Source organism: Quercus robur, chromosome 1 (assembly GCF_932294415.1).
Source record: "Quercus robur chromosome 1, dhQueRobu3.1, whole genome shotgun sequence".
NCBI classification, from domain to species: Eukaryota; Viridiplantae; Streptophyta; class Magnoliopsida; order Fagales; family Fagaceae; genus Quercus; species Quercus robur.
In genome coordinates this window covers 18,650,600-18,938,957 of record NC_065534.1, presented here as the reverse complement: position 1 = coordinate 18,938,957, position 288,358 = coordinate 18,650,600, and the positions used below count along the sequence as shown (strand labels likewise).

At 35.7% G+C, this 288,358-nt stretch overlaps 12 protein-coding genes and 1 pseudogene across 16 annotated transcripts; 7 read left to right on the top strand and 6 right to left on the bottom strand.

Annotated features, from left to right (window-relative positions):
• The first annotated feature begins 49,600 nt into the window (after positions 1 to 49,600).
• LOC126727716 (G-type lectin S-receptor-like serine/threonine-protein kinase LECRK4) lies at positions 49,601 to 51,353 on the top strand (annotated as a pseudogene).
• Positions 51,354 to 55,247: 3,894 nt separating this feature from the next.
• On the bottom strand, positions 55,248 to 57,733 carry LOC126724198 (G-type lectin S-receptor-like serine/threonine-protein kinase LECRK2). The gene has a single exon (XM_050428628.1). It carries the CDS (start codon positions 57,718 to 57,720, stop codon positions 55,294 to 55,296), a length of 2,427 nt encoding a protein of 808 aa, XP_050284585.1. The 5' UTR covers positions 57,721 to 57,733; the 3' UTR covers positions 55,248 to 55,293.
• Positions 57,734 to 62,531: 4,798 nt separating this feature from the next.
• LOC126724193 (uncharacterized) lies at positions 62,532 to 68,418 on the bottom strand. The gene is made up of 14 exons (XM_050428599.1): positions 68,115 to 68,418; positions 67,390 to 67,487; positions 66,679 to 66,761; positions 66,417 to 66,543; positions 65,650 to 65,713; positions 65,089 to 65,186; positions 64,900 to 64,984; positions 64,246 to 64,369; positions 63,712 to 63,813; positions 63,443 to 63,507; positions 63,169 to 63,250; positions 63,013 to 63,092; positions 62,775 to 62,898; positions 62,532 to 62,670 (listed from the first exon to the last, which is right to left on the bottom strand). Exons 1-13 carry the CDS (start codon positions 68,336 to 68,338, stop codon positions 62,841 to 62,843), a joined length of 1,290 nt encoding a protein of 429 aa, XP_050284556.1. The 5' UTR covers positions 68,339 to 68,418; the 3' UTR covers positions 62,532 to 62,670; positions 62,775 to 62,840.
• Positions 68,419 to 118,967: 50,549 nt separating this feature from the next.
• Positions 118,968 to 203,756, top strand: LOC126724154 (hexokinase-3-like). Of its 2 annotated transcripts, none has more exons than XM_050428504.1 (9): positions 118,968 to 119,485; positions 120,716 to 120,863; positions 120,977 to 121,159; positions 121,404 to 121,478; positions 123,181 to 123,336; positions 123,445 to 123,543; positions 123,626 to 123,753; positions 124,560 to 124,641; positions 203,132 to 203,756. In XM_050428504.1, the coding sequence occupies exons 1-9, from the start codon at positions 119,208 to 119,210 to the stop codon at positions 203,510 to 203,512; spliced, it is 1,530 nt and encodes a 509-aa protein (XP_050284461.1). In that variant the 5' UTR covers positions 118,968 to 119,207; the 3' UTR covers positions 203,513 to 203,756. The 2 variants fall into 2 exon arrangements, with proteins under 2 accessions (XP_050284461.1, XP_050284455.1); XM_050428498.1 differs by lacking the exon at positions 203,132 to 203,756 and adding an exon at positions 124,754 to 125,427 and having other exon boundaries at positions 118,970 to 119,485.
• On the top strand, positions 174,864 to 175,446 carry LOC126724192 (uncharacterized). The gene is made up of 2 exons (XM_050428583.1): positions 174,864 to 175,037; positions 175,189 to 175,446. The coding sequence occupies exons 1-2, from the start codon at positions 174,884 to 174,886 to the stop codon at positions 175,407 to 175,409; spliced, it is 375 nt and encodes a 124-aa protein (XP_050284540.1). The 5' UTR covers positions 174,864 to 174,883; the 3' UTR covers positions 175,410 to 175,446.
• LOC126724164 (uncharacterized) lies at positions 189,555 to 224,986 on the top strand. Of its 3 annotated transcripts, XM_050428529.1 has the most exons (8): positions 189,555 to 189,603; positions 218,079 to 218,237; positions 218,331 to 218,450; positions 219,596 to 220,114; positions 221,791 to 221,930; positions 222,028 to 222,148; positions 224,021 to 224,161; positions 224,720 to 224,986. In XM_050428529.1, the coding sequence occupies exons 2-8, from the start codon at positions 218,148 to 218,150 to the stop codon at positions 224,801 to 224,803; spliced, it is 1,215 nt and encodes a 404-aa protein (XP_050284486.1). In that variant the 5' UTR covers positions 189,555 to 189,603; positions 218,079 to 218,147; the 3' UTR covers positions 224,804 to 224,986. The 3 variants fall into 3 exon arrangements, with proteins under 3 accessions (XP_050284486.1, XP_050284489.1, XP_050284475.1); XM_050428532.1 differs by lacking the exon at positions 218,079 to 218,237 and having other exon boundaries at positions 189,569 to 189,762; XM_050428518.1 differs by lacking the exon at positions 189,555 to 189,603 and having other exon boundaries at positions 218,025 to 218,237.
• Positions 191,543 to 201,437, top strand: LOC126724189 (uncharacterized). 2 transcript variants are annotated; one of them, XM_050428567.1, is made up of 6 exons: positions 191,543 to 191,939; positions 193,605 to 193,744; positions 193,843 to 193,963; positions 199,021 to 199,155; positions 199,716 to 199,828; positions 201,304 to 201,437. In XM_050428567.1, exons 2-5 carry the CDS (start codon positions 193,656 to 193,658, stop codon positions 199,797 to 199,799), a joined length of 429 nt encoding a protein of 142 aa, XP_050284524.1. In that variant the 5' UTR covers positions 191,543 to 191,939; positions 193,605 to 193,655; the 3' UTR covers positions 199,800 to 199,828; positions 201,304 to 201,437. The 2 variants fall into 2 exon arrangements, with proteins under 2 accessions (XP_050284524.1, XP_050284518.1); XM_050428561.1 differs by lacking the exon at positions 201,304 to 201,437 and having other exon boundaries at positions 199,716 to 199,982.
• A 1,993-nt stretch (positions 224,987 to 226,979) lies between the features above and the next one.
• Positions 226,980 to 227,662, bottom strand: LOC126727653 (glycine-rich cell wall structural protein 1.0-like). Its single transcript, XM_050433595.1, has 3 exons — positions 227,573 to 227,662; positions 227,183 to 227,504; positions 226,980 to 227,140 (listed from the first exon to the last, which is right to left on the bottom strand). The coding sequence occupies exons 1-3, from the start codon at positions 227,660 to 227,662 to the stop codon at positions 226,980 to 226,982; spliced, it is 573 nt and encodes a 190-aa protein (XP_050289552.1).
• A 2,304-nt stretch (positions 227,663 to 229,966) lies between these two features.
• On the top strand, positions 229,967 to 232,340 carry LOC126727629 (uncharacterized). The gene is made up of 2 exons (XM_050433493.1): positions 229,967 to 231,604; positions 231,692 to 232,340. Exons 1-2 carry the CDS (start codon positions 229,998 to 230,000, stop codon positions 232,338 to 232,340), a joined length of 2,256 nt encoding a protein of 751 aa, XP_050289450.1. The 5' UTR covers positions 229,967 to 229,997.
• A 615-nt stretch (positions 232,341 to 232,955) lies between these two features.
• Positions 232,956 to 235,050, bottom strand: LOC126724185 (ubiquitin-conjugating enzyme E2 20). The gene is made up of 6 exons (XM_050428546.1): positions 234,574 to 235,050; positions 234,139 to 234,166; positions 233,665 to 233,892; positions 233,450 to 233,513; positions 233,296 to 233,355; positions 232,956 to 233,190 (listed from the first exon to the last, which is right to left on the bottom strand). The coding sequence occupies exons 1-6, from the start codon at positions 234,702 to 234,704 to the stop codon at positions 233,141 to 233,143; spliced, it is 561 nt and encodes a 186-aa protein (XP_050284503.1). The 5' UTR covers positions 234,705 to 235,050; the 3' UTR covers positions 232,956 to 233,140.
• A 1,926-nt stretch (positions 235,051 to 236,976) lies between these two features.
• LOC126724150 (protein TIC110, chloroplastic) lies at positions 236,977 to 246,052 on the bottom strand. Its single transcript, XM_050428486.1, has 15 exons — positions 245,340 to 246,052; positions 244,478 to 244,537; positions 244,180 to 244,303; positions 244,004 to 244,072; positions 243,804 to 243,902; positions 243,314 to 243,380; positions 242,751 to 242,815; positions 242,572 to 242,666; positions 242,053 to 242,180; positions 241,843 to 241,943; positions 240,278 to 240,494; positions 239,924 to 240,078; positions 238,850 to 238,975; positions 237,762 to 238,748; positions 236,977 to 237,614 (listed from the first exon to the last, which is right to left on the bottom strand). The coding sequence occupies exons 1-15, from the start codon at positions 245,870 to 245,872 to the stop codon at positions 237,372 to 237,374; spliced, it is 3,069 nt and encodes a 1,022-aa protein (XP_050284443.1). The 5' UTR covers positions 245,873 to 246,052; the 3' UTR covers positions 236,977 to 237,371.
• Positions 246,053 to 246,632: 580 nt separating this feature from the next.
• LOC126724174 (uncharacterized) lies at positions 246,633 to 254,867 on the bottom strand. The gene is made up of 9 exons (XM_050428538.1): positions 254,682 to 254,867; positions 254,339 to 254,386; positions 254,081 to 254,150; positions 253,247 to 253,337; positions 250,936 to 250,997; positions 248,297 to 248,571; positions 248,180 to 248,213; positions 247,973 to 248,104; positions 246,633 to 247,131 (listed from the first exon to the last, which is right to left on the bottom strand). The coding sequence occupies exons 2-9, from the start codon at positions 254,384 to 254,386 to the stop codon at positions 246,941 to 246,943; spliced, it is 903 nt and encodes a 300-aa protein (XP_050284495.1). The 5' UTR covers positions 254,682 to 254,867; the 3' UTR covers positions 246,633 to 246,940.
• A 25,394-nt stretch (positions 254,868 to 280,261) lies between these two features.
• Positions 280,262 to 281,551, top strand: LOC126727577 (uncharacterized). Its single transcript, XM_050433372.1, has one exon. The coding sequence runs from the start codon at positions 280,262 to 280,264 to the stop codon at positions 281,549 to 281,551; it is 1,290 nt and encodes a 429-aa protein (XP_050289329.1).
• Positions 281,552 to 288,358: the final 6,807 nt, after the last annotated feature.

The following is a 288,358-nucleotide window of genomic DNA, read 5'->3' as shown; positions in this document are numbered from 1 at the left end:
TTACTTTTACTAGTTGCAGACTCGTGCAATGTGCAGGAAAAAAAAATTATTTACTAAAATGAAAAATACTATTTCTCTTTTAAGAACTCAAATGGTAAAGCTAAAAACTGTTCATTCCTAACTAATAGTTAAAAAGAAAATCTTTCTCAATAAGCATACATTAGACACTATACCTTTCTCAAATAACAATTGTGTTTAGTTTATTACGAGAGCACCAAAATTTTGGACAGGGAGCTAATCAAACTACACAATATTATGGCAACTTCAAAGGCTGACATTATGCTTATAAATTTAATATCTTCAAGTTTCTGCCCTCTATTTTAATGTTTACTTCAACTCTGAGATGATGACTCCAATAGAAACAATCTTAGTATCTTACTAATTGACATCTCTTCTACAGTCAGTTACATTTTTTGGTTTTTCTTTTGAATTCGAAAGCTATTTTAGACATTTACATCTAACATTGTCATCTAATAACTATAGTTCTAACCCTTTGAAGTATGTAAAAAGAATGTGAGCTTGATTATTTCTTACTAATACAATGCTTATCTAGGTACATTCAATAATATCTACTAATAGCTTACAACCCAAAAGTAATTCACCACACCTCTATTATATAATTAGGCTAAAAATAAGCATGATTTGGATAATGTCTCCGTGATCAGTCTAGGATGAAAAGAGCAACACTATCGCATTAAGGATTTGGGATTTCTAATGTATCACCTTCAATTTTGGTTTTTGTAGCATCACAGTGGAAGCAAATCAATAGCTTAGCACAATCCCTGCGACAAAGAAAGCTAACTCAAATTATAATTTTTTTTTTTTTTTTTTTTGTAGAACAAATCTATATATTACTAAAAGCTGAAGCATAGCGTTTAATGCTGCTGCTCTCATGTTGCGCCACATCAACTGCCACGTCATTTTTTTTTTTAAATATGATTTGTTCTACAATTTTAAAATGGTTTTTACAATTTCCAGCCTTATAAATGCAGCCCACTACTTATTTATTTACTTCCACTATCACCCTATAATAAATTTGTATAATTAATCCAGCCCACCTTTTATTTATTTAGTTCTACTATCAAGCCCAACTCAAAGTATTTTCAGTTCAGCTTTAAGATTTTGTGTGAGCCTTTTCATCTTAAAGGGAAAAAACAAAAAAACAAAATGTTGAAGCTTTAGGTTTTTTTTTTTTTTTTTTTTTCAATTTTCTTATAATTGTTTTTAACATTTATTTTTTTTAATATTTACACTTCTCCAACCTTTCTCTTTTCCTTACCATTTCATCTCCCCACTACTTCAATATTTCTCCCTCCCTTACCTTTTCGTCTCCCCACTACCCTCTACATTAATATCATTCTTCCTCTTTCCCTTCATCTTCCTTTATTTTTGTCTCTTCTTATTCACACCCTCTTACTATAAATTTGTCACTATCTCTTCTATTCTATGCATAGTTTTCCCTCACAAGAAAAAAAAAAAAAAAAAAAAAAAAAAAAAAAAAGTTTCCCTCTCTCTCTCTCTCTAAATTTTTTGGTGGATTTTTTTATTTTTCTTGCATCTCTACTTTAGGTTGATAATTTTTTATATTCTTTAAAACTCTATTTTGGGTTAATGCAATTTAGTTTTGTTTTTTAAATTGTGATTTAGTTTTGTTTTTTAAATTGTTGTTGTTGTTGTTTTTTTTTTTTTTTTTTTCTCTCTCTCTCTCTCTCTTTGATTGTTAAATGTTATCCTACTGCGTTCTAAAGAATTAAATATAGTATATAAAAATATAATATTATTCTATTACATAGCATGATTTGGATAATTTGGTATTTATTTTGTTACATAGCATGATTTTTTATAGTGCTTAATTTAAATGTTAAACTATGAGACTTTACTAATTTTTGTTTATTTTCTAATTCTTTGTGGTGGACAAAGTACTCTTAATAGTTGTATTAGAAGTACTCTATAATGCCATTTATTTAAAGAAAAGCAAAGGTTAGCCAAACGAAAATAATCGGATAGGTAACGAATTTTAACTTTTGCAATTTTATTTTTATTATTATTATTTTATAACAATGCATGTATAGAAATTTAATTCTTAGATTTTGCTAATAATGGTTTATTTGATAATATGTTTTGTGCGGCCAAAATTATAATTTCTACAAAGAAAATAACCTTAATAGATTATCAAAAACAAAAATTTATCCTAATATTGGTTCAATTAATCATTGTTAAGTTTTATTATTTTTTTTTAGTTTACGTTTTTTGGGTGTTTTGGATTTCCTATATTACATTTATGATTGTTCCTACAATAAAAAAATATATTTACGAAATACATTACTCATTATTAGATTAGTTTAAATTGTAATTTTTTTTTAATAAAACCACCATAAAAATAATTATCTCGCGCAACGCACGGGTTCGTGGCTAGTTGTATATAATAGATATAAACTATATGGTTGTTTCCTCTACATCACCAATCATAGAAATACAAAGAGAAGTGCAACCCCAACAACCATTATGATTTTAATCAACAATATTGTACACTAACACATCAAGCATAAACTGTCAAATGATTGGTTAGTAATAGGAAAAGAAGAAAACCTAAAGACTAAAAATTCACTAGCTTTGGTCAACGAATGCTACATTAAATTAAGGTAACAAACTTAACAGGAGAACTTGAACTTTTTATTAAGTATTTTATACGTAATATAAATGACTTGGGAGGAAAGAATAGTTCCCAACAAATTACTTGTTGACTCAAAAGCTAAAGAGCACTCCAAGTCACAAAGATGGCAATACTACCCAAACACCAAAGGCAAGTGCTGAACATAACTTAAATAAATTTAAGACAATCTTATTTTTCATGAGGTTGAAATGCAAAATGCACTAAGAATGGGAATATACATCTAACAAAAAAAAAGTATCAAAGAGAAAAAGATATACCAACCCAATGTGACACATTTCTTTGAAGATTGGAACTTCTCTAGGTGGGGTTCATTAGGGAATAGAAAAGGTAATTTCAAAGAAATAAACAGTAGATTGATATCTCAATGCATACGACACATTCTAAAAATTGTGTTGTCCTTAAAATATGCATGTTGGCATAGAATGAAGAAGACCAAACTCATATAAATCACAAATAAGACAAAGAGAATCATTATTGTAAATTTAGAATATCCATCATTTGGCACTTTGTCTAATTCAGTTTGTCATCATTTCTTCATAATAGAATAATACAAATTTTGTGTACAAATATATATGATTTATGACTATTAAAAGGGACAATCAAACAGGGGGCCAACTTCAAAATCAGAGGTGTTGATAATCTATGCTACCCAACATTTTTAAGAAAAAACTAACCTAAGAAATCAAGGAGTAGATACAGTGGAGAGAGCGACTTTACCACCAAATCTTAGATATGTGTTTGGCTCATTAAATCTACATCAAAATGGAATCTCCTCACCTGCCAAATCATTTTGGGAATCTCAGGCCTCATAAATGGTGTGGGGTCAAATACACCAAGAGAGGAAACTATAATGATGTAAACTTGCTTTGAAAAAAAAAAAAAACACATGCATATGGAGTTAATAGTTCAGTTTTGAAAGGGATTAAAAAGGACAAACCTTCAAACGTGCATTGTGTCTTTCCCCCCTCCCCCCTAACGTCAGATATTCTCATCATTCTTGGTCCTAAACCTGGATTTGAAATACCTTTTGTAGGGTTAAGGGCCTAAATGGTATATTGGGCCTTAGGCCTTGGCTGAGAGTATAGTGATCCGAGAACAAATGAATGGTGTTGGATGGATCAAGCTTGGAATCTAATGAGTAAGATGCGAACGGAAGGTGGTCCGAGGAGAAATGTCTCCTTGGATAGGTTAAGCACGGCTGAAATGTGTATCCTAAAGGTTCAAGGTAACCATCCAGGAGGCTCCAATGGTAGGGACATGTATCTCGAGTGTACCAGAGGGCTGGGAGCTCAGAAATATCTAAAGAAAAGATATTACCACTGCATTAAATGCTCTGCAGCTAACTTTCTGGCTGCATTAATGTGGAGAAAACCCCTGAACAGTGCTGCCTTAGCTATCCCAACTCACAGAGAACCTGAAGGAGTGTCCGATAGGACAAGCACTTAAGTAGTGGCTTAAATGACTAACAAGTGTAGGACCAAGATCATTCAAAGGAGACTATATAACATAAGAAACCCCCCATGAAGAGGGGATCGGAAAAAAAAAGAAGAAAATACTGTAGCAATTAGGAATCAAACTTGTAATAGAGCTTCAAGAGCAATTTATAGGAACCAGTCTCCTCGGACATTGCCGAGGATATTTTTCCTTAGTGTAAATTTGTTATCTTCCTTTCTTTATCATCAAGATCTGTTTATTTGTTGCTTAATTCATTGAAGCACAGTTTTCCAACCCATTCTCTACCAATTTATTGTTTTGGGCTTTTTGGGCCTTTGGGGCCTAAGTCCATATACATTTTGGGCTAGGAGTTCAAACCAGGTCCTTACAATTGGCGCCATTTGTGGGAAGATTACTCGGGTGATAGTGAGTGCAGCGTTCAACCATGGTAAGTTTAGGTCTATACCAGACAGAATCCATAAGATCCCAACGTGAAAATCCTTTTGTCAACCTCGAGCAAAGAAGGGATCGGGAGGGGAGTGCGCATACTGTCTAGTCTGGTAGGAGTCAGCCTCGGGATAAGAGCCATCTCTCTCGTCAGGATGATACCAGAGCCCTACAACTAGAGGTTGACCATCTGAAGAGAAAGCTACACCGTGCACAGCAAAAGCGAACCCCCTCTGACTCTGACGTCTCCTCTGATGATGGAGAGGATGCCAGTTATAGACGAAGGTAGGACCCCACCCAGCGAGTCTTTCTCCTACGACGAGGAGCACCATCATAAACGTAGGTATAAGAGCCTGCCTTGCAAAGGCCTAGGAAATTGCGCTATAAGTAAGGCATTGAACCAAGTTTCCAGATCACCCTTCATGCGTAGGATTGAAGGCGCAAGACTTCCTCAATGGTTCAACCAACCAGCGTTCACTATCTACAATGGTCGAACAGATCCCGTGAAGCATGTGAGCCACTTTAACCAAAGAATGGTTGTCCATTCCAAGAACGAAACCTTGATTTGCAAGGTGTTCCCCTCCAGTCTAGGACCCGTGGCAATAAGATGGTTTGATGGCTTAAGGGCGGGTTCCATAGGTTCCTTCAAGGAGCTCACCTAGGCATTTGGCTCTCGTTTTATCACTTGTAGCAGGGTTCCTTGGCCCTTAGATTCCCTACTGTCTTTGTCCATGCAAGAAGGGCAAACCCTGAAAACGTACTCGGATAGATACTGGGAGATGTATAATGAGACAGACGGTGACTTTGATGATGTGGTCATCAGTACTTTCAAGGTTGGCCTCCCAACAGAGCACCGTTTAAGGAAGTCTTTAACAGGAAAGTCTATCACTAGCGTGCGCCAACTCATGGACCAGATTGACAAGTATAAGAGGGTTGAAGAAGACCAGCAACAAGGGAAAGGAAAGGATAAGGTTATCTCTCAGGAGATGAGGGATTTCAACTTAGACCGATACAAAAACAACCAGCCTCGGAGAGACTTTGCTAGGCAGTTAAAGTCTGCCAATACTGAGGCGGTTAACACGGTGTTCCAGGAACCGGTACATCAAGTTCTGGAGAAAATTAAGAATGAGCCATTCTTCAAATAGCCAAATAAGATGGCAGGAAACCCCATGAGGCGTAATCAGAACCTCTATTGCCAATATCACCAGGACCAGGGACATACAACAGAAGACTGTAGAAATTTATGAGACCATTTGGACCAGCTGGTCTAAGAAGGAAAGTTGAAGTAGCTCTTGCATCATTCTAGTGGCCAGGGGAGCCAAACCGGCTCGGAACCCCGAAGAGATGCTTCTTCAAGACCCCATTTGGGCACGATAAATGTCATCTTTGCCGCTCCAGGGAGGATTGGTTCTTGCCCCTCTAGAGTGATGTCTATAGCTCGGCTATCAATCGAGGACACCAGTCCAAAGCCGAAGAGGGCTAAAGTGAACATCCAGCCGGCATTAAGCTTTTTGGATGAGGATAAGGTTGGAACTATACAACCCCATGATGACGCTTTGGTGGTCACGCTCAGGATTGAAGGATATGATGTGAAAAAGGTGATGGTGGACCAAGGCAGTGGTGCTAAGATTATGTACCCCGACTTATACAAAGGGCTAAATTTGAGACCCGAGGACTTAACAGCCTATGATTCTCCTTTAGTGAGTTTTGATGGGAAGGTTGTCATTCTGAGGGGCTAGATTAGACTACCCGTGCAAGCTGGTTAAGAAGTAGTAGAGGTGAACTTCATCGTGATGGCTGCTTATTCCCCCTATACCGCCATTGTGGCCAAGCCCTAGCTCCATGCTCTAGAAGCCATCTCTTCTACTCTGCACCAGAAGGTGAAATATCCGTCGGGCGGCCAAATTGAAGAGATTGTTGGAAGTCAATCCACGACTAGGTAGTGCCTAGTGGCCGCAATCTCACATCAGCTCGAAGCTGCGTCCTCAGCCTCTGCTAAAAAGGGCTTATAGCAATTAAGAGCTCCGGTGTTGCTTATCAATGGACTGGCCATGGAGGTGAATTGCGAAGACTTGGAAAAGGTCGTTGTTGGTGAGGATCCGGAGAAGTTCTTTCAGATCGGGGCTCAGCTACCTCCTCTAGAGAAGGAAGAGCTAGTAGAGTTTCTTAGAAAAAATGTTGATGTGTTCGCATGGAGCGCTTATGAAGCCCCGGGGGTGGATCCGAGCTTTATCTGCCATCATTTAAATGTTAATCCATCTGTCACTCCCAAGAAGCAACCGCATCAGCACTCATTTAAGGATCACTCTAATGCCGTCAGAGATGAGGTGAAGAAGCTTAAGCAAGTAAGGGCTATCAAGGAGGTTTTATACCCTGAGTGGCTGGCCAATATTGTGGTGGTAAAGAAGAAGAGTGAAAAATGGTGGGTGTGAGTAGACTTCACAGATCTAAACAAGACTTGCCCGAAAGACCCCTTCCCTATGCCTAAAATCGACCAGCTGGTGGATGCAACTGTAGGCCATCCTCAAATGAGTTTCTTAGATGTCTTTCAAGGGTACCACCAGATACCATTAGCCCTGGATGATCAAGAAAAAACGGCTTTCGTCACTCCCACTGGAAAATACCATTATAAGGTGATGCCCTTTGGTTTGAAGAATGCAGGGTCTACCTATCAAAGGATGATGATTAGGATGTTTGAAACACAATTGGGCAGGAGTATTGAGGTCTATATAGACGACATGGTGGTGAAGAGTAAGGTAGTGTCTGAGAATGTGGGAGATCTCGGGAACATTTTTGAAATTCTGAGGAAGCACAAGTTACACCTTAACGCTTCCAAATGCTCTTTTGGTGTGGGATCAGGAAAATTTCTGGACTACATGGTTACTCACAAGGGAATCGAGGTCAATCTTAATCAAATCAAAGCCATTAACAGTTTACAACCACCTCGAAATCCCAAAGAGGTCCAGAAGCTTACCGAAATGACTGCTGCCTTGAACCGGTTTATTTCTCAGTCAGCGGATAGGTGTAGACCTTTCTTCCTCTTGATGAATAAGTGAAAAGGATTTGAGTGGACCGAGGAGTGTGCTTTGGCTTTCCAACAACTTAAAAAATATCTATCTCGGCCACCTATCATGTCCAGTCTTGAGGTGGATGAGGTACTGTTTGCTTATATCGTTATGGCCCCTCATGCTGTAAGTTTAGTGTTGATACGAGTTGACAGTGGCATACAACAGCCAGTTTACTATGTGAGCAAGTCACTACATGATGCCGAGGTTCGTTATCTACCACTGGAGAAAGCCATCTTGGTGGTGGTGCATGCTACACAAAAGCTTCCCCATTACTTCCAAGCACACATAGTTGTTGTCCTAACTCAGCTTCCACTTAGGGCTATACTTCGAAGTGCTGATTACACGGGGAGGATTGCTAAATGAGGCATAATTCTAGGGGCTTTTGACATCAAGTACATGCCTCATACCTCTGTCAAGAGCCAGGTCCTCGTGGATCTGGTGGCTAAGTTCGCTAAACCTCCATTAAAAGAAGTGACAACAACACAAAACATAGATGGAAAATCAGTTAGCACAATCTCCCTACAAGAACCTTTATTCTATAAGGTATATGTTGATGGTGCAGCAAATCAAAGGGGCTCTAAAGTGGGGCTAGTTCTGGTTTCTCCTGAACAAATCACCATTGAAAAGTCACTAAGACTGGGCTTCTCGACTACAAATAATGAGGCTGAATATGAAGCTCTGCTAGAAGGAATGTCCATGGTTCAAAGAATGGGGGGAAAGAAAGTAAAGATGTTCTCGAACTCAAGATTGGTTGTTGGCCAAGTGAAGGGCGAGCGAGAAGCAAAAGATAAGAGAATGCAAGGGTATTTAAGTCAAGTTAGGCATTTGCAATCAAGGTTTGAATCATTTAGCCTATTGCACGTCCCTAGAAGTGGAAACACACATGTTGATTCCCTAGCCACGCTTGCAACCTCCTCAGTGCAGAACTTACCTCGGGTTATCCTTATAGAAGACTTATGCAAGCCCACAAAGGTGAGCAGGGAGGTGGTTCATGTTCACCAAGTTAGAGTGGGGCCTAGCTGGATGGACCCCATAGTACTATTCTTGAATGAGGATATCCTGCCCGAGGAGAAGTCAGAAGCTAACAAAGTACGAAGGAAGGCTCCTCGGTTTTGGTTATCCGAGGATTAGAAATTGTACAAACTCTCTTTTTTTGGGCTATATCTACTCTGCATTCACCCTTAGGCATCAGAGCTACTCCTTCAGGAGTTACATGAAGGAATTTGTGGAAACCATACAAGAGGCAGATCTTTGTCTCACAAAGCCATCATTCAGGGCTATTGGTGGCCAAATATGCAGAAAAAAGAGCAAGAATATGTGAGAAAGTGTGATCAGTGACAAAGATTTGCACCAAATATACATCAACCAGGAAGAGTCCTTAACCCCCTATCTAGCCCTTGGCTATTTGCTCAATGGGGCTTAGATATTGTTGGCCTTTTCCCCAAGGCAGCAGGGAATAAGAGATATTTGCTAGTCAGCACGGACTACTTCACCTAATGGGTTGAAGCTGAGCCTTTGGAAAATATTAGGAACGTGGATGCCAAGAAATTTTTTTGGAAAAATATTGTCACACGGTTCGGGGTCCCTCGTACCCTCATCTCAAACAATGGCCTTCAATTTGACAACAAATCTTTCAGGAGATACTATTGTCACATGTCCTTTGTATGTATAGAACTACACTTCGCAGGTCAACAGGATAGACCCCCTTTTCAATGACTTATAGAGCCGAGGCTGTTATTCCTTTAGAAACTGGCTTCCCAACATTAAGGACTAGCTCATTCAATTCGAGTAGTAACAATGAGTTGCTAGAAAAGAGCTTAGACTTTATTGAAGAAAGAAGAGAAAGTGCAATGGTTCAATTGGCATACTACCAACACAAACTCAAGTAAGGTTATGATGTCAATGTGAAGCTGAGGCCATTAATGCCTTGTGACTTGGTATTGAGAAAAGTTCTAGGTACTACAAAGAACCCGGTGTGGGGAAAGCTAGGGCCCAACTGGGAGGGGCCATACCGCATCACTTCGGTAGCTAGTATAGGTGCATATTTCCTCAAAGACCTAGATGAACATTTAATACCACAACCTTGGAATGTAAATAACCTAAAAATGTATTATTATTAATGAAAGTTTCCTTTGTCATATGCTCATTTATTTTGTAAATACATCGTACTTCCCACTATTATCTTTCTAAGTGTTTAAACAAAACTTTAGTCATACCTGAGTCCTTGGACCAGATGCTTTGGGGAAATTAACACTCTATGACATCTTTACAAGTGTTTAAACAGAACCTTAGTCATACCTGAGTCCTTGGACCAGATACTTTGGGGAAATTAACACTCTAGGACATCTTTCAAAGTGTTTAAACAGAACCTTAGTCATGCCTGAGTCCTCAGACCAGATGCTTTAGGGGAATTAACACTTTATGACATCTTTACAAGTGTTTAAACAGAACCTTAGTCATGCCTGAGTCCTCGGACCAGATGCTTTGGGGAAATTAACACTCTAGGACATCTTTCTAAGTGTTTAAACAAAACCTTAGTCATGCCTGAGTCCTCGGACCAAATACTTTGGGAAATTAACACTCTATGACATCTTTACAAGTGTTTAAACAGAACCTTAGTCATGCCTGAGTCCTCGAACCAGATGCTTTGGGAAAATTAACACTCTAGGACATCTTTCAAAGTGTTTAAACAAAACCGTAGTCATGCCTGAGTCCTCAGACCACATGCTTTGGGGAAATTAACACTCTGTGACATCTTTCAAAGTGTTTAAATAGAACCGTAGTCATGCTTGAGTCCTCGGACCACATGCTTTAGGGAAATTAACACTCTGTGACATCTTTCTAAGTGTTTAAACAAAACCTTAGTCATGCCTGAGTCCTCAGACCAGATGCTTTGGGAAAATTAACACTTTATGACATCTTTACAAGTGTTTAAATAGAACCTTAGTCATGCCTGAGTCCTCAGACTAGATACTTTGGGGAAATTAACACTCTAGAACATCTTTCAAAGTGTTTAAACAGAATCGTAGTCATGCCTGAGTCCTCGGACCACATGCTTTGGGGAAATTAACATTTTGTGACATCTTTCTAAGTGTTTAAACAGAACTTTAGTCATGCATGAGTCCTCGGACCAGATGCTCTGGGGAAGTTAACACTCTATGACATCTTTATAAGTGACTAATCCCTTAGATCGCATACTGGGGAAAAATTAACACCGTGATGTCTATTGGTCTTCTACTAAGTGTCAAAACAGATCTAAGGTTATGCCCAACTTCTCAAATTGGTGGTTTTGAATAAATTAAGGTCCTTAATTATTTATCCAAGTGTTGGGCAGAATGAAGGATATCTCTCCCTTTTATTTTTTACAAAGTATGTATCTATCTACATTAGATTCAGCCTTCAATGTAGGAGGTTTAATTCTCAATACAAATATGTGGTAGACCTCTTTATTATTGGTACTTAGTCAAATTACTTAGATTAGTTGCAATGTGTTATTGTTAGTTTTTATTAAAGACAAAGTAGCAGTGATTCAATGCTACTTGCAATAATAATAAGATTCAAAGCATATAAAGTAAAGGTGCAAGAGATAAGAAGAAAAGCATTTTCATTAAATAAGAGGAGTACATTATATTCAGTGACAGAGTGCCACTACCAAAAAAAAACACTACAAGAAAATCCTAAGTGCTAAGCCTTGGCCTTGGGAGCAAGAGGGTCTTCTTTCTAGCTTGGCTAAAAGGTAGGAGCGTCCTTGGCCTTAGGATCAGCTTCTTTAGTCTTGGCCTCTGCTTCCTTGTCCTTGGTAGCGTTTTTGGCTTCTAAGGAAAGCTTTTTCTCCTTACCCTTACCCTCTCCTTTGGCCACCTCAGCCCCCTAGCCTTGATCACCATCTTGGCTGGATCCCTTCAAAGCCTCAGGGAGAGGGAGAGCAGCTTGGATAGTTAGGGGCTACTTAGAGGTCTCTGGAGTAAGGGCAGAGGGAGAAGGGATGGCACCTAGGACTTCACGGATATCTGGGTGATAATATATGCTCCTAGGCTGCCTCCAAACAAAGTCTGTAGGGACTCCTACAACACTAAGAGCCCTATCCCATGTCGCATTGCAGAAATCCCTACATACCTCGGAAAGCTCCTCAGCGAGCCTAACTTACGTTTCTTCCACACCGAGTAGATAGGACGCTTGCTTCTCAGCCTCGGCTACTTCCTTGGCCAATTGAGCCACCTCCTTGGCCTTCTACAACTCAGCCTTGAGATCTATAACCAGCTGCCTTTGGTGGCCAAGTCTATCTTGGTCAAGTGCAGTTTTTGACGCTAATCCTTGGCCTGCCTCTCCACGATCTTTAGACCCGCCTCAGCACTCAGGCGAGCCTTGTCCACTTCTTTCAGCTTCTCAGACAGCTCTGCCTATTCTTGTTTTAGGCCCCCAAGGACTTCTCAACATCAGCACGGGAGAAGGCCTCAGCGTTGGCCTCATTATAGGCGTGGCAAACCCACTCCTCGGCTACAAAACCTTATTGAGCAACCTACACAAAAACAACGGAAGAATCACATGAATAAAAAAGTAAGGAAAGAACGAAAGTATAGCTTAGCATTTAAATTCAAGGATATGATAGATTGCTTACCATAGCGAGGTCCCTCTTCAGGGATAGGAAGAGGTCGTTCTACTTGAAGTGCCTAGAAGCCTCCATGTCTCTGGGAGGAGAAGAGGCTACTCTAGGGCTTCAGCATTGTAGCCTGCATGCCCTATTTGGAAGTCCCTGACTAAGGCGTTCCAAGGGATGGCAGCCCCATCCACCTCCAGCCAAGGAAACCAAGTGCGTTATGGAAGGCGCACATTAGCCCTAGTTTGCTCCTCCTAACTGTCCACAGAAGTGGACCTCTTGTCCCGAGGGTCTTTGGCCACCTTTTGCTACTTGGTCCCTATCTGAGGGCCCACCTCCCCTTCTTCAAGCTCATGAATCAGCCTTTTCTTCTTTAGATCAGGAATGGCTTTTAGTTGAGGTCGATGGGAGGTGAAGGAGAAGGAGGAGGAAGTGTGGGAGGAACTTAGGACTTGGTGGCTTCTTTCGAAGTTGACACCTTGTTCCTGGCAGCCATGAGGTCTTTTAAGCTCCTATTTCACCGGTTCAATGCCATCTCGCCTTCCTCTTCTTCGAAGGTGCTATCTAGACGGACAATCACCAGAGTGGGGGTGTGAACACCTGAATGCCTATCAGTCTCATCCTCGACGTCCGAGATGTTGACTACAAGAGCCCCAGGATTCTCTTCTTCTTTGAAATGGAATTTGTCTATCTCCTCCTCTAGTGATAGGCGTGAAGAGGCAATCTCCTCCTCGAGCCCTACTGCTACCTCAAGCAGAACTCATTGAAATGGCAGCACGACTGGTGGAAGATCATCTTGGGCTACGAAATTTGGGCGTGACACGTCAATCCGAGCCAGCCGCTAGTCACCCGTTCTTATGGCGTGGCCTATTTCTTGGTATATTTCTGAGATAGGCTTGAAGTCCAAAATTAAGTGGACCGCTCTCAACTGCCTATCTTTACTTACAAAGATCTCGAACCTCAGCAAGTAGTTAAGAGCTTCAACGTTGGTCAGACTGAGCCTGGGCGTTACGTGCCTCTTATCTGCAAAAGTAGCCAAGAAACAAAACATGGTTAGAAAGTTAAAATCCATTATCAAAAGAAAGCAAGATGAAAGGGAACTAATGACATGGTCAGGGTTAAAGAATCTAAATCTCTTGCTAAGGAACCTAACTCTAAGGTATCCTCCCTGACTCTCCCTCTCGAACAGGGCAATGAAGGCCATCATGCCATGCTCCCGAAGCTATCAGATAGTCGTCTTTCATACCCTTGTTAGATTTAAGTAAAAATGATACTAGTCTGACAACGTCAGATCGGGACTTGAGATAATATCCCGCCTTTTTAAAGGAGTGGCACTCATACATATGGACCACATCATGCCAGGTGAGCCCCAAGCGCAGATGCTTATTGAGAGCATCAACACTACCTAAAACCTTAAATAGGTTGGGCGCACATTGGTGGGGGCATATCCTATGGTTGATGAGGTAATCCTGTGTTATCCTACCCATAGGGAGAGTCATTCCCCCTTCTATGAAAGCTATCATAGGGCTGATGACTTCCCCATCTTCTCTGTGTGTCACTATTTGTTTTGGGGAACAATATCGCAAGGCAACTCCTTGTGGTATGTGGTATTTATCCTTAAAGGCCTCAATTTTGGTAGGGGAGTCTACTAGGTGCTTAAATCTACCCATCAAGACAAGCTAAAGGGAAACAACTGAAATTGGTAAATGAAGAAATAAGAACTGGAAGGCCGAGGAGATTGGCTGAGGAGAAAAAGAAAAGTTTAAAGAAATAGAAACTTACAAGAACTAAAATGTGTATTAGTCCCTGAAACCTTTAGAAAGATTTTCAAGGATCTCTTAAAGAAATGGTGTGGGAAGTTTAGTAACTTAAAGAGCTTTGTGAGTTTGAGTGCTTGGGATCTCTGGAGAGCTTGAAGACCTGTGAAATGAGGCAAATGATTTCTCCGAATGCTTTATATAGAGGGCAAGATTGAGTGGGAGTTATCCTGCTCAAAACCCAAGGAGAAATGTTAGCCATTGGATTAGCGTCTCACCATTGGATCTGGGGAACATAGCGCCGCCTGGAGCAATTAATGACGCCTCACAGGCTTCGAAGCGTCAATAGCAATTATGGGGTGTGCAAAACGGCACTCCCACATGTGCAAATCAAAGGGCAAAATAATCTTAGCACATGAAAAATCAAAACCCCACTTTTCTCCTTGGATGAAAGGAAAAAAACTAGAGTTTTGAGAGGCTATTGTAGGGTTAAGGGCCCAAATGGTATATTGGGCCTTAGGCCTTGGCCGAGAGTATAGTGATCCAAGAACAAATGAATGGTGTTGGATGGATCAAGCTTGGAATCTAATGAGTAAGATGCGAACGGAAAGGTGGTCCAAGGAGAAATGTCTCCTCAGATAGGTTAAGCACGGCTCAAATGTGTATCCTAAAGGTTCAAGGTAACCTTCTAGGAGGCTCCAATGTTAGGGACATATATCTCGAGTGTACTAAAGGGCTGGGAGCTCAGAAATATCTAAAGGAAAGTTGCTACCACCGCATCAAATTCTCTGCAACTAACTTTCTGGCTGCATTAATATGGAGAAAGCCCCTGAACAGTGCTGCCTTGGCTATCCCAACTCATAGAGAACTTGAGGGGGTATCCGATGGGACAAGCACTCAAGTAGTGCCTTAGATGACCAACAAGTGTAGAACCAAGATCGTTCAAAGGAGACTATATAACATGAGAAACCCTCCATGAAGAGGGGATCGGAAAAAAAGAAGGAAATAGTGTAGCAATTAGGAATTAAACTTGTAATAGAGCTTCAAGAGCAATTTATAGGAACCAGTCTCCTCGGACATTGCCAATGATATTTTTCCTTAGTGTAAATTTTTTATCTTCCTTTCTTTATCATCAAGATTCGTTTATTTGCTACTTAATTCATTAAAGCCCAGTTTTCCAACCCATTCTCTACAAATTTATTGTTTTGGGCTTTTTAGGCCTAAGTCCATATACCTTTTGGGCTAGGAGTTCAAACTAGGTCCTTACACCTTTTAAGCCATCTCAGAAACCATTTAGTCCACAAAAAGGGTGAGCAAGGTTACTCATGAATCCAGATTGCTAACCCTAAAGTGAACCACTAATGTTGTAGAAGATTTACAAAAAAGGTAACTTTGATATGTAGATAATTACTAAAATATTAATACCCTCTAAGGTATATTTAAATTTACATTTAAATTTATTTTATATGCTTTGAGATGTTGGACTTGGTTGGTGTTAGTGGTAAATATTACATTAAAATACAAAACCATTTTTAACATTTAATGAGGAAAACCCCACATTGAATTTATAGTTTTTATTTTTTGTGTAACTATGGAACTAGTATGTTTCAATCATAATATTGTTTTTCACAGCAAAATGAAACATAATATTTTGATAAAATATTTTTTTTTATTAGACGGAAAATTGATACAAAATTTATCGCAAAAACAATATCGTAAATAAAACTAAGAGTTCCATTTTGAAAGATCTTATATGATTTGAGTTGAAATCTATTAAGAAAATTTTATTAAGTATCTTTAACTTTCTTAATGCTGAATGTTAAGTTATGTTTTTACATAACGTTTGTATTATTTTTTTATTTTTTTTTTATTTTTTTTTTTGAGAAACAAACACACACACACACAAGGGAGAGGGAAAGAGGTTTTAACACAAAAGCACATCACAACTTCACTCAAAAGTCATGGTAACTTTTAAGGGACATAATGTTTATAGTTGGCTGTATTGTATGACAAATGTTGTAATTTCATTAATTATCCTAGTATTTTGTGAGATTTATTGCAATGAGTTTAGTCTTAAGTTGATGAAGATTTTTTCAAGAAAGTGGAATTCATGACTAAATCGCATCTAGCTCGGGACTGTAGCACTTGCCAAATATCATGTGAGGAGCACATGTTGAAGTTCAAAAGTTAAGATATCTCGCAAGTATCTCACTCTTAGGCCAACTCGCGAGTAACCTGCGAGACACTCTGAACAGCTGGATTTTAAGTGTGGCGTTTCCTCTCATTACCCACAAAATTGTAAGGATGCTATTAGAAAGAAAAACCTAGAGGGTTGAGGTTTTCACAAAACCCACCTTTTAAAGAGAGCTACTCATCGTTAAGTGAGAATTTATTTGTAGTCTTTTCTCCTTCCCCTCTCCCATTGTTACACCTTGAGAGGAGATTTTACCCAAACACAACCCACACACAATCTAAGAGTTGATAGTGTTTTGGAGCTTAGGAAGCATTGGCACTTTGCCAAATTAAGCCGGTAAGGCTTGGCAGTATTGCGGGATCCGGGAAGTTAGTGAAGACAAAACTCCAAGAAATCCGTTGGTAGCCGGAGCTTGGAGGGCTCAAGTACTTGCGTGGATTAGGCTTAAAGGGTCTCTTTCATTATCCTTGTACTCTAACTTATTCACTAGTGGATAATTTTGGCTTGGAGGGCCATGGAGAAATTTTTACGCCTAGTTCTTCAATTTTCCTCTTCAATAACACATCACGTATTATCTTAGGTTTGATGTTCTTTTCTTTGCTGCCCTTTTCATTATTGCCTTGCACATATATGTTTATCCACGCAATTGTTGAGTGCTTCAATTAATTAATTTTTTAATCACATATAGTCCGCATTAAGTATGTTAAACTTAAAACTAATTAAGTTGTAATTAAAATTTGGGAGTCTTAATTAGCTCTAGCATTTAGATTATCGATCTTTCACTAAAAAAATTGTTTTATTTTTTATATTAATTTAGTTTTGAATTTTAGTATAATTTTTAAATAGTGAAAACAAATTCATTCATGTTTCGGCTTCCTAGTAGCAAGCAACTCCTGGTTCCAAAGGTGCATACGGAGGCGAAAAAGACAAAAGTTATAACGTGTGAAGAGGTGTAGTTGAATAAAATGGAAATAAGAAGGGGGATACAGCTGCATCTCATTTCGTATGTTGAATCTCAATTCTTCCGTGTAGGACCACTTTTGAAGAAAACAGATAAATGCTTGATGCTTGAGTCTTGACACAAGTTAAATAACTAAATCAAAAAGTTAACAACTCTATTTATTATGAGCAATGACTTTGGAATTAGAAGAAGATAAACAACGCTATCTATGAGCAGTGACTTTGAAATTAGAAGAAACAATTGTTTTACATTTGTTCACATCTGCTATTTTACACTATTTGAAATCCAAAGCGATAGTTACAAAGTTTAATAGTCGACTATTATACTATGCAGTAACCATTCTATATAAGATGTAAAAGTTAATAGGGTTAAAAAATTAACTTTTTAACCTTTTTACTTTTTAACTTATTAACTTTTCTATCTCACAGAAAATTAGTAATTGCATGGTACTGAATTCAAATATATATCACACACATTTCTATAATTGATGCGAGAATATTTACATCTTAAATTATCCACATTTTAACACATAAATATAAATGCAAAAGAAAATATGTGAATTAGTGAATATGTAAGAATCAAAATGCTTCGTAAATTGAAAACAAGAAGGGGGATACAATTGCATCTCATTTTCTATGTTAAATCTCAATTCTTCCATGTGCGACCACTTTTGAAGAAAACAGATAACTAATTGGTACTTTTTTTCTTTTTTTTTAAGAAAGAAATAATTGGCACTTGACATAACTAAATCAAAAGGTTAACAACACTATTTCTGATTGAGTAATGACTTTGGAATTTGAAAATTATTGTTTCACACTTGTTCACATATACTATTTTATACAAACTAACATCAAGAGCAATATTTAGTACTATTATACTATGTAAGAATGAGATGTAAAAGATAATAGAGTAAAAAAAATTTAACCTTTTATTTTTTTTACCTTATTAACTTTTATATTTCACATAAAGATAGTGATTGCATGATATCGGATATAAATCCATTTCACACACGTCTCCACAATTGATGCGAGAATGTTTACATTTTAAAATTTTTCACACTTTAATGCATAAATGTGGATGTAAAAGAAAAGATATGAAATAGTGAATATGTGAGAATAAACCTTTGTAATTTACTATTTCTTTCCCTTTTTTATTTTTCTTTTTTATTTTTTTATTTTTGGCTACAACTACTATTTTCCTCAGCTTACTAAATCTGAAATGGAGGTTTTGGGATTTATTAGGTTAATATTATTCTACTGTTGGGAAGAAGAAAAACCTATGGTTTGAATAAAAATATGTTCACAGAAGAATAAGTGGGCAATACCTTCTTTCAGGTGGAGTTTTTATTGGTTTGTTATGCCACGTGTATAAGACCTGATCATTATAGTATGTTAGGGATGGATAATCTACTTGCGCAACAATTTTCACAAAAATTAAATTTGCAAGCTTTTAGTGACATCACTTTTTTATTTATTAAAAAAGCAACTTACAATCCCTTTTTTAAAATTTTTTTTTTTAAGGAAAACTTACAATCCCATGTAATTATGAAATATTGTATAAAAAAAAAATTTGTGTCTCTAAACTTATTGCCTTCTTGGTTAACAGATATCATAAATTTAGCTACATGAAACTTATAAAACAAACATGTTACTAACAAATAAATTAAAAACAAAAACAAAAACAAAACAAACAATTTAAGCATTCATTTATGAAAAATTCTACGTGGCATTAGGTTGATTAAATCCACCCACTACTTCATTACATTTTTTAGCAAAATTTTTTATAGAGCATTTTCCTTTTTCCTTTTCCTTTTCATTCTGCCTGTCTTAAAGTACTCACAGCAGTGGTGCTATATTGCTATATTTTAGCTCCTCAAACACCAAAATCATGCTCCAGCAGTGGAGCTAAATCTTTTTTTTTTTTTTAGTTTCATTGCTATAGTGCACATCTATAGATAGACGTGCACTGTTCATAAGAGCTAAACAAAAAAAATATTATTTTACTCCCGGAATAGTTTAATAATAAAATTTGGTTCTCTCTCTCTCAATCACTCTGTGCCTCTCTCTCTCTCAGTCACTCCAGAAGCTCTCTCAATCACTCTTTGTTGCCGCCATGCCGATCAGCACTTTTTTTTTTCTTGCTGTGGGCTGTAGTGTGGTGATGGTTGTGGTTGTGTGGGTAAATCGGCATCGATGGGTGGCTGGGTTCATTAGTGGGTGGCTGGGCTGTGGGTCTCTCAGTCACTCTGTGGTTCTCTCTCTCTCAGTCACTCCGTATCGCCGCCACACCGATCAACACTTTTTTTTTTCCTGTTGTGGGTTGCGGTGTGGTGGTGGTTGTGGTTGTGTGGGTAGATCGGCATCAGTGGGTGGCTGGGTGGCTGGGTGGGTTTATGGGTAGATCGATGTGTTCGTGGTGGTGGCTCGGGTAGGTTTCGTGGTGGTGGGTGTGGGTGTTGCCTGGTGGGTCTGGTATATCGGTGTGTCCATGGTGGTGGCTCGGCTTGGTTGATTTTTTTTTCCTTTGTTGTGGGCTGTGGTGGTGGTTGTGGTTGTGTGTGTGTGGCTATGATGTATGTGTGTAGTGAATATATTATTTTATTGTAGTGAGATGAATTATTTTATTGTAGTAGATATATTATTTTATTGTGATGTTTATATTATTTTATTGTGTTAAAAGCTAAAATAGATCCACTGCTGCAGCATATATATAGATAAAATAGATAAAATAACTTTTGGTGTAGCTAAAAAGCTAAATTTTTAGCTCTACTGTTGTGGATGCTCTTAGAACAACAATTCCTCTTGTTGTCGTAAGCTATTCATGTATTCCTATTGATTGAACCCAATTCACTCTGGCAGTCATGGATTTTGTTCTGCCTCACCTCCTTTTCTTACTAATTATGTTACCAATTATCTCTATTGCTCAAAATAATGGTAATGTTACCATTGGAAACTCTCTCATAGCCACTGACAACAGCACTCCATGGCTATCACTGTATGTCCCAGCCACCACCAAAAAAAAAGTAGAAAAAGTCAGATTTTTATGAGTCTCACTTGCTCCAGCCTACCCCACCCTTCCCCACCACTCATTTTTCACTCTTATCTCTTTATCTCTTTGACCAGCCAAAGCTCCTCACCTCACCTTTCTTTCTTTTTCTTCTTTTTCATTTTCTATCTAAGACTCCTCTCCACTGCCTCACACTCTCCCACTGGTACCTCCATGCCACCATCTCCACCATCATTTTTCCGGCAATGTCACCGGAAAATCCTTAGGAACCTTTAAGCACCTTCACATCTTTTATTTGAGGTAAATATTTCTAATCTTTTTGGTGGGTTTATATGCTTTTACTTGAGGTTCTTTAGCCTAAGTTTTGATAATGATATTCATGTGATTTATGAGCATTGGAAGTGATATTTATGGGAGAAAATGGGCAAATGCCCCTTTAAAAAAAAAAATCCAGCATTTTGCCCCATTTCCCAAACTAATTAGGGAAATACCCCTCTTTTGAAACTCGATTTTCTCAAAATCAAGTTATAAAAAAAAAAATTCTGGAGCCCTATAGTGGCGTTTTTAAAGAGCCTATAGCGATGTTTTAAGAACCTACAATGGCGTTTTGTAACTCGATCTCCATGAAGTCGAGTTATATGCAATTTTTTTTCTTTTTTTTACTTATAACTCGACTTCATGGAGATCGAGTTACAAAACGCCACTATAGGTCCTTAAACCGTCGCTATAGGCTCCTTAAAAACATCATTATAGGGTTTAACTCGATTTTGAGAAAATCGAGTTTCAAAAGAGGGGCATTTCCCTAATTAGTTTGGGAAAGAGGGCAAAATGCTGGATTGTTTTTTTAAAAAGGGCAAAGGCCAATTTTTTCCGATATTTATGTGTTTATATGTATGGGTTTTGTATTGGTGGAATTATTTGATGAGTGGGTTTATGGTTTGTGCTAATAGTGGCTATCTAAGGTTTATTTGTGATGGAAATTTAGGGTTTTGAGTTATAACATGTAACATGTGATGGTTGGTAAATCTAATTTTTCCATTGTTATTGGGTTTATTTGGAGTTAGTTGAAGTTCTAAATTTCTTGTCTTGGAGGATATTTTGATTTTGGTTTCATGGGTCTCTTATTGATGTAGTGTAAATTTTACGGAAACTAGTCATAATGTGGGAGATGATATTAAATGGGTTAACTTTATAATTGGAGTTTATGCCTTGTGAATCAATTTGTTGAGAAACTTTGGAAGTGGAATTTATTATTATTGATGAGGTTAAATACTAGACTTGCCTAATTAAGTGTTTATTTGGCAATTCCTAAATTGGAGCTAGATACAATTTTAAGCTTTATGCTTATTGTGTTAGGTTTGCTTGATATTGTTGCGGTTCTAGTTAATCTCCTTGGGAGCTTGGAGAATTTGGCTTTTTGTGGGTTGCAAGGTAAGTAGCTTTTTAACGGGATTTTTAGAAAATAACCATGTTGTATGAATGTTGTTTTTGGGTTAGACACACTTTTGGAAACTACTTATGGAAACTATATTTTCCTAAAAACTATTGTGTCGTAACCTTAATATATATATATGATTATATATGAAAATGCATCATATTTGGTATTGCATTTGGGGAAATGCATGAATTGTTGATATGGAAAAATGAGCATCTTTTATTTAATCTCTTATAAGGAAATCTTGGATTTTATGGTATATTAGAAAATTTAAAGATGCTTATCTTGTCTAGTTATGTGGGAAATTGTTAGAAAATCTTTTGACAAGAATGAAGTTGAAAACCTTACAAACTTTGTGGAAATTAGATTATTTAAGGTTTTTCTAAAACTACCTAGTTATAAACTATATATTTGAAAGGAAATGTATACTTGTGAGCTTTATAGGTTTTTAACACCATGCCATGTGTGATTTCTCGATGATCACCCGATTTGGTTTTCGTAGTCTGTGTGACAATGGAATCAACTCTAGGTCAGTGTCCTTTTACTTTGGATGACGCATTCTTCCCTGCTGCCCATGGAGGGAAGAGGTTCCTTGATTGTGTGTGGGTGAGGCTGCTACCCATGGAGCCAAGAGACCACATGCAAGAGAGGTCCTATTTGATGCGCTCTCTCTGCTACTCATGGGGAAAGAGAAAAACCTTAAGGGTATGAGTGAGGCTGCTGTCCATGGGACCAAAAGTCTACATACCAGAGAGGACAATATCATGCCAGTTGTGAATGGGTGGATCACCTGACCGGTCTATGTGGTAGCGTGGTATATTTGTGATAATTTACCTTACGTTAGATATTATGGCTTTGGAAGTTATATTGTTGGTGCTCACAGATTCTAGTATATAGTTTCAAGATATTTACTTTGAGAAACTGTGTTTCATTATTTAATCATCTTGTCATATTATTATTATTAAAGATGAAACTTGCATTTCCCCCACCCCCATTAATTATGTTACTTACTAGACCTTAGCTCATCCCACCCTCTAACAGTTTTTCAGAGTAACTAGCTATACCTTGGATATAAAGCTTACTTCGTTGGTGATGATTGAAGTGCTATGGTACCTATAAAAAAAAAAATAATTGAAGTGCTATTTTAAATTTGGAGACTTTTGCGGTAAATGGTTAGTGACTCAATTTTGCTATGTTCAACGAGGCTTTAATTAATTCTATTGGAGGTTGGTCACTTGAGGTTTGTTAGCCTTAGACGTGGTAGGCCTAGACTAGATATTAAGATTCCTTATTCTTGATAAGATTGTGACTTTGTGTAATTCAAGAGTTGTGTATTATATATTCATGTATTATGTGGAGGCACATGATTTTTAGCTATTGTTCATAAATGTGTTATAGAGCTTTGACTTGTAACGTGGAGATTTTAGTATGGTTATATATTCTTATCTTGTGGAAAATAAAGGAAAATAAAGATCTCCTATAGTTTGTTTTGCCAAAAAGGAAAAATCTACAGGTACCCTTGGGATGTATTTATCATGCTTTGGACCCTTTTTGGTTTGGGGCGTGATAATCACCTTCAGGTGATATTGCCTTTGGATTTAACCAACTCAACCAGACAGGTCTCTTCCTGCTTTCCATTTGGTTTGCCAAAGTACCAGATAAAACCATAGTTTGGTATGCTAGACTAGATAACCCTGCACCTAGGGGATCAAAAGTGGAGCTAACTGCTGACCATGAGCTAGTACTTATTGGTCCTTAAGGGGATGAGTTATAGAGATCTAACAGAATTATTGGTACTGTAGCCAATGTGTTATGAGCAACACAGGCAACTTTGTGCTTCAATATAGCAACTTTAATAAGATATGGGATAGCTTCAACAATCCCACAGATAAGTTGTTGCCTTCACAAAATATGGATATTGGAGGGGTGCTTTCTTCTCGACAATCAGAGACACACTTTTCCAAAGGAAGGTTCCAACTACGGTTGATTCATGATGGAAATCTTGTGCTCAATACCATAAACCTGCCCACGAATAATCCTAGTGAAGCTTATTATACAAGTGGTACTAGTGATTCTATTACATCAAATCCTGGTAAACAACCGGTCTTTAACCAGTCAGGCGATGTTTACATTCTAAGAGATAACAACCAAAAACTTTCTCTGAGACAGGTAAAGCTAGAGTCAACTGCTGAATTCTATTTTAGAGCCACTCTCAACTTTGATGGAGTTTTCTCGCTATATTCTTACCCAAAGAATTCCAATGCCAATGGAAGCTGGACTCCGATCTGGTCTGTGCCAGATAATATCTGTGTTGAAAATATTGTATTGACGGGTAGTGGCACTTTTGGGTATAACAGTATCTGCACTCTTGGATCAGATCAACGGCCAATCTATACATGCCCCAAGGGATACTCCTTACTTGACCCAAATGACCAGTATGGCAGCTGCAAGCCAGACTTCATTCAAGGCTGTGAAGAAGACAAGCTAAGTCCTGGAAAAGATCTATAATCATTTCAAGTGCTAACAAATACATATTGGCCAAACTCAGACTGTCAAAGTTCAACACCTAAAAGCAAGAAGAAGAACCAGCTGCAAGCATCAGGGAGGAAGATCTAAAATAGGGGTTATACGACAGAAAAGGACCCTGTACATATGACAAAGCTGCATGTTGTTTTGTTACTTTAATTATTTTCTTAGTGTTCACATGTGCTATAATCAGCTGTAACTATCTCTTACACGTGTTCCTTATAATACGCACAATTAGTTAGAGCTTAAGCAAGTTAGTTAGCTGAGTTTTTCTTGTATAAATACGATCTTGATGTACAGAATTATTTTAAGCTAATACAATCAGATATTTCTTGTTCTGTTGCTCTCTGTTTTCTTCTTTCTCTGAGAGTATCAGATTCTTTTATGGTATCAGAGCTTAAAGCTTCTGTCAATGGCGTCAAACCCTACCCAAAGTTCCTCTTCTTCCCTTTCTTCTTCTACTGCTCAGTGTGAGCTCTCCCCAATGGAGGATCCTCGAAGCCCGTTCTTCCTTCACCACGGTGAATCACCTGGTGCGATTCTAATCTCGGTCTCTCAATCTTTGACAGAGGACAACTATTCTACATGGGCCAGAGCTATGCGAATGGCTTTGGATGCCAAAAGCAAACTCGGATTCGTGGATGGATCTATCACTGCTTCTATGGCAATCACGCCTCTTAAGAAGATAGCTTGGTCCAAGAACAATTCCATGATTTCATCGTGGATATTGAATTCGGTCTCTCCTCATATCACAGCCAGTGTGATTTACAGAAATACGGCTCTTGAAGTCTGGAATACTCTTAGAAATCAGTTTTCTCAGGCTAATGGACCGAGAATTTCTCAGCTTCAGAAGCAGATATCCACGGTCATGCAAGGAGATTCAACAGTAACAAGCTTCTTTACTGGTCTTCAAACAGCTTGGGATCAGTTGTTGAACTTCAGGCCTTTGCCGTGTTGTGCTTGTGGTAAATGTACCTGTGGAGTCAATGACAAAATTACATCTTTTCAACATCAAGATTCGTTGATGCAATTCCTCAATGGATTGAATGATGCCTATTCACAAGTCAGAACTCAAATCTTGATGATGGAGCCTATTCCTTCTCTTGATAAAGCCTTTTCTTTGGTCATTCAAGAAGAGAGACAGAGAGCTTTGGGATTCAATGTCAATTCTTCTGTTGAGTCTACTGCTTTAGCAGTCAAGAACCAAGGGTTCAATCAAAGCTCAAATTTTTTTGGCAATGCTGGCAAGAATATCAAAGGTAATGGGGGAAAAGGAAGACATATTTGCAGCCATTGTGGGAAAGTTGGTCATGTGATGGAAAAATGCTACAAGCTTGTAGGTTTTCCACCAGGATACAAGCAGAAGGGAAAAGTATCCATGGCTAACCAGGTCATAGTTGAAGGAGATCAAGCTCAATTTGATTTCACTCCTCAGACTGCTTCTTTTCCATTTACTTCAGAGCAATGCAAGCAACTTCTGTCAATGTGAAGTGCTCATGCTTCTGCATCAACTTCCAATGATGTAATTCATTCAGCCAATTCTGCACTTTCAGGTAATTCTTGTGAATTGTTTCAAGAACCTATGTGCTTGAGCATGGAGCATTCAATATTTGCTGTTAATCCTAGCAATAAAACTACTTTTGGTAATGAAACTTGGGTTCTAGATACTGGGGCAACAGATCACATAGTTCATTCTCTTACCTTATTCACTAAAATTACTAGTTGTGTTGCCACTTTCGTTCAATTACCCAATGGTGAGAAGGTAACTGTTACTCACATAGGTACCATTCAAGTCACTTCTACTTTACTTCTTGAGAATGTGCTTTGTGTACCAACCTTTACTTTCAACCTCATATCAGTGAGTAAATTGACTAAGTCTCTATCTTGTTGCCTTGTTTTTCTATCCCATTATTGTTTCATACAGGACCGTACTTGTTGGAAAACGATTGGAGTGGGTAAGCTACATCACAATCTGTACCTGCTGCAATCTTCAAACATTTGTGATTCTGTTTCAGACATTTCTTCTACTCTGCAGTTAGTTTTTAGGTCCTTTGTTAATTCTGTTTTTGCTGTCTCTAAGCCATATCTTTGGCATCTTAGGCTAGGCCATGTGTCTGATGATAAGCTTCGAGCTTTACATCATTGTTTACCTGATGTACCATCTTTACACAGTAATAAAGATTGCATTGTATGCCCTATTGCTAAGCAGAAACGACTTCCCTTCCCTTGTTCTAATCATATCTCTTCTAGTGCTTTTGATCTTATTCATTGTGATGTTTGGGGGCCATTTGTTAAAGCTACTCATGATGGTTTTCAATATTTCCTTACTATTGTAGATGATGCCACTAGATCTACATGGTTATATCTCATGAAATCTAAATCTGAAACTAGGCCTCTATTGATGTCTTTCTATAATATGATATGTACACAGTTCAATATCCACATTAAAGCAATTAGGACTGACAATGCTCTAGAATTTTTCCTAAAAGATTTCTATGCTAGTCATGGTATAATTCACCAACACTCTTGTGTTGCTACTCCACAACAAAACTCAGTTGTGGAGAGGAAACACCAACATATTCTTAACATAGCTAGAGCATTGAAATTTCAGTCAAAGGTCGCTATTTCTTACTGGGGTGATTGTGTTTTAACTGCTATGTACGTCATCAATAGATTGCCTACTTCAATTTTAGAGAATAAAACCCCTTTTGAGAAGCTTTATGGTCAACTCCCATCATTTGATCACTTGAAGGTCTTTGGGTGCCTATGTTTTGCTTCCACTTTAGCCCACACCAGAAATAAGTTTGAACCTAGATCCACACCTTGTGTTTTTCTTAGGTATCCCTTTGGTGTCAAGGGTTACAAACTTCTCAACTTACTCACCAAGAAAATTTTTCTCTCTAGAGATGTTATCTTCCATGAAACTGTGTTTCCTTTTGCTTCTGCCACTTATTCTCCTCATTCCTCTCTTTCTTTACCTCACATCCTTCCTTCAGTAGCTACTGGACCTGATTTTACATCTCCTCTTGTTCCTGAATCCTTTCCTTCTTCACACACAGACATTTCTGTTGATTCCAGCACTTCTGAACCAACTTTACCTGCTGTTTCTGTTCCCAGTGTTTCTACAAACTTTATTTCATCTCCTGCCAATTCTGAAGATTCTTCTTCTTCACCAATCCCCCCACCGATTCCCCCTAACCCCACTTTAAGAAAATCTGCTAGAGTTTCCAACCCTCCAGCTTACTTACAAGATTATAAATGCAGCAATGTTACTTGTGATGATCATGCTCTTTCCACTTTTTCCAACATGTCTGGTTCTACTCCTGTCCCTTCAGGTACAAAATACCCCTTATCTCAATATCTTGACTCCTCTAAGTTGTCCTCTTCCTATTCCCTTTATTGTTCCCAAATTGCTGCTATTCCTGCGCCTAAGTTCTATCATGAGGCTGTTAAAGACCCCAAATGGCAAGATGCCATGACAACTGAGATCAATGCCTTAGAATTCAACCATACTTGGACCCTTACTCCTTTGCCTCCTCATAAAAGGGCTATAGGTTGTAAATGGGTATATAAAGTGAAGTACAAGGCTGATGGGTCTGTGGAAAGGTACAAAGCACGGCTAGTTGCAAAAAGGTTTACTCAACAAGAGGGGTTGGACTTTACTGAAACTTTTTCTCCTGTTGCTAAGATGACTACTGTCAAAACTCTATTTGCTATTGCTGCTGTGAAGGGCTGGCATTTGAGTCAATTGGATGTCAATAACGCTTTTCTTCATGGTGATTTGCATGAAGAAGTATATATGCAGCCTCCTCAGGGATTTCACAGCAAGGGGGTCAATATAGTATGCAAGCTCAACAAGTCCTTGTATGGTCTTAAGCAGGCCTCAAGGCAATGGTATTCTAAGTTTTCAAATACCTTATTGAAGTATGGTTTCAAGCAATCCAGGGCAGATTACTCTTTGTTTACTAAGAGATTCAATAATTCATTCATAGCATTACTTGTCTATGTGGATAACATACTAATTGCTAGCAATGACATTAAGGCTGTTGATGAATTGAAGGTTTCTTTAGATCAAGAATTCAAACTCAAGGATCTTGGAGTTCTAAAGTATTTCCTTGGGCTTGAAGTGGCAAGATCAAATAAGGGCATTTCCATTTGTCAAAGGAAATATGCTCTAGAAGTTTTGAAGGAAGCAGGTATGACAGCCTGCAAACCTAGTAAAGTGCCAATGGAGCAAAATCTGAAGTTAAGTAAGTTTCATGGCAAACTACTTTCTGATCCAGGGATTTATAGAAGACTCGTTGGAAGATTATTATATCTTACCATCACTAGACCGGATATAGGTTATGCAGTGAACAAACTCAGTCAATTTGTCTCTAATCCCAGGAAACCACACTTAGATGCAGCTTATAAAATCCTTCAATACATCAAAGGGTGTCCTGGCCAAGGCATTTTATTATCAACCAAGTCTGATCTGCAGTTGAAGGCTTACACAGATGCTGATTGGGCTTCTTGTGTAGATACAAGAAGGTCAACTACTGGATTTTGTGTATTTTTAGGAGATTCCTTGATATCATGGAAGTCTAAAAAGCAATCTATAGTGTCTCGATCTTCTGCAGAAGCTGAATATCGAGCTATGGCAGTGACAGTATGTGAGATGACATGGTTACTTGTTTTGTTGAAGGATTTGGAAGTTTATCACCCACAGCCTACTCTACTTTTCTATGATAATCAGGCAGCCATTCACATTGGAGAAAACCCCGTTTTCCATGAAAGAACCAAACACATTGAAGTTGATTGTCATTTGGTTAGAGATAAAGTGCAAGATAAAGTTGTAAGATTGTTTTATACTCCCTCACACACACAGTTGGCAGATTTGCTCACTAAAGCTTTGAGTGGTCAACAACTCAAATACTTACTTACCAAGATGAGCATAGTTAATATTCATAGTTCTGGTTCTCATCTTGAGGAGGACTGTCAAAGTTCAACACCTAAAAGCAAGAAGAAGAACCAGCTGCAAGCATCAGGGAGGAAGATCTAAAACAGGGGTTATACGACAGAAAAGGACCCTGTACATATGACAAAGCTGCATGTCGTTTTGTTACTATAATTATTTTCTTAGTGTTCACACGTGCTATAATCAGCTGTAACTATCTCTTACACGTGTTCCTTATAATACGCACAATTAGTTAGAGCTTAAGCAAGTTAGTTAGCTTAGTTTTTCTTGTATAAATACGATCTTGATGTACAGAATTATTTTAAGCTAATACAATCAGATATTTCTTGTTCTGTTGCTCTCTGTTTTCTTCTTTCTCTGAGAGTATCAGATTCTTTTACAGACTATGCATTCTTGAAGCCGTATACTGAAGATCAATGCAGCAAGTCTTGCATGGAAGATTGCATGTGTGCTGTTGCCGTTTTTAGAGATGGAGATAGTTATTTCAAGAAGAAGCTACCTCTCTCTAATGGGAGAGTGGACAACAGCATTATTGGCGGGAAGGCTTCTATGAAAATCAGAAACAATACTTCCATCACACTTCCGAATCATTGCTTGCCAATTCTAGAAACAAAGAAGAATCATGACAATTTGATCCTCTTGTGGTCAGTGCTTTTCGCTGGGTCTTTGTTTGTTAACATTATATTGATTGTTGCAATTTGTGTGGGTGCTTTCTTCATTTACCATAAGAAGCCCAAAAGACCTACAAGAAATTTTAATGCTATGGAGGTGAATTTGCGATATTTTACTTACCAAGAACTTGTAGAAGCAACAGGTGGTTTCAAGGAAGAATTGGGAAAGGGAGCTTTTGGTGTTGTTTACAAAGGAACTGTAGAAATGGGTTCTACTGTCCCTGTGGCAGTTAAGAAGTTAAATAGTTCATTTCAAGATTATGAGAGAGAGTTCAAGACTGAAGTGAATGTGATTGGTCAAACACATCACAAGAATCTTGTTCGTTTACTTGGATTTTGTGATGAGGGACTACACCGATTACGCACTTTGGCAAGTTTTATTTTCGGAGACTTGAAACCTAGATGGAATCAAAGAATCCAAATCGCAGTTGGGATTGCGAGAGCCCTCTGGTACTTACATGAAGAATGCAGCAACCAAATTATTCATTGTGATATAAAACCTCAAAACATACTTCTTGACAACTGTCACAATGTACGAATTTCTGACTTTGGATTGGCAAAACTTTTGAGAATGAACCAAAGCAAAACTCATACTAACATTAGAGGAACGAAAGGGTATGTTGCACCCGAATGGTTTAGGAACATGCCAATCACACCCAAAGTCAATGTTTATAGCTATGGTGTCATACTACTAGAGATAATTTGCTGCCGTAGAAGCGTAGATATGGAGACAATTGAGGAAGAAAAAGCAATTTTGACTGATTGGGCTTATGACTGCTATAGGGAAGGAGCACTAGATGCTCTAGTTGAATATAATGTGGAGGAATTGGATGACAAAGAGAAGCTGGAGAGGTATGTGATGGTTGCCATTTGGTGTATTCAAGAATATCCATCTCTTAGACCTACCATGAGGAGGGTTACGCAGATGCTTGAGGGTGTTGTTGAAGTTCTTGTTCCACCTTGCCCGTTTTTGTTTAGTAGGACAGGTTAATCCAGCATTAAAGATTTACAATTACTATGTCTGTCTTAGTCTTTGCTCATATTGCAATATGCCATCAGATCATTTGGTTGTAGTTAAATATGTTTTTTGGTCTGTTTTATAACGATCTTTGTTATATTGGTTAATGTACTCTTGGGTGGATGAGGGCCGTAATGATAGATGTCGTTGTAGAAGCTTGTTATGTTAATAAATAAAATTCCTACAGATTTTTATTTATTTATTTTTTTAACTATAAAGCATAGATTTGCTAAACAGTGTCGTCTTTTTTTTTTCTTTTTTTTTTTGAGTTTCTATGATTTCGCTGTTTCTTGTCTTGCGAGTTTGTGTTTTTCCTTTTCACTGTGTTCTTTCTATTTCTTTTATGTGTTTGTGCGTACAGGAAATTTATCTGCTAATCAAACACCATAAGAAATAGACTGGGCAATGAAACAGGGACGGCTAAGATGGTTTTGTTGAAGTATGTGCATTTCAAACACTTAAACTATGCTTGTGTCCCACATTGGTTAGAGATGAGTTTTCATATATGTTTATAAACCATAGCACCACTTAAGTGTTAGTTTGAAAGATAATGGGCTAAGGGTTAGAGTTGGACTTGGGTTGAGTTTAGGCTTGTCTTTATCTCTCTTGTTCCTCATTCCTTTTCTATTCGTTTGCCCTTTAGTCCATTTTGGTTCAAGTGGTGCAGCCCATCAGCCCTCAGATCAGTTAGCTTATAAACCCTACAACTCACACTATTCAATACTCATATGTTTCTCATCTTCTCTAGCCATATCTCTCTATTTGCTGCACAGAAATTTCAGCTTCAATTTTTTTAAGGAAAGGAAAGGCAAATTAAGGTTGTTCTTAATTCTTTTTACTTGAATATGTGATCAACTTGAAGAAATCACTATAGTCTAATCTTGGGGGGTTGTTCAGTCAAGAGAGTTATTTACACTGAGTTTTACTCCGAGTGGCACGAATCAACCTTTAAAGACAACGCATTTTGCATGATTTTATAGTTTATGAGATCTTTCTAACTCTATCTATTTATTTTTGTCATTGCTAATTTTTTAGGGTTTGTATTGTTGAATCAAAACTTGTTTATTTAGCCATATTTTCCAACAATTTTAAAGGTTGATTTTTGTGTTTTAAAAATGAAGAAACAAGTTGTTGATTCTCTTAAGGTCATTTCAGAAATTACAAAGCTTGAGGCTTTTGAGGGAAATAATTTTAAATGTTGGAAAGAAAGGGTTTTGCCCATCTCGAAATTTACCGAAATTTACCGGGTTCTTTATGAGCCTAAAAACCCGAAGAAGATCCTAAAAATATAGCAAAGTGGGAAAAAAACAAATAAATTGTGTGTTTATACTATTAAGTGTGATTTATCTAACAAGTTGTTTGATAATTATTGTCATTTTACTTGTGCTAAAGATTTATGGGATGAACTTAATGGTCGTTATGGGTTTGAGGATAAGGGTGCTAAAAAATTTGCTACGGCTAAATTTATGTCTTTTCAAATGGTTGAGGAAAAAAGTGTTTCTAGTCAAATTGAAGATTTTCAAAAATTAGTATCCGACCTAGCTAAAGAGTGTGATGTTTTACCCAAGAGGTTTGTGGCTCATGGCCTAGTGTTTTAGTTGCCGGACTCTTGGAAAGAGTATAAACACCGGTATAGCCACCATAGAACCTATTTGAATCTTCAACAAACTATCGTTGATATTCAAATTGAAGAAACAAATAGGATGTCGGAAAAGGTTTCTAGAATTAAGGAATTTAATTCCAAGGCTAATGTTGTAAAGGGAGGACCCTCTAGACTTCCACAACATAATAAGAAACATGATTTCAAGAGAAAAGGAAAATTTCATAATAAAAATGGCCCAAATCCTCAAATCCAAAAGAAAAAGGGTAATTTTTTTTATTTTTGGCAAGGAAGGTCATTATGCGGCAACATGTAGGGCAAGGGGCAACTTCAACAATAATAAGAACAACAACAAAGGCTCTACTTCAAATAAAGCAAATGTGGTGCAAACTGAAGAGATCATTGCGGCCGTGGTGTGTGAGACACACTTGGTGACAAAAGTGAAGGGATGGGTAGTTGACTCGGCTTGCACAAGACACATTGGTTGGGGACAATAGGTCCATGCCGGTGAGTGGTAAAGGGAAGGTACTCTTGAAGCTAACTTTCAGTAAAACTCTTTCACTCAATAATGTCCTTCATGTACCTCACTTTCAACACAATCTCATTTTGGTACATTTGCTTGGTAAGGCCAGTATTAAAGTTTTATTTGATGATGACATAGTTATTTTAACTAAGAATGAAGTCTTTGTTGGTAAGGGCTATGATGATGAAGCTCTCTTTGTACTTAATGTTGATTAAGTTATTAATGAAAAAGGTTCATCTTCTTATGCTTACTTAGTTGATTCCATTGATGTTTGGCATGGTAGACTTGAACATGTTAATCTTGGCTATATTAAGAAAATGAAAGAATGTGGAATTATTAACTCACTAAGTGAAGCTAATATAGACAAATGTGATATTTGTGCCGAAATTAAAATCACCAAGAAACCTTGTAAATCCATAACAAGAGAAACCGAGCTTCTTGGATTGGTACATAGTGACTTGGGTGATTTAAAACACACTATGACTAGAGGTGGTAAAAGATTTTATGTGATCTTTATCAATGACCACTCTAGATTCACTAAACTTTTTTTACTAAAAATCAAAGATGAAGTTTTGGAGATGTTTATAAAGTATAAAAGTGAAGTTGAGAACCACAAGAATAAAATGATTAAAAGACTTAGAACCGATAGAGGTGGTGAATATGAGTCTAATCCTTTTAAGGAATTTTGTGAACAAAATGGCAAAATACATGAGGTAACTCCACCTTATTCACCGGAATCTAATGGAATAGCCGAAAGGAAAAATAGAACTCTTAAAGAGATGATGAATGCTATGCTTGTTAGTTCTGGGCTATCCTCCAACATGTGGGGGGAGGCTATTCTTTCGGCTTGCCACATTCAAAATAAGGTACCTCATAAGAAAACCGGTAAAACTCCTTATGAACTTTGGGAAGGGCGTAAGCCTAACTTGGAATACCTAAAAGTGTGGGGGTGCTTGGCAAAGGTCATGCTACCCGAGCCTAAAAGGAGAAAGCATGGTTCTAGAACATGTGATTGTGTGTTTATTGGCTATACTTGTAATAGTTCATGCTATAGATTCCTTGTCATCAAAAGTGATATATTAGAATCATACACCATTATTGAATCCAAAAATGCCATATTCTTTGAGCATGTGTTTCCTTTGAAAAATAAGGAAAAAGAATTGCATGATTCTATTGAAATTTCTACTGACTTTGTTGATGATGTGCAAGAAATAAGGAGCAAGCAAGCTAGGAAGGAAAAGGATTATGGTAACGACTTTCTTGCCTATGTCGTTGAAGCTGAACCTATAAGTTACTATGATGCAATTAAATCCGTAGATGCACCATTTTGGTTGGAAGCAATTAATAATGAATTAGAATCTATTATGTCTAATCATACTTGGGAATTAGTTGAGCTTCCACCGAAGGTTAAACCTATTAGTTGCAAATGGGTGTTTAAAAGGAAATTAAAATCGGATGGTACAATTGATTAGTTTAAAGCTCACTTAGTAGCCAAGGGCTATAAGCAAAAACATAATATGGATTATTTTGATACTTGTTCTCCGGTTACTAGAATTGCATCTATTAGAATTTTATTTGTCATTGCTTCTATTTACAAACTTGTAGTACATCAAATGAATTTTAAAACTGCTCTTCTAAATGGTGATCTAGAAGAAGAGATTTATATGGAGCAACCTAAGTGTTATGTAATTCTTGGACAAGAACATAAAGTTTGTAAGTTGGTTAAATCTTTATATGGTTTAAAACAAGCACCTAAACAATGGCATGAAAATTTTGATAATGTTATGCTTACACATGGGTATGTGATCAATGGTGCCGATAAAAGCATATATAGCAAGTTTATTAATAATGAAGGTGTTATTATATGTTTATATGTTGATGACTTGCTTATATTTGGAACTAGCCTTGATGTTGTGCATGATGCTAAACACTTTCTTGCCTCTAATTTTGATATAAAATATTTGGATGAGGCAAATATAATCTTGGGCATCAAGATCCTTAGGGATAATGATTACATTACACTATCACAATCTCACTATGTAGAGAAAATTCTTAAAAAGTTTGAACACTTTGATATGTCACCTATGTCTACTCCTTTTGACTCAAAGGTACACTTGTTTAAAAATCATGATGATAGTGTTTCACAAGGTAAATATGCACAAATTATTAGTAGTTTGATGTTTTTGACAAACTTTACTTGCCCTGATATTACAAATGTTGTTGGTAGATAGAGTAGATATACTGATAATCCTAGTATTGAACATTGGGATGCAATCTCTAGATTGTTGAGATATTTAAAGGGTACTTTTGATTATGGTTTGTCATATTGTGGTTACCTGCTATATTAGAAGGATATTGTGATGCTAATTGGATCTCTAATACAGATGAGGTAAAGCCCACTAGTGGATATGTGTTCACACTAGCTGGAGGGGCTGTCTCTTGGAAATCATCCAAGCAGACTTGCATAGCGAGATCCACCATGGAATCATAGTTAGTAGCCTTAGAAAAGGTTGGGTCCAAAGCTGAGTGGCTTAGGAGTTTGTTAATTGATATACCATCGTATACTAACTCTATTGCCTCCATTTGCATGCATTATGATTGCCAAGCTGCCATAGCACGTGCTAAGAACAAAATTTATAATGGGAAAAGTCAACATATCTGATGGAGGCACAATATTGTGAGGCAGCTCATTGATAATGGTGTAATACCTTGGACTTTGTGAGGTCAAAAAGGAATTTGGCTAATCCTCTAACCAAGCCACTAGCAAGAAGGCTAGTGAGTGAGACATCGAAGGGGATAGGACTGATACCCAAATTATGACACTATGGCCAATGCCCAACCTCTATGATGGGTGATTCCACGCAAGGGATTAAATGAGTAGAGGTCATTTGTGGTCCACATGGGCACTGTCAGTTATTATGTATTCCGCTATCTCATTGAGGAGATTAGTGATAAGTCCATCCTTATGGTGTGAGACAGTGCTAAGTTGCAAATTGTTAGAGGTTGAGCTAGCTCTTAATGGATCCATAGTCCCTACCTATTAGGATGGGGTGTATTGCACACACTTTTGATGGATGCCACCTATGTGGGAGTGGAAGTTGTGCCGCTTCCTATGAGACTTGAGTAGGTCTCTAGAGCTCTCATGAAACCCAATGGCGCATGGCCTGTATAAGGTGCCAACCTGCTTACGAAACAATCTTGGTAAAGAAAGGTATGTAGGTGGTAAGTTTGGTTATCTAATAGCTTGGTTAAAAGAATCTAACTCTACCATTGTCTAGTAGTTCCTACTTATTTAACCTAAGTATGGTTAAAACCTTAGGGTACCATATTGATGCATGCCTTCTTGAGTTTATTGTCTTTCCTAGTTTAGTGTTTGTAACATGTGGGGGATTGTTAGAGTATGTGTGTTTCAAACACTTAAACTATGCTTGTATCCCACATTGGTTAGAGATGAGTTTTCATATATGTTTATAAACCATAACACCACTTAAGTGTTAGCTTCAAAGATAATGGGCTAAGGGTTAGAGTTGGGCTTAGGTTGAGTTTAGGCTTGTCTCTATCTCTCTTATTCCTTATTCCTTTTCTATTTCTTTTCCCTTTAGTCCATTTTGGTTCTACCCATTGGGCATTAAACAAGCAGCCCATTGGGGCATTTAATGTGTTGCTCGTTGGCTTGCACAGTAATCGTTGGTGCAACTCATCAACCCTCACATCAATTAGCTTATAAACCCTACAATTCACACTATACAATACTTATATTTTCCTCATCTTCTCTAGCCATATCTCTCTATTTTTGCTCTTTGTTCTACTCTGGATTTGCTGCACAGAAATTTTAGCTTCAATTTTTTTAAGGAAAGGAAAGGCAAATTAAGGTTGTTTTTAGTTCTTCTTGCTTGAGTGTGTGATCAACTTGAAGAAATTTGTAAGGTTGAATTTAATCAACCATTTTATTGGCTTTATTCCGTGCTAATTTTCTTGTAATTTAGCATTTAGAAACCCTGTATTTAGGTGGGAATCATGTAAGGGTAGTGTGTGAGAGTGTAAAGAAAAACTCAAGATTGTGCACTCAGCAAGGGACTCGCGACTAGATCTCGTGGCTTGCTCACGGCTTGCAAGTCGCCAAATGATGCACACAAGTGAAGCATGCAAAGGGGCTGAACAGTTATGCCAGCTGGAGCACTATAGGACAAAAAGTTCAGTCTGGCCATTTAGTTAGCTCGCGGCTTGGACTCGCCACTCGGTCAAGTCGCCAGTCCATTCTATTTGGGAAAAACTGACTCTTCACATTCCAAACACACACCAATATAAATACCTCTTATACCCATGAAATGTAGAGAGCTTCTAGAGAGAATTTTGAGAGAGAAACCCTAGAGAAAAACAAGATTGACTCATCCACAATCTTTACATATTGATTCTCCAAATTCCTCAACTCTCACCCTCTCCATTGCTACATTCTTAAGAGGTTCATTAGCCAAACCCTTCTCTCACCATACCTATATCTGTGAAAAAGCTTTTTGGTGCTTAGGAAGCAGTTAGGAAGGGACCCATTGATATTGGTTGATGCTATGAGCTATAGCGGAATCCGGTAAGTTAGAGAAGACAAAGGTTCGGCATAACCTCATTGGAGTAGGAGCTTAGAGGGCTTAGGTACACTGGGTAGATTAGGCTTGAAGGGTCTTCTGCTATTCATGTATTCCAACTTGATTCTCTAGTGGATTATTGACCACTTAGAGGGCAGCGGAGAGATTTTACGCCGAGGGCTTCGATTTCCTCTTCGATAACACATCGCTGTGTTGTCCTTGTGTTTGCATCTCTCTTCCTTTAATCTTTGCCATTTAATTTCTGCTATGGATGTGATTTTATTTGGTTTTGATTGTTTATCAATTCTGTTCTAAGCTTGTGTTCATATTTCACACATACATTGTTTGATAATAAGCTTGAATTGGTAATTTGTAATTTGGGGATCTAAACATTCAAAGTGTTTTATATGCTATTTGAACATTCAAAATCACTATAGTCTAATCTTGGGGGGTTGTTCGGTCAAGAAAGTCATTCACACCAAGTTCTACTCCGAGCGGCATGAATCAACCTTTAAAGACAACGCATTTTGCGTAATTCTATAGTTTGTGAAATCTTTCTAACTTTATCTATTTATTTTTGTCATTGCTAATTTTTTAGGGTTTGTATTGTTGAATCAAAACTTGTTTATTTAGCCATATTTTCCAACAGGTTTGTGTTCAATAGCCTATGGTTTAGCTAGTGAGGGTGAGGACACGGACACCTAATGAAAATGTTAGATTTTGATAATTAGGTTCAATATATTGCATCTAAAATAATTTTGTGGTTAATGACTCCATGTTAGAGGGCTATGCTAGCTACAAAGCACAGGACTCAAAGACTTGAGGAGACAAGTGTGGCAAAGCTCAGTGAGTGTTACATGGAGCCATAATGCACCTTGAGACCAATCAATATGTAAGGCATAACCCTATGTGTGATATTTCATGAACTCTTAGGCCACTAGTCCAACGTCCAATCCTAACAAACCAGCACGAAAGGAACACTCAAAAGATGAGAGAGAGAGAGAAGTCCTATACTGCGGACAAAATTGCCTTATGCCCTTTTCACCCAAATTATATAGTCTTATGCCCCTCTTCCCAAACTAATTAGGGAAATGCTCCTCTTTTGAACTCGACTTATCCAGAATTTTTTTTTTTTTTTTTTAAACTCGATTTTGAGAAAATCAAGTTACAAAGAGAAGCATTTTCCTAATTAGTTTGGAAAGAGGGGCATAAAGCTATATAATTTGGATGAAAAGGGCATACGACCATTTTGCCCCTATACTGCCTAGATGTACATGAGAAGTGCATGATAATCAAATTCATTAGAATTTGATTCCGAAACAAAGTTCATCCTAATCCAAACAAAAAATATGAGATACTAAACCTGAAAAGCACTTAAAAACTGAAACTATTACGAAGTTAGGTTTTTAGCAAACATATGGTGTGCATGAACAACAATGACCATACATAAAAGTCAATATGTAGCCCACATACATCATCTAGAAACAACCTAGACAAAACTTGGAACATGACCCATGAATTGAAAGTGTAAATTTAAGCTCTAAAATGCATGATTTGAAGAAAACCCCAAATTTCCAAATTTTCAAAGTGGAAAGTGCAGAATGGATTTCTATTTTCAGAATGGATTTGAAAAGGTTCTAAGATTTATCCAAACCTAAGGATGTCCTTGAATTCCCATGTACCAGGTTCTTAGGTAACCCACAATGGCCATAAATGTAGCTTTCCACACTACTTGCACTTGTTTGGTTCGGTGATGATGCTATAATAATATTTTTCTGTTTGGTTAGGAGGATAGAAAAGTAAAAAGATGAAAATTCTTTTGTTTAATTGAGAAGAAAAATGAAATAGAAAATAGTATTGGTAAAAATTTACTTATAAAAAAAAAATAGAAGTAACACAATATATTTTTATTAAAAATGTGTGTATGAATAAGAATAAATACTTCATTAACAAAAAAAATAAATTAAAAAAAAAAATAAAACAGGAAGTTCAAGAATCAAAATTGTTTTCTTCTCCCCCCCCCCCCCCAACAAAAAAAAAAAAAAAAAAACTAACGTGAAAATTGAAAAGAAACAAATGAGCAAAAAAAAAAAAAAAAGAAAGAGGCTTGAACGTGGCCTAGTGAGGAGCAAAGAGGAAAGGACAAAATGTTCACTCAAGGAGCTTGTGAACCTTGGTAGTTCAAATTCTTGTTCAAAATGGTGGGGCACTTTTGTCTTTCACATTCAATAGGCGTTCTCATGCCTGTTTTCTCTCCATTTTAGAAAGACAAGTTTTGTATGGATCCAAGTGAAAAATGCCTAAGCTCCACCCAAAATTTCTTTCTCTTCCTTACCAAATAATACACTAACTCATTTTTTCTCTATTATTTTTCATTCACCCTATTTCACCTCTAACCAAACATACCCTTCATAACGCTAAATGGATATTAAATGAATAGAATTGGGATATGGATGGAATATAATGAAATAGAGCCACTTTGAGGTTCTTTATGAAATGAGGCATGGAACGGACTAGATATAATTTGAACATTATGAGCAAATCCATAATTTTTGTAGATAGATCCAATCATTAGTTCCCAACCGTGGGGGCAAATGGAATCCTATTAATAAACCAGTTACTAAAAAAAATGGAAAAGATTTTGATTGTTTCGCTTAAGTTATATAGAAATTCTTGAACCCAAGAGTTAAGAATAACAAGTTTTTCATTACTGAGAGACAAAATTTCATCCAAATCAGCTGTCTTCGTCTACCCAATAAGTGGACATATATAAACAATACGCATGACTCATTTAAAAATTATTTCATGATTACAAATTCAATCAAGCACTCATACAAACATACTTAGTTTATTTTCGCAAAATACAATAACTCAAGAGTTATAGGAAAGTAATGTTAGATTAAAATGTTCATAAGTGTCCATGATACAATATACAAAAAGAATCCCAAAGAGTTAAAGACATTTCAAAATTATGGATATTTATAAAGCAAGAACATACAAATGGGTTCATTAATGAATTAGGAGAAAGTTAATGAGAGTAATGCATAAAGTACCACCTAACTAAAGTGCACACAATCACACAAGCGAAAAATTCAAAATTCAAAAATCTATTGAATTTTGATGAAATTATTATAAGGACAAAGTTTAGCTACAAAATTAGTTATGGCCTTAGGTTACAAACTTACTTAATATCTTTTTATTGGATGTGAATTTTGACAAATCCACCATTGGATTACATCTTCTTCTTATATCCTCCATACTTGCAAAATTTCAAGAAAATTAAAGATCAATAACTATGTCATCAATAAATTTTTTAAATTGCAAGTTTTTGTAATTTAAAATTATGCACAAAATATAAGCTTATAAATCATGTAGTAAATGATATCCGATTGACACAAAATTTAATATGTGTATTAAAGGCGTAAAGAACATGCAATTCAACGGTTAGATTTTCAAAATATATTGTAGTATTTACTTTATTGAGTGAGTTTGTAACCTTAAGCTACAACCAATTTTGTAGCTAAACTTTGTCCATTATTACAATTTGGGTTTAAATAAGTTAAATTTGTGGAAAAAAAAAACAAAAAACAAAAAACAAAAACAAAACAAAACTCATACAAACATGCCCCTGGAGCTCTCAATCTAGCAAATTCAACTTAAAAGCATACGGGTTTGATTCATTAAGGTGTGACAATTCCAAAAATTGTTACAATTTCCAAACAAGTCCCAACAACTCCTGAAAAAGTCAAAGTTGACAAAGGGTTGATGTCGAGACAAACTTGAAAGGATAATTATGTTTGTGTAGTTGGTCCTAACTATCAAGATCTCATCATTTTATAATGAATGATGTGGTTTGTTAGTTAAAAGTTTGAACTATATGGGATCACACAAAGGAGACATTTTTCATGCTCTCATTTGCCAATGTTTTGAAAAACATCTTAAAAAGAGATTTTTGGCATGGCAAACTATGAAAGCAGAGTTTTGAACTCGCATCAATGAGTCTTGCTCTTTCTCGAGTAATGCTACATACAAAAAACAAAAAAACTTTTTTCACACCAATTAAGTTGACAAATTTTTATTGCTAACCTGCCATTGACATAACTTTATTATCTACTACTAACAATTTGCCACATTAGCAAGTTTCAATTTTTTTGCATCTCTAGAGTTTCTCCTCTTTCTTTGAATGAAAATTTTATTTTTACCATATTTTTCAACATCAGTGCATTGAGTTATGATCCTCTAAACCAATTGTGCTTCTGCCAAGCCCACAAAAAATTATTTGGAATATATTTGGACAAAGAGATGGCAATATAATAAATAAATATATATATATATATATATATATATATATATATAACTTAAGCATAGCATTTATTATTGCCACGCTTCTGTTGAGCCATATTAGCGGTCACTTCATCAACTTATTTCCAACCATTTCTCTTGAAAGGACTAGATTTGGTTCTTTAGCCCAAAAAGTGGATGGAATTCGGTCTAAAAAGCCCAAAATAATAAATTTGTAGAAAATGGCTTAGAAAACTGGGCTTTAATGAATCAAAAAAACATTAAAGTAGATCCAGATGACAAGTGAATGAAATTAGACAGGTTTATGTTGAAGAAAATCGTCCTCGGCATAGTCTGAGAAGATCAGTTCTTATATATTTCTTTCAGGTTTGATTACAAAGTTAGTTCTTGAAAAGGGGGTCTCCCCAGTGGACCTACGAGGAGTAGTTTGGTATGTCCAAAGGACATGTGGCAACTCTTCCACCCATTTTCCCTTTGTGTCATCCAATCTCTTTTTAAGTCCACTTACTATAACCTTATTGACAACCTTGGCCTGTCCATTTCCTTGTGGATAAGCCGGGGTGGAATATCTATTTGTTATGCCCAAGTCACAAAAATACCTCTTGAAGGCCTTGCTATTAAACTGCAATCCATTGTCCAAGATAAGGGTACAAGGGATTCCAAACCGAGTGACAATATTCTTCCAAATAAACTTTTTGGCATCCATATCCCTGATATTTGCCAATGGTTCAGCTTCAACCCGCTTGGTGAAGTAATTCGTGCCAACCAATAAATATATTTTATTCCCTACTACCTTAGGGAAAGACCCTACAATATCTAAGCCCTATTGAGCAAAAGGCCAAGGACTAGACAATATTCTTTCTACATATTCGGCCACCAATAGACTTGTGTGAAGGCCTTGTAAGATAGAGATCTGCCCCTCGTATGGCTTCCGCAAATGCCTTCATGTAATTCTTCCAAGAGTAGTTCAACTACTTTAGGGTGTATGCATAGCAGATATGGGCTAGAAAAAGATCTCTTATACAATTTTTGGTCCTCGGACAACCAAAATCGAGGAGCCTTCCTCTATACCTTGTCAGCCTTGGACTTATTCTCAGGTAAGACATCTTCCTTAAGAAATAGCATAATAGAGTCCATCCAACTAGAACCTACCCTTACTTGATGAACATGAACCACATTTCCTCTTACTTCTGTAGGTTTACATAAGTCTTCCACAATGATAACCTTAGGTAAACCTTGTGCTGAAGAGGTTGCCAATGTGGCAAGAGAGTTCACATGGGTATTTCTACTTCTAAGGACTTACAATAAATTAAAAGACTCAAATCCAGACTGTGAATGTCTAACCTGGAACAAATACTCCTGCATTCTAGGATCTCTGGCTTCCAATTCTCCCTAGACTTAGCCTACCACCAACCTCGAATTAGAGAATACTTCCATTGCTTTTTCACCCATTTTCCAAACCAAGGTCATCCCTACCAGTAGAGCTTCGTACTCAATTTCATTGTTTCTAGCCAAGAAGCCCAATCTCAAGGATTTCTCAATTGTGATCCTTTCTGGGGATACCATCACTAGCCCCACTCCAGATCCTCTATAATTCGCTGCACCATCAACATAAACCTTCCAAGACAGAGGTTCTTGTAGGGAGATTGCACCAACCGACTTTTCATCCTTGTTTTGTTCCTCTACTTTCTCGTCTAATGGGGTTTCAGCAAACCCGACTACCAAGTCGGCGAGGACCTGACTCTTGACAGAAGTGCGAGGCATGTATTTGATATCAAAGGCCCCTACGATCATCCCCCACTCTACAATTCTCCCTATATAGTCAGTGCTTCAAAGTAGAGATCTGAGTGGGAGCTGGGTTAGAACAACAACCATATGTGATTGGAAATAGTGGGGAAGCTTACGTGTGGCATGCACCACTACCAGAATGGCCTTCTCCAGTGGTAAGTAATGAACCTCAGCCTCATGTAGCGACTTGCTCACGTAATAAACCAATCTCTGCACACCGCTATCAACCCGTATCAGCACCAAGCTTACTACATGGGGAGCCACGACAATATAGGCCAACAAAACCTCATCCATCTTAGGTCTAGACATAATGGGTGACCGAGATAAATATTCCTTCAACTGCTAGAATGCCAAAACACACTCCTCAATCCATTCAAATCGTTTCCTCTTGTTCAACAATTGAAAGAAAGGCCTACACTTGTCTACTGATCGAGAGATGAATCGATTTAGAGTAGCGGTCATCCCTGTTAGCCTCTAGACCTCTTTGGGATTCCAAGGTGGTCACAAATTGTTGATTGCTTTGATCTGGTCAGGGATAACTTCAATTCCACGATGTGTAACCATGTACCCTAAGAACTTTCCTAATTCAACACCAAATGAGCACTTAGAAGCATTAAGTCGCAGCTTGTATTTCCTCAAGATCTCGAAGATACTCTTGAGGTCATTAATGTGTTCGGACTCTGCCTTACATTTTTTACCACCATATCGTCTATATAAATCTCGATATTTTTCCCCAACTGAGGCTCAAACATCCTGGTCATCATCCTCTAATAGGTAGCCCCTACGTTCGTCAAACCAAATGGCATCACTTTGTAATGGTAATTTCCAATAGGAATGACAAAATTTGTCCTCTCTTGATTGTCCAAAGCTAAAGGTATCTGATGGTACCTTTGAAAGGCATCCAAAAAGCTCATCCAAGGATGGCCCACAGTTGCATCCACCAATTGATCAATCTGAGGCATGGGGAAAGGGTCCTTTGGGCAGGCTTTGTTTAATTCTGTAAAATCTACACATACACGCCACTTCCCAATCTTCTTTTTTACCACCACTGTATTAGCCAGTCATTCAAAGTAGAACACCTCCTTAATAGCCCTAGCCTACTTAAGTTTCATCACCTCGTCTTTGACAACATTAGAATGGTCCTTGGATGAGCGCCAAGGTGGTTGTTTCCTGGGAGTGATAGATGGATTAACATTTAAATGATGGAAAATGAAGCTTGGATCGACCCTCGGAGCCTCGTAGGCATTCCAAACAAACACATCAACGTTCCTCTTGAGAAACTCCACCATTTCTTCCTTCTCTCGAGGTGGTAGGTAGGCCCCAACCTAAAAAAACTTCTCAGGGTCATCACCCACAGTAAATTTCTCAAAATCCTCACATTTCGCATCTTCGGCTTGCCCATCCACAGGTATTACCAGAGACTTTGACTACTATAAACCTCCCTCAGTAGTGGCCGAGGACTTAAGTGCAAGCTGATGCAAAATTGTAGACACAAGGCATTGCCTAGCCATGGACTGACTTCCTACTAGCTCCTCAATCTGATCCTCAGATGGATACTTCACTTTTTGATGTAGAGTTGAATAAACAGCCCCAAGGGCATGAAGCCAGGGTCTGGCTACTATGGCCATGTAGGGAGAATATGCGTCCACTACAATGAAGTCCACTTCAACCACCTCTGAACTTACCTGTATGGGCAACCTAATCTAACCTTTTGCAATGACAACCTTTCCATAAAAACTCACCAAAGGTGAATCGTAGGCTATCAGGTCCTCGAACTTTAAGTTCAACCCCCTGTACAAATCAAGATACATAATCTCTACACTGCTGCCCTGGTCTACCATTACCCTATTCACATCATACCCTCCTATTCTGATGGTTACCACCAAAGCATCATCATATGGCTGGATGGTTCCTTTCTTGTCTTCATCCGAAAAACTCAACACCACTCGAATCTCTACTTTAGCCCTCTTCGGCTCAGAATTAGAGTCTTTAGCTGGTAGTCAAGCTACAGACATCACTCTATAAGGATGAGAACTAATTCTGCTAGATGCAGTAAAGATGACATTGACTGTTCCTAATGGGGGTCTTGAAGAAGCATTCCCTTGAGCCCCTAACCTTAACTGATTTCCCTATCCATTGGGCTAATACAAATATTGCTGTAACCTTCCCTCTCTGACCAGTTGTTCCAGATGGTTCCACAGAGTTCTACAATCCTCAATGGTATGCCCCCGCTCCTGGTGGTATTGGCAATGGAGACTCTGGTTGTGCCTCAAGGGATCTCCACTCGTTTTGTTCGGCCATTTGAAGTAACGCTCTTTCTTGATCTTCTCCAAAACTTGATGCACTAGCTCTCGGAACACAGTGTTAACCACTTGAGGAACTGTAGGTCCAAATTGCCCAACAAAATCCCTTCGAGGCCTGTTATTATTGTAGTGGTCCAACCTAAAATCCCTCCCTTCCTAGGAGATAACCTTATCCTTTCCCTTGTCTTGCTATTAATCCTCCTTAACCCTTTTGTATTTATCAATCCGATCCATGAGCTGACGTAAACTGATAACGGGTTTCCCAGTTAAAGACTTCCCTAACCCATGCTCGGCAGGTAAGCTGACCTTGAAAGTGTTGATGGCTACATCGTCAAAGTCACCATCTATCTCGTTGAACATCTCCTAGTATCTGTTTGAATATGTTTTCAAGGCCTCTCCTTCTCTCATGGATAAAGATAATAAGGAATCTAAAAGCTGAGAAACCCTAATGCATGTAATAAAGCGAGAAACAAATGCTTGGGTGAGTTCCTTAAAGGAATTAATGGAACCGGCACCCAGACCATTGAACCACCTCATTGCCACAGGCCCCAAGCTGGATGGGAATACCTTACACATCAAGACCTTGTTCTTAGAGTGCACATCCATTCTCTGATTGAAATAGCTAACATGCTCCACAGGGTCTATTCGACCATTGTACATGGTGAATGTGGGCTGATTGAACCGCTGAGGAAGTCTCCCTCACTCAATCCTGTGCTTGAAAGGTAATCTAGAAATTTGGTTGAGTACCCTACTCATAGCATCATTTCCCAGGCCTCTCAAAGATGAATCTATGTTTCTACGCTCATGATGGTAGTCATCGTCATACAAGAAAGACTCACTAAGTGGAGTCCTTGATCTGCGCCTATAACTACCATCATTTTCATCATCGGAAGAGAAGTCAGAAACTAAAGGAGATCTCCTCCGTCATTCATGGCGTAAGCTTCTCTTCAAGTGATCAATATCTAAATGCATGGCTTTAGTATTTTTCTCCTAAAAGAGGGGGCTACCACCCCTAGAGTGACTCCTACTTGTACGGGTAGTGTGCACACTCCCCTCCTGGTCTCTCATTTGCTTAAGATCACGGAAGTGATCTCGACGTTAAGACCCCATGGATTTTGCCTAGTTTGAACCTGAACCCACCATCGTTGAACGTCAAACTCACTATAACACCAACTTTTCCCACAAACGGCGCCAATTGTAAATACCAGATTTGATTCTTTAGCCCAAAAAGAAGCAAATCTAGGTCAGTGTCCTTTCACTTTGGATGATGCGTTCTTCCCTGCTGTCCATGGGGGGAAGAGGTTCCTTAATTGTGTGTGGGTGAGGCTGCTGCCCATGGGGCCAAAAAACCACATGCAAGAGAGGTTCTATTTGATGCGCTCTCTCTGCTGCCCATGGGATAGAGAAAAACCTTGAGGGTATAGGTGAGGCTACTATCCATAGGGCCAAGAGTTTGCATTCCAAAGAGGACAATATCATGCCAGTTGTGAATGGGTGGATCCCCTAACCAATTTATGTGGTAGTATGGTATATTTATGATAAATTACCGTATGATAAATTTTATGACTTTGGAAATTATATGGTTAGTGCTCACAGATTATAGTATATAGTTTCAAGGTATTTACTTTAAGAAACTTTGTGTTTCATTATTAAATCATTCTTGTCATATTATTATTATTATTATTGAAGATGAAACTTGCATTTCCCCACCCCCATTAAATATGCTACTTATTGGGCTCTGTCTCATTCCATTATTTTATAAACTTTTCAGTGTAGGCAACAATCTTATGAGACAGCTTTTTGGGTGGCTAATAGTAGTTAGACTAACTACTGATGGAGGCTGAACTTTTGTAATGGATATATTAGATGGTGTACATCTTAGACTAGGCTTGACTCATTCTTTTGTATATTATAGTGGTTATGACTGTATTCACACTGATGAGACAAGCTGTTAATATGTAATTGTTTATTCAGACCTCTATTCTTTTGTGGCCAATGGTCCTTGTAATTAATGCTTAGAGCTCTGACTTACTCTGTGAGTATATTCTATAGGATTATTATGATAATTCTTGATGTTGACACTTGATAGGATTTATGTGGATTGAATTGTCAAAAAGGAAAAATTTACAGGTACTTGAGACGTCTTTCTCATGCTTTGGACCCTTTGGGGTTTGGGGTGTGACAATTATGGTATCAGAGCTTAGGTTATGATTTTGTAGACTTTGAAAATAGGAATTGATTTAAGTCAGAGCATTAGGGGTTTGATGAATTCTTTATTTTGTACCTTTATTTCAGCTTCCACCTACTATTCTTTTTTCCTTATCTATCTTTTCTATGTTAACCTTCTATGTTGCCTTGTGATTTACTTGCTTGTTTCTTGGGTATAGGTATAAGTACCTTGGTACATTATGCCTCCTAAAAAGAAAGCACACAAAGTAAGGCATATGGATAAGGTTACAGCTCCAGAGCATGGCCATAGGCAACGCCAAGAGCATGAGAGATCTATCACTCCTGATGGTGGCGAGATTGATGAGGTGGCAGATAGGATTTATGCTAGGATTGCTAGAGCAATCCAAGGTGGTGAACATAGGAGGGAGGGTTGCCTTTTTGGGGAGTTCCATAAGCAAAACCCTCCAACTTTTGATGGGGGACCTGATCCTATGGCAGCAAAGAATTGGCTGCTAAAGATGAAAAAATTATTGAGAGCCCTTGAATGTACTGATCCCTAGAAGGTGTTGTATGCCACTTATGCTCTTCAGGGTTCTGCTGATAGATGGTAGTCAAGCACTAAGCCATTGTTGAGTATGGAGTTGGGAAGGGGCACTCCCATTACTTGGGAGAAGTTTAAGGAAGTTTTCAATAGGACATACTTCCCCGATGTAGTAAGGGACTGTAAGGTAAGAGAATTTTCTTATTTGGTTCAAGGGGCTATGACAGTGGAGGAGTATGTTGCTAAGTTTGTTGAGCTCTCTCGCTTTGCTCCTTACTTGATTCCGGATGAGTCCAAGAAAGTGAAAACGTTTCGGGAAGGCCTTAATGGTAAGATTCGCCCTCTCATTATAGCCTCTGGAGTGGATACTTTTATGGAGGCTGTGAAGCAGGCAATGAGTCTTGAAGAAGACTTTAAGTACAACCCCAGTTCCAAGGAGAGTGAAAAGAAGCAAGGGCCCTTTAATTCTCAACATGGTAAGGGTCAAGAGCATAAGAAAGGATTCTTTAAAAACTCGGGTAATAGAGGACAATCTTCTAGGCATAGCAAGAGTGCCTATCCTCAGTCTGGTGATAAAAAGTCTTGCTCTCGTTGTGGTAAACTTCATGATGGACAAAATTGTGATGGGGTCAAGATTTGCTTTACTTGTAAGCAACCCGGACACTTTGCTAGAGACTGCCCAAGTTCTATGGGCTCAGGTTTCTCTTCCTCATCTCAAGTTACAAAGGGTAATGACAATGGGAAGAAGGTGCAAGGTAGAGTGTATGCCTTGACTACTCAGGATGCTCAAGCCATGGATATAATGGTGGCAGGTATACTTCCTTTGTTCTCTGCACATGCTAAAGTTCTTTTTTATCCTGGTTCTACACATTCTTTTGTTTCTTGTGCATTTGCTAAAACTCATGACAAGAGCCCCAAACTACTTGATTTTGAGTTATCGATTTCTACCCTTGTTGGTGATACATTAATGACTAATCTTGTGCTCAAGTCTTGTATTATTTTTATTGAGGGTAGAGAGAGAGTTATTGGCTAATTTGGTGTTGTTAGATATGCATGATTTTGATGTCATTTTGGGCATGGATTGGAAGGCTTCTTATCATGCTAGTGTGCATTGTTTTGAGAAAGAGGTGGTGTTTAAACCTCCAGGTGAATCAGATTTTCTATTTAAGGCTTCATGTTTACCTTTTATGTCTCCTGTGATATCATGCATACAAGCAAACCGCTTGCTTAAAAAGGGTTGCCAAGGATTCCTTGCTAGTGTAGTGGATTTACAAAGTGGAGAATCGGAGATAGGAGATATTCCCATTATGAGGGAATTTTCGGATGTTTTTCCTGATGATCTACCTGGGTTGCCTCCGGATCGTGAGATTGAGTTCTCTATTGATCTCCTTCCTGGCACTGCACCTATTTCTAAGGCACCATATAGAATGGCACCCACAGAGTTCAAAGAACTTAAGGAGCAATTGGTAGAACTGCTAGACAAAGGGTTCGCCCTAGTGCCTCGCCTTGGGAAGCTCCAATTTTATTTGTCAAGAAAAAGGATGGATCTATGAGGTTATGTATTGATTACCGTGACCTTAATAGAGTCACCATAAAGAATAAATATCATTTGCCTTGTATTGATGACCTATTTGATCAGTTGCAAGGAGCACAAGTCTTTTCTAAGATTGATCTTCGTTCTGGTTACCACCAGTTGAAGATTAAGGGTGAGGACATACCAAAGACGGCCTTTCGGACTAGATATGGTCATTATGAATTTTTGGTGATGCCGTTTGGATTAACTAATGCCCCTGCTGCTTTTATGGATTTGATGAATAGGGTATTTCATGAGTACTTGGATCGATTTGTCATTGTGTTCATTGATGATATTTTGATTTATTCTAAGAGTCAAGAAGAGCATGAAGAACACTTGAGGATTGTTTTATAGATTCTAAGAGAAAGGAAGTTGTATGCTAAGCTGAAGAAGTGTGAATTCTGGTTGAATCAAGTAGTGTTATTGGGTCATGTGATATCTAAGGATGGAATTACAGTGGATCCAAATAAGATAGAAATTGGTTCTAGTGTCCTAGTGGCAGTCAAGAAAATAAATAGTTCATTTCAAGATCATGAGAGAGAGTTCAAGACTGGAGTGAATGTGATCAGTCAAAGACATCACAAGAATCTTGTTTGTTTACTTGGATTCTGTGAGGAGGGACTACACTGATTACTGGTATATGAGTTCTTGAGCAACGGCACTTTGGCAAGTTTTCTTTTCGGAAACTTGAAACCCAATTGGAATCAACAAATCCAAATTGCAGTTGGAATTGCAAGAGGACTCTGGTACTTACATGAAGAGTGCGGCAACCAAATTATCCATTGTGATATAAAGCCTCAAAACATACTTCTTAAGAACTATTACAATGTGTGAATTTCTGACTTTGGATTGGCAAAAATTTTGAGATTGAACCAAAGCTAAACTCATAGTAAATCAGAGTAAAGAAAGGGTATGTTGCACCTGAATGGTTTAGGAACATGCGGTTCACACCCAAAGTCGACATTTATAACTTTGGTGTCATGCTACTAGAGATAATTCGCTGCCAAAGAAGCGTAGATATGGAGACAACTGTGGAAGAAAAAGCAATTTTGACTGATTGGGCTTATGACTCCTATAGGGAAGGAGCACTAGATGCTCTAGTTGAATATAATGTGGTGGAATTGGAAGACAAAGAGAAGCTGGAGAGGTATGTGATGGTTGCCATTTGGTGTATTCAAGAATATCCATATCTTAAGACCAACCATGAGGAGGGTTACGCAGATGCTTGAGGGTGTTGTTGAAGTGCTCATTCTACCTTTCCGTTTCTGTTTAGTAGGACAGGTTAATCCAACATTAAAGATTTATAATAACTATGTCTATGTCTTAGTCTTTGCTCTTTATTGCAATATGCCTTCAGATCTTCTGGTTGTAGTTAATTTTTTTTTTTTTTTTTTTTTTGGTCTGTTTTATAACGATCTTTGTTAATAAATAAAATTCCTACAAATTTTTTTTTAACCATGAAGCAGAGGTTTGCTAAACAGTATGGTCTGTTGTTTGTTTTTGAGTTTCTATGAGTTCACTGTTTCTTGTCCTTTGAGGTTGTGATTTTCCTTTTCACTGTGTCCTTTCTATTTCTTTTATGTGTTTACCTGTACAGGAAATTTATTTGCCGATCAAACACCATAAGAAAAAGACTGGGAAAAATAAAAGTTGCAATGAAACTGAGACAGCTAAGATGGTTTGTGGTCAATACACTATGGGTTAGTGAGGGTAAGGATACCTAAATAAAATGTTAGATTTTGATAATTAGGTTCCATATATTGCATCTGAAATAATTTTGAGGTCAATAATTCCATGTTAGAGGGCTATGCTAGCTACAAAGCACAGGACTCAAAGACTTGAGGAGACAAGTGTGGCTAAGCTCTTACTGCACTTTCCAAATGAAGGTCAAATTTGGAAAGGACTCTAAAATACAAAATAAATGCATTAAGGTCCTGGAATCGACTCTCATCATACCTGGGAGTAGCAGTAGTTGTGGGTAGGCGACATGGAGCCATAATGCACCTTGAGACCAGTCAATATGTAAAAGCACAACCCTATGTGTGATATGTCATGAACCCTTAGGCCACTAGTCCAACATTCAATCCTAAAAAAATCACCTATCAAAAAAAAAAATCCTAAAAAATCAGCATGAAAGGAATACTCATAAGAAGAGAGAGAGAGAGAGAGAGAAAAGTCCTATAATTCCTAGATGTACATGAGGAGTGCATGATAATCGACCTCAGAACTTGATTCCAAAACAAAGTCCATCTTAATCCAAACTAAAAGTATGAGATAATAACCCATAAAAAATGGACCTATTAGGAATTTGTCATTTTAGCAAACTCTTGGTGGGCATAAACAAGAATGGGTATACTTGAAAATCAATATGCATGAAATTCAGCCCACATACATCATCAAGAAAAAATCTAGACAAAACTTGGAACAAGACCCATTAATTTAAGTGTAAACAAAAGCTTAAAAATGCATGATTTGAAGAAATTCCCAAATTTTCAAAACCATAGACTAGGAAAGTGCAGAAATTCAAACAATGGAAACATGTGAGTCATTGGTCAAATGGTCCTCCGTGATGTTCAAAGTTGGCATTTTCAGTCAATTGTTCAATTTTCAGAGGTACTGGATTTTCTAGTTGCAGAATGGATTTGAAAATGTTAGAGAAAGTTCTAAGATTTCTCCAAATCTAAGTCTGTCCTTGATTTCCCATGTAGCATGTTCTTACGTAGCTCACATTGGCCATAAATGTAGCATTCCACGCTACTTGCAGCGGTTCGGTGTGGTGATGGTGGTGATGCCGGATATGATAGTTGCGGAGCCACAGAAGTTACACCCAAATTGGCCATCTTTGTCAATCCAATACGTAGCAGCATATAAACAATTCAAATTACTCATTTAAAAATTCAATCATGCATTCGTACAAACATGATTAATTTAGTTTCGCAAAATGCAATAACTCAAGAGTTATAGGAAAGTAATGTTAGATTATAATACTATCGAGTAGGAACATACAAATTTTATCCCAAAAAATAAAGTAGGGACATACAAGTGGGTTTTTTTTTTTTTGAGAAATAACATAAATATGGGTTCATTAATGAATGCGGAGAGAGTAAATGAGAGTAATGCATAAAATCCAAAACTCAAAAATCTATTAGATTTTGACAAAACCATTACAATTTTGGTTAAAATATGTTAAATTTATGAAGAAGAAAAAATATAACACATACGAACATACCCTTAGAGCTCTCAATCTAGCAAATTCAACTTAAAAACACATGGGTTTGAATTTTGATTCATTAAGGTGTGAAAATTCCAAAAATTCCCGACAATTTTCAACAAGTCACAATAATTATGGAAAAAACCATTTTGAAAAGGTCATGACTAACAAAGGGTTGATGTTAAGACAAACTTGAAATGATAAATTTGTTGCACACCTTAATGCACACACTTTTACGCACAACTAAAAGAGCAACTAAAATCACAATTTCCAACTTTTAAAACTATAACTTAAAATTACTATTTTAGTTGTTTTTTCAGTTATGTGTAAAAGTGTGTGCATTAAGGTGTGTGTGGTTGGTGCTAGCCATTAGGATATCATTCCATAATGATCAATGTGGTTTGGTAGTTAAAAGTTTGAACCATATGGGATCACACAAATGAGACATTTTTCATGCTCTTATTTGTCAATGAAGTTGCTTTGAAAAAATGACAAAATTTAACTACAAAATTTGTTGTAGTCTAAGATTACAATCTTACTCAGTATCATCAATATTACTACATATTTCAAAAATCTAACTGTTGGATTGTATGTTCTTTACGCTCTTAATACATATTTCAAATTTTATACAATCGGATATTATTTACTATATAATTTATAAGATTATATTTTATGCATAATTTTAACCTACAAAAATTTACAATTTAAACAATTTATTGATAGTATAGTTATTGATCTTTAATTTTTTTTAAATTTTATAAGTATAGAGGATATAAGAAGAAAATGTAATCCAACGGTGGATTTATCAAAAGTTGCCTCAAATAAAAAGATATTAAGTAAATTTGTAACTTTAGGGTGTGTTTGGTAGAGTGGATTTTAGGAAAGATGGAAGAAAAAAAAAATACCCCAACTGCTTTCCTGGGCAACGTTGGCTTTTTTTTTTTTTTCTTCTCTCTCTCTCTCTCTCTCTCTTTTGATTTCATGGGCAACATTGGCACTTTTTGAGCAAACGTTGGCTCTTCTTCTTCTTCTTTTGGGGGGACACTTTGCCTCTTCCCTTTTTTTCTTTTGATTTCCTAGGGTGTGGGGTGACAATAATTTGTTTTGTTTTTGTTCTTCTTTTTTTGTTTAACTAGACGCGATTTTTTTCTTAACATGATTTTTATTTTCTAATAAATTTGGGTAATTGCTTCGTTGTTTTTTTTTTTTTTTTTTTTTTTTTTGGTTGCTTGTTTGTCACTTTTTTGTTTTAATTGGGTATCATTTTTTAACAAGGATATGTAAGTAAATTTATACAAATTCATTTTTTTTCCATCCATCCACTTTTTCACTCCCAATTAAACAAAAAGGAAAGAAATTAAAATCATTTATGTCCTCCCACTTTTCTATCCTCCCAATATTTTCTATCGTCCCACTTTTCCTCCCTTCCAACCAAACGGATTTTTAGACTACAACCAATTTTGTAACTAAAATTTGTCATTGAAAAAATCTTTAAAAGAGATTTTGGCATAGAAAACTAGGAATGCAAAATTTTGCAATCACCAATTCAATGAGTCTCACTCTTCTTAAGTAATACTAAATACAATATATATATTCCACATCAGTTGAATTGACAAATTTTTACTAGTTTTCCCTGAGCACACCACTAATATACCACTAACAATTTGCCACATCAACAAGCGACAAATTTTTGTGTCTCTACAGTTTCTCCTCTTTCTTTGAATGAATTTTTTTTTTTTTTACTGTATTTTTTAACATCAATGCATTGAGTTTTGATCCTCCGAACCAAGTTTTTGCCAAGCACACAGAAAATTATTTGGAATATATTCAGACAAAGCGATTGTAACAATTATTGAAAACAATTATTATTACTATGAAAACAAATATAACTACAAACAAGAAGTCAAGTTTACAAAGTGACTGAAAAGATCTTCCAGTACGAAGTGATAAATAATTGATTAACTAGTCTTACTATAAGGATAAGGGCTTGGTGGAACCGGTACTTCAACAACACCCTCAAGCATCTGTGTAGCCCTCCTCATGGTAGGTCTAAGAAATGGGTCTTCTTGAATACACCAAATGGCAACCATCACAAACCTCACAAGCTTCCTTCTGTCATCCAATGCTTCCACATCATATTCAACAAGAGAATCTAGCCTTCCTTCTTGATAGCAATCATAAGCCCAGTCAGTCAAAATTGCTTGTTGTTCCCCAATTGTCTCCAAATTTACGCTTCTTCGACTGCAAATTATCTCTAGTAGCATGACACCATAGCTATAAACATCCACTTTGGTTGTGATCGGCATGTTCCTAAACCATTCAGGTGCAACATATCCTTTTGTTCCTCTAATGTTAGTATGAGTCTTGCTTTGGTTCAATATCAAACGTTTTGCCAATCCAAAGTCAGAAATTCGAGCATTGTAATAGTCATCAAGAAGTATATTTTGAGGCTTTATATCACAATGGATAATCTGGGTGCTGCACTCTTCATGTAAGTACAAGAGTCCTCTGGCAATCCCAACTGCAATTTGTACTCTTAGATTCCAACTGGGTTTCGAGTCTCGATAAAGAAAACTTGCCAAAGTACCATTGCTCAAGAACTCATATACCAATAATCGGTGTAACCCCTCATCACAAAACCCAAGCAGTCGAACTAGGTTCTTGTGATGTGTTTGACCAATCACAGTCACTTCAGTTTTGAACTCTTTATCACTATTTTCTTGAAACAAACTATCTAACTTCTTGACTGCCACAAGGACATTAGAACTCATTTGAATTGCTCCTTTGTAAACAATGCCGAAAGCTCCCCTTCCCAGTTCTTCTTTGAACCCATCTGTAGCTTCTACAAGTTCTTTGTAAGTAAAACATCGCAAATTCATCTCCACAGCATCAACATTTAGTATAGGTCTTTTGAGCCTCTTATGATAAATGAAGAAAACACCCAGACAAATTGCCGCAATTAAAATAATGTTAACAAACACAGAACCACCGAGAAGCATTGACCACATGAGGATCAAATTATTCTGATTCTTATTTTCTGGTTTTGGATTTGGCAATCGATCATCTGGAAATGTGATGGAATTATTGTTTCTGATTTTGATAAAAGCCTTCGCACCATTAAGGCTGCTGTCGACTTGCCCATTTGAGAGAGGCAGCTTCTTCTTCCAACAGCTATCACCTAATCTGAAAATGGCAACAGCACACATACAATCTTCCATGCAAGACTTTCTGCATTGATCTTCAGTATAAGGCTTCATGTATGCATAGTCTGAGAATGGCCAATCTGTATTTGTTAGCACTTCAAAAGAATAAAGATCTTTTACAGGACTTAGCTCATCTTCTTCACAGCCTTGTATGAAGTCGGGTTTGCAGGTGCCATATGGGTCATTTGGATCGAGAAAGGAGTATCCCTTGGGGCATGTACACATCGGCCTTCGATCTGGCTTTAGGGTGCATATACTATTAAAACCACAAGTGCCACTACCTATTTTTGCATTACTGGCAACACAAATGTTATCCGGCACAGACCAGATCGGATTCCAACTTCCACTGGCATTGGAAGTCCTTGGGTGAGAATATTGGGTGAAAACTCCATCAAAGTTGAGAGTTGCTCTAAAATATAAATCAGAAGTTGATTCTACCCTTGCCGGTCTCAGAGCAACTCTTTGGTTATCATCTTTCATAATGTACATGTAGCCTGACTCATTGAAGACGAGTTCTTTACCAGGACTCAATGTACCATTATCGCCAGCAGTGGTCTGACTTTCATAATAAGCTTCATTAGGATTGTCAGTGGGCAAGTTAATTGTTTGGAGAACAAGATTCCCATTATCACCCAATTGTAGCTGGAACCTGCCTTTGGAAAAGTTGGTCTCTGATTGTCGAGAAGAAAGCACCCCTCCCCTTTCCATAATTTGTGCAGGTAACATCGTGTCGCTGGGATTCTTGAAGCTCTCCCATAACTTATTGTAGTTACTATCTTCAAGCACAAAGTTGCCTGTATTGTTCATGAAACCAAAGAAAGTGCCAGTGGAATTAGTTGTCCACAACACATCGTTTTGAGGGCCAGTAAGAACTAGCCCACGATCAGTGATTAGCTCCACTTTTGATCCCCTGGGTACAGGATTATCTAGTCTAGCATTCCAAACTACGGTTTTTTCTGGTATTTTAGCAAACCAAATGGAAAGAAGGAAGAGATCCTTTTGGTCCAGTGGGCTAAATCCGAAGGCAAAATCACCAGAAGGCGATAGCCATGAAGTGTTGTTCTCATCAGTTGCAGTGAGAGAGTCGCCAACGTTAACATAATCAGCATCGTTTTGTGCAACAGCAGAGATTGGTAGCAGAATTAGTAAGAAAACAAAAGGGTGAGGATGAACGAAAGCCATGAATAATATGATACTAGATTCATGCAAATTGCAATGCAACCAATAACTGGACTAGACACGTTTTATAGCCTATGAGTATGACACGAGAAATAAACTACTTTTCAAAGTCTTTTTTTTTTTTTTTTGACTGATACTTTTCAAAGTCTTTAGTACAAGTCTTCCTGATTCTCATATAAAAAAATAAAAATAAAAAAAGTCCAAGTCTTCCTTTCATTTTTCAATCTAGAGTAGTTCAACAATATATGACAGTATGACACCGAGGTTTGCTTTATTTTCGTCGTGGAAAATGCTTACAGATCATCCAGGTCGGTCATGACTTAATTTGAAGTTATTGTCGTAAATTAGGTATTCTCAAAGTATGATGAAATTTTGCTCTTTTCTTTTCTTAAGAATTACTGATCGGCAGTTGCAGTGCTCTTTTCTTTTCTTTGTCAAAGTCACATTGTCCCTTCAAAGAAGCGGCATCGCTGAGTCCACTTCAAATTATATATAGGTGGGGTTTGGATTTGACGTCTGCATTTACAAGTCTGCGTTTTCTGGGTTTTTCTTTTTTTATTTTTTTCATCAGTTTCAGGGAGTAATCGGCTTCTGTTCATGAATAATGTTGCAAATTATATATAGGTGGAGTTTTTTTTTTGTTTCCCAATTTACCCTTTCTAAATTAATAATAGATCAATGTTTTTTTTTTTTTTTTTGATAAAAAGATGAACTATTCATTCAAATGAGAGAGATACATCAGTGAAAGCCAACAATACAGCTGGGAGAAAACAAACAAACTATGCACCCCCAAACCCCATGAACCCAAGAGCCCATCTAAATTCTTGTGCTTGCATATTACAATTTTGGGGCTTCTTTCCTTGGGCTCTAGCAACCCTTTCTAAAGGGGTATTGGTGGGCTCATAACAGGGAGAGGGAGCATTTATGGGTAAATGGCAGGGAGATTTTTGGGCCTCAGAGGGAAACAAAAATAAGCCCAAAACCGCAGCTTTGACTTCTGCACGGAGGACCCTTGGGAAACACGAGAGAGCACGTCTGGAGAGGGCGTTGGGCAGGGGCGGACCAGACAGCACACCTGACTTGCTGCCTTGCCGCCGGTTCATGTTGTTGGAGCATGTGCGATTTGACAAAGCAACTGAGTGCCTCGCTCGCTCCGTACCCCTACTCGCTAGACTCACCAGACACCGTACACCGGCGCCATCATCCTTTCCTTCCTCCGCCAGTCCACTTCTGCAAGCAACTCCATGTTTCACAAAAACCCTCACACAACCACAATATTCTCTGATCCAATCCCCAAAAAGCCAAAGACGGCCGGACTTACCTTGGAACCCCAAACGATTCTTCTCACCAAGACCCACAAAAACACAGATAAAGCAAAAGAAGGGAAGCCATTTCAAATGAACACCAGATCTGAACATAAGTTGGAGGACCTTTATTCCCCTATCTACAGATTTTAGATCTGAACCTATCCTCCAGAAAAATGGACTTACCTTGATGAGAAACGGACAAACCATAGATTTGAAACCCAGGTCCGGTCGCAAGGTTGAAGCCGCAACTTCATCTTCCTTATCTGTACGTTGAAAATGTTGAAAGCCCCCAGTGATTGCAAGATTCATGATGCTAAGGAGTTTTAAACAGATTTTGTGGGCTACAAAGACTCAAAGAAGGAACCCGTATAGACAGAGGGACAGAAACTTGTACCAAACCAAGAGAAAAAACTCCTACAGAGGGAGAGAGAAAACTTTCTCTCTCCTACAAGCTGTAGGAGAGAGAAAGGTCTTTGCGTGGCATTATTTGTCCCTTACATAATAGATCAATGTTGCAAGTCTATTTTCAAATAGGGTAAATTTGTCTATTTTAATCATTTCCTCTCCTCTCCATCCTAATTTTTAAAACATCCAAATAAGGAGAATGGCTAATTATTCCCTTCCCCCTTACTAATTTTAAAAACATCCAAACAAAGTGGAGGGGAACCATTCCCCTCTACTCTTCTCCCCACTACTCTCCTCCCCTCTACTCCCCTCTACTCTCCTCCCTCTCTAAACTTCCAAACAGGCCATTAAGGGAGTGTGAAGCAAATTATTCTATACACTACACACTATCTTAAACAATGTAAGACAATTACCCAGTCTTTTAAAAAAACACACACACACGCTAGGCTTTTATTTTTATTACTTGAAAATTTGATAAAAGTTATAGCCTAGCAATGCTAAAGTAACAAAAAAAATTGTAACTTGTTAAAGTGGTATAATGATGTAAGGTTTTTTTTTTTTTTGTGTGAATTAAAGTGTTAAGTCATGAGTAGAGCAATATTATATTAACCAATCATTTTGATTCCATTTTTATTATTTTTCAATCCCAATAAATCAAGTCATAAATTTTTTTATTTAAATTATGAAAAATTTTATGTTACTAAATTTATTAGTCACCCGCAACTCCTTAACCACTTAAATGGAAAGTATTTCAATTGTCATGTGCTTGTCTTTGTAAAGGTTATGTACAGCAATAATGCTTAGGGCTGTCAATGAACCAAATCGTTCATAAAAAGCTCGGATTTGATTTGATAAAAAAAAAACTCGTTCATGTTTGTTTGTTTATAAACAAACCAAGCATAAGTTTAGGCTTGTTTAATAAACAAACCGAGCCTAAGCAAAAATATTGTTCAAGAACAAACTCATGAAACAATAAGGCTCGATAAAAGATAAACTAAACTTAAGTTGGTTTATCATTTTTGTGCTTTGTAATATGTTTGACATGGGCTTGAACAATTAACTCATATCTTATTAAGCTTTTAATTAATTGAGTGTCAGGACTACTCTTCCAAACCAAATAGATTTGATAATATACTTAATTAGTATGAGCTTAATAATGTACTTATACTAGATCTCGATCTCAAGAGCTTGATATTGGTTTGAGTTTAAGCCTGATATTAAGATCAACTCGACTTGACTAATGAATCAAGCCAAGCCAAGCTGAGCTCGTGTTTTTGAACTTTTTAACGAGCTTAAATCAAGTCAAGCCAAGACAAGCCGAGCTTAAACATTCAATACTCAGAAAAGTTTGGCTCGTTTGTGTGATGCTAAAAAACACAGATACTTCAACTAATAATCATCTCTATTCTTACGTATTCATGCAAATACCCTAAGATATGACAAGTTACTTATTATGTATTTCAAATTATTTATTTATATAATAATTAATTAAGTTAATCTTATTTTATCATATCTTAAATTTTCAAGGGTTTTTTTAATTTTTAACATCATTTAAAAATTTCAAGTCAAATTTTCAAGAGTTGATGTGTGAGTTTGGTAGCTGGTTTTTGCTTATTTTATGTACGGCTTTGCGGCGTTTGATGTGTTTGTGTGATTGTAAATTAAACACATCGCATACCCATATTGAAGCTTCAGAGCAACAATGATATTATTGGCAATGACAACGAACCTAATTCTCATATTCATGATGTTCTGTGCAGACTGCAGACTTTTACCATATTGAATGAAATATCAGCCATAACTTTTAGTCATGGCGTGAAACATGAACCAAGGGAAGACCGATATAGAGGTAGCAATAAATGAGTCATATTGGAGTGAAAAGACCTCCCGTGTCAAGTATGGAAACTTAGCCCACACCTCCAATCTAGCTGGTTTTGTCAAGCCTCACAACACACACTTAAACCTAAAAACGGATCTCATCAATTGGGTTTGGATTCAATCCAACTAGGTTCAGGTCAGAAACTAGTCATCTTAAACGAATTATCAAATCTATACTCTAATCCATTCTTTTATGGTTTGGATTTGACCCGTATTTTTTTCACTTGAATATATATAAATAAATTTAGTCATATTATCTTTTTCTTCCTTTCAATACATGTGATATTCCAAATCGTGTAAAATTGATTGTGTAGGGCCTCGATTTGGGGCCCAGGCCCAACTGGTAGGTGGTTCTGGCCCAAGGAGTCCTAGACAATAAATTTGTAGAGAGCGGGTTACAGAACTAGGCCCTAACGAAGTGAGTGTCAATTAACTTTGGGCCTTACAACAATTGAACATAAGAATATCTCCTTCATATCCACTGGATATTCAGTCTGAGGAGACGTATTGGTGCACCTCTGTTCCTAATCAAAGGCTATGATCTTTCTCTCTTTCTTCTGCTCTTCGTTCCTCTTTTTTTTTCGGTCCCTTCTTCATGGGGATTCCCTTCTCTTATATAGCCCTCTTGAAGTCATCAGAACCTTACACTTATTGATCATCTGGACCTTCACTTAAGTGCCCGTCCCATCGAACATCTCCCCTATCTTTCTGTGAGTTGTAGTGGCCAAGGTAACACTATTCGCCTGTCCTCTCCACATTAATGCGGCCAGAAAAGTGGCTGCCCTGCATTTAATGTGGCAGCTGTAGTCTCTCCCTTAACATCCTATACTCTCTTCCCTCTCCCGGGCTTATGGGACTCATCCCTGCTACTAATACTCGTTGGAGTGATTCTTTATTGTTGGTAGGATGCATGCTTGAGCTATATTTGGCACGTCCGAGGAGACATTCCTCCTCGGACTGCCTTTTAAACAAGTTTGGGCCTATAAGAATTGGGCCGAGAGCCCTTTTGGCGCCCACACTTTCTCCTCGGACGTGGTTGAATTCTATATGGGACCCAAGGCCCATTGTTTGGTCTGGGGACTTTACCCCTACAGATTGGATTGGAAAATTTGAGTGTAGTTATGCGGCCATGTGCTGAGTCTAACATCGAGTGTTTATTAGTTTTTAGGTGGATCTTAGATTGCTTCAGCATTTTTTTTTTTTTTCAGTTATTACTAAGAATACTTTAAAATTTAGATTAAACAATTAAATACTTTTTATGCTACAATTAATTCTCAATTACAAGAATTACATCATTGGTTTAATGATTCACAACCTACAAAATCGGCAATGCTCTCAATAAAAATCTTTTAACTTCTAGCTCCTGAAATTCAGAAGATGAAACTTACAGATTAGAAACTCAAAATTCACTTGATTCCAGACTAAGCACCAAAAAAAAAAAAGCAACAGCAACCCCTATTCCTTTACCTGCAGTATTAGCCAGTGAAGCTGAAAAAGAACTTGAACTATAATTTGACCTCAATTTCTGCACTCTCATACATATATTCCCAATCCAAGCTCTTTAGGGTCTGTCTCAACCATCCATGATGGCCTTTTGAGAGAGAAGATAAAAATAAAAAGACAGATTAGTCAAAACTATCAGGAATTCTAGGAAAAAAGATAAATAAGTGGAAAAGTTAAATTTCTGGATCAGAATTTCTTTTACTTGTTCATTACAAAATTGATTGTTCCTTGTGCAGCACGTTTGAGAAGAATTTCCCTTGCCTCAATTGCAATTCCCTCTGGCTGTAAGAGTATTGCATACAAGGTTTAAAAAATATAAATGTAACCTTTTGACATCTAAATGATTTATTTTACAAACCTCTTCAGGAAACCAAACTCCAGGCTGTGTACTTCCCTCAAGAACAGCTATAGCAAATGCAGCTGTAGAAGCTCCCACAGATCTGAACGACATGAACTCTAGAGTTATGATATCTAACTTACACAGACTCCAGTTACATTACTTCAAATTTGTTTACAAAACTAACAGCTTCTATAAAGCAATGGAAATCTAGAATTTGAAAGTTAATCTAAATAGCAAAATTAAGCAGGGTTTCCATTGATCACAATAAAATCCCTGGAAAGCTAAATCTTACACAGAGAGTCTCCTATGACTGAATATACCAACTGTATTGCGCCCATCAGAACATTCCAAATCAACCTGTTTTCAGACCCCGGCAAAATGAAACAAGCAAAAAATGTGGAAAATTATAAGTAATGATGAACAGGTTAAATGGCTAAATGTATTATAATAAATTGAAGAGATTTCCACCACCTTCTTTTGAAATTATAAAAGAATTTTAAAGTGTAAAGTAATTATAAAGTATCAGCTAGTATGATTTTTTCATTCATTTTAGTATCTCACCCTCATTGAAACACGCTCTCCAGCGACCTTATCAACCGATCGGACTACAGGGTCAAATAGTTGAACTAATTCTTGGACTTTGCTTCTGTCTCTCAAAAACTCCTGCAACACTCAAATTACATAGGCTTATTAAATAGAGCCAAAAGCAAGGTAGTCACCATGATTGGTGGTTAATCAAATGAGTGTGACATATGCCTCTTAATGCTTAGAACCTTGTTCAGGTCCTTTGTGTGATTCATTTGAAACAAATTTTATAGCATAGTACAAATCATGATACAAAAAATATTTTTATCATTTACTGCATATTAACTTCCCATAGAACTTCATAGTCAATTATTAGAAACTAAATTATCTTTTTATATAATTATTATACACTCTGAGGGCCAAGTTATTGACAGTGATGGCTGAAAGAGGTTGATTTTATGATGATTTTACAACCACGATATAAATAATAAATGAAGAATCCTAGATTAATATCACCAATTTAACTTGTGTAGAGAGTGAAAAAAAACTCTTAGTAATGTAAGAGCATACCGCTGGAAGAAGACTTGTCATTGCTTCCATTGCCCAATTCCAGAAGAACGGTGCAGTTCCAAATCGAGCACTAACAGTTGGTACTCCTAGAACCTCACGAGCACTTCTTACTTCAGGCAAATTCCTGGGAAGAATAAAAAGGAAAAAAAGGGTTCCATTGATCAGAACTGTTATTGGAGAGAAAGAAGCTTCAAGTGTTTGCATTGAACAGGTACACAGAGCAACTGATTCCACCAAAGCAGCATTAGCTACGTAAAATTGTAAACCACAAAAAATTAAAAACAGGGCCAAGCTCATATTATTGAAAGTTGATTTGATGAAGCAAGGAAATGCCAATTACAAATGATTTATGCAATTTACTAATTCTGCTGTGCTCCACCTTGTTGGAAGCTATATTTGGTAACTCTTTACATTTAGCTAGCCTATAAAATATTAAAATCTAGGGGCTATTAGATTACTTTTAGGACAGCTTTTGGGATGGATTCATTGAGAGGCTGTATTAATGTATTTATCGATTAGCTTTGTCTCTATTTTCTTCATTAAATTGCTACAGCCAGAAATATAACTTTGATGGACATTCTGGATGAAACTCTCTCATTATGCATGAAAATTCACTGCTTTATAATCGCCTTTTTTTCTTCTAATGGAACTTACAAAAGGTAAACATCTCTCTTTCCAATTCCTTTTCCAAAGTCAATGTTGAGCATTCCACTATAAGGCTTCAGTTTGATCGTTTCTCCTGATTGAATAGTTGACTATTATAGTTAGGCATCATATGCAAAATGCTAAATCACTAGAGAGAAAAGGAATAATTCATTTGTATAAACAGCTGCTGAAATGGACCTTTATTATATGCAACCACTTCCTCTCCAAGAAGTAAAAAGCTAGTAGCTAATATAGTTGGACCTGCACCACCACTGCCTGCTGTGTAATAGTAGAATCTGAGACAAGCATATTTGCATGTGAGCTGCCAAAACTTGCATGGGAAAAAAAGAAATTAAAGATATTTAAGTTTCTTGGACATGTAATGTAATTGTAAAGCAAACAAGAATCGATGTATGCATTTCATGTTGTGCTTGAATTTCAATCTATTTCTTCTAATTTTTTCTTTGGAACATGCATTAGTAAATAAAAATGGGATGAGGATATTGAGTTGATCAATGAGAATACTAGGGTTGAAAATCTAAGTATCTAACAGAAACACAGCCTAACTCAACTAAGCCTTAATCCCAACTCAACTGGGGTCAGCTCCGTGGATCCTTAGGGTTGGCCACATGTACATTTTCCACCATTTTTCCAACATATTAATGATTATGAACTACTACTTAGGGAAAAAATCAGAAAAAGAAACAATTATCGTGCTTCAAATCAAATAGTAGTGGTAAAGTAGTGAGGAGTTGTTACCGTAGCCTCTCTGGCTCACCCTTGCTTTCACTTCTTGAAGCGCGAACTAGCTCTGCTGCCATCACTGTCATAATAATGGTGGGAAGAGTTAGTGTTTGGCATGCAGGGCATATGAGTTTTCATCTTTCACACAATGCTTAATCTGGCCTAACATCTATGCTTATGTGTACCATTAGAATGTACTCTGTGCTATGGGATAGGTAGCCAAAAGTCCAAATGAAAGGGAAGGGTTCATGTAAGGTTGACAGTGACACAGTACTGCATTATGAACCCTTTTGTTCAATAACCCAGATAGGCATCCCAATGAACTAGATGAGGAGTTATTGAGCTCAATTAGTTGAGTTATGCCTTTAACATAAAACTCATCTTAATTTTCCAAAGCTCACCAACTTGAAATTGTCTAAAAATTTGAGAGATGCTCATAAATTGAGAGATGCTGATCTTAATTAGTTGAGTTATACCTTTAACATATATATTGATATGAGTTCTCTTATACTTGGCATAGTCATTGGGAGCCATGACTTCAACATAAGCTACTAACTGCTGATCCAAATTGTGGGACACAGGGCCTAGATGATTGTTTAAAACAATGCCCTGCAACCATGTTTAAGACTAAAGGCCCTGGAGCATTATATATGAGATCATAATTATGTTAATCACTTTATGTAAAAAAATACTAATAGTTCTTATCTTGTTCAATTTTTTTTCCCAGAATGTATGCACAATGAAAACTATTGACTACATCAAAAGAATGAATATGACAGCACCATTGCTCACTCCTGGGTAAATTCCGGCTGTTGTAATAGCTGGAATATTTGCAGCTACTGCTCTAGTCTTGAAGGATTTAGCACGCCATGCATAGGTTGTGTCATCACAAACATCGATATAAGCTGTCTAAGGAAAGATTGAAAACACTATCTGAGATAATGTAATATGTATTATCTACGGGGTGGTGTGCAGTATCACTTACAAAGATACAAGCTTAAGAACAGGTTAGATTTACAAACGTAGTAGTTACCTTTTTCTCACCTTGGTATGTATGGCAGCTTCCAGAACAGTGCATTTCTCTGCCTGTTGGAAAGGACCAGCAGTATGAACTACAAGATCCACATCTGCTAAGAAACTGGCAGAGTTTAAGCCTTAATACTAACAAGATACTTGAAGGATGTCACAGAACATCAAATATAAATCACAGAGAGTGGGGGCGGGGGGGAGGAACAAAACCTCAAAACCAGGTACCCAGCAGATAATATTATTGCATTTACTCTTTCTAGATCTGTACGGCTTATGGAAAAATCTCTATAGAGACTATGTAAAAGGACCAAGGAACTAATCTTAGTATAACTTCTGACAGATTAATTACTGTAATCTTAATTAGATAAAGTGCAGGATGTAAAATATAAAGTCATGTAAATTGTAGGTGTAAGAAACCACATGACAGTAATTGATTTGGTGTATAGTATAAGGGCAATTTGCTTACCTCAGGTAAAAGATATCAAAATATGAACAAAATAGGTTACATATGCACTACAAAATAGCATATGGAAAATACTTTTCAAATAAGAAAGCAATTCAAAAACTTCATGAACAATCCCTGCTATGTCAAACTTAAAATCACCGAAGATCTACATGCAGTATGCATGTGATTGTACAACATTCAAAAAACCGGGAAATTTAATGGAATTGGATATAATACATTAAAGTGTTTTACGTTTGGTATAGTTTACCACTGTAACATACCCCTTAAAGCTGCTTCCAGGCTTTTCACATTGTCAATGTTGACTTCAGCAAACTCAGACCTCCCCCCAAGTGTAGCCACCATAGAAGCACCCTTCTCCCTATCACAGGACCCAATTTAGACAATTTTACAACTCAATCATGCAAATGAAAGTACGGCAAGAATATTGCGACTCAATGTGCATAACAGAAAAAGGGATAGCCATTAAATCCTTAAATTACCCATAAGACCACCAGACAAGAAAGATGCTACTGACTGAAATTAGGTGAAATTAGCCATTCCAACTTCAAGGAAAATGATTTACATTTAGTACTCTTAAACATTTATGTAAAGATTAGTGTCAAGTTACATAAACATTTAGAGTTGTGGGATTTCTTTTGGTAATAGACTACTAACTCTAATAGTAGCAGTAGCTCTTTTCTTAACCAACATATTTAGGACTTAGATTCTTAAGGATATAAAAAGTGCACAGTTCCTGGACAGTCACAGACTCACAAATCATTTATAGAAACAATTACTTGAGTATTTGTCACTGACTCCTATTGGGACTATTTTTGTGGTGAATTTGAAGAAAACCCATGTTCTTGTGATCTCCAATCTCCAATAACAGTTATTCTCAACTGGGCCAACGTTATCCAATTGAAAAAAAACCAAAACAACATTAAAAAAAAAAAAAAAAAAAAAAAAAAAACAATAATAACAACAACAAAAGATGTTATCTATTTACCTGTTACGACCAGCAATGATGATTTGGAGGTCAGGGCAGAGGTTGGAAAGAGCAGTGGCAGTGGATCCTCCGACCCGACCCGTTCCTCCCAGCACCAAAACACGTGCATTCCTAGACTTGTCTGGGAGTTGAACCCTGTATTGGCTTTGGCTTTCTTGACTAGCACAGGCCAATGCAAACCCAATTGTGCTCTTCAAATGCAACAAAGCCCGAGCCATAACCATTAACGGATTAACCAACTTACTTCTCTCTCCCTGAGACTTTTGTAATAGTTACAGTCTTATCTTGTTATCAGTTTATCGTTGGTGATAACAGGGCACTGTCCCATATTAGGGACGTGGCTTCCTATGGGCCTAATACTTGTGAATGTAGAATTTACCGAAAAGATTGGAACTTGAATAATTTTCGGACTAGGCCAAGCCCAATATGAGGATGGTGGTTTGTGTGTCTAGAAAAACTTGAAAATTTTCGGACTAGACCAAGCCCAAATGTTCAACTTCAATTGTCATTGTCCAAATTTAAAATGTTTGCAATTTCATCCAAACAAATTTAGTTAATAATTTTTTTACCATGAAAAGTATATTGTTTATCATGAAACAGAGTTTCTCTTTCAATATATATATATATATATATATATATAAAAGGAAGTGGAATTCGAGTATTTAGTTAGACTATTCCACTCTATGTAAATTAGTCAACTTGAAATTTTATGGATTGATATAATAGTGGGAATGAAACTTAGGACCTTTCGGCTTAATTATGATATGCAATTCAAGTACATCAAATTTTTTGTAGATAAGACATTTTTCCTATTCTTTGTTGGACAAGGAATACATTACTTCGACTTTTCTTCTGCACCAAGAGGAATAATCTTTCCTTCCACACCAAAAAAACCTAAATTAATTTTTCATTTTTCAACTAAAAAACCTAATAAATTTTCCAACTGGAATTTGAGGCAACTGTAAACACAAATTTTTCAATTGCAGAAAATCAAACAATTGAAAAGAAATATGATTTGCAAATATAAATTTGTATTGATAAATAATAAGTATAATCTCTATTTCAATTCTTTTACAAAAGAATACCCTCTTATTCTATCTTCATTGAACTTGACTCAAACAAGAAATCTTCTTTACTTTAGGTGGAAGATGGATTGAACGGTCTCCACAACAAATCTCTAGCTTTGAGCTTATTAGATATTTATTATTCTTCAAGTCTTTGAATGTGAAGGTTTTTAGGCTGAAGTTCTTCAGGGCTCTAGGAGTTTGATCCGTGAGCTTCAAGGATTTGAGATTTGAGATTTGTTGAAGAGTTTGATCCATTGAGCTTCAAGGATTTGAGATTTGTTGAAGTTTATGGAGGCTTCTTGAAGCAGAATTTTTCCAAAGTTTCGACGTCTTAGAAAAATTGTCTGTAAATGAGAGGAGATATGCCCTCTATTTATAGTGGTTTCAAAAAATAAGTCCCACTTGAGATTGACTTCCTTATAGATAATTATCTCTATTTTTATTTATTTATTTTAATAAATGATTGACTATTATCATTCCAATTTAATTGAGATATTTATCTCTATTTAACTAGAATAATTATCATCAAGATATTTATCTCTATTTAATTATGATAAATATAATCTTAAATGACACATGTCAACACTTAATTTATCTAATTTAATTACATATTAATTTAAATTTTGTCACTAAATTTTGATGTGGCATTTTATGATTGGCTTAAAATTTTGCCTCCTACAGCAACATGGTATGTGTGAGGCAGTAGTGTAGAAATTAAAATGAAGAAAGAACACAACAATTTTTGGGGGGAAAACTGTATTGTTTTTATTAAATCTTAATAAAACTGTACAATTGGAAGTCATATCTTCTTTTTACAAAGGATTAAAGAAGAATATGAACTCTACAAACAACATCTACAAACATATTTTCTTGATTCACGGACACATGCATGCTATGATTGTGTCCATGCATCTTGTCTTCAACTCTTCATACTGCGAGCAGTGAGAACATTCATATTATCCAAAGCTAAAAGAAAACTGGTCTCGCGATTAGGAGGGGCATAATGATAATGAATAAAAAATTTATCAGCTTGATAGCTCCCCATTTTGGCCAGTACGTCAGCAACTCTATTGCCCTCCCTGTAAGTATGCTGTACTATACACTCCTCAAAGCCTTGAAGAAGATCTTGCAATCCATCACACTGTTATCTATTGATTTCTTTGTCTTGGAACTATTGGTGATGAGGCTGACTACTGCTTTTGCATCTAGTTCAACAACAATCTTCTTGATCCCAACACTCTTTGCTATAATCAATCCATCACGTAACGCTAACAACTCGACCATGACACTGCTGGTAAAATTAAACCCAATAGAGAACCCTACAACCCAGTTCCCAAAACCATCTCGAATAACTCCTCCTCCTCCTGCAACTTTCTCTGTTGAACCGATGATCCATCCGTATTAACCTTAAACCACCCCAACGGTGGCTTCATCCACTTCACAAAAACCATCCTTGTTTTCTTCAGGTCATGTTGCTCTTCTGACGATGGCGCAGACATACTTTGAGAGTTACGACCGAACTAGAAGAATTTTGGAAAGAAAAGGTAGGAGTACTGAAAAAGAACAGTGTGTAAAAACAACTCTGATGATGTGAGTTACCAATTTACGAATGTAGTATTTATAATAATTTTCCTAAACCGACTATGAATGTGAAAATAGATATATAAATAAATAAGTAAACAAAAACAGCAACAACAACGTTAAAGGCAACTTTTCTAAATTTCCTTATCCGTCTCGGACTAGTACATTCTATCTTTCAAATCTTAACCATTAATATATCATTGTTAAGATCTGGCCGTTCATTTAGTTTTAGTGGATACCAGTAAAGTAGGTCAGTGTGGTTCTCCGCTTCTTCTTCTTTCTTGCGTTCTACGCTTCTTTCTTCTTCCTTTCTCAGGTTTTTCTCTTCCGTTCTTTCTGTACCCTTATATTCATTCATGGTCACTTTATATTCCTTTTTTCCTATCATTCTATGTATGAAAGAAAAAGGTACAGAAGCAGCTTGAAAAGAGGTTTTTGCAGGTATCTCTACATACGATTTGGTAGTTTCTTAACTTCTTGTTTTTGTCATCAACATGTAATCTCCATGTTACTAAAAAGTTTGTATTTTGGTTTGATTTTATTTTTTGGTTGTTTTGTTACCGCAAAAACGAGGGAAGATTGAACAAAAATTTAACATCGGGTGTTATTTGTATAAATTGTTAGAAAATTGTGTTTTGAGTTTAAAATGAGCGTTTCTAAAAAAGTTTCGAAGAATTGTGGTTGCAAAGATTTTAAAATTACTATTTTAATCTTTCAAAACGTCTAACTAAACAAACTCATATTACTGATGCATATCTTGAAAAACAATCGATATACAACTATATCCTGGGCGGAGCCAGAAATTTTGATTTGGGGGGGCCAAGTTGTAATGCTAATATATTAGTTAAGACAAACCTCTACACACACATGTATATAAATTAATTTACTAAGAGAATTTATCATTTTCTAAATTTTAATGAGTATATAAAAGTCATGTATTTCTTCTATTAGAAATGTACAAAAATTTATCATTTTCTATATAGTTTAATTTGTTAAACCTCTTAAATTATATAATTTTAATATAATTTCTTTTTCTTTTAAGAGCACCATTGAAATAACTCAAAATTTGAGGGGGCTAACTTCAATTTTTACATGCTACATTTTTTAAAATGTAAATAATATACATACTATAAATTAATTTTTTAAAATTCAAGGCCCCCCCCCCACCTTTGTGTGTGGCTCCGCCACTATATCTTGCACCATAATGTAGTTTTTAACTGAATTTTGATGATACTTTTGAGATATGGCTATGACTTTTTAGATAATTTTATTATCAAATTATATGGTCATTAAATCTTCTTTTCGTACAATTTTTTTTTTTTTTTCATTGCATGAAAGCTTAAGGGGTGCAGAACATATTTTTATTTTAAGCTTTGAAATAGCATTCTCTGAACTTTTGACTTCCTCTTGAGTTGTAAGAGTATAAATTTATATAAAAGTCTGGATATCTTTTGGTGCTGTAAACGTGGCTGGATTTTAAATGTCCTATATGAATTATGGCATATGTTTTAGATCATAAGAACTTTGCCATTAGGGTGCATGTTAATTAAAATTTCTTCCAAGTCTTGGTCATATATTCTTTTTAGAAAATTCTAATGAGCTTTTTAGTCTATATGAGTGCTTTCACAATTGATTTTAAATATGACCCTCCTGTCATGTTATTTTTTATTTCCTTTTCCTTTCTAAAGCATTAAGTTTACTCCACTCCTCGGTACAATTGGTTGTACAAAAAAGACACCAAAAGTTAACAGAATTGAGACCCCATGGTTTTTTTTTTTTTTTTTTTTTTGGTTATAATTCGTCCACCATGGTGCAATAGCAACTATGTTCATTATATGGAAGGAGAAGCCATGAGAGTAGTACATGAGAAAAAGTTTGTGCAGAACAAAGTTGATGCTGTATTTGCAGGTGATCATATCCATGCCTATGAAATTATTATAGGTTTTCTTGTCATTTTAACTTAATTTGAGTGATTGGTTAGAGATACTAGTAAAATATGTAGGTGATGAATCATGTCTAATATAGTCTTTACTGATCCATTGGTTAATATGTAAGCACATGAGTAAACCATTGTTGCTAGTGTGCCAATTTAACTTGTCATCGCAATGTGCCAATTTTACTTGTCATCGCTTACATTACCCAATTTCAGAAGAATGGTGCAGTTCCAAGTTGAGCACTAACAGTTGGTACTCCTAGGACCTCACGAGCACTTCTTACTTCAGGCAAATTCCTGGGAAAAACAAAAAGGAAAAAGGGTTCTGTTGAGCAGAACTGCTATTGCAGATAAAGAAGCTTCAAGTGTTTGCATTAAGCAGGTATACAGAGAACAACCGGTTCCATCAAAGCAGCATTAACTATATAAACCACAAAAAATTAAAAACAGGCCCAAGCTCAAATTATTGAAAGTTGATTTGATGAAGCAAGGAAATGTCCATTACAAATTATTATGCAATTTACCAATTCCATTGTGGTCCAACTTGTTGGATGCTACATTTGGTAACTCTTTACATTTAGCTAGTCTATAAAAAATTAAAAGCTAGGGGATATTAGATTACTTTTTAGTGCAGTTCCAAAATGTGTGTGCAGGCAGTATCACTTACAAAGGTACAAGATAAGAACAAGTTAGATTTTCCAACGTAGTAATTACCTTTTCCTCACCTTGGTATGTATGGCTGCTTCCAGTACAGTGCATTTCTCTGCCTGTTGGAAATACCAGCAGTATGAAGTGAACTACTGCTGATTACAGGGTTTTCACATTGTCAATGTTGACTTCAGCAAACTCAGACTTCCCACCAAGTGTAGCCACCATAGAAGTACCCTTCTCCCTATAACAGGACCCAATTTACACAATTTAACAACTCAATGGCACAAATGAAAGTACTTAAGTACGTCAAGAATATTGCAACTCAATCTGCATAACCGAAAAAAAGGATGGCCATTAAATCCTCACAAGACCACCAGACAAGAAAGATGCTACTGACAGATGATGAAATTTTTAACCCCAAATCTAGTCCAATCAGGTGAAATTAGCCATTGCAACTTCAAGGAAATTGAAGTTAGTACTCTTAAACATTTATGTAAAGATTAGCGTCAAGTTACATAAACATTTTTAGAGTTAGAAATAACTGTGGGATTTCTTCTTGAAGATTTCTTATAGTAATAGACTAACATATTTAAAATTGGGGTTCTTAAAGGTATAAAAAGTTCACAATTCTCCATTGCTCTTAGACTGTCACAGACTCACAAGCCATTATAGGAACAATTACTTGAGCATTTGTCACTGACTCCTTTTGGGACTATTTTTGCGGTGAATATGAAGAAAACCCACGTTCTTGTAATCTCCAATAACAGTTATTCTCAACTGGGCCAAGCCAACATTATCCAATTGAAAAAACCAAAACAACATTTAAAAAGATTTTATTTGTTTATCTGTTACGACTAGCAATGATGATTTAGAGGTCGGGGTAGAGGTTGGAAAGAGCAGTGGCAGCGGATACTCGGACCCGACCCATTCCTCCCAGCACCAAAACACGTGCATTCCTAGACTTGTATGGGAATTGAACCCTGCATTCGCTCTCTTGAGTAGCACAGGCCAATGCAAACCCAGTTGTGCTCTTCAAATGCAATAAAGCTCGAGCCATAACCAGTAATGGATTAACTAATTAACTTCTCTATCTTATGAACAATTCAAACTCGGCTCAAAAAAAAGTTTGTATATGTTTGTTTTTGTATAAAACAAGTCAAGTTCAAGCCTTAAATTTAGGCTCGATTATTAAACAAGCCAAGCTGAAACATAAAAATATGTTTGCTATCATGAGAGCACAATTTAACTATATATAATATTATATTTATATATGCATGCATACATAAATATATTTATGTAAACTTGAAATTGGATTGTATAAATTTGTCAATAATTTCACATTATATTAAATTATTATTTGTAACTTATTGATGATGTAGACTGTCTATTCGTAGGAAAAATTCATGGAATTGTAAAAAAATAAAACATTTTAATCATGGTTTCATAATATATAGGAAAATAATAAGTTATTCAAGTAACTCATAAACAAACTAAAACTTATTCGATAAGAAAATAAGTCAAGTTTGAACATAAAATTTTGTTTGGTAATAAGCTTGAGTTTGGCTGGCTCATGTTCAAAAAAAGAATTAAATAAACAAACTTAAACTTTTAATATTTCTCCCGGCTCAACTCATTGAAAGCCTATCTATCCCTGTCTCTCACTCTTATAATAGTAACAAATAATAACAATCTTATTATGTTATCAGTTATCATTGGTGATAACGTGGCACTTTTAATGTCCATGTTAGTGATGTGGCTTCATATGGGCCTAATGCTTGTGAATATAGGACTTACCTAAAGGCTAAAGCCTAAAGGTTTGTGGGTCTGCTCACACTAGAAAAATTATCTTATAAACAGAATATTTTTGGTCTTTGAACTATGGTTCAACTTCAATTTTCATTGTCCAAATTTAAAATGTTGCAAAGGCATCCAAACAAATTAAATTACTAAATTCTTTACCATGAAAAGCATATAGTTTATTATGAAACATAATTTTTCTTTCAATATATATAAAAGGAAGTGATGTTTGAGTATTTTGTCAGACCATTTCACTTTATGTAAATGAGTCCACCCAAAAATTTCATGCACTAATAATATTATAGTGGGATGAAACTTGGGATCTTCATTCTTAATTATAATATGTCACCATTGAACCCATTATCTAAATATCCTTAAATAGACTAAACATAATTTTTTTATTTCAAAGTAAACAGTGACAAACTAATCTGTTTATTGCTTGCCTCAAAAAATGTAGAAGTTTTACCTTTAAAAAGTGTTGTTTTTTTTTTTTTTTTTTTTAGAAAGTTTAAAAAGTGTTGTTGATTAAGTGGTATAGTCTTCCATATAAAGTAAGGGTGATTAAAAGTGAACGATTAATATATAAGCATGTGAATGGTAATCATTTGAAGGACTTTTTTTTTCTTTTTCTTTTTTGGAAGGATATATTTTTTTAAGCCAGCCAACGTAAGCCTACGTGATATTTAACTGTTATTTAAAATCCCTCTTCTTTTTGTTTTATATTCTTATTTTTCAATTTTATTTAAAAACAAAAACAAAAAGACCGACCTATATATGAAACGTAAAGACTCCGGAATTAATCCGAGTGAGAGAGGGACTAGCTAGGAAGCCGAGTCAAGAGAGGAAAGAGAATGGCAAAAAAGTAAATATAATATCACCTTATTATAAATACAACCTGCGACCTGAAACAAAAACAGAAAATCTAGTAGTGATTCTTGTTTCCTCTACAAATACAATCCTTGGATTAGTTTCTTTCTTTTTTGTTCTTCAATTCGTTTTCTATTATAGTCTGGTTCTTGTTTGATTTCCTAGAAATAGAATACTTTCTTCTAGTTCCTTGGATTAGTTTCTTTCTTTGGTCTGTTCGTGTTTTCCTATGAATAATCAAAGCATGTCACGTTGGAGAAAAAGTCAAGAACAAAGTCTTGAATCTTGGAGTTGGAGAGCTTCGAATAAATATTGTATGCAAACCCAGAAGAGGAAATATAGTGTGCCTTCTTGGGAAAAAAGGTTTTGCTTTGTGGTGGGTTCAATGCCATGGAGTAGGTTATTGGAGGCCAAAAAGTACATATCCGACTCTGACAAGGTGATGAAGTGGAACGATTCAGCAGGAAGGAAGGCCTTCCACGGTGCAAAGAGTAGGTATTGGGCTAAGATCAATGGCCTCCCATGCAATTTTCGCTTGCCCAATCCAGATATTTATATCGATAATATTGATTGGGACTCCAAGGTTGATCCTCAACTTTTTCTGGACTTGGAAGTTGCCAAGGAACAGAAAAATAATAATGTGATTGACAATTCTTGTCAATTAATTTTGGACCAACCCATCAAGCCAACTGGTTGGGATATATCATGTAGTGATATTATTTTTAACAAGTCTTTGACTGGTATGATTGTAGGAGATTGTGGGGTTGGTGAGAATAATAAGAATGGTATCAATTCATGGGAGTGTAGCAATTATCTTGGTGCAAGTGATGACAATGATTGGAAAGTTGTGGGAAAAAAGAATGAGAATTGTAGGAGAAGAGTGTATGGCAAGGAATGCAAGCCCCCAAGGCCAAGGTGTATGAATCCAAGGTTTCAAGCAGATCATGGGTTTCGAAGAAATTAAAAAGGGTGGAAGACTTTAAAGTAGCCAAATAGGAGTCAAGGTGGAGCCATTGAAGTAGTTTGTAAGAAATTGTTGCTGATATCTTTTGATGAAGCTTTAGCTTAGTTTCTCTTATTCTTCATGGAAGACTTCTTTTTCTTTTCTTTTTTTTTTTTTTTATTGACCTATTGGAAGACATTGTACTACATATGATTTTTTTATATATATAATATATAGCGTGTGTGTTTGGTATTGGCTTAAAAAGTCAACTTTTTTCACTATTCAGTTTATTTTTACTATTATTCATGAGTCTTATTGTACTTTTTGATACTTTCAGTAAAAAGTTTTCAATTTCAACTAAATAAATTATTTAAAAAAGACACATACATATGATTATTTAGTATTTAGTATTCCTAGTATGTTTGTTATTTTCTTCTGCATCGCCAGAGATTGTTTTGTTGGGATTTAAATTTGTTTGAGATGATTAACTTTACAGGACACCATTGGGGGTCTATTTTGAGTGACTGCCATAGTACAGTACGTGATGGCAGTTGGAACAGGAAAACCATGCAACCACGTACATGCTGATTCAATTTTAGCACCAATAATTTATGTAAGACTATCACTTCACCGAACGCATCATTTACACTGGTATATTTCAACATGTTTCTTTCTATTTGCATTGAAATAAATAAATGTCTTCTTATGATTTAGATTAATATTTAGGATGGAATTATAACATTTTAAATTTGGATGATTAAAATTGAAATTTTTTTTAGAAAAAAATAAAAATTGAATATAAATCATATCCAAGGAGCATAAATATATTTCTTGTACGAATGAGATCTAGATTTGGAATAAGGTCATTTCTTTTTATTTGTTTATATATAAATATAATAGACTTTTAAATCTATAGCATCTACTTCATAATAATTGCTCTTTAATTTTTACCATTAAACCAAAACATCAATTAGGTTTCGATGTAACTAGAACTCATAATAGTTTCTCATTTCAAAAAAAAAAAAAAAAAAACAGATTTTTTTTATTTTTTAAAATGTTTTCCATGGTTAATAGGGTTGTGTATAAAAACTATATTTAGTGCGGAGCAACCTATTAGTTACTTTTAAAGAATATAATGCAATAAAAGTTAATCGAACGGTTTCAACAGGGTTTTACAGAAAATCCTAACAAGAACTATTGCAACCTATTAGTTAATTTTAAAGAATATAATAATACAATAAAAGTTTTTTTTTTTTTTAGGACCATAATGTAATAAAAGTTAATTGAACAGTTTCAACAGGGTTTTACAGAAAATCCTAAGAACTATAAGAACCTTATCCTACACTAGCCTTGGAGCACATGCGATTCAAGTTTTTAAACAAACTAAAATTTTCTTCTTAAAAAATAAGAAAAACATATAAATATTATTTCTTGCTATCATAATTTAGGGGGGGAAATGGATTTTAAAGGAGAATGTGAAAAATTATAATAGAAGGAAGGTTTTTCTTTTTAAATCGGTAAGATACAAACTCACCCTACACCAATATAATGCAACGAGTTTAAAGACTCTTAACCCACAATCTCACCCGCCTGTAGAACTTTTAAGGAAAAAAAAAAAAAAAAAGTTGTGAAAATGAAGAGAAAAAAATGATGGATTTTAGACGCGTATACAATATATGAAAAACAAGTATATATTTGTATTATTGTGTCAATTTCTCCTCATTTTACTTTTTTTTTCTTTTTAAATTCTTGTGTCAATAATTTCTACTAGAACTAAAAGCCTAAAGAGACTATAAGGACTAAGGAGTGGTCCAAGATAAGGAGATGACTACAATCGTACCTACTGCACTATTTATGCAGAGGTCATGCTGTGGGTGTGAAGAAGCTACTTCAAACTCAGATACAGTTTGAGTCAGTGTTCCAATGAATTGGGACCTGAATAATTAATGTAAGCACATGTCTATATTGAGCATGTGTTTACGTTTTGTCCTATCCAATATAGTGGAGTACTAGAGAAAAGCAATACTAGTGAAGAAAAACTTGATGGGGGTGGGGACTTTTTTTTCGCCTCTAGCTAATTAAAGAGAAATATTATATTCAGAATATTTTCATAATAAATTATAAGTGGTTAGTTATTATCAGTTTTAATTTGAATTTATCACTTAAATTATTTTTTTTTCCCTATCAATAACAACCAGTAATGATCTGTCACTTAAAATTTTTTGTAAAAATATTATAAAAATGTTCTGAACATAACATTTCTCCTAACTAAAAGCTTTCTTTTTTTTATATGCGGTTTTGTGAACAAGAACTTGCAGACAACCCTCATCATGACCCCTTTAGAATATCTCATTTTAACGCATTCGTGATTAATTTTGTACATGCTTGTTTGGTTTTTTTTTTTTTTTTTCCCTAACTTATTTAGTTTTTTTTTTTATCTTATTAATTTATTTCTTAAATAAAATAAGTCAATAACCTTTCAATTAGTTTTTTTTTTTTTTTATCTAAACTACACATTTGATCTATATTTTTTACACCATATTTCAATTTATTTCCTAACACTTTGATTGTGTCAGTTGGGTCCTTAACCTTTCAGTGTCATGTCAATTTAGTCCATGCTGTTATCTTTTAGATGAAAATTGCTGACATAACCAATAGACAAAATAAAAAATTAGTTTATTGCCACACAATATAAACTAATTTTTTATTTTGCCTGTTAGCCACGTCAACAATTTTCATTCAAGAAATAATGGTAGGGACTAAATTGACACAACATTGAAAAGTTAGGGATCAAATTGACACAAATAAAAGGTTAGGGATCAAATTGAAATATAATGTAACGAATAAAGACCAAATACGTAGTTTATCCAAATAATTTATACCAAACTAACTAATTAAACGCGTGTAATGTAATCGTAAGCTAAATTGATGCGTAAGATTAGGAGGCCATTAACTCATGGAATCATTGACAAAATATAGTTTTTTTTTTTTTTTTTTAAGAAACGACGGAATATAGTTAAAAGGGAATAAAATATAAAATGTTAAATTTTTATATTTATTCCTCAACTTTTTTAACCTTTATTTTAAAAACGTTTGTATGTTTTATTTTACTTTTTATACTTTCAAAATTGTTTTTAAAAATCATTATCATCCATTAGTGAATTGGGGGTTGGGTTGTTGTGGGGGGTACAGAAAAATGAAAATGAAAAATCATGAACACTCTATAGCTGTGGCCTTTCACTCAAAAGTCCAAAAACAAATGGACTCACAAATGTCATCTTTGGGGCTTTGGACAATTTGTAGCAAGCTATAGTGTGAATGCGAAAAATCTTATTACACACTTTTTATTCCACACTCCTAATGTATTGTCTTTTTGAAATTATTATTATTATAAAACACAATTTCAATTAAAATTGTAAAATAATGTGTGTGCTAAGTGTAATAGAGTATGTGATTATCATTATTCAAATGAGTCTAGCTTGACAAGTGAATGACCGAATAGTCTATCTTCATTTAATTGAAGATAGACTGTGTAGTATGGTGGCAAAGCTTTGTCTGTATGAACAGGGTCCAGTTATATTGGACATGTAAAAAATCAATGCAAAGTGAGTCCCTCGTACGTACAGACCTAATAATTTCTCAAAAGCTGTTACAATTCGGCGAGCTTTGACGCTGTTCAGGATTTCAGGTACAGAATCCTGTGTTATTCCTGTGTGCCTTATTTGGGTGGCGTTTGCTTTGCCCTTATATATGTTGTTCTGCCCACTAAGTTTTCGTCTCTTCTATTTGCTTTAGAAAAAGTGTAGTCAAGCTGTATTTGGAGGTAATGAAAACACTATTTTCATGAAGGTGATGGATGCTTCTGAATCATGGTGTCCTAGTGTTCTTGTTGTCGGTGTTTCAGTAGTTACTCCACATGTGGAGCTAAGTGACAACTTTTGAACTATAGATCAGAAGCTAGTTCACAGACCAACTAGTTGTTGCTTGGTGTTTGTGGGGGCATGGCTCTATATATAAAATTTTTGACACGTTTTCTATGACGTGCTACATTGTGAACGTTAAATTGTATATTTGATCCTCAAAACATTTATCCAATTACCCCCATGAATTTTATCCTTTAAAAGGTTTTATTTTAGACTTTTTAGTCACTATACTTTTATCTTTGTTTTTAAAAAGTCTTTATCATCAATTATCTGATGGGAAAACTAAAACTCGCAAACAAAAATTATTTAATTTAAATGATGAGTAATGTTACAGGTTACAACCACAAACTGTTAATGTGGCTAATTCTTATGAGTTCTTATCTCAGTCAATCACTTTTTCATTTACTAATAACCACTAACCACATTAACCGTCTGTAAAAAATATTGTAAAATAGTTTGTATCTAACATTCTAGCATTTTTCTTAAATGATTTAGCATACATGGGAGTTGCTTTTAACAAAGTATCAAGTGAGAAGGTTTGCTCAAGAGAAGTGTCCAGCTAGATCATAAGAACTTTCTATTTGAAGTTAACTCGAGCGAATGACACATAGAAGTCAGGCGAAGTTTCTCTTTAACCAATTTGAGGATGAATGAGGCTTGATCGAAGTTTGATTGAGCAAGAAGTTTCACCCAATAAAGATTCACATTCAAGTCATTACTCATTATGATCAATTGTCGACAAATAACAAAACCAAATCATTACCGAGAGTCGATAGTCAATACCTAGTGTCAAAAGCAAATCATTACATAGTATTGAAAATTCCAAAGAAGTTTTTTTTATGAATTTTTGAAAATTTTGGAATGAGCTACAATTTTTGTCTAAAGTTTATTTAAATTTTGTTTCTGGTTGGTGGGGGGTGTGTCGTCATCTAATTTGTGTTGAACTGTTAACCCTAGAATTTGGAGTACTTTTGGTTTTGCAGAAATAACATTAGGTTGTGTACTCAGCATGAATGAGTGTGAATTGATGGGTGGGTGAGAGTGTTTCATTGTTTCTATGTGTGTGTGTGGGTGGATAGGTGGGTCTACAAGAACTTCATATATGTGTTTGTGTAAGGAATCAGTTACGTGTACGTTTGTTTATGGAATATGGAATCACTTAAGCGAACCTCTGCATCAACTCAATTATTTGCCATGTCTGTCTTCTCCATCCAATAATTGACATTAAAGACCTTAAAAGTATAGGAACTAAAAGGGGTGGCAAAATCAACCCAAACCCATTTGCTCACCCAAACCCATTTGCTCACCCAAACCCACCCACTTAAATGAGACCCAAACCCACCCAATTATTAACTGGGTTAAATGGGTATTAACCCAATTAAACTCAATTAACATTAATGTTTATTGGGTTTTAATTGGGTACCCAATTAGACCCAATTATGATCCAACTATCATTTCTACAAATCACCTAACTCTAAAATGCCTCAAAACCACTAAAATCACCAAAATACCCCCTCGACCTAAAAAATGACCAAAATAACACCTAAACCTAAAAATTACCAAAATACCCCTAAAACCTATAAAAAGACCAAAATACCCCTTAAACCTAAAAAATGACTAAAATACCGCCAAAACCTAAAAATTACCAAAATAACCCCATAACCTACAAAATGACCAAAATACCCCCGAAACCCAAAAAAAGACCAAAATAACCCCAAAACCTAAAAATTACCAAAATAGCCCCCAAAACCCAAAAAAAGACCAAAATACTCCCAAAACATAAAAATTACCAAAATAACCCTAAAACCTAGAAAATGACCAAAATACCCCCCCCCAAACCTATAAATTACCAAAATACCCCCCAAAACCTAAAAATTACCAAAATACCCCTGAAATCCTAAAAATGACCAAAATGACCCCGAAACTTAAAAATTACCAAAATCCCTTTGAAACTTAAAAAATGACCAAAATAACCCCAAAACCTAAAAAATGACCAAAATAACTCCAAAACCTAAAAAATGACCAAAATATCCCCGAAACCTAAAAATTGATCAAAATAATCTAGAAACCTAAAAATGACCAAAATACTCCCCTAAAACTATTAAATGACCAAAATACCTCCTAAACCTAAAAAATTACCAAAATACCCATGGAACCTAAAAAATGACCAAAATACCCTCAAACCTATAAAGTGACAAAAATACCCCTAAACTTTTGAAATGACCCAAATAAACCCAAAACCTCTAAAATGGCCATAAACAACCTGAAACCTCTAAAATTACCAAAAATACCCTGAAACCCCTAAAACGACCAAAATACCTCTAAACCTACAAAACGACCAAAATACCCCTCAAAATATCTAAAATGACCAACATACCACTAATCCTATAAGATGAACAAAATACACCTGAAGCCTCTAAAATTACCAAAATAGAGGATATTTTAGTCATTTTAAGGTTTAGGGGTTAATTTTGGTCATATTTAGGTTTCAGGGGTACTTTGGTCATTTTTTAGGTTTCAGGGGTATTTCAATTAATTTTTAGGTTTCGAGGGTATTTCGATCATTTTTTAGGTTTTGAGGGTATTTTGATCATTTTTTGGTTACTAGGTTATTTTCGTCAATTTTTAGGTTTTAGGGTTATTTTGGCCATTTTTAAGGTTTCGGAGGTATTTTGGTCATTTTTAGGTTTCGGTGTTATTTTGGTTCATTTTTAGGCTTTGAGATTATTTTGGTAATTTTTTAGGTTTCGAGGGTATTTGGACATTTTTTAGGTTTCAGAGGTATTTTGGTCATTTTTTATGTTTCAAGGGGTATTTTGGTAATTTTTTGGTTTTGGGGGTATTTTGGTCATTTTATTGGTTTTGGGGGTATTTTGGTAATTTTTAGGTTTCAGGGGTATTTTGGTCATTTTTTGGATTCCTGGGGGTATTTGGTCATTTTGTAGGTTTTGTGATTATTTTGGTAATTTTTAGGTTTCAAGGGTATTTTGGTCATTTTTTGGGTTCTAGGGGTCTTTTGGTCATTTTGTAAGTTTCGTGATTATTTTGGTAATTTTTAGGTTTTGGGGGTATTTTGGTTATTTTTTAAGTTTTAGGGGTATTTTGGTCATTTTTTTGGGTTTCAGGGGTATTTTGGTCTTTTTTTTGGGTTTTGATGGTATTTTGGTAATTTTTGGTTTCGATGGTATTTTGGTCATTTTTTGGGTTTTAATGGTATTTTTGTCATTTTTTGGGTTTTGAGGGTATTTTGGTCATTTTGTGGGTTTCAGGTGTATTTTGGTCATTTTTTAGGTTTCAGGGGTATTTTGGTAATTTTTTGGTTTCGAGGGTATGTTGGAAATTTTTTGGGTTTTGGGAGTATTTTGGAAATTTTTTGGGTTTCAAGGGTATTTTGGTCATTTTTTAGGTTTCGAGAGAATTTTGGTCATTTTTTAGGTTTCGGAGGTATTTTGATAATTTTTAAGTTTCAGGGGTATTTTGGTCATTTTTTGGGTTTTGGGGGTATTTTGGTCAATTTTGAAGATTTTAAAGTACTTTGGTCATTTTCACTTTAGTGGCATTTTGGTAATTTTAATAATTGGGTGGGTTGGGGTTTACCCGTAATAATTGGGTTGGGTTGAATTTTGGTTAGAAACAATTAGTTAAATGGGTTTTAATGGATAAATAGGTTTTATATACCCAACCCAATTATGCCCACCCCAAACTCACCCATTTGCCACCCCTAAACTAAACATAAGCATTTTAAAAGATAGTGGATTAGTTTGAAACTTGAGGGAAAGGACCAAATCTGCAAGTTTAGGAAGATTATGTTCATGAGAGAGAGGAGGGGGGGGGGGGGGGGGGGGGGGGGACACTTAGGAAGATGATGACTTCTCTTTAATCTCATATACACATCACACGTGTATGTTTTATTTTTTCTTAGTTAGTTTATCAATACCATAGTTCAACCTAAAAGCCAAAACCCTCTAACTCTACCACTGAGACTAGGGGTGTCAATCCACCAATCTGCTATAGTTGCCCCAACCTGACCCAACTCAGTGGGTTTAGTCAATTTTTAAGGATTAATGAGTTGGGTTGGGTTGCCTTTTTTTTTTTTTTTTTTGGTTACAAGTTGAGTCAAGTTCCTCAAGACATTTACAAATTTGCCTAACCTAACCCAGATCCTATTAAATCTTTTTGTTAATTACTCGTTTTCCCCTTTCTCTAATATAAAATAGAGCTATTTGATATCTTACATCTAAGTTGGGATAAAATTATTTAATATCTTACAAATAAAGTGATGATTTGAAATTCAAAAGATGGCAGGGGGCAGCAAATAGTTATAATACTTTTGCTATTCTATTTTATTTCTCAATTAAGTTGGGATGAAACTATTTGAAATCTTCCTATTTATTATTTAAATGTCATTTGGCTTGATCATGCGTGTTGATTTGATAATTTGTGTATGGTGCTATGCTTAGAATCTTTGGAAGATGGTCAGGGCACTTTTCATTATGCTAGTTGCTACTATTCTAATACTCAAAGGGTTTATTATTAAATTTCCAACCCGACCCACGTGAGTTGGGTTGGACCCCCTATAATGGGTTAGGTTGGATTGAGTTTTTTTTTTTTTTCAAACCCACCATCATGGGTTGAATTGAAAACATCTCTTAACCCAACTCATATACACCCCTAACTAAGACCAATACTTCTATAAAAGGCCTAGGTTCCAATGGGCCAGGCCGAATTGCATGGAGTAAACTAGAGAGGAAAAAAAAAATAAATAACTTAATTTATATGAGGTAAATTACATTTTACCACCTTAAACTATACATCTAATTACACTTTGCACCCCTAAACTTTTTAAATGCACATTTTGCACCCTAAACTATGACATTTATTACACTTTGCATTTCGACATTAAGTTTTCTGTTAACTTGGATGGAAAAATATGGCACCATGTGAAAAGACCTAATTGTCCATCTTCTCAATACTTTGAAAACAAAAGATTAATTGTACTTTATCACCCTAAATATACTCTTTATTACACTTTGCACTCTAAATTTTGAATTTCCATTCAAGTTAACTGAAAACTTAACGTCAAGGTGCAAAGTATAAAAATGGTCATAATTTAGAATGCAAAACATGCATTCAAAAATTTTAGAGTGCAAAATGTAATATGGGGTATAATTTAAGGTGATAAAATGTAATTTTTCCTTTATATAGCACATAGAGATGACTTCAAAGTTTAAACTATAATTTACGGAAATTATCATTAGCATCTGTTTGATAGGGATGATGAAAAGGTAAGACGATAAAAGATATAAGAAAATTAGAAAAAATAACACTCTTCCAATTCCAAACTCGATCCCTGTTTTCTTTAGTGCACTTCTTTTATGAGTTTATCCCTTTCTATTAATGGGCGTATGCCTAAGTACTTTGAAGTTTGACCTATGTACTAGGTGAAACACCCAATGATATATGTGGTAATGTCATGCCTGATCTCCATTTGATTTCTCACAAGAGGCCATTCTATATTGCTCTAAGAACAGTCTAAATGTAAAGCTCTACAGAAAATAATACTATCATTTGCATACAATAAATGAAAATTTTGAGACCCACCTCAACTTATGGCAACTCATGTTAAGCTTTGCTGCAATATATATATATATATATAAACACAAAAATTAGTCATCCTATGAAGATATACCAAACAAACTAAAATTTTCTAAGGTTCTTCTGGTAACTATACCGTGAAATTTATAGAGTTTTATCTATTAATTTTGAAATTGGTAGATTGAAATTTGCCCCTTTCATCAATAATTTTCAATATAGAATCCTAATAATGAAAGAGCCATTTTTTTAAGTAGAATAAAAGAGCCATTTTAAACGTCCAAGACTGCATATAGAATATAGAGTAAATAGAGGTGCAAAAATTGAGATTAATTACCAAATTTTTTTTATAGTAACAACTAAGTATGTATTAATATAAATAATAAAAATAAAAATAAAAAAGCAAAGTAGGAGAGATTATTCTAACTTACAATGGTGATAATAAAATATGGGCACCTTTACATTAGAGGTGCAATTTGGGCAAGCAAGCCAAGGCCGAAATCCAACCCGAACCCAAAATTAGGGTTTGTATTTCTTGGGCTTATAATGGGCCTGGGCTGAAAATTGCCTATGAAAATTAAATTTAGACTGGATTATGTTTGAACCTGTATAGCCTGTAGGCCCAGAACTTAAAACTATAAAGTCCAGCCCGTAGTCAATATTAACCCGACATAACAACTTAAAAAGTTTACAAAAACAAAAACAAAACTGTTCATAAATAATTGTATCTTAGATGTTTATAACTGATTGATTTTCATTATTTAGCCAGTACACAAGGTTGTTTGACTTTCTCAAAAAAAAAAAAACCAGTACACATGGCTGTTTGACTTATTTTTATCTAAAATTTTATTATCAATTGCATTTTAGCTTTCTTCTTTAGTTATATATTTGTTTTTATATGCTTTTTTTAACCATGTTTTTAGTTATATATTTGCATTAAAAAATTAGGATAAAGTTTAGTTACAAAATTGATTATACCTTAAGGTTACAACCTTATTTAATATATTTTTATTAGAGGTGAATTTTGACAATGATAGAGTTTAATTACAAAATTAGTTATACCTTTAGGTTTCAACCTTACTTAATATTTTTTTATTGGTGGTGAATTTTGACAAATCCACCATTAAATTATATTTTCTTCTTATATCCTCTATGTTTACAAAATTTCTTGAAAATTAAAAATCAATAACTATGTCGTCAATAAATTGTTTAAGTTATAAGTTTTTGTAGTTTAAAATTATGCATAAAATATAAGCTTATATATTATATAGTAAATAATATCTTATTGACACAAAATTTGACATGTGTAAATAACATAAAGAACATGCAATTCAATAGTTATATTTTCAAAATATGTAGTAATTTTTATTTTATTAAGTAAGGCTTGGCTACAACCAATTTTGTAGCTAAATTTTGTCATTTTGACAAATCCACCATTGCATTACATTTTCTTCTTATATCTTCCATGCTTACAAGATTTCTAAAAAATTTAAGATTAATAGCTATATCATCAATAAATTGTTTAAATTGCAAGTTTTTGTAGTTTAAAATTATGCATAAAATATAATCTTATAGATCATATAGTAAATAATATTCGATTAACACAAAATTTAACATGTATATTAAGAGCATAAAGAACATATAATTCAACAGTTAGATTTTTGAAATATATAATAATGTTAATGACATTGAATAATGTTGTAACCTTAGACTACAACCAATTTTGTAACCAAATTTTGTCCAAAAAATTATATACAACTCTTCCTAGTTGCAAATTTTGTTAATTTGTTATGAATCTTCCTGGTTGCAAGAAAAATAAATAATAATCTTTATTATAATTATTATGGTTGTATTTAATGAAGCAATAAATGAAATAATAACTTTTTGCCTAAAGTAAACTAGCTCACTTCTTTCGATCCAAGTTGCTGTTGAATGTGGATCTTTCGGTAATCAAAGGTTATCAATTGAACTTAATTTTTCCACCGTTTAAAGCAAAATTCTTCCATAAGACAATATGGATGAGAATTAAAGACAATAAAAGAATAGCAAGAAAAAAATGTCATGCCAATAAATAAAAAGAACTAAATGTGGAAAAAATAGTGCCACTCAAAGTAGAAGATGTGGTACTATAAATTGGCCATATGGATGAGAATTAAAGACAATAAAAGAATGAATAGAAAGAAAAAAATGTCATGCCAATAAATGAAAATAACTAAATGTGGAAAAAATGGTGCCACTCAAAGTAGAAGATGTGGTACTATAAATTAGCCCTTTTTTTTTCTTCTCAAAAAAAAGAGTTACCTTTTTTTTTCTTATATAAATAGGATCGGATTTGAAACCTATAATCTTTTATATATATATATATATATATATATATATATAAATGTAAAAAATAAAATAAAATCCCTACAAGCATTATTAATATGATTATAACTGTCACATTTGTTCAAACCTTACCTATGAGAAATATGTACAAAAAGTAATGCATTGAAGGTATTAAAAACTTAATTTTTAATTAAAAAAGATTAGAAATGAGAATTTTGTTTACAAGAGACATAAAGGAGGGCATCGTGCATGTGAAAAGCTAGAAAACAGTTGGAAAAGGATGTCAAACAAGAAATGGCAACAACAAACATGAACAAGACAATGAATGTGACCGGGCCACTCAGAAGAAAATACCGCTTTTTTTTTTTTAAGGATTATTTTTTGTGTTAGCTCGTATGATCTTTCATATTTGCTGCTAATACAGTTGAGAAACAAATCGGATTCATGTTTGTATTCAATCTGAGTGAGTTTGGGTCATATCTCTTAAAAAGGTCTATCTAAATAATTAGTTGCAAAACTTATAACTCTTATTCGGTTTTTCTAAAATCAAATCAACTCAGTATGACTTGTATTTATATCAACTTCGTCTTTATTTCAGTACAAATAAATAAATAAAAAACAAATAAATAAAGAATTGTACCTATTTTGTTCGGCATAACAAGAAGGAATTTTTTTTATAATCATTATTTTATTTTTTATTTTTCTGGGTTTCTTCCTTTTTGTGGTGGGCAATGTGCCAATGACATATTTTGTTTTAGCAATCAATAGCTGGCTACAATGTGAAGCTTCACCTAAAAATGGGAGAGGTGCACATTGGTCAGTGGGAAAACCATAGGTAATGTGGTTGCTATTAGGTGAGCCTATATAAAACCTCTGCTTTTCTTTTTAATTTGTGGGCTCATTCATTTCTCTTTCTACCTGTGGGCCCAATTATCCTTTTCACATTCTGTTGATGTGAGGGCCCGTATAAATATATATGCTAAACACGTGAAAAATTAGAACTATTCAAGTACAGGGACCTGCGGTACACCTTGGTTTTGCATTAGGGTACCCCACAACTACAAGGCTAAACCAATAAGCCTAGACCTTTTTATAAATTTATTTTGTTTCTCCTTTTTCCTCGTGTAGGCTGAGCTAATAATAAAACTATACAAGTCTTTAGTCTAAATTTGTGGGAACACCTTTTTTGGGGTGTGCCATTCAATATTTTCTTGTATGAAAGTGAAGGGTGCAAAATGCTTATGAATGAAGTGGTAATGGTATTGTTGACTCTTTGAAAGTTGCTGCACGTTAAAAGCTAAAGGGACTCATATTCTGTGGACTAAAAAAAGACTGCAAGTGATCCTCTAATAAGCATACATGACACTAAAAAAAGGTTGCAGGGCCCATAATCTATTGGGCCAAGCATCCTGATGAATCAAACAGTGGATCTTGATGCAACCTTACACTATGTATGCTCTAGAATTTTCTCAATCCTTTTAAGATTCGTTTTGGGGCTCAGCAAACATCTGTAAAAGCATTCAAAAGTGCGCAAATTAACGTAAGACTTTGCAAAGGTTTTGGCAAAATAGCCATGCTTTGACCACTTTTTGGTTATTTACCCATCATGCATATATATATATATATATATATATATATTTAATCGGGTATTCCTATTTTGATCACAATAAATTTGGTTTTTTTTTTTTTAATGGCTAGTTTTATCTTTTATGTATCCAAGTATAATATATTATAATTATAGGTCCCCAGTTTCAAATCACGCAAAGAGAGTCTTGCTTGAAATTCGATTAGAATCAACATACAGAAAGGAAAAGATGGATAGTTTAACATGAATCATCAAAAACCATGTATCATGTATGCACCTTCTGTTGCAATGATTACAAAAATCAACTTGCAGCTAACTTTGACATACTTTGGGCTCAATATCAGTAAAGCGCATCGACAACTAGCTAGCATTGAATAGCTTCTCCTAGCTACTTCGTTTTGCAATAACATACAGAATGATAATGATATAAAAAATAAAAAAATAAAAAACACCTAGAAAATTAGCAATTAATAGGGTCTTATCTCTTTAACTTTTTTAAACTACTAATATTTGCTTTTTTCCTATCTAGTACTATTTATCTACCTTGATTAACAACACCACCATGAATGATGCATGCTTTTTTAAGTACTATGAATCTACCAAATTAAATAGGGGTTGGTAGTCACTTCTGATATGGGGTTTTCTCTTTGATCTTTGAAGCTCTTTGATCAGTAGGAGGGTTTTGTTTTGTCTTGTCGTGCCTTACAAATAGTTCTTCCCTATAATTAGGTTTGCTAAATGGGGTTAGTGATGCTTTGTGCCGAGTAGCTTAAGCATGGATGAGATAGCAAGCTTTGTTTCTTGACGAAACTGCTTTTTAACCTAAAGGAATTCGAGGGTTTGAATGAAGAATTGCATATTTTGTAAATGTAGGTTTCGGTTCTTAGGAGCCAGACCTAGAAGAAATAAAGGGTTACACGTGCATCCTTACAATAATTCAAAATTTGGTATACTTTTTGCACCATATACGTGTCCTTTCTTCTAGCCATTCATAAATACTACAAATTCAAAGGGTTACTTTCGGTTTTGATTTGACTGATATCTGTTGATTGAAAATAATTTTAAGCCCTAATAATAAGTCCAAGTTATAAGATTGAAGGTCTAGTTGAATACCGTTTATTGTTGAAAACTAAAAACTAAAAATATTATAACAAAATAATTTTTAAATGTATGAACAGTGCCGTGGGACCCTTTTTTTTTTTTTTTTAAATTTGCTGAAATTCATACTTGCAAGTCCTATGAACAGTGCACAATACCCACACAAAAAAACGCAGACGCGCATGTCTGCTGTTTTCAATGCAATCCAAACATACACTAAAGTTTTGTGGTGGATTGATTTACAAACCCCTATGGCTATGAATCAAGAAAACAAGTATGATTGATTGAAAAGAACATATGTGTGAACGAAGATTAGATATCCATTTTCTATCAAAAAAAAAAAATAGATATCCACTTAATCCAATCAATTAGCATATCACATAATATCGGGTGGAGGGAGTACTATCTATTTTGGTTTCGTAGCAATAAAACTACTAAAAATTCCATTTGAGTAAACATATACCAACGTGTTATTTTTTCTCTATTTTCTCTTCTTAAGTTTTGAAAAACAAATCGACCAAAAATTGGAAACATTAGAAAAGATTATGAAAATTGGTGTCTATTTATGTGTAGCAACCAAAATGGTGAGAGATAGTCAAACACAACATTTATTTGTGTCATTATTTTTGTCATGTGATGAGTGATAGAGAAAAAAAAAATAGCAGCTACATATGAAAATAATTGTCCACTATTGATAATGAACCTCTTTTTTTTTTTTTTTTTTTTTTGAAAAGAAAAAAAATCATTTAAAAAAAAGGATAATGAACCTCTTTATTATATTATGGTAAAAGTTATGATAAATGATGTAGCCCTAAACCTAGATCTAGACCTAGAAGAACTCAAATGATAAATGATAAATACCGACTAGGAAGGTTTGATGTTGTTGTCTAGTGCAATCTAGCTAGGATTGAAAAGTAAATTTTTAAGTCAAACATTACATAGTGATACTGCATATCGTTTTTACTTTCTTTTTTTTCTTTTCTTTTTTTGCTAAACGCATATCGTTTTTACTTATTATGGGTACAGAATGGTACTATAATTTTTTAATTCCAAATCTAGAAGCTCTAACTTTTATATTCCTAAACACTATGTAGTATGTATTCACAAACTAATATATATGATAAAATATTTAAAATAACCACTTTATAGATATCATGAGAAAAAGTCTTTACAATCGGAGGGTGACGTACATTTAACCCAATTATATAAATAAATACAAAGTTTGCATAAAGAAAAGAGTTATATTATATTCATTTACGCGTACAATTTAGGTCAAATTATTACAAGATTACCAATAAAGCTAAAGGATAAATTCAAAAGTACAAATGCATGGGACTGTGCTGCATTGTCTATAAATTGGTTTTGTATACATCTCAAATATATTGAAATGTAATCCTTAAAGTTAAAAGGCTGACTAGTACAGAAAAAGAGACGTGTTAATGTTTGATTTCTTTGTTTTTCTACCATTATTTAATTTGATTTCATTTTATGTTATGTCTTGTCCAATATGGTTGTTAATTACATGGACGGTAGTAAGGCTATTCGACTATTTACATGGACCACTCTCATTTATTTATAATATGATGATAATTATCAAAATGTTATACACCTATCAATAACATATTTTATATACCAGAGAAAAAATTTCTATCAATATATATATATATATATATATATATGAACATTGCCTCTTTTATAAACAGGTATGCTCTCAACTCAAATTCAAGTTGCTCTCTTTGCAAATTTCAGATAAAATCCTCACTACATCTATTTACTAAATGTCAGCCTGCTATGGTAATTTGGTTTGGAAGTCAATGTTCCATTATTAATAAATAAATGGATTGCCGTAACAATCCATCACTCAGTTTATTGAGATTTTGCTAGATTTCCTAGCATCTCTTCATTTTGATAATTGCCTAAAGTAACAATCCAACAGAATCCCAAGTGATGAGATTGCTATACAAGTTAATTCAAGAGCATTGGATGACATTTTTTTGATGAACAAAAAAAAGGATTTCACGCGTATGATCATTAACCCGACTCACTTAAACCTGCTATTGATAGCGTGGGGCACCCTAAGTACGTTAGAGCTATCCGTGTTGTGGTACAGCATTTTTACGAAGCGCACAACTCGAACCTGACAATTCCTAGACTTGCAAGTATAACCAAGTCCAAGACTCCTACTAACGCACGACGCCCCAGGGGTCATTGAATGACATATTAGTCTAGGCCATACTCATAGACAATATTTGCAGAAATTTCAACTGGTCCAAGCCAAGCTAGGCTAGGATTTTATCAATAAGAATTGCGATGTTGTAGTAGGAGTCAGATTTTCTATGACAGGGATAATTAATTAATTATACTCCTCATCATGGGCTATTAATTATGCTCATAAATAAAGAAAATGGCTAAAATCAAAGGATAGCACTCCATGATCATGCTTATCTATTGCGATATCCACACAAAGAACAAGTAGAGAAAAAACACCATAAAAGAATATTACTTTGATATAGAAAGTTATTTACTAAAGCTCACCCAGTCATCTTTCATTATTTTTTCTCTCTTTACAAGTGTTCAGGATTTGGATTGTCTGTGTAAAAATTCTCGCATCAACAAAACTAATTAATATTTTGGTCAACTTTAATGATGATGCAAGAAAAAGCTAAAAAGGAAAGCTTATCAGGCTCATAGGAAAGTAAATCCTCTTGAGAAAGTGTATAGATTATAGACCCAACAAATTTCATACCTAGTAATTGAAATGGCAAATTATTAGTAATAAATAAATAGCTAATAAATGTTTTAATTATAACTTGTCAATTCAATTGTTGTGAATATGTATATATATATATATATATATATTTTTTTTTTTTTTTTGTGTCTCTAACATTAGTCAATCTTTTTAAATATAAGAATGAAAAAGTTAACAAATTCCCTAAAGATATTGGTTTAAAAAATATTTTTAAAAATTTTTTATGGAAAAAGAAAAAAAAACTTATTTCTTTGGTAGATTTTTATATTTTTTCCATAAAGTAATATCAAAATCTTATAAATAATAAATAGTCTATTAGCAAATACCCTAAAGGCAACTGTTAACTGAACCTTTTAAAAAATAGAGAAAAGTTAATAAATGTCCTAAAGACATTGATTTAAGAAATATTTTTAAAAACTTTAATTTTTTAATAATTTTTTTTTTTTATTTCTCATAAAAGTTGTGTTAAAACGTTCTTAAAATGATTTATTAACAATTACCCTAAAGTCATATGATATCATAAACCTAAAAATAAAGTCCAAAGTGTCCAACCATACACACATATAAAAAATAAATAAATAAATCACACATGGCACAACTATACATATTGATACGTATAAAACCAATAAATCATTAACATTATGTATTTTAATTTAAAAATATATATGCATTACAACTCATCTTTTTAACATGTGATGTTAGAAACAGCCCTAGGGTTCGGTCCATACATAAGAGAGCTAGCATGACGCAATGTTGACGTGTCTTATCACGTGACAGCTTTAAGGGGGCAAATCCGACGTGGTACGCGGAGAAACGTGAATAGAAGCACAAAATCCTAGGAGTTGAACAGTAAAAGTAGTAGAAGAAAAAAAAAAGATATTAATATAATAATATTTTCTTTTTATTTTAAATTAAATAAAAAAAATAAAAGCAAAGCAAATGGGCAAAATGGTCCCAAGAAATCTCATCATCAAATATAGGAGGAGGGGTGAGTGAGCTGTCAAGAGGTGGAGATGGGACACGTGTCAGATGTACAACTTGAGGTGGCCCACCCTATACCGACACGAGCTGTGATTTTAGCAACGTGCGCGTCGAGGTTTTGACAGCGACCTTTGAGAACCCCAAGGGCTGTCAAAAATCAAAACCCCGTACTACTCCATACAGCTGCGCTTCGTACTTTTTACACTTTCTTTTTCTTTTTTTAACTTTATTTGTAAGTAGTAAGTGTTTAATATTTATTGAATTAATTCAATGCAGTTGGCTCGGTTTGGTTTTTATTTTATTTTTTCGAGAAACATTTTTATATCTATTGTGATATGTAAGATTTTGAACAAAGTTTTTTCTTTCATCAATATGTTTGGATCATGATGAGGATTATTATTTGTTGTTGTCTTGTGTATATATGGAATGTGAGAACGGTACAACATAATGATTAATGTGTTTTAAGAATTTTGGGTACTCAATTCAATCCTAAAATTATGAATTTTAGATAATTTCAAGTTATAGCGTTTATTATTGATGATAACTTTTTATCGTCAAATTAAAACACTAATCAGTTTTTTTGTGTAAGTGAAAATTGAAACTAGATCACTTATTCAACTTTGAGAGATTTTACCAATTAAACTAGTTAGAACTCATAATAGGCTATACATATACTCTTAAAATGAAGCCACAAGTTTTTGGAGCCGTTTGTGGAAGCTCTCGGTGCCAAACAAAGTCAGAAACTTTTTGTGGAGGGCCTGTAGGGAAGCTCTGCCAGTCAAGAAAAATTTGGTTCGCAAGAAGGTCCTTGATGATGATGTTTGCTGCCACTGTAACGTGAACGCCGAGGATGGTTACCACGCTTTGTGGGATTGCTCTACACTCTCAGCAATCTGGGAAACTGACTTGATTTGGCTGTTTTGCAGGTCTAAGAAATTCTCAAACTTTTTCGAGCTGGCCAGGTTCGTGTTGGAACAAGACAAAAGTCCTGAGATGTTTGCGTCGATCACATGGACAATTTGGTCTTGCCGGAACCAGCTTCGCACCAGCAACAAATCCTTTCCGTTAGCCCAGGTCGTCCCTTCAACTAGGCAGATGCTCCACGAGTTTAAAGAGGCAAATCCAGCAGCAACGTTGCAGTCTCTCCCTCCTCAACAGTCTCAGCCTAAATGGGAGCCTCCTCCTCCATCGCTCATCAAAATCAACTTCGACGGTGCGCTATTCAAAGATACAGAGGAAGCAGGATTGGGAGTTGTTGTACGTGATTCTCATGGAAAAGTACTCGCTTCCCTGGCAGAAAAGATCAAGCAGCCATCATCATCTGACGAAGTTGAAGCTCTTGCAGCTATTCGAGCTATCACCCTTGCTATGGACCTCAATCTACCCTATTTTATTGTCGAGGGAGACTCTAAGGTGGTTATTTTAGCCTTAAGGAAAAAAGAGGACTCTTTCTCTTCTTTTGGCCATTTGATTTCTTCTGTTAAGCAATTTTTAGTTTATTGTAATTGCATTTCCTTTTCTCATACCCGTAGATCGGGGAACTTAGTTGCTCATTCTTTAGCCAAATTTGCAAAAACTATTGATGGTATTTTAGTGTGGATGGAGGATGTTCCACCACCAGTTTCTGATGTACTTTTAGCCGACTTTGGCTGATTTCTTTATTAATATGATGAAGATGAATTCTCAAAAAAAAAAAAAAAAAAACATATACTCTTAAAAAGAATAAAAACTACAAAGTTGTCTCTTATTTATGGTTGGTGAAACAAATAATAATGTAGAATTTTATCAAAAATAAGATTGAAATTAAATGAAAAGAAAATGCTTACTTTAAAGGAAAAAAAATAATTTTGAAAAACAACTTTAAAGAAAATTGAATAGCTGCAATTAACAAAACCCAAATGCTTTAAGTTATATATAAGAAGCCTCATATTATATTAGTTGGTTTTTATAAAAAAAAAAAAAGTTACATTGTGAGACACCTATATATGTTCTAATTTTTATCTGTTATTATCGTGTACTACTACTACTTTCTATCTTCTTTGTTGGTTGTTATCTACTTTAGACTATTAATCTAATAATATTATTTGATTGTCTTCTTTGACCTCACTTCTCTCATTTAACTCTCTTTATAAAAACCAAATATTGTAAGCATAAGTCAATTGGTCACGATTATTAAAAGAAGAAAAAATCTTCCAAAGTTTGACTAAACCCTATAATTTATGATTAAATTTTTTTTTTTTTTTTTTTAATTTTTCAAACTTGAAGGTTGATTTTAATGACAGTATACCTATAAACTCAATGGGCCTCCAGAAGTTAATGATTCTATTAATTCGATGATCTCCAAAAATTATGTTCCATATATGTCTATTTCAAATAGAAAATGTTTTACCTACAACTTTTAAACAAAACAAGATAACCATTAAACCATGGAGTTTTAATTATTTATGTGGGCGAAGTTATCCCCCAATATTGCTACTTTGAAATTTGAGTTACAGCCTCTCATAAGAAGAATTTCTCTACAAATGAGAGAGAGAAGATGGAAAAATAGTAGTAATTCACTAATTCCTAATAGTGATATTTATTGGTTTTTTTTTTTTTTTAAGGGTATATACGACACCCAATCATTTTATAAGCGAATAATATGCAATATTAAATTTAAAAATTATTATATTTTTAACAAAAAATTTAAATATGTGTGAAAGTTGTTAATTTATGTGGTTAAAATGTCTAAAATATTAAGTAAGATTATATTTCTAAGAAAATACACTTGTCAAATCTTTAATATGGATCATAAAATAATAGTGACTCATATATATATATATGTTCACTACTCGTGGTTTTATGATCATGATATGCAGATATAGACCCACGTGACCATATATATCACAAAAGTTCTGTGAAAACAGACCGATTGTAAGCATTCATCGGTGCAAAAATGGGAGAGAAAATATAATTCAAAAGTTATATATCTTATACAAATGTGGATCTTCACCGTTGAGAATTTTCTTGACGAAATCATTTTAGCGTAAAGAAAATGGCAAACTTCATAATTCTTTCCATACAATTGGCAATCAATTTGTTCAATGGTCTTTCACATCAATAAAAAAAAACATATTGTTCAAATGTCTTATCCAAGTGATTTTTTTTATATAGATGTCAAAGTTGTCTAGAATGGTCCATGTGAGAAGAGCAAGAAAGTAAGAGATTTTTCTACAACAAGGCTATAAGTCTATAAACGAATAAGAAAGTGGTCCAAGGTGGGCTTGTAAAAAGAACCTTAAAGCTGATTGATCTTCGTCAAAGATTAGGTTCTCTCAAACTACATATTCAAAAGTGATACCCACAACTGTAGAAAACTAAGAAATATTAATGGATACCAAAGAAACTGAAAGGGAAAGAAAAAGTTAAAGGGAATCAAAATTATGCTACCAAAAATGCTTGATAGAAGTGGGAGAAGATATGAAAAGAAAATGACATTTGAAATTTACATCCCTCTTAATTCTTAAAAGAGGAGAAAAATGGAATGGTGAAAAACTCGTAAATGAACTTTTGGATTGGTGTGAAATACATAAAAATTTTCAGAGTAGTTAATGTGACATACTGTAATTAGTACTAATAAAAACGTTATTAGTAATGAATCTATTTGTAAGTTTACTTACTTCAATTATTTTACTCTAACCTAATTTAAGTATATATGTGTGTGAAACTTCCTCCTGAAGACTTTAACCCCGATTCTTGTCCTTCCATCCCATAAAAACTTTGTACTTGTAAAGTAACCATCACATCAAGAGTGTTCAGTAGTGTCAATTGTGTTGTTAACTGGACAAGATTTTAATTGATAAAAATTTGCAAACTTGATTATTGTGAAAAATATTGTGTAGGACCGTAGGCACTTACATATCATCTCTTTTTGCCTAACATTAACTATGGAATGCATAACCAGATGTCACAATCCAAACAAAGCAACGCTATAATAGAACCAGGTGATTCACCTTAAGTTATTGGGTCCTTTGGTTGGGCCCATTTTTTTAATGCATAGCCACTCAAAGATGACCTGAAAGTGACTTGCATTTCATGCCAAAATAACGAAATACCATATTCCTACTAGCTACCACTCTATGTGTGTGTTTTACAAGAGGGAGAGAGAGAGAGAGAGAGACAGAGAGACATGACTGAGTTATGGCTAAAATGATGGAAACAACTGGAATTATGGACAGCCCTGGGACACAGAAATCTTCTGCAGATACCATGATATTAAGTGTGCACTTTTGGTCGGCAAGTTGTGCCTGAGTTACCTAGAATTCTTACTGTTTTTCCTTTGTTTTTTTTTGCTTTGAAACATTGAGAAATTTGAACCCATTGAATGTGGGTTATATCAGATATACTTAAGTGGCTCACATGTAGTTTGTAGAAAGTTCTCCCCCTTCATCAATTCTCTTTTCAACCATCTTTTTCCGCATTTTGAATTTAAGTTTCAAGACCTTGTCTTCATAGACATTAAATTCAAAAGTAATCAAAAACTTCAACAAAATGCTGAACCCATGAATGAAATTTTCTGACATACCAAATATGACTATCATATTTTAGTTAATAAAATAGATTTCTTTTTATGTTGCATCAGCTGCATATTTATAAAAAAAAAAAATTTAATCCGCCATATGTAGCACTCAGCAATAATGTATTTTTATATTCACAATTTTTGTATGTTAAAAATAGTTGCAATTGCGTGCTTTAATTAACTCAACTAATTAATATAGTATTTTATACTCAAATAAGAAATTTTTTACGTCTAAATTTTATCTACATCAAAATATAAAAACTTAGTTAATTTGATGGTGAAAGGCAATTATCATGTCAGACGTCACAAATTTTGAATCCTATCATATCTACAACAAGAATAAACATTAATTCCAAATTTTTGTAGTCAATTATGGATGTTCAACATATTAATTAGAGTCGTCCACGTGTATCCTTTTTGTCTAGGTTTCTACTTTTATTAAACTTACATTCTATATACTATATTTTAATCTTACTTAACCATATCTATAATAAAAGTCTTGGCCTAATAGTAAATTAAAGGATATAAACTCATGGAATAAGGCACATAGATTTTAAACCCTAACGTATCTATATTAATAATAATAATAAATTGTGATTGTACTCAACTTTAATAAAATCATGACCACATTCATCTTTTGTACATATTATTTGACGCATAAATTCCACAAGTCTTAATGTCTTTGAATAGTAATATTTCAAAGTTCAAACCTCCATTATTCGAATAAGGAAAAAGAATCATGAAACTATCCTAGCTTTGTGTCAATGTCCTTATGTTCACCGGAAGAATTTAATAAAGTAAGGAAACAAATGGGTTTAGATACTCCTGATCAAGACGCTATTACTTTTAGTGTCTAATCAAACTCATATATGTCACATATATTCGTCAGCGGAACAAGTCACTGCCTACCTATAAAGACAAAATGAATGAACCACTTGGTTCACACCAAAGAAATAATGCACTCCTATTGGGCATTTACAGGTCAGTGATGCCCCAAACTGATATAAAAAAACAAAAAAAAAAAACGTTCCCAAAATCTTTGTTAAATATCCAAGAAAATGGTTTCATGAAAAACATTTTCTGGTCTTTTGTTAGTGCATTATTAGACCCTCATTTTCACCCTATTGTTAGTCAAGAGCTCGATAATGGCTTTGGTAGTCCATTTTGTTTTGATGCAACAATTACAGCCATCCTAATATATATTCTAGCAGCCAAGCCAAGCCTATTGACCCTAATTATGGGGCACAATGGCTTTGCAAGCTTAGGATTTTTTAGGTCTAATTATGTGAGAGGCAGCTTAAAAGTTGAAATCATTGAGAATATTATATATATATATATATATATATTTTAGTCAGCATATATCTTTTATTTTTCCCCAAAAAAAATTAAATTCTTGCAGCCAATAACCCTAGCCAGATCATTTTAGAACATACATAGAACATTAAAGAATACATAATTCTTGATAAAAAGAATCTTTGAATGCAAACACCCACGTACAGGTAATGTATAAGATCAATAATTTTTTAAACAAATTCAAAGAGGAACAAAGTAGTACAAACAGAAGTTCAAAACAAAAACCATAAATATTTTAAAGACCAAAAAAAAAAAACCAAAACTACTGACTAGTCCAGTGTACAAAATAAGGCAGAAGACAAGTAGTATTTTGTTCCCATCCTATCACCAAAGAAAGAGGAGAGTAGAATGCAGTAAAGAAAGCCTTTGCCCAAATTGCATTAAAGGGGTAGCTAGGTATTTTTGCTTGATTTAAAATTGTGATCAACTCCATTAGATCCATCTCTGAGATTAGGATGAGATTTTCAATCCACCATCATTGATATCCATGCTCTCCACTCCTGCTTTTCTAATGTACCTTTTTCCTTTTGCCCCAAATCCCTTATAGTCTGGCTCATTTTGGCCCCGTAGACTCTTTTAGTAAGACTTAGGGACCCATTCCCACCACCTCTACCCCTGCCTGAGCTCTTGTAGATGTTGATATTTCCTTTTGGTCACCCTCTTGTTCTTTAGTAAAAATTATTTTTATTTACCAAAAAAATAGGTCAAAGGTTGGCAGGTTGCGATGTTTGACAAATTGGCCTTCAATTAAGTTAAAATTAGGGATGACAATTTTTTCCCGCCACATCTCACTCTATTCTATTAATGTTAAAGACTTAATTTGTATTACTGAGTATTTAAATGCATGAATATTAATACCTTTTGTTTTAGTGTGATATTATCTTATTAAACACTTTAGATTGTATTATTTAGTTCTTAATTACTAAAAATTAGTTTGATTTGACATAATAAATTTCATTATAATTTCAAGTATATTTATATTAATTAAATAGGTTTTATAATATAAAAAAATTAATAGGCGTGAGGCAGGGTGTGACAAATCAACATGAGTAGAGTTTTGCGAGGCAGAGTAGGGATGGGGCAAGGTAGTACGAGGTAAGACAAAACCACATAAGGTGAGGGTGAAGACCCTATCCTTTGGCCTCTCCCCAGTTAAAATCATGCTATGATAATGGGTCTTCCATTAGATATCTCAAAGGGCTACAAGGTAACCAATTGTGGAACTAAAATAAAATAGTATGTCCATTCTCAAAGAACATACTAATAAAAGTGATAATGGTAAATTTACACCTAAGCTTACCATTAATAGTAAGTTTATAAAAATAGTAAGTTATGATTAATGTTAATTAAAGTGATATTAATGATAAGTGTAAATGAAAGTGATGTTATATTAATTACAATTTATCATATCAGTAATTGTGAAACGAATTGTCACTTTAAGCAATTGTAGAAAATGCTTGTGAAATAGTTGTTGTGAGCATACAAACATACCTAAGCAAATTTTTAAAAATGATTTTTGCTTTTCCTTCGAGTGTCAAGTTATCCAAACAGAATTAATGTTACTTCTTTATTACCTTCTTCTTTTTCTTTTTTTTTTAAGAATTCCATTTGTCAGCAATTTGTTTGACTAATTGTTTTTTTAAATGAGTTTAAATATACTTATTATACTTAAAAAATAGAGATTTTAAAAAGTTATATAAACAAAATAACTAAAAAATAAACTCGTGGAAGACAAACACTTAAAAAAAGTTAAGGCGTCATGCCATTACATGCTAATCAATATTTCAAGAGAGTATTGTGTGTAATTATTGTACACGTAAGGATAAAAACTGTTTGTTACACACAAATTATTACACCTATTTTTGGAACTTAAATTGTGAGTTCAAGATACGAATTCAAAACTAAAAAACATGTTTTCAACTAACAATTTCAATTCAAAAAATAAGTACATAACAATGTATATATGTGTAACAATGTATGTGTAACAAACACTACCCCCATGCACAATATTAAAGGATGGAATCAAAGACTCTTGAATTTTCAATAATGAATAGTGTGATAAACTAATAATTAAGGCCACTTGATGTACGGAACAAAAGATAATTTAACGCCACTTGATGTACGGAACAAAAGATAATTTAACGCCACTTGATGTGGTACTTCCACACCATATTCACGCCCAAACACAACCTCACAATATGATATGATATCATATTAGTAAAAGAAGTACTACTACTACTACATTATAGTTCTAAATTATGCTTTTAGAATATACTAATAAAGAAAGATTTAAAAAATATTATAATATATATTCAAACAAACTAGTTGCTCTCAGAGTCTCAATGTCACAAAAGGGTGGATATTTAGCACGCTAGAAAAGTAGTGACAAATATAAGACCCGTCCTTGCCTTGGCCTAATTTTTGAATGGTTGGGTTTTTTCGAATTTAAAATTTGGTTTGGTACCATGTGAGGTTTTCATTGGTCAAATCAAAGTCAAAGATCGGTAAATAAATTCGAAAATGAGAGCCAAGACGGACGACAAATATATCTATTCCTATCATTACGGTGTCATTACATTACTCTTTGAATAATCCGTTGAAGATTCAAAGAGTATAATTACATAAGATTTCACCATTTTTGCTATAATTATTCTACGTGTCAAACTGTGTCTATTAGTTTATTGCTTTCATGTAAACTTATTATTTTTTCTTTATCATTCACGATCTGTCAATAGTTGTGATAATTTTTGTGATCTTAGAATTTTTTTTTTTTTTATATTCAAATTGCTTAAAAAATTAGAAGTGTGTTATTTTGATTGGTCAAGAGACCTGTTTTGATTAGTCAACATGTAAAACACAGTTGTCTTGTCTCTGATTCACTATTTTCATTTTTATTCCAAGAGAGAAAATGAAAATTCTATGTTTATAAGAATGAACCATTGAATTTTTTTTTTTTTAAACCCACTTGGTTAAAATTGAATGCCTGATTTCACATTAACTTACATGACGGAAGAAAAGATAGAAGCTTACCTGTATTTTTTTTTTTTTTATAGATATGTGTTTCTTTTAATCACGGGGTAATGCAAAAATTTCGGAAAACATTTTCCCTATTTGTTGGTCTTTGGTATAATTAAAAAAACGTTGAATGAAAACGTTATCTATGATCAACAAAAAAAAAACAAGTCAATAAGATGGAAAAAGTTTTTGTTGCTTTTAAGTAGTAAAAAATGGTTTCTTGAACTTTACATACTTCACAAATCATTACAAATAAACTCAACAATATTAATATAAATATTGGTATAGCTTTTCTCTTTTGCCCCATTTATTCACAAATTGACGGATGGTTGTTGTAGGGGCGGTGTTTGGGGCCCAGGCCCAGCAAGTAAGTGGTTCTGACCCAAAAATTCTCAGACAATGAATTTGTAGAGAGTGGGTTACAGAGCTAGGATTAGACGAAGTGAACGTTAGTTAGATATACGCCGTGCAACATGTTGAACGTGAGAATATTCCATTTACGTTTAATGGGATATCGGTCCGAGGAGACGTATAAGTGCACATCTTGCTCTGTTTACAAACTACAGAGTTCTTTCACCTTTCTCTCTCTCTCCTTTTTCTTTTTCTTTTTTTCCCCCGATCCCCTCTTCATGGGGATCTCCTTCTCTTATATAGCCTCCTTGAATTGATAAGGACCTTACACTTGTTAGCCATCTGGACCTTCACTTGAGTGCCTGTCCCATTGGACATCTCCCTTATCCTTCTGTGAGTTGCACTGGCCAATGTAACACTGTTCGCCTGTCTTCTCCACATTAATGTGGCTGAAAAGGTAGCTTTCTTGCATTTAATGCAGCAGTTGTGGCTTCTCCCTAATGTCTTACATTTTCCTCTTTCTTGCTGCGTGAGGCTCACCCTCCTACCCACGTTCGCCTGGGTGGGTTCTTCACTGTGGAGGAGACGCACATTGGGCCCATATTGGGGTGTCCGAGAAGGCATTCCTCCTCGGACATCTTCTAGAACGAACCAGGCTCAACAGGGTTGGGCCAGAAGTCATTTGGGCCCCTATTCCCCGTTGGGTCATGGTTAGGCTTCGTGTGGGTCCCCAGGCCCACTGTTGGTTTTGGGAATTTCACCCCTACAGTTGTTGTTGACCACCAACGGTTAATTTTTTAAATGAAATTTTATGCTCCAATAACTAGTCATTTTTTTCTACCCAGTTTGCTAAACATATTTTGAATTTTAGGGTATGTTTTCCACTTTTAGGCACCTAAACAAAAACAAAAAACAAAAAACAAAAAAAAAAGTAGAATAAATTTTATAATTTTGTGTTTGCTTTCCGAAATAAAAGTTTTTGTTCGTATAATTATTTGGAATTATGAAAAATATTAATACTTTTTTAATACGAGCAAAACAATAAATAAAAAACCCACTTATTTCTTTTCTTATCTCATTTTCAATGTTGCAACTAAACATGAAAAAATAATTAATTCAGTTCTCTAGAAAAATATTGTCCAAAAAATTAAAAGAGTCCATTAAAAAATTGCTTTTATAAAAAAAAAAAAAGGTAAATATTTAACTCAATTGATCACAGAGCTAATAAAGCCAACAAAAATAAGGTCAAGCTAACTTAATAATTGAACCATATCCTGTCGTAGACATGTTGGAGATGCTATGTTTCGGAAAACAACGTTTGATCATTGATGCTAATTATAAGTGTTTGATTATAAAATTCATGTATATCTATATATATATATATATATATATATTATATACAAGATAGAGATTTTATTTTAACCTAGTTTAAGTGTGTATATATATATATATATATATATATATATGTGTGTGAATCTCCCTCATGGAGATTTGAATTCCTATAATTTTAATTCAACTACATTATGAATTTACAATTTATGCGCTTCAAGTAATTAAAATTACATCTTGTCTTCTATAAGAAAACCGAATTGTTTTACTATACTTATTCCTTATTATGCATTATCTATTATCATAAGCTAATTTACTTTATGTTTTTTAAACCAAAAAAAGGGAAATTAAAAAGACACTACTTCCATTCAAGCCTCTAATCATATGGTAGAAGATAATTAACAATACTTGAGAAAATAAACTTTTTTTTCTTATAGTGAAAGCTAAGGCATGCAAGTATGCAACTAATAAAACTAAAACAAATTAATATAAGAAACAACAAAGAAGCAAAAGTGGTGAATGAAAGTTGAAATAGCCATCTTTAATCCTAAAAGCCTAGCTAGGTGATCAACCACTCGCTTTCTCTTTAAAAAAGAGCACAATAACCAAATCTTGTGGATTGAAAATTCAGCTTCAATTTACTGACCGTTCGTTAGAGATTTATGTAAATCTTTTCGTAAAACTTATCTTGTTTTTAAGCTGAAAAGATGTTTTCTTTGGAATCAGGTACATAATCATCATTATCATATGTTTGAATTTGACATCACATGCACACATAAATATATGAAACTCAAAAAAATGAAGAGAAGGTTGTGGATTGGATCAAATTTAATTTGCTAACATATGGCTTAAAAAGATACCCTTTATTCACTTAAAGTTTAATTATACTTGTTTTGTAACTCCTGATTTCCTGAATGTAATATGTTCTTTTTTATTTTTACTTATAACAAGTAGGTGGATGTTTTTTATAAAAAATAAAATCATAAGTAGGTGGATTAATATTATAACCTATGTTCTCACCATAAAAAATAAAATAAACTGATGATGTCACACTAAGTCATAATATGCTCTTCCTATGGATTTTTATATGATAAACCTGTTATTTTAATTATTTAAATATTCTCTAATTAAAAAGTTATTTGAACATACCCTTTTTTTTTTAGTAGAAAGTATTTTTAACACACATACAGGGAGAGGAGATAATGTTTTTTAAAAAAACTTACAGTGATATATATCCAAAAAAGTCTAACTCTTTGATACATAGTACATGTTTTAAACCACTTAGATTCACACTCATTTTCTAATGTGGGATTAACCCACTGTTTTTTCTTTTGAGAATAGAAAGTATTTTTAACATACACACAGGAAGAGGAGAAAATGTTTTTTAAAGAAACTTACATTGATGTATATCTAAAAAGACCTAACTTTTGGATACACAACATAGGCTACATACCATTTTTTAAGCTCTTTTTTTTTTTTTTTTTTTTTTGGATAGGATTTTTTAACTATATGTGATTAAATGTTGGGTAGGAGCTCAAGTAATATTCTAACAATAATGAAATTCTTTATGATGCTTCGTATATATGGTTTGAAGATTGAATTATGATTTTGAAATCCAAACCATTTAAAGAACCTAAAAAGAATGAAAAGTTTAAGATTTTTGAGGTCGGATTGGAGATTAACAGAAATCGAACCACAATGTGTCATGTAATGTATTAGGAAGCAACACTTGAGAGTCACTTATGAATTAAATTTTAATCATATAACAACAAATTAAATTCAATCAAAAACAAAAAAGAAAAGAAAAGGAAAAAAACTAGACTAGATTCAAAGTATTAGGAAGCAAACACTTGAGAGCATGACTCAGTGTATTAGAAGAATTCTTTATGAGTCATGAGTCTCGTGACCGATCACACTTGCAAGTACGGAAATTGTGAGTTCAAGTAATAACAAACCTATTATTACTCGGGCAGTTCCATTCCATGTCATACATGAGTAATATTCTAACAATAATGAAATTCTTTATGATGCTTCGTATATATGGTTTGAAGATCGAATTATGATTTTGAAATCCAAACCATTTAAAGAACCTAAAAAGAATGAAAGGTTTAAGATTTTTGAGGTCGGACCGGAGATTAACCAAAAATTGAACCACAATGTGTTATGTAATGTATTAGGAAGCAACACTTAAGAGTCACTTATGAATTAAATTTTAATCATATAACAACAAATTAAATTCAATCAAAAAAAAAGAAAAGGAAAAAAACTAGATTAGATTCAAAGTATTAGGAAGCAAACACTTGAGAGCATGACTCAATGTATTAGAAAAATTCTTTATGAGTCATGAGTCTCGTGACCAATCACACTTGCAAATACGAAAATTGTAAGTTCAAGTAATGACAAACCTATTATTACTCGGGTGGTTCCATTCCATGTCATACATGAGTAGGATTTAAAATTGATGGGTACTGTGATCACAAACTCTTTTAGAAATATGCTCTTCCTATGGATTTTTATATGATAAACTTGTTATTTTAGTTATTTAAACATACTCTACTTAAAAAGTTATTTGAAATTTTGAACATACCATTTTTTAACCCTTTTTTTATATCATTTTTTAACCATATATGATTAAATGTTGGGTAGGAGTTCAAGTAATATTCAAACAATAATGAAATTCTTTATGATGCTTCATATATATGGTTCGAAATTCGAATTATGATTTTGAAACTTGAACCATTCAAAAAACCTAAAAAAATAAAGGTTTAAGATTTTTGAGGTCGGATTGGAGTTCAATTAAGATCGAACCATGATATGTCATGTAATGTATTAGGAAGCAACACTTGATAGTGATATATGAATTAAATTTTACTTGAATAAAATATGCATTTTTAATCATATATTGACAAATTAAATTCAATAAAAAAAAAGGTTAAATTCAAAATATTAGGAAGCAACACTTGAGAGCATGACTTAATGGATAAGAAGAAATTTTTATAATTCACGAGTCTCGTGACTCATCACACTTGTAAGTACAAAAATTGTGAGTTCAAACAATGACAAATCTCATTATTACTTGGGTGGTTTCATTCCATGCCATACGTGAGTAGGATTTAAAATTGATGGGTAACCGTGATCACAGACCTTTTTTTTTTCTTATTAACAAAAAGTATATATATATATATTAGGAAGCAAGATTGGTTTTCACGCAAAATGTGCTGTGCATAGTCCATATAGTCACGCAGACAACCAAGCCCTCGTGAATGAGTTCTCCAATTTAAAACAAGAAAAAACGTACTGTAAATCTAACGGTTGGAATTTAATTAATTTTAGTCAGCGTGACCCTAATGGCGCTTTTTATAACTACTGGGTCCTACAACCACCGGACCTACCCTAAAGTTAAAAAATTTACTCTTATATATTAAGCACGTGTTGGAGAAGAAAAAAATAAAAAGTTAAAAATAAATAAATAAATACTAATTGCCAACGCGTATGGTAACCCATTCTTGAAACTGTAGCGAGTCAACTACTTTAGTTCAATTGTCTCGTATATAGTTAATATATAATAAATTGTACGGTCCAGATCATTTACTCTACTGACTACGAATCTGTACGGTCAGGATCAATTTACTGAATCCTAGTAATACTACTACAAAAAGATGCCACTACATTCATCGTCTCGTGACCCACCCATTTTCTCGACCCATATTGGCTTCACTCACAACAACGCCCGAGTTCTAATAAATGTTACCTTTTTTTTTTTTTACTAATATTTACTTAAAATTATATGAAAATTATACTATTATAGTACTTTTTTTTTATTTAAAAAACTATGGAAAAAATTTACTACAACTTAAAGAATTTAGAGGGTGTTTACTACAACTTAAATAATTTAGAGGGTTTGGTACACTCACTCAAACACATATTTTCAGTTTTTAAACTATACATTTTTTTACTTATACGTATTTTCATACATGTTTTCAAACAACAAAACACATGTTTTCAAATAACAAAACATATATTTTTAAACACATGTACCAAACCAAATCCCTTAGTTTTTAGGGCTATCATCATCTATAACTATTAAGGCAAATCATACCAACAAATTTTTAAAAACCTTAATCATTCTTGATTTTATGAATTGTCCATCTTGTCATTAACTCTTAAAATGAAAACTAAAATAGTATTATTAGTTAATTTTTATTTAAATTTTGACGAGGTAACAATATAAACCATTTACTATTTAACTATGAATGGTTAACATTTAAAGAACTCCATATTGAAGTTTATCTAAAAAATGTAGAAGATCTTGATTGTGTTTTGCAATATATATATATATATATATATTTAAAAAGATATGATAAAAATTACTATTATTGTCAATATGCTGATTGGTTTATTTTTTCAAGAAAATGTTAATGAATGCCTTAAAGGCATTGGTTTATAGATTGTTTTTATAAACATTTTATGAGAAAATGATAAAGCAATTATTTATGTTGATGACTTTTTATATTTTTCATGAAAATGACATTTAAAATTTCCTAATATACTTTATAAACAATTGTCCTAAGAGCACCCGTTAACATAACTCATTTTTTTTATATAAGTGAGAATCCAACTCAAGTTACTTATTCGATTACAAAATTATTTTATTAGTTCATCTAATTAAATTCCACGGTTTGACATGTACAAATAAGAAGATTTTTTTTTTTTTTTTGGAGAAGTACAAATAAGAAGATTTAGAGATTATTTTAGTAAAACATTAAAATTTGCTATTATTTTTAACTATAAAGTCACCATACCAAATATATATAATAATATTGAAAGTAAAAGATCAGTATTCAATCAAAGAATATTTGTTTGACTTACTTTGGATATCATTTAACAATGCATACAATCTAGTTTTTTTGTATATAAAATATTATAAGTGAAGGAATGAATATTTGAATCCTAATTAATTAATTATCCTCTTAAGTGAAACCAACTGATGCCACTAATTATATATTACAAAACTCTTTACAAAATTTCGTTATCAATCTACTTGTATATTTACTAAATATAGTTATTTTGGAAACAATAATAATACTTTTGGTAAAAACATCAAAGTCTACTAGATTGTAATCTGATTGTAAAATAATTTTTAAGAACGAAATAAAATATGATAATTATTGAATCACCAAATTGCATGCACAATATATGGCTGTTGAAACCGAACGTGCATGTGTATGGCGTTGTTTTGGATTTTCTTTTATGAAAAAATATATTAAACATAAAGAAAACCAGCTGAACAGGAATTAATGCATTAATCTATATTGTTTAACCCAAACTTAGAGTAGAAAATGTACTATTTATTGTAACCAAAATAATACAAATTCACGGGGTTTACAATTATATACAATACTATATTCTGTATATAATAAACGAACATATATAACCATTTTTTTTTTTAATATGAACATTGGTTATTTTGAAATTGTAAAACTTTATCCAAAATTTTCAGTCAATTAAGTAATTAACTAAGTAAAACAAACATACTTCGTTAACGATTACCTTTTTCATTTGGACCATGTATTATGACCTTAAAAAAAGACAGTAATAAAGGTACCGATACCTTCTTCTGTGGTTGTACCAAAAGATTTGGAATCAATTATTAGTTTCATCAATAATTCACGAATCTAACAGATAGGAGAACCAGCTTCCAGACTCCAGATAAGATTTCGTTGGAAGAAAAAGAGAAAAAAACAAAAATCTATAAACAGTGATCTATTGAACAAAAATAATAATAAATCCAGAGTTTTTTGAAAAATTATAGATATACAACTTGTTAACTTACTAAAAAGTATATATATATATATATATATATAAAATACACTAATTAAGATTATAAATAAAAAAATTCAGGAATATAAAAGATTGCTTTCATAATAATCATATGCATTATAACTTTATTATAAGTAATACAATTCTTATTAAGATAACAAATTTATTTATAATTATTTAAGTTTTGTACAATTCAATCATGTGGTATTAAAAGTTGCAATTATACACACAAAGGATTTGTCCAATAAGGCAAATAAACCACAAGGTTGAGTTGCCCTAACTAACGTGTCACATGATTGAATTCAATTTAAAATTTTAAGATATATGACCTAAAATATATATATATATATATATAGAGAGAGAGAGAGAGAGAGAGAGAGGTAGATTTTACTATTCTTATTATATAATAATTAAAATATTATATTTAGAGTGAGTTCTAGTTAGCTCAACTAGTAAAGATTTTGATAGTTAAATAAAAAATAAAGAGTAAAGATTTTGATAGTTAAATAAGAAATAAGAAGTTCAATCTCTATCTATATCAAAAACCGATTAGTGTTTTAATCTGAAAAAAAAAAAAAAAAAATTGTGAGTCATTATAACTATTGAATAAAAAAAAAATTTCTCCTATACCAAAAACCAATTAGTATCTTTGTTTGATAAAAAAATTTGTGAGTTACTATAATTATTGAATAAAAACATGGTATATCAAACACTGAAATATGAGTTTCTTATCAAGAGCTTTGTAAACATGATGACATTTTCTATTATTCTTTATAAAATCAACAATACTTAATGCTACCAAATAAACATCACAATTTGTTAAAGATGTTAGATTGTAATTAAGTAATATAAAATCAATTTTACCCATGCCACATTTTATTGAAGACCAATCACAATTTGTAATTTTAACCGTTGTGAAAAATATTATGAAATTTTTTGTGATTTTTTTTCTTGTTAGGAAATATTGTGATTTTAGATTGATTGAAAGAACAAGGGTTCAAAGAAAATTTTTATTTCTTTTTAAGGAAAAAAATCTGTTTTCTTTTTGTTTTTATTTATCTTGTTTTTTGGCATGTGATAAATTTTTTTGGGGTTTGACAAACAAAAAAAAAAAAAGAGTGAAAATGGTAAGATAGTACGAGGGGGTGGTAAGCTTTATTTGTGAGCACAGCTGGAACATAGCGGGACACAGCTGGCAAGTACGGCGGCGGATACGCAGCTAGCGTCGCCGTTTCTGCCTTTTTTTAATTTATTTTTATTTATTTTTTTAAAATAACTATCAAAAGCAGCTGTCTCCAAATGTAGAAACTCCACCCACAAGGCCCCAACCTTTAAATAATATTATACACACAATTTTGGAACCCATCCAACCCCTTCACTTTTCAGTGCCTTTTGTACCCTTTGCTTTTTTTTTTCTTTTTTCCTTTTCTTTCTTTAAATTTTAATGGCAAATAGGGGGACCCTCTAGCTCTAGTCTTTGATATCTCTTTCTTTCTCTGGGGAATCATCTCATCAGAGTGAGAGAGCAATTTGGTGTTTGTTATTGGTGGAGGGGAATTTGGGAGGTTTTGTCTTCTTTTACTATTATGCCCCTTCTGTAAAAAAATAAAATAAAAAATAAAAAACTCATAATTTCTTCATGGTAATAACTTTGGGAACTGGGAAGTGGGGAACCCCATTTTTTATGGCATGTGATTAGAATCCTGTTTTTTATTTAGATATTGGGGTTTCATCAATGACAATGAAGATTTTACAAGGCCCCCCCCATTTGATCACTAGAGATTTTTTGGCTATCTATGAGCAAGAACTTTGGGCGTTCTGTGTGACATTTTTAATTCAATTGATGTGTGTGTTTAGTGTTATATGTTTTTGTTCATAATTGGTCTTAAGTTTGGAAAAATTACGAGGATTGTGATAGGTTAACGATTAACGTAAAATTTAGTTACTTATATATGAATGGATCTATTATAAATTTGTTTTGGACCGTGTTATGTATGTGTGTCCTACTTTAATTAGTATGTTGAGGATCCATAGCTAATTAAAAAAAATGACTAAGGCATTGTTCTCAAATCTCATGATAATGATTTATCATAATCTTAGCATGAGCAAAATTTATATTATGTTGCATCAGATTGATATCCATTTGATCACTATGTTTTTAACCAGATGTAGAGAAATAAATTACCCAAGCTATGAAATATCAGCTTGTTTTGAATATAGATTAAATTTAAATGGCATTAACCAATAAAAAGAAAAAGAATGACTCAAATCACCCATTGTAATTAATTAGTGGATGACAATCCTCATGCAACATATTCCAACTGTATTGAACATAGCTTTGAAATCTTATCATTCCTTATAGGCAGGAGTACCAAACCAAAAATAAATAAATATAATGAACCAAATTCTCATACACAGATATTTACTATTATAGCATTAATACCAATATTTACTTTGAAATAAAACAAGAATAAAATTATTAATTATTGAAACCAGATCATTCACAAATTCTTTTTTGTATCTTCGATGTAAGGAGAGCGTCTAGTGAGATTCTAAATAAATAATAAATATATATTATTATATAAAATATTTATCTAGTGATGGCTATTATGTGCCATGGAGGGTTATATAAGTCTGCATTTCTGGATATGTTGTGATAGTGCCATTATAATATAAATTAAACACAAATCTTTTGTTGCTCTTTGGTTCTTTCCAATCATATTGAAGCCATATTGCAAAACAAACTTAGTTGGTGACATCTTAGTTCCTTGCACTATTTACAAACAGGAATATATTGGAGACATCTTAACTTAAATTGTATTATTGTAAGGTACACCAATGATTGAGGCAAACGCTACGGGTTTTTTTTTTTTTTTTTTTGGGTTAAAAATGCTATGGGTTTAATCGTCTTGTCCAAAATTACATAGATAATTTGGAGACATCTTATTGTCATAAACTCATGATAATGTCATTATAATATGCATAAACAAAAATGGGTGGATGATCTCAACTCTTGCCAATATAATCATCACATCTTATCCGAATAAAAACTTAGTTTCTTGCACCATTAATGACTAGTAATAAATTATGACTCCTGTGAGTTAATGCACAAATTGTACTTAGAAGTTTAGAAGAAAAAGAGTTCAAGTTACAAGATTAGCAGTATATTGTAATTATTATTTTTTTTTTAAAAATACTATAAAAAACAAATTGGTATTGCATTGAGCTAGGATTCCACATACTTTATGAAGCAAAGCACATTCTTTGTTTCGAAATAATTTTGCTCTTGTTTCCTTTTTTGGTGGAGTTGGGTGAAATATATTTAATTGTCATTAAGATAGAACCATCTCAAATTACAATAGCATATATGCAGGTATGGAATAGGGATTTCATTTTTTAGGAGCTAGAGCATGACAAAATCATTTAATTATTTAATAATGAGAATCATATAAAAATTTAAGATTAAATTAACACATGAAAAATAAAACTGCCATCTATAACTTTTTCTTAAGACTTTTCAACCTAATCATATATTAAGAATAGATGTAATTTGACATCTTTTAAAATCCCTGAAATCATATGTGATTGATTAATTTCATAGCAATTTTTCTTAATTATAAAATTGAAGGTTTTCCAAATTTTCTTATATATATAAATTTTATTTCACGTATCATATTTGGGACCTAATTCACGAAATAAGAAAAAAAAAATTGAGATACAAGAACTAAAATCACTTCAACAACCTTACAAAATGATAAAATTGATGACTTTTAAGAAAAAGCAAAAAAAGAAAAAGACATTAAAATGGTACCTTTTTTAAGTTTTGTTCACCTAAACTACACAAAAATATAATTTTTTTATAAAATTATTTATTCCAGGAAAACTTGGCTATATTAATACCAATACCTATAAATATAGGTAGCCTCCATTTTTTTAGTTCTTATAATTGAAATGATTAAATTAACTAGAAAAAAAGAAAAAAATTGATATATTTTTCAATCACATGTTTGATAATTTTGTAGTTAAGAAAAAAATTGTAAATAAAATTGATCCAAAATTTTCTTTTTTTATAAATTATTTCGAGAGAGAAAAAGAGGAGGTACAGTGGCAAGAGTACTTGTCACATTGGATACCATGGGTAGTATTGACTGTTGAGAATCTCAACATACTAGTGGTTGCCAGTACTTCTTAAGATGATTGACATTTTCAATATGATAATACATTACTACCACTTAACTTTATATAAAAATGTCATTTTTTATAGGGGTCCATCGAATATGGTATGGTTAGCCATTTCCATTTTATGAGTTAAATTTTTATACCCATTTCATTTTGAAAGGGATGTAAATTTAACTTTTGCAAAAATATCATCCAAAAAAAAAACAACCTTGAAAAAAAATTTAAACTTCAAATTTAACCAAATATATTAAAATAAGAAAATTTGGGGCCAAGGTTCTTGCACACCCTTGGCCTCAAAATGGTTTAGTTCCAGCATATATGCCAGTTGGAAAACCTCTTGATGTTGTTAAACTAGTAGAAATGTTATTGACCTTTGAGGCTGTTTTTGGCAACCATGATGCCTTTTTGAGAACACGTATAATATAATTCCTTTTCAATCCATATTAGTAATTGAGTAGTAGAATATATGGATAAAAACAATTTTTTTTTTTTTTTTTGCTACTATTTGTTTTTGCCAATAATCATACACACGTATAAAATCTCAAAAGTTGTGATGACAAACTTGTAAAATGATAAAGAAATTTATTTTACCTTCGACAATGATCATTTACTTAACCAAAGAAAGGGAGTGCCATGTGATTTTAATAAGGTAAAATCAATAATTTAGGATCGAAATTCCATTTACTAACAAGAATGGAGAGTTAACTACTCCAATACGTTTGAAAAATTACTGTACTCTCATTTAATGAGAGATTGTAATAGTGTTACTCATAGTTTGGCCAAACATGCACTTAACATTCTAGACTTTTTAGTGTGGATGGAAGTAACCCCACCACAAGTTTTTCATGTACCTAAAGTTGATTTAGCTGGTTTATTTCAATGAATGTATAGATTTCCCCTTCAAAAAAAGAAAAATGAAAGAAAGAATGGAGAGTTAAACTAGAGAAAATGATTATTGTATATTTCATAGCTTATAAATAGTATAATTTATTAAAAAAAAAGTTTTTTTTTTAATTAAATAATTAGATAGTTTGTGGTGGGGAAATTTAATAGAGCATAATTCCATTAGACACACTAGGAGAGAACATTAATTGAGTCAAAATACTTTTGGCATGAAAAAGGGGTACCTAAACGAATATATAAATTATGCAGTACATAGAAATGGGATGTTTCTTGTTTCAAAGCCTATAAAGCACTTTAGGTCTCAAATAATTTCTATCTCTTTCTTTGAAGCTATAGATAATTCTAATTAATAAATGTTAGCCGGTGAGTTGGTGACAATTGCTACACACAAATGAAATGGTCACGCATTTAAAAAAAAAAAAAAAAACTAAAATAGTTATGCAATACTCGCATAAGAAAATTATTAGGTACTCCCAGAGTATTATAAATGCATAGTCCTCCCCTCACATGAATGATGGGTCACACTATAAATTTAATTAGTGGGACCCATTATTCATGTAAGAAAAGGGAGTACGCATTTATGGTACTCTGAGAGTACATAATAATTTTTCACTCGCATAATGTTCTTATGTAATTCTGATAATTCAACATAACTATCAAATGCACCTATTTTCCTAACAACATATTTGCTATATATGCTCGAGGGTTAGGAATCATGATAGAGAAAATTTGACACTATAATTCTAAATCAGAATCCCAATTAGAATAATATTTTATTATCAATCAAACCTACATACACATATATATATATATATATATATATACACACACACATAGCATATAGCAGATCAATATATGTTTCAATAATCAACAAGTTCATCATGAAAAGTTGAAAACATTTTTTATTATTGATTTTTCCCTAGTTTTACGTGTAAAATTGTAAATAATAAGAGATTTAAGGTTTAATCGTTATCTTCATCTAATAATAAAAAGTAATTATCGAGAGCCAAAACCATAAGCTAAAACTATCTTTAAAAAAAAAAAAATTGCAAACAATAAACATATAGGTCTTTTAGGTTTTATTTTACAAGACAACGAAACGACATTACACACCTCTTTTTATTATTTGTCTACTTTATGAGACACCGAAAGACGTTACAGAAGACAACTACTTCTACTATGTTTACATTTTTTCATACAGTCCCCCCACTTTGAAAAAAATAGTAAAACTCATTTGCTTTCTCATATTATCATATAGACATATATGTGTATATATATATAAGTTTTTTTTTTTTTGGCTATCAAATCATTCTCTTGCCGACATGACGTCCTTGTCGTCCCAAGTCACGTAGTAGACTTAAGCTACGACTTGGTAAACGGTTAGCATTCCACTTTTCATAATCTATAGTATTAATACTGTCTATTTACTTACTTTTTCCCTTTCATAGTCTACAAAACTATTTAAACACTCAATAATCTCTGTTTTGAAATTATTCGGAAACGTTAACCAATTGAGTTATGGGAATCTACCGTAAGTTATAGTAACTATACAATTTACTACCCGTCATAAATGGTAATAGTAGAGTAAATTAATGATGGAAGTAAATTGTAGTTACTATTGTTGGATTTTTGGCAATTCTTTAATTGAAAGATCAAAATGATGATCATTCTCACTGTAGTGTACATAGGTGTTTTGCTACACACACAAAACACTTTGACACTGTAGCAGTCGGAGGAGTAGTAAAAAAGATAGATAGATAGATAAGAAGTAAGTCACATCATTATCATATGTAGTTAAAATTATTCTAGTTATAGTAACAAATTACTTGAATTAAAGAAACACAAGGGTTCATTTTTCCTAATTGGAGAGGTCTTAATCCACCAGACAAAACAACCGACTTGACCTTTCAAATAGCTTAACCAACTTTTATCTATCACAATAACTTACCAACCAAAAATTTAATTTTTAATTTTTGCAAAGCAAAAAAAAAAAAAGAAGGTAAAATTGTAAATAGAGATAAGAAGAAAGGGCAAAGGTGAGCACCAACCCCACAAAAGCAACCCTCACCACAACAAAACAAAGCTGAAAGAAAGAAAGAAACACAAGTCAAAGTTCTCATTAACCTCAAAAATCCTTTCAAGAACGGTAAAAAAATCCTCAAAGATTTTCTTACAAATCCGTGAAATCGAGAGTTAGCCGAGGGCAAATCCGTCTTTTAGGTTTCTCTATAAGTACCCCCTACTTCGCTTTCCAACATTTACAAACCTTAATTGTTTTTGCAAAGACCCTTCCTTTTCTCTATTTCTCTCTCTCTTGGCCATTTCGTCGAACACATCATCTACACCGCTTCACCGGCGAAACTCGCCGTCAAAACCGCCGGATAAAAATTCCGGCGAACACCCAAAAGAGCCGGTCGAAACGAGCGTTGGCGAGACGGCGTCGTGTTTCGATGGTGTGAGTGATCGGAGGTGGGGGGGAGGAGGAGGAGGAGGATGGGGAGGGGTTTGGTGGTGGTGGGGGTGGCTGTGACTGTGGCGGTTACGGCTTGTGCTGTGGCGGCGGTGGTGGTGGGGAAGAGAGTGAAAAGTAGGAGGAAGTGGAGGAGAGTTGTGGGAGTGTTGGCTGAGCTTGAACAAGGGTGTGAGACCACGGTGGGTAGGCTTAAGCAAGTGGTGGACGCCATGGCTGTAGAGATGCACGCTGGTCTTGCCTCTGAAGGTGGCTCCAAGCTCAAAATGTTGCTCACTTTTGTTGATACTCTCCCCAATGGGTAATCTCACTTATCATATTTTTCCCACTTGGGTTTTGCTTCTTTTGGCTTTTTCTTTAATGGGTTTGGTTCAATTTTTGTTCTTTTTCTGGGGAGGTTGTTTCTGGGGGTTCTTCTATTGTCTACTTGAATGTTGAGCTAAAAAAAGAAAAATGCGTATGCGTTTAGGATTTTGATGTATATATATTTTTCTTTTTTTGGATTGATTTCATGGTTGATAGTTTTCTTTGGTTTATTGTATGTATCAATTCCATGTTTCTTGGAATGTTGTAACTGGTTGTGACACTGTTTAATTTTTCAAATTTTGGTTTCTTTGTTTATTTTTATTTTTATTTTTTGTCTTTTCTTTTTTATTTCCAAGTTAACTTCATTGGTGTTTTATTGTTACTTTGTAGGGCGTGGATTGACTTTTTTGTATAAGTTTGTTGCGAATTATTTTGCTATTTACTTTTATCTAAAATTCTTCAATCTAAAATATTGTCATTTCGGTTTTGTTCTTGTGTCCCTAAGAAGTATGGTCTTCTTTTGCTTGCAGTTTTCCTTATTTTGCATATTTGTTTGTTAATGTTGTTGGTGGGTTCTTCTTCTAGACAACTGATACACATGGCTTAAAGCATTGGGATGTTTTTAAGTTATTCACTTTTCAAATTATGTATAAGATTCCTTATAATGTTAATCTGTCGTCTAAACATTTGACATTTTTGATTAATCAAATCTACTTTATTGGGGAATAATTTGTTCAAAATTTGCAGATATGGTTTACAGAATCTGAGATGTTCTTTTCCCCTTCACTTCTTTTTATATAAGTTTTATAAGTGCGATAATATTGTTGCAGAAAAACTGTTTAAGATTCCAAAAGTTGGAATCTTTTTGTTCTCTATTAATCCTTTTTCCTATGTAGACGTGGTTCTACTTTTAAAATGTCACTAAAATGATTCTGCAATAATCTTTAACTCAGTTAAATTTTTTGAAAATTTGGGGGGCTTATATGGGCCCTTAAGGTGCCATGATTTTACTTGGTTTTGTCTATGAAGTAACTTTGTTGGGAGATTTATGTTTTACTTATTAATGCATGCTATTGTTGTTTTCGCTTCTGCATTGATTATGAAGTTTGGTTTGTCGGGATGGATGTAACATCTTGTTATATCAGTGTATGAGTTGTCTGTAACTAGCAAAGCTTGCATTTATTAACATTGTAAAATTGATATTGGTTTTTGTTTTTTTCATCAGGAGTGAGAAAGGAATTTACTATGCTCTAGATCTTGGGGGTACTAATTTTAGGGTCTTGCGAGTTCAGCTAGGAGGTCAAAGGTCTATCCTAGAACCAGATGTGGAGCGGCAACCCATTCCCCAACATTTGATGACCAGCACAAGCGAGGTCCTCAACTTTGTAACTCAAATATTGTACTAACATTAAGCGTTTCTTTGAAATCTTACGACATACTATTTATATACTTTTTTGGCAAGCTAATGTGTTTTTATTGATAGCAGGATCTCTTTGATTTTATTGCTTCCTCGTTAAAGGAGTTTGTTGAAAAAGAAGGAGATGGCTCGGACACTTCACTGATGAGAAGAAGGGAACTTGGATTTACATTCTCTTTTCCTGTGAAGCAAACATCTGTTTCAACAGGCATTTTGATTAAATGGACAAAAGGATTTGGCATTGAAGACACGGTTAGTCAGATTATATTCTTGTAACTTGTACGTTGAAAGCTCCATAATTTTAGAAATTTTGTGAAAGGCAACAGTTTATTTGCTTGGAAAACTTTTTTGTTGACGCTGAAGTCAGTTTGAATCAGCTCTAATATCACCAAATCAATCTAAACACTGATCAAGAATAAGCTGAACAGTTTTTTTGAATGTCAAATTTTTTTGATACATTATTGTAATGTGGCATGAACAAATTTCTGGCTGTCAGGTTGGAAGAGAGGTTTCCGAATGTTTAGAACAAGCAATGGCCAGAAAAGGCCTAAATATGCGGGTAGCAGCACTGGTAAGCTCTCTTAGCATCCTTGTACAATTTACCTTCTCTTAATGGTGAACATTGACTTGAAATAGTGCTTTATTATGTTCTAAGTGTGTTTGCATATTGTAATTTGCTTTAACTTGATTTGAAAGCTGGCTCACCATATGATATGCACAAGCCTTGGCGTTACATGATATCTTAGATTTAGTTGATGGTGTTTCTTGCTTACATGTGGTATGCAGAGTTTATATTTTTACTTTTGAATTGCTTGGTTAAAGCTGCAACTCCCTTAAGCTGTGTGAAAAAAATTGAATGCACCAAGATAAGTAAAAAAAAAAAAAAAAAAAAAAAATTTAAACACTACTAGACCTTAATCTAAAAATTTAATTAGCTACATGAATCCGTGTTTCACTTTAAGCCCTATTGAAGGCCATACTCTTTGAGCCAAGAAATTGTACATAAATTTATAGTAGCTTGCCATCTTTGCCTGATGTGGTTACGTGTTTGATTTATGTTCGTTTTTCCTAGTTATACTACATAATTAATGTCTTTTGTGTTTAGTAAATTGAAATAGACTTGTGTTTGCTGGGACATTCTCAGAAATTAATATGATGGCTGTTAATACAATCATAATAGTTTCTGAGGAAGCTGCGATACACAATAGATCTTTAGAAGTTTTTAGGCCACTAATATTGACCTAAGTAGGTATTGTTTATTGCTTTCTTTTGGATATTGCTATCCTAATCCACCGTGTTAAAATATCTCAATTCTTTTAAGGTAAAACTGTTAAAGTTAATAACATTACTACTTATCAGAAGAAAAGGTAATATCATTACTTCTTCAGTAAACATTAACCACCATTCTGATAGCTTTAAATCATAACATATTTTGTGTTATTTTTGAACATAAAGGATATTGTCCATTAAGGGAGGTCCTGATTACCTTGCAGTTATTATTCTTTTTAAGATAGTTATGGTTATTATTACTTTTAAGCTACGTGCTGAAATTAAGTGCTACATTTTTGCACAAACTGAAAAAACAAAGAAGTAATTGATATTGTACGAGCATTGATCGATAATAATTGTGGCAGGAAGATATGGTTGTTAGGATCCTAAATGATGTTATAGTAACCATTTTCAGCGTTGAAAGTTGAAATCAATATCTTAGTATTGTAAAACATCTTTTAAAAAGTGATTAATGGCCATATGTATGTACAGTTTATGATGTGTGTTTTCTATGAATTTATGTGATGATTATGAAATATTTAGTTAAATCTAGTTGGAGTAGATTGGCTTAATCAATGTATAGTATTATCATATAAAGACTGAACTTAGAGTGGTTTCTTGGTCAGCCTTGTATGACTTTGTGTTGTGAGCTTTCCTTGTGGCTCATACAGATTCATTCTACCATTTTTACAGAGTTTCTGTGCTAGACAGTGGATATGGATATCTCATTATGATAACAACATATTTTAATCCTCTGATCTATTTATTTTGAGCAATTTCCCCTTTCAACTCATCCTCAAGCTTACTGGGCTTAGGCCAATCTTGGTGTTTTTGTGTAAACCATCAATCTAGGCACTTCTAAATTCTAAACTATTAAATGACATGCATGCATAAGAACATGCAATGTGACATGTAATTGGTTTGTGTTTTATTTACATCTCGAGTTACTTGTGCAACTATAGCACTTAGATTTTGTGCATAATTTTATTTATGTTCTTAAGCAGGTTAATGATACAGTGGGAACTTTAGCTCTTGGACATTATCATGATCCAGACACTATCGCTGCAGTTATAATTGGAACAGGTACAAATGCCTGTTATTTGGAGCGGACAGATGCTATCATTAAGTGTCAAGGGCTTCTTACAACTTCTGGAGGCATGGTATCCTTTCTTTATGTCTCTAGACAGACATCATCAGATTCTTTATCTGATTAATTGATTTACTTTGTTATATATTTGTTAACATTGACCCATCTTCATTTGCATCAGGTTGTCAACATGGAATGGGGAAATTTCTGGTCATCCCATTTACCGAGAACTTCTTATGACATCGAGCTAGATGCTGATAGCCCTAATCCAAATGATCAGGTAAGGTTTGGTTGCTTTCCCAGTTACCATTACTGTTGCTGTATGTTTGGGGATTAAATCAAATTTATGATATTTTGTGCAGGGCTTTGAGAAAATGATATCAGGAATGTATCTTGGTGACATTGTGAGGAGAGTAATTCTGAGGATGTCACATGAGGCAGATATATTTGGAGATGCTCTTCCAAAGTTATCAATGCCCTTTATTTTGAGGTTCTCTCTCTCTCTCTCTCTCTCTCTCTCTCTCATACACAAAAATGTATTCAGACACAAATATATTTGCATTTGTGTTGCTCACATGAGACTCTTGCTATGTTGTGCTTTCAATCCTGCTGTCTGTTGACTCCTAATTCTATATAAAGATGCAAGAATATTAATTGTTGAGTCCGATACTAGAATACCATATCAAATCTTGGATAGTAAAAAATAAAATGAGGATCTCCCCAAGCATAATGTTTTTGTTTTGTTGGTGTGCATAGGTAAAAATTTTACATTTGCTCAATGTTATTACAATTGGCTTGGTGGTATTTTTATCATGACTATTGATGTTTTGTATCTTTGCTAGAAAAGGATTAATTGTGTTTTGACATTTATTGTAATTTAATGTCTAGGCATCGGATGTAATAGTGATCTTATAGAAATTTGAGCTACTAAGTACACATGCATTTGCATTTGGAGATTGTGAGAATGTGAAGGAGTGTTTGAAAAAATCTGCGAGGTGCTTTAGATGAAGGAACAATGAATTGAATTGTATCAGGAAGGAATAATGATGTAGTTAAACATTTAAAAGCCTGTGAATCAGAACCAGATTCGTAACTCCTAGGAGCTGAAGGCAAGTTTAAAATAATAACGATATTACATAAGCATACAATTACATGTGCCTGAACTAGGATTCCTTGATATTCAGCATATTCTTTTGCATTTGTTTGCAGTATTGTTATGCTTGCAATACAGTTTAATGCCTTCTGAACACTCAATTAATGTAACAGGTTATAACTTTGTTCCCTTTTTTGTTTCAGGACACCATTGATGGCTGAGATGCATGAGGATGACTCTCCTGAGTTGACAGAAGTAGCAAGAATCTTGAAAGACGCATTGGAGGTACACAACTATTCCATTCAGTTTTCCTGTTTCCTGGTTGAATGATTAACCTCAAATGGATAAATTGGTTCTTTGATAATGTGTTTATTTGATGGGCTTTTTGTCATTTCAGATTCCTGATGTCCCTTTAAAGGTTAGAAAGCTCGTTGTAAAGGTATGTGATGTGGTGACTCGTAGGGCTGCCCGATTGGCAGCTGCTGGTATTGTAGGTATCTTGAAAAAGATCGGCCGGGATGGAAGTGGTGGGATCACGGGTGGGAGGAGTAGAAGTGATATTAAAATGAAAAGAACAGTTGTTGCAGTTGAAGGGGGTTTATATACAAGCTATACAATGTTTAGGGAATACTTGCATGAAGCCATGAAAGAAATATTGGGGGAAGAAGCAGCTCAACATGTCATTCTTATGGACACAGAAGATGGATCAGGCGTCGGAGCCGCACTCCTTGGCGCGACACATTCATCTAACCGTGTTGATAACGTACAGTTGCTATAAATATATATATAAGAAGCAGCTCAACATGTCATTCTTATGGACACAGAAGATGGATCAGGCGTCGGAGCCGCACTCCTTGGTGCGACACATTCATCTAACCGTGTTGATAACGTACAGTTGCTATAAATATATATATATATATATATACATATAGCCCCTGTAAATGTAGAATTCATTTTCCATATCTTCTTGTATAAAGGGAAGGATTGTCCATATATTTTTTTTCTTGGTGAAATTTCCATCAATTTATAATTTGATGCTGGCAATGTGAAAATGGTGTTCTTTACAAAGAATTCCTCTTCCAAATTTTTATTCCGAGTAATTCATTTCATTTCCAAATGTTTAGTAATGGGGCGTTTGAGTTTGAAACAGAAGGTGATGTTATGCCAATCTGACATAAATAATCCACACCCGGGGTGATTCTCAACTGTTCACATTTTGATCCAGTTTCGAAAGGGACATCTCAGTCTCACACATAAGTATATAATATAAGCAAAACTATTAGGTCTCCATTGCAACACGTTGAATGTTGTCAACCCCAGATCACAAAAAAAGAAAAAGAAAAAGAGATGGCGTAAGAAAACCCATTCAAAGCTAATCTCTCTCTCTCTCTATGTATATATAGAAGCTACTATGAATAGGTGGGAATTGAAATCTGACGAAGAAAAATATCTAAAAGGTATAGAGTTGTCATATAATTACGATAGGCGACGATCAAAAATGACAGTCATTTTCGAGGGGAACAGTGCAATGCATGTTACGAGTATAGTATTACTTTTGTGCACGTCAATCGAAGCTATATTACTCCTATCAGCTCTTAATTACTACATTGTGAAGCCCATTAGGCCTTTTCATCTGCTCTTTGTACCACTTCGGCAACGAGGTTTAAACTACCAGCCACAATATAGTAATTAAGACCATGTTTAGACCATGCTTGCGTTCAAAAATTATCATGTTAAGCATTTCACATATGCATCATATCTCTCATGACATATACATGAGTCCATACAATTATGGGATCTACATATTGTAAGAAAAAGGATAATTTGTATGTTGTATGACATGTATATATAACATGGGTTCGGTTAATGTATACATTAATTATCTATTTTAGAAAACTTTCTATAAAATTTTTTTAAAAATAGTCATTTTTTCATTTTTTCCATAAATAGTTTTTTAAAATAGTTTGTTAATAGATACCCTAAGAGTATATGTTAGTAAACCTATATAACATGTCTCCTTTTCTCACTAAAAAAAAAAAAAAAAAATCCTCTTCCATACGAGGGTGGACTCTACAAACATAGGGCTCACTCTCATAAGATAGATGTTTTACATTCCCCTTACACTAAAGAGTTGTGTTTATTACACATAAACTATTACACATGAATAGAAATCGTAATTTTAAATTTAAAAATCGTGATTGGTAACTTCAAATCATGATTTTAGTTTAAAAATGAAGTGTGAGTAAAACTGTGCAACAGATATTATCCTTACACCAAATTCTACCTTGAAAGGGGGAGTATATGGTTTATACTAGTTACAAATATTTGCATCACTATAAGATAACTTCAATATGTTTCAGTAGACATGTACCTCGACAACAATGTCAAACTAAATTACTAAAAGTCCAAAATTTCCATTTCATCACAATCATTTATTATGTCATCATGACCATTAAATGTTTGTAGTAAAGTGGCATCTATTTATCTTTCTTATGACTATGCTTGAGATAAGTATGGTCCAAATTTGTAGGGTTACTTACGCCTCTTTTTGGGAGCTAAACTTATCTCTTAGTCTTTGGAATTCATATAGAGAAAATGAAATTGTCATAGTTTTTGTCCAATGCCATGCCTTTATTTTAATTGCAAGGAATAAATGGATGCAAACCTCGTTATAAGTGTAAACCCTACATTACCCCAAAATTAATACAATTTTTTTTTTTTTTTTTTTTTTTTTTGTCGTTGAGAAAAACCCAAAATTAATACTTTGAGATTTAATGTGGTTTAGACATTTATAATATGTGGTTGTGGTTGCTTGAAGCAAACTTGAATGTTGCTTAAATTTGGGGTTCAAAATTATGAAAATTTGTCACATCAACTGTTTATAAAAATATTACGAAATAGTTTCTAGATATAGCATTACCTAACATGTAAACAGATGATTATAACTTTTTTTTTTTTTTTTTTGCCGTAGTCAACATTAAAATCATTGCCATGCTTTCTTAATTAAGTCAAATATAGTAAACACCCCAAAAATTCGGGCTAACTCCAACCAACTCCGAAATCTTGGGCTAATGCCAACTATACTTTGGGTGTTAACTAAATTTTATCCTTTTTCTAAACGCAAAAAAGAACTACAAACCTACAGCCACTATTGCTCTATTTGTTTCAGCATTAACGTTTTCTGGAAAATTGTTCATTTTCCAAAGTGCATTTTCTAAAAATTTGTCTTATTTTCCAATGTTTGGTAATGACCTTGAAAATGAGTTTGAGAATGTTTTTTGGTGTTTGGTATGCAATTTTTAAAAAATATTTATGTATATTTTAAAACATGTGTATTATGTAAACCAACTAATATAGCTCTATTTGTTTCAACATTAACGTTTTCTGGAAAATAGTTCATTTTCCAAAGAGTATTTTCTGGAAAACTATTTTATTTTCTAGTGTTTGGTAACGATATTGAAAATGAGCTTGAGAATGTTTTCTCGTGTTTGGTATACAATTTTTTATTTTATTTTATTTTATTTTCTTTTATAATTTAAAACATGTGTATTATGTATGAAAACAAAATTAATGTAATCAATATAAATAAAAAACCAAGAATGAATTTAGTTTTCATACTAAAATTTTGACAATAGATACAGTCAAAATTAGTTGTCAAATTTTCATGATCTTTACCACTCATCTTGCTCATTTATATGGACAATAACATGTAAACACACACACACACACACACACACACACACACACACACACACATATATATATATAGGGTGGCAAAATTGGACACGACCCGCGAACATAACTTGACACAACATGACATGAAATTAGTAGGTTATGGGTTGAGGTTTAACGGGTTTGTGTCATATTCGGGTTGACACGGCTGATCCGTTTAATAAATGGGTTGGGTTAGTGTTGAACATATAGAACCCGTTTGACCCATCTGACCCGTTTAATTAAATGACATTTTACCAATATACCCTTCAAACTCTAGGTATATAAACTTATTAGTTGTTGTGATTTATTTTCTTTGACATATTGTGATTGATTATTTGTGATATTGTGATATACTTTAGTTTTGAATTATTATTTGTGATACAATTACTCATTAGTTCTGAATTTTATATTAAAAAATTTATTTGTTTGTTTTTTCATAAATGTTTTTTTTTTTTCATTTTAATTAAATTTGATAAACAGGTCGACACGATTAACTCGTTTAATGAATGAGTCATTTTAGGGTTGAGGAATTTTGACCCCTTTAATAAACATGTCGAGTTAGTATTGACCTACATCGTCAAATACTCATGAGTTGACACGACATGAACCCGACATGTGAACACGAATTGCCACCCTTGTATGAACTGTAAATACATACATAATCGACTCTATACTAAAAGCAAATGTTGGGACCACCTAAAGCCCCAAGTAGAAAAAAATGCCCCCAAATTTTAACCAATAGTGATATTTTTTTTCATTATAACTGTATTAATTAAGCTCAAATATTAGACAATAAATAAAATAATATTTTAAAAAAACAGAGAGAAATACTACGTCCACAATATTTTTTGCCCCACTTTCACAATAAATCCTAAGTGATTGGTTGTTACAGGCTAGTATTAATGACAAAAATTAATTTCAATGGTGATTCAAATTAAAATCAGTAACAACTTAACACTTAGGATTTGTTGTGAAAATATTGTGAATGTAGTACTTCTCAAATATTAAAAAAAAATTCACTATATTTTTTAGAAGTTGAGTTGGCAAACTTTTACTAGTTTTTTTTTTTTTTTTTTTTTACTAGTTATTATTTAAGTCTATCACTAACATCACTTTTCTACTTACCCACATCAACAGGTGTGAAAAGTTTTGTCAAATTTTTTGTGTATAGACTTTGTAAAAAAAAAAAAATCTACATGATTCATGTTAATTAGTAATTTAGTAGTAATTATTGCATCTAAAACAAGATAATAAAGTTTAAGTAATATTTTTTTTAAATTGTATTTAAATACTCCATATAAAAGGCCTTAATTTTAGTTTTCGCCTTAGGCCCCAAATACATTAAGCCACCCTACATACATAGCGCATAAAAAGCAATGGGTTTCATCCTTTTATGGGTATCTACGGAATGTATAATGTATCTATATAATATATTATCACTTCATAGTATCTGCATAATGTATCTGCCAACAAATGCAATTCCCCTAAATAATTATCATTCATTATATAATGTAAAGATTGTCCCATGTAAAGAAATTTAGAGGAATATAGGCACTATGTTTAAATTTTTGTCTTTTACTTCATTCATTCTTTCTACTTCTTATTTTTTATTTTTATTTTTTTGCACTTTTATGTGCGAAAAGATGTAACTCCTGCCTGGAAGAAGGAATTAGAGCAATGGGCAGTTCTGTCTTGGGCAATATGAAATGCAAGAAACAAAGTTTATTTTGAGAATATTCAAACACAACCATAGGTTATTCTAGAAGGAGCCAATGCAGTTTTGGAGGCATATTAGCGAGTTACGTCTACTCATGTTCTAGAAAGTCATTGTTCTTTTTATAATTTTTTTGAAGTTTCTGTGGTTGGTTTGGTACTGTAACATGCATAGTGTTGGCATGTCTTACTCTGTACATGTTTTCCTTTACATCAATAAAGTATTTGTTTTTAATATTTTTTTTAAAGTAATTTCTGCCTGGAATCCATCAAACCGAAAATTTCTTAGAGAAAAAAAAATCAAGCTTGAAATTCAAAGCAAAGAATATATGATTAGAGAAAAAGCAAAGAGAAAAGAGAAAAAGTGAGAGAGCTTACCGTGAGAGAGAGAAGGCGCCAAAAAATTATGTTTCTGATGGCTACAGGAAAATATAATATTTACAGGAGATGCAATGAGTGAGAGTTCCAAAATTTATTTTGGAAAACAACTTACAAAAAATAAGCCTTATTTTTATTAGGGTTTTCCGTTGACCGATTTTTTTTGTTCTACCAAATACTGAAAAATGCGAAAAACTATCTTTACAGAAGGCTTTCTAGTGAAACAAATGTATAAAAAAAGAACATGTTAACGACTCTGTTTTGCACCCAATACTAGTTATACAATTACAGAAACAAAATGAGTCATTTCAATAAAAATGTATCACCATTGATGTTGCTTGCCCTGTTTATAATTGTTACTACTTTCTCTACCAATGCCGAAGCTACAACAATTCAAATCTATAATTACGTGAGTCCTAAGAACTTGACAGTTTTAAGCCAATGTGGAGGCCCAAGGACTGTTTTTCCTCTCTATAATATTTACTTTGATGACAAACAAGACATCGTTACTGATTTGCCAAAAGTATTCTGCGGTTTCCAATGGAAAGGGGGAAGCCTCGACTACTAGGTGATGTACGATCCTCAGGCTTTCACATGCGACGAACCTTGTGTTTGGATTCTTCGACCTAAAATTGAAGGTCTATGTCTTAAAAAACCTGGTGCTGATTGGTGTTTTAATGTTTACAATCCCTAAATGTATGTTTTTCCATGGCGTGTTGTAATAAAGAAGATTCATCTACAATGGTGTTCTCCTTTTGGGTTCTAGAATAAAAAAAAAAAAAAAAAATATTTGGGGTATTGTGAATGAATGGTCTTGTGAAACAACAATTTCAACAAGATCTTTATAAATATGTATGTTTGAGTCCGTGGCGGTTCAAGAAATTTTTTTTAGAGTGGTCACTAAAAAATTTAAATTATACAAAATTGAATAAAACGATAAATTGAATATTTGCTACAACTATGAGTCGACTACAAAGCCAAAAAGAATATAATTGTCGTTACCATCAAGGAGAACTGACAACTACAATATTTTTCTTGGTACCATTTTTTAGGAAAAAATAAAATTAGAAATTATTTTTATTGAATAGGTTGAACGATTACAAATTTGAATATTTAGCTATTTTTGTCTTTTTGTTTTATAATATGCTTTTTGTTGAATAATTTGATCACTTGATGTTGTTTGGTCTTATCTTGTTTTTGTTTGGTTTATGTTTGTTGTTATTTGAGCTAATATTTATTGTTGTTATTTAAGCTTTTTCTTTTTAATTTTATAAAAGGGATTTAGGATTATTTTTGGAGGGCAGAATTAACTTTGGAGTAATGCTATTTCTACAACATTTTTCTAATAAATTTTATGCAAAAAACCGTTATTAGTGAGTGAAAAAATAATATCATTATTGGACACAAATTAGAATTAGTAACAACATATCACATTGGATTTGTTGTAAAAGTATTGTGAAATTGTTATTAATGTAGCATTATTTTTATTTTTATTGAACCCAACCATTTGTAATTCTCAAGTCAAGGTGTTCACCATTTTTATTAGGGTGGTTACAATAGGTTTGTTTAACATATAATAACTTTTTGGCAAGTGCATATATGCATTTTTTTGCAAGTCAGGGTGGTCCTGTGACCACCCTAGCTTGCATGTGGAGCCGCCAGTGGTTTAGTTTGAATGAATCATATCGCTCTATTTGTTTCAATGGAAAATTTTGTGTAAAGATAGTCTTCTGTATTTTTCAGTGTTTGGTAGTATAAAAAAAAATGAGTAAAAAAAAATATATTTTTGGTCAATATAAAAAAGTATGAAATATTTTTAGAGATTATTTTCCAATATATATATATATAAATATATTGTGGGGGGCTAGGGCCCAAAATAATGTATTGGGCCTTGGGCCTTGTCCGAGGACATTAACAAGTTCGAAGAGAGAAACACAACTTAGATGATCTACATTACAAGCCTCATCAGTGGGAGACAAAGGGAAGAAGGTCTGAGGAAGAACTCCTCCTCGGACATGACAAACCCAGACCAAGTGTATGCTCAAGCAGTTGAAGTGCGCTCCCTGGACACGTGAGAGGGAAGAAAACTCAAAATATCTAAGGAAAAGCTGCCACCACCATTTTAAATGCACTACAGCTACTTTTCTAGCCATATTAATGTGGAGAAGACCCCTGAACAGTGTTGCTTTAGCTGCCGCAACTCACAGAGGACTGAAAGGAGTGTCTAATGGGATAAGTACTCAAGTGGGGATCTAGGTGATCAATAAGTGTAAAGTCTAGATGATCAGGAAGAGCCTATATAATGTGGAAAAGCCCCCATGAAGAGGAGGCAGAAAAAAAAAGAAGGATAGAAGACTGTAGCATGTTAATGAACCCTAATGTGGTAATTTGTATTTTTAAGTTAAATTCTAGTCTCCTTGGACGGAAGGTCCTTTGATCATAATAGCTTTTATTCGTGTCTGATTGCTTCTTAACCCCATGCAAGCCTTTGTTCAACTCATCTAAACCCAGTTCTTTGACCCATACTCTAAAAATTCATCGTAATGGGCTTTTTGGACTAGGATTCCATACAGTTCAGGCTTGGGCTCCAAAATTTGTCCCTACAATTGGTGCCATTTGTGGGAAAGAACTTGTGTGTTAGTGAGTGCGACGGTTAAACTTGGTAGGGTCAGGTCCACACCAAGAAAACTCACGCCAAACCGATCCCCAGCGGACAGAACCCATCGGGCCCTAGCGGCAGAGTAATCTTCTTAACCCTGTGTAAAATCGGGGCAATGAAAGGAATCGAGAAGGGAGTGTGCATACTACCCAGACGAGACAAAGCCATTCTCAAGTAGCTAGTTGCATATCCCAAAGATAAAACAACCGTCAGGCCATGCAGAGTGAGATAGATACTTGAAAAAGAGATTGCGTCATGCACAACAAAGGCGGTCCCCTTCCAGCTTCGACATATCCTTTAATGAGGAGGAGGACGTCAGTTACAAGCAGAGATCAAGAACTCCCCCAAGCGAAACCTTCTCTTATGTAGAAGAGCAACTTCATGGACGAAGACATAAGAGCCCATCTGGTAAGGGCCTGGGTAATGATGCCATGAATAAAGCTCTGGATCAGATCTCTAAGTCACCCTTCACGCATAAGATAGAAGGGGCTAGACTACTTCGGCGTTTCCACCAACCTACGTTTGCCATTTATAATGGCCGAACAGACCTTGTGGAGCATGTGAGCCAGTTCAACCAAAGAATGACCATCCATTCTCGAAACGAGACTTTGATGTGCAAGGTTTTTCCGTCCAGTCTAGGACCTGTGGCGATGAGGCGGTTCAACAGCTTGAAAACGAACTCCATAGATTCCTACAAGCAACTTACCGAAGCCTTTGGCTGTTGTTTCATTACGAACAACAGGGTTCCTCGGCCTTTGAGTTCATTGTTGTCATTGTCTATGCGCGAAGGGAAAACTTTAAAAGCATACTCGGACAGATATTGGGAAATGTACAACGAGATGGATGGTAACTATGACGACGTCGCCATTAGCGCGTTTGAAAGTGGTCTCCCCACCGAGTACTATTTGAGGAAATCCTTTACTGGTAAGCCTGTTACCAGCGTTCGCTAATTTATGGATCAGATTGATAAATACAAAAGGGTGGAAGAGGACCAACTACAAGGGAAAGGAAAGGAGAAGATCATCCTTCACAAGAGAAATGATTTCAGGTCGGAACGATACAACAATAACCATCCAAGAAAAGATTTTGCGGGGCAATCTGGATTAGCCAACACGCAAACGGTTAACGCCGTATTTAGAGAACCGGTACAACAAGTTTTGGAGAAAGTCAAGAATGAGCCATTCTTCAAGTGGCTGAATAAGATGGTTGGAGACTCTTCAAAGTGCAACCAAAGTCTGTATTGTCAATACCACTAAGACCACGGACATACCACTAAGACCACGGACATACCACCGAAGATTGCAGGAACCTATGGAACCACCTGGATCAGTTGGTCCGAGAAGGAAAATTGCGGCACCTTTTACATCCTTCCAGTGGTCATCTGGGTCAGGCAAACCAAGAACCCTGGAGAGACATATCTTTAAGACCTCCCATAGGCACGATAAATGTCATCCTTGCCGCTTTGGGAAGAAACCGACTCTTTTCCCTCCAGGGTAATGTCTGTGGCTCGGCTTTCCACCGAGGACAACGATCGGGAATTCAAAAGGCCTAAAAAGGGAGCCTCACCTGTGCTGGGATTCTCAGACGAGGATAAGATTGGAACCATCCAACCCCATGACAATGCTTTGGTAGTTACACTTAGGATTGGGGGGTTTGACGTGAGGAGAGTACTGGTAGATTAGGGCAGTGTTGTGGATGTAATGTACCCTGATCTGTACAAATGGCTGAACCTAAAGCCTAAAGACCTAACGGCATATGATTCCCCTTTGGTGAGTTTCAAAGGGAAGAATATTACACCAAAGGGACAGATCAGACTGTCCATACAGGCCGGTTCAGACGTGGTGGAGGTGGATTTCATTGTGGTCGACACCTATTCGCCGTACACAGCCATAGTGGCCAAACCTTGGCTCCACGCCCTAAGAGCTGTTTCTTCTACACTTCACCAGAATTTGAAATACCCATCTGTAAAGTGGTGGGCTGTGCTAGTGGTTTTGAGCTGCTTCCTACGACACGAGGCCCAAGTTTTCTGGATAAGGGAGTTGGTTCGGCTTGTGCGCAAACTAAGCCAGGTTTGCCAAGAACATGCGGTAGGCAGAGCTGTTTTAGACAAGTTGTGGTAGACATAATAATAATAATAATAATAATATAAATAAAATATTTGGCTACTCAGTCGGAAATGACCAAACAACCTTCAAACACAATTATAGCCATAATAATCACTTTTACAGAAAGAAAAGAACAAAACAAAAGTGAACAAATATTGATACATATGGGTTAATTAGAAGATGAAGAAATGAACTAAAATCTGGTCCGTAGGAGCAAAACCAGAGAGGAAAGAACATTCCTTCTCAACGCAATTAATCTCTCAGGAAAAGTTCTGTCGTGGAGATTAACTGCCCTGAAAGAAACGGACTTGAATGGTTTTATGCACAGAGTCTCCTTGGGGTTTTTCGCAGAGAGCAGGATTTCATGAGGGAGAGAGGGAATCAATCTACCGGTGTATGCTTGCTGTCCTAATTCTCACTTTATTTTTCTTTCTGGTTGTTTTCTTTCTTTTCTTCCTACTCGTTTCCTTTTCTATTTCTTGGTTTCCCTTTTCAAATTCCTATTTCTTAGTTAAGGTTCCTGTTGCTGCCCTGTTTTTCTGTTCACGGCAAGATCCTCTTTTTATAGCACTTGTTGTGATCGGATTTTACTGTTTTAGCCCTTAACCTTCTTTGTTTGGTCTAGGTGTACTGGCCGACCATCACTGTTTCGTCTGTGTGCCACCCCCCATCACCATACAAAGAAGGGTATTTTGTTTGCTTGTCTGCCGTAGCATCCTTTCCTGCTACGGTATGGGTTCTTTCTCTCTCCCTATCCCTCACGGCATACACCTTGTGGTTCAAACTTAGCTTGCTTCTTTTGGGTAATAAGTCATCCCAACAGGACACTTCCCCAAAAGTGCCTGAGCCGGAACCTCAAAAATATATTTTTCCCCTCTCCCCACCACCAAATCATGCCCTTTGAATCTCTGACCCCCGACCTCACCATACTCTGTATTGGCTAGGTACAGGCTGGTGGTGCTTGGGCCTTGCACGTGCCTTCCTTCCATATGTGTCCAAAATTTGTCAACTGTCCATTCGTCTGCCATGGTCTGGAGGCTTGCCTGCATAGCCTGCCGTTCGTTTTCTTTGACCTTTTATGTGGGCTGCTTTTCGATTTTCCTCTCCTTTTAAGAGCTGGGCCTTATTTGATGATGGACCTTATATTTCTTTGGCCTACTTCTTGATTTCCCTCATTTCTTGCCATATTATTCTATTATTCCTGTTGTAATGACTCAATCCTGTTGGGCCACGTTATGCCAGCCGTTTACTCTTTCCCCCATTGGTTCTCCTACTTATGGGCTCCTGTGTCCCTTTTGTCTTTCTCTTGGGCATCCTTGGCCTACTTGCTTTCTTTGAGCTTCCTTGACCCTTTTACTAACTCTGCATTCCCATGGGCTTTTACGAACTTCATTGGACTTGGCCTAATTACCTTATTTTCATCCTTGGGGTTCATGAGCCTGCCATAAACCGCTTACTTTCTTTGTTTGCATTACTTTGGGCCTGCCGCAGCCCTTTCTCACTTTTCTACATCATATACTGCCCATGAGTATGCTATTTCTCTTTTTTCGGGCTTCTTTAAGCTCACTTGCCTCTTCAAGGCCCATTTGTTTATTTCATGGGCTTGTGATCCATTATTCTTGCCACTTGAGCCTAATGGTTTTGCCATCTGCTTGCCAATTCTTTGTTGCCCTTGTTGTTGGGCTTTTCTTCTTTCTACTTGGATTCTCACAAATGACCCTCAACACCATCAGAGGGCCAAGTAGAGGAGATTGTAGGAAATCAGGTCATGGCTAGACAATGCATGGTGGCTGCCATCTCACGTCAATCCAATGCAGAATCCTCGGCCTCTATAAGAAACGACTTATAGCAATCAACCACCTCGGCAATACCCGTTGATGAGCCAACCGAGGAGGTGAAATGCGAAAGTCTAGAAAGGGTTATTGTTGACGACGATCCAGAGAAATTCTTTCAAGTTGGCTCAGAACTACCCCTTCGAGAGAAAGAATAATTGATTGGGTTTTTGAGAGAAAATGTTGACGTGTTTGCATGGGACGCCTATGATGCCCCAGGGATTAATCTGAGTTTCATTTGCCACTACCTAAACGTTAACCCATCCTCCATTCCCAAAAAGTAACCACCCCGACGTCCGTCAAAAGAGCATGCCGACGCTGTTAGGGACGAAGTAACAAAGCTAAAAAAGGCAGGGGCTATCAAAGAAGTCTTCTACCCCGAGTGGTTGGTGAATACAGTGGTGGTAAAAAAGAAGAGTGGGAAGTGGGAGTTTGCGTAGATTTCACAAACTTGAACAGGGTGTGCCCAAAAGACCCGTTCCCAATGCCTCGAATAGACCAATTGGTAGATGCAACTGTAGGCCACCCTCGAATAAGTTTCTTGGATGCCTTTCAGGGTTATCATCAAGTACCACTAGCCCCGGGAGATCAAGAAAAAACAGCATTCATGACTCCTATCGGAAACTACCACTACAAAGTGATGCCTTTCGGTTTGAAGAATGCAGGGTCTACCTACCAAAGGATGATGACTAGAATGTTTGAACCACGGCAAGAGTATTGAAGTCTACATAGACGACATTGTAGTAAAGAGTAAAGTGGTATCCGAGCATGTGAGAGATCTTGGAGTCATCTTTGGCATCTTAAGAAAACACAAACTGCGTCTCAATGCCTCTAAGTGCTCATTTGGTGTCGAGTCCGGCAAATTTTTGGGCTATATGGTAACTCACAGGGGAATTAAGGTGAGCCCAGATCAGATCAAAACGATTCACAATTTACAAGCTCCTCGGAACCCAAAAGAAATCCATAAACTCACTAGAATGATCGTGGGATTGAATTGGTTTATTTCCCGATCTGCAGACTGATGTCATCCTTTCTACCTCCTGATGAACAAGTGGAAAGGAATTGAGTGGTTCGAGGACTGTGCCTTAGCCTTCCAGCAACTTAAAGAGTACCTGTCACGGCCACCCATCATGTCTAGCCTTGAGGCCGACGAAGTTCTGTTCGCCTACATTGTGGTGGCCCCTTACGCTACGAGTTTGGTGTTAATACGGATTGACGACGGCATACAATGGCCAGTTTACTATGTGAGTAAATCGTTTCATGAGGCCGAGGTGCGTTACTTACCATTGGAGAAGGCGATTCTGGCAGTAGTGCATGCTACACGAAAACTTCCTCACTATTTCCAGGCACACACGGTCGTTGTTTTAACTTAACTTCCCCTCAGGTCGGTACTCCGGAGTGCTGATTACACAGGTAGAATTGCTATGTGGAGCACGCTTCTAGGGGCTTTCGATATTAAATACATGCCTCGGACCTCCATCAAGAGCCAAGTTCTCACTGATTTAATAGCCGAATTTACTGAACCCCCAATAAAAGCAGTAGCAAAGGAGGAAAACATGGATGAAAAATTGGTTGGCACAATCTCTGCACAAGGAGCCTCATGTTGGAAAGTGTATATTGATGGTGCAGTAAACCAAAGGGGATCTGGGGTAGGGCTGGTTCTAATATCCCCTGAGAAGATTACCATAGAAAAGTCATTGAAACTAGGATTCTCGGCTACAAACAACGAAGCCGAGTATGAAGCTTTATTGCAAGGAATGGTCATGCTACAGAAAATGGGAGGAAATGCATTAGAAGTGTTCTCAGATTCCAGACTGGTTGTAGGCCAGGTGAGGGGTGAGCTGGAAGCCAGTGATGTAAGAATGCAAGAATACCTTAGTCAAGTCAAGTGCTTGTAGTCGGACTTTGAATTCTTCAACTTGACGTACGTCTCTAGAAGCGGAAACACACATGCGGATTCTTCAGCCACTCTTGCCACGTCCTCAAAGCAGGGTTTACCTCGAATCATCCTCGTCGAGGATTTGTACAAGGCAGACGTAATAAAAAAGGACATGGTTCGAATCCATCAAGTCAGAGTGAGTCCGAGCTGGATGGATCCCATAGTGAGTTTTCTCAAGGATGATGTACTGCTTGAAGAGAAATTAGAAGCCGAGAAAATACGAAGAAAAGCCCCTCGGTTCTGGTTGTCAGAGGATCACAAGCTATACAAGCGCTCCTATTATGGGCCATACCTATTATGCGTACACCCCGAAGCATCAGAGCTGTTACTCGAAGAATTGCATGAGGGAGTTTGCGGGAGTCACACAGGAGGAAAATTGCTGGCACACAGAGCCCTCACTCGAGGGTACTGGTGGTCGGGCATACAGAAAGAGGCCCAAGAATATGTCAAGAAGTGCGACCAATGCTAGAGGTTTGCCCCAAATATCCACCAATCGGGAGGGGTCCTTAATCCCATCTCCAGTCCTTGGCTGTTCGCTTAATGGGGTCTGGATATTGTAGGTCCTTTCCTAAAAGCAGCAGGAAATAAGAGATACTTGATGGTCGGCACAGACTACTTCACCAAATGGGTCGAAGCTAAGCCCCTAGCAAACATCAGGGACGTGGATGCAAAGAAATTCATCTGGAGGAACATCATTACACGATTTGGAATTCCTCATGCCTTCATCTCAGAAAATGGCCTTCAATTTGATAGTAAGACCTTTAGAAGATACTGCTGCGACCTGGGAATTACGAGTAGATATTCCACTTTGACCTACTCTCAAGGAAATGGGCATGCCGAGGCTGTAAATAAGGTCATAGTTAATGGGTTAAAGAAGAGATTGGATGATGCAAAGGGAAGATGGGTGGAAGAACTGCCACACGTCCTATGGACCTATCGAACTATGCCACGGCGGTCAACGGGAGAGACTCCTTTCTCTATAACTTACGAGGCCGAAGCTGTACTTCCCCCTAGAGATTGGCTTTCCAACGTTGAAAATGGGCACCTTCACCCCAAGCAACAACAATGAACTGCTAGAAAGAAGTTTGGATTTAATCAAGGAGAAAAGAGAAAAGGCAATGATCCAACTGGCCTATTACCACTAGAAACTCAAGCAGGTGTATGATGCCAATGTAAAACTACAACCACTAGTGCTAAGGGACCTGGTGTTGAGAAAAATTTTGGGTAACGCCAAGAACCCATCCTGGGGAAAGTTGGGACCCAATTGGGAAGACTCGTATCACATCACTTCAGTAGCAGGAATAGGTGCATATTATTTGGAAGACTTAGATGAGAAAGCTGTACCTTGTCTATAGAATGTAAATAACCTAAGAAGGTATTATTATTAATAAAAGTGGTTTTGCCTACACTATATTTCATGGTAACTGCGCGTCATCTGGTTTACCATTATCCAAGTTTTAAACAGAACCTAAATCCTGCATGGCTCCTCGGATCACAGGCTTAGGGGAAGTTAATAACTTGTGGCATCTATTTAAGTTTTAAACAGAATCTAAGTCCTGCATGGCTCCTTGGACCACAGGCTCAGGGGAAATTAATAACTTATGACATCTATCCAAGTTTTAAACAGAACCTGCATATCTCTTCAGACCACAAGCTTAAGGGAAATTAATAACTTATGGCATCTATCCAGGTTGTAAACTTCAACTGAAGGCATAGTCACATTTACTCTGAACAATGCAATAAAATCCAATCAACATCAAGCGGAAGAACAAAGAACAAGAGAAAGCACATTCACATTAAGAAACAAAGATAATACAATACTATAGGATGAGAAGTCTTTGAAAACAAAAATAAAATACAACTCCTCTTCAAAATGATACAAAAAGAAAAAAGACAAAAACCCTAGGTGCTAAGCCTCAGCAGGGGAATCTTCTTTTTGCTCTGGCTGAGAAGGAGGAACATCCTTAGCTTTTGGGTTAACCCTATGACCCTCGGCCTCATCAACTTTCTCCTTAGAGGGATCCTTTGATTTGGAAGAGGGTTTCTTCCCTTTGCCCTTCTCTCCCTCGGCATCCTCACCTTGGTCGGTGACCTGGCTAGAGCCCTTAGTAATTTTAGCTATTGGGATGGCATTAGGGATAGCCACAGGTTGCTCAGAAGTTTCAGGGGCATCAATAGAGACCTCCTAGATCTCTGGAGGATAGAAGACGTTTTCAGGCAGCCTCCAAGCAGAATCTGCAGGGACACCCATAACATTGAGAGCGTTATCCCACGTAATGCCGCAGTAGTCTCTGCATAGTTCTGACAGTTCCTCGGCAAGCCTTACTTGCATCTCCTCCACTCCAAGTTGATAAGCAGCCCTCTTATCGGCCTCGGCTGCTGCCTTGGCTAGTTGGACTTCTTCCTTAGCCTTCTGCAACGCAGCTTTGATATCTAGAATGGCTTGCTTCTCGGTGGCGAGGTTGATCTCAGTCACGTGCAGCTGCTAGCGCTGGTCCTCAGCTTGTTTCTTAGCATTTTTCAGGCTAGACTTAGCACTCTTACGGCTTGATTCCGCATCCTTAAACTTCTCAGTCAGCTCATGCTGCTCCTGCTTGATGGCCCTTAACGTCTTCTCTATCTCGACACAAGAGAGGGCTTCAACGTCGGCCATCTTGCGAGCGTCGCGACACCACTCCTCGGCCATAAAAACTTGTTGAGTAATCTACCCAAAGATCACAAAATGACATGGGTTAGAATAGAGTATGATTCAATAATTATGCCTGTAAAAGGATAGATTGCTTTACCATCGCAAGGTCCCTCTTTAGGGACAGGAAGAGTTCATTCTGCAAAAAGAGCTTGTAAATGTCCATGTCCCTAGGAAGGAGCATGGGTTGCTCCAGGGCTTCAGCATGTACCTTGTTCGGCCCCTTTGGTATTCCTGGACCGAGGCATTATATGGAATTGGTGCCCCGTCCACCTCGAGTTGAGGGCTCCAAGTACGCTGTGCCACGCGCACTTCAGCCCTTTCTAGCTCATCGCGGCTCTCCACCAATGAAGCCCTTTTGTCCCAAGGCTCTCGGGTCACCTTTTGTAGTTTCGCGCCATGGCAAGGACCCACCTCGCCTTCCTTAAGTGACTCAACTGGCCTTTTCTTCTTCAAGTCGAGATAAATTTTCAGGCTGAGGTTAGCGAGGACCTATGGAAGGGCAGGAGGAAGGTTGGAGGGAGCCTGGGACTTAGTGGGCGCCTTCGAGGTTATCCCTTTACCTTGAGCAGCCATAAGCTCCCTTAAACTTTTGTTGCCTTTGTTTGAAGCCATGTTGTCTACCTTTTCGTCAGAGGAATCGTCCGGACAGGCAATAACAAGGGGAGAAATGCAAATGGCGGAGTTTCTATCTGGCTCACCCTCGGCGTCCAAGAGTTCAATTAAAGGAGCTTTTGGATTATCTTCCTTAAATTAGAACTCGTCTATCTCCTCCTCTAGTGAAAGGCGAGATGACTCAGTCTCCTCTTCAACAGATGCTACAACTTCAGGATGGTCTTGTGGAGGTGGCTGTGCAGCTGGTGGAGGATTCTGAAGAATGGGCAAGGTAACCGGCGGAAGGTCCCTTTGAGCTAGGAATCCCGGCTTCGACATGTCAATCTAGGATAACCTTGAACTACCAGCTCTTATTGATTGGCCGACGTCTAGGAAAGCGTGGGACAAGGGCTCGTAACCCAAGATCAAGTGAGCGGCACGCAATTGTCCGTCCTCATGAACAAAGATCTCCAACCTCAGGAGGTAGTTGAGGGCTTGAACGTTGGTATGGCTGAGTCGAGGAGTAACGTGGGCTCTATTTGCAAAACAGCCGAGAAGGGAATTATAGTCAGATCGCTAAAAATATATTTTCTACAAAAAAGAGTTTGAAATTCCAAGTAAAAGGAATAAAACTAAAGGGTTAAAACCCCTTCCCAAGGGATTGATCCTAAAGGTACCACACCTGGATCTCCTGCCCGAGTTGGACAATGAAGACCGTCGCTCCATTCCCCTGAGGCAATCAGGTAGTCATCCTTTATACCCTTATTGGACTTGGGAAGACAGGTTATTAGCTTAACGACCTCAGACCAAGATTTAAGGTAGTACCCTGCGCTGGCAAGTTTGTGGCACTCGTACATGTGAACCACATCGTGCCTTGTGACACCTAAGCCCCTCTGCTCGTTCAGGGCATCTATGTTGCCCAAGACCCTAAATAGGTTGGGGTTGCACTGATAAGGTGTCAACCTATGGTTAAGCAAATAATCTCGGGTAATCCTACGCATTGGAAGCGTCATTCCTCCCTCTATGAAAGCAATCATGGGTATGACGACTTCACCCACATCTCTATCGGTTAGTACTCGGTCCGGAGGGCAATATTCTAAAACCACCCCCTGCGGAATGCAGTACCTAGCTGTAAAAGTCTCAATAGCGGCTAGTGTTTCTACTAAACACTTGAATTTACCCATCTAGATGAACTGAAGGGCCGAGGAGGAAGGCCAAGATGAAAATAAGGTAATGTAAAGGAATGTGAACTTACGGGTATCTGTACAATAATCTCTGAAGCTTTTAGAGATCTTTTCAAAGAAAAACTTCTCACAAGAATGACTACGAAAACTCAAAGGTTTGGTGCGTTTTATGAAAATTGGGCGCTGAAATTCTCTAAAGTTCTTGGATGTTCGTAAAAAGAAGAGAGTTTCTTCAAGGCTTTATATAGCAGGAGAGGATGGAAAAGATTACTCCCGCTCAAAATACTAGGAGTAATGCTAGCCGTTGGATGTGGGGAACACAAAGCTGCCTAGAGCAATTAATAGCGGCTCGTAATCTACAACGCCTCAGAAGCAACCACTCCTGCACATGTCAACCAAAAATTAATTGGTCTTATCTCGTAAAAAATCAAAACCTCGATTTTCTCCTCGGATGGAAAGAAAAACCGGAGTTTTGAGGGGCTATTGTTCCAGCTAGGGCCCAAAATAATGTATTGGGCCTTGGGCCTTGTCCAAGGACACTAACAAGTCCGAGGAGAGAAACACGACTTAGATGATCTACGTTACAAGCCTCATCAGTGGGAGACAAAGGGAAGAAGGTCCAAGGAAGAACTCCTCCTCGGACACGGCAAACCCAGACCAAGTGTGTACTCAAGCAGTTGAAGTGCGCCCCCTGGACACCTGAGAGGGAAGAAAACTCAAAATATCTAAGGAAAAGCTGCTACCACCATATTAAATGCACTGCAACTACTTTTCTGGCCGCATTAATATGGAGAAGACCTCTGAACAGTGTTGCCTTGACTATCGCAACTCACAGAAGATTGAAAGGGGTGTCTGATGGGATGGGTACTCAAGTGGGGATCCAGGTGATCTACAAGTGTAAGGTCCAGATAATCAGGAAAGCCTATATAATATGGAAAAGCCCCCATGAAGGGGAGGCAGAAAAAGAAGAAGGATAGAAGACTGTAGCATGTTAAAGAACCCTGATGTGGTGATTTGTATTTTTAAGTTAAATTTAGTCTCCTTGGACGGAAGGTCCTTTGATCATAATAGCTTTTATTCGTGTCTGATTGCTTCTTAACCCCATGCAAGCCGTTGCTTAACTCATCTAAACCCAGTTCCTTGACCCATACTCTACAAAATTCATTGTATTGAGCTTTTTGGACCAGGATTCCATACAGTTCGGGCTTGGGCTCCAAACTTTGTCCCTACATATATATATATATATATATATATATTTGGAAAACAACTCTATCTCACAGTAAGTTAAATAAGGGAAGTTAGAAGATTGTTTTTCAACTTATTTAAAGTTACTATCAAACATTGGAAAGTAAGATAGTTTTAAAGAAAATGCTTCTTGGAAAATGGAGTCTTTTGGGTTAATATTGCAAAATTTGAACTTAATTTGCGTTATAGGAACTGTTGAAAGTTGTTTGGGGTTTTGTGGAGAGAGACTGAATTTCGGTATTAGCATGGTCGAAATTCAGCCAAAAGTGTAAGAGAGAAGAAGAAAAAGGTGGAGAGAGAAAATGTTGAATTTCGGCAACGTGGATACCAAAATTCCTCTGCCCAATTCTACTAGTTAAAAAAAAAAAATGCAATTGCGGCAATGCCATTGCCGAAATAGGAAAAAAAAAAGAAAATATTTTTTGGTAATTGTGGCAATGGCATTGCCGAAAATGGGGAAAAAAATTGAATGGAATTGTGGCAATGTCATTGCTAGAAATGGGAGAAAAAAAATGTTGTTGCCGAAATCTGGGAAGAAATTAAAAAAAAAAGTGTTACGTTCACAATATTTTTGAAATACTTTCACAACAAATCATAGGTAATTAGTTATTATTAGTTCAAATTTGATTTTAACACTGAGATTACTTTTTTAATCTAATAATAACAACCTGCCACTTAAAATTTGTTGTAAAAATATTGTAAAAATTGTATGCACCTATCATTTCTTAAAAAAAAAAAATAATAAATAATAAAATTGTGGCAATGGGATTGCCGAAACAGGTGTAGAAATTTTTCACCTATTTCGGCAATACCATTGTTGAAAATGTGAGGGGAAAAAAAAAGAATTGTGGCAATGGGATTGCCGAAATTCCCATTGCCACAATTCTAAAAAAAAAAAAAAAAAAAAAGAAAAGAAAAGAAAAGAAGAGAGAAGAATTGTGGCAATGGGATTGCCGAAATTCCCAGTGCCACAATTCTTAAAAAAAAAAAAGAAAAAAAAAAAGAGAAAAGAAGAGAGAAGAATTGTGGCAATGGGATTGCTGAAATTCCCATTGCCACAATTCTAAAAAAAAAAAAGAAAAAAAAAGAGAGAGAATTGTGGTCATGGGGTTGCCGAAATTCCCATTGACACAATTCTTCTCTTTTTTTTTTTTTTTTTTTTTTGCTCACATTTTCGGCAATGGCATTGCCGAAATAGATGAAAATTTTCTGCCCCTATTTCGGCAATCCCATTGCCACAATTCTATTATTTATTTTTTATTTTTAAGAAATGATAGGTACACACAATTTTTACAATATTTTTACAACAAATTTTAAGTGGCAGGTTGTTATTATTAGATTAAAAAAGTAATCTCAGTGTTAAAATCAAATTTGAACTAATAATAACTAATCACCTATGATTTGTTGTGAAATTATTATAAAAATATTGTGAACGTAACACTTTTTTTTTAATTTCTTCCCAGATTTTGGCAACAACATTTTTTTTTCCTCCCATTTTCAGCAATGACATTACCACAATTCCATTCAATTTTTTTCCCATTTTTGGCAATACCATTGCCACAATTACCAAAAAAAAAAAAATTTTTTTTTTTCCCTATTTCGGCAATGGCATTGCTGCAATTGTTTTTTTTTTTTTTAGCACTCCACACTCGGGCACACAGGACATAGGACTCGGGTAGCAGAATTGGGCAGAGGAATTTCGGTATCCACATTGCCGAAATTCAACATTTTCTCTCTCCACTTTTTCTTCTTCTTTCTCATACTTTTGGCTGAATTTCGGCAATGGTGTTACCGAAATTCAGTCTCTCTCCTCAAAACCCCAAATAACTTTCAACAGTTCTTATAACGCAAATTAAGTTTAGATTTTACAATATTAACCCAAAAGACTCTGGAAAATGGGTCATATTGTAGAAAACATTATTGCTGAAATAAAGAGAGCGTAATCTAGTGGTAATACATCATTTGTAGTGCCTCACAGTGGCGGCAATAAGAATTTATTTTCGGGATGGTCATTAAAAACCTTGAATTATACAAAATCTAACAAAAAGTGAACTTTATATATTGACAAAAAAAAAAAAAAAAAAAAAAACCACACAAATACATAAAGTCTTATAATTTTCTTTTACAAATTTTCTTATTTTGAAATCGTTTCTTATTATCAATGTTGCAAATTACATCTCTTTCAAAATTTTATTTAAATAAAATTTTTCTTTGGCTTTTTCTTTTTATTTGTAAGGACCTAATAAATTGTTAAGGGGACCAAAGTAACTTAGTTGTAGCTTTATGCTACAACTCTCATTAAAAAAATTAAAAGGCTATATATTTTGAAAATCTAACCGTTGAATTATATGTTCTTTATGTTCTTAAAACACATATCAAATTTAATGCCAATAAGATGTTATTTACTATTGGATCCATAAACTTATTTTTTATGTATAATTTTGGGCTACAAAAACTCGAAATTTAAACATTTGATTGATAATATGGTTATTGATCTTTGATCTTCATGAAATTTCGCAAATATGGGGGATATAAGAAAAAATATAATCCAAATGTGAATTTGTCAAAATTCACATCTGTAGGGCTTTGTTTTTCAGGCCAGGCCCAAGATGCGTGGAACCTTTGACCAGCGAGCCCAATACAATGAATTTGTAGAGAGTGGGCCAAAGAGCTGGGCTTTAGACGGACAATGACCATCACAGTGTTCCTCATGGGCCAAGCTTCCTAGATAGAATTGGTCCTCGGCACGATTCGAGGAGCTTTTCTTGGTGCTTCCGATGTGTTCGGGATCCATTCTCTCCCCTTTGTTTCTCTTTACTCCCCTTTTGTAGTTGTTTTCCTTCTCCTGACTGGGGTCCCCAGGGTAGGTACTTGTCCCATCCGCCCTTACCTCCAGTTGTTGGGAGTGGTTGTAAGGACAGAGAAGTATGGTTGTGTCAGGCACAAGGTACTGAATACAATAAAGGTTGCCTTCCCCTATACGCTTTCGTTCTATGTGTTGTCTTTCTCCGCTTTCGTGCTTTCCCTGCCCTGTGGAACGGTCTGGAGTTTTGCTATTGATGGTCTGTTACCTCTTTTACCTTCGGCTATATCCATCCGAGGAGAATTTTTCTATGGCCGAGGAGGGGTTTTTCCATGGACTAGGCTCCTGGCCCAGTATAGATATTGAAACGGGCCTATTAGTCTTTTTCCCCCCACAACATCCAATAAAAAAATATTGAGTGGAGTAATAGCCATAATTTACAATCAAATTTGTTGCTATACTTTATCCAAAGTTTAATCATGTTGAGCCTAAAAAAGTTTAGGGTGGTCACAAATTTTTTTTAAGGATAAAAAGTCATAAATTTTTTAAAATTTATATATAATAATAATAATAATAATAATTTTTATCATACTTTTTGTTGAAAATGTGTTAAAGTATACTTCTACTTTGAAAAAAAAAAAAGGTGAGGTTTTTTAAAAATTGTATATAAAAGTTAAAAGTTAAAAATTGAGTATATAAATGCATGCCAAATGGACACTTGGTCAATATGATATAAGTTGTTAGCAAATATGACAGTTATAGTATCATGCGACTTTATTACAATTTATTTAAAGTGACACAAAAAAAGGGATTATCATTTGACATAAAACCCCAAAGTTAGACTCTATCTTATTCGACCATATCATAGATTAAAATCCAAAATAACATAAAAATAATTAGAAAATAGTAAAGTTAATGTTCAATATGATACGCATTATCAACTGATCTTTTTTATTTTTTATTTTTTTGAGTAAACAGTAATACTTATTAGAATACACACGAAAATAGTAATATTAGTGTTTTAAATTGGGTTTATAATACATTATTTAACCAGAGTATAACTACAAAAGGGCCTAACTTTTATAGTTGTAGACTAGGGTTATAAACAGCGGACACTAGACACATACAACCAATGTGGGATAAACATCCCTCTTTTTTTAAAAAAAAATAAAAAATAAAAATAAACAGTAATACTTATTGGAACACACACGAAAATTGTAATATTAGTGTTTTAAACTGGGCTTATAATACATTATTTAACCAAAGTACAATTACAAAAGGGTTTAACCTTTATAGTTGTAGACTGCAGTTATAAACATTATCAACTGATTTGATGACATGATTGTCATATGTAGTATATATATTATACCCGTTAAAAAAAATCGGTTTCGTTATGTGGAATTCCTCCAAATTATTATAATAATATAAGGTAAATATTGTGATTAGAGGAAAATTACTAAGTACTCTTGGAGTGCAAAAATGTGATACTTCTCTCACTCACATGAATGGTAAACCTTATCATGAATTTAATTAGCAAGATCTACTCTTATGTAAGAGGGTCACTATATGAAAATTTGTAACAAAGAATATTTTCTTTGGTTGAAATCATTAATGATATTGGTAAAGACATGACATGGATGAAATAGTAATATATTATTATTTTAAAAAAAATTACAAAGCAAATATGAATAACCTTATTGGCCCTAATTTAAAACTATCTAATAAATTCTACATATCCGTCCTAATAATTAAAAATATATAAAATTTTAACACAATTTAAAAAAATAGTAGTAGTTAAACAAATGGTAAATTACAACTTACCCATATGTGATTTGACCGAAATTTAATTTGCTTACCTGTGGTTGAAATTTGACACTTTACCCAACTAAGGTTGAATAGAAATTTAAGTTATCTACATGTGGTTTGAAATCTTATGATACATGTGTTATGTTGGATTCTTTTTTATTTTATTTGATCTTGTATTTTTTTTTTTTAATGTTTTTAGAGTTTTTGGAGGAGAGAGATATAAACAGTGGAGCAAAATTACATATTTAGCCATATTTTTAATTTCAAATCACAGGTAGGTAACTTAAGTTTCGGCGAAATAACATACGGGTAAGTTGTAATTTTCCAAAAAAAGAAAAAAGAAAAAGGGTTCCATCCTAAATTGAATATCTCATAAACCCTCAAAGGTTGGAACAAACACTTTAAGAAAAATGTCTGAACTATTCTACTCTTTCTGTCTCTTTTTCTCTGAATATAGGGACAGAGAACAAATTGAAGTCACACACAAACAACAACAAAGGCAAAAACAGCAAGAAGAGAAAGCCTCTCTCTCTCTCTCTCTCATAGTATCGTTTTTGTTGTGAGCTTGATTATTCATCATGAAAATGGTTTTTTTTTTGGTTGGTGTTATAGAAGGCAGTGAAGAAGAAGGGTTCGTACCCATTAAGGCTAGGAGTACAATGATTCTTTATTACCTGTGATGGTGGTCGAGAACGCCAAGCATCTTATGAAGTAATTAACGTTATTGACTCTATATGTCTCTATGTTTTATATTATTTTGTTTGTTGGAATTAATTTTTTGGTCTTTACTCATGAAATTTCCTTATGGGTGTCGGGGACGTTTTTGTGACAAGGGCCAAAAATGCAAAATTAGCCTAAATCTCTCCTTCGATTCTTTAAAAGTTTTTATTTGTAGAGAATCAAGCCCAAAAATCCAAATGTATATTGAACAAAAGGCTGATAGTGCTTTAACAAGAGAAAAATAAAAATGTCATAATTGAAATACAAGAAAATGCAGAAAAAGTACACATGTCCAAAATTTCGACCCATAGTCAATGAGAAGAGGAAATTGAGAGAGGTTGTGAGAAAGAGAGGGAAGATTCCCTTGTACCCATATTTCCACTCCTAAACTTTAGAATTGTGAGAATGTTAGCTAGGTGAATGAACTTTTGCTCTAAAGTTTCAGCTTCGAGGGTAGAACTTGGATTCTCCATTTTGAATCTGATTGAGACATTTTGTATTGAGTTTAGGGTGCTCTAAGTGACTGGCTTTTGGTCAGTAGAAGAGGCTTTGAATCCCAAGGTATCAATTAAGGAGTTTATGGTTAGATTTGCTTTAAATGGGTAACAATGTTTGCTTGCTTTTCGCATAATTTGGGAAATAAAGTAGCTTAAATTCATGAGCTGATATTTCCTAGACATGGCAGGTCCTTGGAGGCTGCATTTGGTTGTTGCAATGTAAGGTTGAATTTAATCAACCATCTTGTTGGCTTTATTCCGTGTCAAATTTGCTTGTATTTCAGCAATTAGTAACCTTGTATTTAGGTGGGTTTGTTGTAAGGGTAGTGAGTGAGATAGAGTGTTGAATGCTCAAGAGTGTGCAAGAAAACAGAGTGTTGCGGCTAGATCTCGCGGGTGACTCACGGTTGCAAGCCGCAAGAAGCAACACACGTGCCAAGCATGCCAGAAGTTGAAGCGTCATGCTAGCTAGAGCATTATAGGACAAAATAGGACAACTGGCTGTTTTGTTATCGCGTAACTGGATCTCATGACTCAGTCAAGCCGCGAGGCCAAGCCGCGAGCCAGCCCTGTTTTGAAAAACCTGACGTTTCACATTCCTTTCTCACCCTAATATAAATACCCCTTATACCCACGAAAGAATGAGAGCTTCCAGAGAGAATTTTGAGAGAGAAACCTTAAAGTAAAACAAGATTGATTCATCTACAATCTTTACATAAGAGTCTCTTCAAATTCCTCAACTTTATTCCTCTCCATTGTTAAACCCTTGAGAGGCATTTTACCAAAACTTTTTCTCACCATATCCATTACTATGAGGGGGCTGTTTGGTGTTCTGGGAAGCAGTTAGGAAGGAACCAATTTACATTGGAGGGTCTATTGCTGTCCATGTATCCAACTACATTTTCTATTGGATTACTTACCACTTGGAGGGCGGCGGAGAGGTTTTATGCCGAGGGCTTCGGTTTCCTCTTCGATAACACATCGCGTGTTGTCCTTATGTTTGTATCTTCCTTTCCTTTTATCTTTACATTTTATTATCTGCTGTGGGTTGTGATTTTAAATTGGCTTAGATTGTTTTCCAATTATGTTTTATAGCTTTTGTTCATTTTCCGCACACTAGTTGTTTGACATAAAGTTTGAATTGGTTAATTTGTAAATTGGGAGTCTAAACGTTTAAGGGTGTTTTTACACTATTTGAACTTTCAATTGGTATCAGAGCAGGTACACTTATTGTGGTTTAAATACCTAAGTATAATCCTTGACCCCTTGTGTTTATTTGCCATGGATTGTGCTTTGTATGCCTATTTGTATGATTTGGTTGGTGATGAATGTAACATGCCACGTGTTTATAAAAATGCCTCTATGAGTGTTAATTCTCATAAGAGTGATGACATGTTATTTGAATCTATGGATGTTGTTGACAAACTCTTGAAGAAAAATGCTAAGAAGTTTCAAAAGAATTTGAGCAAGTTATTTTGTGAAAATGATGATTTGATTGCTAAGCTCAATGAATCCAACAAATTGGTTGAGAAATATAAAAAACTTGCTGAAATTTCTCTTGAAAAGCTGAAAGAGTTTGAATGTTTGAACATAGACTTGGATGCTAAACTTGTTTTGTCTAACAAACTTGTTGATGATCTTAAATGTGAAAATGAATCTCTTAAGATGCATGCCAAGTGTTTGATTGCGGAACCTATTGTTAAAAAGGATGAAAATATTTGTTACAATCATGTTGTGGTAACTGATTTTGTGCCTAGTGTGTGTTCTACCTTAAAGGACAAATTGGTGTACATTCCTTCACATAAAAGAAATCAAAAGGTGGAGAGAAAGACAGTTAAGTCAAAGCCTCCGTTTAGGTCTCAACCTATGGTTTTGGATGGATCTAAGTTTGTTCCAACTTGCCACCATTGTGGTGTGATTGGTCATATAAGACCTCAATGTCATAAGTTGAAGAGGGAACAAAACCATATTACTAGATCCCTTCCCAAAAGGCCTAGTGGACCTAAACACATTGTGGGTCACCATTGTGGTGCCTTTGGTCATCTAACACCTCAATGCTCTAAATTTCATGCTTTTAAAAGAATCAAAAGAAAAGAAAAACTTGAGCTTTTTGGAAGTTGTGCTAAAAAGAGTGAACTGGTTTTGAGTGAAAATAGCATGTTAAAGAAAATGTTTAATGCTCTTAACTCCTTGACTATGTGCATCTCTGGTTCTCATTCTTCCAACCCTCATCTTACTTCTCTTAAGACACTCATTCCAAACAATCGTTCTGTTTGAATGAGGAAGGGTTCCTATGGTTGAGATTTTGCTCTTTTGGTCCTTGATCTAATTCTTTTGATCTTTGTTGGACCCATTATGCATTAAATGTCATATCTTCATGCATTTTGTGCATCTTGCATTTATTTGTATGCATTGTTTTGTTTTTTTATCTTACTTTTACATTTCAGTTTTGTGTGAGTAAAGAATCCAAAACCACATAAAAAGTGATAAATTCAAAAAGTTTGATCGTATATGTTTAAGCACATATTACATGTGAGTTTGGCCTTGTACCTTTGTACAAATGGCTTTGTGCATTTACAAGCTTAGCTTGTTATTGTTGCACTTATATCTTTGTGGGAAAAATCTTGACATCTTTGTGTGATTGTTGTAAATCGATCTTCAAACTTGTCATGAATGATTAGTCAATAGTCATGTTGGTTTTGATACATGCGTAGACTTGTGCTTATATCTCTTCCCACTCTTTTATTTTTATTACTTAAAGAGCTCAATAAATGTAAATCTCAAAATGAAAAGAGATAATGAGCTGCAAAAGCCCTTCGCATATACTAGTATTTGACTAGGAAAAAGGGAAAGCGACTTATATGAAAATGTATGATGCCCAAAAAGCTAAAGACTTGTTCATCAAATTGAAATATCACAAATTTTAGGCATCGATCTCAAAATGAGATGTTTTGATTCAAAATTATCAAATGTTATGAATTGTAAAGAAGCCAAATGAAAAGCTTCATTGTATGTAATTATTTTCTTGTGGGAGGTTATATTTGTTCATTTCTATAATTGAGATAGACCACTTGACTTAGTACTAGTTGTCTATGACTTGATTGAATTGATCATTGAAGCTTCACTCTAGACTAAGGACTATTCCACATTTGATACACACACATAACACATATGCCTAATGTTCAATGAATGTCTTATTTATTTGTTAAGATTGTACTTGTCTAAATGTGATGTGTGTGTGCTCTATCACATATTGATTAATCCAAAAAGATTTTTAATCATTTTATATGTTTTTGGAAGTAATTTTTATCACTTTTTGTGTTCATGTTTAGTACTTACTTTCAATATTTTTACATCAAAACCCAACCAATTTGAATGGTTTTTCATTCCATTAACAATTCTAAGGTAATTATAAACTCTTTTCATTAATTTTGATCCTTAGATTATGTTTTGGAGAGTTTTGTGCTCTTGGTTGAGATTTTTATCATAGGGGTTGAGAAAACTTAATTTTTGTCAAATTTTTTCATGGGATTGGTTTCTTTTGTTAATTTGCATTGGATGTTAGCCCCTTGTGCCAGAAAGAACATGTATTAAGAGTGGATTTCATGATGTTCATGCATTGTTTCACATTATTGTTCATAGTGTGCATGCTAGGTGTTTGATAAAATGCCTCTTAGACATTTTCTCGCTTGTTTGGACTCCGATGAGTACCAAACTTTGGGGTTTCTCATGATTCCTCATTAGAAATATGTTTGATTCATTGGTTGTGTATTTAACACACCTTACCCCACATGTGCATTTTTCATGCATTGGTCATGCATTGTACACAACCACCTTTTGCACACACATTTGCTACCCTTGTCATGCATTAGTCTATACCTTGTTTCTTCATCCTAGCATGTCATGTTTATCTTATAATTTGTAGTACTTTGTTTTATCTTAGGTTTGAACTTCATTTTCTCATTCATCTTGCACCCCTCATGCATCATTATCATTGTTCGTTCCTTCATCTCTTACCCTCGTTTCTCCTTGGCCCTTTGTCTATTCCTGACAAAAAGGGGGAGAGTATACTCTAGAGAGTATACCAGAGTGTTTTGTCATTTTTATATGACTCTTGTACATATCCTTAGGGGGAGAAATTCTATTTCTCATGCACATTTGTAAGGGGAGAGTTATTTCATAAGGGAGATGCATATACTAAGGGGGAGAAGACATTGTGCTAATTAGAAAACTTTGTTCTGTTTGTTTTCTTGTTGGCTTTATGGTGCTTTGAGTTATGCTTTGTTGTTTTCATCGCTTCATGTTTGTGTTTTGGACATGCATACTTCCTTATGCTATTGTGCTTCATTGAATGCATGTTCGGATGATCAATTGCTTTGCTATGTGATCATTGTAGTCATTTCTATATGACTGTTTTGGTGTATGATCTAGTTGCTCACATGTTTCACATCATATTTACTTGATCGCAATTTACTTGTTACATTATACTTGTCCTTTTATTACTTGCTTTACCTTGAGGGTCTAATGTGTTTTGTGCAAGTGTTTCAGGTTACAAGTATATATGTTCCAAGTGCTTCACAGCTTCTCATCACTTTGAAGGGGAGAAACGTTATGCACTTTTAGTTTATATTGTTTAAGTTTATATTCAGTATTTTGTGTTTTGTACCCATGTTGCTTTTGTAAGCTTTTAGGATTTCTTGTAGGTTTTATGGTTTGTACCATGCTTTATTCTGCCTCTATGATTTTGTTAAATCAGTACTGCTATCCAAATGTCATGCATTTTCTGGTTAAGTACTATCACTCTTGTGCCCTTGTGGGATTGTTCCTAGATGCATATACTTAGTGTATTATGCATTGGTTGAGTGTTGGGCATACAAGTAACTTGCATTTTTCTTGTTAGCTTGTATGTTCAAGTGTTTATACCAAGTGTGAATGAGCATTGTGATCACTACCTTGTAGTGATTACTTGTTTGATCAAGCCATGGTTTGTTTCTTAACTTCATCCTTGCTTGATCACCTTATGCCTGTTTCATATGCATTTCATGTTTTCTGCATACAATGATCATGGTGTATTGTTGTGTTTCAAGAGTTTCATGTTCAAATGATTCAAGTGCCTCACAGTTTCTAGAATTAGGTGTGAGTAAGTTTTGTTCAGCTGTTCCCAACTCACATGTTAAGTCTAGAGTCTGTTTTAGGGTTTTGTCACAGAATAGCCAAAGGGGGAGATTGTAAGGTTGAATTTAATCAACCATCTTGTTGGCTTTATTCCGTACCAAATTTGCTTGTATTTCAGCAATTAGTAACCCTGTATTTAGGTGGGTTTGTTGTAAGGGTAGTGAGTGAGATAGGGTGTTGAATGCTCAAGAGTGTGCAAGAAAATAGAGTCTCGCGGCTGGATCTTGCGGGTGACTCGCGGCTGCAAGCCGCCAGAAGCAGCACACGTGCCAAATGCCAGAAGTTGAAGCGTTATGCTAGCTGGAGCACTACAGGACAAAATAGGACAACTGGCCGTTCTATTATTGCGCGACTGGATCTCGCAACTCAGTCAAGCAGTGAGGCCAAGCCGCGAGCCAGCCCTGTTTTGAAAAACCTGACGTTTCACATTCCTTTCTCACCCTAGTATAAATACCCCTTATACCCATGAAAGAATGAGAGCTTCCACGGAGAATTTTGAGAGAGAAACCCTAGAGTAAAACAAGATTGATTCATCTATAATCTTTACATAAGAGTCTCTTCAAATTCCTCAACTCTCTTCCTCTCCATTGTTAAACCCTTGAGAGACATTTTACCAAAACCTTTTCTCATCATATCCATTACTGTGAAAGGACTATTTGGTGTTCTGGGAAGCAGTTAGGAAGGAACCAATTTACATTGGTTGATGCAATGGTCAAGTAGCGGAATCCGGAAAGCTAGAAAGGAAATAGGTTCGGCGCAACCTCGTTGGAGCAAGAAGCTTAAAGGGCTTAGGTGCACTGGATAGATTAGGCTTGGAGGGTCTATTGCTGTCCATGTATCCCAACTACATTTTCTAGTGGATTACTTACAGCTTGGAGGGCGGCAGAGAGATTTTACGCTGAGGGCTTCAGTTTCCTCTTCGATAACAGATCGCGTGTTGTCCTTGTGTTTGTATCTTCCTTCCCTTTTATCTTTGCCTTTTATTATTTTCTGTGGGTTGTGATTTTAAATTGGCTTAGATTGTTTTCCAATTCTGTTTTATAACTTTTGTTCATTTTCCGCACGCTAGTTGTTTGACATAAAGCTTGAATTAGTTAATTTGTAAATTGGAGGTCTAAATGTTCAAGGGTGTTTTTACATTATTTGAACTTTCACAACAGACAAGGCTAATCACTTAGGGCCAGCTATATGTTTTAGGCAAAGGAAGGTAGAGCAGAAAAGTTGGGACACAGTCTACTAGGGAATAAAAGCTCTTTTGGGGTGAAAATTTTGGGTACAAGACCTCCTCTATGAGCCAGATGTGCTACCAGTGTCCCTTGCCCACTTGGTAGCATGTATGGGTTGGGGTCATGCAAAAGGTCCGAAAGAAATTGACCCATACCCTCTAAACTATACATCCTCAATTTCCCCAATAAGTCACATGGACTTGGGCCATGCTTAAAAGAATAAATAAAATATAATACATGAATTGAACTCACAAGAAAGTCGGGCTTGGTTGAGTCAGACTTGTAAAAAATGTGTCGTGAAAATGGGTATCAACATTAGCCCCCCGATCGTGCATGGCGCTTGTGACATACGTGTGAGTAGTTAATGTTTCCCATTGCTTGTAGATGTTGTGGGTTTGGGAATTAGTTTACCCAAATGCTTCATTTTTTGTTGAAATTTCATGGATTGCAAAGCCCACTTGTATAAAAACATTGGGTTGAAGAAGTTCGCTTTGTAGAGATGTCATCGTCACGAGTCCATGAAAGTCGAGTTGTAACCAAGGGATAGGTCCAACCCAAAATGCTCATTGTTTTTATGTCCACATGTAGCTTTAGAATTTTTTTTTTCTTTATTAGTCTTTACTTTCATACTTGCAATGGTAACTTTAGAATTTACCATAGGAACTTTCAATTCCTTGACACCTTAGTGACTTTGGCTTTCCTCCTTTGTAGCCTTTGACTTTCATACTACATAGGTGGCTTTAGCATTTCTTTTTTTAGAAGCTTGGACTTTCATTTTACTTCCTTGCTTTAGTTTTGCATCAGGTTACTTTTCTTTCATTTGGGATTTAGCCGACAAATACATCATGCCATTTGTTTTTTCCTTGTCTCTTTTCTTCTCCTTTGGTGGCCTTCACGCCACTTTGCATTAATAGCCCCCCCCCCCCCACCCTTTTTTTTGATTCATGCCACAAGAACCCCATCCCACTTTTGTCTCTCATTTCAGTTATATGATTACCTCATCAAATTTGCCAAGGTTACTCTTTTTTGTGCTTTCACAAGCCCACCTCCAAGCCTTCATCACTCATGCTACCCAAACCTAAGGAGGGAGATGAGATAGTGGAGGTGAAAAAGGTGTGATCTCCATCAGTGAAGGGCAGAAATTTGAAGAGCTTAGCACCATCCTTTGTTCAAAATGTTGGGATTTAGGGGTGGACGAAGTGCCCTCGCTAAAGAAAAAGGAAAGCTGTCAACAAGGAGTAGAGATGTTCCGTCGATGATGTTAATGCATGTTTGCAATAGATTGCTGCCCATGGCCATGGTACATGTTGGTACTGATATTGGCGAAGCGGTGCCAACAGTAAGGAGAAAATAATTTTCGTCAATAAGGATCAAGGTTTTGTTGCAAGAGAATGACATCGAATGAAACTATAAGAGCACCCACAGCAGGTGTGGTAAATGTGCCAAATGCCAAATATTTGGCACATTTACCACACCAAAGACAAAAATGATGCTTTATGAGATGTGCCAAATCTCAAAATTTATACCACATAGCTACAGTACCGTTGCAAATTTGCAACGGTACGGACAAATGTGGGAAAAATTTTTATTGTTTTAAATTCTCTTTTCTCTCTCCTCTCCTTTCATTTTTTTCTTTTCTCTTCTCTCTCACTCTCCGGATCCCTCTCTTCTCCCTCAAACCCCAATCCTTTCCTCTCAAACCTCACTCCGTCTCTCTGTCTCCCACTCCCTGTTTCCCTCGGCGCCGTCGCCTGCTCGATCTCGGCGCCTCCGTGCTCACCAACTCCTCTCAAACCTCACTCTGTCTTTCTGTCTCCCATTCCCTGTTTCTCTCGGCGCCGTCGCCCTGCTCGACTCGGCGCCTCCGTGCTCACCAAGACGTTGACGTTCGCCGCCGCGTTCTCCGCCTTCGGAGATCCGATCCTGTAGCTCATCGCCCTCGCTTTCTTCTTCGCCCGCGGGTTCATCAAGACCGGGCTCGGGAACCGAATCGCTTACCAGCTCGTCGTTGGCGCGAATTTGACTTTCAACACGATCGGGTGGACCGATTGGGCCGAGGCAGCGATCGTGCCTGGGTTGGTGTCGTTGATTGTTGGGGATTTATAATGGGGTCCGGCGTGGGGCCGTGGTTGTTTGGGGTGATTTTGTAATGGGTTGGTGTCGTTGATTGTTTGGGTCGTGGTGGTGCAGTGGCGGCGTGGGGCCGTGGTTGTGGCTGGGTATTGATCAATCAAAGATCTCTCTCTGCCTCCAAGCCAAAACAGAGCAAGAAACACATCCAAAACCTTAAAATTTTTCAACAATGGCAGAGATTAACGGCTGTGGTGGGTTTGTTTTAAACTGTGTTTTGGGTTGTGGAGGATGTGGCGGTGGCTGTTGGTTGTTTGCAGTGGCTGTTGATTATGTTTGATGAGGTGTAGATATTATTTTAATGTGTAGGAAATATTATTTAATGTGTAGGAAATATTATTTTAATGTATAGAATTGTAGGATAAAACATCTGATAAATGGGATGTTGTAAAATGATGTGGTAAAATAATAAAGTAGGTCTTTAATGTTGTAAAATGGCATAATTTTTGCCACATCTGCTGTGGATGCTCTAAGGTGTTGAAACCACTCTTTGCACAAGCTTGATAAATTGGACATGACACCCACCTCAGTGAGCTAATTTTGTTTTTATCGATCTCTTGGCTATATTTAGTGATGTGTTGAATAAGTTATGTCATTGCTTTTGTAGGATGGATCTTCTTTGGAAAATCATAAACCCACCGCGAGATAAAGACCCTTGAGGCTGAGTTCTTGAGGTAGTTGAAGTCGAATTTCATATCAAAGTCAACTCTCAATTGATTCTGATAGCCGCAAAACATAAAGGTCAATTTGTAGTGCAGCTGTGCTTGACCTTGAGTTGGCCATTATGTTGAAAGTAGTACAAGTAACGTTCTTGATTGTAAATTCAAAGGCATGATGCAAATGCTAGGTTTGGGTCCATGTGAGAAAATGATAATTAATGAAAGGCTATCTTGAATAATTGGACCACATTGGAGATGCTTTAATTTTTTAGTTGCTTGCTTTTTTGTCAATTTGGCGAGATTGTGTTTACCAAGATTAGTTTCAATGAAGCTATAACCACGAGTGATAAGTGATATTGCTAGCTATGTTGGTACAACGCAATTGAAATGGAATGGGGCGAAGATATCACTTGCTGATATAGTATAGGGGTGTGACGTAGTTGCTGTATGTTTTGGCAACCCCTAGTACTATATTCTTCTGGTGAATACGAATAAAAATCCAGAGTCATGAGTTGTTGTTGCTTCATGCTTGTTGTAATGATGAAAAAAGTGTTAACGAGGCCATGAGTGATGATCCCATACAATGTCTACTGTTAGGTCGTGGTATTGTCCATCCATAATAGCCCTTGTATATTAGGCCTCGATAGGGCAAATTTACCATGATAGCATGAGAAGATGCCTTGTAAGATGGATGTTGTGTATGCTAAAAGAGATGAATGCCACAACTTGTAAGCAAGTGGGAGTTACTTCTTTGATGTGCGATTATAATAGGATGTGTACATGTATGTACATTTTTAGACGTGCACCCAGATTTTCCCATTATATAATGAGTCTCGTTGTACTATGGTTTATTGTAAGATGACTTTGGCTCAGACTATCATGGTGCAGCTGTTGGAACTTTCATTCATGAGGCCAATCTCATTGTGAAAACATCATTTTCTAAGATCGAAGTTGCTATGGATAACAACATAAAGCTACAATAAATAATGCCATGGCTACCGTTAGTAACTTAGAACCCTTTTTGTTCCATTTCTTGCTTGCATTAGACATTTGATGAACTTGTTTTCTTGTCATTTATGCACAAGACTTGGTTGCTTTAACTTTCTCCATTCAGAGACAATATCCAAAGTTGCTACAAATGAAGTTCCTATAGCTCATCTTAAGAGGATCATAAGGTTTCCTTGGTCAAGCTTAAAGAGAATAATAGAAACAACCATGAAGCTTCCCCTTTGCTTTGACTAGAAAGCAACTATGATAACGGATGTACATAGCACTTGGGTTGTTTCCTTGGTTGAGGAGTGATTGTTTGAATGAAGGAGTGTTGCTAAGAACTTGGTTGAGGATGAGGCGATTGTAGAGTTTATTCTTTACTATCTTTGCTACATTGTTGATACATGGTTCAAGTGAGGCTTGAAAGTTCAACATGCATATCATGGCAACCAAATTGTTGGGAAGAGGCAGAAACTTGTAGCCACAAAATCATAGAGAGAAATCGCAGGCGAGTGTGGTTGATGCGAAGGCTTTAGATATTGTTGCAAGTCTTGATTTTCTTTGAGTCTCCCCATTCTTTTTTACTTGTTTTCCTCTTGTATTTTTGTTGGAATCTTGAGAATTTGAGATGATTGTAATGTGCAATGGGAGCTGCTGCCTTGGAGACACTTTCATTTGTATTTAGCTTTTGTGGACAATCCACTTATGCATAGAGTAGCTCCTATTTAGTTGTATTGGTGTCACTTTGAGCTTGGACTTTCATGGTTAGTAAACATAATTTGCATTTTGTACAAAGCAAACATATATATGATATTCGGATGTATATTTTGTATTTTGGAATGAAAAAATAATTTGTATCTCAAGGATATGTATAGTTTGTGTGTTATACCTTGAGAATATGTTTGCATCTTTCTTTGATAGGCTATGAGCATGTTTTTTCTGCACAAACAACTCTTGTATGGCTATGAGTATTAAAGTATGTGGAGGAAAGCTTGCTTGAAAAGGTCATTTGCACCTTCTGGTTGAGTAGTATAGCTTTGATAGATTATACATGTAGTCTCTTGAGAATAACTCGGTGCTTTATTGGATATGTTGTGAATATGACTTTGCCTTTGTAAGGGCAAGTTAGTAGACCCATTGCTTGGTTTTCATATCTTTACAAAAATGTTATGGTTCAATTTATGTCTTACTGTTTGTGCACCATTTGATCAACGCTCTATCAACGAGCATATTTTGGTTTCATAGACAGCAATTCATATATATATTGAAACTTGTTTCGCCACTTGGTAGTCGACTTATACTCGACATGTGTTAGGTCGCTACTTTGTTAGTTTCAAGAAGTCCCCATATATAAGCTGTGTTTTCATGCATTATAGCTAATGATGCACTTGTTTGTCACCATTTCATAGAGGCTGATTGTGTTCTCATAGATTGCGGCTTGAATAAAGCTTGTATTGCTATCAGATTTTGAAGAATTCACATTCTTGCATATAACAATTTATAGAATGCACAATTTTTCCATTTTCTTGAGGAGTTTTATCCTGATGTATAACGAATTGCCATATGGCAATAAGGTAGTGATTTGTTGCGTTGATTTTCCCATATTCTTTAGGGATAGTTATGTCCCTGCATATAGTGAATCATAATGACATTTTGGTTTTCCCTACCTTGTTGAGGGCACTGCACCTTCACCAGTAGGGTCTTGCCATGTATGAATAATATGACATCTTGTCGGTTTCCTAATCATTCGATAAGGCTTACCTTTGAGGACGCATTGGCTTTCCTACCTTGTTGAGGGTTATTTGTACCCTCGCAAGTAGGGGTATCATCATAATAAAATGTCTTATTTATTTGATAGGGCTTACTATTGAGAGAGTATGTGTTTGGCTTTCCCTACCTTATTGAGAGTATTTTCACCATTGCATGTAGAAGTTTTGCCATAAGAGTAATTTATAAGCTTTCTTGCTGCTTCACAAGTTTTACCATTGGGAGAAATCATTGGCTTTCCCTACCTTATTGAAGGCATCACATATTTGGTAGGGGTCTCACCATGCTTGGATAATATGATAATTCGTTGGCTTCCTAATGTTTCAGATGGCTTTCCTTCGAAAATTGGTATGAACGAGATAAATTGTTGTCACTTATGATCTCGAATGAGATGCCAAAACAATGAATGATATGCTCCATGATGAAGTTGGCTATGGCCACTCCTATTGCTTTTCTTGAGTGGAATTGCTTCTGCTGACTTAATGAATTACTTAGAGGTGACAAAGACCCGAATGTACCCATTCAAGGGTGTATGGATAGGCCCAATGAGACCAGCCCCCAAGTATAAAAGGCTATGGGCTGCTCACGTCTTGAAGGCTTATATGGTGTCTGCATATAAGCTTGGAGTGAACTTGGAAGTGTGACAGCTTTAGTGAATTTGGTTATGTCAAACCAATGGTATCCCATCACCAAGAGTTGTTAATGAAATTTATTCATCCCTTAGTACTCTCCATATTTCTCCAAGATGGATTTCAAAAATGGGGTCCCACAATCTACTATATGGAAGGCAGAATATGATTCTCCTTTGACAGAAATATGTTGTGTCGCAGATAGCGACTCCATACTTTGCTAACTCGACTTCTAATTTTTAGACAATGATAGGCTAAGTATTAGAGATGTTGGTGTAGGGTTGTTTTATTCCCAAAACAAAATTCTCTCCCACGCTTTGGTTAGCCTCTTTGTCAAAGATACGCGGTACTGCTGACAGCGGCTTGACAATGATGGGCCAAGCATTAGAGACGTTGGGATAGGGTTGTCGCATCCCTAATACAACAATTTCTCTAGTTAACCTCTATTCTGCTTATTTCAAGCTTCCACATTGATATTAAGATTCCACTCGAAAACCTTTGGAATGGATTTCTAGCAACTAGCTTGTGATTTTTGAGTTGTTTGGCATCAATATCAAGAACGAGGTCTAGAAAAGAATTCTTTAAAGGCGGGCGTAAACCCTTCTTATTAGTTGGTATAGTTGTGAATTTCAATTGCAAGAATTGAGTGACAATAATAATTTTCTTGAGAATGACAACATTGGCGCTTCCATCCTCAAGCATAATCTTGAATTCAATAATGATTAAGGCGTTGGCATGGCTTGGAATGCATGCGTTTTTCACGACTTGAGATATATGAACATGCCATGGCTTGGCGTGTGCGAATCAACCATAACTTTGGATGCGTGAGCTTGTCATGGCATAGAGTGCATGAGCGTGTCATGGCTTCGGTGAGAGGGTTTCGAGTCCAGCATTCCTTCTTTGTCGGATGCTCCAAGAAGGTTTCCATTTTGTCCTCTAGTATAATTACGATTTATATTAGTAAACGATAGTCATGGCTAAGCATTACCATAAACGACTTATAGAAAATATTTTGATTAAAAATTTGAAGGATTGAAATGGTTTATGCGTTATATAAAAAATATGAATTAGCAAAGAGAATGCTTGAGAGTCTTAGCTTAAGTGTACTTGACAATAGTATATCGCTCGTATGACTTCAAGACTCAGTTTATGAAATGTCGCTATTTGAAGATTTGGTGTGTGGAATATTTAGTGACTTGCGGTGAACCACTTAGCTATGACCTTTAGATGTTTGGTGGAGACCTTCTTTAGTGGTTACATCAAATATTCGGCCTCAAAATGATGCATACACTAGTGTTTATACTCGTCCCAAAATGAGTTAATCTCCCATAGTAGCCCCCATATACTCAGCGTTAACCCGATGCTAGGGCAAACTCAACAATAAGTGAGACATATGTTGAGGACTTTAGCCGTTGTCGCGAGAGATTCTTGGGTTGAAATGGGAGTTTAGAGCTTAGCTTTGTTGATCATTGGTTGGAGCCTTCCTCCCCTTTATGGTCAGACTTACAGCTCACCATTCTTGCATTTTTAAGCTACAACAAAAATATTCACAAATATTGTATAAAGCAAAAGATGTAGGATAATTCATCCAAAATAATAATATCTAAAAATAATATAAATGAGTGGAAGAAATTTTTTTTCCCTTGAATTTGAAAGTCGATTCTCCCTCCATCCTCAAAATTCTTCACTTCTTGGATGGATTCTAGAGGTTAGAGCAATTTTGTCACACGTTTTAAAGCATCTCCAGTAGCTCAATGAGCTAAGGATGAACCTTTTTTCAACTCCACTTCACAATGCTATTCTTGCATGGCAAGGCATCATATGGTTTCTCTTGGAACGACAAGTTGGTGTGAGAAACACCATCTCTTTGCTAGTTTCACATCATTGGAGGCATCATTTCTCTTGTTTCAGCTACTTGACTCCTAAGTGGAGTCACCGAAATGTCGAGGACCTTTTTGCGACAAGGGCCAAAAATGCAAAATTAGCCTAAATCTCCCTTTCAGTTCTTTAGAAATGTTTATTTGTAGAGAATCCAGCCCAAAATTCCAAATGTATAATGAACAAAATGTTAATGGTGTTTTAACAAGAAAGAAATCAAAATGCCATAATTGAAATACAAGAAAATGCTGAAAAAGTACACAAGTTTGAAATTTTAATCCACAGTCAATGAGAAGAGGAAATTGAGAGAGGTTGTGAGAAAGAGAGGAAAGATTCCCTTGTACCCATATTTCCACCCCTAAACTTCAAAATTGTGAGAATGTTAGCTAACTGGATGGGTTTTTGCTCTAAAGTTTCAGCTTCGAGGGTAAAACATGGATTCTCCATTTTGAATCTGATTGGGGCCTTTTGTATTGAGTTTGGGGTGCTCTAAGTAACTGGTTTTTAGTCAATAGAAGAGGTTTTGAACCCCAATGTATCAATCAAAGAGGTTATGATTAGAGTTGCTTTAATTGGGTAAGAGGGTTTGCTTACTTTTTGCATAATTTGGGAAATAAAGTAGCCTAAATTCATGGACTGATGTTTCTTAGACATGGCAGGTCCTTGGAGGCTACATTTGGTTATTGCAGTAGACAAGGCCAGCCACTTAGGGTTAGTTATATGTTTTAGGCAAAAAATGATAGAGCAAAAAAGTTGAGCCACAGTCAGCTAGAGAATAAAAGCTGTTTTGGGGCAAAAATTTTGGGTACAAGATTTCCTCTATGAGACAAACATTCTACTAGTGTCCCTCACCCACTTGGTAGCATGTATGAACTGGGCTTATGCAAAAGGTCCGAAAGAAACTGACCCATACCTTTTAAACCACACTTCCTCATTTTTTCTAATAAGTCGCATGGGTTTTGATCATGTTTAAAAGAATAAATAAAATATAATATATGAATTTAACCCACAAGGAAGTCAAGCTTGTAAAAAATTTGTCACAAAAATGGGTATCAACAATGGGTATATATTTATTGTTGTTAAAGTGACGTAGGACAAGGGAGGACAAGGTTTAATAGGATTTTAGAAATGAAAACAAATGTGAAATTCAAGATTTGGATTACTGTGAATGGAGCTATGAATAGTAACTATGAACATTAAATAAAAGATAAATTCCTAAGATTCACTCCTTGAGTTCCTTAGCATCACACCTAGGAATAGTATGCATCACACAAATTGTAACAAGCTTATAGCTCTAAACTCTGGAAATATTATTAATCTCTACCTCAATAGAAAATACCACAACAAGATTAAACCTAATCCTAGTAGAACTAGGATTTCTTAAAAACCTAATAAAACTTGGACCTGGACTCCTTGGGCTTTAATACTAAACCCAAATTAAATAACTAAACTTAAATAAAACTAAAATAAAACCCAATGGACTAATAACATAGCCCATTCCAGCAAACATAAAATTACTAAAATACTCATAACACTTAAAACTAATTAAAAGTCTTAGGACACCTTTAGTAGTTTAGTAGGCTATTAGTATTTTAATTTGGAAGTAAGGTTATTTTTGCATTAAGACAATTAGGGTTTCCTAGCCAATTAGAACTCGGGTTTAGCAATTCTTTATAAGCAACCTGTTGTACTCCTTGAGGAGATAGCTGATATTTTGATATATAAAAAAATGGTCTTTTGGTCTCTCTTTGGTATGGTTTTGACTCCAGATTGATCCTAGGTGCTAACTTCTAGTGGTTTTCCCACTTGGTGCTGACTCCAAATCAGATCTAGGTGTTGACTCTAAGCCCAATAGCTTAGTTGCTAGGAAATTTTTGTTGTTGATGCTGAAGTCAGTTTGAATCAACTCTAATATCACCAAATCAATCTAAACACTGATCAGGAATAAGCATGACCTTGCTTTATGGTCTGAACAGTTTTTTTGAATATCAAAATTTTTTGAAACATTATTGTAATGTGCTGTGAACAATTTTCTGGCTGTTAGGTTGGAAGAGAGTTTTCCGAATGTTTAGTGTTGAATATTAGCAACGCGATGTGTTATACCATGTTGTGTATGCTAGAGTAGATGCGGAAGAGGAAGCATAGAGGAGGAACACTGAGAACACGAGGGTTACGTGGTTCAGCCTTACGGCCTACATCCACGGAGGAATCCCTTAAGGGCTACATCTTTATTATCTGAGAGTGTAGTACAATAACCTCCTGTGTTACAATGAACCCTAACATGAGTATATATAGGCGACTAAACCCTAGACTACTAGTACAAGCAGGAATGGGCTTGGGCCTATTACATTGGGCTAATATGTCTAATATATATCTTTAACAGAACAAGCAATGGCCAGAAAAGGCCTAAATATGCAGGTAACAGCACTGGTAAGCGCTCTTAGCATCCTTGTACAATTTACCTTCTCTTAATGGTGAACAATAACTTGAAATAGTGTTTTACTATTTTAGGGGATCATTGACAATTTGAAATAGTGGGATGCAATAAGTTAAAGCTTTATTTGCGTATTGTAATTTGCTTTAACTTGATTTGAAAGCTGGTTCACCATATGATATGCGCAAGCCTTGGCGTTACATGATATCTTAGATTTAGTTGATGGTGTTTCTTGCTTACATGTGATATGCAGAGTTTATATTCTTACCTTTGAATTGTTTGGTTAAAGCTGCAACTCCGTTAAGCTGTGTGAAAATAATAGAACGCATAAAGATAAATTTAAAAAATATATTGTGGGGTGGGGGGAAGACTAATAGGCCCGTTTCAATATCTATACTGGGCCAAAGGCCCAGTCCATGGAAAAACCCCTCCTCGGCTATAGAAAAATCTTCCTCGGATGGATATAACCGAGGGTAGAAGAGGTAACAGACTATCAATGGCGAAACTCCAGACCGTTCCACAGGGCAGGGAAAGCACGAAAGCGGAGAAAGATAACACATAGAACGAAAGCGTATAAGGGAAGGCAGCCTTTATTGTATTTAGTGCCTTGTGCCTGACACAGCCATACTTCTCTGTCCTTACAACCACTCCCAACAGTTGGAGGTAAAAGCGGATGGGACAAGTACCTACCCTGGGGACCCCAGTCAGGAGGAGGAAAACGACTATAAAAGGGGAGTAAAGAGAAACAAAAGGGAGAGGATGGATCCCGAACACACCGGAAGCACCAAGAAAAGCTCCTCAGATCGTGCCGAGGACCAATTCTATCTGGGAAGCTTAGCCCATGAGGAACACCGTGATGGTCATTGTTCGTCTAAAGCCCAGCTCTTTGGTCCACTCTCTACAAATTCATTGTATTAGGCTCGCTGGTCAAAGGTTCCATGCATCTTAGGCTTGGCCTGAAAAACAAGGCCCTACATATATATTTAAACACAACTACGCCTTAATCTAATAATTTATTTAGCTATACATGAATCCTTGTTTCACTTTAAGCCCATCAAAGGCCACGATTTTTGAGCCAAGAAATTGTACATAAATTTACTTGAGAATGATTTCCAACTCTAGGATTAGAATAAAGGTTTAAAGCCTTTACCAAATCACCAATAAGTACCATAGGATCAAGTGCTTGAGGCATAGGTACTTTTGGTTTGTTTGCTCTCTTTGCAGCTTGCAGCTTGTAGCAATTTGGACGTATGTGTCCAGTCTTTCCACAAAAATGACAAACCCATGCAGGTTTATCATGTGTCTTGTCCTTAGATAGGGTAGGCTTCTTAGGCTTAGATTCTTTCAAGTCAACCCTAATCTTCCTAGATGATGAACCTTCTAAGGGTTTAGTAACCTCACTCACAGGGGGTTTGATAGTTTCACTCACTATCTCACTCACTGAAGGTTCAGAAGAAGAAGATGAAGGAACAAACTTAGTGGAATGGGGAGCGGACACACAGATGATATCAACATAACCTAAACCAGTTTTGTCAGAAGATGACTTTTGAACACTTAGCATTTGATCAAGTTTAGAACTAGCAGATCTAGCAACAGATAAATCAAGTTCTAAAGATTTAACTTTATCAAGCAAAAGCATGTTTTCAGTTTTCACATTGTTCAAAAGATCATTAGCATCAAACAATTTAACAAGCAAATTTTTCTTTTCAAGCTCAAGAGATTCAATTTTCTTTAGGCCAAGTTCAACATTCATAGCATCCTTTGCAGCGACTTTGCAAAGTTTGTTATAGGCCTCTTGAAGATCTGCATCTTTAGAGAGTTCCCCATCAGAAGGGTTCTCTTCAACAGATATACTCTCATCAACTACAGCAGTAGCATTGAAAGCAATGAAGTTTCCATCCTCATCACAATCAGAATCATGATCAGAAACTTCACCATCACTAAGGGTTACAGCCATATCCTTACCCATAGACTTCAAATAGGTTGGACATTCAGATTTTAAGTGTCCATACCCTTGACATCCAAAACATTGAGAGCCCAAAGAATTATTGGAAGATTGACCTACTCTTTCTCTAGGTTTATCATTGTTATTAACCTTAGGGGGATCATACTTCCTAAAATTTCTAGGTTCAGCAGTGTTTGTGCCTCTTGCCTTTCTATTGTTATTCCTGAGAAAATTTCTAAAATTCTTGGCAAGATAGACAATCTCTGTAGCAGAGAGCTCATCATCAAATCCACCACTATCAACATCATCAACTAACTTAAGAGCCATTGATTTGGATTTGGAAGTTTTGGGTAGATCCAACTCATAGGATTGAAGAGATCCTATAAGCTCATCAACAGGGATGGAGTCCACATCCTTGCTTTCAGTAATGGCTGTCACCTTGGGTCTAAAGTCCTCAGTCAAAGATCTAAGAATCTTCCTAACAATTTTTGGTTGATCATAGATTTCACCCAAGTTAAAAGCAGAATTAACAATATCATTCAGTTTAGCATAGAATTCATCAAAAGATTCATCATCAGACATCCTAATGCTTTCAAATTTAGAAGTCAATTGTTGCAATTTATTTATTTTGACAGCCTTTGTGCCTTCATGCACAGTCTGGAGGATATTCCAAACAGTATGAGCGATCTCAACATTCGAGATTCTCTTAAATTCCTCCATAGAAACAGCATTAAAAATCGCATTCATAACCTTGCTATTAAACGAAGCTGCTTCTTTCTGAGAAGTTTGCCACTCATTAACTGGAGTAGTGGGCTTCTCCCATCCGTATTCAACGGAATTCCACACCCTCTCATCAATGGATTTCAGGAAGGCTTTCATCCTTACTTTCCAGTAAGCATAATTATTCCCATCAAAGTGAGGAGGAATAACTAGAGAGTGTCTGTGTTCCATGACAACAGGGGTCAAGGATCAGCTCAGTGATCAAAGGATCAATAGTAAAAAGAGCTACTTGCTCTGATACCACTTGACAGTTTTTAGACCCCTTAAACAATTGATTAAACCTAGGTAATTAGCCAAGTTGTTACTTAGTCCAATTAAACAAGTCTAGGTTATCACAATAATAAAGATCAAATCATGCAAAGCAGTGGAAAATAAATAACACATGATATGATCACCCAGGAAAATCAAACCGGTAAAAAACCTAGGGAGGATTTGACCTAGCTATCCTCAAGGTAAACTTGAATCCACTATCAGAAAGAATCGAAGTTCATACAAAAGGACTTACAAGCACCCCCGCTCGACATCCTAATGCTACCAACCAGTAGAACTTACTGACATGACCACGTGCAAGCTCCGAATCCACGGACTCCTTCTTTCTTGAATTCCCACCAGCTACAAGCACCCCCGCTTGTGTATTCTTTAAACTTTAATGGCAGCAACTGTTTTGATCATCAAGGTGTAGAGAATATCTCCTCCTTGAAAACCCTAAGTTTCTGTAAAGGAAAGCTCCTCTAGATCTCACAAGAGATTTACACAAACCGCAATATAAGCAACACTAAAACGTGGCTAGGGTTTGCCTTTTATACTTAGGACAAATAAGAAACCCTAAAAACGTTTTAAAACAACTAGGGCTGAGTTGGAAAATTCTGCAGAAAAGCAATCTGCCCGACGTTCGATTGGTCAAGCCTAAGCTTCGATCGATCGAGCCAGGCCGAAAGCCACATTGCTTTCTGCTTTACACTCGATTCCAACTTTACATTGACATACAACTTTGAGCTAGTTTTAAACACTTCTAAACACATTGTTTTGATCATGGTTTTCCAACAATACAAATTAGAGTTCTAAATACATAAAGTCCTAAACTTTAGAACCTAACATAGACACATTGAACGCAAAGCCCAAGTGCTAGACAGAACCAAGACCTTGCATAGTTCTCGGACTCAAGCCTACGGGGAAACTAGACACATTGAGAGCAAAGCCGAAGTGCTAGACAGAACCAAGGCCTTGTATAGTCCTCGGACTCAAGCCTACGGGGAAACTAGGCACATTGAACGCAAAGCCTAAGTGCTAGACAGAACCAAGGCCTTGCATAGTCCTCGGACTCAAGCCTACAGGGAAACTAGATGCATTGAACGCAAAGTCCAAGTGCTAGATAGAACCAAGGCCTTGCATAGTCCTCGGACTCAAGCCTATGGGGAAACTAGGCACATTGAGAGCAAAGCCTAAGTGCTAGACAGAACCAAGGCCTTGCATAGTCCTCAGACTCAAGCCTACAGGGAAACTAGACACATTGAGAGCAAAGCCGAAGTGCTAGACAGAACCAAGGACTTGCATAGTCCTCGGACTCAAGCCTACGGGGAAACTAGACACATTGAGAGCAAAGCCTAAGTACTAGACAAAACCAAGGCCTTGCATTTAAGGTTGTCAAAATCGCGATCCGGATCGTAAAATTGCACGATTTTACGATCCCACCTCACCAAAAAGATTAAAATCGTAGCAGGATCGGAAAAATGTTAGGATCGTTTGTAGGATCGTGTAGGATCATATAGGATCGTAGGATCGTATGGGATCCTACCGATCCTACCATTAGGCTTTTTTGGCTTTTTTGGCTTTTTTTTTTTTTTTTTAGTGGGATTCATTTGGGTCATTTGGGTAAGTCCAGTAAAATAATGCCCGGCCCACCTAAAGGTCCAATACCCACAAGCCCAATGAATTAAAGTCCTAAATTACCCCTCTCTCAAAATAAAATCCCAAAAAAACCTATACTACTTAAGTTAAGTTTTCAAACAAAACCTAATTATTTAGAAACACTTAAAAGCTTCCGCAGTCAATAGACTCAACACTCAACACTCAACACGCACGACGCACCTGCTCCCTCCCGCGCGCCTCCACAGTCCGACTCCCCTGTTAAAAACCCAGCACTCAACCCTCTCAATGGTGAACTATTGTTGCTCTCAATCTTTCTTAAGTATTTAGAAGCATTCAAAAACCAGCACCTCAGTCCCGCACGGTCGCACTTGCTCAATTCTCTGTCAAAAGCTCCAGAACGCAGCAGCTCTGTCCCGCGCGCCTCCACAGTCCCCTGTCAAAAACCCAGCACTCAGCCCTCTCAATGGTGAGCTATTGCTGCTTTCAATCTTTCTTAAGTATATAGAAACATTTAGAAACATTCAAAAACCAACACCTCAGTCCCGCACCTCCTCAATCGAGTCAATCCTCTGTCAAAAACCCAGCACCTCTCAGCCCTGTCAATGATGTTGCCGTGAGCCATTGCTGCCTTTAAGCTTTCTGGTATTCTTTTTTGGTAGTTAGTACTTATTAAGTTAGTAGTTTATCATTTATTTGCACTTTGATTGCTTGATTCCAGATTGTTGTGTTGTGTTGTGTTTATGTTTTTATTTTTCTATTTTGTTAACTAAATTAAGTAAAATTTGAAAAATTAAGAAACAGGGTCTTTAGTATTTGATTCTTTGAGAAATATTAGTAAACACAATTAGTAGTTTAGAATTGCACATAACCTGTTTGATGAATTTTCTGTGTGATTTTTTTGAGCATGCTCTGTATCTTGGTGTCTTTTTTTGCAGCTCTAGTACAAATATACAATGTCTAATTTGGCTAGAAAGAAAATTAAGCGAAAAAATGCACCAGGAAATAGGTCTGACCTGGGATGGGAACATGGTGTTGAAGTAGGTTCAAGGCAAGTTCAATGTAATTATTGCAAAGAAATTCATAGTGGGGGTATATATAGGCTGAAGCATCATTTAGCTGGGACTAGGAAAAATGTTTCAGCTTGTCCTAGTGTGCCAGAAAAGGTGAGGGAAAAATTTGCGACTCTTTTGTATGCCCAATCTGAAGCATCTATAAAAAAGAAAAGGTGGTATACTATAGAAGAAGAGGATGATGGCAATGATGATGAATTAGTTGAAGTACGACAACTACATTCATCAAAAGGGAGGGGCAAACACATAGGCTCCATGGATAAGTTTGTTACAAAAAATAAGCAAGTAACAATGAATCGTGTGTTTAAAAAAGGAGAACGTGATCTAGTGATCCAACAAATTGCTAGATTCTTCTACACTAGTGCCATCCCTTTTAATTGTGTCAAAAATCCGGAGTTTCTGCAAATGATTGATATGATTTCAAGATTTGGGATTGGCCTCAAGCCTCCTTCCTATCATGAGATTAGGGAGACATGCTTGAAGAAAGAGGTAGATTTTACACAACAAATGCTTGAAGAATATAAGGTTGAATGGAAAAAAACAGGTTGTTCAATTATGTCTGATGGCTGGTCTGATAAGAAAAGGAGATCCATTTGTAATTTTTTGGTGAATAGTTCCAAAGGAACCATTTTCCTATACTCTATAGACACATCTAACATATCTAAAACAGCTGAAAAAGTTTGTCAAATGTTAGATGAAGTTGTCGATAGGGTTGGAGAGGAGAATGTTGTGCAATTGGTGACTGACAATGCTGCTAACTACAAACTAGCTGGAGAGATGTTGATGCAGAAGAGAAAGTGCCTGTTTTGGACTCCATGTGCTGCCCATTGCTTGGATTTGATACTTGAGGATTTTGAAAAAAAGATTAAGGACCATAAGTACACAATTGCAAAGGGGAAGAAGATTACAACGTTCATATATTCTAGAGCTATGCTTTTAAATTGGTTGAGGGATTTCACTAAAGGGAGGGAATTGATTAGACCTGCTGCCACTAGATTTGCAACATCATATTTGACATTGTCATGCCTTAATGAGTTCAAAGGAGAATTGATGGCAATGTTTTCTTCTGAACAATGGAGGTGTAGTAAATTTGCAAAAACAAAAGAAGGGAAAAGAATTCATGCCATAGTTATGGATAACAATGGCTTTTGGCGACTTGTTGTCAAATGCTTGAAGGCCGCAATACCCCTTTTAAAGGTGCTTTGCCTGGTTGATTTTGATACACCTCCAATGGGATTCATTTTTCAAGAAATGGAAAAAGCAAAAGAAGAAATACAGAAAAATTTCAATAATGTTCAAAAGAGGTAACCATTTTATTTATATCTTCCTTAAATTTACATTTGTTTTTAATTCATTAGCTTATTAAATATATATTCTTTTTTTTTAATATAATATCCACTGTTTTAAATTGTAGTTACAAAGAGATATGGGATATTATTGATGATCGATGGGAAATGCAACTTCATAGGCCTTTGCATGCTGCGGGATGCTATTTGAACCCTTCTATTCATTATGATCCTTCTTTTGATCCGGGTTCAGATATTAAATTAGGACTATATACGTGTCTTCAACGAATGGTTCCAGAAGTTAGTGATAGGAAAAAGATAGATAAGCAACTTGAAAAATTCAAACAAGCAAAGGGACTCTTTGGTATTGAAGCTGCCATACTAGCCAGAGATATTAAACAGCCAGGTAACAATTTTGTTTTTTGTTTTTTGTTTTACATTCAAATTCATCTTTATTAATTGTAAATTTTATTCTTAAGACTAAGATATTATAATTCATATATGTATCAGCTGAATGGTGGGACTCATATGGAGATGACTGTCCTAAATTGAAAAAATTTGCTATAAGAATATTGAGCTTAACATGTAGCTCATCTGGTTGTGAAAGAAATTGGAGTGCGTTTGAAATGGTAAGACCAAATGACTTTGGTATATTATGACAAGATGGTTTTCCATTTTCTTTCTTAGTAAAAGTTTGTTTCTTCCCCCCTCCCCTGTGTTTGAGAATTCTCAATTAAAATTATTACAACTATAGGTACATTCAAAAAGGAGAAATCGCTTACACCAGGAAAAAATGAATGACTTGGTCTTCGTTATGTACAACTTGAAGATAAAACAAAAAAGAGCTAAACCATTGAGTACAAAAGAAGAAATTGGTTTGGAGAATTTGTCTTCTGATGATGAGTGGTTAGCAGCAGATTCTGTAGATTCAGAAGATGATAGTGCAGATTTTGATGAAGACAATGAAGGTATTAATTTATAACTTTAAAGCCTTCCTTTATAGCTAATATTTATACAAGTTATCAATGTATAGTTTGAATGTGTGACCACTAATCACTAATTTACATTTGTATACTTTACTTATCAAAAAAATTTGTATATTTTGGTTATCAATGTTAGGTGATGATGAGGTTTCAAGAGTTGCTGCCAAAGGAAAAAGTGTGCTAGTTCATGATGTTAGTGATGAATTTCATGAGAATGATGATGGTTCTAATGATGATGATAGTGATCGGCCCCCACCTGGATTTGAGAGAGTTAGGGATTTCGATGATTACGCCATGGATGTTGATACTAGGAAGGATATAGATGATGAAATGAGATATGACAATGATAGTGACTAGATTAGAAGAACTTTAGAATGAGAATTCTCTTTTGGATTTTATATTTGTAATTAGCTAGTTTACCTTAGATTGAGAATTTTCTTTTTGAATTACATATTGTAAATTTGTAGTTAGCTAGTTTTTATATGCTAACTAGCCTAACTTATTTTGGATTTGGAACTTAGAATTTGGAAAACATTTTCCATATGTGTAGATAATATTTTGGTACTTAGTTGCTAATTAAACATGTATTGAACTTTTTAGATATATTATGTCAAAAGTTAAATATAGTTTGTTTCGTTAGAATAACATAAGAACAATGTAGTGCGAGTAAATTACATTTTATGATGCAATTTTTGTTTTTTAATGGATGAATTCATATTTTAAGTGATTATATAACATACAAAATCATTATCAATAGGATTTTTGCTTAAAATCTGAAAATAGGTAGGATCTTACGATCCACGATTCGATCCTACGATCCACGATCTTACCTACCTCCAACGATCCTACGTAGGATCCCGATTTTGACAACCTTGCTTGCATAGTCCTCGGACTCAAGCTTACGGGGAAACTAGACACATTGAACGCAAAGCCCAAGTGCTAGATAAAACCAAGGCCTTGCATAGTCCTCGGACTCAAGCCTATGAGGAAACTAGACACATTGAGAGGAAAGTCGAAGTGCTAGACAGAACCAAGGCCTTGTATAGTCCTCGGGCTCAAGGCTACGGGGAAACTAGACACATTGAAAGCAAAGCCCAAGTGTTAGATAGAACCAAGGCCTTGCATAGTCCTCGGACTCAAGCCTACAGGGAAACTAGGCACATTGAGAGAAAAGCCCAAGTGCTAGATAGGACCAAGGCGTTGTATGGTCCTCGGACTCAAGCCTATGGGAAACTAGGCACATTGAAAACAAAGCCTAAGTGCTGGACGGAACCAGAGTATTGCACGGTCTTTGGATCATATACCTAAAACAAGTTAAAGCTACGAATATCATCGGAAACTAGGGAAAGGACCCTAATGCCCGACGACCCTTTCGAAAAGTTAATTTCAGCTTGCACATCCTTAGGCAGTTACTCTGTTTGCAATACGGAGCGTGCGACTATTATCCTGGTTAGTCCTGTATAGTTAACTTATTTAAAATCGGCACTGTTGTGGTCATAGATTTCGATAAATAACTCTACCGACGAGGTCATCGGTTCTAAATACGATTCAAAGAAAAAAACACCAGTACATCCATTCACACGATAATCATTGCAAAAGAGAAAGGATACGTAAAATGCGATAAAATCATCTTTTATTAGATAAAGAGACGGTACAAAATACATAAAGGGGCTTAGACAAGCCTGAAATCATAAGCTAACTGAAAATAAAAGATTATAACATAAAAAATACATGGGGACGATAGATCCTTCAATTCTGCTCTAACGACGATTAGGCAAGTCTGGGCAGCTCAAGTGAAGGAAGAGAAGAAGAAGTAGAGGCACCTGGGTGGCGCCAGTGATGGAAGAGAAGAAGAAGCGGAAGCACCTAGGTGGCGCCAGTGATGGAAGAGAGGAAGAAGCAGGGATGCCAAATCCCCGTACCAGCTTTGACAGCAATCGAGCAAGAACCATATTAGCAATAATCGAGCGGGAGCGAATGGTACCGGCGATGGGAAATCTCAATGCTGTCGCACCAAAAATCTGATGCGACATCCACCTGCTTCGGATTTTGGCTGAAGGAAAAAGAGATTCCTTTCTTGCCGTATCGAGGAGAAGGAAGGACTTGAGCCTTTGTCTCCCTTGTCCTGAAAGGGCCATTCTGAATCTTGGAGATACCCAAGACTTCTGAAGGGGATTTTGTTCCTTCACCCTCACCCCAACCATGATAATTTCGCTCCCAAAATCTTAGTCACTCTCGTAGTAGGGACTTTGGGAACTTTTGAGGAGATAGAAATCTGAAAATTCAAGACTTTGCAAATAAGGAGGGACTGTCCATCACTGCACGTCTTATATGGAGGACGAATCTAGAGGCAATCAATTCGCTCCAAAACCCCAGGAAGGAATTACAAACGAGATTAATCTCATTTGAATTCCAAAGTAGCCTTAAACCATTGGATTTATGTCACCTCGTGAAAGAGCCCTAATTAAAGCGCGCCTCGCGATAAGATTCACGCCCCTAGTTATGCCTGTTGACAAAATTTTAACGCAGATCAAGGACGAACACTACCTCAAATGGCCAAGGCCATTACACTCATCCCCTAATGTCCGCGACAAGAACAAGTACTGCCGATTCCATAAAGACCACGGCTACAACACAGAAGATTGTAAGGACCTTAAGGAGCAAATAGAAGACTTGATACGGAAAGGGAAGTTACAGAAATATGTGAAGAAGGGAGAGTATCATAAGTTTGTGGATGATAATATGAACCAGTACGGATCTTCTTCCCGAGGTGACGACCGCCCGTCCCAACCCCTGCAGGATGTGATCGGGGAGATAAAGACGATTGTAGGAGGGCCATTTTCAGGAGGATCATTTAAATCCCTCCAGAAAGCCTACCAGAGGCAAGTAAATAGTGTCCACACCATACCTCCGTCCAAGCAACAACGAACAGATCGAGACATGTCCTTTAATGAAGGGGACGCCAGAGGAGTGAAGCAGCCCCACAATGATCCTTTGGTCATAATGCTGAATATAGAGGGATTCAACACCAAGAGGATCCTCGTGGACAACGGCAACTCCACAGACATCATCTACCTCCCTGCCTTCCAACAGCTGAAGCTAGACCCAAGGAGACTGCACCCATTTGACTCTCTCCTCGTCAGCTTCAGTGGAGACAGGGTATACCCTAGGGGTATAGTGATGTTGACGTTGACAGTGACAGTGGGGACCTACCTGGTGTAGTTGACCCGTTAGTTAGACTTCCTTGTGGTGGACTGCCCCTCATCCTATAACGTCATCATTAGGAGGCCCACACTCAACAAATGGAAAGCGGCCACGTCCACCTACTGTTTGAAGGTAAAATTCCCAACAGATAATGGTGTCGGTGAAGTAAAAGGGGATCAGGTCCTGGCAAGAGAATGCTATCAAGCTGTCCTGGCTGCGAAGGAGAACCACACGTGGATGATTGAAAAGAAGGAAGAAGATATAGTGGAGGACCTGGAAACAGTGGAATTGGTTGAAGGAGAAGCGAACAAGACAACAAATATAGGAACGACGCTAAGCCTTGAGATGAGAACAAGACTTATCCAATTCCTTAAAGAAAATATTGATGTCTTCGCATGGAGCCATGAGGACATGCCGGACATAGCTCCTGAAGTCATCCAGCATAAGTTGAATGTGAATCAGGAACGGAGACCCGTCCAACAAAGATGAAGAACCTTCGCCCCGGAGCGAAATCAAGCAGTTGCAGAAGAAGTTACCAAGCTCTTGACGGCAGGTTTCATCCGGGAAGTGTACTATCCTGAATGGCTCGTGAACGTCGTCCTAGTGAAGAAAGCAAATGGAAAATGGAGGATGTGTGTAGACTTCACCGACCTAAACAAGGCATGCCCAAAGGACAGCTTCCCTCTACCGAGAATAGACCAGCTCGTGGACTCTACAGCCAGGCACAAATTACTGACGTTTATGGACGCATTCTCTGGATATAACCAGATCAGGATGGTTGAGGAAAACCAGGAAAAGACTGCTTTCGTCACGAGTCAAGGACTCTTTTGTTACAAGGTAATGCCTTTTTGATTGAAGAATGCTGGAGCTGCGTATCAGAGATTGGTGAACAAAATGTTCAGTTAACAGATTGGCAGGAACATGGAAGTATACGTGGACGATATGCTCGTCAAGAGTAAAGAAAAGCTCACACATCTGGACGACTTGAAGGAGACGTTTGCAACCCTAAAAAAATGCCAGATGAGGTTGAATCCAAGTAAGTGTGTTTTTGGAGTAGCTTCGGGTAAATTCCTAGGATTCATGGTGTCTCAAAGAGGAATAAAAGCAAACCCAGAGAAAGTGCGGGCCATAATCGACATGGCTTCACCCAGGACCGTCAAGGAAGTTCAAAAACTTACAGGAAAGATAGCAGCTTTGAACAGGTTTATGTTTAGAGCTACAGACAAATGCCTACCATTTTTTGAAACTTTGAAGCAGGCTTTTGCCTGAACCAACGAATGTGAAGCAGCGTTCCAGGAACTAAAACGTTATCTGAGTAGTCCACCCCTCTTAAGCTAGTCTAAAGAAGGGGAAGACCTGTACTTATACCTAGCAGTGTTAGCTTCAGCAGTAAGTGCAGCCTTGATTAAAGAAGAAGGCACGAAGCAGCTCCTAGTTTACTACGTCAGCCAGGCCTTCCAGAGGGCTGAGTCCAGGTACCCACGGATTAAAAAGATCGCGCTTGCGTTAAAAGTGGCCTCGCGCAAGCTAAGGCAATACTTTCAAGCAAACCCTATCCTTGTAATGACGGACCAACCAATCAAGAAATCAATGAACAAGCCTGAGGCAGCTGGAAGAATGGTCCAGTGGGCAATTGAACTTAGTCAATTTGACATCGAATACCATCCCAGAACAACAATCAAGGCGCAAGCTCTGGCCAATTTCATCGCAGACTTCACCCTTCTGGACGAAGACAGCTTTACTGATGAAGTTGAGAGATGGACGATACAAACTGATGGTTCGTCAGCCCAACGAAGGGGGGGAGTAGGGGTCGTCATAACCACCCTCGACAGAGAGATACTCAAATATGGGGTTCAACTAAAATTTCCGGCTACCAACAACGAAGCTAAATACGAGGGGATACTGATGGGATTAAGGCTTGGTAAGACACTTGGAGCTAAGAACCTGTTAATCCAGAATGATTCAAAACTGGTAATCGAGCAGGTCAAAGGGGAGTACGAAGTGAAGGAAGAAAGGATGCAGAAATACCTCAGGCTGACGAAATATCTGACTCAGGAGTTTGATACAATGGAGTTCATGCAGATCCCAAGAAGTCAGAATATGGGGACAGACGGAATCTCGAAGCTAGCATCGTCAGAGAAAGAGGAGATTAGCATGGATTTAGCGATGGAAGTCCAGAAACACCCCAGTATTGAAGAGGTCCCAACGTTTTCCGTCCAAAGCGCAAACGGCTGGATGACACTCATAATATCTTTCCTTCAGGACGGATACCTCCCTCAGAACACAGAAGAAGCTAAAAGGATCAGGAAGAGGGCGGCCAGATTCACGATCCTTAATGACACCTTATACAAGAGAGGCTTCTCCATGCCTTACTTGAAGTGTGTTGACGAAGAAGAAGCCAGATACATACTGGAGGAAGTCTATGCAGGAGTTTGTGGTGACCATGCCGGCCCCAAATCCCTGGTAAAAAAGGTCATACGGACAGGTTATTTTTGGCCGACTATGCAGGTGGACGCTATTGAAATCGTCAAGAAGTGTGACAAGTGTCAGCGATACGAGAATATACAACGGCTTCCAGCAGAGAAACTGACGACGATATCCTCCCCGTGGCCATTTGCACAATGGGGAATTGACATCGTCGGCCCACTACCCCAAGGTAAAGGTCAGGTAAAGTTCTTACTAGTTGCTATTGATTATTTCACAAAGTGGGTTGAAGCAGAGGCTCTAGCAACTATAACTGAGGCAAGAATCCGAAGCTTTGTGTGGAAGAATATAATCTGCAGGTTCGGGATTCCCTTGACAATTATATCTGATAATGGGAGGCAGTTCGACAGCCAAGGCTTCAGGGACTTCTGTTCAGGCCTTGGAATCAAGAATCAGTTCTCGTCCCCTGGACATCCCCAGGCAAATGAACAAGTGGAAGTAACGAACCGAATGCTACTCAAGATTATCAAAACCGAGCTGGACGATGCGAAGGGTGCCTGGCCGGAGGAATTACCTAATGTCCTGTGGGCGTACAGAACCACAGCAAGAACCCCAACAGGAGAGACCCCCTTCAAGCTCACCTATGGCACAGAAGCAGTAATCCCGGTCGAAGTGGGAGTAACGAGCATCAGACGAGGGACGTTCAACAAAGAATGTAATGACAATGAGCTACGACTCAACCTAGACTGTCTGGACGAAGTAAGAGACAATGCCTCCAGAAAGATGACGAAGTACCACCTGAAGATGGTCGAATATTACAATAAGAGGGTTAAGCTTAGACGACTGGACATAGGAGACCTCGTCCTGCGCAAGACCACCACAACAACTAAAGACTCCACCTAAGGAAAGCTGGGTCCCACGTGGGAGGGGCCTTACTGAGTCATTCACTACTCAAGACAGTGTAGTTACCACCTGGAAACCATGGACGGACGAAGACTCCCTCGACCATGGAACATTGAGCATTTAAAGAAGTACCACAAGTAGATGTAACAAATAGATATGTTCATTCTTGAAGTTAATAAAAGAATTATTCCTCTAATGTCTTTGTATAAACAGGTCTAGTCAAATGATCGGCATATAATAGCTAAGTAACAAGATTCCGCCTTGACAGATGTAAGTTACTGACGATCCCACCAACGGGTATAATGCGTAAAAAAAAAAAGCTAAGTAACAAGATTCCGCCTTGACGGATGTAAGTTACTGACGATCCTACCAACGGATAAAAGGCATATAAAGTTAAGTGATAAAATTCCGCCAAGACGAATGTAAATCACTGACGAAGCCTAAGTGACAAGATTCCTTAAATGGATGTAAGTCACCAAAAAATGGCTAAGTGATAAGATTCTGCTTTGACGAATGTAAATCACCAACGAATCCATAAATGCAACAAATATTCCTTTAATGAGTATAAGTCAAATAAGAAGCCCCGCCTCGACGGGAACAAGTCGCTGACGTAGGCACAATCCTTTAGCAGGGGCAAGGGATGAGATACCTCTTGACAGATTCAGGCTATCGACGAATCCACAAAAAAGAGAGAGAAGAAGAAGAAAAGGGACAAGAACCTTGCAACAAATCAAAACAAAACTCAGGCTGTATCCAAGCCCTTCTAAAGGATCGAGAGTAAGAAACAAATCGTTGACGAATGGAGAGATTACAGCTAAGAAATTTATGCTAAGTACAAGGTGTGGACGAACTCAAAACGCCATAAACATGTCAGGTACAAACAAAGGTACAATCATACAAACAGGAAAGTGCAAAATCATAAAGTCAATTAAAGCCCAAAAACAACGGGCAATTATCCTTGTTCTTTCTAGTGACCCATAAACGCTGGGCCACAAGCATTGTCTTCGAAATAAGATAACAAATAATTGTTTTGAAATTAGATTTACAAAAAAAAAAAAAAAAAAAAGGGGGGCCCAAAATATGACAAGCGTCCACACAAAAAGTTTCTAAGTAACTAAGTCAGGCATCAGCAGCGGGATCTTCATTGGCCGGGGCGTCAGTAGCGATTCTAGAGACATCACCTTCTGGAGCGGAGGATTGAGCAACTTTGTCCATTGCCATCTCCTTATCAACCTCTTCCAGGTCTAGACTCTCCATGTCGACCCCAGCAGAATGCTTGACCAGATATCTCCTGAGAAGCTCGAAACCTTTGAAGTACCAACTGAAAAGTACTGTGTTGTACTCGTCAGTAGTCTGGAAGGCCTCAACTGATCTGGCAGCAATCGTTTTAAGTTTCTCCTTGGCAGAAAGGAGCTGCTCATCCTTCTCCTGAGTCAATTTGCGCTCAACTCTGAGGTCGTCATCTAGGGTCTTAACCTTTGCCTTCAAAGAAGTTGTCTCGTCCATAGAGACAATCAAATTCTTCTTCAACTCAGAATTCTCCCTCTCTAAAGCCTCCATCCAAGATGTTAGGGATGCCACCTTGGCCTCTTGAGTGAAATATTCAGAGGTGATATGAAGGCTCTCCCCCAACACCTGGAAAGAAGTTCTTAAGTCGTCAGCTAAAAAAAAAAAGGTGGGAAAGATGAACACCATACCTGGACGAGCCTGTGGACATGACGAGAGGCGACCTCGTTCAGTGACATGTCAGAAAGGGTCCTCAAATCTGCTGGAGTAACAACCTCATGAGCCCTATCCACAGCCAGCCTCTCATCATCCCATATCGTGGACGATCGGGAATCAACCTTCTCCTTCTCCTTATCAGCCACGTGTGGCCTTTTGGAGCTTGGAGTAGGGATCTCCTCTATCGACGTGGTTGGAAAGGTCGTCCTCATCGTCTCAGTAGTAGAAACTATAGGAGTCACGGAGCCAAGGGGATTGATGGAAGGGCCCTTCCCGGTTACGCGCACGGCCTTCTTCCCCAAGTTGGACAGCGATTCGTCCTATTTGGACCTCATCTTTGCGTACATGTCCTTGTTAAACTTGGTCGTCATTTCTGCAAGAGGAAAACACTTAGCAGGAAACGCTTAGTGTACATGGGAAGAACCGACACTGATGATGACAATACTTACTTTTTTTTCCTTTAATGCCAATATTACGAAGGACGTAAGGAGATGGGTCAGGTCCAAGGTTGTAGAAGGCAAGGGTCCGGGGATCAACCAGATTGTCCCAGCTTTCGATCGTCTCTGCGTATCCAATCGCGGTTTCGATGCGCTCCTTATGCCTGCTCTTAAGCTTAGGCCGTCTCTTAACTGTGCCAAATTGAAGACAAAGGAGTTAGTGATGATAAAACATCAAAAGCAACAAAACTGAAACGACGGAGAAGAATACTGACGCACCTAAGGTCGGGGTTCCCCACGAACGAAGCAACCTCGGGATATCGCCCCAATCACTGCTGGATTGAGTCTCGAAATCATCCCTGGACACAAAGAAAAATCGTGACTTCCAATATCTGAAGGACGAAGGTAAACCCTTGACAATCCTAGTTCTTCTCTCCCGAGGAACTAACTCATAATACCTGTACTCCTTCGACTCCTTCAAATGGTATAGATAGGTGAGTTCACCTACCTAGATCATGTCTCCGTTGGAGGCCAACCATATTTGTATATAGTTGATCACAATCCTCCACGAGTTGGGCATGAGTGCCTTGGAGCAATACCAAAATGGGCCAGGAGTTCCATCAGGAACGGGTGGACGGCGAGCCTAAGCCCGTAGGTGAAGGTCGACTCGTAAAAACATACCTCACCCGGAAAAAAATGACAGGCCCTATCCTCGTCATTGGGTAGACGAACACAAACTCGTGCTGGAAACTGAAACCTATCCTTGAATCTACTCACAGTTTCAGCATCCAACCCACACACCTCCTTAAGGGCATGAAAAGCCTTAACCTCCTGAGGAGCAGAGACGGCTGTGTCCCCTTCTACTGGGTCGCCGTTAGACAACAGCCCAATCTCGAGGTCGCTAGACCTAATCTCAGACATCACCTCTCTCCTTCTTACTAAACCCTCGAACCAATTAAGCGATTGGCGAAGCAAAGGCAGCAAATCGCCCAAAACGACACTCAGACAATTACCCTCAAACACAAGATTCTCTAAATGCTGGAAAACACCTAAAGACCCCCCTAGGCGTGCAAAAAGAAAGGAAATTGATGGGCAAGCTACCCTAACCTCAGAACTATTAACCATGGAAATACAGAAAACAAAGGGCAAAGAAGGACAACACAAGCTAAATCCCCAAGAAAATCAAAGACCAACAAAAGCAAAGGAAGTAAAGAAAAAAAAAGAATCAGAAACTATACTACAGTAAGACAGAAGGAAAAGGTAAGAAAAAACGTGTAAGGAAAAACATACCTCCACAAATGGCGAAACACCAAGGCGCAGCACACTGGTTTGGAGAAAAAGGAAGCTCGAAACAGCGTTTGGATGTTTTTTGTTATCTGAAAAGTAAAAGAAACTAGAAAAGGAGAAGTTTCAAGTTAAGGCTTAAAAACGATTGAAAAACCAGCAAGAAACCCAATGGGTCATGCCATTAACTCCACAGATCAGCGCACCTACGTGGCCACATTGCATGTAGCGCCGCCACTACGCATTAAATTCGGAGCAAAACCCCAAGAGTCACAGACAGCTTAGGAAAACTTTTCATCTTCTACGGTCCTCATGACACGTCATAGACGACCATAGAACCTGGGGGCAATTGATGGGAATGACGAGGTTACATTCTCGAGACGAAGCCAACGCTTATGACGAAGATATCTTAAATGACGAAGAAACCAGTCATCACTGACAATGGTAGGAAAGTCATTCAATGCAGTTGATTGATGACCTGGACGGTTACAAAACCAGCCAGGCAGACCGTTGGAAACTTATTAAAAGCTCCATTATTGGGAAAGAGGCGTTACTAAGAATGGCATTAACAACCACAACGGCTGACACCCAAAGCCACATATATAAAGCCCTCACATTGTCACCAGGAGGTACATATTCACACTCTAAGAAAGCACCCATCACTATCTTGCTCATTTTCTATTTCACGAATTGCTCTTCTGTTCTAACTTTGGCATCAGAGGCGTTGTGGCAGGCACCACACCGGTGACCCTCTTAAAGGATACTTATGTGCGGACATGGAGTTCCATCTGCCCATTTCGACTGACGAAGTCACACTTCATCAGTAGCCTTAGACAACAACTCTCACTAAAAAAATTAACAAGACTATATATTTCGAAAATCTAACCGTTGAGTTGCATGTTCTAGATCTTTATGTTCTTAAAACACATGTCAAATTTAATGCTAATCGGATATTATTTGCTATTCAATGCTTAAACTTATTTTTTATATATAATTTTAGATTACAAAAACACGAAATTTAAATATTTGATTGGTGACATAGTTATTAATCTTTGATCTTCATGAAATTTTGAAAGTATGAAGGATATAAGAAGAAAATGTAATTCAAAGGTGGATTTGTCAAAATTCACATCCAATAAAAAAAATATTAAGTGGAGTTATAGACTTAGTTTACAACCAAATTTGTTGCTAAATTTTATCCAAAGTTTAATCATGTTAGGCCTAAAAAGATTTAGGGTGGTCACAAATTTTTTAAAATTTATATATAATAATAATTTTTATCATACTTTGAAAGTGTGTTAAAATATATTAGTACTTAAAAAAAAAAAAAGGTGAGATTTAAAAAAAGTTGTACATAAAACTTAAACGTTAAAAATTGAGCTTATAAATGCATGCCAAATGGACACTTGGTCAATATGATATAAGTTGTTAGCAAATATGACAGTTATAGTATCATGTGACTTTGTACTATTTATTTAAAGTAACACAAAAAAAGGGCTTATCATTTGACATAAAACCCCAAAGGTAGACTCTATCTTATTTTACCATAAAGTGACACAAAAAAAAAAAGGCTTATCATTTGATATAAAACCCCAAAGGTTGACTCTATCTTATTTTACCATATCATAGATTAAAATACAAAATAACATAAAAATAATTAGAAAATAGTAAAGTTAATGTTCAATGTGATATGCATCATCAACTGATCTAATGAAGTGATTGTCATGTATAGTATATATACTATACCCATTAAAAAAAATCGGTTTCATTATGTGGAATTCCTCCAAATTATTATACTAATATAAGGTAAATATTGTGATTGAAGGAAAATTATTAAGTATTCTCAAAGTGCAAAACATGATACTTCTCTCACTCACATGAATGGTAAATCCTAACATGAATTTAATTAACAAGATCTACTATTATGTAAGAGGGTCACTATATGAAAGATTCATGATAGGGAATATTTTCTTTGGTTGAAACAAGGCCGGCGACAAGTGAAACTTAGGGGTTCACTTGCCGCCTAGGGGTTCAAATGAACCCCTTGAGTTGGCAAAAAAAAGAAAAAGAAAAGAAAAGAATATGTATAATAATTTTGTTTTGATCATTTAAAATAAAATTAGGAACCCCCTTACCCAAAATTTTTTAATGTTCAATTGAAATAAGCTTGAATATGATCCTCTTGACAATATTTTAGCTTTTTTAAATAGGACCTGTTACACAACATAGAAATTAAACAATTAGGCATGGGTGTTTCTAAAAAATAAAAAATAGAAAATAGGCAAGGGGCATGGGACAAGGGAATGATTGGAGTGAAGATAAATGCAAATGTTAACACAACAAAATTTTAAAGAGAAATTGAAATAATAATTAATGCTCACTTATAACTATTAATGCAATCACAATAATAAGGGAAATAATACAAAAAGAAACTGAATAATACTTCTAAATATTATTTATTTGAAAATAGAAATACAAAACATTATTTGGACTGAGGCCTGACACTCGCTCTCTTTAAAGAGATTCAAGACTTTGGTTGGCTAAACCAGTGCAGTATGGTTAGAACAACCTCTGCACAAAGTGTTCAAACTTTGTATTGGGTCTGAATGGGTCTATTTATAGGCTCAATGGGCCTCACGAAATTATTACCCAAATTAATTTGATTAATTAGGTCCATAATCCTAATGAAGTAGGCATTATGAGATTAATTGCTGGACATAAATCTAATGGGCTGGAGTTACATAATTAATAGACCAGATAAAGAGTTTTTGAAGAATAAATATACTTAAATGGCTAATCCATTAAGTGGGTGAATGACTATTCATTTTCCATAATAAAAAGGTCATTTCTCACTAATGAATATGAAAATTTATTCTTAATGTATTTTGCCCAATATCTGAAGTCATACATATCAGCACATTAATTATTGCAATTAAAAAATAAAAATAAAGAGTCTCTCTCCTTTTCAATGTGGGAGTAAACATTCCACTAACTTTTTATCTTCTATATTAACTCCCACGTCTTTACAATTATATTTATGTTGTAATATAAACCATTTTAATTAAATAACATTAAAATGCTCCAATAATAACAACAATGATTAATATGTTTATTGTATTTAGAAACAATAGATAATTTCTAAAATTTAATCTTAGGGTCCGTTTGGATACTGCTTATTTTGCTGAAAATTAAAAACTGAAAACTGAAAACACTGTAGTAAATAATTTTTAAATGTATGAATAGTGCAGTGAGACCTATTTTTAATGAAAGTTTTGTTGAAAAAAAAAGGTTTATGGGTCCCGTGAATAGTGCACGGGACCCACTAGAAAGCATTGAAAAACGCTTCTCAATGAAAAAAAAGGCACGAAATGCGAAACGCCAAAACACAGGAATAGAAACGCTATGCAAACAGGTATTTAGTAACAATAATTAATATGTTTATTGTATTAATAAATAATATATTAAATGAACTTATAATTTATCTTTTGTTCTCTTTCCAGCACTATGGACAAATTTGTATTAAAAAAACCACATTAACTGCAAAATCTATTTCTAACTCAAGATACATCTTCTTAGTTCTTACTGACCCTCCTAGATTAGTGATATTGGTTAAGACATGACATGGGTGAAAAAATCATTTTAAAAAAATTACAAAACAAGTATGAATAACCTTATTAGCCCTAATTTAAAACTATCTAATAAATTCTACATATCCATCCTCCTAATTAAAAATATATAAATTTTTGACGCAATTAAACAAAGAACAGAGTTTCTCTCCAAACTAGTTTGGAGAGAAGCTCTTTAAACTTCTCATATATTTCTTTTTTGGGTGTGAATTTTGAAAATCTAACCATTTAATTTAATGTTCCTTATATTCTAAACATGCACATCAAATTTCGCTCAAATCGGATATTATTTACTATTTGATCAATTAACCTTTTTTTATTATTTTTTATAGACAACTTTAGATTACAAAAACTTGAAATTATAATATTTATTTGATGACATAAAAATTGATCTTTGATTTTCTTGAAATTTTGTAAACATTAAAGATATAATAAGAACATGCAATCTAACAGTTAGATTTTCAAAATTTACACTCAATATAAATATATATGATGAGTTTATAGGGTTTCTCTCCAAATTAGTTTGGAGAGAAACTTTGTTCTTAAACAAATAGTAGTTGTTAAACAAAAAGGTGATTTGACTGAAATTTAAGTTATCTACTTATGGTTTGAAATTTGACACTTTATCCACTTAAGGTTTGATTGAAATTTAAGTTGTCCGATTGTGGTTTGAAATCATATAATGCAATTATTCCGTTTGATTTTTTTTTTATCTTATATTTTAATGTTTTTGAAGACAAAATGCATAAAAGTAGAATAAAATTACATATTTAGTAATATTTTTAACAAAAGTAAATTATATAATTTCACTGAGCTAATTTCACGCGGTGAAAGTGTTAAATTCAAACCTCAGGCAACTTTAACAAAACCACGCGTGGGTGGTGGGTTGTAATTTGAAGAAAAAAAAAAAGGGGTTCCATCTCGAACTGAGTAGCACATAAACCCTCGAAGGTTGGAACGAACACTCTTAAGAAAAACGTTCGAACTATTCTACTTCTCTCTCTGTCTGTCTCTCTGAATATGGGGACAGAGAACAAATCGAAGTCACACACGAACGACAACAGAGGCAACAACAGCAGGAAGAGAAAGCCGCGCTATCTTCCCCACAATGTCTCTCTCTCTCTCTCTTCTTATAGTATTGTTTTTGTTGTGAGCTTGGTTATTCATCATGTACATGGTTTTTTTTTTTTTTTTTTTTTGTGTTACAGAAGGCAGTCAAGAAGAAGGGTTCGTACCCATCAAGGCCAGGAGTACAAGGATTCTTTATCACCTGTGATGGTGGCCGAGAACGCCAGGCCTCTCATGAAGCCATTAATGTTATTGACTCTGTATGTCTCTGTGTTTTCTATTATTTTGTTTGTTGGAATTAATTTTTTGGTTTTTGCTCATGAATTTGCCTTATGGGTATATGTTTATTGTTGTTAAAGTCTATTTCTTTATGCTTTCCTTTTATGGGTTCTCAATAATTAACTTACATCATGTTTCTTTAGTATTGACAGAAGTTTGGGGTTGAATTAGAATGACATTTAGTAAAATTACTGTTTGTTGTGTGACATTTTTTTTTTTTTTTTAAAAGTTAAAATAAGTGTGTGAAAGGAAAAAGAAAATGGAAATTTTTGCCTAATTAGGTTGGAGATTTGGGAAAAGTATGGTTTTGCTTGTTTTCTGTTGAATATATGGATAAATAATTTGAAGAATTAGTTGAAATGCAAGTGGAATCTGGCTGAGTATTTGAAAGAATGAAAAAAAGAAAAAGAAAAAAGAGAAGGGTTTTCAAGTTCAAATTGTTTATTTGCGACATGGGGAAAAATTGGGTTTTGGGTGCTTAGAAATGATTTCATTGGAAAGTTGTGAATCAAAGGACAATAATGATATGCATTTAATCTTTGAGGATTTCACATTCTCCCTATTCAAAGATAATTTCTATGATATTTTCTTTTTTTTAGTAAAAAATTAGGGAAAGGAATATTGTTTATGTTTTCTTAAGGGTTATTTCTTCTTCATTTTTAATAATCTACCCCTTCAATATTCAATTCAAACATAGTGTTCGTGCTTGTTCAATTTGAATTCAACAGTATTTGTTGTCTCTTTATGCTCCTTCTAAGGTAGTTGTGATTATAGTGATGTGATTGTATGGGTCTTGTGCTTCACTTCTAGTTCCAACTTGATTTTCAAAGTTCTGTTGCCTGGTTTTCATTGAAGTTTGGTCAGACATAGATAGAACCTGTATAAGCTTTATCGTAACTATGTGTGTAAGCGGAAGTGTTTCCATGTGACACTGTTGTTTATGAAGTTTGACAAAATATATAGAGAACCTTGGAATGAGCTTTATATCATGTTTTGTGTGTGTGTGATATTTTTTATTCTTGGATGCAGAAAAATACAAAATTCTGAACATTATGTTCCCCTTATCAATGAGGTGGAGTTAAGGTAGCTACTCTAAGTGTTCGCTTGGATAGCACTTAAAGTGCTGCATCTGCGTTTCCTCTTTTTTTTTTTTTTTTTTTTTTTCCTTTTCAGCCGCAAATGTTGACCCGGTCTTCTGTGAACAGTACACTTGTGCACTGTTCACGGGTCCCACAAACTCCATTTTTTATGAACTTTTTCATTAAAAATGGGTTCCACAGCACTATTTATACATTTAAAAATTATTTTATTACAGTGTTTTCAGTTTTCAGTTTCAATAAAATAAGTTCTATCCAAACAGACCCTAATGCTGGTTGATTTGTTTTTTTCCATTTCCTTTCAGTTTTATGAAGAGCTAGTCCATGCGAAGGATTCGGGTGTGAAGCTTGCTGAGTTACCTAATAAACCTTCAAATAAGAAGATTAAGTTCTCATATTCTGACTCTTCTGGTAGCGATGATGATGATGATGATGATGATGATGAGGAGGAGGAGGAGGAGGAGGACGATAAATCAGATACTCGTGGGGATGATACTGCTAGTCATAAAGATGTGACAAAATCAGGAGTCCAATCCTCAAGATGCAATAAATCAGGAGTCTGATCCTCATACAAAAGATGATGTGAACCATGGAAATCAGACTGAAGAAAAAGATAATGATAATGACGGGGATGGTAAGAATGATGAGAATCAACCAGATAATGATAATAATGGGGATGGTAAGAATCATGAGAATCAACCAAAAGAAACTGAGGAGCCTCCAGCAAAGAAACAATGTGTAGAAACGGTTGCAACGAAATCTGTGATCCATGCAAAAGTGGAGGAGAAGTCCATTGATAAACTAATTGAGGCTGAACTGGAAGAATTGGGAGATAAGAACAAGGTGAGTTAGCTAGAGCTGCTAAACTTTCTGGCTTCATTTGTTCTATTTTATTTTAACCGTATCAGATTTGAAGGCCAAACCTGAATATGTCAAATTGTTCTCAAGTTTCTATCTCCCCAAATTTTTTTTATTTTTGTTCTCCTTGTGCATTTTCCTGGCCCTTCTTCTAATTGTTGTTATTTTATCTTATTAACTTCTGTTCAAATATTTTTATCTCTCCCCTGCCTCTGTAATATTGTGACTATTGTACTTTAACAGAGTTGAGGTTTCAATTATCAAGATGAAATCCTTTATTTGAGTGGTGCCACCCTCTTGGAACATGTGATATGTGTTCTGTGGTAGATTTTGTAGATTCTCTTTTAGATTGTGACTTTATTTTAATGTGGTCTTTTAGGAGAACTGTGTGTATAATCTTAGAGTTTATTATTTGTCAAAAAAATATTTTGGCTAATTCTAGAGTTCTTTACGATTCAAATATGATATGTGGGCAGTAATATTTCTATCTAGGCTATGCTAATAATTTTTGGTTGCTGATGCATCTAGTCATTTCTTCTAGCAATTTGGTAAAGTTTGCTACTGTCATGTTATGATATCTTGTGTGTTGTTTCCAAGCTCTCTCTGGACTAAAATTTTCAATTTAATGCCACTGTGTTCATCTAAATTGTATTATACAAATTCTTCTTGTATCACATTTTAGCTTCATTTTTTAAAGAGCATTGCAGCCTCATTTTCAAATGGATCAATTTGATAAGCTTAAGTTTGATTCCGATTTACATTGGCCTGTGAATTGAAGAATTCTTTGATATTCTGATGTATTTATAACTTCTAAAATAATTAATGTGAGAAATTGTTATTATTGATTCTGCCCTTGCTCATATTTATCATGGACGGCTCAGAATGAAATTCTATCACTGATGTTAGTCGCACCACAATCAACCATTATTGAAGGTGGTTTATATCAATCCTTTGTCTTGTTCACATAGACAAACTCACTGAGGGAAGAGAACGTCAATGAGTGAAGTAAAAAAAATTGATGCCGCAACCCCAGTGACAACTGTAGTTCCTTTAATCAAACTGTTAGTTCCAGTCCTTGAAACCCTATAGCACCTTTTGAATCTGAATGAAAGGGAGATATATATATATATATATATATCCTTTTTCACAACTGTTGAGTTGGTATACTGTAGTTATTGTACAATATAAGTGGTGTCAATGATGGGCTCACTTGAAATTGATTTTGCACCAATCACACCTTGCCACCTCTATAAGTTGTGAAATTTGTTGTCTCTAGAATTGCTCTATGATTTATCTTAAACTGATGTTATGTCAAATATTTGAAATTGAAAATAATGATAGAGTGACTTGTTATCATCAGTCACCAATTTTCTTAATCATTTAGTTGAATAACAAGTACTTCATGACTTATTGACATTTTACAACAGCTGAAAGTGCAAAATTATCAGTTATTCCCATTAAGTTGGGCAGTGGATGCATATTTTTTATATACATCACCCTTCTAAGGGTCCTCATATTGTGAAGAGTTCACCATATGTTCACTGCCCTTGCTGTTGGTGGCATTCTTGCTTTTGTTATTTTGTTCTGACTCAAAAACTTGTGTGTGCCTTTAGTATTTTTTTCTTGAGCTGACGGTAGATTGTTATACAGAGGCGCTTTTTCAAGCTTGATACATCTTGTAATGGTGTTGTCTTTATTCAAATGCGGAAAAGAGATGGAGAACCCAGCCCCATAAATATTGTGCAGCACATGATGACATCTCTTGCATCAACAAGGAAACACATGTCAAGGTTCATAAATTGCTTTTCAGTCAAATCATACAAAGGACATAGACAGAAGATATGTTATATTGGTGCTGGCAAGCTAACATGTTTGTTTTCTTGTATAGGTTCATCTTACGGATATTACCTATTGAAGTGGCCTGCTATGCTTCTGAGGAAGAAATTTCAAGAGCAATCAAACCTCTTGTTGCAGAATATTTTCCAGTGGAAACTCAAAACCCACAAAAGGTAATACTATTAATCAACTATACCATTTCATATCGTATCTTTCTGATAAACCAATTCTAAATTATTCAAAGCTGCCTAAGTGATAATTTCCATTGAAACACCCTATTGGACATATATTCAACATTGTTAACTAAGAATCTAAATTATATTTTTCCATCAACACTCTTTTACTTCCCAAAAGTGGCAAAATTGATCCTTTCTGCCAACAGCATTAATAGGATAAACTCATCAGCTATGAAGCACGGGTGCGTTTCGAGACTCGGGTGCGGGTGCGGGTGCGGGTGCGGGACTCGGCAATTTTTGAAAAAGGTGGGTGCGGGTGCGGCAGGACTCGGCGATTAAAAAATTATTAAAAATATTTTTATAATATATGTTTAATATATTGCTAAGCATACTTTTACTTTTTCACATTATATAAACAAATACCAAATTTAAGAGCAATAGATAACAACTAAAACATGATGTTCATAAATTAAATATAATCCACAAGATTGAAACTAAAACATTCCATGATGTTTGGAAATTAGAATACAACTCATAAGTTTGAAACTAAAACAAAATAAAAGATAATCAACAAAACAATCAAACACAAATATCATCATCCTCAAGATCAATAGCTTCACTTCGAACTTCACTTTCACTAGTAGTAGCACTAGTGTTAACATTCCCAATAACTATAGCCTCCAACTCTGGCTCATCAAGTGTAAGAGCTGCATTCTCAAGAATTCCAGCTCCTCCATGCATGTCGCTCTCATTCCAAGAGTCTCCCGCAATATCCCACATCTTTGTTGCGGTATGTATGTACTCTTCATTGCGCCTTGACAAGAGTCGAAGATTAGAATGCACATATACCAAATCCTCAGCGCGTGCAGGAGCCATTTTGTTTCTTTTCAAGGAATGAATGAATTTGTACGTGCTCCAATTTCTCTCAGCACATGAGGATGAGCAAGGTTGTCCAAGAAGTTTAAGGGCAAGGGTTTGAAGAGTTGGAAATGCGGAGCCATGGTATTGCCACCAAACCAACGGTAGTAAGGTCCACCTATCCGTCAAGGCACTTGGTGAAGGAAACCTCCCTCCTGAAAATTTAGCAAACTCATACTTCACCACCGTTAAGTCATTCTCATCTTCAAAGTATCGCTCCAAACACTTGCTTCTTTCCATAGAAATTTCATGATCCCGATGTGGAGGGATGCGTTTTGGATTCTCCGAAATCCATTCAATGGAATAATACCTAGTTAAAGATTAAAAAACAAATATAGATCAAATGTGTGTTTTACTAAAGGGTGAACTAAGGAAAATAGATAATGAATGTACTTACTTAGGATTTAAGGAATGAGCCAAGCAATGTAGTGGTGTAGAATTTTTAGTCCACCGATCAATGAGTATATCATACACCACAACCCAAAATGAGCTATATTGATCATCTTCCAAGCCTTCATGCCGATATATCACTGCTTTCACCTTCTCTATCATGGAATCCCACATCTCATACACAAGATGAAGACAAGGCTTATCTGTGTCGGCTATTCGTAGCATATCATAAATGGGTGCCGTGAATTCAAGGATATAATCAATATTATCCCACCAAAGATCACTTAGAATCATATCTTTCACCTTTTGAGCTTTTCCAACGTCATCCTCCCTATAAGAAGCCCATTGGTCACTAATAGCCATGGCTTGAAGGCATCTTTTTATCAACTTCAACCTTTTCAATGTTACAACCACCGAAGCAAACCTAGTATCAGCAACTTGGAGCAATTTTAATGGACAAAATTCATTAAACATTGCCAACCTCATAGAATGGTTCATGATAAAAACACGTATGAAGGATGCATCATCAGCAACACGTGTAATCCAACTACATTCCTCATATGTAACTTCATTCTTTTCAGTATTTTTTGCTGCACAAATATTCTTCAAAGCTAGATTGAGAGTGTGGACAACACAAGGTGTCCAAAATATTTTAGGATACTCACCCTCAATAAGAGCTCCAGCAGCCTTCATCACATTTGCATTATCAGTGATGACTTGGACAACTTTTTCATGCCCAATCTCTTTTATAGCATCCTTCAACACCCCAGCAATGTAATGCTTATCTTTGAACTCACCTGACCCATCAATTGCCTTTATAAATACTGGACCCCCATCTGATACAGCCATAACATTAATAAGAGGCCTCCTTTGTGGATCTGACCATCCATCAGAAACTATACTTACACCATTTTCAAGCCAAGAGTCCTTAATTGGTTTCAAGAGTCTTTCAACATGGGCTCTTTCCTTTTGCAAAAGTGTTGTTCTCAAAGCATTATATCCAGGAGGAAGATAACCCGGAATGCTATGAGTAGCAGCAAATGCATAGGAACTACGATAATGTGGGTTCCTTGCAAAGTTAAACGGAAGCCCACCGGTGTAAAACATCCTAGCAATTCTACTATCTAAATCATGTCTAGCATTATTCTGAAATGCTTTCTCCAAAGTAGTATTCATAGTCACCTTCCTCCTCTTAGCATCAACCGGATTTGTACTATGACTACTATCACTCCCTTCTTGTCTCCGAAATGGGGAAATAGGTATCCCACGGCCTGGGGGAGGTGGAGGTGGGGGTAAGGGAATTTGACTTCTCTGTTCTTGCTCTAACTTATTAGCCTCAACTTGATCATGCATTCGCTGCATTTCCAACCTATGGCTCTTTGACACATTACGGCATGCTCTAATACCTTTGCCGGAAATTTGTAATAAATGAGCCTTAACCCTAGAATAGGATCCCATAAAAACTATATCACAATAGTTGCACTTAAAATATGTGTTTCCACCAGATTTAACAGATGCACCAGCCGGTTTTTCTACTTTAGTAACATACTGCCAAAGAGGAGATTCAGCATTTGACACTTCTTGTGAACTTTCTGTGCTATTAACTTCGTCCATTGTAAATTCAATAGATTCAATTTAACCTACAAATAATAACTATTAACTAAATAAATTAATGATAAATCAAACCAATTCACAGCAATAAACACAGCAGCCAGGTTCACAGCAAAAAAATGCAAAACCACATAACCAAAAAAATCATTTAACTCTCACAAATAACCTACAAATAATAACTATTAACACAATAAATTAATGATAAATTAAACCAAGTTCAGTAAAAAAAACACAGCAACCAGAAGGTCCAGAACACAGCAACCACGTTCACAGCAAACAAACACAGAACCCTTTAAGGCTTTAACTCCCACAAACCACAAATCACATGTTAACAAAACCCTTTAACTCCCACAAGAAATAATTGAAAAAACAAGTAAAAAAACACAGCAAGCAGTCAAGGATATAAATTTTCAGATTCAAAGAGAAATTGTAAAGAACAAACAATAAAAATTCAAGAAAAGAGTAAAAGAGAGCACACCTGAAGACTGAAGCAGGGCAGTGTGCACACAGCACTCACAGAATGCTCAAAACGCAGAGAATAGAAATTGGGGGACGGAGCACAGTACACACACAGAGAAGGGAGATGAGCATCAGAGGTCCTTTTTTTTTATTTTATGACTTTTTTCTAGTTTTTGTCAGTGATAGTTCAAGCTGGTTTTAGTTATTTGACTTTGAACTTAGAATGTAATATGGTGAAAAAAACAATTTTCAATAGATCTCAGATTTTATCAATAAATTGAAGTGAATTAAGTTTGATTTTGCAAGATCTTTATTTTATTGGATTTCATCAGAAGGATGCAGAATTTCCAATTTGTTAGAAATTTTGAACTTGTTGTATGTTTTATTCTTCTTTGGGGGTAATTTGGGTACATAGCCTGTGTACTTGATTCATCCTGTTGAATTTTTGTATACTTCCTTAGTTGATTAATACAATTATTGTTACTTTTGGGTTACATGCTTTTCATCTTACTAAATCTGTTATTTATCCCCGCCAAAAAAAAAAAAAAAAAAATTGTTATTTTAAAAAAATGACTGAAGTGAAACTGGCCCCAGTTCAAGCATAACAATGATGCACATAACTAGAAACCCACCTAACCCTAATCATAGTGCTAGAATCAGCTCATTGTGGGTTTGATTTGAAGATGAAAGTGTATTCGAGCATATCATGATATTTATATTCAGTGAAGTCATGACTAAAGGTCAAATTATAGATGCAGGGTACCTGAATTGAATTGAGGTTAATTATAGAATAGTCAAATGCTCTGTCAAGAATCCAGTCATGGGAAATGAAATGGGCCAGAAATTTGGGCAAAGATATTGCAAATTTCATATCTGAAGGGAAGGAATTTAAATAACTGAATAGATGGACAAAGGGTTTAGCAGTTAGTGCTGACTCGGGATTAGAAATTCACAATATTCACAACTGATAACCTTGATTTATGTGGTTTTCAAACTTATTAGTTAATTGTTAGCTAGCGGATGGTATGTACCAATGCATTTTTTAAGTTTATATTCCAGTTTGATATGTACATTGCCTCTTTTTTCACATTTGGTGGACTGTTATGATCTGAGATTGCTGCATGCTGTAATCTAGTAGTACACGTTTCTGAAAATAAGAATGACTAACTCAACATCAATCTGGATCTTGACCTTCCATTGGATTTATTCCCTGTGGTAGACTATATATATGCACAAATATGGTCATTGTATTCTAGGCATGTGTGTCTGAGAGAGAGTCCAGGACAATGTGATGATATCCACTTTCAAAGTTCCAAATCCTTATTTTTTAAGTCAGGGACTCAAGCAAAATACCTAATGTAAATTGATGACCTTAATCTAATTTCGCATTCATCAGCTTTGAATTTAGGAGGTATATAATTGGGTGAAGATCTTATTTAATTTAGACTGACCAGTTCTCTTCCCTGCCCCACTCTCTCTTTTCATATTCCCAGCACTGTAGGAAACAAAATGAACTAAAGAAATTGAAGTATAGAATCACCAGGTTTTGTTGGCTATTTGGTTGGGTCCCTATATAAAATCTGTGCAAACTGCATCCCTTGGCTACTGTGTATATCACAATCTAAAATCTTATGACATACTGAGATGGAGTTTGACTTTTCTAAACTTCTGTGCAGTTTGCGGTATTGTATGAAGCCCGTGCAAGTATTGACTGGATGAAGATTATAAATGCAGTTGCAAAATCCATCCCTGGACTGCATAAAGTTGATCTTAAAAATCCTGATAAATCCATTGTAGTTGAAATTGTCAAGGTAAGAATGTTCTCTTGCTGTTGCTAAAAAAGAACTTGAATTTTTATGCTTTCTTGTTCATCTTTTACACCATCTTTTGCTATTGCTAACCTTTGGTCTCTTGTTGGGTTGAGTCTGAATCTTGTTTTGTTGATCCGGTACCATGGTTATATAACTTAAAACTCTATCAGCAAGAGTTTCAGAGAACTTTGGAATTTTGACTTTCATAATTATTTTTTGAACTTTTACTAATGGCTATAGGTGTTGCATTGCATCAAATCCAACTTTCATGTCTTGATTGTGATACTACTCTGTTTTATCTTTTCGCTTTGTTTCTTTTATTTACTTTTTCTTCCATGTACCCTGAAGTTTTTTGTAATGGTTTAGAGGTTATGCTTGTAGAAACTGTTTTACTAATGTTAGCTAATTCTCTATCAAAGCATTAGCTTTCATGCATTTCAATTTCGAATAAAGCAGCAACTCATGTGAAAGGACTGAAGTTTTACTTGTTGCTAGATGTCTGTTATTTGATGAACCTTTCTTGACTATGATAAATCTTTTGTTTTTTTCAATGTTGTCAGACTGTGTGCTTGATTGGGGTCGTTGAAAAGTACAAGGAACTGGCTAAGTACAACATAAGGCAGCTTACATCATCCCAACCATAGCCATGTCAACCTTTTTTCATTTTTTTTGGGTAATTGGAACTGCTGACATTTGATATGTAGGTTTTCCATCTTGTATTGTAGGATGGAGTATTTAACAAGTGGGGTGACAGCGAGTTTAAACCACAAATAATCTCATTTGAAGAATAATATGTCATAATGAAAATTTTGCGAAGTTTAGATGCCTGCTGCATTCTTCCTTTGTTCTCTCTCTCTCTCAAATAACGATGTCTGATACGGCTAATCCAAATGAACTAGTTTGTTGGTCATTAGCACATTTTGAAATGCTAAGAACCATGACCATGCAAATTGTAAGAATCATTCTCAAATTCTTCACAATCCAGTAGCAATGATGAATCCTGCAGGTGCAAGTTTTATTGGTTGTCCAATTATGAGTAACCAGGTGATAAATAACGTGTATGCACCTCGTATATACTCCAATTTTAGATGTGCTAACTTCATTCTATTTGTACTCTTTCTCTCTATCCCCCTCCCCCTCTTCTTTTTTTTTTTTTTTTTTTTTTTTTTTTTTTTTAAATATATGTTATTAGATGTGTACTCTAATTTTTGATTGACCAATTTAGTAAATATTTATTTTGATGGTATTTGTATATGAAAATATTAAATATAAAATTTGATAATTATGATAGTTATTTATTAAGATTGCTTTTTTTTTGGGGGGGGGGGGGGTTATAGATTTTTTATTTAAAAATTTTAATAATAGATATTCATCATAATAATTAATAGGTATATATTATATATGGTTTTTTAATTTAAAAAAAGATTTATATTAAAAAACAACTTATTTGGAATATGACATTCCTACTCAAGTAGTCAAGTTTAGTTGCTTTAGTAACAATTGAAACAAAAAATCAACAGAACATAAAAGAAAATTTAATAATACATGCATTAAAAAAATATAAAAAATGATTATGCTATTAAGTAAGTCACAATAACTAAATATTTGTGAGCTCATTCAAACAATATGTTCATATATTGAATTTTATAAATCATAATAATTCATATTTCCTCTAGTTTTAATGACATATAGTATAACTACTACATAATGGGTATTATACATGAACTATAAAGATAATGTTTTACAAAATATAGAACATGAGCTATTTATCTTAGCATTAATTTTTATCATCATCATTATCTTGACGTTGGAAATGTGTATATTTACATGATGATGAGCAGATGAGGTTCAGCTCTTTTGAGGGGTAATAGTTATTCCTTTTTTTTAACCCTCTGATAGGTGTATTATTTGTTTTGAGCGATTTCCCCTTTCTACTCAACCTCAAGCTTACTGGGCTTTGGCCAATCTTAGCGTTTGCGTGTAAACCATCAATCTAGGCACTTCTAAATTCTAATCTATTAAATGACATGCATGCGTAAGAACATGCAATGTGACATGTAATTGATTTGTGTTTATTTACAACTCGAGTTACTTGTGCATCTATTGCACTTAGATTTTGTGCATAATTTTATTTATGTTCTTAAGCAGGTTAATGATACAGTGGGAGCTTTAGCTCTTGGACATTATCATGATCCAGACAATATTGCTGCTGTTATAATTGGAACAGGTACAAATGCCTGTTATTTGGAGCGGACAGATGCTATCATTAGGTGTCAAGGGGTTCTTACAACTTGGAGGCATGGTATCCTTTCTTTATGTCTCTAGACAGACATCATCAGATTCTTTATCTGATGAATTGATTTACTTTGTTATATATTTGTTAAAGTTGACTCATCCTTATTTGCATCAGGTTTTCAACATGGAATGGGGAAATTTCTGGTCATCTCATTTACCGAGAACTTCTTATGACATCGAGTTAGATGTCCAAATGATCAGGTAAGGTTCGGTTGCCTTCCCAGTTAACATTACTGGTACTGTATATTTGGGGATTAAATCAAATTTATGATATGTTTGGGGATTAAATCAAATGTATGATATTTTGTCCGGGGCTTTGAGAAAATGATATCAGGAATGTATCTTGGTGACATTGTGAGGAGAGTAATTCTGAGGATGTCACAAGAGGCAGAAATATTCGGAGATATTCTTCCAAAGTTATCAACGCCCTTTATTTTGAGTCTCTATCTCTCTCTCACTCTCATACACAACAACGTATGCAGACACAAGATATTTGCATTTGTGTTGCTCACATGAGACTCTTGCTATGTTGTGCTTTCAATCCTGCTGCCTATTGGCTCCTAATTCTATATAAAGATGCAAGTTTAGCTTCCTAAAATATTAAGTGTAGAGTCCAATAATATAATACTGTAGCAAATCTCAGATGATAAAAAATAAAATGAGGATCTACCCAAGCTATATATTGTCTCTTTATAGGGCCTCTATATAGTGTTTCTGTTTTGTCTTTGTGCATAGGTAAAAATTTTACATTTGCTGGATGTTATTTCAAATAGCTTGATGGTATTTTTATCCATGACCTTTTTTTTTTTTACAAGATAGAAATTCTATCTTAGCATAATCTAAATATATATATGCGTGAAACCCTCTTCTGGAGACTTGAACTCCGGTCCTTGTCCTATCACATCTCACAAGCACTTATACTTGTGAAGTGACCACCGCACCAAGGATGCGCGGTGGTATTTTTATTTATGACTATTGATGTTTTGTATCTTTGCTAGAAAAGGATTAATTGTGTTTTGACATTTATTGTAATTTAATGTCTAGGCATTCAAATGTAATAGTGATCTTATAGAAATATAAACAACTAAGTACATAGTTATTTATTTATCAACTAAAAATGAATGGAATTATAATATAGCATATGCATTTGGAGATTGTGAGAATGTGAAGAAGTGTTTGAAGAAACCTATCAAGGTGCTTTAGATGAAGGAACAATGAATTGAATTGTATTAGGAAGGAATAATGATGTAGTTAAACATTTAAAAGCCTGTAAATCAGAACCAGATTCGTAACTCCTAGGAGCTAAAGGCAAGTTTAAAATAATAACGATATTACATGAGCATACAATTACACGTGCCTGAACTAGGATTCCTTGATATTCAGCATATTCTTTTGCATTTATTGTTATGCTTGTAATACAGTTTAATGCCTTCTGAACACTCAATTAATGCAACAGGTTATAACTTTGTTCCCTTTTTTGTTTCAGGACACCATTGATGGCTGAGATGCATGAGGATGACTCTCCTGAGTTGACAAAGTAGCAAGAATCTTGAAAGACACATTGGAGGTAGACACATCTATTACATTCAGTTTTCCTGTTCCCTGGTTGAATGATTAACCTCAAATAAAATAAATTGGTTCTTTGATAACGTGTTTATTTGATGGGCTTTTGTCCTTTCAGATTCCTGATGTCCCTTTAAAGGTTAGAAAGCTCGTTGTAAAGGTATGCGATGTGGTGTCTCGTAGGGCAACCCGATTGGCAGCTGCTGGTATTGTAGGTATCTTGGAAAAGATCGGCCGGGATGGAAGTGGTGGGATCACGGGTGGGAGGAGTAGAAGTGATATTAAAATGAAAAGAATAGTTGTTGCAATTGAAGGGGGTTTATATACAAGCTATACAATGTTTAGGGAATACTTGCATGAAGCCATGATAGAAATATTGGGGGAAGAAGCAGCTCAACATGTCATTCTTATGGTCACAGAAGATGGATCAGGCGTCAGAGCAGCTCTCCTTGCCGCGACACATTCATCTAACCGTGTGGATAACGTACAGTTGCTATAAATATATATATATATATATATATATATATATATATATTATTCATATATATACATATAGCCCCTGTAAATGTAGAATTCATTTTCCATATCTTCTTGTATAAAGGGAAAAGGATTGTCCGTATATTTTTTTTCTTGGTGAGATTTCCATCAATTTATAATTTGATGCTGGCAATGTGAAAATGGTGTTCTTTACAAAGAATTCCTCTTCCAAATTTTTATTCCGAGTAATTCATTTCATTTCCAAATGTTCAGTAATGGGGCATTTGACATTAATAATCCACATCTGGGATGATTCTCAATTGTTGACATTTTGATCCAGTTTCAAAAGGGACATCTCAGTCTCACAACTAAGTATATAATATAGGCAAAATTATTAGGTCTCCATTGCAACATATTGAATGTTATCAACCCCAGATCACATTAAAAGAAAAAGAGATTGCGTAAGAAAGCCCATTCAAAGCTAACTTCTATATATATATATATATATATATATATATATATATATAGAAGCTTCAATGAATAGGTGGGAATTAAATTCTAACGAAGAAAAATATCTGAAAGGTATAGAGTTGTCGTACGAATATGATAGGTGACAATCGAAAATAGCAATCCTTTTCGAGGGAATAGGGCCATGCATGTTACGAATATAGTATTACTTTTGTGCAGGTCAGTCGAAGCTGGTCAATAAAGTCAATAAGATTACTCCTATCAGCTCTTAATTACTATATTGTGAAGCTCATTAGACATTTTCATCTGCCCTCTGTACCACCCTTAGGCTTCGTTTGAGAGTTTATAAGGGAAGAGAATGGAATAGAATGAAACAATCATAAGGGAATGGAAAAGAATGAAATGTATTTAAGTAAGAGAAATGAATGGAAATGAATGAAATTAAATGGAATTAAGTAACCCTAATTGGATATTTTAAAATTAAAGAATGGAAATGATTGAAAATGAATGGAATGTAAGTAATCTTGTTTGGGAGTAACATAGAGGGAATAGAATGAAATATTTTTATAATAATATTACTATTAGACTCTTATTTTATTTATTTTTTAAATGTTGAATATATAGGGGTATTTTAGGAGTTTTAGTAAAAAAATCATTAAATCTAATTTCATTCCCTCCCATTCCTCCCAATTTCAGGAGAAATGAAAATTTGAAGTTTAAAGGGAATAAAGAGGAATGAGTGTTCCCTCCTACCCATTCTATTCTTTCCCACTTAAATTCCCAAACAAGGGAATTGACTTTTCATTCCTTCCATTAAAACTCCCAAACAAGGGAAGAGAAGAATATTTTGAAATTATTCTTTTTATTCCTTTCCATTCCATTCCCTCCTCTCAAACGAGGTCTTAGGCAATGAGGTTTAAACTTTAAACCCAAACAAAATCCAGCCGTAATATAGTAATTAAGACCATGTTTGCGTTCAATAATTATTATTCCAAGCATTTCACATATGCATCATTTCTTTCAAGACATATACGAGTCTCGTACAATTTTGGAATCCACATGTTGTAAGAAAGAGGATAATATGTATTTTGTGTGACATGTATATATAACATAAGTTCGGTTAATGTATGCCTTTAGGACATACATTAATTATTAATTTTAGGAAATTTTTTTATGAAAAATTGAAAAAATTTAGTCACTTTTTCATTTTCCAATAAATAGTTTTCTAAAATGGTTTGTTAATAGCTACGCTAAGAGCATATCCTAGTAAAACCCATATAACATATCTCATTTTCTAGCTTTAAAAAAAATAATAAATAAATAAAAAAAAAAAAAAAAAAAAACTCTTTCATACGGGGTGGAATCTACAAACATAGGACTCACCCTCATATAAGATAGATGTTTTATATTCTCCTTACACTAAAGGATTGTGTTTATTACACACAAATTGAAACTGTGATTTTAAATTTAAAAATCATGACTTCAAGTCATTATTTCAGTTTAAAAATGAAATGTGCGTAAAACTATGCAACAAATATTATCCTTACACCAAATTCCACCTTGAGTATATAGTTTATACTAGTTAGAGATATTTGCATCATTGTAAGACAACTTCAATAGGTTTCAATAGGTTTCAATAGACATGTACCTCGACAATAATGTCAAACTAAATTACTGAAGTCCAAAATTTCCATTTCATCATAGTCATTTATTATGTTATCATGACCATTAAATGTTTGTAGTAAAGTGGCATCTATTTATCTTTCTTATGACGATGCTTGAGATAAGTATGGTCCAAATTTGTAGGGTTACTTAAAGCTCTTTTTGGGAGTTAACCTTATCTGGAAACCGTATAAAGAAGATGAAATTGTCATATTTTTTGTCCAATGGCATGCCTTTATTTTATTTTATTTTTTATTATACATTTAATTGCAAGGAAGAAATGGGTGAAAACCTCATTAAAAGTGTACCCCACATCACCCCAAAATTAATACTTTGATTTAATGTGGTTTAGACATTTATAATGTGTGACTGTCGTTTCTTGAGATAAACTTGAATGTTGCCTGAATTTGGGGTTCAAAGTCATGCAATATTAGTGGTGGACACGATTAAGAACCAGTAAAAATTGGTTACATCAACAATTTGTAAAAATATTGTAAAATAGTTTCTAAATGTAGCATTATCTAAAAATATTGTAAAATAGTTTCTAAATGTAGCATTATCTAACCTGTAAACAAATAATTATACTTTTTTTTGCCTTCGTGAGTCTTAAGGACCTGAAAGCTACAACCAATTGTGAAAACTCAAAGGCTGATTTTCCTCCCACTGAAATTGCCTGTGGTGGCAAATACGTCATCACCAATACTCTAAGAGTATTCTGCAGTTTCAAATGGCAAGGGAGAAGCTTCAGCTACATGGAGCTGTTTTCTTAATTAAGTCAAATATAGTAAACACCCCCAAAATTTGAGCTAACTCCAACAAACCTCGAAATCTAGGCTAATGCCAACCAAACTTCGATTGTTAACTACATTTTAGGAAAAGTCTAAGACCATATAATTTTTCACTACTTATTGTCACAATTGTGACTTGGCAGAGTATGATTGGTAAAGAAAAATAGTAGGTCTATGTGTAAGTAATAGTTAACTACTTACAATCTGCCACGTAAGAGTTGTGGCAAAAAAATTGTGAAATATTTTGTGATCCTAGAACTACTCTACATTTGATCTTTTTTCTAAAAGCAAAATAGAACTACAAACCTACAGCCACAGTATAAATAAAGGACATGTTAACATCTCTGTTTTGCACCCACCACCAGTTATACAATTACAGACAAACAAAATGAGTCATTTCAATAAAAACTTATCACCATTGTTGTTGCTTGCACTGTTTATAATTGTTACTAATTTCTCTATAAATGCAGAAGCTGTTACAATTGAAATCTATAATAACGTGACTGCTAAAAACTTGAAAGCTACAGCCGATTGTGGAAACACAAAGGTTGATTTTCCTCCCACTGAAATTGCCTATGGTGACAAATACGCCATCCATGATACTCTAAGAGTATTCTGCAGTTTCAAATGGCAAGGGGGAAGCTTCAGCAGCATGGAGATTTACAATTCTCAGTCTTACACATGCGATCCTTGTGTTTGGCGGCTTCAACCTGAGGGTCTATGTTATAATGGAACTACAGGACCTGCTATTGGTGTTTTTTGTCATAATTATGATCGTTAAATTTATGTTTTTCCATGGTGTGTTGTAATAAAGAAGATTCATCTACAATAGTGTTCTCTTTCTGGGTTTTTGAATAAAATAATCATAATATTTGGGGTATTATGAATGTATATATGTTCTTGTGAAACAACAATTTCAACAAGATTTTTATAAATATGTATGTTCGAGTTTGGATGAATCATATCACTCCGTTTGTTTCGATGGAAATTCTTGTGTAAAGATTGTTTTCCGTGTTTTTTAGTGTTTGGTAGTATAAAAAAATATGAGTAAAAGAAAAACTATTTTTGATCAACATAAATAGTATAACTTATTTTAATAGATTATTTGTACTAATATTTTTTGGAAAACAACTCTATCTCATAGTAAGTTAAAAGGGAAGTTAGAAAATTGTTTTTAGACTCATTTAAAGTTACTATCAAATATTGGAAAATGAGATAAATTTGTAGAAAATGCTTCTTAGAAAATGACTTATTTTCTAGAAAATATCATTGCTAAAACAAACAGAGCTTAGTTTAGTGGTAATAACATCATTTGTAGTACCTCACAATGGTGGCTCTAAGATTTTTTTTAAAGGATTGTCATTAAAAAAACTTAAATTATACAAAATATAACAAAAAGAGAACTTTATATATTGACAAAAAAACCCACGCAAATATATAAAGTCTTATAATTTTCTTCAACTAATTTTCTTATTTTGAAATCATTTCTCATTGCCAATGCTGCAAATTATATCTCTTTTAAAATTTTAGTTAAATAAATTTTTTCTTGGGCTTTTTCTTTTTATTTGTAAGGATGTAATAAACTGTTAAGGAGACCAAAGTAACTTAGTTGTAGCCTTAGACTATAACTCTCACTAAAAAAATTAACAAGATTATATATTTCAAAAATTTAACCGTTGAATTGCATGTTCTAGATCTTTATGTTCTTAAAACACATATCAAATTTAATGCTAATCGGATATTATTTACTATTCAATCCTTAAACTTATTTTTTATGTATAATTTTAGATCACAAAAAACTACTTGAAATTTAAACATTTGATTGGTGACATAGTTATTAATCTTTGATCTTCATGAAATTTTGAAAGTATGGAGGATATAAGAAGAAAATGTAATCCAAAGGTGGATTTGTCAAAATTCACATCCAATAAAAAAAATATTAAGTGGAGTTATAGCCTTAGTTTACAACCAAATTTGTTGCTAAATTTTATCCAAAGTTTAATCATGTTAGGCCTAAAAAGATTTAGGGTGGTCACAAATTTTTTAAAATTTATATATAATAATAATTTTTATCATACTTTGAAAGTGTGTTAAAATATATTTGTACTTAAAAAAAAAAGAAAAAAAAAAGGTGAGATTTAAAAAAAGTTGTACATAAAACTTAAAAGTTAAAAATTGATCTTATAAATGCATGCCAAATGGACACTTGGTCAATATGATTTAAGTTGTTAGCAAATATGACATTTATAGTATCATGTGACTTTGTACTATTTATTTAAAGTGACACAAAAAGAGGGCTTATCATTTGACATAAAACCTCATAGATTAAAATCCAAAATAACATAAAAATAATTAGAAAATAGTAAAGTTAATGTTCGATGTGATATGCATTATCAACTGATCTGATGAAGTGATTGTCATGTGTAGTATATATACTATACCCATTAAAAAAAATCGGTTTCATTATGTGGAATTCCTCCAAATTATTATACTAATATAAGGTAAATATTGTGATTGAAGGGAAATTATTAAGTATTTTCAGAGTGCAAAACATGATAGTTCTCTCACTCGCATGAATGGTAAATCCTAACATGAATTTAATTGACAAGATCTACTATTATGTAAGAGGGTCACTATATGAAAGATTCATAATAGAGAATATTTTCTTTGGTTGAAGCAGGGCCGGTGGCAAGTGAAGCTTAGGGGGTTCAAATGAACCCCCTGAGTTGGCAAAAAAGAAAAGAAAAGAAAAGAATATGTATAATAATTTTGTTTTAATCATTTAATATAAAATTATGAACCCCCTTACCCAAAATTTTTTAATGTTCAATTGAAATAAGCTTGAATATGATCCTCTTGACAATATTTTAGCTTTTTTAAATACGAAATGTTACACAAAAGAGAAATTAAACAATTAGTCATGGGTGTTTCTAAAAATAAAAAATAGAAAATAGACAAGGGGCATGGGACAGGGGAATGATTGGAGTGAAGATAAATGCAAATGTTAACACAACAAAATTTTAAAGAGAAATTGAAATAATAATTAAAGCTCACTTATAACTATTGGGGCAATCACAATAATAATGGAAATAACATAAAAAGAAACTGAATAATACTTCTAAATATTATTTATTTGAAGATAGAAATATAAAACACTATTTGGACTGTGGCACTCACTTTCTTTAAAGAGATTCAAGACCTTGGTTGGCTTAACCAGTGCAGTATGGTTAGAACAACCTCTGCACAAAGTGTTCAAACTCTGTATTGGGTTTAATGGATCTATTTATAGGCTTAATGGGCCTCACGAAATTATTACTCAAATTAATTTGGTTAATTAGGTCTATAATCCTAATGTAGTGGGTGTTACAAGATTAATTGCTGGACATAAATCTGATGGGCTGAAGTTACATAATTAATAGACCAGACAAGGAGTTTTTGAAGAATAAATATACTCAAACGGCTAATCCATTAAGGGTCCGCTTGGGAGTTCATAAAGGAATGGAATGGAATGGAATGAGATGGTCATAAGGGAATGGAATGAAATGTATTTAAGTAAGGGAAATGAATGGAATGAAATGGAATTAAGTAACATTGATTGGATGTTTTAAAATAAAGGAATGAAAATGAATGGAATGTAAGTAATCCTGTTTGGGAGCAACATGGAGAGAATGGAATGGAATCATTTTATGACAATATTACTATTAGACTCCTATTTTAAAATGAAGGGTTGACTATATATGGGTTGTAGGGACATGTTCCGCGACGAACCGCAGTAGGGTTGGGTTCGCGCGTGAGTGGGCCCATACAATATCATTTGTAGAGAGTGGGTTCGAAATGCTAGGCCTTGGTGACCCAGCGATAGGTCTTGTGGTGTTCATATGTGATTAAAGTGCCTTCACCCTTGGAGTCTTTCTCCTGGAGGTGGACTGGAAGCCCTTCCTTTCTGGCCAGTCTTCCCCGCCCCCTTTCTCCAGATTACTTATTTTTTTTTTTATACTAGCCTGCGTTCACTTTCTTTCGTCCACGTGTAGGGTCAACCTTTCTAAGACTGATACTTGTCCCATCAATCCAAGTCCAAAGTTGTTGGGAGTGGTTGATAAAGTTAAAGGATAAGGCTCTGTTAGGCGCAGAGCTATGCATGGGGAAGGTAGTAATGGCAGCCTTTCCTAGATATTTTAGATTTCCTTTCAAGTATGTCCCTTTACCGTTTTGCCCCTCCTCTTGGTGGATCTTTGGGTCAGCCGAGGACTGCACTGTCCTCGGCTGCTTCTCCGAGCCAATTGGGTCTTATTATTCTTGAGCTCGGGCCATGACCTTTTTCGGCTTAGGTCTTTGGACTCCCCATCAGCAAGTGGGCCTGGCCCATCAATTATTGGGCCCCACAATAGCCCCTCAAAACCCTACTGTCCGATATCCTGGTTGGAGAGGAGGGTTTTGATAATACCGAGCATTTATTATGGCTCATTTAATTCAGCCCTTGACTAACGCTGGCGACTCTTCACCTGCCCAGGGAATGTACCGGTCTGCAAGAGATTCCCCTTAATTTGCGCATGATGCTCTTATGCCGTGCCGTTTGGTTATCCGAAGCGCGTCTTTAATATCTTCCTTTTACGAGACTTCCCAAATTCAACGGTTTTTGATGGCGTGGGGGAATGAAACGGACGCATTCATGTTTGCAGATTTCCTTGGAGATCTGAACACATTAAGTACTCTCCTCTTCGTCCCCTATATAAAGAGAATAAACAAGAGTTGTTTCTCCCACATATGAATCCCTTTAACCCCACCAAAATTTGAAAACCTCAGATTCCTTCCTGAGTTTACTTTTACTCTCCGGTCATACTTTAACCTGAAATATATTCTCCATAGAAATAAGCAATGAAAAAACCATTCCCCTCCCAAAAACACCGTGTTCTAATGAAGCTCGAAATGGCTCGGTCAGGACAAGGATGGCGGAGACTCAAAATTTGTCTCGCCTTTCTTTCAGCCAAAATCCGAAGCAGGGACTCGTCACGTCACACTTTCGGCGTGACTGAGCCAAGGACACACATCGTCATTACTACCCGCTCTCTCATGAGCATACCTAATATGGCCCCAGTGTGTTAGGAGTCAAGACTGGGGCAGGGACTAAGTGCCCTTGCTTCTTCCTCTCTTCGTTCACTGGCGCCTCCTTCTGCCTCTCTTTCTTCCTTCTCATCTTTTCCCTCTTCTTCTCCTCCTTCTTTTACTCATGTCCTCCATCTTCCTCATTCATCTCCTCCATCTTCTGCTCATGTCCTCCATCTTCCTCATTCATCTCCTCCATCTTCTTCTTCCTTGTCCTTCATTTTCTTCTTCCTTCTCCTTCAACTTTTCCTAAAGAAAGTTCTTCTCGCAATATAAGCAATGCTGAGGCAGAGATTGGAGAGACTTTGAAGACGAGTTTAAAAGAGACCTGACTGTTTACTTATCTGTATTGCAAATATTATTGTTGCTTCGGCAGTTTACCTTTTGTATAGGCTTGTTTAAGCCCCTCTTTGTACGTTGTAATAATTTTCCATATTAATAAAAATTGTTGTTATTTTACCTCGCATGTTTTGTTTCTATGTTTTTACTAGTTTACAAGCGCTGCTCGGCACAATAATATAGCATTTGAATCAATGACAACTAAGGCCGAAATACTTGCTAATAAAAAGATGTCACCATAACTTTAATAGCATTATTTGACACAGTAATGCCTAACTGTGAATAACGATACTTACCCAAAACAATGCCGACATTAGAACTGGATGCTCTATGCGGTGTAGGATATAATCATCCGAAGACATATTTCCCGCAAAAATGAACAACCCCCGTAGGCTACCAAATAGTGGGGTGTCTTGCCATCATCCTAACACTTTTATCGGCCTCAACACTTCAAAGTATTTGAGCCGAGGGCTTTCCCCATTCGAGTAGTGGGCGTCCCAATAGGTTTGAGTCCGAGGACTTCACAACGCCTTGGTTCTGTCTAAAACCTAGTTTTGTCACCCAGGTAGTTGGTTTCCCCGTAGACTTGAGTCCGAGGACTTCACAACGCCTTGGTTCTGTCCAAAACCTAGTTTTGTCACCTAGGAAGTTGGTTTCCCCATAGGCTTGAGTCCAAAGGCTGTAGTTCAGTTTCTCCCTTTCCTTAGGTATTTCGCGACGTGCCGAGCAGGAGGTTGTCCTCGGCGACGGTTATTCCTCAGCGTGGGCCATTGTCCTTGGGCCCCCATGCAGAACGGGCCTGGGCCGCGAATTCACTAGGCCCACGACTTAAAGGGTATGTATGTAGTTTTTGGTCACGCAGTACTTTTTGGCGTCCCAATGTTCGAGGTGCACCTTCCCGAGACTCCTTTAATCCCATGGTTGCAGGTGGCGTTGGAGATTGAGCCAGAGCCATCTTGTCTGTAGTGTTCCTTGGGACGCTGCGCGAATTAAATGCCACCACCTTATCTCTTTAAATAAATAGGAGAGAAAGTTGCTTCACCTACGCACCAATTCTTCAGTTTCCTCCCAAATCACAACTCCCATATCTAGTGATATCCCCCCTTAGCATAGCATGTTTGAGGCGAGGGTTGGGGAGAAGAAACTCTCTCCGCCACAGAGGCGCCATGTCCTCCTGAGACTCAGAATAATGAGGTACGGGCAAGGGAAGCATAAATTTAAGAGAATACTCCACTTCGACAGAGGCGAAAGGGTGTTTCTCCCTCTTCTAGTCAAAATCCGAAGCAGGTTCTGTTCATGCCAGAATTTTGGTGTGTCAGAAGAAAGATTCTCCGCCATCAGCGTCTCTGCCCTGTCGCAGGCAAATTTTTGGTGAAGGCTTCTCAACTTCCGGCTCCCTGCACCTTTCCTTCAGCGGTGTGAGGCTCAAGTTGGGTTTTCTCTCTGCACCTTTTCTTCGACAGTGCAAGCCCTAAGCTGGGTTCTTTTACTGCCTGAACTATGGGCATGTAAAAGCATTGAAGAAGAGCAAGGTCTTGAGGCAGTAGCCAACCTCTTTTCTTTGTTGCCTCCTTGACTTTATCTTATTCTCTTGTATCTTTCTTTTCAATTACGTAGTGAGCTCTGACATAAGCTGATTCCAGCTTATCAATGTACGCTGTACTATTTCTTTGTTTTAGTAAAAAGGGAAATTTATTTTACTTGTTTTGAATACTATTCTTTTAGCAACACCACTTTGTGAATGGGTGTGCTCCATGTGTTTGTTTCTCCTCGGCGATATTTAAAGCAAGAACCCGTGAAATACAATCCAACTAATTCTAATTTGCTGACACTACCAGGCACAATAATAACAATTCATAGTAAGTTGAACTTAGGAAACTAACCGAGATAATGGTTGAACGTTCTGTAATAAGTGCGAGAATACTGTCCGAGAACGACAAATTCTAAATAATTCATCCAAGGGGATGACCGAGCATTGAATGACTTCGCTTATGCTTTTGGAAACATGTTGCACCATTCCGTACTAGTCCCTTTGGTGTTGAGGATCCGAGGGCAAACTAGAGAATCCATGTAGTTCAAGAATTAACCTAATTGTTAATGGAGAGCTTTCCTCGGGGAGATTCTAAGGTCCATGTAACGTAGTTTTTCCTTTTAAATAGTTGGTTTCCCCAGAGGCTTGGGTCCGAAGACCATACAAGGCTTTGGTTCTGTCCAAAACTTGTATTTCTCTTTGTAAGTAGTTGGTTTCCCCAGAGGCTTGGGTCCGAGGACCATACAAGGCCTTGGTTCTGTCCAAAACTTGTATTCTCTTTTTAAGTAGTTGGTTTCCCCAGAGGCTTGGGTCCGAGGACCATACAAGGCCTTGGTTCTGTCCAAAACTTGTATTTCTCTTTGTAAGTAGTTGGTTTCCCCAGAGGCTTGGGTCCGAGGACCATACAAGGCCTTGGTTCTGTCCAAAACTTGTATTCTCTTTTTAAGTAGTTGGTTTCCCCAGAGGCTTGGGTCCGAGGACCATACAAGGCCTTGGTTCTGTCCAAAACTTATATTCTCTTTTTAAGTAGTTGGTTTCCCCAGAGGCTTGGGTCCGAGGACCATACAAGGCCTTGGTTCTGTCCAAAACTTGTATTTCTCTTTGTAAGTAGTTGGTTTCCCCAGAGGCTTGGGTCCGAGGACCATACAAGGTCTTGGTTCTGTCCAAAACTTGTATTTCTCTTTGTAAGTAGTTGATTTCCCCAGAGGCTTGGGTCCGAGGACCATACAAGGCCTTGGTTCTGTCCAAAACTTGTATTCTCTTTTTAAGTAGTTGGTTTCCCCAGAGGCTTGGGTCCGAGGACCATACAAGGCCTTGGTTCTGTCCAAAACTTGTATTTCTCTTTGTAAGTAGTTGGTTTCCCCAGAGGCTTGAGTCCGAGGACCATACAAGGCCTTGGTTCTGTCCAAAACTTGTATTTCTCTTTGTAAGTAGTTGGTTTCCCCAGAGGCTTGGGTCTGAGGACCATACAAGGCCTTGGTTCTGTCCAAAACTTGTATTCTCTTTTTAAGTAGTTGGTTTCCCCAGAGGCTTGGGTCCGAGGACTATACAAGGCCTTGGTTCTGTCCAAAACTTGTCTTCTCTTTTTTTTTTTTTTTTTTTTTTCCGAAGGTAAGCTCCTCGAACAAGGTGGGGGAAGCTAGCTTGATGTTTGAAGCCCCTAGACTTGTCCATGCCATTGACACCGCGAGGCGTAGCCCCTAGTGGGAACTTATGTTGGAATAACAACAAGGTGTCGTCGGTCATAAAGGCATCCTTGTAGACCCTTGTTCGACAGAAGCTCAACTCCTCCGCCGCTCGAGCCAACGCACAAGCCTTCCCCACAGACGGCGCCAATTGTAGGGACACGTTCCGCGACGAACCGCAGTAGGGTTGGGTTCACGCGTGAGTGGGCCCATACAATATCATTTGTAGAGAGTGAGTTCGAAAGGCTAGGCCTTGGTGACCTAGCGGTGGGTCTTGTGGTGTTCATATGTGATTAAAGTGCCTTCACCCTTGGAGTCTTTCTCCTGGAGGTGGACTGGAAGCCCTTCCTTTCTGGCCAGTCTTTCCCGCCCCCTTTCTCCAGATTACTTATTTTTTTCTTTTATACTAGCCTGCGTTCACTTTCCTTCGTCCACGTGTAGGGTCAACCTTTCCAAGACTGATACTTGTCCCATCAGTCCAAGTCCAAAGTTGTTGGGAGTGGTTGATAAAGCTAAAGGATAAGGCTCTGTTAGGCGCAGAGCTATGCATGGGGAAGGTAGTAAGGGCAGCCTTTCCTAGATATTTTAGATTTCCTTTCAAGTATGTCCCTTTACCATTTTGCCCCTCCTCTTGATGGATCTTTGGGTCAGCCGAGGACTGCACTGTCCTCGGCTGCTTCTCCGGGCCAATTGGGCCTTATTATTCTTGAGCTCGGGCCATGACATTTTTCGGCTTAGATCTTTGGACTCCCCATCAACAAGTGGGTCTGGCCCATCAATTATTGGGCCCCACAAGGGTATTTTAGGAGTTTTAGTAAAAAAATCATTAAATCTTATTCTATTCCCTCCCATTCCTCCCAATTTCGGGGGAATGAAAATTTGAGGTTTTAATGGAATAGAGAGGAATGAGTGTTCCCTCCTACCCATTCCATTTCCTCTCACTTGAACTCCCAAACAAGGAAATGGACTTTCCATTCCCTCCATTAAAACTCTCAAACAAGAGAAGGGAAGAATATTATAAAATTATTTTGTCTTTCCATTCCATTCTCTCCTCCCAAGCGGAGCCTAAGTGGGTGAATGGCTTTTCATTTTCCATAATAAAAGGTCATTTACTCACTAATGAATATGAAAATTTATTCTTAATGTATTTTGCCCAATATTTGAAGCAATACATAATCAGCACATTAATTACCGCAATTAAAAAAAATAAAAGAGTCTCTCTCCTTTTCAATGTGGGAGTAAACATTCCACTAACTTCTTATCTTCTATATTAACTCCCACGTCTTTACAATTATATTTATGTTGTAATATAAACCATTTTAATTAAATAACATTAAAATGCTCCAACAATAACAACAATGATTAATATGTTTATTGTATTTAGAAACAATAGATAATTTCTAAAATTTAATCTTAGGATCCGTTTAGATACCGCTTATTTTGCTGAAAATTAAAAATTGAAAACTGAAAACATTGTAGCAAAATAATTTTTAAATGTATGAATAGTGCCGTGAGACCTATTATTAATGAAAGTTTTGTTGAAAAAAGATGTTTATAGGTCCTATGAATAGTGCACAAGATCCACTAGAAAGCATTGAAACACGCTTTTCAATGAAAAAAAAAGGCATGAAACACCAAACGCCAAAACGCAGGAATAGAAACGCTATCCAAACAGGTATTTAGTAACAATAATTAATATGTTTATTGTATTAAGAAATAATATATCAAATGAATTTATAGTTTATCTTTTGTTCTCTTTCCAGCACTATGGACAAATTTGTATTAAAAAAACCACATAAACTGCAAAATCTATTTCTTACTCAAGATACATCTTCTTAGTTCTTACTGACCCTCCTAGATTAATGATATTGGTTAAGACATGACATGGGTGAAAAAAATATTTATTATTATTATTTTAAAAAAATTACAAAACAAGTATGAATAACCTTATTAGCCCTAATTTAAAACTATCTAATAAATTCTACATATCCATCCTCCTAATTAAAAATATATAAATTTTTGACGCAATTAAACAAAGAACAAAGTTTATCTCCAAACTAGTTTAGAGAGAAACTCTTCAAACTTCTCATATATTTCTTTTTTGGGTGTGAATTTTGAAAATCTAATCGTTTAATTTCATGTTCCTTATATTCTAAACATGTATATCAAATTTCGCTCAGATTGAATATTATTTACTATTTGATCAATTAATTTTTTTTTAAAATATACAACTTTAGATTATAAAAACTTGAAATTATAAAATTTATTTGATGACATAACAATTGATTTTTGATTTTCTTGAAATTTTGTAAGCATTAAGGATGTAATAAGAACATGCAATCTAACGGTTAGATTTTCAAAATTCACACTCAATATAAATATATATGATGAGTTTGTAGGGGTTCTCTCCAAACTAGTTAGGAGAGAAACCCTACAAACTAGTTAGGAGAGAAAACCTACAAACTAGTTTGGAGAGAAACTCGACTCTCAAAAAAAAAAAAAAAAAAGTTTGGAGAGAAACTTTGTTCTTAAACAAATAGTAGTTGTTAAACAAAAAGGTGGTTTGACAGAAATTTAAGTTGCCTACCTGTGATTTGAAATTTAACACTTTACCTACTTGAGGTTGGATTGAAATTTAAGTTGCCTATCTGTGGTTTGAAATTTGACACTTTACCCACTTGAGGTTCGATTGAGATTTAAGTTGCCTCACAGTGGTTTGAAATCCTATAATGCAATTATTCCGTTGGATTTTTTTTTTTTATCTTGCATTTTTATGTTTTTAGAGAAGAGATGCATAAAAGTGGAATAAAACTACATATTTAACCATATTTTTAACAAAAGTAGGTTACATAACTTTCATTAAGCTAATCTTGTATGGGTAAAATGTCAAATTTAATCCTCATGTTATCATCAGGCAACTTTAACAAAACCACGCGTGGGTGGTGGGTTGTAATTTGAAGAAAAAAAAAAGGGGGTTCCATCTCGAACTGAATAGCACATAAACCCTCGAAGGTTGGAACAAACACTCTTAAGAAAAACGTTCGAACTATTCTACTTCTCTCTCTGTCTGTCTCTCTGAATATGGGGACAGAGAACAAATCGAAGTCACACACGAACGACAACAGAGGCAACAACAGCAGGAAGAGAAAGCCGCGCTATCTTCCCCACAATGTCTCTCTCTCTCTTCTTATAGTATTGTTTTTGTTGTGAGCTTGGTTATTCATCATGTACATGGTTTTTTTTTTTTTTTTTTTTGTGTTACAGAAGGCAGTCAAGAAGAAGGGTTCATACCCATTAAGGCCAGGAGTACAAGGATTCTTTATCACCTGTGATGGTGGCCGAGAACGCCAGGCCTCTCATGAAGCCATTAACGTTATTGACTCTGTATGTCTCTGTGTTTTCTATTATTTTGTTTGTTGGAATTAATTTTTTGGTTTTTGCTCATGAAATTGCCTTATGGGTATATGTTTATTGTTGTTAAAGTCTATTTCTTTATGCTTTCCTTTTCTGGGTTCTCAATAATTAACTTACATCATGTTTCTTTAGTATTGACAGAAGTTTGGGGTTGAATTAGAATGACATTTAGTAAAATTACTGTCTGTTGTGTGACATTTTTTTTATTTTTAAAAAGTTAAAATAAGTGTGTGAAAGGAAAAAGAAAATGGAAATTTTTGCCTAATTAGGTTGGAGATTTGGGAAAAGTATGGTTTTGCTTGTTTTCTGTTGGATAGATGGATAAATAATTTGAATAATTAGTTGAAATGCAAGTGGAATCTGGCTGAGTATTTGAAAGAATGAAAAAAAGAGAAGGGTTTTCAAGGTCAAATTGTTTATTTGTGATATGGGGAAAAATTGGGTTGTGGGTGCTTAGAAATGATTTCATTGGAAAGTTGTGACTCAAAGGACAATAATGATATGCATTTAATCTTTGAGGATTTCACATTCTCCCTATTCAAAGATAATTTCTATGATATTTCCTTTTTTTTTTAAGTAAAAAATTAGGGAAAGGAATATTGTTTATGTTTTCTTAAGGGTTATTTCTTCTTCATTTTTAATAATCTACCAATATTCAATTCAAACATAGTGTTGATGCTTGTTCAATTCGAATTCAACAGCATTTGTTGTCTCTTTATGCTCCTTCTATGGTAGTTGTGATTATAGTGATGTGATTGTATGGGTCTTGTGCTTCACTTCTAGTTCCAACTTGATTTTCAAAGTTCTGTTGCCTGGTTTTCATTGAAGTTTGGTCAGACATAGATAGAACCTGTATAAGCTTTATTGTAACTATGTGTGTAAGCGGAAGTGTTTCCATGTGACACTGTTGTTTATGAAGTTTGACAAAATATATAGAGAACCTTGGAATGAGCTTTATATTATGTTTTGTGTGTGTGTGTGTGTGTGTGATATTTTTATTCTTGGATGCAGAAAAATACAAAATTCTGAACATTATGTTCCCCTTATCAATGAGGTGGAGTTAAGTTAGCTACTCTAAAGCTGGTTGATTTGTTTTTTTTTCCATTTCCTTTCAGTTTTATGAAGAGCTAGTCCATGGGAAGGATTTGGCTGTGAAGCTTGCTGAGTTACCTAATAAACCTTCAAATAAGAAGATAAAGTTCTCATATTCTGACTCTTCTGGTAGCGATGATGATGAGGAGGAGGAGGAGGAGGAGGACAATAAATCAGATGCTCGTGGGGATGATACTGCTAGTCATAAAGATGCGATAAATCAGGAGTCCAATCCTCAAGGTGCAATAAATCAGGAGTCTGATCCTCATACAAAAGATGATGTGAACCATGGAAATCAGACTGAAGAAAAAGATAATGATAATGATGGGGATGGTAAAAATGATGAGAATCAACCGGATAATGATAATAATGGGGATGGTAAGAATCATGAGAATCAACCAAAAGAAACTGAGGAGCCTCCAGCAAAGAAACAATGTGTAGAAACAGTTGCACCGAAATCTGTGATCCATGCAAAAGTGGAGGAGAAGTCCATTGATAAACTAATTGAGGCTGAACTGGAAGAATTGGGAGATAAGAACAAGGTGAGTTAGCTAGAGCTGCTAAACTTTCTGGCTTCCTTTGTTCTATTTTATTTTAACTGTATCAGATTTGAAGGCCAAACCTGAATATGTCAGAAATTGTTCTCAAGTTTCTATCTCCCCAAATTTTTTTTTTTTGAATATTTTTGTTCTCCTTGTGCATTTTCCTGGCCCTTCTTCTAATTGTTGTTATTTTATCTTATTAACTTCTGTTCAAATACTTTTATCTCTCCCCTGCCTCTGTAATATTGTGACTATTGTACTTTAACAGAGTTGAGGTTTCAATTATCAAGATGAAATCCTTGTTTTCGAGAGCTTTATTTGAGTGGTGCCACACTCTTGGAACATGTGATATGTGTTCTGTGGTAGATTTTGTAGATTCTCTTTTATATTGTGACTTTATTTTAATGTGGTTTTTTTTAGGAGAACTGTGCGTATAATCTTAGAGTTTATTATTTGTCAAAAAAATATTTTGGCTAATTCTAGAGTTCTTTATGATTCAAATATGATATGTGGGCAGTAATATTTCTATCTAGACTATGCTAATAATTTTTGGTTGCTGATGCATCTAGTCATTTCTTCTAGCAATTTGGTAAGGTTTGCTACTGTTATGTTATGATGTCTTGTGTGTTGTTTCCAAGCTCTCTCTGGACTAAAATTTTCAATTTAATGCCACTGTGTTCATCTAAATTGTATTATACAAATTCTTCTTGTATCACATTTTAGCTTCGTTTTTTTAAAGAGCATTGCAGCCTCATTTTCAAATGGATCAATTTGATACGATCAAGTTTGATTCCAATTTACATTGGCCTTTGAATTGAAGAATTCTTTGATATTCTGATGTATTTATAACTTCTAAAATAATTAATGTGAGAAATTGTTATTATTGATTCTGCCCTTGCTCATATTTATCATGGACGGCTCAGAATGAAATTCTTTCACTGATGGTAGTCACACCACAATCAACCGTTATTGAAGGTGGTTTATATCAATCCTTTGTCCCGTTCACATAGACAAACTCACTGAGGGAAGAGAACGTCAATGAGTGAAATAAAAAAATTGATGCCGCAACCCCAGTGACAACTGTACTTCCTTTAATCAAACTGTTAGTTCCAGTCCTTGAAACCCTATAGCACCTTTTGAGTCTGAATGAAAGGGAGATATATATCTTTTTTCACAACTATTGAGTTGGTATACTGTAGTTATTGTACAATATAAGTGGTGTCAATGATGGGTCCACGTGAAATTGATTCTGCACCAATCACACCTTGCCACCTCTATAAGTTGTGAAATTTGTTGTCTCTAGAATTGCTCTATGATTTATCTTAAACTGATGTTATGTCAAATATTTGAAATTGAAAATAATGATAGAGTGACTTGTTATCGTCAGTCACCAATTTTCTTAATCATTTAGTTGAATAACAAGTACTTCATGACTCATTGACATTTTACAACAGCTGAAAGTGCAAAATTATCAGTTATTCCCATTTAGTTGGGCAGTGGATGCATCTTTTTTATATACATCGCCCTTCTAAGGGTCCTCATATCGTGAAGAGTTCACCATATGTTCACTGCCCTTGCTGTTGGTGGCATATTTGCTTTTGTCATTTCATTCTGACTCAAAAACTTGTGTGTGCCTTTAGTATTTTTTCTTGAGCTGACGGTAGATTGTTATACAGAGGCGCTTTTTCAAGCTTGATACATCTTGTAATGGTGTTGTCTTTATTCAAATGCGGAAGAGAGATGGAGAACCCAGCCCCATAAATATTGTGCAGCACATGATGACATCTCTTGCATCAACAAGGAAACACATGTCGAGGTTCATAAATTGCTTTTCAGTCAAATCATAAAAAGGACATAGACAGAAGAAATGTTATATTGGTGCTGGCAAGCTAACATTTTTTTTTCTTGTATAGGTTCATCTTAAGGATATTACCTATTGAAGTGGCCTGCTATGCTTCCGAGGAAGAAATTTCAAGAGCAATCAAACCTCTTGTTGCAGAATATTTTCCAGTGGAGACTCAAAACCCACAAAAGGTAATACTATTAATCAACTTTACCATTTTGTATCGTATCTTTTCTGATAAACCGATTCTAAATTATTCAAAGCTGCCTAAGTGATAGTTTCCCTTGAAACACCCTATTGGACATATAATCAACATTGTTAACTAAGAATCTAAATTATATTTTTCCATCAACACTCTTTTACTTCCCAAAAGTGGCAAAATCGATCCTTTCTGCAGACAGCATTAATAGGATAAACTCATCAGAGGTCCATTTTTTTTTTATAACTTTTTTCTAGTTTTTGTCAGTAATGGTTCAAGTTGGTTTTAGTTATTTGACTTTGAACTTAGAAAACGTAATATGGTGAAAAAAACAATTTTCAATAGGAGATCTCAGATTTTATCAATAAATTGAAGTGAATCAAGTTTGATTTTTCAAGATCTTTATTTTATTGGATGTCATCAGAAGGATGTAGAATTTCCAATTTGTTAGAAATTTTGAACTTATTGTATGTTTTATTCTTCTTTGGGGGACATTTGGGTACATAGCCTGTGTACTTGAGTCATCCTGTTGAATTTTTGTATACTTCCTTAGTTGATTAATACAATTATTGTTACTTTTGGGTTATATGCTTTTCATCTTACTAAATCTGTTATTTATCCCCACAAAAAAGAAAAAAAGAAAAAAAGAAAAGAAAAAAAAAAAAAAGACTGAAGTGAAACTGGCCGCAGTCCAAGCATAACAATGATGCACATGACTAGAAACCCACCTAACCCTAATCATAGTGCTAGAATCAGCTCATTGTGGGTTTGATTTGAAGATGAAGTGTATTCGAGCATATCATGATATTTATATTCAGTGAAGTCATGACTGAAGGTCAAATTATAGATGCAGGGTACCTGAATTGAATTGAGGTTAATTATAGAATAGTCAAATGCTCTGTCAAGAATCCAGTCATGGGAAATGAAATGGGCCAGAAATTTGGGCAAAGATATTGCAAATTTCATATCTGAAGGGAAGGAATTTAAATAACTGAATACATGGACAAAGGGTTTAGCAGTTTGTGCTGACTTGAGTTTAGAAATTTACAAAATTCACAACTGATGACCTTGATTTATGTGGTTTTCAAACTTATTAGTTAATTGTTAGCTAGCGGATGGTATGTACCAATGCATGTTTTAAGTTTTTATTCCATTTTGATATGCACATCACCTCTTTTTTCACGTTTGGTGGACTGTTATGGTCTGAGATTGGTGCATGCTGTAATCTAGTAGTACACGTTTCTGAAAATAAGAATGACCAACTCAACATCAATCTGGATCTTGACCTTCCATTGGATTTATTCCCTGTGGTAGACTATATATATGCGCAAATATGGTCATTGTATTTTAGGCATGTGTCTGAGAGAGAGAGAGTCCAGGATGATGTGATGATATCCACTTTTATTTCTGTGTTTGATTTTTTTTTTTTGGCGGTTTGGGGGGACACCGGGGTGGAGGGGGGGGGGGGGGGGTGTGTTTGGATGGGTGTTAAAGGGTTCAAAGTTCCAAATCCTTATTTTTTAAGTTGGGACTCAAGCAAAATACCTAATGCAAATTGATGACCTTAATCTAATTTTGCATTCATCAGCTTTGAATTTTGGAGGTATGTAATTGGGTTAAGATCTTATTTAATTCTGACCAGTTCTCTTCCCTGTCCCACTTTTTCTTTTCATATTCCCAGCACTGTAGGAAACAAAATGAACTAAAAAAATTGAAGTATAGAACCACCAGGTTTTGTATGCTATTTGATTGGGTCCCTATATAAAATCTGTGCAAACTGCATACCTTGGCTACCGTGTTCATCACAATCTAAAATCTTATGACATACTGAGATGGAGTTTGACTTTTCTAAACTTCTGTGCAGTTTGCAGTATTATATGAAGCCCGTGCAAATAGTGGTATTGACCGGATGAAGATCATAAATGCAGTTGCAAAATCCATCCCTGGACCGCATAAAGTTGATCTTAAAAATCCTGATAAATCCATTGTAGTTGAAATTGTCAAGGTAAGAATGTTCTTTTTCTTTTGCTAAAAAAGAACTTGAATTTTCATGCTTTCTTGTTCATCTTTTAGACCATCTTTGGCTAACCTTTGGTCTCTTATTGGGTTGAGTTTGAATCTTGTTTTGTTGATCCGGTACCATGGTTAAATAACTTAAAACTCTATCAGCAAGAGTTTCAGAGAACTTTGGAATTTTGACTTTCATAATTATTTTTTGAACTTTTACTAATGGCTATAGGTGTTGCATTGCATCAAACAAATCCAACTTTCATGTCTTGATTGTGATACTACTCTGTTTTATCTTTTCGCTTTGTTTCTTTTATTTACTTTTTCTTCCATGTACCCTGAAGTTTTTTGTAATGGTTTAGAGGTTATGCTTGTTGAAACTGTTTTACTAATGTTAGCTAATTCTCTATCAAAGCATTAGCTTTCATGCATTTCAATTTCGAATAAAGCAGCAACTCATGTGAAAGGACTGAAGTTTTACTTGTTGCTAGATGTCTGTTATTTGATGAACCTTTCTTGACTATGATAAATCTTTTGTTTTTTTCAATGTTGTCAGACTGTGTGCTTGATTGGGGTCGTTGAAAAGTACAAGGAACTGGCTAAGTACAACATAAGGCAGCTTACATCATCCCAACCATAGCCATGTCAACCTTTTTTCATTTTTTTTGGGTAATTGGAACTGCTGACATTTGATATGTAGGTTTTCCATCTTGTATTGTAGGATGGAGTATTTAACAAGTGGGGTGACAGCGAGTTTAAACCACAAATAATCTCATTTGAAGAATAATATGTCATAATGAAAATTTTGCGAAGTTTAGATGCCTGCTGCATTCTTCCTTTGTTCTCTCTCTCTCAAATAACGATGTCTGATACGGCTAATCCAAATGAACTAGTTTGTTGGTCATAGCACATTTTGAAATGCTAAGAACCATGACCATGCAAATTGTAAGAATCATACTCAAATTTTACAAATTCTTCACAATCCAGTAGCAAGTTTATATTGATGAATCCTGCAGGTGCAAGTTTTATTGGTTGTCCAATTATGAGTAACCAGGTGATAAATAACGTGTATGCAACTCGTATATACTCCAATTTTAGATGTGCTAACTTCATTCTATATGTACTCTTTTTCTCTCTTTTTTTTTAATTTTTTTTAATTTTAAATATATGTTATTAGATGTGTACTCTAATTTTCGATTGACCAATTTAGTAAATATTTATTTTGATGGTATTTGTATATGAAAATATTAAATATAAAATTTGATAATTATGATAGTTATTAATAGTTATTTATTAAGATTGCTTTTTTATTTTTTTTGGGGGGGGGGGTGGTTATAGATTTTTTATTTAAAAATTTTAATAATAGATATTCATCATAATAATTACTAGGTATATATTATCATTTACGATAATTATACACAATGGTCTTGATAATTTATATGGTTTTTTTAATTTAAAAAAAGATTTATATTAAAAAACAACTTATTTGGAATATGACATTCCCACTCAAGTAGTCAAGTTTTTTTTTTTTTTTGAGAAACCAAGTAGTCAAGTTTAGTTGCTTTAGTAACAACTGAAACAAAAAATCAACAAAACATAAAAAGAAAATTTAATAATACATGCATTAAAAAAATATAAAAAATAATTATGCTATTAAGTAAGTCACAATAACTAAATATTTGTGAGGTCATTCAAACAATATGTTCATATATTGAATTATATAAATCATAATAATTCATATTTCCTCTAGTTTTAATGACATATAGTATAACTACTACATAATGGGTATTATACATGAACTATAAAGACAATGTTTTACAAAATATTTTCATATGAACATATAATGTTCTCGCACGTTGCGTGATACATCCGCTAGTTAATCATAATCGCATGTGATCAACCCGTATTGTGAGAATAATTAATGGGATGCTCTATGAACTTGTAAAAGGGGCCAGCCTCGTGACCTTGGGGCAGGATAGAATTGGTAACATAAAATACCCACATTTCCATATATGGGTAGACTCTGTGATTTACTAATATGGTGCAATTGTAATAAATGTAGTGCGCCATGACTTTGCGAAAGGGGTACCTTATAACCTTGAAAAAATGGGCACAGTAGGCTTACGAGTTTTTTTTTTTTTTTTTTTGAGAGGCTTGCGAATTTCGAGTTAAGACTTGAGACTTAAAATACCATAACCTTGATATGTGAATAGATTGTGTGATGTACTTACCGTATGTTATGCAATAATAACTAGTGAAAAGCCCATGACCTTGTAAAAGCGACACAACAAAAATTGAAAGATTTATCATACTCTCGCATGTATGTATGGGTAGATTGTGTCATGCACTTACGTATAGCATCGGCATTTGATATGATCATATTCATAACTAATAGCACACCCTAGGACCTTGTAAAAGGGGTATACTTTATGGCCTTTGTATTAATTTGACTACCTAGTGTGATCCCTAAGAAAATGAAAATTAGTATAAGATTTTGGAATGATATTTAAAGCATACAACATTTTATAAAGGATTAAACAAAGATATCGTTGTCAAGGAAGCAATATATAAGGGGTTAGCTTCCAACGTTATCATGCAAGCTTAAGGACAAATTTTCTAGTAATTAGAGTTGAACTGCTAGAAATGGGAACCTTTGGACACTTGAGGCCAATGCCTCAAAAGATTTATGCGATAGCATTTTGCCTTATAGCCACTATCGTGGTAGCTGATAGGCCTTACATTTATGCTTCAACACTACCAACTCATGACCAAAAACCTAATTCCCCAAGTCATTATAATCCACCTCCTCCTCGTGTTTATAAATCACCACTACTCTCACCATCCCCTCCACCACCGTCATCTCCATCACCACCTCCAGCAAAATCTCCATCCCCTCCACCTCCATTGCCAAAATCTCCACCACTGCCCTCACGACCACCTCCATCATCAAAATCTCCACCACCACCCTCACTAACACCTCCACCACCAAAATCTCCACCACCACCACCCTCACTATCACCTCCACCACCACCACCTTCACCATTCCTTCCACCTCCAATGCTAAAATCTCCACCACCACCCTCACTAACACCTCCACCGCCAAAATCTCCATTACCACCACCATCATCCTCACTATCACCTCCACCACCAAAATCTCCACCACCACCTCCAGTGCCAAAATCTCCCCCACCACCCTCACTATCACCTCCACCACCAAGATCTCCATCACCTCCACCGCCAAAATCTTCACCACCACCCTCACTATCACCACCACCACCATCTCCATCACCTCCACCGCCACTATCTCCATCATGTGCATTGCCAAAATCTCCAGCACCACCCTCACCATCCCCTCCACCACCTCAATCTCCATCACATCCACCGCCAAAATCTCCACCATCTCTATTACCTCATATTCCAGTAATACCACCATTGCCTCAACTGCCACCATTTCGATTTCCTCCTTTGCTACCATCTCGACCCCTTCTGCTGCCACCATCTTGATCACCTCCACCTCCCAAAATTTGACAAAGCACCATCATCACCATCACCCTAACCATCTCATCCACCTCCTTATCACAAGTCTCCTCCTCCACCATCTCCCTTGCCACCACCTCCTCCAATATACCACTATTAGTTTCCACGTGCACCTCCCCATAGTCACCACATCTGTACTACTACAAATCCTTACCCTTTACCACCATCGTCATCACCTCCTCCGTCCTCCCTACTATTGTCTCCAAATGTTTAGTAAGCTTAAGGTCATCTCTTGTGTCAATTTGAATTTCTTTTAAGAATAAATGCTTCGCTCTGGATGTCAAGCGTGGCATAAGTTTGTTAGTTTTGTATTTTTAAGAATATATCCTTCATGAATAATGAGGGTCTTTGGTAGGGACCTTAATGTGACTCTTATGTGTATGAAGCACTCAATGTATTGATTGTTGGAAGCAATGTGAGTCCGGAATTCAAATTCTAAAAAATTTCAATTTTGTTGTGTTTGGATGAAAAAATTGTTGTTCATACCCAAAAAAAAAAAAAAAATCTAAAATGATGGGTTTATAATTCCATCAGAAATCGAGTCATTACCTAACGGCTAGTACACACATAAAATAAAATAAACAAAATAAAATTATTGAGCATCAATTTCATGGAACTAGGGGAGAGAGAGAATTTTTCATATGAGCAATGGCACAAACCCATTGAAATAAACAAAAACGCGGCTATATGTCAAAAAAAAACGCGGCTATAGCCTATAGCCGCGTTTTTTTAGGCCGCGGTTTCTAATGTGGCCTAAAACCTGTGACTATGGCCGCACTTTTTAACCACGGCCCAAGACCAGTCCTATAGCCCCGTTGAATTCTGCTACAAACATATACTCTTAATTTTTGTCTTGTACATGAAAGAGTGATCTCAGGATGTGTTGCAAATGACGTCTAGAGATATTCCATTTCATTATATTCAGGAAAATAATAGATTAGGAAAAAAATTAGGTAATCTCTAAATTCTTCTTCTTCTTCAACCTATAGTGGAATAACTCCTTAAAATACGCACTTTTCTGTACTTTTTTCTAGGCTTAGGTTCTCTCTCTTCTTCATTTTCAATTAATTGGTAAATGAGTTTTTATCTTGGGGTGGGTTAAGGAAGAAGAACCATGGAACCAAGTATTTGGGAAAATAACTTTAAAAAAGAGCATTAATTGTTATATGATTTGGTTCAAATGAAAAAATTTAAATGATACCCTATTATATTTTCAAGGATATTTAATGAAAAAATTTACTGTAGTTGTAAGTTGTCTAAAAATGAACTAATATTTCCCTATTTACCTGGGATGCACGGACGCGGCTCCCAGGGTCGCGCACCCGCGTCCGACGCGGCGGGACGCGGCGACGCGGGAGGGACGCCGCAGACCGCGCGTCCGTCCCGCGTCGTGCCGCGTCCCGCCACGTGGCAGTGCCCGAATCGGGCCGACGCGGGCCGACGCGGCTCAGATCGGCGCCGATACGGCCGAAATCGGCGCCGACGCGGCCGAAATCGGGCCGACTCGGCCTGTATCGGCCGTATCGGCCGGTATCGGCCGTATCGGCCTGTATCGGCCGAAACGGCCGAGTCAGGCCGAAATTAAAAAAAAAAAAAAAAAAAAAGGTGCAAAACGCACCGTATTACTAAACCTAAGACTCCTAAGTGCCCAGACCCCCTCAAACCCTCACATTTCGTCCAAACTCTCAAAGTCCATCTCTCTCACTCCGCCCCTCATCTCCCTTCTCTGTGTGTGTACTGTGCTCCGTCCCCCAATTTCTATTCTCTGCGTTTTGAGCATTCTGTGAGTGCTGTGTGCACACTGCCCTGCTTCAGTCTTCAGGTGTGCTCTCTTTTACTCTTTTCTTGAATTTTTATTGTTTGTTCTTTACAATTTCTCTTTGAATCTGAAAATTTATATCCTTGACTGCTTGCTGTGTTTTTTTACTTGTTTTTTCAATTATTTCTTGTGGGAGTTAAAGGGTTTTGTTAACATGTGATTTGTGGTTTGTGGGAGTTAAAGCCTTAAAGGGTTCTGTGTTTGTTTGCTGTGAACGTGGTTGCTGTGTTCTGGACCTTCTGGTTGCTGTGTTTTTTTTACTGAACTTGGTTTAATTTATCATTAATTTATTGTGTTAATAGTTATTATTTGTAGGTTATTTGTGAGAGTTAAATGATTTTTTTGGTTATGTGGTTTTGCATTTTTTTGCTGTGAACCTGGCTGCTGTGTTTATTGCTGTGAATTGGTTTGATTTATCATTAATTTATTTAGTTAATAGTTATTATTTGTAGGTTAAATTGAATCTATTGAATTTACAATGGACGAAGTTAATAGCACAGAAAGTTCACAAGAAGTGTCAAATGCTGAATCTCCTCTTTGGCAGTATGTTACTAAAGTAGAAAAACCGGCTGGTGCATCTGTTAAATCTGGTGGAAACACATATTTTAAGTGCAACTATTGTGATATAGTTTTTATGGGATCCTATTCTAGGGTTAAGGCTCATTTATTACAAATTTCCGGCAAAGGTATTAGAGCATGCCGTAATGTGTCAAAGAGCCATAGGTTGGAAATGCAGCGAATGCATGATCAAGTTGAGGCTAATAAGTTAGAGCAAGAACAGAGAAGTCAAATTCCCTTACCCCCACCTCCACCTCCCCCAGGCCGTGGGATACCTATTTCCCCATTTCGGAGACAAGAAGGGAGTGATAGTAGTCATAGTACAAATCCGGTTGATGCTAAGAGGAGGAAGGTGACTATGAATACTACTTTGGAGAAAGCATTTCAGAATAATGCTAGACATGATTTAGATAGTAGAATTGCTAGGATGTTTTACACCGGTGGGCTTCCGTTTAACTTTGCAAGGAACCCACATTATCGTAGTTCCTATGCATTTGCTGCTACTCATAGCATTCCGGGTTATCTTCCTCCTGGATATAATGCTTTGAGAACAACACTTTTGCAAAAGGAAAGAGCCCATGTTGAAAGACTCTTGAAACCAATTAAGGACTCTTGGCTTGAAAATGGTGTAAGTATAGTTTCTGATGGATGGTCAGATCCACAAAGGAGGCCTCTTATTAATGTTATGGCTGTATCAGATGGGGGTCCAGTATTTATAAAGGCAATTGATGGGTCAGGTGAGTTCAAAGATAAGCATTACATTGCTGGGGTGTTGAAGGATGCTATAAAAGAGATTGGGCATGAAAAAGTTGTCCAAGTCATCACTGATAATGCAAATGTGATGAAGGCTGCTGGAGCTCTTATTGAGGGTGAGTATCCTAAAATATTTTGGACACCTTGTGTTGTCCACACTCTCAATCTAGCTTTGAAGAATATTTGTGCAGCAAAAAATACTGAAAAGAATGAAGTTACATATGAGGAATGTAGTTGGATTACACGTGTTGCTGATGATGCATCCTTCATACGTGTTTTTATCATGAACCATTCTATGAGGTTGGCAATGTTTAATGAATTTTGTCCATTAAAATTGCTCCAAGTTGCTGATACTAGGTTTGCTTCGGTGGTTGTAACATTGAAAAGGTTGAAGTTGATAAAAAGATGCCTTCAAGCCATGGCTATTAGTGACCAATGGGCTTCTTATAGGGAGGATGACGTTGGAAAAGCTCAAAAGGTGAAAGATATGATTCTAAGTGATCTTTGGTGGGATAATATTGATTATATCCTTGAATTCACGGCACCCATTTATGATATGCTACGAATAGCCGACACAGATAAGCCTTGTCTTCATCTTGTGTATGAGATGTGGGATTCCATGATAGAGAATGTGAAAGCAGTGATATATCGGCATGAAGGCTTGGAAGATGATCAATATAGCTCATTTTGGGTTGTGGTGTATGATATACTCATTGATCGGTGGACTAAAAATTCTACACCACTACATTGCTTGGCTCATTCCTTAAATCCTAAGTAAGTACATTCATTATCTATTTTCCTTAGTTCACCCTTTAGTAAAACACACATTTGATCTATATTTGTTTTTTAATCTTTAACTAGGTATTATTCCATTGAATGGATTTCGGAGAATCCAAAACGCATCCCTCCACATCGGGATCATGAAATTTCTATGGAAAGAAGCAAGTGTTTGGAGCGATACTTTGAAGATGAGAATGACTTAACGGTGGTGAAGTATGAGTTTGCTAAATTTTCAGGAGGGAGGTTTCCTTCACCAAGTGCCTTGACGGATAGGTGGACCTTACTACCGTTGGTTTGGTGGCAATACCATGGCTCCGCATTTCCAACTCTTCAAACCCTTGCCCTTAAACTTCTTGGACAACCTTGCTCATCCTCATGTGCTGAGAGAAATTGGAGCACGTACAAATTCATTCATTCCTTGAAAAGAAACAAAATGGCTCCTGCACGCGCTGAGGATTTGGTATATGTGCATTCTAATCTTCGACTCTTGTCAAGGCGCAATGAAGAGTACATACATACCGCAACAAAGATGTGGGATATTGCGGGAGACTCTTGGAATGAGAGCGACATGCATGGAGGAGCTGGAATTCTTGAGAATGCAGCTCTTACACTTGATGAGCCAGAGTTGGAGGCTATAGTTATTGGGAATGTTAACACTAGTGCTACTACTAGTGAAAGTGAAGTTCGAAGTGAAGCTATTGATCTTGAGGATGATGATATTTGTGTTTGATTGTTTTGTTGATTATCTTTTATTTTGTTTTAGTTTCAAACTTATGAGTTGTATTCTAATTTCCAAACATCATGGAATGTTTTAGTTTCAATCTTGTGGATTATATTTAATTTATGAACATCATGTTTTAGTTGTTATCTATTGCTCTTAAATTTGGTATTTGTTTATATAATGTGAAAAAGTAAAAGTATGCTTAGCAATATATTAAACATATATTATAAAAATATTTTTAATAATTTTTTAATCGCCGAGTCCTGCCGCACCCGCACCCACCTTTTTCAAAAATTGCCGAGTCCCGCACCCGCACCCGCACCCGCACCCGAGTCTCGAAACGCACCCGTGCTTCATAGCTATTTACACGGGCCAACAACTAGCGTGACAAAAAGTTGGATTACACAATTAATTAGTTTTGCACTTTTGCTAGTCAAATGATAAACCTGCCTCTCAATCAAATGATAACTTTCAAAAAGCTTTGGATTCTTGCACCGGTAGCACCACACCTTTTATCTCTTTCAAGATGATGACTTCTTTCTTTAGACGAATGCACAAGGCACTGGAGAAACACTGACTATGGCGTGTGTGTGTGTGTGAGAGAGAGAGAGAGAGAGAGAGAGCAAAACAACAATTGTCTATTAATATTCATTCATCAAAGTAAAGAAGAAAGTAACACACAGGACCAAAAGAAAAGGGAACCAAAAAGAAAAAGAAAGCTCAATTCAGTCTCTGTCTCTTCTCCAAAAAGAAAGACAAAGGCTTGTATAAATTCTCCATCTCGGAAACTCTTTTAAGGTATGATGAAACTAAGCAGCAATTGGAGGCTTGTACAACTTCTCCACCATCTTCCTATATTCTGCAGGAAAAAGAGGAAGCTTTTTTCAGCCACATTTCAATGAAAAAAAATAAAAGGAAGAGGGAACCCATTTATACAATAGAAAGGAAAATATGTATGTAATACCTTCTTGATTGCTCCAGAGCTGTGCCGCTTGTGTGTTTAGAGGTGAGCTTATGTTTGGTTCTGAATTTCACAAGTAAAAGGAATAAGACTGTTGCCGAATTTCTTGAAAATGATTTACTTTAGAAAAATGACAAGAGAAAGTTAGAAACACTACCTCCAAGCAGACTTTGGATAGACAGCAGTATGGTTCTCACATCATATGCTGATGACCATTTATCCTGCAGATAGATTTCAAATGTTATCAGATTATGAAGCAGCAGACCACAGCCAAATCATATCATTGCTTTGACATATTGAACTTTCAGCAATATATTGTAGTGCTAAATGTTCTGAACAAGCCCAGCCAAAAAAATTTGGAACAAAAAGTACCTGAAGAATGTCCAAGCAAATATTTCCATACACATCCACATTGGGATGGAAGCAGCCGGTTTCAAACTTGACCTTCGGGGGCTTAAATGGGTAGTCATTCGGAAATGAAAGAGACATCTTGTATTCTGTTCCTTCAAACACAGTATCTTTGCTTCCAGCAATTGTCCCTTTCCAGCAGAATATATTGTCTTCCTCAGGGAAGGCAGATATCCCAGATTCTCCACTCATCTAAAATTTAGGTTTGAAACAAGAAAATTAATACAGACCCTAGATCACCAGAAAAACTCGCTGTTTGGCTACTTAGAAAACAAGAAAATAAAAAGATCTAAATTTTTGAAAAACTTTATGTTCTTTCCCAATAACAAAAGAAAAAACCAATCTCAATTATAGACAAATTTAGGTTTTAAAACAGACAATCCAGGACTACATAAAATAAAATTAAAAAAAAAAAAAAAAGAGTTACAAGGTTCTTACCATTAAGGCCATCAACTCAGATTGCAACCTGTTTCATAAAACAATAAAAAAGGAAATATCATTAGAAACCCTACAAACCCCTTAAGAAAGCCAATTCAAACATTCAACATTTATATTCGCATAGAGATTCAAAAAACAAACAAAAACCCAATTCCTTAAAAAAAACCCCATCTAGCTTTTCTAAGTAACCCCCTTTTACAAACGGAAGGTGCAGATCATGAATCCAATATCCACACAGACTCAGAAACAAAAACCCAATACAAGAACTCAACAATCCATAACAAATAGACAAACCCAGACCCCAAAATAACCCACTTATCCTCTGTAAAACCTTTCAACAAACAGCTTGTCTACATATATTCAACAATCATCAACATATAATTAAAGTCACAAAAAATAAAGAACAACCCAAATTCTTCACAAACCCAAATCTACCTTTTGAGAACAGACTGAGTATCAACGGTCTTAGCAGGAGGGTTTGGGTGCTTCGGCACTGCGGCCACAGCCACATTTGTATTGTCTTGGTAGCCTTGAGCAGTTTCAGTGTACCCAGTAATGGTCGCCATAGTTTTTAAAAAATAAACGACCCTTCTTTTTTGCTATTCCTTTCTGGGTTTCAACACACAGAGAGAGACAGAGACAGAGTTTCAACTTTCAAGAAACCCCAACAAGAATATTTGTAAAAAAGCTGATATTTTGTGAACAAAAAAGTGGGCTTTGTAAAGAAAGAAGAAGAAGAGAAAGAAATCAAAGTTTCCCCTTCTTCTCCTGTTGCAGAGAGAGAGAGATATCTCAGAGAGAATTTTCACACACACAGAGAGAGAGAGAGAGAGAGAGAGAGTTGATTGTAAGAGATGGGAGCTTGAAGATTTTGGCGTTTAAAAGGCTGTGGATGAGGAAAAAACGACGTCGGTTTCGGATGGGGTTTGGTGCGTGAGGGATTCAAAACGAAATTCGAACGTTGCAAAAGTCCGCTAGGGTAAGTAGATTTTGAATTGCCTTTCATTTTTTAGGTCTACAACGGCTAGTTCCTTTTTACATGTGATGGTGACGCGTGTCTTCATGCAATTATATTTATATGCGCCGTTTTGGGTAATGATATATCCCCGGCTCTCTCTTGTTATTATCCTAGCATTGGAATAGTAATTTTAATTTTTGTTGTTGTCCACTTTTCATTAATTTCACAACTATCCTTTTTGTTTAGTTTTAAATTAGGGAATTCCTATTAAAAAAAAAAAAAAAAGATAGGGAATATATGCCGATTTAATTATTATTATTATTTTTAGAATGAGGGAAGTTATTTATTAATTAAACAATAAGAATATATAATCTCTTTCCATAAAGAGAAGGTATCTTATGAGACGATCTTATAAGATATTTCTCTTATAATATATGTGAATCTTACACACATGAATCTCATATATTGTGAGAGGGATATCTCATGAGTCTGTCTCATAAGATATTTGCAAAATGTCTCATATGCATATTTTCAAGATACAAAATATGGACATTGAGAATATACTTTTAGTTGACTCCTCTGCTCCCATCTCCTCTTTATAAGCCGACTATGTCGTTTGCTTCACAGTGGACGTGACGTGGATGAACGGTCCACTCTCAAGTTAGGAGAATCCTACAATTACAAATGAAAAGAGGCCAGATACGATGTTTTAACATCAATGGTAGCCAATAAACAACAAGTTTAGAGTCAACATCTAGATTTAGGAATTTAAATTTCCATGCTAGCTGTAGTCCCTGCCTAACACCTATAGCTCTGCAGCATTGTTGGTTGTGATTCCGATGTGAATGGAAAATCATGTAATCCACCCACAATATGTTCTTTCTAAACACCCCGCTCCTCCCGTCGTGCAAGGCCTGGATTGCCTAATGTGCTCCTGTGAGCATTAAGAGTTACAAAGGGGTGGATAGGTGATTTCCAAATAATATATATTTTTTGTAATTTTGGTGGGACATACTTTTAGTTGGATAATTTTATTCATTGATAAAACCATAGAAATTTAACAAGAAGAGATTGAGAAAAAGAATAAAATATAAAAGGGTTCAGGTCTAGGAAGGTATATGTGTATTTATTTTTATTTTTTTGATGGTGTATATGTGTAATTTTTAATTTTAAAAAATACTACCTTAATATTCTGTAATACAGAGACAAAAATAAATAAGTAAATAACAAAAGTGTACATAAGGATCAATAAGGCCCATTTTTGAAACTTTAAGAACTTAACCACATAAAAATTTAGGGACTAAAAGTGCTTAATAGATACTCCTATTTAGGAACTAACAGGGTATTTCCTAAAAATAAAACAAAAAAATGAGAGTAAAATAACATTTTGAATCCATTGGACTTTGTTGAATAACGGGCAATGTCCTTCAAATAAATAAATAAAATAAAAACAAGCAATATACACTAGGTAAATTCTGGGGTGACCTAACTTGACCCCATAGAACCTCTTATACTAGCGCCATATTTGATTGCTCTCACCAGCATCCATTCAGTTTACCAGAAGGTTAACGCATGGGTAAATTCTGGCGTGATCTAAGTAGGAGCCGAAGGAACTCTTGTGAGTTGTGACCATGCAGAGTCCAATACCACCATACATTAAGGTTTGAAGCTTGAACCAATGCCTATGGGTATGCTTAGCAAAAGATTAAAGAACCAGTACCAAATGGCACAACCTACACAATAGTATCCACATTGCATATCATGTGGTTACTATTTAGAAAATCTTCCGAACATTAACGTCTTTTAAGAACATAGGCAGGACCTACATGCCATAAAGCCAATGTTTACACACAGACCAAACGATTAAATCACCTAAATGATTTCTAAAACATGTTAATAATCTCAAATATATTCTGCTAATTTGTATGGTGTTCTATTCACATGCTTCTTCCCCTCTGGCCTTGTTCAAGCTCTGCGGGTTAGATGGTTGTATTATTGACTTTTGGTTCAGTAAAGCTTTGTTTTCTAGCAAAACAAATAACCTCAAACATATTCAATATTTTGTTGGAGAAAAGTATGTCAAAAATAGACTAAACAGAACAGTTCTATTACTACTTCTATGGCTCTTGAATTTCATGTGATGTCATTGAAAACTAGCTACCCTGATTTCGTCAAACTCTTGTCTTCACCACCACATACGATTTTCTCTCCCTTTGTCCAAGTAAACAGGCTGATAAAATGAGCCAATTGCCCCTTGAATGTGCCTTCACCACACTCAAAATACAAAATTCTCTTCTTCTACACCAACAGGACCATTTCTATCCCCCATCTCCTGGAGAGCAGCTGCCATTGAATCATCTATGCCCAACAGAAACTGCAGCCGAGACAGTTTCTCTGGTGCTGGCTCACTCTTGAGGTATATGGTATAAAGATCGGCTAGCTCCTCTGGCACCTCCCATGACACAGGCGTGGCAGGTACAGCTTTGTCACAAGCCAATAAGTCATTAAGAGAAGAAACCTGCAACGGCATAAAGAAGGCTTCAAATCTGACCACCCACACATTACCAGACTATTATAGTACATGTGACTACCATTGAAGGATAATCTTACCAAACAAATTAAATAAATAATGAATGGGAATAAAAAGTTCATGAAAAATCCTTACCACTCCTTTTTGATTTCTCTGCCTTAGCAGGGACACGGCCTGAATCAAAGAGTTTGATAATCTACTTTGTGCAAGCTGAATAACAACACGTTTTGCCTTATCAGCATTGACGCTGAGATCTGATGGGATTTTTTCATAGACTTCCTCCTCATCGAACTCTCCAGTGCCTGATGAAAAAATTTCATCCACAGTTTTTTTGAAGAGGTTCTCTCGCAAGCTCTCAGATATCATGCTATCTAATTCAACACCTGCTCCTTTAAGTTCTCTTATCTGCTTTATCGTAAGCCTTCCTTGACCTACAGCTGTTTCAATGGCAGCTGCCATTTTCGTAGTGGTTATGCTCTTTATTATCTTCTGCGCATATTGTGGAGGCAAGCCAACTTGCTTCTGCAACTCATCAAGCTGCTCTACTCTGCCTTTTGTCAACTGTCCGTCAGCTAAAATCACCTCTGCTTGTTGCCTAAAAGCCTGCTCAGCTAGGCTCCTATGTACTTCCACTATCTCATTAGCACCCAAACCCAGGATCCCACCAAGCTGATTTAGCAGAACAAACTCAGAATCATCCTTTTTTGTAGTTATCTCAGCACCAAAGGGAATCTTGGTCACTTCACCAGTAAGGCAATAGAGCAAGTATGCCTTGTAAAGGTCAGTCCTCTCTCTCTCTGGAAGGTCATCTTTGAGAGTTATTTCTGTCTGGCCAGGCTTCCCCAACTTTGCAGCAAGTTCCTTGCCAGGTCGTATTTTCCTAAGCGACTGAATAGATTCCCATTCCTCATCCTCTTCAAATTGTTTTTCTTCAACTTGTTTGGCTTCCTCCTTTACAGGTTCTTCTGATGAGGTATCAGATGATTCCCCTTTTATATCTGCCACCAATTCAGTCACCACTAAAGTGTTGAAAGCTATCATCTTCTTAAGTACTTTTGCAGTCTCAGTACGATTCCCAGCAGCCCGTGCTTGTTTTATGTAGTTGATGAAAATCTGTCGGACCTTCATAGCAGTGATTTGAAGAAAAGGGGGAACATGTTAAATTTGGACTCAAAACTTTATCTTTAAACCACCAATTTAAAGCATTTAAAGTGTATACTCACTGCCTTGCTAGCAATAGACATGGCAATGTCCCTAGTCAGCCTTAAGCCATGTGCTGCCTTTCGCACAGATTCCTTGACATCAGCATCATAACCATCAACACCAGAAGCAATTGCATTCTTCACAGCCTGGAAAATAATACATACAATAGCATAAGTCAACAAATTGGTTAACGATATTACTATCAACTATCCCAACCATCATTTTGTGATACATACAAACAACAGAATTACATAATCTTTTCCCATATCAAAGCATCTATAAACTTTACTATATTGCCATAAACAGATCTTCAAAGAAAATTAGTTACAAAAATCGAAACCAAAAAACAAGCTTCCACAACTGTAGTAAAACTTTTTTCAATATTACTAAAAACTAGTCCAATGGCAAACTTAACATCTAAGAACTTCATTTCTAGATAATATAACCAAGTTCCATCCCTTATGTCTGACACAAATGTTAAGTATATCTTTGATGTGGAATGTCCCTTGATAAATTTCCCAAACATTCATCTTTGGTTATAGCTATTCAAGAAACAGTTACAACTTACAACCACAGAAACATGGCGCATCACATTGATCACCCCTGAGAACCACATATCAATTCAAGTCCTCCACGAGAGTTCACTTTGCCTTTCTACTTACCATACTAATATCAGAAATGTGCGTGTACAACACCAACAAATTTGATCCAGCAAAGGGAAAGATGAAGCTCTACCCACACCTATCTCCAAACAGCCTACCCCTTAACAGTGTACCATACTATCAAGTTCTTGGTAAGGGAACTTTTTCAGTGAGAAATGTCGAATTGCTCACAAGGGTCCCCATCATAAAAACATAGGACTTTTCCAGTTCCCCATCAACCTTTATAATTCTAAATCTCAAGTGGAAGTACAAGAGTTGGGATGTAAGTGCACCAAGAATAGAGAAAAACTAAGGATTGCATTTGACATATCATGAACATAAATTAATAAAATAAAATGATAATGCCATGGAAAGATCTACTTATGCTCTGACAACCAGATATTACATACAAAAGAAGATAAAGGTAACCAAAAAGAGAGAGAGAACAGTTACCTTTTCAAACAAACTGCCACAGATATCTGAGTGGGCAGCTTCAACAGTCTGCTGAGGTACACAAAGCATGACACGTAACCTTAGCAAGGCAGACACTTCATCCTCATCCAGTTCTCCATCATTTACACATTGCTGAAGTTTTTGTCGGTATATTTCTTAGGAAAAAAAGGACATGTCAGATACTGATACCAAAATAAATTATTATACATATGCCATTAACAAGCAGCAAGAAATTTTAGCAACATAATCAAGTTTGAATGACTACATATTGCAGAACTTAAATGAAAATTTACACAAAATATATATTTTGAAACGCAAAAATGTAAACAAGACCAGGATTACAATATATATTACCTTCATGAATCTCACTGGCCTTTTGTGGATCAAAGTGCAAGTCATCACAGAGATTTTGAAGGAAAGCTGCTTTGCTATCTGCCATTTCTAAATCACCACCAGTGACAGCCTGTGCAAGCCGCTTACGGTATACCTTTGAGGTAACATCTAGTGTAATGGTTTCCGCTTCTCGTTTGCCCAAACCAAATATATTCCTCAATTGATTTAATGCAGCAAGCTATATCCAAAACATACATATGTATTAATAACAGGAGGATTGTGTAGAATTTAAAAAGGAAAAAAAAAAAAAAGTTTTCAACATAAGAACAAAGCCGAACAAGAGCAACCAGGCACTAGAAAACCACAAAAACACAACAAGCATGATTGATACAAGTGATGAAAAATATTTAATTATTTACCTTATGGAGGAAAATTATCTTGCCAACACCAAGCAATGAGATTCAGTCATCCATTGCTTGGTGTTTCAAAAGCATTTTACTATTTATCAAGTTTTTCAGACTTAAAAATAATGATAAAGACAATGTTAAAATGAGATAAAGAAAAATATCAATTGTCATACAATTTTATTTTAATAGAGTTCATTTAATTTTATAGGTCAACTACAAATTATTTTAGCTCCTATTAGTTAACTAAGATTATAGTATTATATTTCATTTACAAGAGTCAATCCAAGAGCCTTTTAACTCAACCGACACCTCCTAGTGTTTACAATGGAGATATTCAGGATTCAAATACCCCCTCCTCCAACTATTGAATTATCCCCCAAAAAAAAAAAAAAAATTATCAAGAGTCCAGGTTATTTTTACAGTTCAATAATTGAGCTTTCCTAAGTCAATTAGAATTAGGGTTAAGTCAGTTTTTTTTTAGGTAATCAAAGTTTTATTGCATAAAAAAGTACATCGTGTTCACAATGGTGAACCCTTTTGTGCTTAAAACAAATACAAGTAGCTCAAGAAGATATACAAACAGAAAGAAGACAATCAGAAATGGAAATACATTGTGTAGTTGATATAAGTTTGCTATATACTCCTATGAAGACAGTTTACAATTTTTTTAATCTATAAAAATTCCATTGAAATTTCCTAATGATTTGGTTTTGATTCTAGCTAATGTTAGGTGCTAATTCCTAGGCTTTCTTGCTTGATGTCTATTCCAAGCAAGCCTAGGTGCTGATTCGTAAGGTTTTTTTGTTGTTGGGGTTACTGTTCAACTTTGGCGTTGCATCCGTTTTGGTATTGTCCTGCATCACAATCTTAGTTATTAACCTAGAGGATTGGAGATGACTCTCCATTACTAAATGATAAGGGATCAACACCAATAAAAGCAACAATAGAACAATCAATTGAAAGCAACAATAGAAAGATCAATTGGAAGCACCACCTATGACTTTTCTTATACAACAATTAGTATCTATCAAATTTTCAATACCATATAATTATGGAAGATTTGCCATGGACAGGTTTAGGTGTGATTATAAATTATAATATCATGAAGAAGGTTAAAGTGCACACTCAGCTCAAAAACAGAAGATGTTCATTTTTAGCAAAATTTTCTCATTTGTTCACCTTATTCTCTTCTATGCGACCGCTAGACAAAGAATCTGAAACATAAGCTCTATAAAGCAACTTCAAGTCATCTATTATTCTGTCAGCATCAAAATCGCCACCTAAGCCAAAGATACAAATTAATACCAGCTCAAGGATTTTGGTGTCCAAAACTCAGCTTTGAGCGGCTTTGGTAAACATCAAAACAAAAGGTTCAGTTAAAATACCTACCTAGTAAAGAAACCGGGCCAAGCCCAAGGGCAAAGCGATCTGCATCTGGATGGTTCTTAAGTGAGATAAGCAAACTATTGAAAGCTAGTATCTTGTCGAGCTCTTCCACAGCTTCTTTGACAACCTTGCTGAAAACCCTATTTTTTGTTAGATTATGCAAGTGATACACATCAAAAACTAATAATGAATCAAAACTTCCAACAAGACTCAAATATACAGAACAAAGAATTTTCCATGACAAAGATATTTAGAACAAAAAGCATGTACAGAAGCAAAAGCATTGAAAGAGGGAAAAAAAAAAAAAGAAGATTATTTATCAAAAACAAAAGTAGGGGAATAAGACCCGGCATTCAGGTGTATAAAGGAGTGATACACATGATTGAAGGATAATTTTCTACAACTAGATTACATAGAAGAGTATCCTGCCAAACATAATGTACTTATATATGATAAGTGTCTGAGTTTGTGACACATGAAAACATCTATAACTGCATTTATTTCAAGTAGCAGTGACCATACACTGATCTTGTCCTGGACTTGAGTATTTTGAGCGCTGATGAAACGTTTTTTTCCACCAGCCTTCTTGCTTGTTCCTTAAACAAGTCTGCCGCAAGCTGCAATGAATAGAATATATCACGTGTAGAACAATTTCGAACCAGTTACGTATATTAAATCAAAAGAGTTGAGAAGGAAGGTACCTCATCAGAAAGTCGATATAAACGTTGTGCTTCTCTAAGGCTAACAAGCTGCTCCACGTCAATATCTAAAAGCAACATATAAGACTTTATTTACCATTCAGAGTTTATAAAAAGTAGGACAATTACTGGATGGTTATTCAGCCAAAAAAGAAATGACCATTATTGGATTGCAAGTAGAGAAACTCATACTGAGATCATTCACCAAAATATTCAACTCTATGCATGTATTAAACCAAATAACTACATTAAAAAATATTCTAGTATTAGAAAAGAAAGTAATCAACAAAGAGTATTATTTATGTTCAAGAAAGTGGACCTATATCGAATATGATTAGATCCCTATCATCCCCTGCTAAAATTATAAATTAAGCATACACCGCAAATTTAATCACAACATGCTGTTGATATACAACAAACCATATGCCCTATTAGGGATAAAAGCTAAGCACACTACTTTATAAACTGCTCAGTGTTTGCAATCTTGCTTAGCACAAAGTTTCATTAATATGATACAAAATTTTTCACTAGTCACTGACAAAGACCTTAGTGCATGATGTATTTACCTTGGCCAACTGATTTTAGCTTAGAAGCATACAACCGCTGGGCATTATCACGGATAGCAATCTCAACCTGACAGAAAAGATTATTGTTGCCCACTTAGTAAATTAATGATAAAATGCCTTAATTTACATTGATCAGTGTAAAATGCAACAGACTGCATCATGCAAAAGAAAAAATATAGCAACAGACTATGAGAAACACGAGAAATTTGATCAGTGTCAACATTTGATAAACTGTGATGGAAGAAAAAATTCACATTGCAGAATGCATGGCACCAAGATTGAAGTATATGTCAACAAAAGAGACCAAGATTGCTAACGAAATATGGCTCAAATGGAATTTCCTCCTATAATAATGGGATGGAGAATTGAGGCTGCCTTGAACCAAAAACCCATTGGGTGCATGTATTCCTTAGCCAAAAAAAACCCAATAGAGACCAAGATCACAAGTTACTAGCAATCAAACTAGAGCTAAAGATCAATGACTAATTACCTGGGAATCAGTGACCTTGAAGACACGCTTCCAAGGTAAAAGGAAAGACGATGCTTCTCCAAACACAAGAGTTGAAACATAAATGAGCTTCTGAAATGCCTGCACTGGAGACATGCTAATAATGGTCAAGCTCCATATCTTCGACTTAAGTCCTTGAGATTAATAGGTAATAATTAAAAATAATAGCACATATGACCTACCCGACGCTGCTCTACATCACCGTCACGATCTCCAGTTTCAAGCCTTTGCCTAAAGAGTCGCCTACCAATCTGTAAGCCACAAACATTATTTCATTATGATTTGAAATTTATTTCACAACTTAAGCATTCTCAAACTTTTTGAGAGCATAAATACAGAGAACGCACAAAAGAAATACCTCCATATGCATGGCAGCTGCATCTGGATCATCAATGCCCAGAGCCTTTTTAAAGTTAATTATTGTGTCAGCCTCATCACCTTTGAGTTCTTCACTTCCTGGAGGAAGGACAGAAGACACGAACCTGAATGACAAATTGATAGAGAACATTACCAAGAAAGTCAAACATAATAGTTGAATTACACAGTTTTGAATCTTATACCAAAATCATATCATAGCACATCTCAAATACAAATAATCCCCACATAAAATTTGTAAAAGATATATGTGCACAACTAAATCATATCATTTGACTCACTGGCAATATATATCACAAAGCTCCGCATTAAATGCCTCATCTTGTTTGCTTACTCCATACCTGAAAATTAAATTAGGAAGTCAGAAATTAAGTCAGAAAAATAAAATGTAGGCTCTTATAATTAAAAAAAAATTGAGACTTGATCAAAAGTCACTCTCACAACCCCCATATGGTACAACCTCCCTCTTTCAGGAAGAGTAGCAGACCATAACAACAAATTTGCAGCTACACTTGGTCGTACCCAGTGCAAAAAGGTCCCACTTTTGTGGACTTTGGGAGAGGTCTGGTACACTTGAAAAAAAAGACTCCATTTTCAACCCAAGGAGGCAGATAAATTGTAGCTCAGAATGCATTCTTGTGCAATACCCAGATGCAAAAAAGAGTCATATACAACATGGAAATAGTAGTTCCTTCTAATAAAAACATATAAAAAATGATGTCCAACATAACCTTCAAATAACACACATGACACGCCAAGCCCCATGAAACTCAAATCAGAATTTCACCACAGATTATATATTGAAGCTCTGCAACCAATAAATTAATATATATATATATATATATATATATATGATATGGAAGGCTTTGACTTTCTGGTTGACTCTATCTAACGTTGCAAAGTAATGAAATCCCATAATTTTCCATTTCCATTTCACATCCTCATCATTATATTTATTTGATTTTTATTACATGTTAGTCAAAACCAATTAGAACTCATCGTTTTATTAGAATAAAGCGATTCACAGCAAAACAAACTCGTCTCCAAAATTCTAATTTACTTAGGCCACATATATATACACACACTAGCTATCAATCAAATTACAATGGAATGAATGAGTGTAAAGAAAAAAATTGAACTTACTTCTTGGCAATCCTTTCAATATCGTCCTTGTTCACAACCTTAGGATCGTCACATCCCGCCACGTAATTATGCAAATCAGCAGCAGCAACGTCCGGCACAGCCGCACTCACGGCATACGCGGCAGCTGCAGCAGCCGCGCCGAGGGCGGCAGCTCCGCCGACAGTGGCGACATTACCCTGAGCCTTACCGAAGCGAGAACCCAAGCCATAGCCGGCGGCTATGGCTGCGCCTATTAACAAGGCGGAGGAAGCCAACCTGACAGGCGGCGAGAGGCTGGCCACCAAAGGCTGAATCCCGGTGAGCTCTCTTTTGCCTCCGACGAAGACTGTATTGCCCGTCGGAGGAGGAGGCGATGACGTGGAAGGCGCGGATTGGTCGGCGGAAGAGTTGCGAGGGACTGAGACACGGAAACGGCGTCGTCTGTTGAGGTTGTTAGAAGTTCGGAGAGGGAGAGGGTTGAGGAAAGTGGAAGAAGAAGAAGAAGAAGAAGAAGAAGAAGAAGGTGAAGTGGTTGTGAGAGTAGAGGGATTCATTGTGGTTCCTCCCTCTGTCTCTGTGTGTGGAACGACGTCGTTGGAAAGAAGGGGCTTTTTATAGGGTTTAACGATGGAAGAGGAAGAGAGGGACTGAGAAATAGAGAGAGAGTGAAAATGTAGATAGGAAGAGAAGAAGAAGAGTAGGTAGAGATAGAATAGAGTAGAGCCTAGAGGGAATAGAGAGATTGGGATTCTATGCGTTCTGACTCACGGTATAGACTATTAGAAGTAGTGCTAATGGGCTTATTGCAAAGTGTAGTTGGATTGGGCTTCTTTATACATGGGCCTACGCATGCCCTATGTTAGTGTGAAAGTTTCTCTTATGTTTCATGACAAACATCTTAAGTTTATTGATTACATGTTTGTATTTCACCTCGAATAGATTACAGGAAATTTTGTGGAACCATGCATTGAGGCAGATACAAAAAGAGAAAGCTATTAAATATATTGATCCTCGAGAAGGAGTTGAGATAACTAAATTGTTCAACATACTATATGCACTCCAGATCTACCGCTTGCTCAGATACCATAAAAAGCTTGCACAGTGATAATCAACATATATATGGACTGGCTTAAATACCACTGCAGTGGTGAGTCTAAACTCATTGTTATAGCTTGGAACATACATCAGAGCCCACTTGCCACAATATACAGAAGAACTGTTATATATTCTAACCAAAGAAATAAAAGAACTTGCACAAATCCTCAATATTTTAATTTCAATACAAATCATCATTAAAACATCATAAACCACCTCTAAGTTTTAAAGATAACCACTGCTTTTATATAAGCAAGTTGTATATCAAATACATTCTGAGATTTGTTTATCTCTAGAAATTCATACTGTCAACCAATATATCTGAGTCATTGAATTTACATAGAAGATCACAAAGTTTTCTTGAAGTTCCCTAATCTACGAGAAAATCTACCATACCACTACCTAATCTACAGCAAGAAGATAATTAGACTAGCCCATCGCAAGTCCATTGCCACAGGTGTTGATTTACAAATACTTGCAGTATTTCAGATTGTCAAAAACAACAATCTAAACTAAGAAGAGGACCATTAGTGGTGCAGTCTGATGACACGGGATACCCTTTCAAAGAAGATAGGGCACATGCTTGTGCTGAAGAGAATGACCTCTCTCATCCATTCTGGTGCTACTCTCTCAAATGTCCCCAATGATGAGACACGGTACAACAGTTCTGCTTCCTCTCCAGCAGCTGTGTCTACCCATGTAAGACTGAATGAGTACCCTGTTATGATCAAGATTAGAAAGTAGTGATCAACATGCAGTATTTGATCCATAAGATGCTTGAAGCCAAAACTTAGTTCTGCCAAGAATTCCAATTAAGCAATATACCAGAGGCTTAATTAGACAATCAAACAAGCTTTTTCTAAGGTCTAATTGGACACAGGTACAATAAGATACTTTCAATACAACCATTCTATTTTGAACCCATATATATGTAATGCAAACATCCTTTGATTAAATCGCTAGTCAAAATTTGTGTCAAACACTAGCAGTTTTTTTTTTTTTTAGTATTATACATTTGAGGAATGGCTGATATGGTGTCCAAAGACATCATTTTGTCCAAAGAAAAATAGCAAAAGTGACTGATATGTTTTACAAAGTTAAAAATTTATATTTTAAAAAGTATTTTTTTAGTATAAGCAAAGTCAATTGTATTTAAGAAGTCCACTCTGTCAAACGCATTATCATGTCTTGGAATGCTTCAGATAAAAGCGTTTATGCTACAATTTCATAGAATATCTGGAGCATGTTTTACCTATATCCAGAAATTTTGGCTCTTTGTCCGTCACCGCTCTTTTGGGTCCCAGACAACAATAATTCATCAAATCAAGATAGAGGACTTCTTACACATCCTTATGAAACAAAATAATCCTCCCACCACAACATCTATTTAACAGGGAACTTCTTGAATCAGAATATGGGTATTATAAAATGAATGGCCAAACATTCAGTTAAAAGATGTTAGCTGGTTGCATCATATTAACATCAAAGAATCAAGAAATAAAAAGAAATATGTGTACATGTCAAGGAATTGAAACTATTATTCCAGATTGATGGCTTACCACTTGATTGGTGCAGGGCTGAAATAGACATTCCCTCAGTTTGAGTAACAGCAGATAGTTTCATACCCACCAAGTACTCAACAAAAGCTTGAAACAAGCAGTTAACTGAGCCCCTTTCATTCATTCCACCACCTAAGAAACACTATAACACAATAAACCAAAAATATGCCAAGTAAAAATATCAGATATTTAATTTCCAACACCAACCTGATGTGTTAGCAGTTCTTCTACAGCATTCCGGCTGGATGATTACAAAAAATTGGTCAGAAGAAAAGCATAAAACTAATAGTTCCTGCTCAACACATGTAGGATTAACTTTTATACCTGCTGAACATTTAAGAGAGCACCACTGGGCACAGTTTCTGTTAATAAATTTTTCTCTGATTCTTGTTGCACTTGCATGGCATCATCTTGACTCTCAGAACTAAAAAGCCTGCTACGTCTTCTGGTCATTATTCTGTATGGGCTGTTGGACACTGATCTTGTAACTTTAGGTGTATTCAGACGTCCGTTGTCATTTCTGCCAACCCTTGAACTGCCAAAATTTCCCTCTAGTTGTAGTACACTGAGCTTCTCTACTTCTTCAGAAAGAGCTTTATCTGCAATATATTCATCCTCTCAATGATGATCAGAAATTGATCAAACAAAAAATAGGAATTGATTGGTCATGTAAAGACGCCTTTTTTTTTTAAATTATAATTAATAATTTTTATTGAGCTAAAGAGAAATGTGGCCCAAGTACACAGGAAGCATACAATAGATACACCCATGCTTAAACGCTAGAATTACCATTATTACCAACTATTACAGTTGACAACAGCAAAATTGTTTTTTGAAAGTCCCTGCAAACCAATATGTGGCAACTCAAATGAGCATCCATGAATACTTTTTAATCACATTACTTATTTAATAGTGATGTGACATGTTTAAATATTTTAACAAGTCATGTGATTAAAGTACATGTGGATGGCCTTATGAACTATTACATACAAAGGAAATTCCTCCACCTTGTTTTGGAGGATAACTTTTTCCTTACAAAAATCAATAGAAGATTCACATAGCATGAGAAAACACCAAGATTTCAAAGGCTAACACAGTCTTTTTTTCATCTTTTTAAGTCCTTTAAATGTAGTCACATTTAAGTCTTTTTAAGTCCTTTAAAAAGGCTAACACAGTCTTTTTTTCATCTTTTTAAGTCCTTTAAATGTAGTCACATCAAAGCAGTACTTATGTCAACAATATCAAACACATTAACCTGCTTAATTTTGGTGAAGTGCCGATAGAAGCTCTAAACTAAGTAGGGATGAAAAAAACACCATACATACAAACATATTTGTCATAACTTTTCTAACAAGAGAAGCATGATGAAACTCCAATCAATATAGATGATATGACTACAGCTTTCAAAACTAAGTTGCACCAATTTTTATTAAACAATATGATCTCTTTGCACTTAAAAAAAGTTTGAACTACAACTTGGTTCGGTTCAACTAGAAACACAAGCCAGCCCAACCCAGTGAGTTAATTGGTTTAATTATCAAAACCATGTTCGCAATTACAACAACCACACAAAAATTTAGTTATTAAAGTAACAATGAAAACTATACTATAAATTCAAATGAGAAAGTTAAGGGGTCCAAGTGAAGGCATAGAAAATGGGTGTAGGCCTGACTTTTCTGGAAATCTGGGCACTCATCATGAGCACTACTAAACTAGCGTCCACATTGAGTTATTTATCTTTCATTTACTATAATTACCTACCTTTCCGTCATTAGCCATATCACAATAAATTAAGTAGTAAGTACGCGTTTGGACACGCGTTTCATGGCTGCGTTTGCGTTTTATTCTTCTTCTTTTTTCTTTTTTTGACCAGCGTCTCTTGCACTGTTCATGGGACATGAACAGTGCATTAAGGCAAATGTACAGTGTTTGGTAGAGTGAACAGTAATCCAAAAATTATTTTTTTATTGTTTTCAGCAATAAGTTTTCAATTTTCAGCTAAAATAAGCGGTATCCAAACACATCCTAAATGTTTTCCATCGATCAATCTGAAACAGACCTCACACACCTGCATTTATCCTGGTGGCCTAGTTTAGCTCCTTGTAGCTTTCAATCTAGTTCTAGGTTTAGAATACAAGAACCAGCCTAGCTGGTTCATTTAAAGCTGATGGTAAACCAAATATCTAGAATCAAGTTGCATCTCAACATGAATTTGAATGCAAATGTTCCACATGGCACACAATAAAAACCATCTTTGCATTCTTTTAAAAAAAAAGTTATTCCATATTTTTACTTATGAATCATTCGAATCAACAAATTAATTGTTTCCTAGTACTTATCTAACAATGTTGATCATCTAGGCTGCCCACAATATCATGTGCAATAGATGATCCTCTGAAAACTCGTCTCCAATTTACCATTGTTAATCTTTTTCCTCTTGCACCAAACTTGGCACAAGTATTTGGGTTGTAACACATAAAGTGAAATTGACATCGTGTTTCCTGTCTGCCCTAGATAATATATTCACTATAATTGCAGGGCTTACCATGTTCTCAAAACCAGTCAATTATAACCTTAATGCATTAGTACCCAGACAACAAAAATGAAACAAGGGAGAAATTCCTATTAAACTCATCTAGATTTGTCTAAGCTGAAACAATACTAAGAAACTCCATAATGCAGATGCTAAGTTGCTAACACATCAAACTAGTAAGCAAGTATAACCTTAATGCATGTTCTCAAAACCAGTCAATTATAACCTTAATGGATAAATACCCAGACAAAACTTAAGATCTATCTATGCTAGTTTTCCACAGAAGCAAAGGAGAAATTCCTATTATACTCATCTAGGTTTGTCTAAGCTGAAAAATACTAAATCCATGATGTAGATGCTAACACACCAAACTGGTAAGCTAGTGTAAGAGTTACAAGTAGCACCAAATAACCAAATCCATATGCCTTACTCTTCTGGCTCTCTTCCATTAAACGATTTTGGAATTCAGTAAATTGATCATCTTTGGCGGACCTGAAAACATAAGTGACATATGTCTCAGACTGTTATTATTAGGCATGCAAGATATATTTGAAATTGAATATGAGAAGACCATGATTGTGAGTGCAAAATCAAATGTATGTATTATGAATAAATTAGAATGTCATAAGGGGTTTTAACTTGTGCAACTGCTAATAGTTTAAATGCTGTAATATGTCTTCTTTATAGCAGCCCATTGCCCAAAAATCATGTACAGCTTGTGTGTGTATGTGTATATATTAAGTAGCTTGTATATAAATATTCATCATGCGTTAATGAAAGAACTATCATGGTTCCAAATTTACAGTTATTTAATAATGCAAACAAGAAAGAATTTGAAAAACAATATTAAATACCAAAAGATTCAAGATTTATGGTCTGGCTTTGATGTGGGGCTTTCTTGGCACCTTTCATGGTTAGTTTAGTTTAGTTTTTTTTTTTTTTTTTTGATAGGTAATCAGAGAACTATTATTAATGAGTAAAAGATGAATAGCACAAGTTGTTCATGATGATGAACAACAAGAAATAGATGAAACAAACAGCAAAACAATCTGGAAGTTAATCTAAGGGAAAACATAAACTCAAAGAGAGAAGAAGAATTAGTAAAACCCCAACAATGAGACCACTCAAAAAGACTACGCTGACATAAAACCTTTAACTTATCCAACGTCTTCTCATTGTCCTCAAGTGAGCGACGATTTCGTTCCAACCAAACAATCCACGTTAAGCACCCTGGAATCAAATTCCAAATGTTCGAATTATGCTTCCCAAGCCACTAATGCTAACAAAATAACAATCCCGCCACCGATCCTGGCATAACCCAATGAATACCAAAAGCTTGAAGCATAAAAGTCCATAAGGTATGTGTAACAAGACAATGAAGAAGAAGGTGATCCACTGACTCTCCATCACAACAACACATACAACACCGATTGCCAAAGGGCGACCCCTATGCATGAGATTATCCAAAGTGAGAATCCGATCATGAGCAACTATCCACAAAAAGAAAGCCACTCGCTTAGGAATCTTTGGTTTCCAAACACCCTTCCAAGGAAACAAAGAATTCGGAGTACCCCGAATCGCTTGGTAGTAAGACCGGGTGTCAAACTTACCATCACCTTTGAGCCCCAACAAAGAGTATCTCTCCTATCACCCCGAGGAATACGAGTTTGGATAAGCTAAAGTAGAGAATAAGATGCAGCTAGCTCCCAATCTTTAAAAGCTCTATAAAACCTTAAATCCCACACTCTAACAATACCCCCTTCCGAAATCCACAAAACCTCAAAGATGCAAGCATCCTTGGCAGCTGAACACACATAGAGCTTAGGATAGAGATCTTTTAGGGTATTATCACCAATCCACCTATCATGCCATAAGCGGATACGAGTGCCTTCACCTACTACAAAAGACAGATGCTTAGAAAAACTCTCCCACCCTTCATGAATGCTTCTCCAAAGGCCACATCCATGAGTCCTCCTACAAACTTTCGTACTCCACCCCACTTGACCCTCACCATATTTTGTGGAGATAACTCTCCACCAAAGGTGGGTAACTTCATGCCCATATCTCCACAGCCATTTCCCTAATAAAACTTGATTAAATGACGCCACACTTCTTTAACTTAGAAAGTTGCTAGTTCAGTTTTAATTAAGTTTACTGGAATAGGGCAATTCAGTATTTTCTAGATTTTCTGAAAGGGGCGGTCCTTGGCTGTACTAAAAAGACCCATGAGTCTTATTTTTGTTTAAGAGCCATTTTCTATTTGGTCTAGAAGTTCTTAATTGCTATTCTTTATTATTAGTAATCCTAGTCTTTCTAGGATTAGGTTATTTAGGGGTCCTAGTTCTTCTAAGAAAGGATTTAGCAATAGCCTATATAAAGGATTCATTGTAGTCAAGAAGATTGATAGAGAGATTGATTTCAATAAAATTCTAGCAGCTTATTTAAGCTTTGCGGGTGTGATTGCCTAGTGTTTTAGCTTTCTTTATTTCATGTTCAATTCTTATTTTAATACTAAACAGCCATCAACACATTCAAGGTCTCATCAAGAATCTAGTTTAGCGCCAAATACCTAAAAATCCTACATCAAAATTGGTATTAAAACCCATTTAAGCTTTTTCCTGCATCATTTTGGCTCCACCAAAAGTTGAATAAATGGTGCTTTATATGCCGGGGGGGGGGGGGGGGGGGGGGGGAAATACATGAAGTAAAGCAAAAGGTTAGTGGAAAGTAGGAATGCATACCTAATCGAAGACACTTCACTTCTCAAGTCATCAACCTGAGCACGCAACTGGTCATTTTCGTTTTTCAGGTGTTGTATCAGCTCCTCTGCAGCTGCAACAAGTGAGAAAATAAATGATGAAGCAGAATAAGCTTAAAAGCTTGAGCGATAACTATAATTACGTTAATAGCAGTAGAGTGCAGTCCAATTGATGACACATATTACTAACTTCAATTAAGATTAAAGGGCTCTCAATGCATAGGCAAAAGAAAAACCACACTTTATAGGGTTCTTTTACATCAAGTCAGCAGCAAACTATTCTATTAAATGAAAACCTCTAAGTGAGAAGAGAACAAAGAGGCCATGCATAGTTTTGTCCAAAGACTCATCAAATTAATCGAGCTAAAGAAGCACACTACTAGAGAGTAGAGACACAGCTTCGAACAACCATGTCGATTAAGGAGGGCAATTCAAAGGTAGTTGGAACTTCAAGTTTTAGCCCAGATAAGAGTAGAATAGCAAAGTAATTGGCATCTAAAGACAGCTCATAAAATTTTATTTTACCATTTCACAAACCAATTGGCACAGATGACCGAGAGACCACATAAAATGTTCCGGAAAAACCTTACAAACATTGATCTTTGGCTTTGCAAGCATAGGTATTGGACCCAACTTGGGTCAGCATGTTTTTCAAATTTTCGTTACAAAGTACACAACTAAGGTGAGTTAATTTGAAACAAGAAAAAAAATCATAAAGAAAAAACAGTTCTTTAAGATTGGAACCAAAAAAAAAAAAAAAAAAAGAGAGAGAGAGAGAGATAAAACACTGAAAGTATAAACCCAAAAAAATACATACCATTCACATAAGTCACAAATTTCACTTCTTGATCTTTATTTAGCTTATCCAACTCAGACCATTTTCTCTTCTGCCAAAAAACAAGAAGCATATATAGGAAGAAAAAGAAAAGGAACAATATCAACTCCAAACTAAACAAGTTTGTCAATTTCTCAAGAACTAGTATTCTTTGCCGTAATCGCAAAATTTTCTCAGTGACCAAACATAGCATCATTAAAATATAATAATAAAAAAAAAAATACACATTGTCACATTAACCTTGAGTTTAGTGTACTTATCGTAGAGCTTCGCGTACAGAGCTTCCATCTGCAAAAACTAATTTGATTAATAAAGCAAAATAAGAATTAAAGAATTTAGGTAAAAATAATACTCCGTATAAAAAAATAAATAAAAAAGTAATCTTTTAGTTCAGAGCAAAAGAAGAATTTCTGAATGTGTAGGAAGCAAACAGCAAATTTTTTGGACAACGAAAAATCTGGTACACATTTGCAATTTAAAACCGTAAGACATGTTTGGGTGCCGGGAAAATTGTGGCGAATTCTCGAAATGGGAAGAAAGAAAACCCTAGAAAATAGAAGCTGAGTTGAGTGAGTGAACAAACCTTCGCCGTAGAAAAAGTGCCTGTGTGTTTGTGTGACTGTGAGTCGAGAAACCGCGGGAAAATGAGGTTTCAAAAGCGGAGAGAGAGAGAGAGAGAGAGAGAGAGAGAGAGAGGTTTCAGTTCCAGTTTCGGTGGGCAAAGAGAAGAGAGCGCTTTTTCAAGTTCGAATTCGAACTGGTCAGGTTGGCTAAACTAAACAACAAGACAGTTGGATCCGGCACCCGGATCCATATTTTCCTGAATTCGGATTTCTTTTTTACCCGGACTCATTAATTTAGCTAGCCTGTTGTGCCACGTTGGAATTGAGCATACCTCTCTCTCTCTCTCTCTCTCTCTTTCTTTCTTCTTTTTATTATTATTTTTAAATATAAATAGACCACGTGAAGAGAGGAGAAGAGATAAATGACCCCAGCGGTTTTTTAATGCATACGGTTTCAAAGCTTCTTCTAGCTCAGCATTGCTCCTACACTCATTGCTTTTTGAGCTTCTTGCATCTCATCATTGCTCCTACACTCGGCTGACCAAGAACTTCAGTTAAGAAATGAAATGAGATGAGAAAAGGAAATGAAATGAGAATCTCTGAAACTCTGAAATGTGAAGAAATGAAATGAGAAAAAGAAAAGTTAAGGCTAGTGGTAATGTCAAAGGTAGTGGGTCCAACTCGACAAGTGCACATGGGTCCCACAAGTTCACCAAAATAACCACAATGACATTGAAATTCAAGTTTGAGGTTTTGGAAACTCAAAAAATTTGTTCCCGGTTTTCATCGCTCAAATTCAATTTTTTTAGTTTTGAGTGATGGAACAATACTCAAAAAACTTTCCAAATAATCTCTTTTTTTTTTTTTTTTTTTTTTGGTGAATCCCACGTGTTTTGAATTATGGGTAATAAAACTGAGTTATATAACTCAATTCCACCCAATCCAAACACCCTCTTAAATTCTTATTTTTCTCGCTTACAATTGTTTGAATATAGCCCTCGCGTTTCAATCATCTCCCATACGCTTCATTTTTAAACGCAATTGCGGTGCAGAAAACAATAATTCACTTAGTATTTTTAACAATGTAGGTATTTTTTCACTTAAATTGGAGAGTAAAAGTTAATTTTTTTTAATTTTGCCTGCTTAGTTTTTTAAATACAATTTCCAACAGATACTATCCTATTTAAATACTTTTTCTTTTTTTCATTTTCTTTTTTTAAATTCTCTATTTTAGATAGATCGTTGGACTTGCATTTTAAGAGTTTACTCTCTTAAATAGAAAGAATTTTGGCTTTAGCTAAGCTGTTGGAGGTGTTCTAGCAAAATTTCAAAATTGTTGCTTCTTGAGAGAGAGAGAGAGAGAGAGTGAATGTCTTCCACAGACTACAGTTCACTTAGGTTTATAGCATTTGCTCACAGTACTAGTAGATCTGCCAAAGTCGGAGTCATGTAACAACTCAAGCCACAACTTGTGGGATTCATTATCACTGATAACTTGAACTAGCACTGTGACTGCGTGAATGTAGCCAATAGAAAGAAGTATTTGTTTATCACTTTCACTTAAAGTGCCATTTTTCTCTTCAAATTACATTCAAAACCATACCATGTCATATTTGCAATTACCGTTAACTATGTCAATGGCCGGGCATTTTGTGGGCTTTTTTCCCCTATGAAAGTGAATATCAAATGAAAGCATTAAAAGACATAAGCATGTCTAATCTATGGGGCAATCTGATATTAACATTTTGATTAGAATTCTAATCAATCAGTAAGAATGTGAGCCTGGTGAGTAAGCTTTTAAATGATGCTCCTATATGATTCTATATGTAAATGGTAAAGATTTTTGCTTCAAAAGAATTGAAATCAGGATCCTACCCCACTTCTAAATTCTTCACTAGAAATGGCACCACACCACTTTTTGCAAAGCTGCCATTATCACTCAGAATGGCAAAGCTTTAATAGATTGCTCTGACAGGACTTCTTCCTTTTGGGGTCAGTGCTTGGACGAATAACATTTGGAATTTAACAAAAAAAAGGAACAATAAGAAAGATTTTATTTCGCTTTGTAATGACATACACTGATACATGTGGAATAGATTACACAATTATAAAGATAAGAAGAAAAAATGTTTGGTAGTAAAATAAATCAGTTAAATTTTGTCAGATTTTGGTGGCCGAAGTAACACACTACTTTTTAATGGTTCATGAGCTTTTTAAGGCTGATAATGCTTCCTTGGTTGTAGCTGAGATAACGGCATCTGAAGCATTTGGCAAGTAATAATATTTTCCTGCAGAACCAGGATTTTGAATGAGTTTATGTTAGTCTTCACAGAATGAAGAACAATGAGTTTTCAAGTAAACCAACCTTGAGCGACTCTTGCAATTTCCTTGGCTAAACCAGTTGAAACAAACTTATTTTATGTGTCAATGACAAGAAGAGACAACCCTGCTTTGTATATTTTCCCCCACCCCCAGCCACTTCCAGAATCTCATCCTTTATTGAGCACGTAGAGATAATTGTTACCACTTAGGCCAAATTCATCACAAAATTCTTAGATTCAAATATGCAAAATTTGTAAGCACCTTACCTATTCTACACGATATTTGCGCAAATGAAGCATTGGAAAGTTAATGGGTTTCACATGCAAGATTTACTTGATAATTAGAATGATAAGGTTATTGCGGAAGCAGGGGACATTTGATATTAGCCTCCTCACTGTCTCTCTCTCCAAATCCAAACCCAACTACCTTCACCACCTCACCACCTCACCGAAACCCTCTTTCTCTCCTTCTTATCACACTACACGTTTTATCAAATTTCCCAACATCATTGAGCTCGCGGAGACCCGTCTGATCAATCACACGACTGGGAAGGAGTACAAGCTCAAGCCCATTGGGGATGCTGGGCCCGTCATCGACGCTGCTGGCATTTTCGCTTATGCCAGGAACACTGCCATGATTCCCACTAAGTAAAGTAATTCACCCTACAATTGAAAATTTTTGTTCACTTTTCTGTGTGAATGTGACTGTGAATGTGTTTCTTATGTGTAATCAATTATTTGCTTATTTTGAGAATGTGACTTATTTATGTGAGTGTGTGAATTGTTAGTAGGAGTAGAATTTGACGGGTAACTTAGATTTCTTAGTTTACCTGTATGACCTTGGTTTGTTCAATTTGTTAATAGAGTTATTTTTGGATGTTTAGAAAACTGGACAGCAAAGAGTGTGGTGTAGGTGAGGATTAGCAAATAGATTGTGTGTGTGTATTCATTTTTAATGGTTGTTTACTTGTTTTTATTTGGTCTTGTTGTGCATATTTTGTTTGATGAATTATTAGGTTGTTTTGGATGCATTAGCTTCTGCTTTCTGCATATAAAAGTTAATGAATTGAAGTGAATTTGTGTTTTAAGATGGAGAAGAAATGGATATGGATACTTGTTTTTAATGTGATTAAACTTGGAATAGAACCTGTAATGCCAAATACTGTCATGGATCTAGATTGATATGACTTGTGTTACTGTTTAGGTTGGGTAACTTGGAGAAGTAGGCATGGGGCATATTTGTAACTAAAAATGTTCCATTTTTTTTAATGTTTAGCCTATGAATTATGCATTGATGATGAGTCTCTTAGCGAGCTCAAGTAAATAATGGAGGAAATCACTTATTGATATGTAACTTCAGCTAGGTGAATGTATGAGCTTGGTTTGGCTTCAGGGGACCACTATAGTCTATGGTGTTTATCATATTTAGTTTTCTTTATTGGTGGTTTTTGCTATTCTTGTTCTAGTTCCTATAGTGATCTGTGTATGAATTGGAATCAAATGAAAAATTTCCGCCTCTTTACTGATTTTGTTGTGGATTTAGTAATGCTTGGATTTCACATGACCCAAAATTTAACCTGAGCTGACAATTAAATTGGATGTCAGTAATATGAATGACATGATAACATGATAGGGGTTAAGATTAATGTAAAGAATAGGTAGAATAAGATTACCCTGGAAGAAAATTTTATGTTTATTATATCCACTCACATATTATTTTAATGATTATTCATTTGATAAATCATTGTTCAATTGGCTAACCCATTACTAAATTTGATTCTATTATCATGTGCACTGTGTTCACCTTCATTGGTAAGGGTAGGAGTAATGACAGAATCTTTGTTGGGTAAGTGAATGAGGGGAGACTTTGGTAGGAAGATGTACACCCTATTTGGTGAGTGAGTTCTAACTCACATTTTCATATTTTAAACAATATTACACACTTTTTCACCCATATGTATATCAAAAACACTCAAACAACATAACTCAAACTCCTCTCCCAAACACCTCCGTAGTATCTGGGTGACTGCTAAAGCAGGGCATGTGAGTTTGAGGTAAATCAACTAATATAGTAGTTAGTTAGTGTTGTTGTGAGTGCCTATTGAAAGAAAACTCTTATTATCAGCTCTCTCTTGAAGGGCATGTGTAAATTTAATGGTGTGTGATAGATGAGATATCAACATTTGTTGTTCTTACTAAGTTAGACCTTTCTTCTCCATGATTTATGTGCTCCAGGCTTGAGCCCATGGATGGGAATGGTTGGATTATTTCTTGTTGGTGAAAGCTATTTGTACTTGGTTTTCATTGCTTGGAGTAGGAAACATGAGTAGATTTGAAAATGATCATTGGTGCTCTGTGCGTGAGGAAGTTGTGAATTGTATGTTATTTTCAGGGTGTAGAATCTTCAATTGAAGTGATTGCTAATGATTTATTAATACTGAATTTTTAGATTGAAATATCCAAGGAATATGTGGGATCTTATCGGATGTTGTAGTTTACTACTTCGCCCTGGCTCTTTTATGTCTTTGTCTGCTTATAATTTCATGAGTGAAATATTCTTTTTCTTACGCTTAAATTGTTTTGGACATGAAATGAGCTGAGAGATGAAGCAAATATCTAGTTTTTGTTTTAGACCTATATATTAATCAATTCTAAACAAATTTTCTAATTAATGTCTATGTTTGGTCATGATATTATACTATTTTGGGTGAGATCTTATGCCTCTTTGCTGTTGTATTTTAAGTTCTCAATATTTAATTGTCTGTATGCCCAATCCAAGTATATATTATATAAGGAACAAAAATCTGTTTGCATGCATCAGATATATGAACTAATTTATTGTTTGTTTCTGGCTTTTAGAGCTTTTATAGGAGGTGCATTGCAGGAGGCTTTCAGTTGTACGGATACTAATGGATCCTTTCTTCTAGATGTTTCAGATGAAAAGTTTGTGTGTTCCCATGTTTCTCTCTATAATAAAATGCCATTGTCATATTTATCAAAAGAATAAGGGATTGTTGTCACTGAAACATAGCCACCTCTTTACGTTGTTATGCCTGTTTTCAGTAGGACTTGCAGTTAATGTGTGTTGTAACGTATCTTCAGAGATTAGTGTTGTTTTAAGTTTACTTAGAAGCTTGTTTTGGTTTCATTTCCCTGAACACTCTTTGATCTCCTGCAAGAAAGGCACCAAGGAATCTTTGCATGTGAGATTTTGGTTGCTCCAATTTCGTTATGTATCATTGAGCACTAGCAGTTTCAAATTTCAATGAAGATTGTCAAATTGCTTTTTTTTTTCTTTTTTTTCTTTTTTAATTTTATAAAAAGGTTTATTCCCTATAAAAGTATAAATTCTAAAGGCAAAAGGCAAGTCTTGAGTCATTTTATGATCTTGGTTTTTATCCATAGTTCAATTCTGTATTCAGAAAAGGAGAAAAGAACATAAATCCATAGGCCAATGCTATAGCTTTTAATAATCTCAGTCTTAGATATACATTTCATTTTCATCATTGGTAGAGGAAAGTTTTTCGGTCTAAGGGTCTGTTTGGATACCGCTTATTACTGAAAACTGAAAATATTGTAGCAAAATAATTTTTAAATATGTGAATAGTGCTGTGGGACCTAGTTTTAAAATTGTTTTTGCTGAAAAAAAGTACTTGTGAGTCCTGTGAACAATGCACGAGACCCGGGACCTACTAAAAAAAACACATCCGTTGGGAAACACGCAAAACGTGCTTTCCAAACTCACACTAGGATTCACCACATTTAGAACACATTTTGGATAGCCATTGGATCGAAAGGATGATTATCATCCATAATATGCTACTGCAAACTTTCATTTAGGAATGGCTATCAATAAAGCCTTCTGTCAACAACTCGAGGCCATTACATTCCCACTTCTATTCACTATTAGTGATTATGAAGTTTACATAGAATGCATACTCGTTAATTCTTACCAGATTGTCATACTTGCATGGTTCATAACCATTTCAACTAGTTCAAAGCTTACCAATGTTCAGGAAGTATTCCGATGTGATATAGGAAGGGTGGGGATTGGACTTGGTAAGAACCAAAGATACTAGTGGAATGGACTGGAACCATTTGGGGCTTATCATGTGTAGTGTGCCTCTACAACAAGAGATTACCTTCACTACGAGGACTCTTAAGCTGTTGTGTGACCGAGTTTATCTTTCGACCACCCATCAGATAGTTGGGACTGCTTATGTAAACAGGATTTGTTCCCGGGAGGGCTCTCACTTAGACGGATGGTTTTTGTTGGTGTCTAGAAGACCACAAGCTGTGGCTATTGGCCTTGTACTGTAAGCTAAGCTGTTCACCTTGTAGGATGGTTTTTCTTACCGTATGGTTTTTCTTCACGTACTAAGAACAACATGTGGTCTAACCAACCCCAAGCCCTCCTTGGAGGGCTCACGACGATGTTTCTTTCCCCTTCCGGTCCATGTTCCATTTCTGGAACAATCACTGCGTTCTTGTCTTACTGCATAAATACCGGATATCACCGAGAAAGATTTAGGGGTAAGCTATCCCCGGTGTACTGGTTTTTGAATAAAAATGCTACTTACCTAGTTGTCTATGATCATGTGGTTCTCAGTTTGTGTACGAGAGTTGGGATGATCATAATGTAAGGGAAAAAAATTTGTGTCCAGCTTAGTTCATTTTAGGTGCTAATAAGTTCTGTTTGCTTTGTACATTTTACCCCTGCCATAAACATGATTTAAAGTCATGGCCTCATATTTCACGATAGTGCTTTGTTTCTTAATCTTTGGATTTCTACTAGTGAAGACGAAGCTTGTGTGAAATTTTAGTCTTGCTAGTTACGGCCATTGCATGGCATTGACTTGCACCACACCTTGCTTGCAGTGTTATGGTAAATAGAGAAATGAGGTTTAGTTTGATAAAAAGAAAACCCAAACCACTCGGAAGGAAGCCACAAAACCACAAAGTGAATCCCCCCAACCTCCTCAAAGCCTCCACTGCAGTCTGATTGTAAGAAATTTAATGTATCAAAAGGAAGGGATGTCTACTCACTATTGGACGTGTGACAACTTCACATCCCCAATAATTTGAGGGAAGTTACATATGGGTGATTGTAAAATAATAACACATATGTCTGTTATGAATATCTTATGCACACCACTTTTGTACATAAATCGTGACTTGAAAGTGTATATGTGTACAGTGTGTGTAAGTGATATTTCCCTTATAAAATAGTAGCACACATGTATGTTACGAATATCTTACACACAATACTTTTGCACATAAATTGTGACTTGAAAATATATGTGTATCATGTGTAAAAGATATTTCCCTCATAAAATAGCATTTAATGCATGGCTGTTGTATCCATGAAATCCTCAATTGCAAGGGTCATGTCATTCTACTGATTGATTGTCAATCCAAAATTACTTTAATTAGGTTGATGTTGGAAATGGGTCTTTCTACGTTTATTTAGTAAGACTGTTTTGTTCGAGAGGAGCCTTTTAGGTTAGCAAGGGCTTCTTTGTTGTACCTAACATAAAGCGTGATAAGGTCAATAGTTACAATAAACTTTGCAATAGTGAATGCTTGTAAGTCAAAAGGTTTGATTGGCAATGAACCGCTAATTGTATCGGGTTTATGGGCCTACTGGCCTATTTAAGCTTGGTCATGGGCTCATGATCATGGGTCCCTCACACACACGATCAAATTAATCTTATATAAATGAATGCATCCTAATCGATGATAACTGAAACAAGGGTTGTTCTTATTTATTATATCTTATTTAGATAAAAAATCCCTCAATGTGAATTACATGGAGTATTTTTTGGCACTAAAAAATTAATGAAAAAAAAAACAATTTCATAAAGATGCCATGGTTTTATGAGTCCCTCCTACTAAAATTCTTATCGTTATTCATGTGACATGTCTTTTAATAGCCAAATAAGTTTTAAACATAATTTACATGACTTTTTATTACTTTTAATTAGTTCATAATCACTCATTGCAAGAGCAAATTGAAACAATTTAAAAAGTTTTTTTTAAAAAAAATTTCTTAAATTTTTTTAGAAGTCTAGGACATACTATTTGAAAACACCCCTGGGAGAATTATGTAACTTATCTAATCATTATAACTGAAGTTTGCAATCTAACACAAATGGTGATAAGCCATAAAGGGTCGAATTCAAATCCTTCAATTATTGAAATATTATTCGGCTGTAAGGCCATTGCAAAAGAAGAATTAAATGATACCAGAAAGTGAATTGCGGGATGCCAAGTGGTTGGACTTGGATCTAGTTCATTTTATCTTCTTTTTTTTTTTTTTTTTTTTTTTTGAGAAAATAGTTCATCTTGATGGGCATGTTAAGTTGATCATTAGAGACTGTCAAGGTGTAGATCATTTTTGTCTATTGTCAGTAGTTAATGTTGACTAGCCAGTTATATTAACTTGATTGGAATTAGACTAAGCGTGCATTTGGGAGTTGATTATTAGTTAGCTTATTGCTTCTTCTTTTTTCGGTCTTATTTGTGATTCTTATATGACTATTTTCAAATGGATTTTTCCTTTTGTCTATTAAAAAGTTCATGGTAAGTTTTTATAAATTAAAGGCTATAAAAAGTAATTTTACGAGGAAAACCAACCCATAAATTAAACTCAAATAAACTTCTCACACCCTCATTTCATTCTCTGAATTTATTTGCTATCTCTTTACAACCACTAACTATGATACTCCCTCTAAAATAATAACTTGGATGATAAATAATTGTTCAAAAACAATCAAGATAACAATGAAAGCAACAAATAAAATTTCAGTGAATAACCAAGATACTTGATGGCTTAGAGGCACATTAAAATCACTTTCTTCAAGATAATACTTTTCCCCACTCAAAGTTGCTAAAGGGTTATAGTTCTATGATCAAACTAAGTCAATAAAATTCTTTGTATTGGAACTTGAGAATTCTTGTGAATTTCTATTATGGTGAAAAATTATATAAAGTATTGAAAATGGAATAATAACTATTTATAGACAATGTGGTGTGGCACTTCAATAGGCACCTTTGTAGAGTCACATTGGTTGATTCAACACTAAAGACAATTAAAAAGACCTTTACTATCGTTTGAGACAACAAAATTGTTTTTCTACAAAATTTTGCAAAAAACTTTACGAAATTTTAACCAACTTATTTTTTTTAACCTTGATAAGTTTTTTTTTTTTTTAATTAAATAACCTTGATAAGCTAATGAATATAAAGTATAAACTTTAATTTATTGTTTACATTTAGATAAGTAGACAAACTGTCACAAACAAACTAATCAACCCCGTCTACTATCACTCTATCTTGGACTCATCCACTTCAGCATTGTCAACCTCGCCTCACATGGGAACTTAACATGGATTTCTAACAAGTGAATATATAGGAAGGGTAAGAAGTTGGCAGATTTCTAGATAGGTTATTAACATCGAGCACCTATGGTGTTTAAGTAGAGTGGCTAAGGTTGGAAGATGCTGGCGAATGGTAGTGAGCTTGCCTTAAAGCAATGGAGTCGAATGCCTGGGAACACAACTAAAGGCTAGAAGTTTAGTGATGTTTTGTGGTACGTTCCTAAATGCAATCAAGTAGTTTGGAATTGGATTGGAGAGTTTTTCAATAATATTGATTGATTTGAACCTGAGGTCAACCAATCTCCTAGAAGGATAGAGAGACTGAGAGGGGGAAGAGATGGAGAGAAAATTAAGGGAAATATATATAAATGGGAAATGCAAACGGATGCTCTTCCTGATCCTACCCAATCAAATTGATTGTTGAGATGAGCATCCTCATCAACTCCTAAACCTAACCAAATTACTACCCTTATTTGATAACATCAATCATTATCAACTTATCAACTTAATCACATTACTACCATAAAACTTAACCACTACTCCTAAACTTAAGCATTGATAAGTTAACATCAACTATTATGAACTTTTGAACTTAATCAGATTATTCTAAACTTAAAGCAAACCATTAGCATAAGAAAGCACGTATTGTGTGCCTGAGAAAGAGAGAGACACAGAAATGGTGGCAGACAGGTGGTTAAATTTCCACAAGAAGAAGAAGAAGATTGGCAAGCATTTATTATTAAAAGAAAAATGTAAATGTCATCTATATCTATATATATCTAAAAGCTAAAACGGAACATTTATTGTTGCTACGCTCCAGTTGAGTCACATCATCATCCACATCATTATCATTTTCTTTCCAATTTTCCTATAATTGTTTTTAACATTTACTTTTTATTTTATTTTAATATTTACACTTTTTCCACACTTTCTCCACCCTTACCTTTTCATCTCCCCACTACCTTCTACATAAATATTATTCTTCTTCTTTTCATCTCCCCACGACCCTCCACATAAACATTTTCTTCTTCTTTCTCTTTATCTTTCTTTATTTTGTCTCTTCTTATTCACATTCTCTTACTATAAATTTGTAACTATCTATTCCATTCTATGCATGGTTTTCTCTCACAAAAAAGAGGTTCTCTCTCTCTCTCAATTTTTCGATGAATTTTTTTATACATTCTTCTATTTATGCCAAATTACTAATTTTTGGGAATCCTTTCTTTCTTTTTTCTACACTAGAATCATTATGCTCATTTTCTCACTTAATTTAATCGGGTAGTTTGCCAGAATTCAAAAAAAGGTTCTCTCTCTTTCTCTCTCAAATTTTCGATGAATTTTTTATACATTCTTCTATTTATGCCAAATTACTAATCTTTGGGATTTTTTTTTTCTACACTAGAATCATTATTCTTATTTTCTCCTTAATTTGATTTGGTAGTTTGCCGGAATTCAAGTAAAACCAGACAATAAGGAATTTTATGGCGTTGGAGAACGCCTGAATATATACTAGCCAAAAGTTGAAAGTCAGCAAATTAGTGGAGCTATGATTAAGCTTTAAATAGGATTGATGGTATTGCCAATGTTCTCTAATTAGCATCCTTATTTCTATTTCTCTATGTTTCCTAGAATTAGTATTAGTCTCATTTTTATTTTCTCTATTATATTCTAGGTAGACCAAGAGTTCATTAAAACTCCACATTGGTTAATGCCATTTAGATTTGTTTTTTAAATTGTTTTTTTCTCTTTAATTGTTAAATGTTATCCTATTTTTGTTCTTTCTTATAACTCTAATTAATGTTGATGGTTTTTTTTTTATTATTAGTTAAGGTTGATGGTTCTTTCTTACAGAGGAAAGAAGAAATTGAAAACAATTGAATTCCATATAAACCTGTACCTAAAGGGGACAAGAGCCTTTGTTTATTTGATTAGAGACAATATGTTAAAGGGGCATATCCTTTGGTCATTGCATTGCATTTCTTAGAGGTTAAAAGATAAAGCTTGTCATTACAGGAAAACATTTGGGGTGGATATCATTTTAATTTTTTTTTTTTGTGTATTTCATTAATATTTTTTAAGGTGAACCATATTCTTCTAACTTTGTTGTAGTGTGTTACATTTGCTTAATATACAACTCATCTCTTATGGAATAAGGAAATTACCATAATAATAAAAAATCATCACAAAATTACAAGGTTAACTTAACCAAAATTAAAATAAAACTAAAGAAATAAAAAATAGATTTTATAATAATTTATTATTCAAAAAATTGGTAGGCATATTCAAATTCCTATTTCCAAGAACAACTAAGTATTAATCCAAACCAAAATTCAATGAATATTATAAAAGGGAAAGAAAAGACTTTCTAATGGGAAATTAAAAAAAAAACACAATACTAAAACACATATTAAAAAAAAAAACCATCAATCTTAATTAGAGTTATAAGAAAGAATAAAAATCTTTTATGTGCAATTGTTCTCTTTATTGGTATTTATTGTTATATATTTTATTTTTACTTTTTTTTTCTTCTCATCTTATGTTATTCAATAGTTAAATTCAGTCACATCTATATATATATATATATATATATATATATATATAATAATAATAATTAAACATGGAATATTTTATTTAAATTTAAATCAATAAAATTATCCTTAAAAAATTGTACTTTTTTTTTTCATCTACACATTGTCCAAGCTTTTTCCTTACCTTTATCTTTTCATCTCCCCACTACCTTCTACCTTAATATCACTATTCGTCTCCCCACATCTTCCATATCATTAAATTATTTATATTTTAATTTCTCTCCTTTTTTTATTTAAAAAAATTAAAATTTTAAAATTTTACTTAAATTCAATAAATAAAAGTGTCCTCATAAAGTGGAGTAATACTAGGGACACACTCATTCTCAAACCCAATACATCAAAGAAAAAATATAATACAAAACAAATGCCAATTGGGAAACACTAAATTAAAAAATAATAATAATAATAATGAGGATATCAAACCAAATATAATATAAAGAAACTAATAGTTATGGATATACTAACTTAAGGGTAGCAAAATTAAATGAAAAAAAAAACTACAATGCATATTTAATGCAATAAAATAATCATCAAGTTTTGGAAAACAATAGGTTGCCTATGGAGAGAGAGAGAGAGAGAGATGGTAAAGAAAAAAAAATCAAATGTCAATTAGTAACTATTAATTGGAAAACAAAGAGGTTGTAAGGAGAAGTAAAAATAAAAAATAAATATGACCAATATGAAGAACATTAAAAACTTTACAGTGCAATAAAATCAACTGTTACATTCACTTAAAAAATTGAATCAATAATCAATAATTAAACACAATCATAGCAATATATTTAAACTTAAAACTAATCAAACTCTAATTCATAACTAAAAGGAGATGTTCTCATGTAATAATAGAATTACATAAGAAATGAAATTATGATAATAGTAAAAAAAGTTATAAATGAAATTATGAAAAAAAGTGATAAAACTAATCAGCTACTATCATTATGAAGTAGTAGTCTATGATTTTACACATCTAAAGAAGTGGAATATATAGAGTTTACTTAAGGTATATGTAAAGATTGACATTAAAAAAAAGATATGTAAAGGTTAAAAAAATGTATATTCTATAAATAAATACAAAGGTATATGTAAGGTTTTTATTAACTTAGAAGAAAATGAAAAATCAATTATTAATAACAACAACAACAACAACAACAACAACAATAATAATAATAATATAGAGGTAATTACATTCCTCTTTCTTGAGGTTTGAAGAAATGACACTTTACCTCAAACTTGAAAGGAAAAAATATTTTCACCCTTTACATTTGTTTGACCAAACTTTGTTAAATTAATATTAAAATATTGTGTACTAACTTGCATGTGCTTAAGGTAGGTTCCAAAATTAACCTTAATTTTAAAATTTTAAATTAAAGTGTATTTCAAAATATTAAGTAATGTCTTTTCCTTTTTTTTTTCCCTTTTCTTTTCCCAATGAGTTATGGAGAGATTTGTCATTTCAAATGTTTTGGTATTTTATAAATTTGTATTTTAATTCTAAAATTATGAGTAATGTCTTTACTAACCATGGTTAAACATTTATAAACAGATTCTTAAATAAAGTTAAAATATTTTGTTATTAATATAAACAGAATGGGAGAGTGTTATTACTTATTACCCCAAATATATTTAATAAGATCACCCTAAAAAAAAATTATCTCGCGTAATGCGCGGGTCTACGACTAGTTCTATATAAAGATGCAAGTTTAGCTTCCTAAAATATTAAGTGTAGAGTCCACTACTATAATACTGTAGCAAATCTCGGATAATAAAAAATAAAATGAGGATCTACCCAAGCTATTGTCTCTTTATAGGGCCTCTATATAGTGTTTCTGTTTTGTCTATGTGCATAGGTAAAAATTTTACATTTGCTAGATGTTATTTTGAATAGCTTGATGGTGTTTTTATCCATGACCTTTTTTTTTTACAAGATAGAAATTCTATCTTAGCATAATCTAAGTGTATATATGCGTGAAACTCTCTCCTAGAAACTTGAACCCCGGCCCTTGTCCCATTACATCTCACAAACACTTATACTTGTAAAGTGATCACCGCACCAAGGGTGCGCGGTAGTATTTTTATCCATGACTATTGATGTTTTGTATCTTTGCTAGAAAAGGATTAATTGTGTTTTGACATTTATTGTAATTTAATGTCTAGGCATTCAAATGTAATAGTGATCTTATAGAAATATAAACAACTAAGTACATAGTTATCTATTTATCAACTAAAAATGAATGGAATTATAATATAGCATATGTATTTGGAGATTGTGAGAATGTGAAGAAGTGTTTGAAGAAAACTATCAAGGTGCTTTAGATGAAGGAACAATGAATTGAATTGTACTAGGAAGGAATAATGATGTAGTTAAACATTTAAAAGCCCGTAAATCAGAACCAGATTCGTAACTCCTAGGAGCTAAAGGCAAGTTTAAAATAGTAACGATATTACATAAGCATACAATTACAAGTGCCTGAACTAGGATTCCTTGATATTCAGCATATTCTTTTGCATTTATTTACAGTATTGTTATGCTTGTAATACAATTTAATGCCTTCTGAACACTCAATTAATGCAACAGGTTATAACTTTGTTCCCTTTTTTGTTTCAGGACACCATTGATGGCTGAGATGCATGAGGATGACTCTCCTGAGTTGACAAAGTAGCAAGAATCTTGAAAGACACATTGGAGGTAGACACAACTATTCCATTCAGTTTTCATGTTTCCTGGTTGAATGATTAACCTCAAATGGATAAATTGATTCTTTGATAATGTGTTTATTTGATGGGCTTTTGTCATTTCAGATTCTTGATGTCCCTTTAAAGGTTAGAAAGCTCATTGTAAAGGTATGCGATGTGGTGACTCATAGGGCTGCCCGATTGGCAGCTGCTGGTATTGTAGGTATCTTGAAAAAGATCGGCCGGGATGGAAGTGGTGGGATCACGGGTGGGAGGAGTAGAAGTGATATTAAAATGAAAAGAACAGTTGTTGCAATTGAAGGGGGTTTATATACAAGCTATACAATGTTTAGGGAATACTTGCATGAAGCCATGATAGAAATATTGGGGGAAGAAGCAGGTCAACATGTCATTCTTATGGTCACAGAAGATGGATCAGGCGTCGGAGCCGCTCTCCTTAGCGCGACACATTCATCCAACCGTGTGGATAACGTACAATTGCTATAAATATATATATATAGCTACAAACAGTGGGTGCCGTTCAGAGGGCACTGGGGGCGGAAGCATAAATAGGTTACAAATGTAGTTCTAGTACAAGTGTAAACTAAGGGGGAAGAGAAGAGAGTCATTCTATTTACAAGGGAAAGACCTCTGAGGTAATTCTGAATTTTAGTCTAGAATTGAGCCTGCTGAAGACTGAGGCCAAGGATGCCTTTTATAGATGGAGGGAGCCTTGGATCCATTCAGGAGACTGTTGGAATCACGAGAGGTGAAATGCTTTTACCTTCAAGTGAATATCTTTTCAGCCGAAAGCAATAGTAACCTCAATGATTCTGCTGGGGTACTGTAGAGTGAGCAGTGTCTGGTCACTGTTTATGAACAGTATCTTGTCCCCTTGCATTTCTGAAATAGTAAATCTGCATAATGTTCTGGACTGTGCAGTGAATAGTAGCTTGCTAGCAACTCTGCTAGTGCGGGTACTGCTCTGAATAGTAACCGGATCTGCAAAGGTGGTTCTGGAGCTTTCTTGGGCTTCTGGAGCTGTTCTGGAGCATCCGGGAGCCTTTAGTCAGTATCATGGCCAAACGGATAACCATCATAGGGATCCCATGAAGGGTCATAGTCATAATTGTGCTCATGATATCTGGCAAATTTGTCACAAATACCACAGTATAGGATAGGTTCATAATCTCCCTGTCGCAGTATTATCTGTCCGGGTTCAATGTAGTCGACCCTTTCGGTATGGAGAGCTTCGGAATACGGCCTGGTGGTAAACAGTGTAATTCTGCCAGTATTTCCAACAAAGTGGTAATTCTGCCAAAGCTCGCTGGTGACATCTAAGATCTCATTGTTGAAGTAACCTCTCCAGCAACTTGCCAGAGTTTCGGGGTCTTCATTATGGAGATAAGAGTCTCCTTCATACCAAGGACCATTGTGAGTATACCCATTGATGAGTACTAGATGGTGCGCAGGTTGGACAATCATCCAATTGTTTCTGTCCCATTGTGGGAGAGTACTCCAGCATCTGATGGAGACAAATGGACTTTTGATTTTTGAGACAACCTGTCGGACGATCATAGGAAACTGGTTGATCTGGTCATGGCTTGTGAGCTTAATGAACCGGATGAACCCATATTCAAACATCTGTGAAAGCCAGCTGGGATCTTCTTCAACGGACCAATCTTCAAAATTGATTATTAGGCCGAGGAAGGGATGTTTCTTTTCATAGACCCTTTGGCTGCTTCCAAAGTACTTTTCCCAGGTTGATAAGATGAAGGCAGCATCTTCTGATTCATCGTAAACTGGAAAATGAGTGATGACCATAATTTGGAAATGCTTGAACCATAGGTCACATGATTCAGACATAGCCTTGCTTCTAAATATACGTTCTTGTATATCAGAAGGCAAGTTGGCAACAGCACTCCTTAGCTGGTTTTGAGTCTTAAGACTTAACCTAGCATAATCGGTGCCCATTATAGTCGTTTTATCCATTGAATGGATATCCTCTTTGCCAAAGAGTTGACCAATAGAATTTCTTCCAATCTCAATTTCTGCCTCAAGGTTAACTAGGTGTAATTCTAGTGCTCTGAGGGTTCTCTGGAAAAGGCGATTGTTGTTTTGGGTAAAGGCTCTTTGAAGGCTATCGAGGACAATTTTGATGGAGGGTGGAAGTCCTGTATATACTCCATTTGCAAATTGAAAATTCCTGGATAAAACTTCATTCAAAGTGATAGTCCTATTACCACCTGAAAATGTTATTTGAAGCGGAACATGTTCAAGAAGGGATGTTACTTCCCTGGGTTCTGATCCAAAGGAAGCGCCTTCGTGCTTTTGAGAAGGAGGACCCTGAATAGGGGCTTTTCCTTTGTTCCTGCTTGAAGATGCCATTTTCCCCTTACTAGTGGGGCTAGAATAAAAAGAAACTTGCTTTTCTTCCTGCCATGTATTAACAAAATGGTTATCTTTTGAAACATATTTGTTAAAATCATGAGATGTCATGGAGCAAATTCTTTTATATGCAATGTGATGAGATGATAATTTATGAGGTTTATGGAGACTCAATGAATTATCAAATATGGTGGATGGTGCAATTTGATCAAGGTTCTTTGCTTGATTTGGACCAAATGAGGAAGTTTTGGCATTGATAAGGTTAAGATTTTTTGAAACAGAAACTTTTTGGAGATTCTCAATCTCTTTAGGTTCTGGATTCCGAAGAAACTTAAACTTGACTGGTTGGCCAAAAGGATAGGTAGTGATTCCTTCACTATCCGTGGTGAAAGGATACAACAGACACATGAATGGGTTTCCTAAGATGACCCTGTCTATTATATTCTTGACAAGAACAAAGGTGGTTTTGAAACACGCATTGTCTTGGCAAACCTGTGCTTCTGGGATTTTGAATTCAATCTGCATTTTCCCACCACTTGCAGAAGTTAACCTTTCTTTGGTTTTCTGGAAGTATTTAGAGGGGATGATTCCTTCTTGAATGCAGTTGAGATCAGCGCCTGAATCTATTAAGGCAATAACCTCGAATTGAAAATCCTTTATGACAATCCTGACTTTGGAATGCCATTTCTGAAAGTTAATTCTACTGATGGTTTGCAAGAACGATCCAGTGGATGGTCCGGGCTCCATATCTGCAGTAGGATTAACAGTTTCATCAACTTCATCATCAGAAGGGTTTTGTAATGAGATTTTGTCCTCATTGCCTTGATGAGAAGTAAACTCTAGGTTTTTGACTCTTAAATCCATGAGACCATGATCAACCCTAAGGATGGTTAACTCCTGCTTAAGGTTTCTCATCTCTGTTTTGTGATCCTTAATCTCTTTTCGGAGATCTTGAATGGTCACTTCTTTCTTGGATTTAGTAAACCTATTGTTGATTTTTTCCAAGTCAACTTTGGGTTCCTGAAACCTAGGTTTGGATGTACTGCCTTCCTTGACTAGGGTTTTGTGAAACTCACTAAGTCTTTGAGATTTTTCTTCTGGATCCTTGATCTGTTCTATGAGATCTAGGAGCAGCTCTACTTGCTTAGAAAGAACATGGACAATTTTGTTTCTACAACAACTATCCTGACAGGCTAGGATTTCATCTGTGTCACTAGAGGAACTGGAAGATACTCTAGAGGTTTCAGAGGATGTCCTAAACAACTGGTGTTTCTCTTGGTCCCTAGACTCACTGCTTAGGTGATCGAGTTCTAAGAGTTTGAAGATCTCATCCTTGTTGGTTTGGTCACTAATGAGTGTATTGATAAGGGTTTTGGCCTTAGCTTGACAATCTTTTTTGAAATGACCTTTCTTTCCACACTGATAGCACGTTCCTGATGCTTTAGGTGTGAATTTGCCTGTGGGTTGGGACCTAGATTGGGATCTGCCTTTCTTATAGAAATCATCAGTTTTGAACTTATGTTTCCTATAATGTTTAGAGGCAGGTTTCTTCCTATGAGATTTCTCAGAGGGTTCTTCACCTCTGTGTTTGGATTTCCTCTTGGGGATGATTGAAGGTAAGCCATATTGGGTACAGAAATTTCCTATTTCGTACTTGGCTTTGCTCTTGTTGGCCTGGCTCTGGATTTTAAGATCTCTACACATCTTCATCCCTTCATTTCGGATTGTGCTAGAGATGTCTCCATAGGTTAGGTTATCATAATCTATGACTCCTAAAGAGCTGGCAAGAGTTTCTTTGACCTTCTGTCCAAACAGTGTGGGTAAGCCATTGATGAACTTCTCCTTCCAAAATGGAGAGTTACAATCGCTTCTATGCATGACACGGGTGGTAAACACATCTTCATACCACCGGTATTCTCCAAGGTTCTTACATCTAAGGTTACTCAACTGGTCGTAAATCCTAGATGTGATATTGCTGGGTTTACCTATGAAGTGTTTCATGATCGTGTAGATCAGGGTATTGACTCCATCGGGAACACCTCTTCCTATGCGTTCATCAAAGATAGGGTTCTCTTCCTCATCTTTTTGAACAGCATGCTTAATATCTTCCTTGGAAGCTGCTGTCATACAGTTGTTCCACCAATGCAACAGTTTCCCAGTAAATCCTAAAACAATGAGCTCTACAACCTCAGTATTCGGAATACCATCATTAAGATAGTTATTAGCTACCATGGTTATATGCTGGATTTTGTTTTGGATTTCTTGTTCAGCAAAGCCATCTATGTTCCATTCATAGAGCTTGCCACTGGATACTGTGAACTGCATGGTTCTTTCCTCAAACTGGAGGTCAGGGGGTGTGGGTCTGGGGTACCAATTCTTGGTAAGGCTGGTTGGGGTTACCTTGGGTTGGTACAGCCTATTCACCTGTAATCCTCGAAATTGGTCTTCTATTTGTTCTATCTCCTTTTCAGTTTCTGAGGAGCTTTTACTAGAACTGCTAGAAGTTGTATGGGCATGCAAGGTTTCTAGCCTTGAATCCCTGCTAGTTGATGTGGGATCTAGTGAAGGGGTGACTGGTTCCTTTTTCACGAGATCATCAAGCTTTTGAGCCACTATTTGTAAGGCTGTTTGGTCCTTAGGTTTGAGGCTAGCTTGTCTAGTTGTGGGGAGCTTGACTAAGGGTTTTTCTAGAGTCTGGATTGGTTTGTTAGGGTTTCCTGGTTGGAGGAGAACCTTGTTGTCAATCCTGTCTTCTATCCTATCAAGCTGTTTTCCTATGACTCCTAAACACTGGTTGGTATAGTTGTTTTGCTCTATGACCTTCCTAACAACCTTTTCTTCAGGGGTTGTGGCACACTTGAAGGGAGAGGCAATAACATCAGAACCACGGTGGTTAAGGAGTATGGCTTCTTGGGGAGGATGACTAGACCTAACAATTTCTGGTTTGCTAGTACTTGGTGCATCCTTTTTTGGGAGTAGTTTCCAGTTGGTTTTGGAAATGACACAGTTCTTTTTATGCCAATTGAAATGTTTCTCAAAGTATTCAAAGAAAGGATAATCAGCTTTTACCTCTTTCATGAATAACTTCCATTTCTCCAAAACTTCAACCTTTTGTTCCTTGGTATGGTTGGCTATATAGGCTTCTCTTTTAACTCTGTTCTGTTCAAAATTAAATTCCTTTTCAAGAGCGACCATATCAGGGATGAACTCTTTTGTCAACATTAGGAGCTGATGGTCGTATTCAGTTTCTTGCTGAATAGGATTTCTGAAATCAAATCCTGATGGTGAGGGAGGTTTAAGACTGTCCTGGCTGTTGCTGTCGTCTTCTTGATCAGCAACTGAGTCTTGTTTGGCTGTGTAACAAGGGGTACTAACCTGGGAGTGGTCTTTAACACCTTGAAACTGTGGACCTAAGTCTCTTCTAGACATAGGAGCTCGTGTTCTAGACGAACTATACTGAGATGCAAGTCTATCTTTCAAGAGGATAGCTGGCTGCCTAAAGGGTTGGCGTAGACCTATGGATCTAGACCTTGGTTCCTGGTATGTTTCCTGGTGCAGATCTAATGAGGATCTAGGCCTGGGTTCATCATACTCTAAGGGTGATCTAAACCTAGATTGGTCAAAGCTAAGTCTAACCGTTCCATCGGCTAGCTGCTGGACATAATCTAGATCTGGATTCCTAACAGGATTCTGGATCTGTAGAGGATAGTTTTCATTCTCTAGAGACCATTGTGCTGGGAATGTTATTTCGGACCATTTCAGGGTTCTTGGTACCTGAACGGTGGATCTAACATCTGGGGTTTGGATAAGAGTGGTTTCACCTGCCTTTCTCTTATCGAAAGCTTGGATGGACATGTTTGTCCTCATGCACTTATAATACACTCTGTATATAAGAGCAAGTTGCTTGGTTCCATGTAACACAAGGTTTCCATGGGTCTTGATGTTGAGAGTGAGGACCTTTAGGATGTGAGGGTCGTCAATCGCAACAGTGAGGTTTGGGAAACAGTCGAAGTGAATTGGACCATTACTCAAACTAGATTCTATGGTTCCTAGGAGACTGTCATTAAATCTGATAAGACGGGTGTCTCTAAGTGCCATAAGGATCGAGTTGTTCAAACCTTCTCTGATCAATCGTTTTACTCCAACTTGGACAAGTCCTATATGGAGGAATCTATGACCATTTTCCCTGTGAGCTTTCATGGCTGCAGGGGACAACAAATAACAAGTTTCATATTCCTTGTTAATGCTGTAGACTTGTTCTATAGTCCTAACATGGTAATCCGTTCTGAAAGACTTTTTCAAGGACCATGACGAAGACTTATAGACTTGGTTTGTGGGAACTTTGGGTATGTTCCAATCTCCTAACTTCTGATCTAGATCTGAAAGCTGGTACGACTCTGAGTTGATTGTTCCATCTTCTTGTGGAATCTCAGGAGGGTTTGTACTGCTAGATCTAATGGAAGTGGAAGAGTCACTCCTTCTAAACATCCTATTTATCATTCTGGATTAAAAGCCTAAGAAATCAATTACAACCTAGACTACCTTTATCTTCCAATTTCTGGATCTAACCTTAGATCTGAAACAGGGAGTGTATGGACGCTTTCTGTAATATGTTACCACTTACCGCCGCTCGGAGGCCTTCTATGGTGTTTGCTACTACTAACGGCCGCTTGTCCTATTATTGGTGCTTACGAACCCTATCGCTCATACCCTCAACGCCTAACGCCCACCTGGCTAACGGCTCACACGGGACTTTACTGTTTGACGCGGGTTCACACTCAACCTCGGAACTTAGACTTACTGGGTAGCAAACGGACACAAAACCGGGCTTATACCTAGACTTACAGGATAACATTTCTTCACAGAACTTGGCTCAGTACACATCTGCAACAAATTGTGGGGAAAGAAACAAAGACAAGAAGGAAAAGATAACTGGGAAGCAAAAGATTAGCTTAAACAAGTAATCACAAGATAATAAATAGTTTGAATGAACGGGAGGCTCAGCCTACCACCAAAAGAAAGAACAACAAACACTGACTAAGATGAAGTAATAGATGAAAAATGCAACATATGGGAGTGGAAGTGCTATCAGAAAATAGATGTAAAACAAAATAATGTTTGTTAGAGATAACATACTTCAAAGTAATGTATAACCACAAAATAATGGATAACTATGGCGGTTGTACCGACCAACTTGATTGAAAACAAAATAATTATAGTAACTTACAAACACTTACGATCGAGCTCAAATGGCTCTGATACCAAATGGAGGTAAATATATATATTATCCATTACAACCTAATGGGGGTAAGCTATCCATTATTTTGTGGTTATACATTACTTTAAAGTATGTTATCTCTAACAAACATGATTTTGTTTTACATCTATTTTCTGATAGCACTTCCACTCCCATATGTTGTATTTTTCATCTATTACTTCATCTTAGTCAGTGTTTGTTGTTCTTTCTTTTGGTGGTAGGCTGAGCCTCCCGTTCATTCAAACTATTTATTATCTTGTGATTACCTGTTTAAGCTAATCTTTTGCTTCCCAGTTATCTTTTCCTTCTTGTCTTTGTTTCTTTCCCCACAATTTGTTGTAGATGTGTACTAAGCCAAGTTCTGTGAAGAAATGTTATCCTGTAAGTCTAGGTATAAGCCCGGTTTTGTGTCCGTTTGCTACCCAGTAAGTCTAAGTTCCGAGGTTGAGTGTGAACCCGCGTCAAACAGTAAAGTCTCGTGTGAGCCGTTAGCCAGGTGGGCGTTAGGCGTTGAGGGTATGAGCGATAGGGTTCGTAAGCACCAATAATAGGACAAGTGGCCGTTAGTAGTAGCAAACACCACAGAAGGCCTCCGAGCGGCGGTAAGTGGTAACATATTACAGAAAGCGTCCATACACTCCCTGTTTCAGATCTAAGGTTAGATCCAAAAATTGGAAGATAAAGGTAGTCTAGGTTGTAATTGATTTCTTAGGCTTTTAATCCAGAATTATAAATAGGATGTTTAGAAGGAGTGACTCTTCCACTTCCATCAAATCTAGCAGTACAAACCCTCCTGAGATTCCACAAGAAGATGGAACAATCAACTCAGAGTCGTACCAGCTTTCAGATCTAGATCAGAAGTTAGGAGATTGGAACATACCCAAAGTTCCCACAAACCAAGTCTATAAGTCTTCGTCATGGTCCTTGAAAAAGTCTTTCAGAACGGACTACCATGTTAGGACTATAGAACAAGTCTACAGCATTAACAAGGAATATGAAACTTGTTATTTGTTGTCCCCTGCAGCCATGAAAGCTCACAGGGAAAATGGTCATAGATTCCTCCACATAGGACTTGTCCAAGTTGGAGTAAAACCATTGATCAGAGAAGGTTTGAACAACTCGATCCTTATGGCACTTAGAGACACCCGTCTTATCAGATTTAATGATAGTCTCCTAGGAACCATAGAATCCAGTTTGAGTAATGGTCCAATTCACTTCGACTGTTTCCCAAACCTCATTGTTGCGATTGACGACCCTCACATCCTAAAGGTCCTCACTCTCAACATCAAGACCCATGGAAACCTTGTGTTACATGGAACCAAGCAACTTGCTCTTATATACAGAGTGTATTATAAGTGCATGAGGACAAACATGTCCATCCAAGCTTTCGATAAGAGAAAGGCAGGTGAAATCACTCTTATCCAAACCCCAGATGTTAGATCCACCGTTCAGGTACCAAGAACCCTGAAATGGTCTGAGATAACATTCCCTGCACAATGGTCTCTAGAGAATGAAAATTATCCTCTACAGATCCAGAATCCTGTTAGGAATCCAGATCTAGATTATGTCCAGCAGCTAGCCGATGGAACTGTTAGACTTAGCTTTGACCAATCTAGGTTTAGATCACCCTTAGAGTATGATGAACCCAGGCCCAGATCCTCATTAGATCTGCACCAGGAAACATACCAGGAACCAAAGTCTAGATCCATAGATCTACGCCAACCCTTTAGGCAGCCAGCTATCCTCTTGAAAGATAGACCTGCATCTCAGTATAGTTCGTCTAGAATGCGAGCTCCTACGTCTAGAAGAGACTTAGGTCCACAGTTTCAAGGTGTTAAAGACCACTCCCAGGTTAGTACCCCTTGTTACACAGCCAAACAAGACTCAATTGCTGATCAAGAAGACGACAGCAACAGCCAGGACAGTCTTAAACCTCCCTCACCATCAGGATCTGATTTCAGAAATCCTATTCAGCAAGAAACTGAATACGACCATCAGCTCCTAATGTTGACAAAAGAGTTCATCCCTGATATGGTCGCTCTTGAAAAGGAATTTAATTCTGAACAGAACAGAGTTAAAAGAGAAGCCTATAGAGCCAACCATACCAAGGAACAAAAGGTTGAAGTTTTGGAGAAATGGAAGTTATTCATGAAAGAGGTAAAAGCTGATTATCCTTTCTTTGAATACTTTGAGAAACATTTCAATTGGCATAAAAAGAACTGTGTCATTTCCAAAACCAACTGGAAACTACTCCCAAAAAAGGATGCACCAAGTACTAGCAAACCAGAAATTGTTAGGTCTAGTCATCCTCCCCAAGAAGCCATACTCCTTAACCACCGTGGTTCTGATGTTATTGCCTCTCCCTTCAAGTGTGCCACAACCCCTGAAGAAAAGGTTGTTAGGAAGGTCATAGAGCAAAACAACTATACCAACCAGTGTTTAGGAGTCATAGGAAAACAGCTTGATAGGATAGAAGACAGGATTGACAACAAGGTTCTCCTCCAACCAGGAAACCCTAACAAACCAATCCAGACTCTAGAAAAACCCTTAATCAAGCTCCCCACAACTAGACAAGCTAGCCTCAAACCTAAGGACCAAACGGCCTTACAAATAGTGGCTCAAAAGCTTAATGATCTCGTGAAAAAGGAACCAGTCACCCCTTCACTAGATCCCACATCAACTAGCAGGGATTCAAGGCTAGAAACCTTGCATGCCCATACAGCTTCTAGCAGTTCTAGTAGAACCTCCTCAGAAACTGAAAAGGAGATAGAACAAATAGAAGACCAATTTCGAGGATTACAGGTGAATAGGCTTTACCAACCCAAGGTAACCCCAACCAGCCTTACCAAGAATTGGTACCCCAGACCCACACCCCCTGACCTCCAGTTTGAGGAAAGAACCATGTAGTTCACAGTATCCAGTGGCAAGCTCTATGAATGGAACATAGATGGCTTTACTGAACAAGAAATCCAAAACAAAATCCAGCATATAACCATGGTAGCCAATAACTATCTTAATGATGGTATTCCGAATACTGAGGTTGTAGAGCTCATTGTTTTAGGATTTACTGGGAAACTGTTGCATTGGTGGAACAACTGTATGACAGCAGCTTCCAAGGAAGATATTAAGCATGCTGTTCAAAAAGATGAGGAAGAGAACCCTATCTTTGATGAACGCATAGGAAGAGGTGTTCCCGATGGAGTCAATCCCCTGATCTACACGATCATGAAACACTTCATAGGTAAATCCAGCAATATCACATCTAGGATTTACGACCAGTTGAGTAACCTTAGATGTAAGAACCTTGGAGAATACCGGTGGTATGAAGATGTGTTTACCACCCGTGTCATGCATAGAAGCGATTGTAACTCTCCATTTTGGAAGGAGAAGTTCATCAATGGCTTACCCACACTGTTTGGACAGAAGGTCAAAGAAACTCTTGCCAGCTCTTTAGGAGTCATAGATTATGATAACCTAACCTATGGAGACATCTCTAGCACAATCCGAAATGAAGGGATGAAGATGTGTAGAGATCTTAAAATCCAGAGCCAGGCCAACAAGAGCAAAACCAAGTACGAAATAGGAAATTTTTGTACCCAATATGGCTTACCTTCAATCATCCCCAAGAGGAAATCCAAACACAGAGGTGAAGAACCCTCTGAGAAATCTCATAGGAAGAAACCTGCCTCTAAACATTATAGGAAACATAAGTTCAAAACTGATGATTTCTATAAGAAAGGCAGATCCCAATCTAGGTCCCAACCCACAGGCAAATTCACACCTAAAGCATCAGGAACGTGCTATCAGTGTGGAAAGAAAGGTCATTTCAAAAAAGATTGTCAAGCTAAGGCCAAAACCCTTATCAATACACTCATTAGTGACCAAACCAACAAGGATGAGATCTTCAAACTCTTAGAACTCGATCACCTAAGCAGTGAATCCAGTGACCAGGAGAAACATCAGTTGTTTAGGACATCTTCTGAAACCTCTAGAGTATCTTCCAGTTCCTCTAGTGAAACAGACGAAATCCTAGCCTGTCAGGATAGTTGTTGTAGAAACAAAACTATCCATGTTCTTTCTAAGCAAGAAGAGCTGCTCCTAGATCTCATAGAACAGATCAGGGATCCAGAAGAAAAATCTCAAAGACTTAGTGAGTTCCACAAAACCCTAGTCAAGGAAGGCAGTACATCCAAACCTAGGTTTCAGGAACCCAAAGTTGACTTGGAAAAAATCTACAATAGGTTTACTAAATCCAAGAAAAAAGTGACCATTCAAGATCTCTAAAAAGAGATTAAGGATCACAAAACAGAGATGAGAAACCTTAAGCAGGAGTTAACCATCCTTAGAGCATTCTCATCAAGACTTCTAAAAAATTTAGCATTTACCCTCTCAAAACCTATATTTATAACATATAACACACCACTTTACAATACCACCTATATCAAAACTTCTATTTTTTTTATCATTTCATTTAAATATTGTTTCTTTATTATTTTTCAATAATTTTTTATTTTTCCTCTCTCCTCTATCTCTCTCTTCTGTCTCTCTCTTTCTCACAGCACCGCCGGCGCCACTACCACATCCACTCACCACCACCACCACTGGTATAACAAAACCCAACAGCCACCACACCCAACAGCCAATAGCCACCTCACCCAGCAGCCAACAACCACCACAAACCCAACCACAAACCACCACAGCACAGCCATAGCCCACCATCACCAGCGGCACCCACAACCTCTGCAAATCGGGATTCCCACCACCCAAAACCAAATCAAAAACTCAACAAACTAACATCAAAACCACCAATCAAACCCAGTACCACCACAAATCACAAACCCCTGTTAGAAATCACAGACCCAAAATTAGAAAGAGCATATTTTTGAAATTTCTCACCCAAAATCAAATCACAAAACCCACCCAAACCCAGCCGCACCTGTCGAAACCCAGCCATGCTTGCCGAACCACCGTAACCCAGCCACCCCGATCAACAGCAGAGACCCACAAACCACAAACTCGACCTCATCTTCTTCACGGTTTCGCCGAACCACTACCACCATGGTTTTCAGTTGTGGATGCCGGTGAATGAAGAAAAGGGAAAGAGATACGGTCGGAGAGCAAGAATGAGAGACGGAAGAAAGCCAAGAAAAGCAGAAAGAAAAAATATAAGAAGAAAAGTAAGCGGGTCCCACGGAATAAAAAAATAATATAACTTTTACAATTGGTGAACAGTGCGGTCTCAAATTTGAGATCGCACTGTTCATCAATGCCAAAAATTATGGCATTTACAATGTTTGATGGAAATGATTTTTAAGGGTTTGGGGTGTCAAATGCCAAATATTTGGCATTTGACACCCTTAATGAGAATGCTCTTAGGGTTGATCATGGTCTCATGGATTTAAGAGTCAAAAACCTAGAGTTTACTTCTCATCAAGGCAATGAGGACAGAATCTCATTACAAAACCCTTCTGATGATGAAGTTGATGAAACTGTTAATCCTACTGCAGATATGGAGCCCGAACCATCCACTGGATCGTTCTTGCAAACCATCAGTAGAATTAACTTTCAGAAATGGCATTCCAAAGTCAAGATTGTCATAAAGGATTTTCAATTCGAGGTTATTGCCTTAATAGATTCAGGCGCTGATCTCAACTGCATTCAAGAAGGAATCATCCCCTCTAAATACTTCCAGAAAACCAAAGAAAGGTTAACTTCTGCAAGTGGTGGGAAAATGCAGATTGAATTCAAAATCCCAGAAGCACAGGTTTGCCAAGACAATGCGTGTTTCAAAACCACCTTTGTTCTTGTCAAGAATATAACAGACAGGGTCATCTTAGGAAACTCATTCATGTGTCTGTTGTATCCTTTCACCACGGATAGTGAAGGAATCACTACCTATCCTTTTGGCCAACCAGTCAAGTTTAAGTTTCTTCAGAACCCAGAACCTAAAGAGATTGAGAATCTCCAAAAAGTTTCTATTTCAAAAAATCTTAACCTTATCAATGCCAAAACTTCCTCATTTGGTCCAAATCAAGCAAAGAACCTTGATCAAATTGCACCATCCACCATATTTGATAATTCATTGAGTCTCCATAAACCTCATAAATTATCATCTCATCACATTGCATATAAAAGAATTTGCTCCATGACATCTCATGATTTTAACAAATATGTTTCAAAAGATAACCATTTTGTTAATACATGGCAGGAAGAAAAGCAAGTTTCTTTTTATTCTAGCCCCACTAGTAAGGGGAAAATGGCATCTTCAAGCAAGAACAAAGGAAAAGCCCCTATTCAGGGTCCTCCTTCTCAAAAGCACGAAGGCGCTTCCTCTGGATCAGAACCCAGGGAAGTAACATCCCTTCTTGAACTTGTTCCGCTTCAAATAACATTTTCAGGTGGTAATAGGACTATCACTTTGAATGAAGTTTTATCCAGGAATTTTCAATTTGCAAATGGAGTATATACAGGACTTCCACCCTCCATCAAAATTGTCCTCGATAACCTTCAAAGAGCCTTTACCCAAAACAACAATCGCCTTTTCCAAAGAACCCTCAGAGCACTAGAATTACACCTAGTTAACCTTGAGGCAGAAATTGAGATTGGAAGAAATTCTATTGGTCAACTCTTTGGCAAAGAGGATATCCATTCAATGGATAAAACGACTATTATGGGCACCGATTATGCTAGGTTAAGTCTTAAGACTCAAAACCAGCTAAGGAGTGCTGTTGCCAACTTGCCTTCTGATATAAAAGAACGTATATTTAGAAGCAAGGCTATGTCTGAATCATGTGACCTATGGTTCAAGCATTTCCAAATTATGGTCATCACTCATTTTCCAGTTTACGATGAATCAGAAGATGCTGCCTTCATCTTATCAACCTGGGAAAAGTACTTTGGAAGCAGCCAAAGGGTCTATGAAAAGAAACATCCCTTCCCCGGCCTAATAATCAATTTTGAAGATTGGTCCGTTGAAGAAGATCCCAGCTGGCTTTCACAGATGTTTGAATATGGGTTCGTCCGGTTCATTAAGCTCACAAGCCATGACCAGATCAACCAGTTTCCTATGATCGTCCGACAGGTTGTCTCAAAAATCAAAAGTCCATTTGTCTCCATCAGATGCTGGAGTACTTTCCCACAATGGGACAGAAACAATTGGATGATTGTCCAACCTGCGCACCATCTAGTACTCATCAATGGGTATACTCACAATGGTCCTTGGTATGAAGGAGACTCTTATCTCCATAATGAAGACCCCGAAACTCTGGCAAGTTGCTGGAGAGGTTACTTCAACAATGAGATCTTAGATGTCACCAGCGAGCTTTGGCAGAATTACCACTTTGTTCGAAATACTGGCAGAATTACAGTGTTTACCACCAGGCCGTATTCCGAAGCTCTCCATACCGAAAGGGTCGACTACATTGAACCCGGACAGATAATACTGCGACAGGGAGATTATGAACCTATCCTGTACTGTGGTATTTGTGACAAATTTGCCAGATATCATGAGCACAATTATGACTATGACCCTCCATGGGATCCCTATGATGGTTATCCGTCTGGCCATGATACTGACTAAAGGCTCCCGGATGCTCCAGAACAACTCCAGAAGCCCAAGAAAGCTCCAGAACCACCTTTGCAGATCCGGTTACTATTCAGAACAGTACCCGCACTAGCAGAGTTGCCAGCAAGCTACTATTCACTGCACAGTCCAGAACACTATGCAGATTTACTATTTCAGAAAAGCAAGGGGACAAGATACTGTTCATAAACAGTGACCAGATACTGCTCACTCTACAGTACCCCAGCAGAATCATTGAGGTTACTATTGCTTTCGGCTGAAAAGATATTCACCTGAAGGTAAAAGCATTTCACCTCCCGTGATTCCAGCAGTCTCCTGAATGGATCCAAGGCTCCCTCCATCTATAAAAGGCATCCTTGGCCTCAGTCTTCAACAGGCTCAATTCTAGACTAAAATTCAGAATTACCTCAGAGGTCTTTCCCTTGTAAACAGAATGACTCTCTTCTCTTCCCCCTTAGTTTACACTTGTACTAGAACTACATTTGTAACCTATTTATGCTTCCGCCCCCAGTGCCCTCTGAACGACACCCACTGTTTGTAGCTTACCCCCATTTGGTATCAGAGCTAATCTTGCATGCAATTGCTATAAATATATATATATCTATATATATATATATATATATATATATATATATATATATATTATTCATATATATATACGAGATGGGTTCAAGTTACACCTAATATAACTCTAAAAAGTGACACTTTTTCTAAACCATTGGATTTGAGTAAATCTAACGGTCAAAAAAGATATTAATTAATGCTAATATTCTGATTAAGATCTCATTTATTATCCCTTATTTATGACATTCCATACTTATCTCTAAACCCAAAAAAATGTATATGTTTCTCTCTCTCCTCCATCACTCTTCCACCTCCACAGCCTGGACATTATCATGTCTTCTTCTGTCCAAAAATGGTACGATCTAATATCCTGCGTGTTCAGCCCATCTATCCTCATATTGAATTTTTTCTTTCCCATTCTTGAGGCCAGACAAGTTGTTAAGAGGAGCAGACAAAAGCAAAAATTTATCAACATCCACAGAATAAAAAATTAAAAAAAATCCAGGCCAAAAGATTTCCTGTACTTAAGCCTTTAAGGATCTATAAAAGTGTTGGTCGAAATTTATTTCATCACCTAAAAATAATTATTTTCAAATTAAACTTAATCTATGTCACGTTTGTCCCAGCGTTGTTGTTATCAGCTTCACAGCTTGCCTTCATTTCTATCTTGTAAATTTTTTTTGAAGGAAAGGAACTAAAAAGGAACTAAATCATGTACATATTAATACACCATAGTCTTGCGGCAAATAAGTAATCTGGTCTTGGACGCTAGTGTTTAAAATGTGATCCCCAATAAGATCTAATGTAACCTTTTTCCCATTTGAGACTTGGAAAGATTTTACAGATTTTAATTCGCATGTATCACTTTTCCTTCTTCAACTCAGCTTTCCAAAATTTCAACTGCATCTTTGAGGGATTTGAGTGATGGAGGAGAAAGAGAGAGTAGAGAAAAACGTGAATTATGGAGGAGAGAGAAAAACGTAGACCTGTTTTTTGGGTTTAGAGATAGGTATGGAAGGTAATAAATAAAGGATAATTAATGAGATTTTAATCAGAATATTATCATTAATGAGTGTCTTTTTTAACCGTTGGATCTATTTAAATCCAATGATTTAGAAAAGGTGGAACTTGAACCTATCTCTATATATATATATATATATATATATATACATATAACCCCTGTAAATGTAGAATTCATTTTCCATATCTTCTTGTATAAAGGGATGGATTGTCCTTTTTTTTTTTCTTGGTGAGATTTCCATCAATTTATAATTTGATGTTGGCAATGTGAAAATGGTGTTCTTTACAAAGAATTCCTCTTCCAAATTTTTATTCCGAGTAATTCATTTCATTACCAAATGTTAAGTATTGGGGCATTTGACATTAATAATCCACATCTGGGGTGATTCTCAACTGTTGACATTTTGATCCAGTTTCAAAAGGGACATCTCAGTCTCACAAACAAGTATATAATATAAGCAAAATTATTAGGTCTCCATTGCAACACATTGAATGTTTTCAACCCTAGATCACATTAAAAGAAAAAGAGATTGCGTAAGAAAGCCCTTTCAAAGCTAATTTCTCTCTCTCTCTATATATAGTCACTAGTAAGAAAACTCATTCAAAGCTAACTTCTATATATATATATATATATATAGAAGCTTCTATGAATAGGTGGGAATTAAATTCTAACGAAGAAAAATATCTGAAAGGTATAGAGTTGTCGTATGAATATGATTGGTGATAATCGAAAATGGCAATCCTTTTCGAGGGAACAGGGCCATGCATATTACAAATATAGTATTTCTTTTGTGCAGGTCAGTTGAAGCTGGTCAATAAAGTCAATAAGATTACTCCTATCAGCTCTTAATTACTATATTGTGAAGCTCATTTGATATTTTCATTTGCCCTCTGTACCACTTAGGCTTTGTTTGAGAGTTCATAAGAGAAGGGAATAAAATTAACTAATCATAAGAGAATGGAAAAGAATAGAATGGAATGGAATATATTTAAGTAAGGGAAAGGAATGAAAAAGAATGGAATGGAATGGAATTAAGTAACCTTGATTGGATGTTTTAAAATTAAGGAATGGAAATGAATGAAAATGAATGGAATTTAAGTAATCTTGTTTAGGAGTAACATAGAGGGAATGGAATGAAATCATTTTATAATAATATTACTATTAGACCCCTATTTTAAAATAAAGGGTCGAATATATAGGGGTATTTTGGGAGTTTTAGTAAAAAAATCATTAAATCTAATTTCATTCCCTCTCATTCCTCCCAATTTCAGGGGGAATGAAAATTTGAGGTTTAAAGGGAATAGAGGGGAATTAGTGTTCCCTCATACCCATTCCATTCTCTCTCACTTAAACTCTCAAACAAGAGAATTAACTTTCTATTCCCTCCATTAAAACTCCTAAACAAGGGAATGGAAGAATATTCTAAAATTATTCTTTTCATTCCTTTCCATTCCATTTCATTCCCTCATCCCAAACGAGGCCTTAGGCAATGAGGTTTAAACTTTAAACCTAAACAAAATCCAGCCATAATATAGTGATTAAGACCATGTTTGCATTCAATAATTATTATGTCAAGCATTTCACATATGCATCATTTCTTTCAAGACATATATACGAGTCTCGTACAATTTTGGAATCCATATGTTGTATGAAAGAGGATAATATGTATTTTGTGTGACATGTATATATAACATAAGTCCAGTTAATGTATGCCTTTAGGACATACATTAATTATTAATTTTAGAAAATTTTTTATGAAAAATTGAAAAAATTTAGTCACTTTTTCATTTTCCTATAAATAGTTTTCTAAAATGGTTTGTTAATAAATACCCTAAGAGCATATGCTAGTAAAACCCATATAACATATCTCATTTTCTAGCTTAAAAAAGAAAAAGAAAAAAAGAACTCTTTCATACGGGGTGGA

What these genes read in the sequence shown, in the direction of transcription:
- LOC126724198 (XM_050428628.1), bottom strand. Translation starts at nt 57,720, where the DNA reads ATGGCTTTCGTTCATCCTCACCCTTTTGTTTTCTTACTAATTCTGCTA.
- LOC126724193 (XM_050428599.1), bottom strand. Translation starts at nt 68,338, where the DNA reads ATGGTTATGGCTCGGGCTTTGTTGCATTTGAAGAGCACAATTGGGTTT. An exon ending in AGTGGTTGCATATAATAAAG is followed by an intron (nt 64,985 to 65,088) that starts GTCCATTTCAGC and finishes CTATTCAATCAG; the next exon opens with GAGAAACGATCAAACTGAAG. An exon ending in ATCAATTTTGTAATGAACAA is followed by an intron (nt 62,899 to 63,012) that starts GTAAAAGAAATT and finishes CTCTCTCAAAAG; the next exon opens with GCCATCATGGATGGTTGAGA.
- LOC126724154 (XM_050428504.1), top strand. Translation starts at nt 119,208, where the DNA reads ATGGGGAGGGGTTTGGTGGTGGTGGGGGTGGCTGTGACTGTGGCGGTT. An exon ending in ATATGCGGGTAGCAGCACTG is followed by an intron (nt 121,479 to 123,180) that starts GTAAGCTCTCTT and finishes GTTCTTAAGCAG; the next exon opens with GTTAATGATACAGTGGGAAC. An exon ending in TCAATGCCCTTTATTTTGAG is followed by an intron (nt 123,754 to 124,559) that starts GTTCTCTCTCTC and finishes TTTTTGTTTCAG; the next exon opens with GACACCATTGATGGCTGAGA.
- LOC126724192 (XM_050428583.1), top strand. Translation starts at nt 174,884, where the DNA reads ATGTACAACTTGAAGATAAAACAAAAAAGAGCTAAACCATTGAGTACA. An exon ending in TTTTGATGAAGACAATGAAG is followed by an intron (nt 175,038 to 175,188) that starts GTATTAATTTAT and finishes TATCAATGTTAG; the next exon opens with GTGATGATGAGGTTTCAAGA.
- LOC126724189 (XM_050428567.1), top strand. Translation starts at nt 193,656, where the DNA reads ATGCGGAAAAGAGATGGAGAACCCAGCCCCATAAATATTGTGCAGCAC. An exon ending in AAACTCAAAACCCACAAAAG is followed by an intron (nt 193,964 to 199,020) that starts GTAATACTATTA and finishes ACTTCTGTGCAG; the next exon opens with TTTGCGGTATTGTATGAAGC. An exon ending in TTGTAGTTGAAATTGTCAAG is followed by an intron (nt 199,156 to 199,715) that starts GTAAGAATGTTC and finishes CAATGTTGTCAG; the next exon opens with ACTGTGTGCTTGATTGGGGT.
- LOC126724164 (XM_050428529.1), top strand. Translation starts at nt 218,148, where the DNA reads ATGGGGACAGAGAACAAATCGAAGTCACACACGAACGACAACAGAGGC. An exon ending in ACAAGGAAACACATGTCGAG is followed by an intron (nt 221,931 to 222,027) that starts GTTCATAAATTG and finishes TTTCTTGTATAG; the next exon opens with GTTCATCTTAAGGATATTAC. An exon ending in TTGTAGTTGAAATTGTCAAG is followed by an intron (nt 224,162 to 224,719) that starts GTAAGAATGTTC and finishes CAATGTTGTCAG; the next exon opens with ACTGTGTGCTTGATTGGGGT.
- LOC126727653 (XM_050433595.1), bottom strand. Translation starts at nt 227,662, where the DNA reads ATGGTGGCAGCAGAAGGGGTCGAGATGGTAGCAAAGGAGGAAATCGAA. An exon ending in TGGTATTACTGGAATATGAG is followed by an intron (nt 227,505 to 227,572) that starts GTAATAGAGATG and finishes GGGGATGGTGAG; the next exon opens with GGTGGTGCTGGAGATTTTGG. An exon ending in TGAAGGTGGTGGTGGTGGAG is followed by an intron (nt 227,141 to 227,182) that starts GTGATAGTGAGG and finishes TTGGTGGTGGAG; the next exon opens with GTGTTAGTGAGGGTGGTGGT.
- LOC126727629 (XM_050433493.1), top strand. Translation starts at nt 229,998, where the DNA reads ATGGACGAAGTTAATAGCACAGAAAGTTCACAAGAAGTGTCAAATGCT. An exon ending in GCTCATTCCTTAAATCCTAA is followed by an intron (nt 231,605 to 231,691) that starts GTAAGTACATTC and finishes ATCTTTAACTAG; the next exon opens with GTATTATTCCATTGAATGGA.
- LOC126724185 (XM_050428546.1), bottom strand. Translation starts at nt 234,704, where the DNA reads ATGGCGACCATTACTGGGTACACTGAAACTGCTCAAGGCTACCAAGAC. An exon ending in ACTCAGTCTGTTCTCAAAAG is followed by an intron (nt 234,167 to 234,573) that starts GTAGATTTGGGT and finishes TTTATGAAACAG; the next exon opens with GTTGCAATCTGAGTTGATGG. An exon ending in CTGAGTTGATGGCCTTAATG is followed by an intron (nt 233,893 to 234,138) that starts GTAAGAACCTTG and finishes CCTAAATTTTAG; the next exon opens with ATGAGTGGAGAATCTGGGAT.
- LOC126724150 (XM_050428486.1), bottom strand. Translation starts at nt 245,872, where the DNA reads ATGAATCCCTCTACTCTCACAACCACTTCACCTTCTTCTTCTTCTTCT. An exon ending in GCTAAAATCAGTTGGCCAAG is followed by an intron (nt 242,816 to 243,313) that starts GTAAATACATCA and finishes TGTTGCTTTTAG; the next exon opens with ATATTGACGTGGAGCAGCTT. An exon ending in GGCCAGTGAGATTCATGAAG is followed by an intron (nt 240,079 to 240,277) that starts GTAATATATATT and finishes TTTTTTCCTAAG; the next exon opens with AAATATACCGACAAAAACTT.
- LOC126724174 (XM_050428538.1), bottom strand. Translation starts at nt 254,386, where the DNA reads ATGGAAGCTCTGTACGCGAAGCTCTACGATAAGTACACTAAACTCAAG. An exon ending in ATAAGTACACTAAACTCAAG is followed by an intron (nt 254,151 to 254,338) that starts GTTAATGTGACA and finishes GTTTTTTGGCAG; the next exon opens with AAGAGAAAATGGTCTGAGTT. An exon ending in AAGAACTGCTAACACATCAG is followed by an intron (nt 248,105 to 248,179) that starts GTTGGTGTTGGA and finishes AGTGTTTCTTAG; the next exon opens with GTGGTGGAATGAATGAAAGG.
- LOC126727577 (XM_050433372.1), top strand. Translation starts at nt 280,262, where the DNA reads ATGGTAGCCAATAACTATCTTAATGATGGTATTCCGAATACTGAGGTT.